The sequence below is a fragment of the Microcaecilia unicolor genome, chromosome 7 (genome assembly GCF_901765095.1).
Source record: "Microcaecilia unicolor chromosome 7, aMicUni1.1, whole genome shotgun sequence".
NCBI lineage: Eukaryota > Metazoa > Chordata > Amphibia > Gymnophiona > Siphonopidae > Microcaecilia > Microcaecilia unicolor.
In genome coordinates this window covers 110,329,310-110,617,667 of record NC_044037.1, presented here as the reverse complement: position 1 = coordinate 110,617,667, position 288,358 = coordinate 110,329,310, and the positions used below count along the sequence as shown (strand labels likewise).

General features: G+C 44.4%; 2 protein-coding genes across 2 annotated transcripts; one reads left to right on the top strand and one right to left on the bottom strand.

Annotated features, from left to right (window-relative positions):
* The first annotated feature begins 5,745 nt into the window (after positions 1 to 5,745).
* On the top strand, positions 5,746 to 19,240 carry LOC115475064 (perforin-1-like). Its single transcript, XM_030210803.1, has 2 exons — positions 5,746 to 6,281; positions 18,151 to 19,240. Exons 1-2 carry the CDS (start codon positions 5,746 to 5,748, stop codon positions 19,238 to 19,240), a joined length of 1,626 nt encoding a protein of 541 aa, XP_030066663.1.
* Positions 19,241 to 112,670: 93,430 nt separating this feature from the next.
* On the bottom strand, positions 112,671 to 285,258 carry STX4 (syntaxin 4). The gene is made up of 11 exons (XM_030209553.1): positions 285,021 to 285,258; positions 281,418 to 281,510; positions 281,035 to 281,134; positions 271,649 to 271,723; positions 271,237 to 271,301; positions 125,826 to 125,934; positions 125,517 to 125,590; positions 121,349 to 121,486; positions 115,356 to 115,466; positions 114,439 to 114,524; positions 112,671 to 114,309 (listed from the first exon to the last, which is right to left on the bottom strand). Exons 1-10 carry the CDS (start codon positions 285,048 to 285,050, stop codon positions 114,441 to 114,443), a joined length of 879 nt encoding a protein of 292 aa, XP_030065413.1. The 5' UTR covers positions 285,051 to 285,258; the 3' UTR covers positions 112,671 to 114,309; positions 114,439 to 114,440.
* Between the last annotated feature and the right edge of the window lie 3,100 nt (positions 285,259 to 288,358).

The window sequence follows — 288,358 nt, the reverse complement described above, 5'->3', positions numbered from 1 at the left end:
ATGGAAAGGAATAAAGAATAGAGGCAAATGGAAAAAAGGAGAATTCAAGAACAGAGAATGAATGGGAAGTAGAAAAACAATAAGGAAGAGAGGAGTAAGGAAAAATATGAGAGGAATCAAATAAACAGAAGCAAAAAGAGTCAATGAAAGAAACAAAGAAAAAATAAAGAGAGAAACATTAAGCAAACAAGTTTCGTGCAGTGGCATTTTCAATATGATGTCTAAATCAGATTTTGGATGTCCAAATGCTGCTTTATGCCACTTTTTAGATGTTTTTCTCTTTCAAAAATGAGCTCAAAAGTCATTTATATGTCCATATATATAAATTGTCTGAGTTTTTTTTTTTGGGGGGGGGGGGAGTGGGGGGGGGGGGATTTATGTCACACTTCTCCAGGAGTAGATCAAATCAAAATACATAGTAACACTAATATAGTAGATGACAGCAGATAAAGACCTGTACGGTCCATCCAGTCTGCCCAACAAGATAAACTCATAACATAAGGTATGATGTGATACTATATATGTATAATTGATCTTGATTTGTCCTTGCCATTTTAAGGGCACAGACCATAGAAGTCTGATTGGCACTGGCCTTGCTCTCCAACTTCTGAAGTTGTCATACAAGTACCACTCCAGCCAATCCAAATCTGCCCAATCACGATCAGGGCACAGACCATAGATGTCTCCCCGGCACTGGTCTTGTTCTCCAGCTACTGAATCTGTCCAGCCACAATCAGGGCACAGGCCATAGAAGTCTGCCTAGCACGGGCTTTGCTTCTCAGTTACTGGTGTTGCCATCTAATCACTGCTAAACTTGTTTGGTTCCGTGCTTTCTATGCAGGATTCTTTTGAGTTCATCCCATACATTTTTGAATTCCATTACCGTTTTCATCTCTACCACCTCCCACAGGAGGGCATTAGGGGTATCTACCACCCTTTCCATGAAAAAGTGCTTCCTGACATTATTCCTGAGTCGGCCTCCCTGCAGCTTCAATTCTAGTTCTACCACCCTCCCGTCTCTGGAAAAGGTTTGTTTGTAGACTAATACTTTTCAAATATTTGAATGTCTGTATCATATCACCTCTGTCTCTTCGTTCCTCCCGGGTATACCTGTTCAGGTCCTCAAGTCTCTCCTCATACGTATTGTGATGCAAACCCCATACCATTTTCGTCGCTTTTCTCTGAACTGCTCCAAGTCTTTCTACGTCCTTAGCAAGATACGACCTCCAAAACTGAAAACAATACTCCAGTTAGGGTCTTACCAAGGACATACAGGGGGCATCAACACTCCCTTCTATGCAGCTGAGCATCCTTCTGGCCATGGCACCACCTTGTTACATTGTTTTGTCACTTTGAGATCCTCAGACACCATCACTCTAAGGTCCCTCTCCTGAGTTGAGCTTATCAATCTCTTTTCTCCTATCTGGTACATCTTCTTTGGCTTTCTGCACACCAAGTGCATCACTCTGCACTTCTTGGCATTAAATTTTAGCTTATTTATGTAATCCGGAAACCTCCCAAATCTTGCTCTCTATTTTTTTAGCATTTTTTTTTAATATGTGTGATAGTGCTCAGAAACTAGGTATGCATTTCCGAACTGACTAGCAGTTCTATAGTGTGTCATACCTGACCAGCCATCATAACACTAGTCACCTCCTTCCTACCTGTTGCATTCAGACAAGTGTTTGCTGATATGTGTTTAGCAAGATAATATACACAAACATTTCTTGTCACTTACTTGTGGGTTGGAGTGGGATGGCTATTGGTCCTGGCCGGGTTATGATTGAATCTTATTCGGTAGCTGCCCAATCTCTTCTGTGACATCCTATGCTGTGGATAGTGCCTTGTGCAATTTTTCCCTTCTTCTAAGCTTGTCCCCTTTGCTCTGAAGCGTCTTCAGGGGATCTCTAAACTGTGACAGGAACTGCCTGTCTGAACCTTCCTACCAATGGGAACGCCAGTGCATGCGCAGATCACAGAAGAGACTGCTAAACAACACCACTTAAAGATCACCCGTGGATTAACAGGGAGCCAGTGAAGATTAATAAGCAAAGGGGACACATGATCAAATTTAGATTTATGAAAGATCATTCTAGCAGCTGTATTTTTTGTTCTGCTGCAATCTGGGTAAATTGTTTTGGGGTATTACTTACATATAATGAATTACAGTAATCCAGCTGAGATATGATCAATAACTGCACCAGTGCCTTAAAATGACTAGGAATAAATTAATTCCGTACTAACCATAACTGTTTCATCTTTAAAAATGTCTTCTAGGTAAGATGTTTAATCTGAGAATTCATTGTCAGAGCAGCATCTAGCATAATTCCAAGTATCCTAGAAGATCTGTCTATTGGAAGCTGAGTTCCATCACAATAAGAAATGTAAGATGGAATATTATCAATATTCAAGCTAAACCAGATCATCTTAGTCTTATCTGTATTAAGCTTAAGGCAGAAAGATTTAGACCAGGAACTAATTTTCTTCATACAACTGTTGATCTTGGAGAAAGACACATCTCTAACTTTGTTAGCTGAAATCAACATAAAAATATCATCTGCATATGAAAAAATGTTTAATCATTTTCCCAAGCAGATAGCCTCAAGTGAACTCATATAAATATTATAGAGTAATGGAAATATTGATGATCCCTGTGGAACACCACAGGGAGGTCTCCAAGAAAAAGAAAACACTCCATCTTGGACAACTGAATATTGTCTATTTTTCAGAAAAGAGTCAAACCAATTAAGCAATGTAGCATTAAAACTGAACTCAAATAATTTGAGAAGTAACATTTTATGACTGTCTCAAAAGTGGCTGATATATCAAACTGACGTAAAACCTTCTCATTACCCTAAGATAACATATTCTTAATTTCAGAAGTTAAAGCTAGTAGAAGTGTTTCTGTGCTATAGTAATCCTAAACCTATAATGGGAATCATGGAGTAAGCTAAATACCTGTATATACTCAGATAGTTGAAAACTAACTATAAATTTTGCAAGCTTTGTGGAAAAAAAAGGTATACTTGCTATAGGCCTAAAATTTGCCACCAGAGAGTGATCTGAACCAGGTACCTTTGGAATAGGTGTTAAAATGATGTTTCCCATAGATATAAAAAACCAACCCTGGGATAAAATCAAATTAACCCAATAGGAATAAACATCAAGAAATATATAAACACTCCAAACACTCTCAAGGATCGAACATTAACTGCTAGAGCTATAATCATTCTGAACTAGACAAGTCTTTAATTCTAGCTTTGGATGGTTGGTTACCCTCCAAGCCCACAGCTTTTCTGAATCTTTCCCCTATGCTGATATGATAATTGGGTATGAGCTGGAAAAGCTATACTGTTACACTGCCATATGTGCCCGGGGGTGCCCTGCTGCAAAATGACTGAGCCTCAGCTCTGTTCCAGGCCTTCCCCTTTTAGATTCCTCACTCCTCTCACCCCTCCTTGTCCTGAAATTCAATCCATCTGGGTCTACCCTACCTGACACCTACCTACCCCTTCTTCTCATTTCTACTCTTCCTTTCCCATTCCTCTGTGCTGGTCTCAACCAGGTTGTGCCTTCCTTCCCTAGGGATACAGTCAGGTAATTTATTTTTGTTAAATTATTTCGTTTTTAGTCAAACCAGTGCAATTACACAGCACTGTGATATTTGTCATTGTTTGAGTCCATCATAGGCCATGTCCCACCATGTCCCATGAGGCATCAACAAGGTTTAGAAAGGACAGTTTATAAAGGCATATTGTGTAATCCCTGTCCCTTGTCCCTTGGGAGGGGGAACACTTCAGCCCTGTGGGGGCTGAAAAAATAAGAGAGACAATTTAGACTCAGTTGTTGGTGCAACCAGTAAAATCTTTATTGGTATCTCACTAAGTCATATACAAAGTAATTGTTCTCTCTGGAGCAAGTTGTCATATAGCAAAAAAATACGCAAATCCTGAATAACAAAGACTGCTTAGCTCACACTTCTTTCAGCTATCACATATATACCCTTTGTGAATTTTGTTTTCTCCCAAATCATGTGATTTCCCCTAAACTAGAAGCAGCAAAACAGAAAGTAGCCTGTGCCATATATGGATTGTTCCTGTATTCTATCAGTCTCTCCCGATGTGTGTACACGTGGACAGTCGGTGGCCATTGGCTAATTAGCTATGAGTTCTGCGTGCTGTAACCAGGTACCTCTCTTGTGCAGCCAAGGATAGAACAATCTCCTCCAGCCACAGGCTCCCGGTACAATGAAGAAATAGATGTCCACCAGTAACTTCAATCTTAAGGACTTTTATTCCATGCAGGTTTCTAGTACACAGTTCCAACAACAGCATAGCACATACCAGGATTCAATACAGGCTTACAGGCTCCAGTCTGGGCTTTTTATCCAGTGCACAATAAACAGTAATTCAATTCCCAAGACAAACAGTTCTTTCAGTTCATCATCACAGTTCAGTCACCAAGCAGCATTTTCTACCTTCTATCCTCTTTACCTTCAGGAGAGTTCAATATTTTAGGGACTCCTTCTACCCAAGGGTTTTCCCCTGCATCAGCTTCACAGTGAATTCCATACTTTTGGGACTTCCTCTCACCCAAGGAATCTCAGCCTGCTTCAGTACTTTAGGGACCTCCCTGCCCAAGGGTTTTCAGCCTGCAACTCCTTCAGCTCCTCTCTCCTGAACTGAACTGAACTCCTGGGACTCCTTTCCACCTGCCTAATCAATCCCTGGCTTCAACTACCACAACCAATCATTCTCCTTCCATTAGCTTCCTCACACCCAAACCAGCTGAGTTGAGCATTAGACTAATGAGACCAATGATGAGCTCCTGCACACAGGGTTTCCCAACTCTCTTTCCGCCTAGTGGTAGCCACTCTACACAACCTGCCGGCTTACACCCATGTCTTCCCTGATTGCAGCTAGGAGTCCAGTCCGGGTTCTTCATCTCCACCTCTGGCTCTTTGCCTGCAATGCCTTCTGGGACTTGTATTTCAGACTGAAACTGCCTTAACCCAACTATCCTGGATGTGACTTTATCACAGTGCAAACTAAAACAATCGCCTTGTGTCCTCTCCTCCCAAGACTGAAACATTCTAGACATCTTAGGCTCACTGTATCCTCAGTCTCTCACCACGTCCCAAGGTTATATCCAGCTTATATGAAAGGCCTGCTCAGCTCCAGCCAAATTGGCATCCTTGAGGTGTCATTCCTCAGTCCTGAGAAAGCACTGTATATAACAAAGATGACAACTTATTAGACTAACTTGTGAGAACCAAACAGAGCAATGTAAAGGCTTTTGTAACAGGCCTAGCTCTTGTAAGAGGCCTAGCATAGGAAGGAATATACAATATCTACATGTATAAAAGGGTTTTATGCACAGGAATGGTGCTTTTGAAAATTGTTCAACATATGCATGTCTACTGGGAAGGAGTTTCCAGGGGTGGGGTTGGGCCAGAAAATGTGCTTACATGCATACTGTTGCTATTCCAAAAGAATATGCATATAGGAAAAGTAGGTGAAATTTGTGCATTTACATTTCCTCACTCAGTTTTCAAAGGGAAATTTTTCTGTTTGAAAACTAATTTAAAGTGTCCACATACTTTACATATACACACTTTGAAAGTTGACCACTAAAAGATTTTGACATACAATCAATTTACATTGTCAGTAGAAATGTATTTCTTCTATTCTTCACAGAGCAACAAACTTTCCTCTCATCTCCTGCTTTTCCCTTTGTGCAGACATCATGCTGATTCTTCTTCAGTGGACTTTCTTCTTCTTTGCCTCCCAACTGTTCTTCCCAGTTGTCCATGGACAGTGTAGAGAGGCCACACTGGAAGAATGCTGGAGAACCAATACTATACCAGGGTATAACCTAGCAGGAGAAGGCTTTGATGTGACCACCCTGAAGAGGAAAGGTGCTTATATCATCTCTATGGACGATGTTGAGAACTCTGCCAATAGTACCTGCATCCTCTGCCGCAACCCACTGCTAGGTGGTCAGCGTCAGTGGCTGCCACAAGCTATAGGGGGCTGGCAGGTCTTCCCCAAGTGCTCTATCAATTTGGCCAGTGTCCTTTATGAGTCCAGCACGGACCTGGCTGAGGCCTTCAGTTCTAGCATCCAAAATGACTGGACTGTTGGTCTAGGAGTGAAGAAGAAGGTATCAATAAATGTTGTCGTGGCTGGAAGTCAATCCCAACTCTCCCAGTTTGCCATGAAGAAATCCACACAAGACAGGTTCAGTTTTGTGACTCAGGAAATAGTCTGCAAACAGTACAGGTAGGAAAAGCCATCCAATCTTGACTCCTGGCAAAATCTGCACAACTGTGCAATGCAGAGTTTTAGATTTTGTGCACAGAATGAATAGACCTTTGGCTGGGAGTGGAAGGAGGCAGTCTCTTTCTTGCCAGTACTGTTGTTTTCCCCCTTTGGTTTAGCAGCCCTTCCTTCAGAGGCAAACAATTAATTGGTCTGGTGGCAGTTTTCCCACTAGCTACCACCCCCCGGTGCTGCTAGGCTTCTCAAACCTGTGCTAGGGGACTCACAGTCAGACAGGTTTTGAAGATGTTCACAATGAATATGGATGAGATAAATTTTCATACAGTAGAGGCAGTGCATGCAGATCTATCTCAAATGAAATGCTTCAAAGACAATTCTTTATTAAAAAGAAGTACCCGACGTGGTACTTGCCACTTGCAATGAGAAATTTCTGTGGTCATGCTGTGCTAGCTTTGTACTGCTCAGCATTATCATAGCCAATTTGGGAAGTAGGGTTCTTAGCACTCCCATTTGTGTTTATACCCCAGAGGCAGCCCTGAGTGGGTGAAACGTGGACCATGTTGGGTACTTGCTTTTAATAAAGAATTGTCTTTGAAGTATTTTGGTTGGAGTCTACTTTCTTTTGCATCGGTTTGGTGCAGATCTGAATAGCCTCTCTGGGGCATGCAGATCTATCTCATGCATATTCAGTGTGGACATCCTAAAAACCCAAGTGGATGTGGAATCATCAGAACAGATCTAGGAAGCCCTATTCTATGATGTCCTCACTCCCTCTTCTCCTTCCCCTTCATGAACTGACTCACATTGACCACCAAACTGGGTTGCCAACTAGTCATTTTTTAAAAATAGAAGGCTGGTGATTGGCAAGACAGAAAACTGGTCAATGTAAGTCTTAACAGGGGCATAGCCAGACACCCAGTTTTGGGTGGGCCTGGGCCCAAGATGGGTGGGCAGAAGAACTCCGCCTTGTTCTACAAGTGATTTGGTCTCTCTCTCTCTCTCTCTCTTGCCTGCATGCCATATGGTCTCTCAAACATCCCCCCCCCCCCTTGCATACCTTTTAAATAGCAGATTTTCACAGGCAGCAACTAATACACACTGCTTATGTTGGCCCCACAGCCTTCCATCTGATGCAACTTTCTGTTTCTGCATAGGTGGGAATACATCAGAGGGAAGGCTGTGGGGCCGGTGTGAGCAGTACGTATCAGTCGCTGCTCACTGCAGGCGAAGATCTGCTATTTACAAGGTATGCAGGAGGGAGAATTGTTGGGAGTTTTCGGCTGGTGGGGCTTGGGGATCCCTGCCAGCCATAGGTGTGCTGCTACTAGATGGGCCTGAGCCCAAAGTGGGTGGGCCTGGGCCCACCATTGGCTACACCACTAAGTCTTACTGTTCTGCCTACTGCCATAGAGCTCTGGGGCAGCTCTCTGCTGCAACGGCACTCCTTCAATTTCCACCAGCTAAGGCATAATGGGTCCAAACCTAAAACAGCCACATAAACATTTAAAAGATATCCAGGGCCTGTCTTCAGAACATTTACCCTGACAGTAATGGTGGTCCAGCCATCTCTAATGTAGACTTCCTATACAGAAACATAGAAACATGATGGTAGATAAGGGCCAAATGGCCCATCCAGTTTGCCCTTCTTCAGTATCCACTAACTCCTCCTTTTCCTAAGGGATCATATGTGCCTGTCCCAAGCTTTCTTAAATTCTGACACAGTCTTCATCTCCACGACCTCCACCGGGAGGCCATTCCACACATCTACCACTCTTTCTGTGAAAGAATATTTTCTTAGATTCTTCCTATTTCCTCTATCTGTGGGAGCAGAACCGGGATTGCTATTAGGGCATATGCGCTAAAGACAAGCCCCATGTATCTTTTCAGTGTTAATGTGGCTGTTTCAGGTTTGCACCTGAGATGAGTCAGCTAATGGGAAAAGGAAATACTGGACTGGGGAGTGGGTGTTTTGAAAGGTCATGCTACTGAAATAGAGACATAGATGGGAGAGATGCTTGACTTCTATGTGTGTGGGGGGGTTAAGAGACAGGTGCTGGATATGATTGGGCTGCGGGACAGGGATTAAATACACAGAAGAGAGAGATGCTGGACCATCTGTAGAGGGGGGAGTAGAGACACAGATGGAGGATTCTGGACCACCTGCAGGGAGAAGGACATAAATTGGGGAGATGCTTTATCACCTGGGAATGGGGGATAGGGACACAGAAAAAGGATGTGGACCTACCTGGGCAGGGAGATCGAGAGGATGCTGGATGTGGGAGAAGAGGAATCAGGGAATGCTGGACATGGGGAGCTAGGAAGACAGAGGGAGGATGTTAGACTTAGGGAGATGTTAGGGAGATAGAAGGGATGCTGGACAGTCAGAGGAGACTAGAGAGACAGAAGGGATGCTAACTAGGAATGGATGGAGGGAAAGAGAGAGAAAGAGAGAAGGAGGAAGTGAGGGAGGAAGTGGTGTAGCGACCGGTGTCCCCAAGATTACTCCCTCACTGATGATGCAGTTGAGCCTCTTTACAGCAGGTGGTGTTAAACAGCCATCTCAGAGGCTGAGTCAGAGGGGTGGGGCTATGCCAGGATGGAGTAAAATGTCCTGAGTCAGTGTAGAGCAGGAGAGACTCCCAAGGACAGAGGTCTCCTGCAGAGGTCCTGAGGTAGTTGATCCTCACAAGGTGATCTGGCTTAGGCTATAGTACCTGGCAGAGTTCCAGAGAAGAAGGATGGCCCTAGCTCAGACCTTATATGCTGAATGAGAAGTCTGAAGCTTATGCTTGAAAGAATTCCAGGGTTGAGTGCTTGTAAGAAAGAAGACTGACAATGTAGACTCAGAATCCCTTGGTTGCTGAACTATGGTTGTGAGTAATGAAGACATTCTCCATGATATTCAGCCCACAGCGGTCAGCATTATTTTAAACACTGACCGTCACCGGCTGAATTAGCCCCCAATATTCAGTGCTGGGCCATGTTTGGGCAGTGGCACTAAATACTGGGGGCTAAATGTGGGCAGGCAGGCTGCCTGAGCCAGTGGTGTAGCTACAGGGGGACTAGGGGGCCTGAGCCCCCCCACATTGGATCCATGGCCCCTGGTTTGGCTGGTGGGGGTCCTCAACCCCTGCCAGCTGAAGCCTTTCTCCAGTGCTGTTCTCTGCGCATTGTCTGCCCTGCTTCCTCTCATGTCAGGTGCAGCTTGGTTTTAGTAAAATTGTCCCCCACTTTGGCCTCCAGATCCCCCAAACATTGAGGTCTGCTTATGCCCCTGGCCTGAGCTAATATGGGCCTGGCCAATAGTCAGCCAGGGCTACATAAGACAGTTATGTGGGTCCCGGCTGAATATCAGGCCAAGACCAGCATAACTTTAAAAATCATTCTAAAGTGCTATAATCACTCTCTGAGCCCCCCCTTCTTTCCCTCCCTCCCCCCAGCTCATACCATTTAAAACCCCTCGCAATGTTGCCCCCCACCAACCCCAGCACTCTAGGTCATTGGAAGTAGGAGCACATTTCCATCGCTCCTGCCTCTCGTGGCTGGCCTCACAAAATAGCTGCCACAACCTCTCATGGCAGCACCACTGTACTACAAGTATGGCGAACTGCTGCAAGAGGTTGTGGCAGTCATTTTGTGAGGCCGGCCACCAGGGGCAGGAGTGAGGGGGCTGTGCTCTTGCCCCCAATGACCCTCTGGACCACGCAGTCATTTTGTGAGGCCAGCCACCAGGGGCAGGAGTGAGGGGGCTGTGCTCTTGTCCCCAATGACCCTCTGGACCACTAGGGATTAGTAGATACACCCAAGGGGGGCCCTACCTAGAATGCTGGGGCAGGGTTAGGGATTGGTGTTGGAGGGAACAAAGTTGGAGATGGGTTTAAACTAGGGGGCTGAGGGAATAGTGGGAAGGAAGGAGGGGTGGCTGGGAGGGGCAGCACTTTATAAAGATTTTTAAAAGTTACGCGGGTGCCGGAACAATATTCAGTGCTGGTACCTGCAACATTAATTAGTGGCCTAAATTAGGACAGCTTTTAGAAAAGGAGGTGATGATACCCCTGTATAAGATTCTGGTGAGATCTCATTTAGAATATTGTGTGCAATTCTGGAGACCACACCTTCAAAAAGATATAACCAGGATGGAATCAGTCCAGAGGGTGGCTACTAAAATGGTCAGTGGTCTTTGTAATATAGTGTATGAGGACAGACTTAAAGATCTCAATATGTATATTTTGGAAGAAAGCAGGAGAGGGGGGATATGATAGAGATGTTTAAATTCCTATGTAGCATAAATGCACAGGAGATGAGTCTCTCAATTGAAAGGAAGCTCTGGAATGAGAGGGCATAGGATGAAGGTGAAAGGGGATAGATTCAGACGTAACCTGAGAAAATACTTCTTCACAGAAAAGGTGGTAGATTCGTGGAACAGCCTCCTAACAATCCAGTTTGTCATCTGGTTAGTGGTCTGAATATGGTTGGTAACCTGCTACCTCCAGCTCTGCCCAAACTCCTTCCACGGACTGCCTGGATATAGCCAAGGTGGTCAGAAGACATAGTGGCAATTTCCAGTTAGTGCAGTTGAATATCCCTGTTGCTAGCACGTATCTAGTTAGTAGTAGCTGCTAACTGAATAACTAGAATATAATATTAGCTCCAAAGATTTTATGAGACCTAGTAGTACTTAATCATTTAAAATATGCTCTAGATTGTAGACGACCCATTATCTTGAGACATCAAAGTAGCATACCATAAGACATCTATCAGTTAACCAGCTGAAGATAACCCATAAGACACTTGACTCATGGTACTGATTTGCTATGAATAAAACACTTATTAATAAGCCAAAACAAGGTGTTATTTCCTATACAATTAAATATGTATGCAAACCCGGTGCTTTAATCCTAAACACAATTAAGGTACTGAACATGTATTCTGTCTCATGGACCTTGGTAGCAACTCATTTTGCACAGAGACATAGCTCTATGATTTGCTGAACTCCTCATCGATCCAATAATCTTTTATATATTTCAATGTATTTACATATTTATTATCTTGCATCAAAAAATCTTGTAAACATTTTTTTTGCCATAGGACCAAAGTCCTGATGCAGCAGTGGTGAAACATGGGCCATGTTTGCTGGGGTCCTTATAGAGGTTTGTAATATCATAAAAGACCCCAGCAAACATGGGCCATGTTTCACCACTGCTGCATCAGGACTTCGGTCCTATGGCAAAACATACAATTAAAAACTAATATGTAACATCCCAACAATAATTACAATATAAATAGTACCTTAATTGCTGAAATGTCTTTGTGCCAAAGTGTTTCCCTTGCACTGACCCATTCAAAATGGTGCCCTATGTTGAACGCCACCCTTTTAAATCTATCACATGACCCATCTACCAATCGCTGGCAGAGTTTTACAACAAAGATAGCCAATCCACTTCTAGGTTCAATTCCCTAGGGTAAATGGTATCTAAATCAAAAATCTAGCACTGTTCTTTTAGATTTAAGAGAAACTCTATGTTCCCTCCCTCCCAACCCATTTCAATTTATATTATGACCCTTTTGAACCCAGTGGGACACCATAGGGGCATTAACCACTTTGAGGTGAATTTTCGAAAGAGAAGGGCGCCCATCTTCTGACACAAATCGGCATAAACAAAAGCCGATTTTGGGCGCCCTCAACTGCAGTCCATCGTAGGGATGACCAAAGTTCCCGGGGCCATGTCAGCAGTGTAGCGAAGGTGGGACAAAAGTGTGCTGGGGTGTGCTTAAGAGATGGGCGTCCTCGGATGATAATGGAAAAAGAAGGGCATCCCTGACGAGCATTTGGCTGACTTTACTTGGTCCCTTTTTTTCATGACCAAGCCTCCAAAAGGTGCCTGAACTGACCAGATGACCACCGGAGGGAATTGGGGATAACTTCCCCTTACTCCCCCAGTGGTCACTAACCCCCTCCCACCCTCAAAAAAACAACTTTAAAAACTTTTTTTGCCAGCCTCTATGCCAGCCTCAAATGTCACACTCTGGTTCATTGCAGCAGTGTGCAGGTCCCTGGAGCAGTTTTAGTGGGTGCAGTGCACCTCAGGCAGGTGAACCCAGGCCCATCCCCCCTACCTGTTACACTTGTGGTGGGAAATGTTGAGCTCTCCAAACCCCCCCCAAACCCACTGTACCTACATGTAGGTGCCCCCTTCACCCCTTAGGGCTATGGTAGTGGTGTACAGTTGTGGGGGAGTAGGATTTGGGGGGGATTGGGGGGCTCAGCACCCAATGTAAGGGAGCTATGGACTTGGGAGCAATTTGTGAAGTCCACTGCAGCGCCACCCTAGAGTGCCCGGTTGGTGTCCTGGCATGTGAGGGGGACCAGTGCACTAAGAATGCTGGCTCCTCCCACAACCAAATGCCTTGGATTTGGTCATTTTTTAGATGGGTGATGTCGGTTTCCATTATCAGCAAAAACCGAGGTTGCCCATCTCTAAGGTCGGCGATCTCAGCATTTAGGTTGACCATCTCTAAGGTCGACCTAAATGTTGAGATTTGGGCGCCCCCAACCGTATTATCGAAATGAAGATGGGCGCCCATCTCGTTTTGATAATACAGTTGGCCCCGCCCCTTTGCGGCGCCGTTTTGACAGGTGGGCGCCCTTAGAGATGGGCATCCCCGTTCGAAAATGCCCCTCCACATGTACTAAATGAGACTTATACTCACTGAGTCTCAACTTAATCAGTCTACTTCATCTACCAATATGTAATAAATTACAAGGACATAAAATTGCATAGATGATATTAGACAAATCACAAGTGGCGTTGGACCTAGACTCAATAGTTCTACCATAATAAAGTAAATGTCAAACCAACTCTTCTATCATAGTATCACACCATTGACAATTGCCATATTTCTGATGTCTGTCAATGTTTAAATGCAAATTGAAATCTATATGTGTGTATGACAGAACATCCCTCAAAGATCGCCCCGCTGATAAGCAATTAAAGGGCCCTCTTGGAAGCACTGATGTAATGATAAAACATCCCCTTGTTTAAAGATCAAAGCTACCACCAAGAATACATGGGACATAAAGGGAAATGCTGCTACCAATCTATCCCTACTGTCATTATTTCTATAATGGAGGAGAGCTTCACACTGAGCAAATTTTGCTCTCAAATAAGCTTGTTTAATAACTGACTTAGGATAACCCCTCTGTATGAATCTATTAAATAATTCTGTAGCATGATGTTCAAGATCTATCATTGATGTACAAATACAACATCAATTCTTAAGAATTTAAGAATTGACTAATAGGTAAACTCAATTTTAATTTATATGGATGAAAACTCCTATAATGAAGAAATCTATGTATAGCTACCTCTTTCCTATATATAAAAATGGTGTGTATATCTTATCCTTCTTTGTATATACGTACATCCAAAAAATCCAACTGTTCTTTACTTGATGTTAAAGTAAACTGTAAATGAGGAGTTAAATTATTTGTCCATCCTAAGAATTGATTTAACTGCTCATTACCTCCTTCCCAAATGAAAAAGATGTCATCTAAAAATCTCTTCCAAAACAGAATAAATTTGTACCAATGGGAGGGATAGATATATTTATCCTCAAACGCTGACACATATAAAGTAGCAACAGAAGGAGCCAATGAAGCTTCCATAGCTACCCCCATTGCTGCTCATAGAAATCACCCTGGAACCAAAAGTAATCGCATGTGCTGTCCAATTTTGCTAATTCCATCAAAAATGCTGTAGGAATTCTCTGAGTCCCATCTTGTTTACCTAAATTTAAACAAATGATATTCAAAGCTTTGCCCTGTGATTAGAAGCATACTTTAAACATCAGCGGTAATGGTATAATATTACTTCTAAGGATAGAGAGGAGTTGTATAAGTTGAGAGACAATAGAAAAATTATGATTTTGAAAGAGGAAGGGGGGGGGGGGGGAATGTACAATTTAACATCTAAAGAGACAAATATTGACCCTGTTTGTAACTGCATCCCCTGAAGATTATTTAGAAATTGTGTGGTATCTGGTATATATGAAGCCACTTGAGAGCTGCAGGTTTCAAAAAACATTTCCACAAACAGAATTTCTTAGGGATACAGTTGGGCAGACTGGGGAGCCACCACACTCTTATATCTTTTAGGTACAAAGTAAATTCTTGGAGTTCGCCGATGTTTCTCACCTAAGAATGCCATTTCTTTACAAGTAAATATGTTAGACAAAAACACCTTACCCAGCCAAGGAGTGGCCTAGTGGTTAGGGTGGTGGACTTTGGTCCTGAGGAACTGAGTGCAATTCCCACTTCAGGCACAGGCAGCTCCTTGTGACTCTGGGCAAGTCACTTAACCCTCCATTGCCCCATGTAAGCCACATTGAGCCTGCCATGAGTGGGAAAGCACGTGGTACAAATGTAACAAAAAAAAAAGATAACATTAGATCTTGAAGTTGCTATTGCATCCAGCTGACAACTTCTATTGGCTAAAACCCTCAACGTCTCTTTGCCACACTGAACTCTCTCCTCAAGGTGCCTTCTCCTCCAACTCCCCCTTCACTTTCCCCCCAGACTCTGGCTGAATACTTTCATGATAAGGTTCAAAAGATTAAACTTGAATTCACAACCAGACCACCTCCTTCCCTCGGTCCACCCTTCCAACCCCTGCCTCCTTTTCTGATGTCACTGAAGACTATACAACTTCTTTCCTCCTCAAAACTAACCATCTGCTCCACCGACCCCATTCCCACTCATCTACTCGGCACTATCTCTCCCACTGTCACCCCTTTTATCTATCATATCATCAATCTTTCACTCTCCACTGCGACTGTTCCCGACGCCTTCAAACATGCCGTAGTCACACCACTCCTCAAAAAACCTTCATTGGACCCTACCACTCCTTCCAACTATTGTCCCATCTCCCTCCTCCCTTTCCTTTTCAAGATACTCGAACGTGCTGTTCACTGTCGTTGCCTTAACTTTCTTTCATCAAGTGATTCTGGATCCACTTCAATCTGGCTTTTGCCCCCTTCATTCAACTGAAACAGCGCTTACTAAAGTCTCCAATGACCTGTTCCTGGCCAAATCCAAAGGCCTCTATTCTATCCTCATCCTTCTCGATCTATCTGCTGCTTTTGACACTGTCGATCACAGCCTACTCCTTGGCATGCTGTCCTTACTTGGATTTCAGGGCTCTGCTCTTTCCTGGTTTTCTTCCTATCTCTCACAGCGTACTTTTAATGTATACTGTGGTGGATCCTCCTCTTCCTCTATCCCACTGTCAGTTGGCGTACCTCAGGGATCCGTCCTGGGACCTCTCCTTTTCTCCATCTATACTTTTTCCCTCGGTTCTCTGATCTCTTCCCATGGTTTTCAGTATCATCTCTACGCTGACGACTCCCAGATCTACCTCTCCATGCCAGAAATCTCAGCAGGAATCCAGGCTAAGGTATCAGCCTGCCTGTCTGACATCACTGCCTGGATGTCTCACAGTCACCTAAAACTTAATATGACCAAGACTGAGCTTCTTATCTTTCCACCTAAATCAACCTCTCCCCTTCCCCCATTCTCTATTCCTGTGGATAACACTCTCATCCTTCCTGTCTCATCTGCTTGTAACCTTGGGGTCATCTTTGACTCCTCCCTCTCCTTCTCTGCACATATTCAGCAGACTGCTAAAACCTGTAGTTTCTTTCTCTATAATCTCGCCAAAATTCACCCTTTCCTTTCTGAGCACGCTACCAGAACCCTCATCCACACTCTCATCACCTCTCGCCTAGACTACTGCAACTTGCTTCTCACAGGTCTCCTACTTAGCCACCTCTCTCCTCTTCAATCTGTTCAAAATTCTGCTGCACGACTAATATTCTGCCAAAGTCGCTATGCTCATTTTAGCCCTCTCCTCAAGTCACTTCACTGGCTCCCTATCCGTTTCCAAATACAGTTCAAACTCCTCTTGTTAACCTATAAGTGCATTCACTCTGCAGCCCCTCAGTACCTCTCCACTCTCATCTCTCCCTACACTCCTCCCTGGGCACTCCCGCTCACTAGCTAAATCTCTCTTAACTGCACCCTTCTCCTCCACCGCTAACTCCAGACTCCATTCCTTCTATCTCGCCACACCATATGCCTGGAATAGACTTCCTGAGCCGATACGTCAGGCTCCATCTCTGGCCACCTTCAAATCCAGACTAAAAGCCCACCTTTTTGATACTGCTTTTAACTCCTAACTTTTTCACTGTCATAACTCCTATCTTATCTTCCTCACTTTAAATAGTCCCTTAGCCCTGTGTGTCCTGTCTGTCTGTCCTGATCCTCATCCCTTATTTGTCCTGTCCGTCTGTCCTAATTAGATTGTAAACTCTCTCGAGCAGAGACTGTCTCTTCATGTTTAATTGTAAAGCACTGCGTACATCTGGTGGCGCTATAGAAATGATAAATAGTAGTAGTAGTAGTAGTAGTAGTTGCTGGGTAGGATCAGCCTATAATTTACAATATACATATTCATCTCCCAATTGTATCCTAATTTCCAGCAAATATGATTCTGTGGTTTGTACAGTCATGGCTCCCCCCTTATCTGCTTTCAAAATCATAATTTGTCTATTGAGACTGAACTTATTCAACTCATCTCTATCTTTAGAAGTAATATTATACCATGACCTCTGATGTATAAAGTCTGCTTCTAATTTTGTTAAATCACTTAAAACCAAACTTTGGAAAACCGTAACACTGGGACCGGGACATCAGAGGGTACCCAAGTAAATTTGACTTTCACAACTGAAACATCTCTCATTTCTTCCACACCTTCAAAGTGTTTATGCAAATGTAATTTGTGAAAGAAACAACACAGCACTAAGCGGACTTTTAAAGTATCATATTTAACAGTCAGGACAAAAATTAAACCCAATTGCAAAAGCAGTAGTTGGTGACCAGACAAGTCCGTATCTCCCAACTGAATTACTGATGATCTTGACCACATCTCTTTCTGGTCCGGGGGCTCTGTTTTTGGTCCTGGAACCCCTCTTTCCTGGCACCCCATCCATGATTTGTTCCTCCCTGATTGGGTAAAAAAACATGGTTATGTGTAGATCCTGCTCTCTCATCTTCCTTCTCATTGGAATCAGAGTCTCCTGATGACTGTATGAAGGCTTTCTGACAGTCATTTCTTCATGACCTGTCCTTACTGGTCCATACATATACATTGTTCGATTGATAGTCCCTCTCAAATGAACAGCACTGGATTTATGATTTAGATATCATTTACCCTAGGGGACGGAACCTAGAAATGGATTGGCTATCTCTGTTGTGAAACTCCGCCGGCGATTGGTAAATTTAAAAGGATAGCATTTGACATAGGGCACCATTTTGAATGGATCAGTGCAAAGGAAACTTTTGGCACAAATATTTTCAGCAGTTATTAAAGTACTGTTTGTATTGTAATTATTTTTTACAAGAAGTTGGGATGTTACATATTAGTTTTTAATTGTAAGTTTTGCCATAGGACCAAAGTCCTGATGCAGCAGTGGCAAAACATGGCCCATGTTTGCTGGGGTCCATATAGTGGCTTGTAATATCATAAAGATGTGATCTATTTTAAAAAGAGTTTTTGATACTAGATGATAAATACATGAATACATTAAAAAATATAAAAGATTATTTGACAACTGATGAGTTCTCAATGTGAAACAAGTTGCTACTGAGGTCTGTGAGATAGAATACATGTTCAGCACCTTAATTGTGTTTAGGAATAAAGTGCTGGGTGGGTTTGGTTATATATTTAGTAGTGCATCACCCCCACTTTTGGTAAATTTGGACTTTAAGTTGTTTCCTATACTATGACACACCACTTTTCTCTCTCTGTTGCAGGTATCATATAAGAGATCATCCAACCTTGAAACCTCAATTTGTAGAGCGACTGAGATCCCTCCCTACAATCTATAATAACCAAACACGCACCCGATATGACTCACTGATTAATATCTATGGCACCCATTACATACAGCAGGTGGAGCTAGGGGGACGAGTCCGTGCAGTCACAGCCCTTCGGACCTGTGAGATCTCCTTGGACCAGCTGTCTGACCATGAAGTCAAGGAATGCCTTGGGATGGAGGCTTCCATCAATCTCTTTGGGTTATCCAGCACATCTGCATCTCAACGATGTAACACAATCAAACAGAATGTCCTGTCCAAGAGGAATTTCTCTGCCAGATTTTCTGACAGGAGAATAGAGGTGGTTGGGGGTGACATCAGTCTGCACACAGACCTGTTTTTCTCCAGTTCCAAGACACAGGAATCTTTCAGGTTCTGGGCCAGCAATTTAAGCAGTCTACCTGACGTCATCTCATATTCCCTGGTGCCACTTCATGAGCTAATTCCTGACACTGAGCCCACCAGGAAGCACCTCCAGAGAGCCATCACTGACTACATCTTGAAGAGGGCTGTGGCCCAGCAGTGCCTGCGCTGCCCAACTGGAGGATGGTTTAGCCAGCATACCAGGTGCAAATGTAAATGTCAACCAACTAGCCAAAGTACTAGCAGCTGTTGTTCCAGAAGAAGAGGACTATCCAGCTTCTCTGTGACCATCCACCGATCAGAAGGCCTTAAGGGTGATCCATGGCCAAACCCCTCTGACGGCTATGTTAAGGTATTTATTGGTGCCAAGATGCGACGGACCAGAACTATCATGAACCAGAACAACCCTAGATGGAATGAAAAGCTGGACTTTGGAGAGCTGTTGCTGACTCCACAGCTGCAGCTGAGGGTGGAAGTCTGGGATAAGGACATAAAATGGGATGACCTGCTAGGCAGTTGCTGGAGGTCTATTTTTGCAACAGCTAGGGACAGGGAGGAACGGTGCTATTTCCGTCACGGTAATATTTACTTTAGCTTTAAGGCCACATGCAGCCATCAGCTCTCTGGTCCCTACTGCAGGGACTATACCCCTCCCAGGAATTGAGGAGACATGATCAAGCCTGTGAGATCAACTGTAGCCAAAATATGTGAGGAAAAAGCCTATGGTTGAGAATCACCCCTAAGTCATTAGGGAAAAGGTTGAACTAGTCTTGAAAAGACAGTAACAAAGTTGTCAATATTCAAAGCGATTTAAGCAGGCAGGAGCCTCTCCTGCCTACTTAAATCACATCCCGCTGCCTAAGTGGGGATATTCAGTGGCACTTAGCTGGAGAGTGCCACTAAATATCCTCACAGACTGCCCAAACAAAAAGTGCACAGGGCAGGGGCAGTACTGGGGGAGAAGCAGGGGTGTGCTGGTAAATTTTTAACAACAGGCTCTCTCTCCAGGCATAGCCGGCCCTGAAATTCTTTTTTTTTTTTGGGGGGGGGGGGGGGGAATACATGCCTCTCTCTCCCCTCCCTTGTGCAGGCACGCTAGGCATACGTTTGCCAAGCCCCACCATCCAATAAATGGACTGCCACCATTCTCTGCTGCTTGTTTCTGGCTCTGAGCAGCATGATGGAACCTTCTTGTGCTTGCATGAAAAGTCCCAGCCTGATGCTCAGAGTCAGAAACAAGGAGCAGGGAGCAGCAGCAGTCTATTTACTTGGCTGGTGGGGCCAGCATCACTGACAGCAAAGTAAAAGAGAATTCAGGAGGGGGCCCAAGCCCACATTTTGGGAGTCAGTTGTTAAAGTAGCCATGGGGAGGCCTACTTTAACAACCGGCTCCCAAAATTCTTAAAAACTTAACGGCTCTCGCGAGCCCATGAGAGCCTGCTCCAGCACACCACTGGGGAGAAGCCCGATGTTATGCAGCTGCTGGCACTATTCAGTGCCAGCACCCGCATAGCTAAGCGGCTTAAATTAGGACAGCTCAAAAGCTGTCCTAAATAAGGCTGCTTAGCTATGTGGTTGCCAGCACTGAAAATTACTAGTACCTGCATAACTTTAAAAAAAACCTGGAGCCCCCTCCCAGCCCCTGACAGTGCCCCCTCCTTCCCTCTCCCTCCCCAAGCTCACATGAGAAAGGTCTCCACCCCCAACCTGGAGCCTCCTGTCACGATTGTGCCCATGTTTCAGGCTCTCATGCATCTCGCCACCTGGTGTTTAGACCTGGTGGCTATGATTGACTGTCTGTTTGCTGTTTCCCATGTTCCAGAAGTCGTGCCGGTCCGGGTTTTCCAGCCTTCCAGACTGGCTTGGGATTTTTGGAACTAAGCAGTACCCTTACCTGGTGAACTCCCTTGTGTGTTGCCTTTATTAACCACCTGGGAACTTTCAGACTTTGCCTTGGCAACAGAGGTCTTCAGTTGTGTTCTTGTCCTTGTTGGTCTGTTGCGGTTCCTGCCCTGATAGCTTGCTTTGCCTGCAGTGGCGTAGGAATGGAGGGCAGTGGGGCTAGGGTTACCATATGGCTCCAGAAAAAGGAGGACGGATTGAGTCCTCCTTTTTCTGGAGCCTTATGGTAACCCTAAGTGGGGCGGTCCGCCCTGGGTGCACGCCACTGGGAGGGTATCAGCTCCGCTGGTTCCCTGCTCTCTCTGCCCCAGTACAGGTTACTTCCTGTTCCGGGGCAGAGAGAGCAGGGAACCAGCGGGGCCCTCCTGCCCGCCCCCTTTCCTACGCCAGTGGTAAGAATGCGCTCGGGGGGGGGGTGCGTACGCCGTGCTGCACCCGGGTGGTGGTGCGCAGCAGCGAACCGCCCCGGGTGTCAGCCGCCCTCGCTATGGCACTGTTTGCCTGTCTTTGACCCTGCTGGTTTCCTGGTTTATTCTACTGTCTGCTGCCTGCCCAAGACTCTGCTTGTTTCCTGGTTTATTCTACTGATTGCCGCTGCCTTTAACCCTGCTGGTTTCCTGGTTTATCCTACTGTCTGCTGCCTGCCCAAGACTCTGCTTGTTTCCTGGTTTATTCTACTGATTGCCGCTGCCTTTGACCCTGCTGGTTTCCTGGTTTATTCTACTGTCTGCTGCCTGCCCAAGACTCTGCTTGTTTCCTGGTTTACTACTGATTGCCGCCAGCCTATTGACTCTGTTGGGTTCCTGGTTTCCCTTCTGCTTTGCTGCCTGCCAGTAAGACTCTGCTTGATTCATGGACTAGTCTCCTGCTTCTGCTTAGTGCTTCTGTTCCAATCCAGCTGCTCCAGTCCGGCCTGTGCCCGTGTGTCTGTGGTCTGCCTTGCCTCCTGTTTGGGTGATTTGCCTGCCGCTGCTGCTCCTCGGCAGTGGCCCAAGGGCTCACTTTTCCTCACCAGCATGACAGATTGCCAAGGCCATGAGCTCGGCAAGATTACCCTTCCAGCTGGGGTTCCAGCCTCTGACTTGGTTTCCTATTGGCAGTCCAATTCCCAGCCTGGGTGCAGCCTCTAGTTCCAGTTCGGATTCCAGTTTCAATTTAATGTTTGCTCTTAACTCTTATATGACACTCCATGATTACCGTGATAAACTTTTGTCTGATCCAGCCCTGAAGAATACTCCTGAAGCTGCAGCGGAGAGAAGGCATGTCTCGTGGCTTGGGTTCGTTGATAACCCAGTTTCTGCTATTGATCATTCTACCCAGCTCTACTATTATCACCTCAGACTTTCCTTTGATCCAGCCCTGTGGGATACTCCTGAAGCCAACGCTGAGAGAAGGCGTTTTAGGAGTCCCGAGTGCATGGCTTTCCTACAGTCCTTTTGCAGTTCCATCCAAGATGCTGAGTCCGGATCAAGTTGCAGTTCCAGCCAAGATGCTGAGTCTGGATTGAGTTTCAGTTCCAGCCAAGATGCTGAGTCCGGATCGAGTTGTAGTTCCGGCCAAGATGCTGAGTCCGGATCGAGTTCCAACCAAGATGCTGAGTCCGGATCGAGTTGTAGTTCCGGCCAAGATGCTGAGTCCGGATCGAGTTGCAGTTCCGGCCAAGATGCTGAGTCTGGATTGAGTTCCAGTTCTGGCCCAGATGCGGAGTCCAAGCTGAGTTCCAGATCTAGCCAAGAGACTGAGTCCAGACCGAGTCCCAGTTCCAGCTTAGATGCTGAGCCCATGCCGAGTTCCAGCCAAGCTGCTGAGGCCATGCCAAGTTCCAGCTCCAGCCAAGATGCTGAGTCCAGGCCGAGTTCCAGTTCTAGCCAAGATGCAGAGTAAGCCGAGTTCCAGTTCTAGCCAAGATGTTGAGCCAATGCCGAGTTCCAGTTCCAGCCAAGATGCTGAGTTCACGCAGAGTTCTAGTTCCAGCCCAGCTACCCCTGGTCATGTTTTGAAACTCCTCCGTAGGTTTCATCATTCTTACCCATGGAGACCTGATCACCCGTGAAGACCGGGGGAGCCTTGAGGGGGAGATACTGTCACGATTGTGCCCATATTTTAGGCTCTCATGCATCTCGCCACCTGGTGTTTAGACCTGTTGGCTGCGATGGACTGTCTGTTTGCTGTTTCCCATGTTCCAGAAGTCATGCCGGTCTGGTCTGGGTTTTCCAGCCTTCCAGACTGGCTTGGGATTTTTGGAACTAAGCAGCACCCTTACCAGGTGAACTCCCTTGTGTGTTGCCTTTATTAACCACCTGGGAACTTTCAGGCTTTGCCTTGGCAACAGAGGTCTTCAGTTGTGTTCTTGTCCTTGTTGGTCTGTTGCGGTTCCTGCCCTGATAGCTTGCTTTGCCTGTCTTTGACCCTGCTGGTTTCCTGGTTTATTCTACTATCTGCTGCCTGCCCAAGACTCTGCTTGTTTCCTGGTTATTCTACTGTCTGCTGCCTGCCCAAGACTCTGCTTGTTTCCTGGTTTATTCTACTGATTGCCGCTGCCTTTGACCCTGCTGGTTTCCTGGTTTATTCTACTGTCTGCTGCCTGCCCAAGACTCTGCTTGTTTCCTGGTTTACTACTGATTGCCGCCAGCCTATTGACTCTGTTGGGTTCCTGGTTTTCCTTCTGCTTTGCTGTCTGCTGGTAAGACTCTGCTTGATTCATGGACTATTCTCCTGCTTCTGCTTAGTGCTTCTGTTCCAGTCCAGCTGCTCCAGTCCGGCCTGTGCCCGTCTGTCTGTGGTCTGCCTTGCCTCCTGTTCGGGTGATTTGCCTGCCGCTGCTGCTGCTGCTCCTCGGCAGTGGCCCAAGGGCTCACTTTTCCTCACCAGCGTGACACTCCCTGGAACTCCCTCTAACGTTCAGGTAGGTATCCTGGGCCTACCTGTACCCTGGAGATCCAGTGGTGGTCGTTGAGGGCACAAGCACAGCCCTCTCGCTCCTGCCCCTTGCAGTGCTGTTCTGAATGGCTGTGACCTCTTGTGGCAGCTCACGGTACTATATGAAGTACGGAGAGCTGCAGCAAGAGGTTGAAGCAGCCATTTTGGAATGGCACTGCAAGGGGCAGGAGCAAGGGAACTGTGTTCCTGCACCCAACAACAACCACTGGAACACCAGGGATACAGGTAGGCCTGGGGGAGCTACCTGGACGTTGGGTGGTTGGGGGCTCTGGGGGAGGGGCCTTTCTCATATGGGCTTTGTTATATTCTAGTCTTTTTACTACCACTCCAAGATTATTATATACCAGCCACTCACAATTTGGAGTGATAAGACTAAGGCCATGTATGAGAAAAGCAAATTTTTATTACTTACCAAAGTACAGATACAATCAATAGTTTTTCATGGGAGGACAGCACTGCTACACAAAGGTGTTATCTGTAACCATCTCTCCAAAGTATAGTTCTAGTTCAACTGCTTATATACATTTATTTTAAACAACTCTTCACATAGGTTTAGTAAGTTATCTTCCTCAGTAATCATCCTGTTTTCTTTTCTCACCATCTGTTTCCCCTCAGTTGCTAAACCACATTTTTTTTGTCTATTGATAATTGCTCCTTTCTCATGCCTGCTTGCATGCAGGAATGTCTTATCAGATCATGAGTTTCTGGTTCACATGCTTATCAGTTTTTGCCCTTTGGCCCTGTTCCATGGTGCATGACCTGTGCTCATAATTTATAGCTTGCGGAGGGGGTGGGGAAGGAGGGGGTTCTGGGCATTTATTTAAAGAGTAATATGTGTCCTGGCCCAATATTCAGCTGAATATCATCCGGGCCCACATAAGCTCTGGGTGTCCAGGCTGCCCAAAATTATCCGCTGATATTCAGTGCCAGTGCCCGGACATGGCCCGGCACTGAATGTCAGGGGATAATTTAGTTGGCAACAAAAAATGCTGACTGCCACTGGCTAAATACTAGGGGGGATAGTAGATACCCACAAAAAAGAACCAACTCATTCAGTCTGTCCAGTTATTCTGTTCATACTGCTAAGAAAATGCAGAGTATCACTGTCTGAAAAAATCTCACCTTCTCCAAGATAGGATTTTTTTTTTACTTCCACATTTTATTTGTTTACATTTATTAATAAAAGCTAGAAGGATGCTTGGGTGCACAGAGAGAGGAATAACCAGCATAAAAAAAGGAGATGATAGTTCTTCTGCATATGGTGAAACCCTATTTTTAGTACTGTCTACAGTTCTGGAGACCACACTTTCAAAAATATATAAACGGAATAGAGTCAGTCCACAGGGCAGCTACTCAAATGACCAGTAGTCTTTTTCATAAAGAATATAGGGACAGACTTAAAGATCTCAATATGCATACTTTGGAAGAAAGGCAACAGAGAGGAGATATGATAGAGACTAGAAGCTGACTGAATTTCGGTTTCAGATTTGGAACTGAAACCAGACTGAAATTCAGGTTCGGGTTTCGACTGAAAATTCCTGTGCATTTTCGGCTGAAACCCAAAACTCACTCTTCCCCCTTTGTGATCGCTCCCCCCCCCCCCCCCCCAACACATCCCACCTGTAGGTCCTCCACAGGCCTACCTTAGGAAGTCATGGTAGTCTAGTGGAGTATTCGGAAGCAGGAACGAATTTCACTTGTGCCTGTCCCATGCCGCTGCTCCATTTGCAATGGCTGTTGAGACTTCCTGTAGCAGCCTTGAAAGACATCCGCGGGAGGTCCTGGCAGCTATTTTGCAATTGGAACCAGCACAGGCAGGAGACTTGCTCTTGTCTGTGCTGGTTTCAGTAGCAAAATGGTTGCTGGGACTTGCAAGGCTGCCTCTGGAAGTCTTGGCAGCCATTTTGCAATTGGAACCAGCATGGACAGGAGACTCCACCCCCAGAATGCCCTCAAAATAGCCATTTTTCACTTAGGCACTAACTGCTCATTTTCAGTGGTGATAATTATTTAACTGCTGTGAAAATTAGAGGATAGCCCCAAATAAATGATTTAACTTGTCAGTGGCCATTTTTGGCCAGTTAAATCATTTTGAATATTGACCAGAAAATGTACAGGGTGAATGAAAATTATAATTTAATATGTTAATTCACAGATAATCATGAAGGAGACAACATTAAAGAAAAATAATCTATAACCTTCTTTGCTATTCTCCACTCTCCTTGTTGCTCTAGACAATAGAACTCAAATTTTTACTCTCTCCATTTTCTTGTATGTATTCTCCTATAACTCCTCCTTCTCCTTGTATTCTATTAATTCCGCTGATAGAATCTATCCTTTTCTGTCTATTTTGAAAGATATTCAGCAAAGGAATCTCTTCTTTCTTGGGAGCATACAATAAACATCCAGTTAATACTCTGGCTGTTGCATTCTATTACAATAATTGATGCATGGACTAACAATACTTTGGCTGGTAAAATATTTTGCATCTTTAATTGTGGCCAAATTCTAGTCCAAGGGTACCATGGGGTATCTGTACAGAGGTGCTTTCTTGTTCAGCTGGCAGTAGTCCAATGCAATTCTCCAGGTATTGTTCTTTTTCAGAATGGGTCACTGTGGCAAATTGTAGGTACTGTTACAAAGTCAGATGATACCTCTAGCCTCCAGTGTATTAAGGATCTCTTGCATGGACTCATAGGATGCCAATGGAATCTTATATTGCCGCACAAAGACTGGTTTACTTTTAGGATCAGTAGGCACATGAGTGACGTGTAGGTCTGTCAACTACAATCATAAGAGTCAACAGATCAATTCTTTTGACTAAAGTCTCTCCATCTCAGTGGTACATGCACCTGCCATAGCAATTTGCTCATTCACCATTTCTTCAAATCCTGGAAACAGTTGATTTGGTGAGATTTCCACTCTTTCCTCTATGGCCTCTACCACCTTAGCTGATTCCTCCAAATAACCAGCAGGATGTCATGATGTGTCAGATGGACATGAGAATATCAGAAAATCCTTCTCCACCTTCACATTAGTGGGCCTGCTATCATAAGCAACAAACAAAAATAGAGATACAATCCAATAAAAAACCACACAGGTTGGATAAATCACACAGTCCAGCACAGTATGGTGAAAGTCACTTTTATTCAAATGAGCCCAATGTGGCCACATTTCAGCTTATGCCTGCATCAGGGGTATAAACGATTGTCCTATAGCCTTATGCAATTTATCTCTAAGTAGTGAAATTATATCTGACATACATGTTCAAATTATAAACCACTTGATGAAGAACAAATTCAAGGCACAGAACATTGAAACTCCTTGTCACTCTTTTTCATACCCTACTATCATAAGGCCAAATAAACTGTATGGTAACAAGACCCCTAGGGGAGGTAAAGGCACAGTCAGGTATCTCCTTCCCTGGGCAAACTTCTCAAGACCCGAGAACCAGATTGATGATGGGTAAACTTACCTCCACACAAGGGAATGATTCCCTGATCAGAAATCCTATTGCTTCTCACTTTTGGATGTAGTCTGCTTCGGGTAGTAGGTTGTTAACCAGTAAGTACATGATGGACCAAGTGACATCTGGCGAGAAGCTGCCACAAAAAGTGGAGGAACACTCAATCCCTACATTAAAGTAGTGCAGCAGAGAAAGGAGTAGGGTAATCTGGTGCTTTCAAAGAACCAGGGGAGATGTATATACGATAATAGTCTCTGTTAAGGAACATCAAATGACTTGACACAGCTGCTGTGTTTCGGCGCATATGCGCCTGCTTCAGGAGTCTATAAAACATATAAATATCATATAAAAATCATATAAAAATCACAGTAAACATATAATGTTGACAAGACAATGACCATAAAATTATAAATGTAAAATTGGTAAGTAGTCATAGATATCAAATGATAAATTGAAAAACTAATAGGACATGTAAATATATAAATGATTCAATTATCTGATATAACATAAAAGTATTATACATATGATGAATGAAACATTGAAATTGTATTAAAATATTTTAAAATATATATATTGAGATTATGTATGTGTGCTCTAGACTGCTGACCTTGTGATGTTTCCAAGGTCTAAAAAGGATAAACAACTGTTCTTTCTAAGTAATGTTACTGGATGTAACAATTCTATAAGAGAAAATAATATAACATTGTTCATCTACTTAAAAAGTAAAAGATGAAAGGAGGAAGAGGGGAGGGAATAGCATGCCTTGAAGTTTTTGTAAAAGTGCAACATGAAATGAAACACGTGTTTGAAGTATTCTATTAACCATGCATATGACCCGACAAAAGTGGAGAATCACAATTTTGTCATGAATCTTATATATGATAAAGACTCTAAAATACAAATGTTTACATAAGCAGAAAAGTTACTCAAAATTATGTACAAAGCTTAAAATAAAAAAACACAAAAACCTAGCACTAAAGCACAAACAAAAGGTATGGGGATAACATCAGGAGGTCAATTGAAGAATAAAGGTTTAAAAACACATAACCATAACATTATCCAGATAACCCCAATGGACCCTATCAAAGGCCTTTTCTGCATCTAATGCAAGAAGGCACATGGGGAGATCTGATGCCAGAGATACATAGAGCAAGTCCACTGTCCTATGAATATTATCCATGGCTTGCCTCCGTGCCACAAAACCCACCTGGTCTGAATGGATCAAATTGGGTAGCATCCCTGCCAAATGACTGGCCAAAACGTTTGCTAGAATTTTTACCTCAGTGTTTAAAATAGATATAGGGCGATATGACGTGCAATCTGTTTTATCCTCGTCTGACTTCAGAATAACAGCCAGCCAGGCCTCCATCATAGTTGGAGGCAGAGGCTCTCCCTCCCGTACAGAGTTAATAAAGTCAAGTAAGGGGCTAGATCTACAGCAAAAACCTGAAAGAAATCATTGGTAAATTCATCCAAGCTGTCGCGTTCTCGAGGGCCTTGGCATGCTGTCAGGTCCTTGAGGCGGAACTGGGAATAGTGAGTCCTTGGACCCCTGCCGAGGAGTGGCAGAGGCAGGCAAGACCACCCTGGAGCGGAACACACGGAAGGGCCGGACTGGACCTCTGGATTGGGAGCAGGCAACTGGAACCGGCAGAACAGGAGCCGCTTCACCTGTACTTAGCCACCTTTCCGCTAGAGTTGAACTGTAGCGTGCAGGCGGCCGACAGGTCTTGCAGGGCAAGACCGGAACTGGAGATCCAGAGGACCCACCACGGATCTAGGAAACACGAGGAAACAATACTAGACTGCACTAAGCGCTGCACGCAGCCACTAAGCCAGACACACCGGACAGACTAGACAGACAGAAGCTTATCAGGAGCAGGGACTAGGGCAGACATGCAAGCAAGGAAGAAGGGGAGACAGGGAATACCCACAGGGCAAACCCACTAGCTAGGTCGAGGCAGGTAACAGGATAAATCCCCCAGGAAGATACACGCTAGCTAGACAGATACAGGAATCAGGATACATAAGAAGGGATCCGGATAAGCACACAGGATATACAAGCAAGGTACAAGGTAGACACACGGGACAGAAGGTAGCTAGGCAGAGCGGAAAACCGGATAACACTAGCTAGCCAAAACCAGGACTCAGGACGAACAAGCAGGGACCAGGATGTGCACACAGGATATATAAGGTTCAGGATGTGCACACAGAATATACAAGCAGGGAGTAGGGCAGGCTGCAAACACAGATGGGGAAACCCGGACTGAGCTGCAGAGGCTACCTCCACAGCGAAGGCAAAAGGACTAGCAGCCAGGATGTGCACACAGGATATACAAGGTTCAGGATGTGCACACAGAATATACAAGCAGGGAGTAGGGCAGGCTGCAAACACAGACAGGGAAACCAGGGCTGAACAGCAGGCTCTAAACACAGATTAAAGGCAGAAGGCTAGCAGCCAGGATGTGCACACAGGATATACAAGGTTCAGGATGTGCACACAGAATATACAAGCAGAGAGTAGGGCAGGCTGCAAACACAGACGGGGAAACCAGGGCTGAACAGCAGGCTCCAAACACAGACTAAAGGCAGAAGGATAGCAGCCAGGATGTGCACACAGGATATACAAGGTTCAGGATGTGCACACAGAATATACAAGCAGGGAGTAGGTCAGGCTGCAAACACAGACGGGGAAACCAGGGCTGAACAGCAGGCTCCAAACACAGACTAAAGGCAGAAGAGCTAGCAGCCCACAGGTACTAAACAGAAGGGCAAGCCCACACAGAAGGGCAAGCAGCCCACAGGTACTAAACAGAAGGGCAAGCCCACACAGAAGACAGGCTTAGAAGCAGCGCAGCAACACACTGACAAACCTGTCGGCCTCTGGGCATGACACCAGACAATGACACCATGCGAAGGCCCTGACTGCAAGCACAGGCCTTCCTTATAAAGGAACTCACTGATGAGTCACCACCAGCAGGACAGAAGCAGGAAGTTCCTTGCCTCCAAACAGAGGCTTGACCCATAGAGGAAGTGAGCCCACAGGAAGGACAAGCAGGAGCCATCTTGGATACTGGCATAGAGGAGGCGGCAGCCATCTTGGAAGAGGCATAGCCCACACAGGTGAGGTCCAATAAGGCAATCAGCACACAGAGCCAGAGATAAACTAAGACAGAGACAGACACAGAGACAAGCAGAAGCCAGCACAGCCACTGACTCCCAGAAACAGGGTAAGTATGAGGGTGGTCATGGCCACAGACGTGACACAAGCCAGGTGCCTTCCCAGTGGGAAGATCTTTGATAACCTGCAGTGTAAAACTTCCTTCACCATCACCGGGGCCTCTAGCACCTCCCTCTGCTGTGGAGATAACACTGGCAGAACCTGCGAGTTCAGGTAACTGACTATAGCCCCCTGAGAGTTCCTTTTGCTTCTTCATGATCTAACAGTCTCACAGATTTCATTGCAGTCTTTCTGCATCTGATGTACCTGAAAAAAGTGTTACTATGAGTTTTTGTCTCTGCTGTGATAAGTAAGAGGGTGTCCTATACGGTGTAGGACACTAGAGGGCGCTAGCAGCAGAAGTGGAGGGTACTAGGACCGGGGGGAGCCCTGGGATGTCCACAGGTGTGGGAGGTTATGGACTGGGTCCTGTGTAGCTAATTAACCACTTTATACCCCACCTGAGTTGTGAAAGGAAGAGAAGTGAGCTAGCAGCAGGAGAAGAGGGAGCCCCTGGAAGATACTGGCTAACCCTATGGACTTGTGGAGGACTGTGTGTCCCAAAGGAGACCAGCAGACTGAAAATCCTGGGGTAAGAAGTCCCTAAAGCATTAGTGTTTGACTGTGTGTCCTCAGTACTTATAGGAACTGTGTGTTCACTGGAGGGACTGTGTGTCCAAAGAAGAAAAGACTGTGTGTCCAGAACTGTGTGTTCAAAGAGGGGGGACTGTGTGTCCAGAACTGTGTGTTCAAAGAGGGGACTGTGTGTCCAAAGTACTGAGAGAAGCAGGCTGCAAAGCCTGGGGTAGAGAGTCCCCAAAGTATTGGTGTAGTATGGAGCCCATGTATCTGTGTGGGGAGGCTCAGTGTGAAGATCTATGAAAGCATAAAGTATTAAGCTAGAAGAAGTGTGCCCAGGGGCTGGAATAAAGAGTTGCCTGAGAAATATGCAGTTGGTGAGACCTGTTTATTTGCTGAGTGGGAACCAGGTCACCCTGAGCGAGAAGGGGTAGCACACTAATTTGCATATGATCCGCATATTGAAAACCAGGTCACCCTGACTGAGAAGGGGGATATCACACTGCATCAAGTTTTCTTCATCTTCTCTTTTAGCTTTCTTTATCAATGCTTTGCATCTAGCTTGACAGTGCTTATGTTGTTTCTTATTTTCTTCATTCAGATTCTTTTTTGATTCTTTGAAGGATGTTCTTTTGGCTCTAATAGCCTCTTTCACGTCACCTTTTAACCACGCTGATTGTTGTTTGCTCTTTTTTCTACCTTTGTGAATATGTGGAATACATCTGACCTGGGATTCCATGATGGTATTTTAAACAACGTCCACTCCTGATTTAAAATCTTAACCTTTGTGGCTGACCCTTTTAGTTTCTTTTATCCATTTTCCTCATTTTGTCACAGTCGCTCTTTCAAAAATGAAATACTGCCACAGTAGATTTCCTTAGTGACTTCACTCCAGACATCAGCCCGAATTTGATCATGTTATTAAGATCACTGTTTCCCAGTGGATCCAACACCATTACCTCTCATACCATGCCCTGCATTCCACTAAGGACTAGATCTAAAATAACTCCCCTTCTTGTTGGTTCTTGGGCAAGTTGCTCCAAGAAGCAGTCATTTATTACATCTACAAATTTTACCTCCCTAGTTTTCTGTAGGAGTATTTACCTGCAATCTCACCTTTGCTGGTCTGGGGCCTATACAAGCCTGAACCATTCTTTTATAACAATATGGATTCTACAGCCTGTGGCCTGAATACATCTGTAGACATCAGAAATCAGCTTTTCACAAAGTAAAATTACTGCTTGATATGCCTAGATGATTTCATCCAAGGGCACTTGTTTACTGCAAACTAGCCTCCAATTATCTCCTGGGAAGAACAGAGGAGAGAGACATAGATGGCTCCAGGAGTATGAAATCCATCAGGGAGGTTTGCATGCTGCTCAATAAGTTTCTTTGCTAATTACAAAGCCTCTCTTCATAACCATGAGTTTGGCTGGACATTATTACACCAGTTGTGTTTGGTCCATAGGTATCATCTGACTCAAATAGATGCCAACATTGGACTGAAGAACGGAGGAGAGAAAGGAAGATCCGAAGACTGTCTGGAGGATAGAAGGCTCTGAGGGAGAGAGCAAGAGACTGATTTCCTTTTCTCTCCAAATTACTCCTTCCTTTTCTCTCCAAATTACTTGAGCGTGCTGTTCACCGCCGCTGCCTTGATTTTCTCTCCTCACATGCTATTCTTGACCCATTACAATCTGGTTTTCGCCCTCTCCACTCAACCGAAACTGCGCTTACTAAAGTCTCCAATGACCTATTACTGGCTAAATCCAGAGGTCAATATTCCATCCTCATTCTTCTTGATCTTTCCACTGCTTTTGACACTGTCGATCACAGCATACTTCTCGATACCCTGTCCTCACTTGGATTCCAGGGCTCTGTCCTTTCCTGGTTCTCTTCCTACCTCTCCCTCCGCACCTTTAGTGTTCACTCTGGTGGACCCTCTTCTACTTCTATCCCTCTGCCTGTCGGCGTACCTCAGGGTTCTGTTCTTGGTCCCCTCCTCTTTTCTATCTACACTTCTTCCCTTGGTTCATTAATCTCATCCCATGGCTTTTCCTACCATCTCTATGCTGATGACTCCCAAATCTACCTTTCTACCCCTGATATCTCACCTTGCATCCAAACCAAAGTTTCAGCGTGCTTGTCTGACATTGCTGCATGGATGTCTCAACGCCACCTGAAATTAAATATGACCAAAACCGAGCTTCTCATTTCCCCCCCAAACCCACCTCCCCGCTCCCCCCGTTTTCTATTTCTGTTGATGGCTCTCTCATTCTCCCTGTCTCCTCAGCTCGAAACCTTGGGGTCATCTTTGACTCTTCTCTCTCCTTCTCTGCTCATATCCAGCAGACCGCCAAGACCTGTCGTTTCTTTCTTTACAACATCCGTAAAATCCGCCCCTTTCTTTCCGAGCACTCTACCAAAACCCTCATCCACACCCCTGTCACCTCTCGTTTAGACTACTGCAATCTGCTTCTTGCTGGCCTCCCACTTAGTCACCTCTCCCCTCTCCAGTCGGTTCAAAACTCTGCTGCCCGTCTCATCTTCCGCCAGGGTCGCTTTACTCATACTACCCCTCTCCTCAAGACCCTTCACTGGCTCCCTATCCGTTTTCGCATCCTGTTCAAACTTCTTCTACTAACCTATAAATGTATTCACTCTGCTGCTCCCCAGTATCTCTCCACACTCGTCCTTCCCTACACCCCTTCCCGTGCACTCCGCTCCATGGATAAATCCTTCTTATCTGTTCCCTTCTCCACTACTGCCAACTCCAGACTTCGCGCCTTCTGTCTCGCTGCACCCTACGCCTGGAATAAACTTCCTGAGCCCCTACGTCTTGCCCCATCCTTGGCCATCTTTAAATCTAGACTGAAAGCCCACCTCTTTAACATTGCTTTTGACTCGTAACCACTTGTAACCATTCGCCTCCACCTACCCTCCTCTCTTCCTTCCCGTTCACATTAATTGATTTGATTTGCCTACTTTATTTATTTTTTGTCTATTAGATTGTAAGCTCTTTGAGCAGGGACTGTCTCTCTTCTATGTTTGTGCAGCGCTGCGTATGCCTTGTAGCGCTATAGAAATGCTAAATAGTAGTAGTAGTAGTAGTAATTTCCTACACCAGTGAACTGCATACCTTGTAACAAACTGACAAGGTTAACTCAGCTACAATACACGGCCTCACTCGAAAGACTGTGCCATCTGTATCCAGAATACAGACCTTGGACTTTATTCCTGGACTGAGAGACTCACTGGGGGCTTCAGCTTGAGTCTCAGAGGAGGAATCCACTTTTTTACCATTAGAAGTGTGCCATAAAGACAGCAAGGTGAGATAACTGGATATACTACCTATGGTCAGGGTTTAGTTGGTACACTGTTTTATCTGTGATAGATTGGTTATCAGGATTGGTGGTCAGCAAATCATTAGCTGCTAAGTGTTTTGCACAAATCAAGTTAGTGGTGTAAGTTTTTATAATCAGTAGGACATCAGTTTTGTGAATAGTGTGTGATCACTCATTTAGATAGTCCGTTTGGATAATCATGTATCTTTGTATAAACTTTGGTGATAATCTATTTTTGGTACAAGCTATTTTTGAAATCTTGCTTTGCAATATGCCACATGTATAACTTATTTTTCTATCCATAATAAATAATAATATATTCCATCTGTGGCATTGTTCCTTTCATTGGTACAGCTAGCTAGCCGAAGGGCCAATTAGGTACTGTCATGCCCCTGTGCAAACGAGTCCAGAATAATTGCTTTTGTGTGTGATTATCTGATATAAAAAGTACCTATGATATATATTAGGAGTTTATCCTTCTTTTTATATCCCTACAGCTCTCTGATGTAACATTTATCCAGTCAATATTGGGGTAATTGAAATCAACACTTATTACAATGAAATTCTACTACGATACAACCCAGTATTGGAGGTGTATAATCACTAGTATACATGAAATGTGGAGAAAAAAAAGACTTCAGAAACCATGAAGAATACTCCTTATGTAAGAACAACCTTTCAATTTTAGAGTATTCCTGTTCTTCAATCACTAGTCTTCACAAAAAAAACTCCACTCTTCTTATTCATGCAATACATGCACATACACCTTCCACAATACTCAATGGTAAAGGCTTGTACCCAATGTTTACACTCGGTGAACCAATTGTTACTTAGCTTGAATGTTCTTAAAGCTGTCAGTCCATACTATCTTCAACAGCATACAATGTTCACAAAGCCCAACAGGAGACCCTGTTTCGCCACAATCGGGCTGTTTCAAGGGCCAGAACTTTACCACGGACAGCTATCTTCCATATTTCTTACTTCACCGCATTAAACTGCCTCGTATCGGCGTATTGTGGAAGGTGTATGTGCATGTATTGCATGAATAAGAAGAGTGGAGTTTTTTTGTGAAGACTAGTGATTGAAGAACAGGAATACTCTAAAATTGAAAGGTTGTTCTTACATAAGGAGTATTCTTCATGGTTTCTGAAGTCTTTTTTTTCTCCACATTTCATGTATACTAGTGATTATACACCTCCAATACTGGGTTGTATCGTAGTAGAATTTCATTGTAATAAGTGTTGATTATATTCTACTATCCCTTTTGGGGTTAATCAGGGTAATTGAAATCACCCATTATTATAATGTTGCCCAATTTGCCAGCTTTTCTAATTTCCATAAACATTTCTTCATCCTGGCAGATGGTAGTATAGCCCTACTAATATACTCTTTCCCTTCACACATGGAACTTCTATCCATAAAGATTCCACGCTGCTATCTGTTTCCAGTAGAATGTTTATTTTGTTTGACTCAATTCCTTCTTTAACATATAGTGCAACCCCCCCCCCCCTCCAATTTGATCCACTCTATCATTGTGATATAATTTGTACCCTTCTAACACAGTGTCCCATTGATTGCCCTCCTTCTACCAGGTCTCTGAGATGCCTATTATATCTATCTCTTCATTTAGTGCTATAGACTCCAACTCTTCTATCTTATTTTTTAGGCTTCTAGCATTTGTATATAGACACTTCAAATTGTGTTTTTTCCTTGCATCTACAAGTTGCTTTGCTGTTAATGGGGATAATTTGCATCCTTTACTCTGTTCTCCCATTGAACACTCCTGGCTTTCTTTCACCATTATTGAAACCTCTCTATCGGGATTCCCTAAATATCCTATTTCAATAGTATCCTTTGTAGAACAGGTGCCTCTAGGTGCAGCCAAGGATAGAACAATCTCCTCCAGCCACAGGCCCCCGGTACAATGAAGAAATAGATGTCCACCAGTAACTTCAATCTTAAGGACTTTTATTCCATGCAGGTTTCTAGTACACAGTTCCAACAGCAGCATTCACCTTCAATCTTAAGCACATATAAGCCACCTGAAAGTGTGTGGCAAATAGTCCTCTTTAAGCAGCAGGCTATCAGCACATACCAGGATTCAATACAGGCTTATAGTCAGCTCCAGTCTAGGCTGTTCATCCAGTGCACAATAAACAGTAGTTCAATTCCCAAGACAAACAGTTCTTTCAGTTCATCATCCCAGTTCAGTCACCAAGCAGCAGTTTCTACCTTCTATCCTCTTTACCTTCAGGAGAGTTCAATACTTTAGGGACTCCCTCTACCCAAGGGTTCCCCCCTGCATCAGCTTCACTGGTGAATTCAATACTTTTGGGACTTCCTCTCACCCAAGGGATTTCAGCCTGCTTCAGTACTTTAGGGACCTCCCTGCCCAAGGGTTTTCAGCCTGCAACTGCTTCTCTCCTTCTGCTTCTCTCTCCTGAACTGAACTGCTGAGACTCCTTCCCACCTGCCTAATCAATCCCTGGCTTCTGCTCTCACAACCAATCATTCTCCTTCCATTAGCTTCCCCACACCCATACCAGCTGAGGTAAGCATTAGACTAATGAGACCAATGATGAGCTCCTGTACACAGGGTTTTCTACCTCTCTTTCCCCCTAGTGGCAGCCCATCTACACGTCCTGCCAGCTTACACCCATGTCTTCCCCCGTTGCAGCTAGGAGTCCAGTCCGGGTTCCTCATCTCACCCGCTGGCTCCCTGCCTGCAATGCCTTCTGGGACTTGTATTTCAGACTGTAACTGCCTTAACCCAACTATCCTGGCTGTGACTTTATCACACCTTCAAGGATATTCCAAACTGAACCATGTGCTCCTGGGTGACTGTCAGCTTTCCCCTCTATTTTAGTTTCAGTGTATTGTCTACAATGACACCTAGATTTTTTTTCTTGGGTGCTGACTCCTAAGCTGGACCCTAGCATCAGGTAATTATGATTCAGATTATTCATCCAAATGTGCATCACTTTGCATTTGTCCACATTAAATTTCATCTACCATTTGGATGCCCAGTCTCAGAGTTTCCTAAGGTCTTCATGAAATTTTTCATAATCTGCATGTATTTTGACAACTTATGTCATCTGCAAATTTAGGAGTCCTTTTACAATGCTGTGGCAAAATATGGCCTGCGATAGTGTGGGTGCATGTTTTTGGGGCACACTGGGCCAGTTTTTATCGTGTCTGGGAAAAAGGGCTTTTTTTCAATGGGCCGGGAAAAGGGCCTGCAGTAAAACTGAAACCAGCATGCGCATATTTACTTCCTGAGCCCTTAACGCCACCCATTGATCTAGCAGTAAGGGCTCACATGCTACACGTACAGTGCGCACCAACTGCCAATTAACACCGGAAACGCCACACATGGTAGGAAATAAAAAAATAATTTGTCCCGGAGGTATGGGCGTGCGCAAAATCCAAAATTACTGCCAAGGGGGCGTGCTAGCCTGGCAGTAGTCTTGTTTTGGTAGAGCCTACTGAGAATTTGTAAAAGGACCCCTAAATCACCTCACTCGTCGTTCCAGTTTCCAGATCATTTATAAATATGTTAAATAGAACTGGTCCCAGTACAGATCCCTGCAGCACTCAACTATTTACCCTCCTCCATTGAGAAAAATAGCCATTTAACCCTACCTTCTGTTTTCTGATGATTTCATACTAAAGTAAAAGTATGTTATTCTAGTAGAGCCTTTAGGTGTCACTGTAGGTACCCTTAAAGCAGGACCCCAGGGTTTCTACATTAGTAAGGAAATACTTCTCCTATCAGATTTCTTCCTGGCAAACTGGGTTAGCTTGGCACAGGATCCTGCTAGTACTGTATCTCCTCATTCTCCATGATGCCAGGCTCCCAACCCCTCATGCCAGTTGTTCTTTATGTGGGATGCAATGGATCTGGTCAGAGCTACACTGGACTCTGAGGTACAGGATATCTTCAGCACACAGGACAACGGAAATGCCTTTCAGTCTATAATAATACTAGTCAGCTTCTTTACCTCCTGACCTAGTTCTGGTAAAGGGTACAGTAGTTAGCCCACACTGTAGTTACAAAGACGCTGGCCTCCCTTTTGCTTAAGGCTGGTGATGTCAAAGCCCTTGCTGACCACAGTGTAGTTGAGGATATAAGGGGGATCCCTGCACTCCCGGGAAGTCCCAGAAGCACAATGCACCTGGGTGGATGGGAAGAAGTGGGAGATGGCCAACAGCACGAGATTAGGATGGAAGGGAGCATAGCCTATTTTTTTCTAGGTAAGCACCAGAATCCAATTGTTTCTGAGTCTCTATTTCTATGTTAATCCCACCCCCCTGCATAAAAAAGGACAGATTTCTGCATTGTCTGACAAATGCTGCAGAGTGTTGATGTCAAAGAGAGGCATTTTTTAAATTTAGCCCTGTGAAGGATGAGAAGAGATAGCATCATACTATAAGATCTGATAAGCTGAGGGTTACATTTTTTCTAGTCCGAGAATCATTGTGTTAAAAGGACAGGAAAAGGGCAACAGAAGCAGAGAAAGAAAGAGTGGCAAAGGTAAAGAAAGTTAGAAACAGACCCTGGAAAGTACTACTACTACTACTTAGCATTTTAGACAAGGGGAAGGACAGTCCCTGCTCAAGACAGCTTACAATCTAAAGGTAGTAAACTATGTAGTCAGTGTAGGTATCATGAATGGGGAAGGTGGTTAGGCGCCAAAAGCAAGGGAGAAGAGATGGGCTTTGAGTAAGGACTTGAAAATGGGCAGGGAGGGCGCATGGTGTATGGGCTCGGGAAGTCTGTTCCAGGCATAAGGTGATGCGAGGCAGAAGGGGCAGAGTCTGGAGTTAGCGGTGGTGGAGAAGGGTACAGATAGGAGTGATTTGTCCTGAGAGCGGAGGGCTTACTAGTGGGGAAACACCAAAGAAACTATAATTGACAGAAGAAAAGCAGGAAAATAAAGTACAGAATAAAAGAAAAGAATATAATTAATATGTTTTGAGTGAGTTGAATGTTGGGCTGCTGCAGGCAGGGGACCAACCAGCAAAGAGGAAGAGGATGTAAAGGGAAGTGCTGGAGCTGTGAATTGTGTGGTTTTGAGGGAAGGAGTGTAGAGGTGGAGCTGTGATGGGAGGAAACTTTGTAAGCAGGGCTCCTTTTATATAGTGTTTATAAAATGCATTGTTAATTTTATCTTTATTTTTATTAGAATTTTTTTTTAAAAGATACATGGCAGTGTACATTGGTGGGATCTCAAGTGCTGTGGCAACCCCTTTTGGAATTTCAGAAGTAAGGATGTTGTATATCCAGTCAATATTATAGATAGATTATGGTGAAGGGATCCTTATCACAAACCAAATGTATTATTTTAAATAGCTGAAAAACAACCCGGTAATGCGTAAATATTAGTTTAAAGAAAATCTTTTAATAAAAGATGATATTTATTCTTACCTGTTAATTTCCTTTCCTTGAGTCCTGCTAGACCAGTCCACACTAGTGGGCTGTGTCTCTGGAAGACATTTGTCAAGCTGCAATGCGGTTCTCTCTTAATTCTTTTGTGAAGCATTATAAATTGATTTGGGCTTGAGGTGATAGCATATATGGCAGGGTGCTTGTGCAGGGAGCCATGTTATATCCAGTGACATCACAGGTATAAGAGCAGGTGCAGCCTAGACATTATTCTCCCGGTTTCTATAAAGGTCACCAAAAATTGTGCAACAAATTTAGGCACAGCCCTGATTTGCGCATGCAATATAATAGAATAATGAATCAATTGGTGCCAATAATTGGATTTTTTAACAAGCAATTATTGGCACTAATTAGATTAGAGGGTCATGGGCATTTCGGGGCAGATCAGGGGGCATGTTTTTGAATTACATGCATAATTACAGAATATGGGTGTTCTGTGTATAAATTTAGGTATGGGCATTATTTGTACCACGCTTTTGCTGGTACAAATGGTGGCACCTAAATTTAAACATGACCTCTCTGCTTAAACTTTAATTCTATAAACCATGCTGAACTTTAGGCACAGCTTATAGAATACCAATTAAGCGGGGCGGGGTGGGGGTGGGGTTCAGTTCTGACTTTTTCGGCACCATATATAGAATTTAGCCTATACATTTAACAGTATATTTAGTTCCAGTGCCCGGTTTGTTCAGAATCTAAAAGTTAGGGCAGCCTTTTCGCTGTTCAAACATTAGCCTCTTACTTACTAGTTAGTGATCTGAGGAATGGATCCTCAGAAGCTTAGCGGAGATTGGGTGGCAGAGCCGGTGGTGGGAGGAAGGGCTAGTGGTTAGGAGGCGGGGCTAGTGCTGGGCAGATTTCTACGGTCTGTGCCCTGAAAATGGCAGATACAAATCAAGCGTGGAAACAAACAAAGCAGATCAATCGGTGATATGGTTCAAAACTTTATTTTCAGAATTTCACCTGACACAGACTGTGTTTTTCGCCCACAAGGGCTGCATCAGGGGCTATCGGTCCAAACAGGACATGAGAATGAAACGTTAAAAACCAGCAGGGTGCCTTCCTCAGGATCAAGGTTAAAACATCAGTTCAATGTACAGGCATCATATGGTCATATCTCTCAACTGCTGGAAAATGTTGAGAGATGTGACCATATGATGCCTGTACATTGAACTGATGTTTTAACCTTGATCCTGAGGAAGGCACCCTGCTGGTTTTTTACGTTTCATTCTCATGTCCTGTTTGAACCGATAGCCCCTGATGCAGCCCTTGTGGGCAAAACACAGTCTGTGTCGGGCAAAATTCTGGCAATAATGTTTTGAACCATATCAACAAATGATCTGCTTTGTTTGTTTCCCTGTTGGATTTTGCAGATCGTCTGCCTTCTTGCTTTTTATATACAAATCAAGGTCATGTATACACATAAAGTAGCACATACGAGTTTAACTTGTTGGGCAGACTGGATGGACCGTACAGGTCTTTCTCTGCTGTCATCTACTATGTTACTATTTTACTATGTTACTATGAATATATCTGTTAACTGATTAAGTACAGGATCCACCCAGGCGCTGCCTTTGGACTGCCCCGGCACTAACTGGACAGTGCCGCTGAATGTCAGCGGATAAGCAGGATAACTGGGCAGGAAGCTCTCCTTCTCAGATAAATCATTTTGAATATTGACTGGAATATCTTTCTACAAATTTTAATGCATTGGTAACAATGCAAGCACTCCAAGTTTGGGGCAGCTAAGATATACATAGACAAAGTAAGATACTTGGATTCTGCAAATAAGAAGAAATAGCAAGTATGATAGCAAGAAGCTCCTTAACAGGACATCCTGTGGGCAGCTGATAACATTGCTTTCACCACATCTTTCAGCAACAAATTTCACAGCTTAATTTGTGTTGGGCAAAAAAACTACTTCCACCAATTAGTTTTAAAAGTACTACCTATTAGTGTCATAGATCACCCCCCAGTCGGACTACTGTTTGAAAGGGTGAACATCTGTTCCTATTTATCTACTCTCCCTTGTTCATGATTTTATAGCAGTGGTGTCCAACCTCAGTCCTCGAAGGCCAAAACCTAGTTGGGTTTCCAGGATTTCCGCAACGAATATGTATGTGATCTATTTGCATGCACTGGCCCATTGTATGTGTAACCCCAGTCTCATTACACAGTTCTGGACACCAGCTAGCTCTTCGGGTCAGTACCCCAACCAGGGCCACAAACAAAAGTTTTGTTGCACTGAGCTGGGTGCAAGCGGGGCCAGGTTTGATCCCAGTAGGCCATAGGATTTTAAGTCACACTTTATTACTTTTCTTTATCAGCCTGGGAGTATAATAACTTCACTCTCACTCTAAAAAAAACTCTCCACTCCAGGATTTATAACAAAATGCAATAACTTCACTGGAACGCTGCAACAGGCAGATATCCAAACATCATGTTTTTCTTCAAACAGAACAGTTCATTTTATATCAAAGAGTTCACTTTGCTGAAAGAGGTTATTGTGCCAATGCAAGACTTTTGGTGTAAATCTTATCTACTTAATTGATAGTCTCTTTATAAATCCGAGGGTGTTTACATATTTACAGCACCACCAGTCCTCCAAATACTCATCCTTTCTGACAGAACAATCCAAGGCTGTGTTTATCGCTCTTGCTGCACTAAGCTGTCCCACTGGGCTTCTACCCAAATGCTGGACATCCTTAGGACCAGACCTCCCTGTCTGTCCTTCGTTCAGAGGTGTACTTCTTTGAGTGCCTCTGGCACCAAACAGGCTCTTTCCTGTTCCTGCTCCCAGGCTGGGATAACCCTTTCTACCCACCTGGAGCACTCCTCAGAGTTAGGCCCAGATGCTCAAAACTCTGGCGTTGTTTCCAACAGCGCTGAAGAAATACAGCCCAATCAGTGCGTCTGAGCAGTGGCTTCATGCTCAATGCCAATAATATGCAAATTTAAGCGAGGTCATAGCATTGAGCATGAGGTACAACTGCGGGTGGATTGTGCCTTGGCATACACTCAAGTTCTTCACCAGAGGCGTAGCTAGGTGGATCACCAAGGGAGTGGCCGCTCCCCCAAACCCTAGAATCCTATTAGAAATTGGTGATACATTGGTCACCTTCCAATCTTCAGGTACCATAGATAATTTGAATGATTGAATACAGTGTCCCTAGATCTGGCAGCAGCCTTTGATCTAGTGGATCACAATCTACATATTCAGTGATTACAATCTATGGGTATCATGGGTACAGCTTTAACATGGTTTAAATCTTTTCTCTCAAAAAGATCTTATATAGTGAGTATAGAATATAAAACTCAGATTTAAAACCCTTAGAATGTGGGGTGCCACAAGGTTCAGCATTGTTGCCACTCCTTTTCAACATCTTTCTAAGCCCGTTGATAACCTTGATACAGGAATATGGACTAAATGTGTATTGTTATGCAGATGATGTCTTTATTTTGACAAAGATCTTACCTGCTACCATGGATCTATCTCACCTTCAGAAGGGACTATCGGCCACTGTTGATTGGTTACAGCAAAATCAGCTTGTTTTATTGTTTATTGTAAAGGTCTTATAGCCCGCATATTATAATACTCCTATGTGGGTAACATAATTTCAAACATTAATAAGACCATAGCCTATTGGGTATTGGGATATAATGCTTGTTTGACTCTGATACCTATTTTATTTGGTAAACCCATTCCAGCAGTCACTAGCATTAAATATCTGGAATGGGTAATTGACCCCTCTCTATCTTTTGAGGATCAAATATTCTCTGTTATTAAAAAGAGTTTTTACTTCTTGAGACAGTTATGATCAATTAAAGGATACTTTGATGAATAAGTATTGCAGACATTACTGCATACTCTGTTTACATAAGAACATAAGAATAGCTATACTGGGTCAGACCAATGGTCCTTCTAGCCCAGTATCCTGCTTCTAGCAGTGGCCAATCCAGTTCACAAGTACCTGAGAGAAACCCAATTAATAGCACTATTCCATGCTACCAATCCCAGGGCAAACAGTGGCTTCCCTCATGTGCATCTCAATAACAGACTATGGACTTTTCCTCCAGAAACTTGCCCAAACCTTTTTTAAACCCAGATACACTAGCCGCCATTACCACATCCTCTGGCAATGAGTTCCAGAGCTTAACTATTCTTTCAGTGAAAAAATATTTGTTTTAAAAATATTTCCATACAATTTCATTGAGTGTCCCCTGGTCTTTGTACTTTTTGAATGAGGGAAAAAAAATCGATTCACCTCCACCAATTCCACACCACTCAGGATTTTGTAGACCTCCAGGTTGGACTATGGTAACATAGTATATTCAGGACTACCAAATTCTCAGCTTAGGCAACTGCAGACACTGCAAAATATTTCATCATGCAACCCCTCTGTTTTTTAAGTATCATTGGTTGTGCATATTATTTAGATGCAGATTTAAGATTCTCTGCATAGCACATAAATCACTTTGGGAACAGCAACCGTTATATTTAAGTAGGTGAATATTTTTATATACGTCTGCAAAATGCCTTGGATCTATGCAGGACAATAGAATGTCGATGCTTCATTTCTCTAAGGTGAATTGGGCAGCCACTATATCTTTTTTGTTCAATTCTGGTTGTCACATCTCAAAAAAGATGTGGAGGGGCATAGTCGAACACGGACGCCCATATCCGGGGATGTCCATCTCTGGAGACGGCACTGCGAAGGGGCAGACCAAGCCATAAAATCAAAACGAGATGGACATCCATCTTTGGTTTCAATTATACAGTTGGGGTCGTCCAGCTCTCACCATTTGTGTCGACTTCAGAGATGGGCGTCCGGAGAGACGGCCATCCCCGATTTTCAGCGATAATGGAAATCGCAGCCGGCCATCTCAAAAAGGACCAAATGGAAGGCATTTGGTTGTGGGAGGGGCCAGCATTTGTAGTGCACTGGTTCCCCTCACATGCCAGGACACCAACCGGGCACCCTAGGGGGCACTGCAGTGGACTTGCCAAATTGCTCCCAGGTGCATATCTCCCTTACCTTGGGTGCTGAGCCCCCGAACCCCCCCAAAACCCACTCCCTACCACTGTACACCACTACCACAGCCCTAAGGAGTGAAGGGGGGCACCTACATGTGGGTACAGTGGGTTTTGGGGGGTTTTGGAGGGCTCAACATTTTACACCACAAGTGTAACATGTAGAGGGAGATGGGCCTGGGTCTGCCTGCCTACAGTCCTCTGCACCCACTAACACTGCTCCAGGGACCTGCATACTGCTGTCATGGAGCTGGGTATGACATTTGAGGCTGGCACAGAGCCACAAAAAAAATGAGTTTTAAATTTGTCTTTTTTATGGTGGGAGGGGGTTAGTGACCACTGGAGGAGTGAGGGGAGGTGATCCCCGATTCCCTCCGGTGGTCATCTGGTCAGTTCGGGCACTTTTTGGAATCTTGGTCGTGAAGAAAATGGGTCCAAGTTTGTGTGGACAAAATGCTCATCGGGGACGTCTTGCTTTTTTCCATTATCGGGCACAGACGTCCATCTCTTAACCACGCCCCAGAATGCCCCTTTCCCGCCTTCGCTACCATTTTGACATGCCTCTGAAAATTTCGGACGTCCCCGCAACGGAAAGCAATTGGGGACATCAAAAATCGGCTTTCGATTATGCCAGTTTTTGAGACGGACGTCCATCTTCGGATTTCTGTCGAAAGATGAGCATCTGTGTCTTTCGAAAATAAGCTGGATAGTGGAATTAGAAAAGGTACAGAGAAGGGCGATGAAAATTATAAAGGGGATGGGACGACTTCCCTATGAGGAAAGGCTAAAGCGGCTAGGGCTCTTCAGCTTGGAGAAAAGGTGACTGAGGGGAGATATGATAGAGGTCTATAAAATAATGAGTGCAGTTGAATGGGTAGATGTGAAGCATCTGTTTACGCTTTCCAAAAATACTAGGACTATGGGGCATGCGATGAAGCTACAATGTAGTAAATTTAATACAAATCGGAGAAAAATTTCCTTTACTCAACGTGTAATTAAACTCTGGAATTCGTTGCCAGAGAATGTGGTAAAGGCGGTTAGCTTAGCGGAGTTTTAAAAAGGTTTGGACGGCTTCCTAAAGGAAAAGTCCATAGACCATTATTAAATGCACTTGGGGAAAATCCACTATTTCTGGGATAAGCAGTATAAAATGTTTTGTACTTTTTGGGGGATCTTGCCAGGTATTTGTGACCTGGATTGGCCACTGTTGGAAACAGGATGTGGGCTTGATGGACCTTTGGTCTGTCCCAGTATGACAATACTTATGTACTTATGCACAAGGGAGGGGGCATTCTTTTGGCAGGCACCAACATTATGGAATGACCTACCTAAAGAAATCCATGCAGAAGCTAATTATAAGAGATTCAAGATTTTATTGAAGACTCATTTTTTAAAGCTGGCTTTTAATCTTCAGCTCACCGTGGAGGGAAGACTGGAGTGTCCCTCAGAGTACAATTTTTGTTTTAGCCTATTAATAGAATGTGTGGTAGAATGAATGTAGTGTTGGGGAGTGTGTGTTAGGACTTTTTTATTATTTTTATGGAATTCCTTTCCTTACTTGAGCTTTTTAGATTTTGTTTTGTGAACTGATCTGGTAAAGGTGAGTGATTTAAATAAATAAATAATAATTTTTAAATAAATATAAACACAGTACTATATTTGCATATTCATTTTTTAGTTCTTTCAGTGCTCTGGGTATATACCATCTGGTCCAGGTGATTTGCTGCTCTTTAGTTTGTCAATTTGACTTATTATATTTTCCAGGATCACTAAGCTTTATTTCAGTTCCTACAAATCATCACCATTAAATACTATTTCTGGCATGGATAGCTTCCTGTTGATGTATATTCAACTTAAAGTACTTGATATATAACTCATCCAGTCAGAAGTATGATCAATTCTGTGAGAAAAAAGCCTCAGATTCTCTGCCTCCAACCTTTAAATTGCTTTAGAATGGTGGTAGGTTTTATTGGAATACGTTAACATCATAGGCTTAAAAATCCTCCACAGAACGAAAAATAATTAAAAACTCCATATAGTGTTAATCCATTTGGTAACCCGTAAATAGTGACTTTATATTAAACAGTGTGACTTAGTTTTAGTTAACAAGTACTGTTCAGTTCAGAACTACTGATACACCGACTGTAGCTAAAGTTTTGCCATTCAGCTGTTTAAGGTGCAACAGTATATATCAGTTTTATAGCACCTGAGAGGATGAGTTATATGTCAAGTAATTTAAGTTGAATATACATCAAACAGTTAGATAACGTGGAGGTGCATAATCGAATGGGGACGCCCATCTCTAAGGGCGCCCATCTCCAAGGGCGTCCCCATGAAGAGGCGGGGCAACCCGTATTATTGAAACGAGATAAGCGTCCATCTTTCGTTTCGATAATACGGTCGGGTATGCCCAAATCTCACCATTTAGGTCAACCTTAGAGATGGTCGACCTAAATGCTGAGATCGCCGACCTTAGAGATGGGCAACCTCGGTTTTCGCCGATAATGGAAACCGAGGGCGCCCATCTCAAAAATGACCAAATCCAAGGCATTTGGTCATGGGAGGGGCCAGCATTCGTAGTGCACTGGTCTCCCTGACATGCCAGGACACCAACCGGGCACCCTAGGGGGCACTGCAGTGGACTTCACAAATTGGTCCCAAGTGCACAGCTCCCTTACCTTGTGTGCTGAGCCCCCTAAACCCCCCAAAACCCACTACCCACAACTGTACACCACTACCATAGCCCTAAAACTGCTCCAGGGACCTTGCAAACTGCTGCGGTGGACCAGAGTATGACATTTGAGGCTGGCGTGAAGCCTGTCAAAAAATATTTAAAAAAATTTTTTTTAAGGTGGGAGGGGGTTAGTGACCACTGGGAGAGTAAGGGGAGGTCAACCCCGATTCCCTCCGGTGGTCATCTGGTCAGATCGGGCACCTTTTTGAGGCTTGGTCGTGAAAAAAAAGGGATCAAGTAAAGTCAACCAAATGCTCACCAGGGATGCCCTTCTTTTTTCCATTATCACTCGATGACACCCGGTATGCCTCTGACACGCCCCCAGGAACTTTGGTTGTCCCTGTGACAGAAAGCAGTTGAGGGCACCCAAAATTGGCTTTTGATTATGCCGATTTGGGCGACCTTGGGAGAAGGAGGCCCATCTCTCGATTTGTGTCGAAAGATGGGCGCCCTTCTCTTTTGAAAATAAGCCTGATAGTAACATAGTAAATGATGACAGATAAAGACCTGTATGGTCCATCCAGTCTGCCCAACAAGATAAAACTCATTTACATGGTATGTGATACTTTGTATATATACTCGAGTTTGATTTGTTCTTGCCTTTCTCAGGGCACAGACTGTAGAAGCCTACCCAGCACTGTTCTTGTACTAAGTTCTGGAGCTAACGTCGAAGCCCCTTAAAATTTACACTCCAGGCCATCCCTATCTATTCAGTCACAGTCAGGGCATAGACCGTAGAAGTCTGCCTAGCTCCCATTTTGTCTCCCAATTACCGGTGTCGCCACCCAATCTCCGCTAAGATTCCGCGGAACCATTCCTTCTAAACAGGATTCCTTTGTGTTTATCCCATGCACGTTTGAATTCCATTACCATTTTCATATCCACCACCTCCCGCAGGAGGGTATTCCACATATCCACCACCCTCTCCGTGAAAAAATACTTCCTGACATTAGTCCTGAGTCTGCCCCCCTTCAATCTCAATTCATCATGTCCTTTAGTTCTACCGCCTTCTCGTCTCCGAAAAAGGTTCATTTGCGGATTAATACCTTTCAAATATTTGAACATCTGTATCATGTCACCCTGGTTTCTCCTTTCCTCTAAGGTATACATGTTCAGATCAGCAAGTCTCTCCTCGTATGGTTTGCAACGCAAATCCCATACCATTTTTGTAGCTTTTCTTAGCACCGCTTCCAGTCTTTTTACATCTTTAACAAGATACAGCCTCCAAAACTAAACACAATACTCCAAGTGGGGCCTCACCAACGACTTGTAGAGGGGCATCAACACCTCCTTTCTTCTGCTGGTTATGCCCCTCTCTATGCAGCCTAGCATCCTTCTGGCCACAGCCATCGCCTTGTTGCATTGTTTCTTCACCTTTAGATCCTCAACACCAACACCCCAAGGTTTCTCTCTTGAGTCGAGCTTACTAATCTCTCCCCTCCTATTCAGTATCTCTCTTTCGGGTTTCTGCACCCCAAGTCAGGGGCGTAGCTACGGGTGGGCCTGGGTGGGCCCAGGCCCACCCAATTTCAGCCCAGGCCCGCCCACCCAGTGCACACACAACTGCAGCAGCAGCCTAGCTGCCTAGCATGACGGCAGAGAGACAGCACCCGACATTCGGCGCTGATCTCAGGCTCAGTCCGATTCCATCCTCAGGCCCGCCCACCACCCAAGTGCGCACACACACACCGCATGCAGCAGAGCCTAGCACCCTAGCGTACTTCGCGGGCACCCGCGCTCAGGGCAGACTCAGAAGAGATCATCAGCCCACGCCCACCTACCTTCGGGCTTAGAGAAAGGCAGCGCATCGGTGGTGTCGTTGTTGTTGGTCGCACTGCATTCGCGGTAGTGGTATGACCTGTCCCATATGTGGCTGTGCGCGGCGGCGTGCCTCAGCCTCGCTTTCGCTCAGCTCCGCTCACTCAACGTGACGTGGCATCTGAGGGAGGGCAGGGTAAGGCTAAAGCTGCACATGGCCACATGCACGTAGGAAGGGTTCAGCCTGGCCCTGCTCTCCCTGGCCTGGAAACGTGGAAACAGAAGAAAGGTCTGGTCGAAGTCGAGTTCCTGTCTCCCGACCCCAGGTAACTTACTGCCAAGCAGCAGCTGCCAGCCCAGCCCAGCAGCAGGTAAAAACATGCTTTTTGGGGTTTTTTGCATCTTATTTTTAACATTATCATGGTAATTTGTTTTTAAAATTAAGCTAGCTGGGGCCTGGTGGGCACTATTAAAATTTATTGTTGTGGAATTTCTGGGTGGGGTAAGCACTTCACTGCCTAGGGCAAAAAATGTATATATTTAATGATTAAAATATACCTTTTTTTGCCCTGCAGTGAAGAGCCCATCCCCACCCAGAAGCCCACCTATATATATATATATATATATATATATATATATATATATATATATATTGTGCCCGCCCATATTAGCTCTGGGCCCAGCCAAACTGTCAGGTCTGGCTACGCCACTGCCCCAAGTGCATCACTCTTCAATTCTTGGCATTAAATTTAAACTAAATAGACAACAAGAAACCTATTTAGCTTGTAATAGTGCACTGTGCAAGATTCTCACAATCTCTTAACTCCTTTTTTTATTTATTTTAAATATGCTGTTAGTACTCAGTGGATAGGGATTTTGTCCACAGGACTCACTTGCCATATATGCTAGTGTAATCCCTTTAGTACATCATTGCACACCACTTCCCTACCCTATTTTATGTCAGATGTTAATATAAATTTATCAGATGTTGTCACTAAAGTTCCTGCTACTTAGCTTTGTTCCAGGGTGTGGATTGTGCTCAGACGTATCATAGTCCCATGGGGATCCCCATCCGTGTGGTTAAAATTAACGCTGCAGTTCAATGCTGCTCCCTAAAATCGGGACTAGCTCTGACTGTTCGTTCATCAGCAGTTCTTCCCAGTTCCCTACATGCTCGGCATGTTTCGCATTCGCGTCATCAGGGGAACATTATATAGGCTGGAAATACAAAATGTAATTGTTAATAACAGAACCTTAGTTCGATCTTCATGAGACACCTTCTTTACTAATATATAACTAATCCCCACATATTAATACTACATCAAACCTTCAAACTTATTTCTTATAACCTCCTCATTACAGCTAACCTGGGTAGGAATGTAGCCGTTCATCAGATCAACCGTCGAACAGACACCCGTGCATGCGCATTCCTTATATAGTGACGTGTCCTCTGACCAATAGAACTCTCATAGTATCCATTCTATTTCAACCGAAGAACAGACCAGTGCTTCCTTATGATGTCCTTGATCTGATTGGTTAAAGGGGAGTATGGTACCAGAGGTTGCGCAATACAGGATACCCCAGGAAAGTGCTGAAGAAAGCAATGAAAAGGGCCAGAATTGCCAAACAGGAGTGGTTGTTAAACCCCCATAAAGACACTTCTGAATTAGATCGGATGGTTTGCGTCTTACCATACTCCCCTTTAACCAATCAGATCAAGAACATCATTAGGAAGCATTGGTCTGTTCTTCGGTTGAACAATATACCAACAGAGGTATGCTTTGCATATAAGAGAGGAAGGAACTTAGGGGAATTACTCACCCATGGAAGAACTGTCAAAGCTACAGATCAGGTGGGGAGACATAACAGCTGTTCCAAATGCGTGTACTGCCGCCATGCCTGGAATATTTCAGTAGTGACACATCCTATAACAGGTCGGGATTATATCCTTCGATTCAACACCAACTGCGAGTCAGCACGGGTTGTGTACGGGATCATATGCCCCTGTGAAAAATGATATATAGGCCAAACCAGACGCAGAGTCAAGGATCGTATTGCTGAACATTTGAGCAATATTAGGACCCGGAAGAAAGAAGCCCCGTTGGTCTCCCACAGGGAGGAAGTGAATCATAATGATATAGACCTTAAATTTGTTATTTTAGATCAGATTCCTAGTAATACGACGGGTGACATTACTTCTATGCTGATCCAGAAGGAGCAACGGTTTATTTATTATTGGCCGATAGTTGCCCCACGTGGTCTCAACAAAGAGATAGAATGGATACTATGAGAGTTCTATTGGTCAGACGACACGTCACTATATAAGGAATGCGCATGCACGGGTGTCTGTTCGACGGTTGATCTGATGAACGGCTACATTCCTACCCAGGTTAGCTGTAATGAGGAGGTTATAAGAAATAAGTTTGAAGGTTTGATGTAGTATTAATATGTGGGGATTAGTTATATATTAGTAAAGAAGGTGTCTCATGAAGATCGAACTAAGGTTCTGTTATTAACAATTACATTTTGTATTTCCAGCCTATATAATGTTCCCCTGATGACGCGAATGCGAAACATGCCGAGCATGTAGGAAACTGGGAAGAACTGCTGATGAAAGAACAGTCGGAGCTAGTCCTGATTTTAGGGAGCAGTATTGAACTGCAGCGTTAATTTTAACCACACCACGGATGGGGATCCCCATGGGACTATGATAAGTCTGAGCACAATCCACACCCTGGAACAAAGCTAAGTAGCAGGAACTTTAGTGACAACATCTGATAAATTTATATTAACATCTGACCATGGTAAGTGCACTCACACTGGAGGGTGTAGTAACAACAGACTATAAGAGCATGTCTGCTTCAGAACTAACCCCTTGAATAAACTCAGGGGGCCCCATGATAAGTAAGAAAGGACAGACTGCCTCAAAGCCTGGGAATAAAAGACAGAGAAGGAAGAGATATGAGCAGACAGAGCCAAAATAGTCAGAATATGATAACTCTAACTCATGAATTGTTCGGTGAATGATGCCACCCAATATTTCTAGTCTGAAGACTGTATGCATCCATGTAACATTTCCATAATGATCTTTGAAACTAGCAAAGGTGTCAAGATCACAATTGTCCTTTCCCTGTTGCTCATATAATATATCATAAGTGTAGCTAAGGAGTCATATACAATAATAATACATACTATCATTGAAGTTTAATCACTTTATTGCAGTTAGTACAGATATTTGACATTGCATTGTTACATTAATACTTTTATTGCACATAAAATCGCAAGGCAAATTCAGATGACTCCACCATTAATCAGAAAAGAATGTTTACAAGCACATACAAATTCCTTTATCAGCAAACAGCTTAAGGATGGTTCCACAGCTCACGATGCTCCCTTCCCTGGTTCCAATGGGACTGGGAATGATATTTTCCTCCAAAACATAAAAGGGAGAACATGAAGAAAGGTTTTAAGAGTCAATAGTTAAGGGCAGTGACTTTAGTTTCACTAAAAGAATATGCAAAAGCTGAAGTAAAAACAGGATGGAGGTAATTCTATAACTGGGTGCCACAATTTAGGCACCTAGATGACACATACTATTTCTGTAAAAGCATCTGGGCACCAAGATTCCATTATAGAACACTAGTGCAAGTCAGCATCAATGGGTTTACATTTAGGAATGCCTTCTTATGCCATGCCGAAGGCAGAAATGCAGCATCTTAGTGTGTAACTTACAGTATTCTGTATGTAATGCATGTAAGCTCCTCCCCTGTGAACATCCCCTTGCATTTACGTACTAAGCGAGTTGCATATATCATTTATAGAATAGCACTGAGTGCTCAGCTAGTACAAATTGTAAAGCAAGTTCCGCGCACATAAAACTTTTATACACTTTGCTTTCTTCATGATGTGGTATTGTGCTCAGAATAGAAAAGACAGCCGCACACAGCTCTACTGTGAGGCTTTCTGCATTGGCCCCTGAGAGACTGCTTTGAGGACTTGCTCTTTTGGCAACCAGCGGGTGGAGGGTGTGTGTGTGGAATTTAAGCCTCCTGAACTTGTTTTCTGTATAACTGATTGTGTATTATGAAGCTTTGGGTTCAGAACTGCTAATAGGAAATATATGGTTATTTAAAGAGGATAAAGACAAACTGAGTGTTGAGCCTAAGCCAAGTGATAGTATATTGAACTGCTTCTGCTAGCATGGGAGCCACTGGAAGCTGAAAATACCTTTCCCCACAGATGCTCAAACAGGAACTGCTTGCAAATTCAGCTCCCAAAGCACAACAGTATATAACATAAAATTAGCTACTATGCTTTTCTAACCTATTTTTAGGTGAGCAATTTAATAAGCATCTACTTGAGTGTGTAAAATGTTCTTCTACATGTTCAAGTCACTTATAAATTACCATTATAAGAAGGGTACCAAGATTTAGGCACCAAGAATGCACGTAATGTAACCTGAACACTAGCTTTTATGCACCACACATACTGTATGCATTTATTCCAGCTATGTGCTACTCTGTAAAATGGCACCTAAATACAATGGGCCATAGTTTGCAGGTGGGCAATCACATAGGTGGAGTTTGGGCAGAGCAAGAGTGGTCATGCCTAGAAAATAACTATGCTTTTAGCATGTTACTCTAGTATCTACTTTTCTTTATAGAATAGGCTCCAAGTAGGTGTGCTGTAGGTGCCTAAATATAGGCTTGTGTGTTTATCTATCCAAGATGTTTTAAACGTCCAAAGCTTTTTATTTATACTTATTGCATTGTTATGGATTTTTATGACTGATTGTTGATTGTTTGATATATGGGTTTTTGCATCGCACTAATTGGATTTTATCATATGATTTAAAATATGCATCACCTTAGGCTTTTGAGATACAATGTCTGTCTTCTTTATTTTTACTCCACCATTTATTTTGTTGCTTATCATTATCAACTACCTGATGTCTTTCAGACATTCATACTGTGTAGTCTTAGTAGTATGGACAGAATAATTGAGCAGATTGGATGACTGAGTTGGTTCTTTTGTCATCTATTATGTCAATATTCAGCTAGCAGTGATCAGCATTTTTGCCACCAGCCAAAATTAGACCCAGATATTCAAATCTGAGCCATGTCTGGGCACCGGCACTGAATATCCAGATCTTGAAGAAAACCAGAAGTTATGTGAGTGCCAGTGCCTGTATATCTAACTGGGCAAAGATAGGACTGCATTTGTTTGTTGCGAGCCGTCTCTCCGTATTTACCCACTTAGATGCCTGGTGTATTTGTATAATTCGTTTTGTTCTGCTGGGTATGGATGAATGGAGGGGGGCAGGGGAGAGAAGAGAATTGCTGGGTATGGATGGATGGAGGGGACAGGGGAGAGAAGAGAATTGCTGGGTATGGATGGATAGAGGGGGGCAGAGGAGGGAATTGTTGGGTATGGATGGATGGAGGGGAGAGAAGAGAGTTGCTGGACATGGGTGGATGGAGGGGAGGAAAGAGGAGAGAGGAAGGTTGCTGGACATGGGTGGATGGAGGGAAAGGCAGGGGAGAGGAGGGTTGCTGGACATGGATGGATGGAGGGAAGGGCAGGGGAGAGAAGGGTTCCTGGACATGGATGGAGGAGAGGGAAGGGAGAGAGAAGAAATGCTGGACATCGATGGAGGGGAGGGAAGAGTGAGGAAGGAGATGAGATGAGGGAAAAGGAAGAGAGGAGAAAAACTGCACATGGATGAAGAAAATAGGCAGAAGCTGGATCCACTGGACCGTCAAGTCTGCGGAGGACCCAGCTTTTACTTACGGATATAGAGCAAGAAATGAAGAAAAAAAGGCAGAAAGTAAAGAAATAAATGGAAAGGAAGCCCTGGAAACGGAGTTAAGAGGACAGATAGCAGCAGAATCAGATACTAGGCCAGCATGATCAGAAAAACAAAGTCACCAGACAACAAAGGTAGAAAAAAAAATCATTTTATTTTCATTATAGTGTTTGGAATATGTCCACTTTGAGAATCAGGTGCTCAACATTAAAAGTTTATATTTATTTACTTATTTATGGCATTTTATCCCACATTAAACATGAATTAGATTGGAACCTGGGATCATTTAATTTTTTTTTCCTGGCGAGAGTAATGCATTGCCTCCCCCCCCCCCCCCCCCCACCCCAGGCTCTCTCCCTGGCTATAGCCAGCTCTGCAATTTTGAGGGGAGGTGCATAGGTGGACGGGGGGGGGGGGGGGTGCAGAGGTGACCGGGGAGAGTACCTGTTGTTAAACATTTACCAGCACACCACTGTCTAGTGCCCACCCATCCAACCTGTTGGCTCACCCAAAAATTGACTTCTGGCTACATCACTGAAGCCTACAATGAGAACCGATAACCGATAACCTCAATAATCCACCTCACCAGCCCACTCAGTTATGAAAACCCACCTTCTATAAAGCCCACCTTCTATAACTACCCTAACCACTCCCTCCTTCTTCTCTCTTCCCTACTTAATCTCTGCACAATACTAACTGTATCCGATATCCTGGAACGACAATGTTAACAAAACTATGTAAGCCACATTGAGCCTGCAAATAGGTGGGAAAATGTGGGACACAAATGCAATAAATAAATAAAATAAATAAATCTTCTTCAGTTGTGACTTTGGTCAATGTAGATTAGTTGGTGTGGTCATAGATTGGTATAATTCATTTTTATCATACTGTACTTTTGCAGTTTCAACAAGAACTTTGATATCCAAGTCTTATCTGTTGAAATGTGCTGTTCATAGGGCTCTGCTTTATTGCCTATTTTATTTAATTTATTTTTGAGCCCCTTAGCCACTGTTATACCGGATTTTAAGATAATACAGATAGATATATATGCTGATGATATTCTTTATTGGCTAAAATGTCACCTTTAATTTTAAATTTCACTCTATTACAATCTTGGTTAGAGGCTGTATGTTGCTGGCTTCATAAATATCAGTTTGCATTAAACATCTCTAAAATGACAGTCTGTTGAAACATCAGATGTTTTTGTCACCCCGCATTGGTTCCAAGTTTGTTGATATTCCAGTAAATGCTGTGGATTTCTTTTAAGTATTTAGGTGTTTTAATCAATTTACAACTTTCCTTTGTGGAACAGATTTCCAATGAGGTGAAAAAGGAGTTTTTGGTTTTTTTGTTATGTCAGCTACATTCTCTCAAATGCTTCTTTCATGAGATGACACTTTAATTCATGTGTTGCTGATATCACACTTTGATTATAGTAACTTGGTATATGTAGGACTTCTTCTAATTTAAAATGATTACAAACTATACAGAATGCTGCTATACAGCTTCTGGGGAAAGGCCTGCAGATGTGGCCATGTAACACTACATCCATTTTCATTGGCTCTCTATGGGACCCTCTTACTAAGGTGCGCCGAAAAATGGCCTGCACTTGTGTAGGCATGTGTTTTGGACGCACACAGGTCCATTTTTCAGCGCACCTGCAAAAAAGACCTTTTTTGTGGCCAAAAATGGACATGTGGCAAAATTAAAACCAGCACACATCCATTTTACTCTATCTTATCTATCTATATGTTCCATCTCTGCTTACACCCTATGCTGTCTATTAAAATGCTTTATTGTGTATTGTGTTGACATTGTAAATTAGCATGATGTTTTTACTGCTCTATTGCTTATGTTTGACTTATTCTTGCTGTACACCGTCTTGAGTGAATTCCTTCAAAAAGGCGGTAAATAAATCCTAATAAATAAATAAAATAAACGTTTTAGGTGGTTCTGATTGGCTTAGTCATATTGCTAGTTAGTTTAAAGATGTAACACATGGAAGCATGAGCGTGTGCATGTGAGCTCAGAGAGAACACCCAAGAAAGAAATGCAGTAAAGAGAAGGACAAGAAAAAGCTCTTGTATTGTAACTTTTGTTATTGTGAACTCTTATGCTAAGGGAGAGATCTTGTACTTTGCAAGATGTAGTACATCCAAGTATTCTGAGTACATTAAGTATAGATTAATACTTAATGTAATACTGCTGCTAAGAAATTGCCATTTGCTTTTGCCTATAATTCATACATATATTTATATTACTAATAAATTGTAATATATTATTTCCAGAATTTGGCATCATTCCTTTTATTGCCAGCAAAATTGGTCTAAACTTTTTTGGGGGGCTATACCCTGGACAAGTGAGAAAAGATCTACGCTCTAATCATCTTTTACACTTATATAACCGTATTCTCGACTGGGGTGGTGGAACTCACACACAATTGGGGACCTCATCCAAGGGAATACTTAGATTCCTACAGATAATTGTACCCCTACCTACCTGGTGTCTCTTGGGCACGATCTATATCTGGCTGATAAAAGGTGTTTTTCTTGTTCTGGAAATTTTTATAATTTATGGTAATGGAAGAATTACAGCAGGCTTGTAAAGTTGCTCTACTGTGTGAATGTGGTAAAGGCAGTTAGTTTAGCAGGGTTTTAAAAAGGTTTGGATGGCTTCCTAAAGGAAAATTCCATAGACCATTATTAAAATGAACTTGGGGAAAATGCACTTCTTAATTTCAAAGATCAGCAGCATAAAATGTATTGTACTGTTTTGGGTTCTTGCCAGGTACTTGTGACCTGGATTGGCTGCTGTTGGGTGCTGGGCTTGATGGACATTCGGTCTGTCCCAGTATGGCAATACTTATGTATTTATGTGTGTAGCTCAATGTGGGCTCCAGAATTCTCTAAATCATTCTCAATCAGAGATAGAAAGGCTATAGTTAGAATTAGCCAGATACAAGAGCAGTTATCTGAATTGCAGCTACTGTGTATTTACAGCAACAAAAAGATAGATTGTTGATAGAGTGGGATAATGCTAACAGTCATGTAACATGGTTGCAACAAGTAAATTCTTAATTAACAAAGTGGAATTATGAGAGAAAGTGCTCAGTTATTAGAAAAGAAGCAATCTAAATATTAAAAATAATCAGCAGACATATTTAAAAAAAAAAACCCGAGTGGTGCACCAGTCAGTACTTACCTGCGAAGGGGAAATATAAATCAAAAATCCCCTACTGTCTTCCAGTCGTGAGAGAAATTACTTGATATTCAAGTAGTAAACTATGCCATACTTGGTATTGTTATTTGAATATTTTTACTGCTGTAATTGCCTATTACTCATGTTTGATCTATTCTTGCTGTACAGTGCCTTGAGTGAATTCCTTAAAAAGGCAGTAAATAAATCCTAATAATAAATAAATCCTAATAATAATAAGTACAGAATTGTGGACTGACTAGCTGTTTGAGTTGCAGAACTTAGCAGCAGAGGTGGGTTCGTTACTTTTTAAAAGTACTTAAGTAAAAAGTAAAAGTACTGGCTTCAAAAGTAGTGAAGTAAAGTAAAAGTAGAAAGTCTTATCCAAAAAAATACTCAAGTAATAAAAAACAGCTCTTAAAACTACATTTTTACTACAAAGTAAAAAGTATTACTTAACAAGTTGGATCACAGAATCTTGCATGTTTACAAGCTAACTTCCAGGGGAGTCACATAAGGTCCTTCCTAGAAAAAAAAAAACCCCACCCTGAGCATTGCAGTGAGCAGAAGAACATTAATACACCTATTAGAAAACAAAATAAGCTGGATTAGTACAGATCAGTTCTACACAGACACTTGATGCTAACAGAATACTTGGCCTTTTTCACACATGAACAGAGGTAGCCCCTCATAAAGTATAGATTAAAAGGTATGTTTACTAAGGCGCGTTAGCGCTTTTAACGTGCCTTTAAAGTTAAGGTGTGTTAAACACTATATATTCCTATGGGCACACTAGTGTTTAACATGCATCAACCATTAACTTGTGTTAAAAACTCTAATGCACCTATAGCACACCTTAGTAAACATATCCCTAAGTAACCACAAACTAAAAATAGAAATATGTAGACAAAAATTAAACTGAACCTCTGAGAAGCCATACTCTGCATATGGTGTAAAACCAAAGAAAGAGATACAGTTACACGTCCCTTTGTACCATGCAAAATATAAAAACAGTTGATGTAGATTTCAAGAACTTACATATTCCAATTGCTACATTCAAAATTAACAAATAAAACAAAAACGGAAAATAAGTGATACATTTTTATTGGACTAACATTACATTTTTTACTAGTTTTTGGAGGCGAAAACCTCCTTCCTTAAGTCAGGACAAGCATACTATTACAGAAGTATACTGTCCTGACCTGAAGAAGCAGGTTTTGGTCTCCAAACGTTAGTTTAAAAAATGTATATAGTCCAATATAATATTTTTGTTTTATTTCTTTTATTCATATTTATTAACTTCATTACATTACTTTATCCTAAATTAAACATAAAATTCTTTTTTCTACCTTTGCTGTCTGACCATTTAATTTTTCTAATTTTGTTGGAAACAATCTCTGGTTACTGTTTTCCTGTCTTCTTTTAACTCTTTGCAAGGGTCTCCTGTCCACGTGTCATTTTTTTCTCTTCTGTCTTCTTCACCTCTTCCACTATAACCAGCTCCCAACACTGATCTGTTCCAGCTCTGTGGGTGCTTGAGCACCCCCAATATTGAGCAAACCCTGTGTGCCCAGGGAGGAGTAATTTCTATTGGGTTTAGCATCCCCAATCATTTTGAAAAGTTGACTTCTATATCCTCACCTATCCAGTCTTGCCCAATTTCTCTCTCCCCCCAGCCAATAGCCTCTGCCTCCCCCATTTTATCCAGTATTGCCCCATCTTTGTCACTCTCTCCCTCCCTCCCCACTCATCCAGTCTTGCCTAATTTCTCTCTCTCCCCTCCCATCCACTGCAGCCCTGCAGCACAGTCTCACTCCCTCCCTCCCTCCCATGCACCTCCACTGGGCCCACGCTAATAAACTACCATGGGAGACAGGCAGAACACGGCTCTCTGCAGTGCTGCTAGTGCTTCCTGTGCCAGTCCCGGAAAACATCAGAGGAGGGAGGTCTGGTGCAAGAAGCAGTAGCGGCATTGCAGAGAGCTGGGTTCTGCATGTCTCCCATGGTAGTTTATTAATGTGAGCCCAGAAGTTTGGGCCCAATCAGCTGCAAGCTATGTCTGACATCACTTTGAAATCCTGTAGAAGGGGAGAAGCAGAGAGATGGAAAAAGTACAAAAGCATAGCTTAAATGTAACTCGTTACAAGTAGAAAGTATTGCAAAAAAATTTAAAAAAGTAACTCGTTACGAGTAAAAGTACCACCAATTGTACTTAAGCACTGTAAGAAAATGCAACTACTTTGTTACTACCCATCTCTGCTTTGCAGATTTAGGTGAAAAATGCCAAAGTGTACAGACACATTGGCTAGAGTCATAGAAAGCTAAGATTTTCTTGAAACAGCTAGGAACCTTTTAAAGAATTTCATAGGCTGGTGACCTAGTGGAGACCTGAACCACCCCCCATACCTTTCTATTGGAAGCAGGAGTGACACACTAGCTCCTGCTTCTTCTCTCCACCATCTTGCAAATGGCAGCACCCTTCTCTGCACAATGCATCCTGAGATGCACTGCATGAGGCCTAACTACCATATAAGAAAGAAACTCCCTTATATGGTACGTACGCAAGATGCATCGGGCAGGATAAGGTGCCATCATTTTGAAGATGACGGCACCCAGAGGCGGGAGCAAGTAGGCATTGCTCCCACCTCCTACACAGGATGTATGGAGAGGTCTGGTGGGGGTGGTAGTGGGATTCCACTAGACCACAGGTCAGTGACGACTAGGGGGGAGCTGGGCCTGGCCGAGCTGGGGGAGGGGAGCCACTGGACTTCTAGGCATTTTTGATCAGGATGGAGGGAGGGGAGGTTAATGGCAGGGGGACCACTGGACCATAGACCACAAGGGAATTTTTTTTAAATCAGGGAGGGGGGGCCAGTTCAGGTTGGCATAGTTGGGTTATATGCTAACCCGGACCTGGCGTTAATTTTCTGACATTAAACACACCTAAGAACCTTTCTTGGAAGGGGAGAATTGGTGTGGCATCTGCTCTGATGGAGGGACAAGTCAGCCGAATCAAGGTATCTTTCAGGACGTCTTCGGCGTCTCATTGATGTGCACGGAGTTATAAGTACAGTCTCAGGTTGTCCCCCTTCTGTTTCACATAGTGGTGGCTGTACAACTTGCGCTCGGCGAGGCATGATGATCACAGGAGAAACTGCACGAAAAGAAACGAAACTCAACGCACTGCATACAACAGCCTTTTGACTACCTTTTGGGTCATATCAGGTATTGGCACACTCACAGAAGAAATATCTGGATTCATAGAGGGAATTCTGAAACCTCTCGTACACAAAACTAACAGCTTCATACAAGACACCACAGACTTTCTGAATAAATTGAAAAATATCAAGCAACTACCACCTAACACCCTTCTGGTCACGATGGATGTAGAATCACTATACAGCAACATTCCACATGCGGCTGGCATAGCTGCATGTGGAAGACTCCTAAAAAAATCCACACTGGACCATCAATACTCACCAGAAACTATTACAAAATTAATCAAATTCATTTTAACTCACAACTACTTCCGCTTTAACAATGATATCTATCAACAAATAATGGGCACTGCGATGGGCCCCAGGACAGCACCCCAATATGCTAACCTTTTTATGGCTGAGCTGGAAGAGACATTTCTGAATACACACCAGACCAAACCTCTAAAATACTACTGGTACATCGATGACATTTTTATGATTTGGACGGAGGGTGAAGAAACTCTGAAACAATTTTATTCTTCCTTCAATACATACCATCCTACAATCAGATTCAAAATTGACTACTCCCCAGAAAAAGTCAATTTTTTGGACACCACGGTCTCAATCAGTGATGGCTGTATACAAACATCTATATACAAGAAACCCACAGACAGATGCAGCTACCTCCACAACTCCAGCTTCCATCCTTCACATACAAAAAGATCCATCATTTACAGCCAAGCCACAAGATACCACCGTATCTGCTCTGACCCAGGGACAGAGACAGACACCTTAAAAGCCTGACTGCATCCTTCAAACAGAAAGGCTACAACCCCAAAATAATCTCCAAGAATATTGCCTCCTCCCTCAAAACACCCAAGGAGAATCTGCTACAGTACAAGGAGAAAAAATCTACAGACAGAATCCCCTTGTAGTGACATACAATCCAGAGCTGGAAAAACTGAGGAAAATCATAAGAGATCTACAACCTATACTCCAGGAGGATGAATTACTGAAAGAGATATTCCCATCCCCACCAGTACTGGCCTTCCGACAGCCACCCAACTTAAAACACAAGCTAATCAGAAGTAACTTCCATCACAGACTGAAAAGGAACTGTAATTTATCCAGTTGCAAACTATGCCAAAATATTTCACAGGACCCCACAGTCATCCACAAAGGAAATATATTCAACATAAAGGAATCTTTCACTTGCTCATCTTCCAATGTGGTATATATCATTCAGTGTAAAAAAATGTAACGAAGGATGCTATATTGGAGAAACAGGCCAGATGCTTAAGACAAGATTCAATTTACATAGACATCACATGAACAATACTGGTGCCAGTAGGGCTCCCACCCCTGTTGGTCAGCATTTTACAGGACCAGGACACTGTACTAGTGACTTCACAGTGAGAATCCTGAAAGGTAACTTTAAAACCATACAAGAACGTAAGACCTTTGAAGTCAGAATGATTGAATATTTTAACACCCAACAGAAAGGACTTAACAAGGATCTGGGGTTCCTAGCCCATTATAAACCATAAAGCTGTATTCTCTGTTGATCACCCCACCCCACCCCTCACCTATCCACACCCATCCTGTTAGAATATCAATGATATGCTTTGATGTCCCCATGCATACCTCCTACCCACCCCCATCCTCCCACCCTGTCAGACTGTCATAGTAATGCTTGTATGTTTTCACTTATATACACTGTCAGCTAGCACATTTGCTTATTTCCGATCTGACGAAGAAGGGCAACCTTCGAAAGCTAATCAAGAAATGTATTAAGTTATGTCCAATAAAAAAGGTATCATCTTATTTTCTTTTCCATGTTTTATTTTGTTTGATTTCTATTGATAACCTTAAGAGTGGACTAACACGGCTACCACACTCCTCTACTTAACACCCATGCTGAAACCATTAGAGCATTCGGGGCACACTAACACTGTCCATGTGCTCTCCTTCGAGGACTTGAACCACAATACTGCTAAGTGCCTTCTGATTTTTATTCTTACTATCTCAAATCTCTGGCTCTAGGTTTAGCTACATATTCTCTAGACTTTAATTGCTTAGCTAAATTTGATGAGTATGTATCTATATTGTGGTGTACTGCTCTGCCTTCTAACCTAGACAAAAAAAACCCACCTTTATTATCTCCCTTTCGGCCTAGCTCTGATAGTGGAGAGGATAGGTATTTCAAACTGTTTCTGGTCTTTCACATTACTAACTCTTGCTGAAATTTCCTAAATTTGGCTACTGAACTGTAGATAAGCTCTGCAAGGTTTATTTTCCATTGCCAATCCTAAGTAAGAGAGTAGCTTTAGTCTTACAGTTGGTTTAATTTGCAGTTAGATATTATATTTATTGGGAATATTTGGTTTTAAAGGATAAAAGTTAGATTCTAACAGAACTAAATTTTTAACCTCGGTTCTCTTTTTCTAGGTTGCAGTAGTGAGTCTCTGTCAGTAGCTGCAGCTCTATTATATCCTTTTGCAATGGTTTCAATGGGATACCTTTTCAACTGAAATCTCCTTGTCATCTCATTAGCCTGTTCTTTAAAGAAGGTGTCCTTTGAAAATAGCCATTTACATCTCAGGAACTGGCTGTATGGAAGATTCATCTTAAAAGTACAGTTATGACAACTGTTAAAATCCAAGTACTTATTTACATCTGTTGGCTTCCTTTATAGGTCACTGTGGAATGTTCCATCTTCATATATAATATTAATATCCAGAAATGGAATGCATTTTTTTTATTAAAAGACAGCTGAAATTTAAGATTACTATTAAAATCATTCAATGTTGCATAAAAAGCTTGGAGTTCCTCTTCTGTTCCTTTCCAGATCATGAAGATGTCATCAATGTAACATTGTCATTATAAAATTGCTCACTCCATTGTGGTTGTTCGAAAAATTCTTCTTCAAAAGCCATCATATAAAGGTTTGCCACTGATGGGGCCGTGGTTGCTCCCATCACAGTGCCTTTTGTTTGATGGTAGAAGGTACCGTCAAAACAAAAGAAATTCCTTTTCAAAGCTATGGCTGCTAGTTCAACTATAAATTCTACTGGAATACATTGACAGAAGCGTTCTTTGGTCAGTACATCTCTATTATTAAAATGGCTTCATCCTGTGGCATGTTTGTGTATAGTGATTCTATGTCAGATGTTACCAATAGTATATCACCAATCACTTGTATTACTTTAAGTGTGTTAGTAATGTCTGTGGAGTCTCTAATATAGGAGGTGATCTGTGGAATCATGAGTCTTAAAACTTATCGACAAAGATGGACAAGGGTTCCAGAACTGACCCAATCGCTGCCACAATTGGTCTGCCTGGAGGATTGGTCAAGGATTTATGTATTTTAGGGAGTATGTATATTGTAGGTATCATAGGATTTTTCACTTGCAAAATTTCAAGCTCACGGTTGGTCAGGAATCCACCTTCTTCAGCTATTTTGATGAGGGAATCAATCTCTGCTTTGATCTCCTCAGTGGGATCTTTTCTTCATTTAGAATAAAAAGTGTTGTCTTCAAGTTATCTAAGAATTTCTTGTTTGTAATCTGTAACCACCACAGCTCCACCTTTGTCAGCTTGTTTGATGACAATGGAATTGTGCAAGCCTCTGAATTGCTTCATTCTGTGATTTGGTGGTATAGAAAAACTTCTTTATTTTCTTGTTTTCTAATGATGCAATATCCTTCTGGACTAACTTCTCATAGATATGTATGAGTGGACTTGTGGTCCCTGGTGGGTACCACTTGCTGGAATTCCTGACGATCGATCTGTCCATACCACTAGCAGTGTTGTTCGCAAAAAAAAAATCCATGATTTTCAATCTTCTGGTGCTGGGGTTGATTCTGTTCAGTATATTTGTGAGCGACATTGCCTAAAGGTTCAAAGGTAAGGTTTGTCTTTTTGCAGATAATACCAAGATTTGTAATAGAATGGACACCCCGGAGGGAGTTGAAAACATGAAAAGGATCTGCAAACATTACAAGACTGGTCTAGTGTTTGACAGTTAAAATTTAATGCAAAGAAGTGCAGAGTGATGCATTTAGAGAGTAGAAATCAAAGGGAGCCATATGACCTAGGAGGTGAGAGACTGATATGTACTGACAGAGAGAGCGACCTTGGGGGTCATAGTGTACGAGGATCTGAAGGCAATGAAACAGTGTGACAAGGGGTGGTCATAGCCAGAAGGATGTTAGGCTGCATAGAGAGAGGTGCAACCAGCAGAAGAAAGGAGTGTTGATGCCCCTGTACAGGGTCCTTGGTGAGGCCCCATCTGGAGTATTGTGTTCAGTTTTGGAGGCTGTATTTTGCTAAGGATGTAAAAGGACTTGAAGAGATCCAGAAGAAGGCAACGAAAATGATTTGGGGCTTGTGCCAAAGACATATGAGAAAAGAATGGAAGATATCCTAAGGGACAGAGGAGATATGATACAGATGTTTAAATACTTGAAATATATTAATATAGAAACAAATATTTCCAGAGAAGGGGAACCAGTAAAACTAGAGGACATGAATTGAGGTTGCAGGATGGTAGACTAAGGAGTAATATCAGAAAATTCTTTTCATGGAGAGGATGGTCGATGCCTGGAATGCCCTCCCAAGGGAGGTGGTAGAGACAAAAACGGTGACGGAATTCGAAAAGCATGGGATGAACACAGAGAATCTCTAATTAGAAATGGATGGTATTAAAAAAAAATCCCTAAACTTAAATGGTTGCCTATATGTGGATGTATCGAGTGGCCCTTAGATGGTGATTTTTGGCTGTGAAGAACTAGGCTGGTTCTGGGCAGACTTTTTTAGTCTGTGTCCCATATATGGCAATCCAGTTTAGGATGGGCCGGAAAAGGCTTCGATGGCAACTTCAGTAGCTGGAACAGGAGGACAGTGCCAGGCAGACTTTATTGTCTATGTCCCGCAAATGTACAAGACGGAATGGGATAAGCTGGAGTGGGCTTCAACAGCAACTCCAGTAGATGGAACATAAGGGACAGTACCAGGAGGACTTCTGCGGTCTATGTCCAGAAACGCCAAAGAAAGACATCATCAAGTATTTTATATCACATTCATTGTTGGTTTAATCATGAATTGATGATGAGTGTGACTATTAGGCAGACTGGATGGACCATTCATGTCTTTGTCTGCCGTCACTTACTATGTTGGAGGAGAGGAGTGGCCTAGTGGTTAGAGCACTGGTCTTGCAATCCAGAGGTGGCCAGTTCAAATCCCACTGCTGCTCTTGTGATCTTGGGCAAGTTACTTAACAGTCCATTGCCTCAGGTACAAACTTAGATTGTGAGCCCTCCTGGGACAGAGAAATATCCAGTGTACCTGAAGGTAACTCACCTTGAGCTACTACTGAAAAAGGTGTGAGCAAAATCTAAATAAATAAAATATGTTACTATCATGCTTATTTTATGCCCATCTTTCACACAAAAGGGGAGATGGGCGTCCTTCTCGCAGGTTGTCCAAATCAGCATAATCAAAAGCCAATTTTTGACAGCCTCGACTGCTTTCCGTCACAGGGACGACCAAAGTTCATGGGGGCATCGGCAGGGGTAGCGAAGGCGGGACTGGGCATGATTAGGAGATGGTCATCCTCGGCAGATAATAAAAAAGAAGGGCGTCCCTGACGAGCACTTGGCCGACTTTACTTGGTCCATTTCTTTCACGACCAAGCCTCAAAATGTGCCCGAACTGACCAGATGAACACCAGAGGTATTGGGGATGACCTCCCCTTACTTCCCCAGTGGTCCCTAACCCCCCTCCCACCATAAAAAAAAGTTTAAAAATACTTTTTTTGCCAGCCTCAAATGCCATACTCAGGTCATCGCAGCAGTATACAGGTCCCTGGAGCAGTTATAGTGGGTGCAGTGTACTTCAGGCAGGCGGACCTGGGGGGGGGGGTTGGGGGGCTCAGCACCCAAGGTAAGGGAGCTATGCACCGGGGAGGCAATTCTGAAGTCCACTACAGTACCCCCTAGGGTGGCCCTGGCATGTGAGGGGGACCAGTGCACTACAAATGCTGGCTCCTCCCACGACCAAAGGGCTTGGATTTGAAGTTTTTGAGATGTGCGTCTTTGGTTTCCATTATTGCTGAAAACCAAGGACGACCATCTCTAAGGTCGACCTAAATGTCAGATTTGGGCGTCCCCGACCGTATTATTGAAAGAAAAGATGGACGTCCATCTTGTTTCGATAATATGGGATGCCCCGCCCCTTTGCGGCACCGTCCTTAGAGTTGGGTGCTCATTAGAGATGGTCGTCCCTGCTCAAAAATGGCCCTCCATGTGTCACAAGTGCCTAGTCTGGCACTAATCACCTTTAGCGCTGGTGTTAGGTTTTAAAGCATCAGAGCCTAGAATCAACCTGTTTGCAAACAGTGAAGCCAAGAGACCTTTAGTGTGTTTTGAGTCAGAATTCATTCATTTTTAGCAAAATATCTTAACATTGGCAACAGAGTGCCTGGGAAATGAAAGTGAAATGTAACATAAAGCAGGAGTTTCCAGTAAATTGCTAAATTTGTAAATCTTGCCAACATCACTTAATTGTGAGTCAGAAGCCTAAAAATTGAAGCAAGCTGTTGTTTTGAGACACAGGGATCTCACTCCTCACTTAGCATGCAAGACACAAGGATGGGTGGAGGTCTACCTGTTTCCTATTAAGAATCTCTATCACTTGCGATTACAGTAATTACTATGGTAGGGTGAAGTTATGCAAGAATTTAAAACAGCTGGAGGACTTCAGCTGGGAGCTTCTTTTTCTCTGAATTTATATAAAAAGACTGATGCAGACACTAACGCATCTTTCATTTTTATGTGTAGAATTAAGCACAATAATGACATCATCTTCGTGGAGAGGTTTAAAAAAAAACCTTGCAAAGATGTAATCAAGTTTCAGGTTTCATAAAATTTAATATACTGCTCAAAGAGGGTCCAACAGAGAGGTTTACATAAAATATGAAAAACAACAAAATCAATCAGAGGAAAAAGGAACTAAAATAGTGGTAGAAAAGAGGAAAAAGAAAAAAAAAATTCCTGGAGACATATCTGCAGATTCTTTTGATTTATTTGGGTGGAGGACAATGTGCTGCTTTATTGGTAACTCTGGCTAATAATGCTGATAGGGATCAATTGTTACAATTATAGTTTAGAAATAGGGATAAAATGTTTAAGGGCCAAAAGATTTTGATGTTCCCAGATATTTCCCAAGAAACACAAAAGCGGAGGAAGAAGTTTTTGCTTCTCTGCCATGGTGTATTGCAAATAGGAGAAACTTCTATCTTAAGTTCCTTGTAAAAGTGTTATAACATATTTGTCAGAGATACATGTATCTGGGAGCCTTCACATTTGACTTCATTTCTGCAGTTAGGGCTGGGAGACCCATTTCAATGATAGGAGCCACTTAAGAAGTACAAGAAATTGGTGTCTCTCTAAAACATAGAAACATGATGGCAGATAAGGGCCAAATGGCTCATCCAGTCTGCCATTTCTCAGCAACTACTATCTCCTCCTTTCCCTAAGAGATCCTATGTGCCTGTCCCATGCTTTTTAAAATTCAAACACAGTCCTTGTTATTCTACCACCTCCATCGGATGCTACTCCACGCATCCACCACCCTTGCTGTGAAAAAGCATTTCCTTAGATTACTCCTGATCCTATGCCCTCTCATTCCAGAGTTTTCCTTCATTTGAAATGGCTTACCTCCTGTACATTAGATTTCTTTTTAGGGGAGGAAGTTACTCCTTCACCTTTCTGTTTCACTAAGAATCTTCCAGCTGCCCGTTTGCCCATGAAGCCCACGGTCCACCCGCCCACGGTCACCCCCCCCCCCCCATTCTGTATAGGTTGCCTAAATTTGGACACACATCCCAGTCAGGGCGCTAATGATCAATTACTGGAGTTAATTGTCATTTAATTGGCACAAATTCGGAGTTTGCATGCGCATCTACCCTATATCCTATTCTATAACGTGCAATATAATTTCATTGCACCTTCAACAGAATACTATCTTAGCGTGGATCGTAACGGTGCCTAAATTTGAGTGTCATTGCTGAATCTGACCCACAGACTGCAGCATTTCACTGGGTCTAGGTGAGGTGCCCCTAAGGTCCTGTTTGGAAAATATACAGTTTCTCTCCTTGTGAGTTCTCTTGGGAGAGGCAGCTCCCGGAAAGGCTGGGAGAAGGCAAGTCCTTGGTTTGCACTGAGTGTGGGTTATGCCCATCAGATAAATGGGCTGTATGAAGAAAGGTGGCTCTCTGTTCGGAGAGGGCTGAACTATCTGTGGAAGGTGAGGACAGACTGCCATCAAGAGGCTGTGTAAACTTCTGGCTGCTGTGTTGTAGCAGGGCATTCACTGTTGACAGCGCTTGCTTTGAAAATTGGAAAGGGCTTTAACCTGCTTTTCAAAGGCAAAAGAAAAAAAGCTTATGAGATCACTCTGTGTGTGTGTCCCCAATAGCAACTTTGGCTGTGGGTGGTTTTCTGTATACATGCAGAGCCTACTTCTTTGGGATGCCTTGGAAGAGTTTGAAAATCTAAATATATCTAAGCAAAGTCTACTCCAGATGGAGACCAGGGAGAAAACAGAACAATTTTCTAATATTTGCTGTGGCCTCAGCCCATGTTGAGGTTGTCACATGTGCCTCTCTTACCTGTCCTCAGCATATGATATGATAACTTGAATAATCTCCGTAACATGACCCCATTTAATAAAAAGAAAAAAGCAGTTAAACATGCTGATTCTGAGAATATTCTGTGGATCCAGTTTTAGTGCCTCAGTGAATCAGAGGCTCAGGAGATTTTTCACAAATGATTTGTTTTACATATCTGGGAGACAGGACTCTGGGCTCAGTGCACCTTGCTCTGGCTTAGCATGGCTTACCTTATGTTCATTCCTCAGAAATCTTTATAGGTTCTAGTACTTTTTATATTTTCACAGCACAGATATTTTGAGTAATTTATTTAATTTCATATTACATTCCACACTTTTGTAACAATTCATAAGAATGAGACAGTATACGACATTCATAAAACAATAATTCAACAAATATAGTAGATTATATTAATCACACCTTAAAAACTTTACTAAACCATCCTATTAAGAGAAAAGACAATGAGGTTTAAAATATTCAGTCGTGAACTGGATCTGCCATGAAATTAGGAGACATGATCAAATCTAGATAGACCAGATAGTAACTAGGCAGCTGCATTCTGAGCTATTTGAAGTGATTTTTCAGCTCAATTGTACAAACGCCTTCACAGGCTCACTGTTGAAATGGGAGTTTCATTATGAATGCATAGATGAAGGTACCATCATTTATGCAAGGTGAGATTTCTTTTGTCCAGTACTGGGTTCTTTAGTACCTACCTTGAATGAAGTCTTTCACAGCTCAATGTTTAGTATAGTTTGGTTTTCTCTTTTGCATTATGTAACTTTGTAAGTCTGTGTGCTTTGAAAATGAGCACCTAAGTGAAAGTTAACGGTATTTGGCTCAAGAAATGTGTGACACTGATGTTGGAGACTTGAATCTTAAGATATGATCAACTGCAAATATCTTGCCAACAATGTACCTAATCCACCTTGAGATGTTAAATTACATTTATGCTGCAGCTTCTTTTGACTGTACCTATAACTGTGACATTACTGAAAAACAAGCTGTGCTCCACAAGATTATAAGACTGTCTTAACTCTCTGTCTGAGATATATGAACTCAGCATGAAGTTTGCCACAAGTTGGACTCTCTAAAGTAGTGTAACACTACCTCTACAAAAGAAAGGAAGGACCACTTCACTTCTAAGTGATTTGGGTGACTTTCTGTGGTTATGTATTACAGTATTGAATGAATACAAGCCATTGTTGCTGTTACAGGAATAGTTCTCTCAGAATTATTCCCTGATTTTCCAGTTACCTGTCCAGCATCAGGTCTCAGAAAATTGGATTTTTGAGCAGGGCCTTTGGGGATGGTGGTAATGGTGGTGATGGGTTTGATATGGTCTGGAGCAATTTCCTGGACACCATTTCTGTGTAAACTTTTATTTATTTATTTTATTTATTGCATTTGTATCCCACATTTTCCAATGTTTTCAGGCTCAGTGTGGCTTACATTGTTCCGCCATGGTGTCACCATAATTTTATGTTGACCTTTTATGATTTTTTTTAATCTTATAGGTTAATATGGTTATTTGTAATAATCTAACTTATCTTTTCCTTTTTTTCCTCTTTACACTGTACACTGCCTTGAGGTACTCAACAGCTAAGGTGGTATAAGAAGTGTAAAACCGGTGGTAGAAGAAGTGTAAAACTATAAATATAAAGATTATTTCTGAGTAAAAAGTCATTGTGTGTTCTATTATGATATGCAGTAATCATAAATTAAACTGATAAAACCAAACTTGCAGATGAGTGAAAAATTGAGATTATCTGAAAGGGTAAAAATGGGAGATCAAGGAGTTTAGGGGGAGAGAAGTAAAAGCTGGAGAATTGCTGAGGAAGGGAAGTACATAGTGGAGCCTGGATTGAAGGAGGCAGGAGAACAGGATCTGGAGTTGAGGAGCAGAAAGAAGACCTTGAATTGGCAAGGAGAATGGAGGTGGTAAGAAGCAGAGACTGAGGGTAGGCCCAGAGAATCTGGGACTGGAAGGTCTTCCTTAGTTTCTGCACTGGGCACCACCATGCCAAAGACCGGTCCTTGGTAAGAGACGATAAAGGAAGGGACAAAGCATGAAAGTGAGGAAGAAAGGGAAGATGTAGAGGTCGGAGTAGCCTAGTGGTTAGAACACTGGGCTGATAACCAGGGAAGCCTTGTTCAAATCCCACTGCTGCTCCATATGATCTTGGGCAGGTCCCTTAGAGCTCCTTTTTTCAAAGCTATGAGAGTGATTCTGTGTAGCAAATGCGATGAAGCAAATAAGAATTGAATGGGCTTTATCACATTTGAATCACTACCGCGGCTTTGTAAAAGAAGCCTTTAATCCTCCATTGCCTCAGGTGCAAACGTAGGGGCCCTTTTACTAAGCTGCTCTAAATAGTGGCATGTGCTATTTATTTATTTATTTATTTATTTGTATCCCACATTTTCCCACCTATTTGCAGGCTCAATGTGGCTTACATAGTACTGTTAGGCATTTGCCAAGACTGGTAGAGAAACAAATACACCTTGAAAATCTGACCTTTAATGGGTATCATAGGAGCCGACTCTGTCGGTGCTGTGGGTGCTTGAGCACCCCCAATATCGAGAAAATTCCTTATATGTGTCCAAGGAGGGTTATTTCCATTGGGCTTAGCACCCCCAATAATTTTGAAAAGTTGGCTCCTATGATGGGTATCATTAGAAAATCTAGTTTCCAGCATTCCTCTGACAATATTCAGGTTTTTCTCTTTAGGAACTGAGAGAGAACTGCACAAAGTGTAAATGACTGCCTTGCAGAGGTCTGGAACTGAGTTTCTGTTAACAATAAAACCCAGCTATTAATTGTTGGTAGCTTCTTGGACTCCTTTTGTGTGTATCTGTAGTTATAAATCACTGTATACATGCATATTTATAAAATGCAAACATGTAAGTGTCAATCTCAGCCCATTCTACATATTCTGTGTCTCAGGGACAGAACTGCCAGATGTCTGAAAATTCCCAGCCCAACTCATAGCCAAAAGTAGCCCAAAAATATCCCGACACCAAAAACAGCTGCCTGAGGAGCAGGGGTGGGCCAACCGGCATGGCAAAAATGCCCCAAAAAAGCAGAGAAGATCTGAGTGAGAAGAAAGGATTGTAAAGCTGAGCATGGAGGGGTGGATGATCGGACCAGGTGTCAAGCTTTATGTCTTTATGTTAGGAGCCTCTTGGTAGGCTGTGCTGCCTGTAAACAACCAACCAGGAGCTTCTGAGACCGCAGACTCCTTCTTTAGAAGTCAAGATAACATAATCTGCAGATTCCAGTTTCCTCCAAGCCAACATGTTTGACATACCAATGATGGCCAGCATCCCTGTTCGTGTGTACAAATGCTACATATTGCTGATAACTTGAAAATTCTTTCATTCGCAATCAAATGTATTTAAAGTGATATAGCCATAGATAAATGGCACAGAATGAATAGAAAAGAAAAAGCCCTCTTGTTAAGGAAACCCAACACATTTTTTCACTCATGTATACTGTATTTAGTATTTACTGTATACTGTATTTACTGTATACTATATCTATAACTAGCGAGTGGGTTTCCCACATGCTGAGGACATTAGCGCAGCTGTAAAATGGCTGCATTTACTACTTCCCCCATTAATGGCTACACACTCATTTCCCAATTAGCGCATGACCATTAGCGCAGAAGCCCTTACTGACACCTAATTTCTAGGCAGAAAGGGCTCCCACACTAACACGCTAATCAGTTAGTGCAAAGCCATGTAACTGCACTAACAGATTAGCCCTGGGCTTGCTTACTCTCCACCCCAAATACAGCCCAAGCACTACAAAATAAGTACCTTTTAGCATGTGGTAAGACGGGTAGAAGCCAAAACTACCTCGGGACGTGTGAGTTCGGCCCTCGGGAGTGATTTTTAAACGCATTAGTGCTTACCACAGCTTAGTAAAAGGGCCCCTTAGGCTGTTAATACAGGTTTTAACATGCAATAACAGCCAATGAATAAAAGCACAAATGCAGTAACTGCTTTTGCAGTATTTTTGCCATAACCACACGCAAGAACCACAAAATAGAAGGTGCTACATGGTCCCACATTAGCTGCTACCTCACTACCATGGACTAAGGGGACTTTTAACATAGGACCTGTATTGAAAAATGCAGGTGCTGTATTTTTGTTTGGGTTCTCAATTTGGCAGGTTTATTTCCTCAGAAAGGATATTTTATGAAGCTTAGGCCCTCTTTTACAAAGCCACGCTTTCAGCTGGCGGTGAGATAATGCTAACACAACCCATTGACTTTGAATGGGCTGCGTTGGCGTTGCCATACTGCTTTGTAAAAGGTGGCTTTAGGGGTCCTTTTACCAAGTTGCGGTAAAAAGAGGCCCTGCGCTAGCAGCGGGGTCCATTTTCGCTGTGTGTTGAGGCCGTTTTTGTCGCAGCAGGTAAAAAGGCCAAAAAAAAAAAAAAGACATGGCCATGCAGTAAGATTGTTCTTACCGCATGGCCATGCGGGGGGAGCATTTACCGCCACCCATTGAGGTGGCAGTAAGGGCTCCTGCACTAACCCGGCATTAATTGGGTAGTGCACAGTGCTGCCCGATTACAACCAGTTTAGCACCGCTCTAAAAAAATATGGGCCGATTTTCCCTAACACAGGTAATGACGCATGCCGGGGCTGGATCTACCACTGGCGCCTGCATTGGGCCAGCAGTAGCTCCAGAATAACGTGCGGTTTTGTAAAAGGGCCCCTTACTGATTTCAGGTACAATTTTTAGCTTTTATTGCTAGCATTTCTTTAGTTGTAGCCTCTGATATATGAGACCCGTTGTTGTTTTTTATTGATCTTTATTTAACAAATAGGCCATGTCACCTTTGACACCCTTGGGACTTCAGCATAGCATGTAAGGTCAGCATGAGATTGTGGTTTAGCCATGCAGCTAGTAGCTGCTGGAAGGATTTGTTTTGCTACGCTGCCATCTTGTGTATTATACAGGTAAGTAATTCTCGTTTTTGTGCTTCCTATTCTTATTTTGTGAGCTTATAAATAGCACATTATTGACACTCTTGGTAAATGATCAGAGGTAAATGCGGGTGCTAGAGGCCACTAGCGCTGGACTAGTATCTGCATTTACATTCGCTTCATGATCAGCCGCCCGGAGCGCCAGAATGAAAGAGCGCACAGATCAATGCAAGAAGCTTGCTAATACATACTAATGTATGCTGGTGCGCTCTTTCGTTCCTGCACCCCATGATTAAAGGTAGAGAGCACTGAACAACGGTGCTGTACCACTTAAAACCCTACACCAGCTTGGAGCTGGCGTTAGGGCAGGAGGGGAAGCAGGAGAGCAGCTGGGCAGCAGGATGCAGCTCTCTGCCTGGGCTGTCACTGTCAGCAGAGGAGTCCAATGGACACCCCACCCTCTAATAGTTATGGCCCTGGTGACTGTGATCCCACCACCACCACCTCCTCTAACAGAAGAAAGGGCTGGAGGTCACCAGACCTCCAGTCTACACCCTGGTGGTCTAGTGGTGACTGCAAACTCCCCCCTCAAACCTGTGGTACCTTGAAAGGAGGAGGGAGCGCGATCCTAGTCCCTCCTCCTATGAACACCGCCTTCAAAATGGCAGTGCCCAGCCATACTCAGTGCTTCCTTGGATGGGGCTTCCATTCCCATGTGGGAGCTGTCTTGGTACCCTATGAGCTCTCTCAATCACAAGCCCTCTTCTTTTGAGGGAGCAGGAAAGAGGTGTCCAAATAACTGTTCAAGAACAGACTCTGGGTGGTTACCTTCTACTCCCTCAAGAATGCCCAAAATTCTAATGTTGGTCCTTCTGGATCTGTTTTCCAGATTTTTCTCATTGGAGGAGGGTGAATAATGGAGTGCTACAGGCATCTGTACTGGGACTGGTGCTATTTAATATATTTATAAATGATGTGGAAATTGGAACGACAAGTGAGGTGATTACATTTGCAGATGACATTAAACTATTCAAAGTTGTCAAAAACATGCGGATTGTGAAATATTGCAGGAAGACCTTAAGAAACTGGAAGACTGGACATCCAAATGGCAGATTAAATTTAATGTGGACAAATGCAAAGAGATGCACATTAGGAAAAATAATCCAAATCATACTTACCTGATGCTAGGGTCCACCTTAGGAGTCAGCACTCAAGAAAAAGATTTAGGTGTCATTGTAGACAATAAGCTGGAATCTTCTGCTCAGTGTGCGGCGGTTGCCAAAAAAGCAAACAGGATACTATGAATTATTAGGAAAGAGAGCAATCAAAATGATAAAGGGTTTTTTTTGTTGTTGTTTTTTTAAGGCAAACAGAGCGGGTAGAGAAAACCGCCGAAAGGAACTCAAAAAACGAGAAAGAGGTGCTCCAACCGGGTGTGTGAGAAGTCACCACAAAAGCTGCTGCTCACGTGGAAAAAAGCAAAAGTAAGGCAGGCACATTCGTGTGGTGGGCGGGAAGGCACTCGTGCATGCGCACTGGAGTGTCGCTCACGCTCCCTAAAGCTCTAGTTTTTTCTATGGCAAATTTGCCAGGCCGGGTGACGCGGATCAGCGTCTACCTACTTATGAGAAGAAGCAAGCCTGCTTGTCCTTGGAGAATGTGATGTATATTTGATATGAGTATTATTTGTAATTGCATTATTTGTATAATAGATAGCACTGTGTACTGGGTTCTCCTCCCCCCCCTTATAGTTTCCAGTTCCTATGATAAGCTCCTTGTGAGCTTTCCCTATTGGCTGTCAGCTCTGAGCTAGGGCTAGCCCTCTTTCTTTGCCCTGCAGGCTGGGTGTGAGTAGGGTTACCATATGTCTGGATTTACCCGGACATGTCTTCTTTTTGAGGACATGTTCGGGCAACTGGGTGGATTTGGCCAATCTGCCCGTTTGTCCGGATTTCTGTGTAGAATACATGCACAAATTTGCACCTTCTTTGCATCAAGTGAAAATTGAGCATCAACATTTATGCACTAAGGGATCCTTTTACTAGGCTGTGGAAAAAAGGGCTCTGCGGTAGCAGCATGGGCCATTTCTTCTGCGCACCAGGGCCCTTTTTACTGCCGCAGGTAAAAAGCCGCGTGACCATGTGGGGGGGAGCACTTACTGCCAACCATTGAGATGGCAGTAAGGGCTTCCGCAGTAACCGGGCAGCACACGGTGATGCCCGATTACTGCCAGGTTAGTGCCACAATATAAAATTTAAAAATATTTTCCGTCATGCCGGAAATGGTGCACACTTGAGCTGGAACTACTGCCAGCGGCTGCATTGGTCTGGCAGTACTTCTGGGATAGGGTGCAGTAAGTCCATGTTGGGCTTACCAATGTTTTGTAAAAGGACCTCTATTTGAGTTGTATCTAGGAGTTTGTCTTACAAAGACACCGAGGTGCCTAAGTTGCCTTTATAAAATACTAAATATCAATAACACTCACTATAGTGTACCAAATTATGTCCACAAAAAACAATTTAATAATTACTATTAATGTTGTGGGACCATCATACTAAAGGCAGCAAAATTTGATAAGTGAGTGCAGAGCTTTCGCCCAGAGCTTTTCAGTTGTTATCACAAGACCCAGTGATTCTATATGTGAACGTGTGGAAAAAATGTTTTTAATCCAAGCTCATTTCTTTAAACTCCTTTCTTCATAACATATTTAAAATTCATAAGAAACTTGCCTGTCAACCATTGTTCTATTGAGTAAGATCACAAAGCAAATTGCCAGTGATCATGTTTCAAGCCATAGCTCTCATCAGGACATAAAACTTCTCTCTTGTTTGTGAGACCTCAATCACTCGGGTAACTTTCAGGAAAACATATTATTTTCACCCCTGATGATTCCTAGGCAATGACCGTGTTGGTGATTTGCTTTCTGCTTTCACTCAATGAAACAGTCGTTGACAGATAAGTTTCTTATGAATTTAAAATATGTTTTAAAAGACAGGTGTTTGAAGAAACAAGTTTGGATTAAAATATATTTTTTTACCACATATCATAAATTCCGATGACTTCCTATGTGAATAACAGTGAAAGGCTCTGGGTGAAACTTCTGCACTCAATTGCAAGTTTCACTGCCTTTAGTTGATAGTCCCCAGGGCTTTTTTTGAGGGGTTACTGGGTACTGGCACCTTTTCCATTGTCTGCTAAAATTGACCTATGGACCCAAAGTTTTAATGAAAGAGCTCATGCTCTACACACCAATTCTGCCTTGTCATAGATTCTGTGACTGGTTGCAAGGGGCCTGGCTATTGTGGGGTGGGTCCCTCAGTGATGACCCCACCCCTGAAGGGTGATCTAGCATTTGAGTACCGGCACATTTTTTTGCTTAAAAAAACCCCCCACACTGATGGTCCCACAACATTAATAGCAATGTTGGTGGGATTTGTTTTTGGAGGGGGGACATAATTTGATATATTAAAGCTGAACTGTTCTTAGTATTTAGTATTGAAGCTTTCACTTCTTTGGGATGTGAGGGGCATATCCTGGCCTTTATAACATAAGCACTTTTTGCCTGTCTTACATAGGCATCCTATGATAAATTTACTCCCAGAATGTATAGAGTATTTTGATTTAGCCCAGGGGTTCTCAACCCAGTCAGGTTTGCAGAATACCCACAATGAATACACATGGGAGAGATCTGCAAGAACTGCCTCCATTGTAGGCAAATCTCTCTCATGCATATTCATTATGGATATCCTGAAAACTTGACTGTCTGGTGTGTTCCGAAGACTTGGTTGAGAACCCCTGATTTGCAGCATGCTATGAAGATCAGTGCAACAAACTCTTAATTGAATGCATTCTGAATTTTATTTTTTTTAGACAAGAGAATGTGAAAAACAGAAGGGTGTGGAAGGCTTCTGCAGGATATGTAACAACAGATGATCTCTAGAGGACTTGGGATTTACTAAGGAGTCAAAGATTTTTTGTGGAAGATACTTCTTATTTAAACAAACAGATTGCTATACTAAACAAGCCTGCCCTTGACTCAATGTTATTGATAGTTACTATCTTGGTACTCCCGACAAAGAACATTAGCAAATCCATAGACAAAGCTGAGGCTCAAATCAAACTGCTGAGCACAATGAAAGCTTTTGGTTATGTCAGGGCTGATTAGGCAGTTACCCAGAACAGCAGCTTCTGAGAAGCAGCAAAGAGCAGCTGCAGTCAAAGCAACATAATAGATTCCACGTAAACTCAAAGACTCATTGATATGTCAAGGCCTCTTCAGACTTACTATCTGTAAAGACTTAATATCCTGAAGTATAACCTTGGCACACCTGAAGCCTCTTTATTTTCTGAAATTTCCTTTATTGAATAAATATAGATAGTTTACTAACAGTCAGGTGTTCAGAAGTATTGCCCCAAGGCAACAGAGACTCCGCAATTCTGAGAGCTGTATCAGTAGCTGAAGATAGAAATCTGAAGAAAGTCAGCATTATTGCATATATCTAATATATCTTTGAGGTGAGGCCTGCAGCAGTAAAACTCCTAGATGTGAGAATAACAGTAAAGGCATTAAACACATTTTAGGGTCACACTATAAACTAGTGTAAGGCTGTCAGAGGACAGAACAAAAATCCTTTTAAGTGAAAGATGGGTGGGACATTTTTCAAATAGCCCATTTACTTGGGTAAATTACTTTTGGGAATTGCTCTTATTTGTGTATTATGTGACAAATGGGCATGATTTCTTTGGGGGAGGGTGTGCAGATTAGGGCTTGAAAGTTAATGGGGGGGGGGGGGGGGGGGGGGGGGGGGGGGGGGGGGGGGGGGGGGGATAACATAGTAACATAGTAGATGACGGCAGAAAAAGACCTGCACAGTTCATCCAGTCTGCCCAACAAGATAAACTCATATGTGCTACTTTTTGTGTATACCCTACTTTGATTTGTACCTGTCCTTTCAGGGCACAGACTGTATAAGTCTGCCCAGCACTATCCCCGCCTCCCAACCACCAGCCCCACCTCCCACCACCGGCTCTGGCACAGACCGTATAAGTCTGCCCAGCACTATCCCCGCCTCCCAACCACCAGCCCCGCCTCCCACCACCGGCTCTGGCACAGACCGTATAAGTCTGCCCAGCACTATCCCTGCCTCCCAACCACCAGTCCCGCCTCCCACCACCGGCTCTGGCACAGACTGTATAAGGCTGAAAGTTCACCTAGGGCACCCAATACCCTTGCACTGGCCTTGGATCATGTATATATAGACTTCAAAGTTACAGTGATCATTATAAAGGAGGAACAAGATGGCATGCATTCTTTGTAGCACAGATATTTTCTAAAGTTGTTAATAAGAATGGTAAAGAGCAAGGATGTGTCTCAGGTTTCCCCTCCCCCAACTCAATGGCTCAAGTTTGTGTTGTGTGGCATAAAAGCTGCAGGAACATCCATTGGGAATCTTATCAGCATAGGGTGTGCTAACAGATTTCTCAGCAGACAACACATCTTTGAGCCCGGAGATGAAGAATCAACCCATGAATCCAGCTATGGCCAGTGTGCCTGCTGCCCTGGGAACATCATCCCTGGATGGCCTTAACAACATTTTACTTCATAAAGGCTTTTTTTCTAATTAGCCTCTTACCCTTTTGCAGCACTGTGTCGTCTTCTTTCACCCCCTTTTTTGTGTATTTATCTTGTACAGTAGCTATTTATCCTATTATATAATTTTATAGATTATTAACTTTCTAACCTAGGACACCTCTTTGTGTGCTACTTGGTTCCTTGACCCCTGCTATGTTTATTTCTATTGTAAGCCACTTAGATGGGAGTTTGATTGGTGGCATATCAAATAAAGCTGAACCCATTATGAAAAATCAACCTGGTAGCCCAAGTCAGGTGTGACTGTAGCAGCTGGTCAGCGTCCTGGGGGTGAGGCACTCTGTTCTGAACCTGGCGATGGAGTTTCTATATTGGAGTTTAATTTGAGGCCACCTGAGATGATATTGAAAAAGGTCTACTTAAGTCACTTCTGGCCATCTTTTCCAGCTTTTGCTGCAGAACCAAACGTTTATCTCATACAGTTGAGAGACGTGGAGGGGCATTTTCAATAGAACATCTAAATCAGAATTTGAACGTTTTACAAAAATGTCCAAATTCTGAACAGGAAAGGTCATTTTCAAAAAAGATGGACGCCTACCTTTTGTGTTCGAAAATGCTATAGCCGTCTTGTGATTTGGACGTTTATGGTCCATTTGCGAACAAAAAACGTCCAAATGCAAAACATCCAAAACAGAGAAGGAGTGGCTTAATGGTTAGTGCAGCGGGCTTTGATCCTGGCAACATGGGTTCAATTCCCACTGCTGCTCCTTGTGACTTTGTACAAGTCAAATGGACAAGGGGCATTTTTAGATATGACATCTAAGTCTGAATTTGGACATTTTTTGTAAAACGTCCAAAATCAGAACAGGAAAGGTCATTTTCTACAAAAAAAAGTTTATCTTGTCCTTTTGAAAATGCTGCTTGGAAAAACATTTTGTGATTTGGATGTTTTATTTTTTGGTCCATTTTCAAACAAAAAACATCCAAATGCAAAATGTACAAAATCCACAAGAAGGAGGAAGTGACGTCATCGGAAGAGATGGCTGCTTGATCTGTAAGCTCCGTCATCTCTAGGGCAAAAACGAAGCATTCCTCGTGCTAAAAAGCGAAAAAATCACTCCTAATATAAAAAAAACTAAAGCTAAACTCATGGCGGCAAAGAAAAAGCTGGCAAAATTCAAGTTCACGTCCGAGACATCGAGCGCTACAAAAGGAACCGGACTTCGTTCTCGAGGGGCCAAGATGGCGAACACGGAAAGCGAATCGGACCAGGACCTGGAAGAGCAGTTTGAGAGCGAGGCAGAAATGAGTAAGAACGATTTCGCCAGATGGTTTACAGAATTAAAAACTGAAATGGTGACAACAAGACGAAGCATCCAAACAGCGGTAGCGGAATTGCGCGAAGAAATCAAAGAAATCAGAAACAGGCTGGCGGAAACGGAGGAAAAAACGGAGGCCATATCGCTGGAAGTGCGGGACCTCCGGGGCTCCATAAAAAATGAACAGCAAACAAGAGTGGATATGGAAGACAGGCTGGAAGATCTTGAAAATCGCACTAGAAGGTGCAATCTGAGATTCAGAGGCATTCCGGAGGAGGACCAGTATAAAGATGCCGAGAAAGTGGTTCAAGAAATTTGTGCTTCTCTACTTAATCAGGACTCCAATGTGGGAGAAGGCCGAGAGAATGCGCCTGTGGAACTGGAAAGGGCACACAGAAGCCTGGGTGCACCACGGAAAGGTTTGCCAAGAGATATAGTAGCCTGTTTTCTTAGGTTTCCAGTTAAAGAAAAAATTTGGAGAAAAGCGAGAGAACTGGGGGGAGATAACTTGGAACACGGCTAAGATCCGGATTTATCAGGATCTGGCTAGACAAACGCTACAGCGCAGAAGAAACTTTAAGGACATTACAAGCTACTTACAAAAATCTGGATTACGCTATCGCTGGCTGTTTCCGTTTGGGCTGCAAGTATCGGTGGGGAGTACTACCCGGCGTTTTCAATCACCACAAGGAGCGTGGAAAGTCTTAAAGGAGATGGGATGTACAGATGTACCCAGAGAGGAAGAAAACATGCAGCAATCCCAAGGCAGCCCAGGGAGAAAAGATCAGACGGGTTGGCAGATGGCTGTAGGGAGGAGGAATCGTCCTCCAGCACGAAATGCAAGAGATACAGTGGAGAAAGATGATGCCACCTGAAGCTGATAAGGACTGAACAGGGACTTTGAACGAGTTTCCACTGTAGTAAGTGGGAGTGAAGATGAAACAAGTTGAAAAGTTATATATGTGATGTTGGGGTAAATGCATATATGAGTTTTTAAATAGAAGGTAAGAGGTAAAGCAACATAAATAAGGGAGGGATTGCATATTTGATTAAGGGTCCGGGCGGTCAAGCTCAGAAGATGACGTGCTTCCTTAAGGGGAATACTGGCACGAAAGAGTGGATGCCAGTTGATGGCGAGATTGGGGGGGGGGAGGTGGGGGGAACGGGGGAGGACTGAGTAATAGAGGAATACGTATTGGGTCATGGAATGTAAATGGGTTAAACAATCCAGGTAAGAGAAGTATAATTTTCAGAGAACTGCGCAGATTGAACTGTGATATAATAATGTTGCAGGAAACCCACATTAAGAAGAAAGATGAAGCACTTATTATGAACAAAGGGCTGGGGGAGGGGTATGCATTGGCTGATACTAGGGGAAATAAGACGGGAGGCTTAGTGATTTATGTGAAAGAACATTTGCAGTTTGTTAAAGAGGCTGTGTATAAAGATAGAGAAGGTCGCTGCCTTGCAGTCAGGGGGAAGGTCAACAATCGCAATATTACTTTAATAAACATGTATGCTCCAAACAAGGGTCAAGGGAGATACTTTGATACCACTCGGGCAGAACTGATTCCCTTTGTAGAAGGAGTGGTAATGCTGGGGGGAGACTTCAACCATGCGGCGGGGAGCATGGATCACTCCGATAAGACGGATGGGGGAGAGGGGTATAATGGGCGCCAATTTCTCAGACTGATGCGCGAATTAGACGTAATAGACATATGGCGTTTACAGCATCCGGGACAGCGCCAGTATACACACTATGCCCATGTACAGGACACATACGCCAGAATAGATGCAATTTGGGGTAGCCGGAACATATGGGGAGATATAAAGGAGGCAGAGATAGAGAGTATACATGCCTCTGATCATGCAGCAGTTTGGGTCACATTAGATGGGTTGAATAAGCAAAGATCAGGACAAATCTGGAGACTCAATGAAACTTTATTAGATGGAAAATTGGATTGCCAAGAAATTAGGAACACTATTAAAGAGTACCTAGAACTAAACGATACGGGGGAGGTAACAGATGGGACTATGTGGGATGCTTTAAAAGCAGTGAGGGGGGTCTTAATTAAAAAGGGGGCTCACAAGAAGAAACAGAGAGCAGAGAGGGAGGTAGAAATACGGAGACAACTAGCGAGAATGGAAGCTATACATCAAAGAGAGGGGAAACCCCAACAATTAGTAGAACTTAAAAAATGGAGAGCGGAACTGCATATGATTCAGATGAAAACCATGGAATTCCATAGACAATTAATGCAGCAGAAATTTTTCGAGTTCAGCAATAAAGCTGGGAAAATATTAGCTAGGGGTTTGCGTGATAGAAGAGTTAAGAATACGATCACTAAAATTAAGGGCCCAAAAGATGTGATTTACCATCAAGATGAGGAAATTAGGACACAATTTATGGACTTTTATAAAAAGCTATATAAAAGGGAATCAACAGAATCGGTAGAAAGCATCAGGGATTATATACAGGGACTTGGATTGCAAAAGATGTCGGTCCAACAGAGAGATGAGATGGAAGCAGCAATAACATTGGAGGAAGTGCTGGGAGTTATCAGAGGCCTAAAGGGTGGGAAATCACCAGGGCTAGATGGATATACTGCTAAATATTATAAAATCTTCCAACAGGAACTGGGACCCCTCTTAGTCAGGCTGGGGAATGCTAGCTTTGAGGGGAGGGGATTCCCGACCAGTATGCAGGAGGCAGGGATATCAGTTTTGTTAAAACCTGGGAGAGATCCGACTTTATGTGGGTCGTTTAGACCGATATCCTTGCTGAATGTAGATGTCAAAATCCTGGCAAACCGGCTGAGTGGGATATTACCATCTCTCATACACGAGGACCAATCTGGCTTCATTAAACATAGGCAAGTGGCAGACAACATTAGAAGGACCCTTAACTTAATCTGGGGGGCACAAAAGAGGGGAGATTCTATGACTTTATTAACAATAGACGCCGAAAAGGCGTTTGATAGGGTCGAATGGAATTACTTATGGGAGGTAATGTTAGAAATGGGATTTGGCAACACTTTTGTAGGTTGGGTGAAAAAGCTATATGACCAACCAAAGGCAAGGATTAAAGTGAATGGGGGGTGGTCAGATCCAGTGAACATACAAAGGGGGACCAGACAGGGATGCCCCCTATCCCCGCTGTTATTTGCAATATCCATTGAGCCACTGGCCCAAAGAATAAGAACATTGAAGGACGCGCAGGGGGTCCGAATGGGAGGAAAAGAACATAAAATAGCTTTATTTGCAGATGATTTGCTGTTCTACATTGGCAAACCATATGCGACGTTGCCGGTGCTAATAAAGGAATTAAATCTTTTTGGGTCACTGTCAGGTTTTCGTGTAAACTTTGATAAATCTGAACTCATGGGAATAATTGCCACTGATCAGGAAATAGAACAACTTGGGAAGAGACATGGTTTTCGCTGGACAGGCAGAAATTTTCGCTATTTGGGCATAAATGTACCCCGGGATCTAAATACATTATACCTATTGAATTACACACCGCTTATAGCAGCTATTCGAAGAGACCTGCAAAAGTGGAAGGGAGGATTTTTGTCATGGTGGGGTCGTATAGCGGTGGTTAAGATGAATATCCTTCCTCGATTGTTATTCTTTTTCCAAACACTGCCAATAGCTGTCCCTAAAGGGGAATTACAGAAACTTCAGACGGAAATTGGGGAGTTCATATGGGCAGGACACCCAGCCAGATTATCACGGAAAATAATGTGGAGAGCAGTAGAACTAGGGGGGAGAGGAATCCCTAATATTACTTGGTATTACTGGGCAGCCCAACTGCGACAAATTGAGGTCTGGAGCAGAGTTGACCTTTCTCCAGTTACACAGTTAGAACAGATATTTGTACAGGAAGGTAGGCTGGATGCACTACTCTGGGGGTCTATCCCTGAACATACGTATAAAACACTAACATTGAATCCCTTCGTTTCACATTTGTTAAAATTATGGGGTAAGCTCAAAAAGAAACTCAGGGGACCACATAGTAGATCCACATACGCTTGGCTCACACAAGAACCGGGGTTCCTGGGGGGCAGGAAAACAAGATAATTGCCTCCTGGTTTGATAAAGGTTTGATTAGGTTTTGTGAGTTTACAAGAGAGGGCAGAATTAAAAACTTTGAAGAGATTAGTAAGGAATATGATCTTCCTGAGACAGAACTCTATGCATATCTTCAAGTTAGAAATTATATGGTGACAGCAAAATGGAATAATGGCAACTGGATAGATAATGAAAAGTTTGAAAACCTATGGGGGTCCCTTTATAGTGGAGGAAAAGGGATTTCTAAATTATACGAACATATCAGGGGCACTACCTTTGAAAAATTACCCTATATGAAAGTTTGGGAACAGGATCTTGAACAAGAATTCACTGGGGGAGAATGGAAGAAAATGTGTATAGAAGTAAAAAAAGCATCTATCTGTGTACTGGTGAAGGAAAACGCTTATAAAGTAATGAGTCGCTGGTATTATACACCTGACAGATTAAAAGCAATGTTCCCTAATGCATCAGATAAATGCTGGCGCTGTGAAGAAGGGAAAGGAACATATCATATTTGGTGGACATGCCCCATTATACAAGAGTTTTGGGACATGGTTACAGGATTAATTACCCAAGCAATAGGGATTCAGTTCACTTGTGATCCCAAATGGTGTTTGTTGGGCTATGGGAATAAGGGAGGAAAGGCATGGCAAACTCGAATAAAGCGTATGTGCTTAGCAGCAGCCAAAACAACAATAGCACTGAAATGGAAACAAAGAACAGGCCCCACGAGACGGGATTGGGAAAATAAATTGTACTTCTTGATGGGAATGGAAAAAATGACTGATAGGCGAAAGGGAAAATATAAACCCAATGCGGAAGAATGGTTACGATTAGGTGAGCTCATGGGGGGAGGGGAGGGGGGAGGAAAAATAAAAGAATGTTAACAAAGATTGAATGTTGCAGATGAGCTATGTATAGGCATAATGTTTAAGAGTGTAATACATTGTTGGAATATTAATAAAAAGTTTAACAAATAAAATCCACAAGAAAATCCACAATAGAGTGAAACCATTCACATGTTCTAAGTGTTGTTAAAGCTTTGGTTGTAATGTAAATCTCAAAGTGCATCAGAAAGTCCACACGGGAGAGAAACCATTTGCATGTATAGAGTCTGGTAAAAGCTTTGGTCAGAAGGTAAACCTCACAATGCACCAGAGAATACACACAGGAGTGAAACCATTTACATGCCCTGAGTGTGGAAAAAGCTTTGGTTGGAAAGAAAGCCTCCCACGGCATCAGAGAATTCACACAGGGATGAAACCATTTACATGCACTGAGGAAGTAAAAGCTTCAGTTGCATTGGGACAGGTAATTAGGAAATGTACTCTCTTGCTATGAAGTATGGAAAAATAACACTCTGGTATTAGATATATGTAATGAGACCTCCTTTTCATCTATAGATCTGAATTCAAAGCCCAAATCTAATGATAAACAATAGACACAAGGCTCAGATGTTATTAAGATAAAATAGAAAGCTTGGCATCAGGTAGAATAGTAAGTGATGTCCCAGGAAAGCAATAGGGCATCCTTGGGGGCACCACAGTGGACTTTATAAAATGCTCCCAGTCTGCTGAGCCCCCCCCAAAACCCACTACCCCCAACTGGATCTCTGGAAGCCTACTTTGCCATCCAACACAGGCCTTCGTTGAAGAAGATAGTTGCCATTGCAGAGAAACTGGACCTTAAAAATAATGTGGTGCAAGTCTGGTTTTGCAATCAAAGACAAAAACAAAAAAGGATGAAATATTCTATGGTCCATTAACTGAGACAGCTCAGTATACTTTGACTGTTATCACGGTGTCTGTTTTGGTGGCTCTTTACTACTAGCCTCTGGTGAAAACATCTCAGCACCAATCGAAATGACCCACCAATTACAATTTAGAATTACTACTCTAACCACTGCAAGGTTATTCCGTTCTGTGTACATCCACATGCTGCACAAGCTGGCATGTTTCTATAACTGAGATTTAATATAAATGCTACCAACAAGGATGCCAACAGAAAATGAATGAATAATATCAATTTCTCTGGTAACATCAAATATATAACGCACAAACCAGGAGCAAGAGCCACCAAATATTGTACAAGATTGTTGTCACAGGACTCACCAATATAATTTCAAATATGTTTTTTTTTTAAGTAGAGTGCCCTCAGATATTCTTCCACTATTATTGCAGACAATGAAGCTGCTACATAGTGGTATAGCACTTCTTTCATTGGGTTACTCTACAATTGTAAAGGGAAACTTTTTTTTAAAATATCTTTTCTTTGGCTTCCCAACACCATAGTGCTATAAGACTCACACCAATTTAAAAAAAAAAAAAAAAAATATATATATATATATATATGGTGAAGAACTGTGCACTTATTTTGCCTCGCTGAACACTACTGAATTCTCATTGTTCCTGATACGCCTTCCCCAGGAACAATGAGAATTCAGTAGTGTTCAGCGAGGCGAGATAAGTGCACAGTTCTTCACCATATATATATTGTTTTAATTGGTGTGTCAACTTTTTGATATCATGCAATTTCCTGTTTTAATCCAACCTCCTTGGGGACTTCCTACAGAGCTTGCCTGTCCCTTACTACTACTACTATTTAGCATTTCTATAGCGCTACAAAGCGTATGCAGCGCTGCACAAACATAGAAGAAAGACAGGCCTGCTCAAAGAGCTTACAATCTAGTAGACAAAAAATAAAGCAAACAAATGTGATACTGAAACAGCACCCCTCACTTGAAGGACCATAGGTGGAGGACTCCCACTCAGCTTAGAGGGAACAGCGAACATAAGGCCTTGTTCCCAAACTGTCCATGCACCTTACTACATAATAAAATTGAAAACTTTGACAATTTGGTAAAAAATAAAAAAAACAAATTTAAGATTAATCTTTCCAAAGATAAGATTTCTCCGAAAGACCTGTTCAAAAGGTATCTTCAAGATGTGATAAGTTCCTAGAGGCAAATTTTAGCTGTTGTGAGGGCATATCACCCTGTACCTAAAATGAACATTAACACTGGACTTCAACCTGACACATTGCCTATTTCTTCAGACAGTTTGGATGAGAACATAACAGCCTTTTTTTGAATCCTCTGTAAGCAGGCAGTCCTAGCCACTTTATTAGCGCCTCTTGAAGCAGATCGAGATTGGCTTTTACATCTTTTAACACAGGGGGTGTGCTTTTTTTTGTGGTTTAACAGTTCAAATACAGCCACATAGAAGAAACAACAGTTATGTCTGTTATTGAGACCTAGGGTGTTGCAATTTGGGGCAATATTTTTCTTTAATTTCCTTTTAAGTGTGTTGCTAAATATAGAAATGCTGAGAATGTATTTTTGAAGCATCTCAATTGTCTCTGAAGTGATAAATTTCCTGTTAAGCACCCCGTCCACTTCAACAGTTACCTTCACCAGTGTTGGGGTGATAAGTCAATGTCTCAACTATTAGTCTCTCAGCTATCAGCCGTATTTTGTGCCTCTTCCTAGTATTGTTTTTGCTTTTTAGTGGTCCTTCTCCCAGTTTACTGATGAGACTTCAGCTGCTGCAGAATACAACTGCAGAATACAACTGTTACGATATTGAATAATGCAAAGTATGCAGATCAAATTACTCCCCTCACGATGAACACTGGCTACCTATTAAAAGCAGAATTAAATTTATGACCTTGATGCTGATCCACTGGGCCCTTTTTCAGGGGTTCCAATCTATCTGAACTCATTGCTTATTCCTTCATGTTCTTTACAGTCATATCAGGCAAACCTTTTGACTATAATCTCCAACGGTTTTAAAACTGGGCAAGCCTCACAGTTCCTATTTTGGTTTTTTGGTTCCTACACTCTGAAATGCTTTACCTGAAAGTTTATGGTAAAACTCTCCAAGAACGAACAGAATGGGATGAAATATCAAATTACTGTAAATAAAATAAATGTTAATTTTTTGATAAATTGTTCCCTTTATTTCTGCTATTTATGTACAAGATATATTTCTTGATATTGCATTTTTGAAATTGATCAGAAAAAAAAAATCTAGTGGAGAAATCAAAAGAGGTAATTTAAACAACCCAAAATGTTTTTAAAAAGCAAGCGTGGCACCGCAGGCAGCCATCAGGCATTGGCTGTCGGCTCTACAGCCGCTCCTCTCACGTCGCTGCACTCCTCCGGGGTTCTAGTCCAGGGGTAGTGACGTGAGAGGTGAGAGGAGCAGCTGCAGAGCTGATAGCCAATGCCTTATGGCTGCCTGTGGTGCCGCACTTGCTTTTTAAAAACATTTTGGGTTGTTTAAATTACCTCTTTTGATTTTTTAGCCTCAATAGGAGAAGCAGCAGTGGCTGGAACTGGGAGCTGGCGCCCCGTGTTTCGCGGGAGACTTGGCAGGTTGGGTGGGCCTGGAGGGAAAGTGGCTGGGCCTGGGCTACGCCCCTGTATCCAGGTATAGATAAATCCCTTTTTAAAACCCATTTCATCTATATGGAACTTCTTAAACCAAGTAAATCTGAATTTCTCCACAGAAGCAGCAGTGGCCGGAAATAGGAGCTGGTGCCGTGTTTTTCATGGGAGACTTGGCAGGTCTGTGTTGGGTGGGCGGGCCTGGATGGAAAGAAGGGGCTAGAGAGAGACACTAGATGGAAGAATCGGGAGAGGGGGGTAGATGGATGGAAGGATGGGGAGAGAAAGATACGATGAAAGGATGGGGAGAGAAAGGGGGAGATGGATGAATGGATGCAGAAAGGGGAGAGATTAGAAGGATGTGGAGAGAGAAGGGACACTGAACAGAAAAGGGTAAAGAGAGAGAGACTGGATAGAAGGAGGGGGAGAGAGACATTAGATGGAAGGATCAGGAGAGAGGGTAGATGGGTGGAAGGATGGGGAGCGAAAGAGGGAAGACACTGGATGGAAGGGTAGGGAGAAAGAGGAGACACTGGATGGAAGGATGCAGAAAGAAAGAGGGGAGACATTGGAAGGATGGGGAGAGAAAGAGGAGAGCTGCTGGATGGAAAAGGGCAGTAGAGAAAGACTGGAGAATAAGAGGAAGGGGCATGGGGAGAACAAGGGTGAGAAAAAGATGAAAAGCCATAGGTAGATGAAGGAAAAAGAAGGAAATTAAAGAATGGATAGTAAGAATGAATTAAATCTGGACAGAGAGAGAGGCTGAAAAATATTGAAGAAAGCAAAGAAAAGGGAGAGAAAATGACAAATGGCACAGAAGAGTTAAGCGAAAATGAAGGAAAGCAGAATGGAGAGATTGGGAGCAACATAATGAGAAAAAGTAAATGGCCATAAAACAAAGGTAAAGAAAATAATTTTATTTTTAATGTAGGATCAAGTAATATGGTACCTGTGTTAATAACATTTCAGAGACCAATACTTCCTTAGGTCAGGAGAGGATACCATAACAGCATTATACTGACCTGCGGCAGGAGGTTTTCGCCTCTGAAAGCTCATTGAAAAGGGTGTTAGGCTATTAAATAAATTATTTTCTGAAACCTGATGCACTGAAAAGCAGCACTTGACCCCTGTGTGACAAATGCATCTGATTAGTGTGACTAAATTTTGCTGGGGGAGGGGGGTAGAGAGAAATTTTGTGCCCATCCACTTTGGGCTCAGGCCCACCCAAAATTGGCAGTCTGGCTATGCCACTGCCTGGATCGAGCAAAAGGTCAAATTGTCATCTGCCAAACATGTAACACTTGATTCTACAACAGATGAATTGTGTAGAAGTATGGATGAGGAACTATAAACAGCTTTTGAAATTTTTTAAAACTCAAGTAAAGACAAATCCACATCCACTTTAAAAACCATGAAAACAGACCAATAACTTGGATTCAGTTCCAGTGGAATCGCATGTAGTCAATATATCAGGTATAACTTTTGCTGCTGAACAGCGGTCCTTGTTGAATAAAAGACTTTTTAGCTCCCCAAGTCAGTTCATTATCCTTGCAAAGTTTTTTAACTTCCAAGAGCAATACTACATTTTATTTTACTGTCAACCTTGTAAGTATAAATACAAGATGAGTAGTTCAGTTTGCAGCAATTCTGTAAATTGTGTGAATGTCTTGTATTGTGAAGCCAATTTTCCATCATATTTTAAATGACAGAACACATTATCACATTGGTTAACATATATGGGCAATAATGATTACACAGCACAACAAAAAAAATTTTTTCGTGTGCTACTGGGCAAAAACCATTTGTCCTATACTAAATTCAGTGTGCGTATTCCGAATCCGAAGTCAGAATTGTAACATGTCAGGAAATTTTGTTATGCATAAGTTTGCCCAAATGAATTAAGCACTGAATAATTTTTTACAGAACGAGTTTTACTCCAACAATTACCTGATCTATATCAAAGTTTTCGTAGTAAACAGTATATGAAAATGTAATGGAATAACAAAATTTTTAAAAAGTTTCGTACTCCAGTTTAAAAGTCTTACTTCAGCAAGGCCCAGTACTGTTAAAAGTGCTTCAGGCATCTGCTTTTGCGTTTGTGCCAACACGGTAAGCGAGGTAAGCATGGCAGGAGGGCGCCCCGCCGCACCATGCTTACCTCGCCCTCTTCTCCCCAGATCCTTTTCCTTTTTTTTTTTTGTTTAAATTTACCTCTGTCCTGCGGCAGCGTAGCGTTAGTGAGGAGGCAGCGCTCCCCAGCCCCAACGTGTCAGTCTTCCCTTTGCTCAGTTCCGCCTTCTTTTGACATGACGTCAGAAGAAGGCGGGAACTGAGCGAAGGGAAGACTGACACGGGGCGGGGGAGCGCCGCCTCCTTCTCACTAACGCTACGCTGCCGCCGGACAGAGGTAGATTTAAACAAAAAAAAAAAAGAAAAGGATCTGGGGAGAAGAGGGCGGGTAGTGTAGCGATCGTTTTCGGGGGGCGGGCGCGGGGCCAACTGCAGCGGGGCGCCGGAGACCCTAGGCACGGCCCTGGGAGGTGTAGGTTGAGGGTATAAGGGGATGGTGGGGGAGCATAAGGGGATGGTGGGGGATAGTCCAGAGGCAGTGACATGAGAGGTGAGAGGAGAAGCAGATGCAGAGCTGACAGCCGATGGCTACCTGCGGTGCCCCGCTTCCTTTTTAAAAGCATTTTTGCAGGTTCAATTTGGTTTTTTTGTCTTTGTACCGGCCACTGCTGCTCGAGTGGAGAGGGGAGCAGTGGCTGCGGCGACCTTGGGGGGGGGGGGGGGGGGGGGGGAGGAGCGGTGGCACCCTGGGGGGGGTGAAGGGGTGGGGCCTGAGACAACAGAGGGGGAAGGGGTCCTGAGATCAGAGGGGAGGGGGTCCAGAGACCTGGGAGGGGGAGAAAGAGGGGAGAGGGGTCCTGAGACCAGATACGGAGGGGAGAGGGAGGCCTGAGACCTGAGAGGAGGGGGAAGGGGTCCTGCGACCACAGAGAGGGAGGGGGTCCTGCGCCCACACAGAGAGAGGGGGGGAGGTATCTCTGGCATACACACAGTGTCTCTCTCACTTTCAAAACTGTCTACCACACACTCTATGTCTCACACTGTATCACATTCACTCTCTATGTGTCACACAGTCACTCTCAAACACTCTCTTGATCTCATACACAGACTCTCTGTGAGAGCAAGAGTGTATCACACACATACTCTCACACTCTGTTTCACACGAACACTCTCTCTCACACTCACTGTATCTGTTTGAAACACACTCACACTCACTGTGGCTCACATACGCACTCGCACACACTCTCATTCTCACACACACTCGCACTCACTCTGTCACACACACACATTCACTCTCTCTCTCACACAGTCACTCTCACACACACTCTCTCAAACATACACACTCTGAGGAAAACCTTGCTAGTGCCCATTTCATTTGTGTCAGAAACGGGCCTTTTTTTTTTTTTTTTACTAGTTTTAATATATTTTCTGTATATTTTGAGTTTTAAATTAGTCCTCCGTGCAGTCTGCCATTTGCTGTTACTGATGGCTTTTACTTAGTTAAAAGCAAAATGCCCTTTTAAAAGTGCTATGCATGCTTACCCTTTCCCCCTTCCAGGTAAAACTGGAGCTGAGTAACCCACACTGCTGTTCAAGTACTGCCTGCCCATGTATCACTTCGCTGACATGGACTTCTTCATAATGCAGCTCCATGTCAGAACCCATCATGGTACTGCTGATCTGAAATGAATTTCAGCTGTGACTGATCTCAAATGAGTTTGAGCTAGTGCTTTGTATTACACTGTCATTTACCATTGGGGCCCTTTTACTAAGCCGATCTAAAAAGTGGCCAGCGCTATTCTTAGTGAGTGGATTTCCCATGTGCTAAGGCTACTACTAATCATTTCTATAGCGCTACTAGACGTACGCAGCATTGTACACATAATATACAGGTACTTTCTCTATCCCTAGGGAGCTCACAAACTATGTTTTTGTACCTGGGGCAATGGAGGGTTAAGTGACTTGCCCAAGGTCACAAGGAGCTGCAGTGGAAATCGAACCCAGATTGCCTGGATCCAAGCCCGCTGCACTAACCATTAGGCTACTGCAGTAAAATGGCTGCATTTTTCTTTTTTCCCTTAATGCCACACACTGATTTCCCAATTAGCACATGAGACCTTATTGCCACTTATTTACTACGCAGTAAGGGCTCCTGCACTAATCAAGCAGCATGTGGCAAGTTAATCGCCTACTCTCCGCCTCTAAACATGCCCCCGTGCTAAAAAAAACATTTTTTTTAGTATGGGCTTTGCACTTGGTGATCGGAAAACTACCGCCGGGTGCCTCAGCGCATCCTGTGGCAGTGTTCTTTGGCACACGGCAGGAACATGCTAGTGCCTACCGCCATTTAGTAAAAGGGCTGCTTTATTTGGTAATATGTTACTAGTCGGTGAACAGTATTGGGAGGAAGAGATAGCCATTATATTTGTTTTCTCTATCCCTAGTGCTATTACCGATACTGGCATAAAGACTCCATCAAAGCTAACTGGTATTCTGATACTTGTAAGGAAAACTAACTGGAGGAACAGTGGCAATCGCAGAAGAACGTTAGCCATGGCTTGTCTTACTCAAACAAAGAGTACGGACACATGACAGCTGCCTTTTCATGTGATCTAAATGTTTTTTAAAATGCTATTAACATTGATGTAAGTATTTCTGGCTGACTTAGGGATCACAACTACAAAATAATGAGATTTGAGTGTTCAAAATAATACTTCACTAAACATAACACATACATAAATAAACTGTGTCACCACATTTCACAGGATCCCACAGTATGGGGAAAAACATTCAGCATAAGGGGATTCTTCAAATGCTCATCTTCAAGCATGTGGTATATATAATTCAAAACTAAAAGTGTGAAGAAGTGTGCTATACTGAAGAGGCAAGCCAGATGCTAAAGACAAGAATCAATTTACACAGACATCATATTAAACATCACAATGTCACCGCTATAGGACAGCACTTTAGAAAAACAGAACACTGAGTGATTTTACGGTGAGAATACTTAAAAGGAAATTGTAACACAATCCAGAATCATAAGACCTTTGAAGTCAAAATGAAATATTTTGACATCCACCAGACAGGAATTAAAATCTGAATTTTCTATCCCATTATAAACCATAAAATTATACTGCTTTGTCACCTATGTATCACCCATCCATCACTCCCTGTTCCTCACCTAACCCACCCCAACCTCTTCCTGTGAGACTGTCAATGGAATGCTTTTCTGTTTCACTTATATATTCTGATATATGTCAACATTTGCTCATTTCTGATATGAAGTGTTGCCTTCGAAAGCTAATCAAAAAATGTATTTAGTCCAACAAAAAAGGTGTCATCTTATTTCCTGTTGTATGTTTTGTTTTATTTCTATTTATTACCTTTAAAAGTGAACTAACACAGCTGCCACACCATTTTACTCAACATAACACTCAAAATAAGGAAGCACAACTTGTTCAAAATAATTTTAATTGCATATGCATTAATCAAATATTTTAAATATCATTTTTTTTAAAAATAGTGGAGAAAAAAAGACCTCATTTAAATTTGCTCTTATAAACACACCTTGTTAGACTGGACTTCTCATTCTCTTATGGTGCCCGGGTCAATCACTTTTGGAAGAAAACGCTGTTTAAAATGAGTCAGCTATGGTTAATTTGGTCACTTTTCACTTTAGTCCAGATGATATTATTTCATCTGGATTACTATAATGTACTCTATTTGGGGCTATGTTCTAAATGTCTTAAAAAGCTTCAACTCATTCAGAATACTGCCTTTAAGACTTATTTCAGAGTAAATAAGTTTACCAGCATTTCAGGGTGCAAGTTAAAATTACACTGGCTTCTACTGGCCGAACATATATTATTTAAGGCATTCTGTTGTTGTTTCAGATTATTCATGGTCTTACATCTCACCTATTAATTAGTATGATTTCCAAAACATTATTTGGCCATTCTAGATGACTGCAGGACCAGATGATTCTGTGCCCTTTCTTTAGTGATATGCACCTTATAAGGATAATTAATACTATTTTCTTAGTAATTATTATCCCCAACTGGGAATTCTCTTCCGTTAATGATTTGAGTGCAACAAATTTAGTTTAAGTTTTGTAAGATATTAAAAACATTTCTATTTGTCTGGACCTAATTTTCCTTACTGATATTGTTCTGACGGGTCCTTTTACTAAGGTGCGCCAAAGTGGCCTGCACTGGTGTAGACACGTGTATTGGACAAGCGCAGGTCCGTTTTTCACCACACCTGCAAAAAAAAAAAAGCCTTTCTTTTGGCCAAAAATGGACGGGAGGCAAAATGAAAATTGGCAGCATCCATTTTGGGCCTGAGACCTTACTGACACCCATTCACTTAGCGGTAATGTCCGCACGTTAACCGGGTGGTAATCATCAGCACGCGTACAATGCCGGTTACCGCCTGGTTAGCGCCGCACGCCAGAAAATAAAATATATTTTCCAGCGAGCGTAGTGGACATGCATAAATAATGAAATTACAGCCCATGCCACGCAGTAGTTCCAAATTGGCATGCATAGGCATTTACGTGGCTTAGTAAAAGGGCCCGATTGTCATGTCGTGTGAGATTGTTACTGTTTTATTTCATTTTTATTCCATATTAATCTACACCACATTGAACCCTAGTATCAGGAAAATAGCAGTCAAGAAGTATCGCATTGACATTGTAGACAAGAACTTATTTCATCATTGGTTGTTAAGGAAAAAAAAAGTCCATTACCCACTAAAAAGCAAAAAGAATAAATTGTGCTTTCCACTATTTAGAGATCACTGATACGGGGGGCGTTACAAGATGGCTGCCTGAGCACTGCCAGCGGAAACGAACGGACGCTGAAAATTTTTTCCTTCAACAATATGCCACATACCAAGAGGAAAGGGGCGACGAAAAGCGTGATGCCGAAGGTTATGGCGTCGACCCCAGTGCAGCAATCGCTCGATAGACTCTGGCAGAATCTTCCACCAGTGACCGGCATGGCGAGCCCGCTGTTGAGCCCTGACGGAGGAGCGTCGGCGTTCCTGGGCTGCGAGGTTTCTCTCACGCCGCCGGAGTTGGTTCCGCCTCCTTGCCCTGCTTCGTCTCGAGGGCCTGAAACCCCGCTGGATGCGGAAGGCGCTGCCAGTGGGATTTCGGTCGACAAGGCACCTCAAAGATCGGACAGGGAGGACTTAGGGTCCCAGGAAGAACTAGGAGAGATTACCATGATGGCGGTCTGGAAGGCAGTACAGGCACTGACGTTAGCTGTTTCAAACTCAACAAAAGAGTTTGCTGCAATAGTGAGTAAAATTGAAAAATTTGATCAATCTTTGGAAAAAATTAAGAACGATGTGGATGCCCAAACACAAAAGACACATGAGGAAATGATCGGTTTAAAATCCTCAGTGACGGCTTTAATTAAAGACAAACAAATAATTCATAGGAAAATTGAGTCAATGGAGAATTATAATAGACGTTTGAATTTGAGACTTTTGAACTTTCCCATTTCTTCTTTATTGAAAGCGAGTGAGCTATTTTCAATGTACTTGAAGGATATCCTGCAGTTACCAGATTCAACTTTACCTCCTTATACAAAAATATATTATTTACCCCAAAAGAAAGTCTCATCTGTGGACTCTGTAGGATTGTTACAAGGGGAGGCTCAGAAACCTCAAAATTTAACTGCATTTCTTGAGGACTCAAACTTTGAGATTACAGACCGAGGAACATTGTTAGTTCAATTTGTATTTGAGAAAGATTTGAATCATGTGTTTAAGTTATATTTCAAGAATTCTGTTAAATTGTTTTATGGACAAAAAATCTGGATGTACCCTGATGTTGCGAAGGCAACTCAGGAGAGAAGGAGACAATTCCTGGATTTAAGAAAGAATGTTAAAGCTTTGGGAGCATCATTCTTGTTAGTTTATCCCTGTAAGTGCAGAGTTAACTTCCAGGGAAATAAGTATGTTTTTTTCTGACCCATATCAGCTAAAAGTTTTTGTGGAAGCTAAGAAGATTCAGACCCCCACGGTATAACAACATCAAACCAATTAAGATAGTAAGTGGAATAAAGGCTAGCCGATTTATTCAACATAGTTATGTTTAAAAAAAAAATTTTCTCCTCAACGTTTCTTAACTGCCCCTCTCTCCTATATTTGAGGTCTAAGGAAGAATGAAAATTGTCATATTTTAGACAAGGAAATGTATTGTAATTGATTCTTGAAATTATTGCCTTCTGTGTTTCCTATGCAAGTTTGTTGTACTTGTGAAATTGAAAATCAATAAAGAAATTTAAAGATAAATTGTGCTTTCCAATATGCCCATTTGTCCAATGTTACTCTATGGATTATTCTGTTCCACTTAAATATAATTTCATGAAAGTTTCTGCTGCGTGGGCGTTACCAAGATGGCGGAAGTGTGAGCGTGTTCAGTGAAGCCACTCCTTACTGCTTGAGGGTGAAACGATTCCTCTATTCCACACACAAAGCGAAAAGGAGCTGTGAGGCTTCCACCGCTGCCCGCAGCTTCTTCTTCTCCACTTCAGGGTAGTATGGAGCGTTTCCTGACGCGCCCGTCACAGAGTGGAGAGACAGGGTCGCCTGCCGCAGGGGCATCCTGTGGAGCAGAGCCCCTCATGGGCTTTGAAACATCTTTATCCCCGCCTCCCGATTCTAAGTGCCCTCCGTGTCTGGCCTTAGCGGTGGTGAGGGGAGCAGGCATCCGAGAACCCAATATGGGGAATAAGGAGCCAGCAGACGGAGGACCCTTGCCACAGAAAAGTAGCCAGGAGAGAGAGGTCCTTGTGCTTAAAGGACCCGAAACAACTCCAGAGGTCAATCTAGAGAGGATTTGGCTAAAGCTGAGCAAAATGGATTCAACTCTTCAAAATGCTTCAGAAAAGGTAAATACTTTATCTTTGAAAATTGAGGATATGGCAAAAAACTTAGAAACAGTTAAAGAAGACTTGACGACACAAGTAAAAGATTAAAAAAAAAAAAAAGATATGGATCAATTGCAAGAATTTAAAGTGATGGTGATAAAAGACAATTTGGCAATGCATAGAAAAATTGAGCAGATTGAGAATTTTAATAAGACTAAACCTTCGTGTACTGAATTTTCCTAAAATTACTGGTAAGACGCCTATTGAATTGTTTAAAAAATATTTGCAAGAAAATTTGAAAATGCCTCAAGAACTTATTCCTCCCATAAATAAAATTTACTATCTTCCAACAAGCTCAGATGGAAAAAAGGGAAAGAAAGAAGGTTTGGATGGTATAGACTTTAACAATCTGTCAGAAATTCTAGAACAATCGATTGAAATAGTTCCGGAAAGAGCCACCCTTTTGGTCTCACTGGTGTTTGAACAAGACCTCAATGCAATATTAAAACTATACTTTAAATTTTCAAAGGTTCCTTTTTATGGAACAAAAATATAGATATTTCCAGATGTTACTAAAGTAACCCAAGAACGTAGAAAATGATTTTTGGCATTGAAGCAGGATGTCCTTAAATTGGGTGGTTCATTTTTGTTAGCGTACCCTTGCAAATGCCTAGTCAGGTTTAGTGGGATACAGTATGTATTTTATGACTCAGACCAGCTAAAATCCTTTCTGGATATGAAACAGCTTAATGTAGAATTGGATAAATGATATGCGACGAATTACACACATAAACCGCATTATGCATATTTGTGTTATTTACCTGTATATAACTCCACTAAATTGTAACCCCCCCCCCTCTAGTTGAGGTCTAAGAAAGCATGTATAATTTTTCTTTTTGCTTATTTCCTTAATATTTATATTATGCTGTTTTTCTGTAACAAGTGATATGCTTGTAAGAAATTGGGAAACCTTATTAAAAAAATAAATATCATTTCATTTCACTTTAAATAAGCTTCTCGGCCACGTACTTATCTCATCTTGTCATAGTTCAAAACAGTGATGATAAAGCTCAATATTAATGCATAGGTAAGTAAAATTATTTTGAACAAGTGATGCTTCCTTTGTTTTGAGTATTATGTCTAGTAATATCTTAGGAATCACCCAGATATTGATAACAGCAATAAAATGCCTTTACTGAACTGTGGACAGACATACATCTGCCTATAAACAAATCATTTGTCAAAGAAAAGCCTTCCGTAACAACCTTATTACTTTCTACTGCCCAATAATCTTACTTTAATAAGGTTTACTGGCCATTCTTTTTATACTATACAGTGCCATTGCTGAGGTGACATCTCTGAGCTATTAAAGGAACTGCCTTTATCTTTGGAACAACTGAAAGACGACCTGTGGTATTTTCGACACAAAGAAAACTTTTATAAAAGCTGCATGACTAGTAAGTGGTTACACTCAGCATTCTTCCTCCAGCAGTGTCCAATTGCTTATACATGTCATGCTTCACTGTCAGATGACAAGCAGTGGGCCTGAAAGGAAAAGGTTGCGGTTGGAAGGGTTCTTCATTGCTTTGCTTCCTTTTAAGATGTGGTTGATAAACATAGTCTATGAAAAGCTATACTGCAAAACTTCATCCTCAGGGGCCAGTTAACAATTAAGAGGTAAATATTCAGCCACCAACAGTGAGTGTTTTGCTGATATTCAATATCGGGCCATGTCCAGGATTCAGCATTGAATATCCAGTTTATATGGTGCCAGCTGGTTTGGTTGATATTCAGAATTTAACTGGCCATGGGTTGCCACATAAAGATAGGACTGTTTTATGCAGTCCCATTTATGTGGTTACCTTGACTGTTTAAGTGCTGAATATGGCACTTAACCAGCCAAGTGCTGACTCTGCTCCCAGAACCCCCCCCCCCCCCCCCCCCCCCCCAAATAGCTAGTTTTCACTTAGGCGCCAACCGCTATTTTCAGCGGTGTTAACCAGTTAAGTGCCGCTGAAAATTAGCAGAGAGCCCTGAACAAGCAATTTAACCGGTCAGTGGCCATTTTTGGCTGGTTTGTTTTGACTAATCGACAAGTTTGGTTTTTAAAACAAATTTCTTAAAGATCACCTGCAAACGCCAAAGCTCTCAAAACTAAGTACTTCCTGTCCCCTCAGGCAACAGAGGGTTAAGTGACTGCCCAAGATCACAAAGAGCCACAGTGAGATTTCAACTGGGTTGCCCTGGTTCTCAGCCCACTGCTCTAATCATGAGGTGACTACTCCACTTCCTGATCACAGAGGCTCATCGAGGAGAGCACTAAGGGGTTTGTGAGGCCAAGTGGGGCCAGCCCAAGTTTATTTGTTACATTTGAATCCCACATTTTCCCACCTATTTGCAGGCTCAATGTGGCTTACATAGTACCGTGAGGCGTTAGTCGCCTCCGGTGATGAAACAAATACAAAGTGATGTTATTATCAAAGAGGTTCATGTGTTACAGACACATTAGGAGAATCGTAGAGAAGAAGAGTTATACAGTGATCATTACGGGCTTTGGTTTTGTTGTGTTGCTGGGTTTGGGCACTTAAGTTGGGTCAGTAGGGTGTACCTTTTCGAACAGGATGGTCTTTAATGATTTCCGGAAGCTAAGGCGGTTGTACGTTGTTTTTATGGCTTTTGGTAGTGCATTCCACAGTTGTGTGCTTATGTAGGAGAAGCGGGATCCGTAAGTTGATTTGTACTTGAGTCCCTTGCAGCCAGGGTAGTGAAGATTTAGGTATGTTCGTGATGGTCCGATTGTGTTTCTGGTTGGCAGGTCTATAAGGTCGGTCATATATTCCGGGGCTTCGCCATAGATAATTTTGTGGACCAGGGTGCAGATTTTGAAAGTTATACGTTCTTTAATTGGGAGCCAATGCAGTTTTTCTCGGAGGGGTTTGGCGCTTTCAAATCGCGATTTTCCAAATATAAGCCTGGCTGCTGTGTTTTGAGCGGTCTGTAGTTTCTTTATGAGTTGCTCTTTACATCCTGCATAAATTCCATTGCAGTAGTCTGCATGGCTTAGTACCATTGATTGTATTAGGTTACGGAATGTTGCCCTCGGGAAGAAATGTTGTGTTTGGGGTGGTGTGTATTTTTGTTACTTGTTGTTTCTCTGTTTGTGTGTTTGGTTTGATTTTTCTTTCCGTTCTGTTGATGTTGTCCGCGTGTTGGCATTCTTCCTTTATTGTGGTTATTGTCAGTCTGTTGATGTGAGGGGTGTTTGGTCAGTCTTTGGTAATTGTGTAATATGGGTATGACGTTGTTTTCTGCGAGTGGGGTGGATAGTGTTAGATGATCAGTGATACGGAGTAGATAGCTAGGAATAATTTGATGATATTCATTTTGGATCAGTTCAGTTTGGCCTCTAGTAAGCTGTGTTCGAACGGGAGGGGGTTAGTTCTGGGTGAGATGAGTTGTTTCCGTCTGCTACTTGTTACCACTGTAGGAGTCAATATCATTAGATGAGTACTGGCACCTCAGAGCACTCCTGAGTTTCTTTCTTGGCTAGACACATATAGTTTACTCACAGTTAGATGTTCAGAGGGGTTGCCCCAGAGTGCAGAGGCTCCATGGTTCTGAGTGCTGTGTCACTGGTTTGAGGTAGCTATCTGGAGAGATAGTGTAGTGCAGGTGGGAAGTGTTCCTGCGGGTTGAGGTAGCTCCCGGTTGTGTCTGGAGAGTGCCATATCACATCCGAGGGGTGCAGGATGTGTGGGTTCTACAGATGCTGGCAAGTATGTTATTTGGTTGTATTGCCATTAGATCTAAGCAATGAGTTGGAGGTAGGAATTGAGAGGCCTGGGGTAATCATCACCTGTGCTGCCGAGGTTTGAGTCCCGTTGCGACTGTTTTTAGGGCATCTCCATCTCCTTTCTCTCGTTCCCTAGGCATCGTTTCTGGGTTAGACCGGACGCACTACCATGTGTGATCACGGCCACACGGTCTTGTGTGATCCTGAACTGAGGTGAGGCCTGGTCATCCTCTCTCTCTCTCTCTCTCCGATGCTGGATGGGTGAGCGGGTTCCGATGCGGGAGGGCAGACCGTCTCTGTTCTAGTTGCTGTCAGATATAAAATTTGTTGTCAGATATAAAATACAGAATTATCATAAAGGATTCTCTTCCTGTTTGGTCATAAAACGTTTATGGTGTTTACAGGGGGAGCAGCTGGAGGGAGACACTTGGAATTGTATGACAACTTAATAGAATGCACTTTAAGAAAAACATTTTGATAAATTTTTAAATAATCACGTGGACGATATTCAACATAAATTAACCAGGTAGGAGCCACTGCTGACTGGGTCTTGGACAGATATTGAACAGCATGTAACCAGCTGGTTCTGCTGAATATCTGCTCAGACCACCTTTGCATTATTCAGTTCTTGCTGGGGCAGTTCAGGGGCGGATAAACTCATATGTGCTACTTTTTGTGTATACCCTACCTTGATTTGTACCTGTCCTCTTCGGGGCACAGACTGTATAAGTCTGCCCAGCACTATCCCCGCCTCCCAACCACCAGCCCCGGCAGACCGTATAAAAGTCTGCCCAGCATTATCCCCGCCTCCCAACCACCAGCCCCGGCACAGACCGTATAAGTCTGCCCAGCACTATCCCTGCCTCCCAACCACTGGCTCTGCCACCCAATCTCGGCTAAGCTCCTGAGGATCCATTCCTTCTGAACAGGATTCCTTTATGTTTATCCCACGCATGTTTGAATTCTGTTACCGTTTTCATTTCCACCACCTCCTGCGGGAGGGCATTCCAAGAATCCACCACTCTCTCCGTGAAGAAATACTTTGACATTTTTCTTGAGTCTGCCCCCCTTCAATCTCATTTCATGTCCTCTAGTTCTACCGCCTTCCCCTCTCCGGAAAAGGTTCGTTTGCGGATTAATACCTTTCAAATATTTGAACGTCTGTATCATATCACCCCTGTTTCTCCTTTCCTCCAGGGTATACATGTTCAGGTCAACAAGTCTCTCCTCATACGTCTTATAACGCAAATCCCATACCATTCTCGTAGCTTTTCTTTGCACCGCTTCCATTTTTTTAAACATCCTTTGCAAGATACAGCCTCCAAAACTGAACACAATACTCCAGGTGGGGCCTCACCAACGTCTTATACAGGGGTATTAAAACCTCTTTTCTTCTGCTGGTCACACCTCTCTCTATACAGCCTAGCAATCTTCTAGCTACGGCCACCGCTTTGTCACACAGTTTCGTCGCCTTCAGGTCCTCAGATACTATCACCCCAAGATCCCTCTCCCCGTCTGTACCTATCAGACTCTCCCCGCCTAACAGATATATCTCCCTTGGATTTCTACTCCCTAAATGCATCACTTTGCATTTCTTCACATTGAATTTTAATTGCCAAACATTAGACCATTCTTCTAGCTTCCGCAGATCTTTTTTCATGTTTTCCACTCCCTCCGGGGTGTCCACTCTGTTGCAAATCTTGGTGTCACCAACAAAAAGGCAAACTTTACCTTGTAACCCTTCGGCAATGTCACTCACAAATATATTGAATAGAATCGGCCCCAGCACCGATCCCTGAGGCACTCCACTACTCACCTTTCCCTCCTCTGAGCGAACTCCATTTACCACCACCCTCTGGCGTCTGCCCATTAACCAGTTCCTAATCCAGTTCACCACTTCGGGTCCTATCTTTAGCCTGTCTAATTTATTCAAGAGCCTCCTGTGGGGAACCGTGTCAAGAGCTTTGCTGAAATCTAAGTAGATTACGTCCATAGCACGTCCTTGATTTAATTCTCCGGTCACCCAGTCAAAGAATTCAATGACATTCATTTGGCACGATTTACCTTTGGTGAAACCATGTTGTCTCGGATCTTGCAACTTATTTGCTTCTAGGAAATTCACTATCCTTTCCTTCAGCATCGCTTCCATTACTTTTCCAATAATTGAAGTGAGGCTTACCGGCCTGTAGTTTCCAGCTTCTTCCCTATCACCACTTTTGTGAAGAGGGACCACCTCCACCGTTCTCCAATCCCACGGAACCTGTCCCGTCTCCAAGGATTTATTAAACAAATCTTTAAGAGGACCCGCCAGAACCTCTCTGAGCTCCCTCAATATCCTGGGGTGGATCCCGTCCGGTCCCACTGCTTTGTCCACCTTTAGATTTTTAAGTTGTTGATACACACTCTCTTCTGTGAACGGTGCTATATCCACTCCATTCTCACGTGTACTTTTGCCAGTCCATTGCGGTCCTGCTCCAGGATTTTCTTCTGTGAAACCAGAACAAAAGTATCTATTTAGCAAATTTGCTTTTTCTCCATCATTATCTACATAGCTGTTCGCAGCATCTTTCAGTCTCACAATTCCCTTTTTAGTCTTCCTCCTTTCACTAATATACCTGAAGAAATTTTTGTCACCCCTCCTTACATTTCTAGCCATTTGTTCTTCCGCATGCGCTTTTGCCAGACATATCTCTCTCTTGGCTTCTTTCAGTTTCATCCGGTATTCCTCCCCGTTTCTCTTCTTGAGTTTTTCTGTATTTCAGGAACGCCAACTCTTTAGCCTTTATTTTTCCAGCCACTTGTTTGGAGAACCATATCGGTTTCCTTTTTCTCTTGCTTTTATTTACTCTCCTTACATAAAGGTTTGTGGCCCTATTTATAGCTTCTTTCAGCTTGGACCACTGTCCTTCCACTTCTCGTTCATCCTCCCATCCCATCAGCTCCTTTCTCAGGACAGGGAAAATCTTCAGATTCAGGAGGAGGGAGGAGAGGGGCCTGATTGAGAAATGGAATCAGCTGAGGAGAGTGTGGAACACCTAGGGTTACTATACGTCCGGATTTACCCGGACATGTCCTCTTTTTCAGGACATGTCCGGGTGTCTGGACGGGTTTTGCCAGTCCGCCCATTTGTCCGGATTTCTGGACAAACGGGCGGACGGTGGGCCTATCCTAGCCTCCCTTACTGTCTACTGCCCTGGTGGTCTAGTGACCTCTTAGGGGCAGGAAAGAGCCCTCCTCTTTCCTGCCTGGAGCGCTGCCTTGCCCTGCATTCTGTTGCTGTGACGGTCTCGAGATTCAAAATGGCCACCGAGAGTTGACGCAGCCTCGCGAGACTTCAACTCTCGGCGGCCACTTTGAATCCTGAGACCGTCACAGCAACAGGATGCAGGGCAAGGACAGAGCTCCAGGCAGGAAAGAGGGGGGCTCTTTCCTGCCCCGAAGAGGTCACTAGACCACCAGGGCAGTAGATAGTAAGGGGAGTGGAGGTGACCCGGGGGAGGGGAATATGTGACAGGGTATGGGCGGGGCAGGGGGGCGGGCCATGTGTCCTCTTTTTCAGAGAACAAAATATGGCAATCCTAGGAACACCCGAGTGAGGGGGTGGAGAATGGGGGGAGTTAGAACAAGAAGAGGGAGAACTGGAGGAGATGGAGGTAGGAGCAGGAGTTACTGAGGGAGAAGAGTGACTGCTGATGTGTCCATGGGAAAACAACAATAGCCAACAGAGATACGGTGGGTGGAAGACAGGAGGTAAATGCTGACAGATGAGGGTGGTGGATCTTTGAAGCCCGGCTGGCCAAAGTGAACTGTGTTTTGAGGCCTGGCCAAAGTGAACTGTGTTTTGAGGCCTGGCCAAAGTAAACTGTGTTTGAAAGCCTGGCCAAAGTGAACTGTGTTTTGAGGCCTGGCCAAACTGAACTGTGTTTGAAAGCCTGGCTAAACTGAACTGTGTTTGAAAGCCTGGCTAAAGTGAACTGTGTTTGAAAGCCTGGCTAAACTGAACTGTGTTTGAAAGCCTGGCTAAACTGAACTGTGTTTGAAAGCCTGGCTAAACTGAACTGTGTTTGAAAGCCTGGCTAAACTGAACTGTGTTTGAAAGCCTGGCTAAAGTGAACTGTATTTTGAAGCCTGGCCAAAGTGAACTGTATTTTGAAGCCTGGCCAAAGTGAACTGTGTTTGAAAGCCTGGCTAAAGTGAACTGTATTTTGAAGCCTGGCCAAAGTGAACTGTGTTTGAAAGCCTGGCTAAAGTGAACTGTATTTTGAAGCCTGGCTAAAGTGAACTGTGTTTGAAAGCCTGGCTAAAGTGAACTGTGTTTGAAAGCCTGGCTAAAGTGAACTGTATTTTGAAGCCTGGCCAAAGTGAACTGTATTTTGAAGCCTGGCCAAAGTGAACTGTATTTTGAAGCCTGGCCAAAGTGAACTGTGTTTGAAAGCCTGGCTAAAGTGAACTGTATTTTGAAGCCTGGCTAAAGTGAACTGTGTTGAAGCTGGATTAAAATAGAGCAGTGAAGGGAATGGATTAATCCAGCTGCTTAAAGACACATAAGGAATTGGAATGAACTTTGTTTTTTTTTTTCTTGTTTGAGCTTATGGGAGCTGGCTACCGGAAGGTGGAGAACTGCATTCATATATGCACTAGAAGCGAATTAGAAGTGAGTCTGGCTTCAGCTTATCTTTCAATAAACACTGCCGTGAGAGGAGGCTCGGTCTGACACTATTTACCGGATAACTATTTGTTTGCTCTTTTGTGACTGAATGTTATTGCTGATACTGTTCTGTTTTCACAGTTTTTGGACTATCATCTAGCCTCCTTGTCTAACTGTGTGAAGCAAGTCACTTGACCTTAACATGCCAGTTTCCTCTTTAATTAGTAGCAATAATACTGAGAGTATTTCTTGGTCTAATCATGCCCTTGTATATTTCACCTTGCTATCTTCAGTCCCAACCATTCACACTGAAAAATTATGGTACTGGTCATGCTGACTTAAACTCGCTTCCTCCATTAACCAAATTCTTTTCCCCAGAATATCATTGACTGATCAGACTGATTGTTGCAACTCTATGTTAAAACAAATACTTTGACCAAGTTGCTCCATTACGTTTCACTTGTTTTCTTGAACAAAGAAATCAACCATGGTACCATCACGGTCTTCGATTCATTAAGAGGCAGGTTCTCAGAGCTAATAAGTACTGGAAGAAACATTGTTCTCTCAAAACTAAACGTATTTGTAAATTTCAGCAAAGGTTTTATTCAGGTCAATTTCATAAAGCTAAAAGAGATTACATCTCTAAGCTGATTTTATCTTCTGCAAATTCTACTCAAACGTTTTGCAGTTGTTTCACAACTGACTTGTTCGATTTCTAATTCTGGAATAGCTCTGAATTTACCAACACCTAAACATATTGCTCAATTTCTCGGTTCTAAAATTGATGGTCTGCAGAAGAAATAAACACCTGTTACTGTCCATCTCTCTTCCCCTTCCCCAACTTGTACTTGGGAGTCATTTAACCTGCCTTCACTTAATTCTTTTAAAGCAGACTTTACCTCATATGACAATGACATCTTGCTTATCAGATTCCATTCCATCTAAATGGCTAAATTGCCTTCCTTAGATGTTACGTCAATAGCTTTTCAGATTGTTTCAAACAGACTTGCTACTGGGACTGTCCCTCCAGCTTGGAAAGCAGCTTTATTCTTCCTGTTTAAAAAAGCCAACTCGATCCTACACCTCCAGCAAATTATTGCCCCGTGTCTACCATTTTAGTCAAAACACAAAAACCTTCCCAAAAAATACTGAAGGATGTTTCTCTCTCAAAAACATCCAAGTTGTGATTTTCAACACCTCATTTTCAGATGTTTTGCTCCACATTTCATCCAAATTTCAATGAGGGGGGGGGGGGGGGGGTGTTTTCGTGGGACATGGGCAGCACTAGTTTTTCTGTAATAATGGAACAAAATGAAAACACCTAGAGCCGAAATTAAGACTTTTTGGCCAGACCCGTTTCAATCATGAATAAATGTCCAAAAGGTGCTCTAAATGACCACTGAAGGGATTAAGGCATAACCTCCCTTATTCCCTCAGTTGTCACTGACCCCCTCCCAGATGTGACAATGACAGTACATACCAGGCTCTATGACAGCTTCTGATATGATGGCCATTCCTATTTGAAAAGCAAGCAGGTCCCAGGAGTAGCCTAATGGTAAGTGCAGTGGACTGTAGAGAGGGGGACCCAGGCCTATATCCCACTCTAACTGGTAAACTTGTGACGGCATGTGTGAACCCTACAAAAAACACTAAATACCTACTGTACCTACATACAGATAATACCTGCAGGCTTAAGCAAAATGGGAAGCTACCAGGAATTCTGCATTTTATTTTCTATCACCTAGGTTATGGAATGATCTCCCTCTCTCAGGGGTTAAAAACTCACTTGTTTACTACTGAATTCAGTCCCTAGAGGTAAGGCTTGGTGATTTCCTTAAACAGTGAGATACTATTTAATTTTATTATTTTATACTATTTACATTATTTTTTGATATTGTACTGTACTGTTTGTATATCAGTTTTATGTTGTTTTTATGAATGAGAGTGCTTCATGCTTGATATGTTCTTTTAAGAAATGGTGTTCTTTTTCCAATTTATATTGTTATTTTATTGCTTTGTACACCACTTCAATTTGCTTTGCAATCAGAAGCAGTTTATCAAATTTGTGAATAAATGATAAACTACCCAGATAAAGTTAAGATAGCAATAAGGCTGTCCTAACTTTATCTGATTAGTTATCTGGGTACTGGTGTGAATATCATCGGTTCCCAAATAAGTATCCAATCCCTAAATATTCAGCACTGGTATCTAGGGATGGACTAACACTCAGTATTCAGGTACAAAATATCTGTGGCAGCCAGAGTTTTAAAAATGCTTACTTCCGCCCGAAACAGGTTTAATAATTGAACATATTACATATTCTAATAACTATCAAAAATCAAATCTGTTTTCTAACTTTGTTGTTCATGAAACACGGAGGGAAGCTTCCATCATAAGTTTTAGCATCTTTCCTTCTGTCTGCTCAGTCCTTTTCAGTTTTCTCTTTGCCGCCTTCCTTCTGCATCTCCTCTCCCCACCTCCCAATTCCTAGCAGCATCTTCCCCCTCTTTCTCATCCACCCCAGAATTCTCCACAGCTAGCGGCTCAGCTCCAGGCACCCTGCCCATGGCCGCAATGGCTCCATTCAAGGGTCTTGTTCTGCTGTGGGGGCTCCTTTCCAAGACCACAAGTAGAGGTTGCTGAGACAGTTGCTCGGAACACAAACCCTTCAGGAAACATCAAAATGACTGAAATGCAAACATGAGCTGGCAGTGAATGAAAAGGCAGAGAGAGCGCCAATCTCCTCCTACCACTGAGGTGCTGGAGGGAAAGAAGAGAAAGTGAATAGGGACTGGGGATCAGAGTAGGGGGAGGGGGATAAATTACAGAAAGGAGAGATATGCCTGCCTGTCCCAAGTGCTAATACATCAGTGGCATTCTGGACTCCCCTCCTCTGGTGGTGGCAGGCCTCTGACACTATCTGCTGTCACCTTCATTTTTGTCTTTGTCACAGTCACTGATAAGCCTGCTCCATGCACACTGTTCTCCGTTTCCTATGGAAGGATTTTCAAAACTTGTAGTTGATGCTTTCTCCTGTTGATCTCACAAAAATGGAGTTCAACAGTCAAAGCGCTGGTCCACAATTTTTGAAAATATCCACGGGTCATATGGAAACTTTTGGAAAGCTGTAGTGTGGTCCGCAAGAGATAGTCTAAAGGCCCTGAACTAACAAAGGGTGCTGTCGTCAAGTATATTCATTTTTTATGCATCTCCATACAAAGAATACCAAAGAACGTACCATGAAAAACACTCCAAGCGTCCAAACAGTTTGCAGGCATCAGTGCAATCCAAGTTGCTATTTTAATATCCAATCATGAAAATAAAATAAAACCTTTTTCACTGAATCTACAGCTTACATTTTAAATATTTCTTTTTCGGCTTCTCTTTTCAATTAAAAAAATTTTTTCTGTCATTTCTACACAGCACACCCGTTTCTCTGTGTGCTAGGATTACCCAGCACGCTTTTAACACCTACATATTTTCTCAGCACATTTCTAGAGAGATTGAGTCATGATGGTCTCTGGCTGTTCTAATTTCCTAGCACTTCATCTCACTACTGACCACAGTAGATGCCACGAAACACCACAAAGGAGAAACACAGAATTGACGGCAAAAGTCAGATGTCATTGCTACAAGGAGAAAGAAGGGGGAGCAGAGTCAAAAGAATGGGTGAGATGTTAATTTACTGGAATAGCAGTGTTACCATAAGGTTTTAAAGTACTTTTGCTCATCATTCAATTGTCTCATTCTGATTGTTCAATAATTTCATTTCTGCTGTTCCTACTGCACAAGATAAGAGTCAAAAAGTTATTCACACAAAAGTTTCCCTTGCCAAAGTGTGTTAATTTCTCTGCAATTTTAAGGAATTTCAACATTTAGATTTCTTTTTGTTATCAAACTTGAAGGTTTGGTGCAGCTACGAGTCTGTGTTTCTGCCTCAGTTCTAATTTCCAAAACTCCTGCTGATTCTGAACTCCAACTCCTTGGACAAATAGAATAGAATATATAAGAGAAACAAATAGGGAAAGAATGCAAAGGCATAATTCAGGAATGCCTTTCAACATAGATGTGTATAAGGCACAGGTCTGAGTTAGAGATGTTGTGTTGGGGGCTGGAGAACAGGGGTGTACGTGAGGAATATAGGTGTGGGGTGGTGGGACTGTGTGACATCAGGATGTGTGTGGCAGGGTTGTGAATCATCTAGGATGTAGACGTGTGTAGAGTGCGTTTTTTGAATGGTAAAGGGTTATCTGATTGGTAAGAGTTGTAAGTGTATAAAGGATATTTTGTGTGTTTTGGAAATATGGCTGCATATGTATAGTAGGTGTCTTTGCGTGGGTAGATGGATCATGTATGGTAGAGTTGTGTGGTAAGTGAAGTTGTGGGACTGTGGAGATGAGGTTTGGGCTGATGTGCACATCAGGCTGTGTACCTGAATTGTCTGTGTGTTTGGGGGGAGGAGGGGGAATTGAAATGAGAAACTGTGTCAGTTATTTTCCTTGTTTCTGGGTAGGAGCACATGCATGGGCTTGTGTGGGTGCAATAAAATCAAGTGTAATTATACGTGTGAGGATCTGCACAGGGGTGCAGGTGGGCGAGTGTGTGTGAGCCCAGGGAGTGAATGGTTGAGTGTATGGTGATTTGGGGGGTGGGAGAGAGGGGAAAGGATGTGCTTGTTACATGTGTATGTATTGGTTGCATATGTGTAACAGATTCTCATAAACAATGGACATTTTTTAGGCTGCTTCTCTGAAAATACTGATCCAAAGTTTCTGATTTTCAAATTTGTCTGAGATAGTTACATTTTCCTCCCACACTGCTAACTTTGTGAATTTCAACCCCCCCCCCCCACTTTTTTTTTTGAGAACTTCTGCGTGTCGACAGAAGGGCTGACGGACATCAATCCTTATTACATAATTTTTTCCACTATACCATTTGTTCAAAAGCGTAAGAATAATAAGGTGACAAATTAGTCAATATCACACAAAGGTACATTTTTTTTTCTCACGTACACAATTTTTAAACATTTTTAAAATTTCTTGTTGTTCAAGGCAGCAAAGGTAATATCATAATTAAGATTTATACAATATAAATCAAATTTTAAAAAAATCAAGTTATATAAATAGGTCTGCTCAAAAATTTAAAAGGTGTCAAATGGGGTAGACTACCACAAACACTCAAAAGTATAACTTGTCCCATTTTACCCTCACTTGCCACACGGTGTCACTGTTGTTCCAAGAGTAATACCCAATATAGTAACACAAGCTGAGAATAATTCAGTCGTGAATTAAAAGTATCAGAGTGAGAAATGTGAAAATGAGAAGAGTAATCATTTCCTAAAAACAGACATGGAAAATACATTAATCAAAGACATTGCAGCAGGTAACCACTGTTTTACTTGAGGAAATGGACTGCTAGATTTCTGCCCATTCTGTATGTGGTTGAAAATAAGTGCCTATGTCAACCCACATACTTTTACCCACATATTACTGTAGGTGTACCCAGGGCTTAATTTCTGAGGGAATAGCCTAGAGCACAGTTCCACTACTTCCTTTCAAAGTCACAGCAGCAACATGTTATAGTCCAAGATGCCTGCAAGGAAGGGGAGGGAGGGGTGAGCCTGGAATAGAGAAGAGAACAGTCTTCCTAATCCAGCCCCTCTTTGCCTATTGCTCCTGCCCCTGACCTGCTCCCTTCCCAGCTCCATACTGCCACTTCCTTTTTGTTTACACATTAAGCCCTAGGCATATCCATGGAAGAGTTAAGTCAGGAGAGGCTACTAAATATATTGTTTTGCCTTTAAAAATACCAGCACAAAAAGCAGGAACTAATTCACGTGGATAGCTTTTAAGGTGTGGGCACAGAATGACAACAAAATTACCAACATAGTTTACTTACATTACTGTGGTAAATCTGAAGGGTAAAAACTACCATGGAGTTTGCCAGACTGTGGGTAGCTTACTTACCTCCTACATTTTACTGTAGGATAATAAAACCCTTATATATAAACCCTAAGTAGAGGGCTCCTGTAATGCAGCCATCTCCTCTAATGACAGGAAACCACACAAACACACAGATAGTGACAAAAGACACTCTATGACAGTGAACTCCTTGGGTGCAAAGCATGTTTAAGCAGCTCTGTGAAGCCTAGTTAGTGTGTACTTAGTTTATCAGTAAAATGAATACTATATATGTGAATGTGTGTACGTAGACAGAAAGACATAAACAGATACACATACAAGCATGCGTGAACACATTTTAAGATGTGTTCTGTCCTGCAGCTGACGTTCAGACAGTAGGGTGATCTTGGTTATTAACATCACAACCTGAACATTGCTATCATCATGGCACAAACAGTGAGTCAAAAAAATTAAAAAAAGAAGATTTTTAAACCATCAAGCTGAGCAGAAGCGAGCTGGGAGTCCAAGAGCAGCTACAGTAGGAAGCTTTGAATTCTCAAACAGCAGCGCAGACCATGGTTGTCCAAGCAACGTAAAAGTCCGTGCAAAGTCAATGTTCACTTCCAGAAACAATGAGGAGGGGCAGAGGACAAAGCTCCATCCAGCGCTGGAAAGGAATTCCCTGTATACCACCAACCTTTTCTGGACGATGAGTTTCAAGGCTTTGAGTCACTTTTTGTTTGTTTCTTTTATACTAAAAATGTACCTTCAGCCAAATCAGTCCAGTCATTTCTTTCTCCACCACGCATGATACCTCAACACAAGAAACAATGGACCACCAGCCCTGGAAAAGAAGAAAAAAACCCCCAAAACGTAGTGACTATGTAGGAGTGAGTGTTCCTGAAATATATAACTGCCATAAAAAGTCAACAATGACTCTGTAGAAGGGTAAGTGCTTCCGAGTGATACTTACTCCTATCCGTTGATTACTGCTAAAACAATAATGATGATAACTATCACCACTAGAATGGACACACAGATACCGATCTTCAACTTTCTCTGAGAAAAACGCAAAATCAACATATTAATAATAGTACACTTTATGGAAAGGTTGACCATAACTGAGTTTAAACCAGAAAGAGAGCTGTGTCAAACCCTAGGCAGGGATGATCTACCTTCTGAAATGGACCTAGGACTTAGTTCCCCCCCCCCCCCCCCCCCCCAAACCGGTCACTCAACCGTCTGCTGCAATAGTTTATTGGGTCTGAATGGAACAAGTTGCTATCTGGAATGAAACACGAGACTCATCTGCTGGCATTTAAACACAACTTGAAAGCACACTTATGGTGTATGGCCTTTTTTGTTACTACTGGACAAATATAAATTTCTGCATGGGACATATGCGTTCCTAACAAGGGATGTTAATGCGGGTCCATTGTACATATCTTTTGTTGAATTTATGATCATTGTATGTTTTTTGTATACCTTTTATGTATGTTCTTTTGTACCTCACCCTGGAAAAGAGCGGGTTATAAATAATAAATCTAAAATTTAAAAGCCTCCTACTTCCCCTCTGCCTTGGCTTCTCTGGACCAGTCTTATTAAACCTCAATGGAACATCCTGATCCATCCTAACCCCCAACTACCTTTCATCCCGCCACCGGTCTTTAGGCCTTTCTCATTTGTAATCTATATCTTGGAAATCTGTACAGAAGCAGAAAAAAAATGTACCAGGGTGAAAGGAAAATTTAGTGGTGTCATTCTAAAGAGATGCATTTTTATGTGGACTTTTGTATCCTTGTTTCTCTGTGGCTCTCACTGACTGAATGCCCATGGTTTCTCTCTGAGGAGCAGGGGGAAGGAGTAAGGCCTTGGAAAGGACAACTCTACCTTCCTGGATTTCTTCTGGTTGCCAACAGCTGTAGCCAGTTCTGTCCGAGCCTTTTCTACATAGTTGGAGGAGTTAGAAATGTTCTTTTCAATGCGGTCAATAGCTTCTCCCTAAAACATTAAAAAGAATATAAAAATAACCTGAAAAGGGTCTTGTGTGGCACTTTATAGTAACATTTATGGGTGGAAGGGTGTGATGACTGGATAATTTACACTCTCTCCTACATTTAGAAATGCTTGGTCAATTTTCAAAGGAAGATATGTTTACTTAAACATATATTGCGAATCAAGATTTCCCCGCCAAAATTCAGGCATATTCTATAATAACCAATATAACTTAAATTGGCTGAACAAGCTAATCAGAATTGATAACAGCATTTGACAAGCAATAACGAGAACTAATTGGCAATAATTAGAATTTACACACACAACTTGCTAAGCATATTCTGTAATGAACTGCGCCTAAATGCTAATGCACGTAGTTCAAAAGGGGCATGACTATGGGCAGGGAAATAGGCGTTCCAAAATGTATGCGCATAGTTATAGAATATGATCCAGTGTGTGTAAATCTTCGTGCAGGGATTTACGGCAAGTTTTCAATGGGGTCATTCCATGCTAAGTGGCCTAAAATTAAAAAAAGTTCCCACCATCATGTTCTCCAATTTTGTTCAACTTTTATCTGTTGCGCGAGTCAGGTGTTAAATGAAGTTTCCCAAAATTTGAGGTCTCTAACTGCAATAGTTGCAGATCTAGACCCCCCTTTTCTGAAAGGTTGTCAGTCCATGAGCGCGTGACATTTACCAAAATGCCATTTTTGGGGTCTAATAAAATCCAAACACATTTATAAGAATGGCTAAAAAATTCAAATCCTGTACAGTTTTTGATGCTAATTATGATGAAATACATTTTAACATTATGGATGCAAAATCCAGTCAAACAAGTTCATTCAAAGTGTGCATCAGAATTGGTCGCGACTCATCAGAACATATTTGGACCAATATTCAGACTGCAACAACTTCCATGCAAACAAGATACGGACTTGAAATTTTAACAAGCATTATGCTTGTGCTGGACATAATACTGCCAGATTTGCAACTAACCAGCATCTATAACCGCCTTGCAGGACCTCTTCAAAGTTGGCACTGTCAGCGCAAATGGTAAAATGTACCAAAGTTCAAAGCCAATTATTAAAAAGAGTCTGCCTGAATCAGCTTGTGAACAGTATCATCTGAAAGAGATAATTGTGCTCTACAACACTGATATGTTTTTGTTTTGCATTGCCACCATTAAGTAGCCATTTACTCAGGTCAAAGTATGTTATATTTTGTGTGCGCGATGTATTGAATTGGTCCATGATGGCTGAGCCATTACTGGTTATCGCATTGAAACCAGCATCCCCATCGCCATAGGGGCCACGCCCGATAGCCATGCAGTAACAGCCACGGATGGGTATCTTTACTGCAGGTTCCCAAGCCTGCCTTCTTCAGTTACTTCATCATTCTGAAAGCATCATTGATCTGCAAGAGAACGGTTTCAGGGAAACTATATTGCCTACCAGATGATGACACTGATGGAGCTGGAATAACAGCAATGATAAGTTGTTCTGGGATCCAGCAAGTATCGCGTCTTACCGACCAATAAAATGAAGTAGCGGGACCATGAGTAACATAGTAGATGACAGCAGAAAAAGACCTGCACGGTCCATCCAGTCTGCCCAACAAGATAACTTATATGTGCTACTTTTTGTGTATACCCTACTTTGATTTGTACCTGTGCTCTTCAGGGCACAGACCGTATAAGTCTGTCCAGCATAATGCTTGTTCAAAATTTAAAGTCCGTATCTTTGTTTGCATGGAAGTTGTTGCAGTCTGAATATTGGTCCAAATATGTTCTGATGAGTCGCGACCAATTCTGATGCACACTTTGCTTCCATAATGTTAAAATGTATTTCATCGGAATTAGCATCAAAAACTGTACAGGATTTGAATTTTTTAGCCACTCTTATAAATGTGTTTGGATTTTATTAGACCCCAAAAATGGCATTTTGGTAAATGTCGCGTGCTCATGGACTGACAACCTTTCAGAAAAGGGGGTCTAGATCTGCAACTATTGCAGTTAGAAACCTCAAATTTGGGAAACTTCGTTTAACACCTGACTCGCGCAACAGATAAAATTTAAACAAAATTGGAGACATGATGGTGGGAAGGTTTAGACCACTTGGCATGGAATGACCCAATGGTGTAAATGGAGGTGCATAGTTTTAGGCGCTGAGATATCAACTAAGCTTATTTTATATACCGCGCCTAAATGTAGGCGCTGCTTATAGAATACACTTATGCAGAAATGTTTATCGCACAGATATTTTAGATGGCAATTTTATAAATTGCGCCATAAGTTAAGTGCTAAAATGCAGCGTGCTGAGTGTGAATTCAACAACAGCATCTGGGATAAAGAATATTAGCTTAAGTCAGCATTTACGCACCCATCATTTAGGTACATCTACCTATGCCCTGTCTATGAAGGGCGTAAATGTGTATGCTTAAATGTGGTATTTTAGGGGGTCTTTTACAAAGCGGCGGCAAGTCCAACGCAGGCTTACCGAACACTAAATCTGAACTACCGCTTGCCTAATGAGGCCACAGGTGATAGTTCTGGGTCGAGCGTGCACCATTTCCGGTGCTTCCGGAAATTTTTTATTTTTTTTCTAGTGTGGCAGTAACCCGGTGGTAATTGGGCATCGCCGCACGTTGCCCAGTTACTGCTGGGTTACCCTGGGAGCCCTTACCGTTACCTCAATGGGTGGCTGTACGGCTCCCTGCCACACGGCCATTTTTGTGGGAGCTTTTTACCCGAGGCAGTAAAGGGCCCTGGCATGCAGGAAAAACAGCCCCTGCCACTACCACAAGGCTCTTTTTCCCCGCAGCTTAGAAAAAGGACCCCTTAGTGCGTAAATGATTGTATTTTATGGTCTAGGCACATAATTGTTTGGCATGCCCATGCACCTCCTCTGCGAACACTCCCTTGCAGTTACACTCTGTGCGACTTGCGCGTATACATTTCAGAATGCCGCTCTGCATGCACATAGCATTCACATTTAGGTACTAAAATGATAGAATTTGGGGGACAGCTTCCTAATCCAAAGATATTCGACTAAGTAGATGGATAGTGTGGAGATGAAAACACATCTAACTGCCTTAGAACTATCCATAGAGTGAAAGGTTGGAGGGAAAGTGGAGTGAGGCAGCAACTAAAAATTATCTATATACTGGTCAGTGTTCAGCAGGAGGCTGTCAGTGGTTTTTAAAATGGTGACCACCATAGGCTGAATTAAGCCTAGTATGTTTTATTATGTGAACCATCTAGGGACTGGCAGGGTATACATTTTTTTTAAATAAAAATAAAATTTGCAGGTACTGAGTATCTGAGCTCTGCTCACAGTCAGAATGCAAGCAGACAGGTGCAATATTCAGCTAACTGGGTAGCAGGCTGAATATTAGGTTTTGTCCAATGAACCTCCCAAACTCCCTAAGAGCTTAGCCCTCCTCCTGCCCCTCCAAACATAATTGGACACCCTTCCCAAAAGCATCCCTCTCCCATGTCCTAGTAGGCACCCTAGGCCCACCTTAAGGTCAATAGTGGTCCAATGGGTTGTCTGGAGAGGAATGAACCCACTCACTCTGCTGCCCTGCTAGCTCCAGAGGACTAATGGTGGCCACACCCCTTAGCGGTAGTCTCACGGTACTACTACTAAAACTCAGCCGTCCATATAAGGGAAAGTGCTTCTTTAGCTTTTGAACCTTTGACTACTATTAGCCAAGGGGTTGCAAGCTTTTTGATTTCCTCTGGCATGGAACTGCAAGAATTAGGTATATCTTATTACTCCTATGCTGATGACATTTTGTTGTTGATCTCTTTCCAACAAAAACTGCATTATTATGATCAAAGTATTTTCTAATTAGGCGCAATTGTCTAAGGATGAAGAAACCGGTTTTATAAATGTTAGAAATCTGTGGTAAAAATGACAAGTGAGAATCTAAAATATCACCCAGATACCGGATGGAAGAAACTGAAATAACAGAAGTCACAAATAAGTTCACAGCTGTAGTGGGCACAGGGCTACCTCCGGTGAACCAACAAAGTACCGTTTTTTCCCAATTCAGGGCTATCTTAATGTTCTAGAAAGCCATTTATGAATTTCTGAAAGACAGTCTTGTAAAGGCTGGATGGAGAGAGAATACGGACTAGTTGGAAAAAGTAACAAAATATCATCTTGTCATTACTAATTTCCAGACTGGATTACTGCAATATTATTTACCTTTGTTCTCCGTACTATATACTCAGGTTACTTTATCATGCTACAAAATCAGTTATCACTCCTTTATGTCAGAAATATCATTGGCCACCGATCAAAGAATTATTCATAAACTTTTAACTCTCATTTTTTAAGCTTTCCACATAGGTCTCCCATTATATCTGTCTAATCTTACTATTTTGTATTCACCTATGCGTTTGCTTTATTTTTTAAATGACTATCGTTTGATCAGTCCTAATCCTAAACAAGCTGTACTCGAATCTTCTAGACACTGTTCATTTTACTTTGCTGCCCCTTTTCACTGGAACTCCTTACCCCGTGAAATTCGAGCTAAGTCTTCTGCATGCACCCTAAGTTCCTGCCTAAGGTTATGTCGGAGTCCCATCTGAACCAGTCAACTGCCTTGCCATCATTCTTTCCCAGATCTCATGCCCATCCTGGTGAGAGTGCACTGAACACCTTGGACTGCAAGTGAGCATGGAACGGACTAGGCCCCACAGACAGTCCACCCAACTTTTTGTTCTTTTTGACCCAAACAGGATGGGGTCGCCATTGGGAAACACACCATTTACAATTGGCTGGCAGATTGCATTTCCTTCACTTACACCCAGGTTGGGCTGTCCTTTGAGGGTCATGTCAGGTTCACGATATTTGCAGCCATGGGCTGCATTGTAGCCCATTTGAGGTCAGCCTCCGTGAAGAAATCTGTAGGGCTGCAAAGTAGTTTTCGGTTCACATGTTCACATCTCACTACTGCCTTGAGCAGGATACCCGACGCAGTACTGCAGAACTTGTTTGGGGTCTAGAATCCAACTCCACCCCCTAAACCTGTTTTATTCTGTTCCAGGCTGCATTCTCACACAGTTTGGATATAGTTTCAGGTTCATCTGTTTTCTGACCTCACTGTTACGAGGTTCCATTGACCAATGGTTGTTGTTTACAGTGAGCCTGGTAGCTAGGGATTCCCACATGTAAGAATTATTGGCCTGCTTGTCCTCAGAGAAAGTGAAGATACTAACCTGTAGCAGGTATTCTAGGCCATATATTATCACATACCCTTCCACCTCCCCTCGGAATTGTCTCCTATGGTTTTTTTTTTACTGTACTGATGGTCCCACACTCTTGCGGGCGAGCGGAAAGGCATTGCGCATGTGTGTGGGAGCGCAGCAAGCGCTCAAAGCTATACTAAGCTTTTCATGCTCCGGACCGGGCAACATGGTACATGTTACCCCACATGTGAGAAAATATAGTCTGCTGTCCTCGGAGAATACCTGATTTCAAAGGTTTTGATTCTTGGAACAGGTTTTCAGTGTATTTATTTTTTATGCTGTGTACCTCCTTGATATATTTTGCTATATATATGCTTACTCAGTTCTTATGACTATTACTTGATCTTTTGCACTTTCATATTTATTCCGTTTATGATTATTACTATTGTATACTGTTTATGTTTGTCTGTGAGCTGCTTTGGGCATGTATTTAGAAAGACAGTATACAAATGGAATTACATGCATGTCTCCATCTGGCCCTCATGCCATCCAGTCCAGTCTCACTAACAGATAAACTCACAAGTCACATGCAGATGCACATGGGGACAACTTCCAGCTCCTGGAAGGAGCAAGAACATCTTGTGTGGAGACCTTGGCTTCTACATCTCATGCAAATGCACATTCACACCAACCTGGGCTTCCACTTCCATGGCCAGAAACATGAACATCTCGTGCAGCTCCTGGATGCTCTTCTCCAGCTTCAAGATCTCTCCGTGCCGTGCCTCTATCTCGTTCAGTGTTTGCTTTGTCACCTGTGTCTCCTTCAGGATCTATGGGACGTAGGAAGGAGAATTGGTGTCAATACTCCATTTACAAGATTCATGTGAAGTGGGAGGAATAAAGTATTTCCCTTCTATTATGTGCATGAATATTTATTTTATGTATATTTGAATTTCATGCTCCAGGCATATTACATTCAAAATTCATCCACTACACCCTCACCCTTCCATCCTACCTACAAACCACATTGCCTGTCACCCATCCTCCATCCTATACATTGCCCCTTCCAAAGCAACATATTACAATATAAATAGTTTGAATCCCCCTCCTACTTTTTACCTAACATAAACACAAACCCACTCCCCTCACCTTAATTCAAATCTTCAAAAACCCACTAAATTTCAGCCCTATATTCCTGGTAAAGTAGGGACCGGGCAGGTCTTTAGCAAGGGGAGCAAAACTATGTCTCAACAGAAGATAGATGGCAAAAAGGTGACATTATTCACATGTAAACAAATCGAACTTTGAAAGGGTGGAATTTAAGAAAACTGAAAGTTCTTATGGGTTTTTTTTAAACACTTTCAATGAACCAAGAGTTCACTATCCACACAGTTGCATTAGACATCAATTCTATAAACTCAATGAGAGTTATTCACGTTTTCAATCAAATTTTCTGATAACAGATGCAGCAAAATAACGGAAAGAGCACATAAAAATATACACAAGGGCATCATGTTGGCTCCCCATAGGATAGCCCACCACAATCTAACCTTATCCCACCCACCTTCCAAGAGATACACTGACCAAACTCATCCAACACCACCACCTAATTCTTCTTTCACTTTCAGTCCATGAAATATCTTTTCTAGTCAGAAATCTCTAAAATGGATTCCACACCTTCTCATATCCTTATGTCTGTTAACTTCTTCATCTCATATACCTTCCACACTTTACTACACCACCCAGATTTAAAAACCTCTCTTTTTGATAAATTTTATGATTTTAAAAAATGAATTTTAATTTTGATCTAAGTTTTTTTTTTCTTATGGTGAATTAGCTGCTTTGCTATCTGCTTTATGTTACCCGCTTTGATTCCTGAGTAGATATAAGCAGGATATAAGCATCAGAATAGAATAGGTGTCTCTTATTCTTCTATTAGCTGTAATTACCAAAAATGGTGCCACCAACAAGAAATCTACTAATTTAGTCTCGGAGATTTTTTCAACCATCTTCCTAATATCAGCGAGTACCTCTTTCCGAAAGGATCTTACTTCTATGCATTTCCAACAGATGTCGAAAGGGTACCTTTGTGTGCTCATCCCCTCCAACATTTATCCAAGTTGCTCCTCCATAATCTGTGTAAAAGAACTGATGTCATATAGATTCTAAACAGGATTTGATACCGAATGTCCAGGGGTCTTAAAAGTATGCTGCTGGATTCTGTCTAGGGCTGGATTCTGTCTAGCTCACCCAAAGTTGGGCAAGCAAATCTGGGTGTAGATCCAATTAAGTGCTTGTTAATGCTTAGCCAGACATAAGCACTTAATTTGCAGTAATTAGGTATTACACACAGATCTGCCCTACACTCTATTCTACAACATGCACGACTGAATTTCATAGAGTGCAATTCCAAAGGGGGTGTGTCCATGGGAGGGGCATGGGCAGATCAGGGCATCTAGATTGCAGAGATATGCTTGCATGCCGCCCCCCCCCCCCCCCCCCCCCCCCCCCCCCCACTGGTGTTTTACCTGGTCACGGTGACTTTCCAAGCCTGGCAGCAGCAGCGATTCCCATATGTTGCCCTGCTGCTGCCGCCGCCTCTTCCCTTTACTGCGGCTGCCTGAGCAAAACAGGAAGTTACTTCAGGCAGCCGCAGTAAAGGGAAGAGGTGGGTGCTGATGGCGGCAGGGCAGTGCATGAGAATCGCTGCCGCTGCCAGGCTTGGGCAGTCACTGTGACCAGGTAAAACTCCGCGAAGCCGCCCCCCGCCCCTAAAGAGTGCCGCCTGAGACCCCTGCCTCAGGTGGCTTAATAGTGGGGCCGCCCCTGAGTGTGAATGCATGTGAACACCCATGTGCAAACTACATGCTATTGATGACATGCGCATAGTTTCTGCCTCGCCTCACCCCATGCGTGGAACAAACTCCCTGAGCCCATACGCCAGGCCCCCTCCCTGCCCATCTTCAAATCATTGCTCAAAGCCCACCTCTTCAATGTCGCCTTCGGCACCTAACCACCACACCTCTACTCAAGAAATCTAGACTGCACCAACTTGACATTTCGTCCTTTAGATTGTAAGCTCCTTTGAGCAGGGACCGTCCTTCTTTGTTAATTTGTACAGCGCTGCGTAACCCTAGTAGCGCTCTAAAAATGTTAAGTAGTAGTAGTAGAATAGTGTGTAGGAAAATCAGTGGCATTTACATGTGTATGTGCACATCAACCAGAATACTGGCATATATGTGTTTATGCATTCTACTACTACTACTTATCATTTCTATAGCGCTACCGGACGTACGCAGCGCTTCACACTTGAACATGGAGAGACAGTCCCTGCTCAACAGAGCTTACAATCTAATTATGACAGACAGACAGGACAAGTAAGGGATAAGGGTTAGGACAGACAGGACATATCAGGGATAGGAGACAGTTGAAGGTTTAGGTTTAGGAGTTAAAGTCATTAAAAAAAGATGTGTGTGTATATATATATATATATATATATATATATATATATACACACACACACACACATCTTTTTTTAAAGAAATTAAATGAGAACCCTAGAGATAAAAAAGCTTTTCCAGGTAGAAATTATATGTTGATATATGACTTTTATTCTAACCCTTATCAGCCACCTTCACTTATCCAATGTGGGTTTTGTGTGCCTCTATGGAGGCCATTCAAAGATTATACAGCCAGCCACAAGGGACCATGTGTAGCTGTTCTATATGCTTGGGGGGAAGATTTTGGAAGACGTTTTGATTTCATAGCTAGCCACCCAAAAATAACGTGTGTACCTACCCCTGGGTTCACACTCAGACCTTATGCACTGGTTACTTTTTTTTTTTCTTTCCTTTTATCTATCATTACAGGCATTAAGCCTATCTCTCCCTGCTTCTTGCACTTCCCTCCAGATACTCTAGCCTCCTTTCTTCACCTCGCCTCCCTCCAGGCACTCTATCCTTCCTTCTCCATACCCTCTGCCCAACAGTAGCCTCAAGGTTCCCATGTCTCCTCCATCCCCAGATGTGCTGAACATGAGTAAAGATTTAAAGAAGCTTTTTTTCCTCCATGCTTCTTACTGGAGGCAGCTCTAGTCACACTACTCCTAATTGAAGATGAGTCCTCCATGGCACCACCTCCTTTTTTCAACTTTGGGCTGTCTCATGTGCAGACAGGTAGTATAGAAGCAGGTGGAGCAGGAGTGGAGGCAATATTGTGGCCATTGAATATGCTAGCTGGAGGTAATGTCTCTGCACAGGCAGACACCAGGTGCTGTGGCATATGGAGCTGGCCTTTCCCAGTGTTAATTTGTGGCTGTGCCAGAAACATAGCAGCCATGTGAATGAGGGAGTTGCACAAGCAAGATTCTGACTGGTTGAATTCTTTGTGACAGGCATAAGGCATTTGACTAATCAGAAACTGCTTTGGCACTAATGCACCTGTTGGTGCTTCACCATTGCTGGATTTGAAGGGATGTCCTTCATCTAAGGGGCAGTTGCCCTGCTTGTCCCATTTAACAATGGTCTTTCTACCAGGGAATGCCCATGACACCTCTCGAAAAAAAACATCAACTCACTCTATCTAAAGCAGGGGTAAGCAACTACAGTCCTTGTATACTGCTTTCATTGTATGCAAATAGAGTCTTGCATATTCATTGTGGATATCTTGAAAGCCCTTGAGGACTGTGTGGATGCCTACTCCTGATCTAAAGCCTGGTACTACACTAGAGCCCATAGCTGTGTATAGAATTTTATTTTCAGCAAAGTTTCTTGGAGGAGAAGAAAATAGGAGCCCTGCTTACTGGACCACGTTGTGGGAAAAAGGGAATAAAACAGCCATAGAAACATTGAAGTCACTCACATTTGAAGTGAACACAGCTCCCTGCCCACTCTCCAGCATTTGCTCCAACTCTTCGTCTGTCACAGAGGAGCCCGCTGCAACAGGGAGAGCAAAAGAGATCATTCAATTCACAGGTCACACTGAGCAGGTAACCCTGATTCCATATACCTCAAAACCAAGCACACAAGATGGAAAGGAAGGGATGAAAACCAGAGGGGGAGAAAGAATTGGAGAGGAGAGGAGAAAAGGACAGCATGAAGAGGGTGGAACAGGTAAGAGTGAGAAAGACAGGATGGAGAAGAAGGATGAGAAAAAGCCCAAGTAACTCACTAATTCGTAGCTGTCGCTGTATCCGCTCCACATTCTGGTCACGGTAATGTAACTGTGCAGTATTACACTTATTCATCACATCGACAAACTGCTGAGAGAGTATCCCATGCTGTGAGAGACAAAGAAAAAGAAAGATTACTAGAGAGAGAGAGAGAATGAGAATCTCATACACATGCGAGACATACACTGCTGGGACAATGATCCATACTGAGAGAGACAGAAAGAGAAGAGCAGACTATTTCATAGTATGAGACACACACTGAAAGTAAACATGACACACACAAACTGCTAAGACCCCATACTGAGAGATAGAGTGCAAGCCTTCCAGTGATGAGGACAATGGGAGGAATTTTTCTGCTCAACATAAGCAATACATACTGTGAAATTATAATACATCTATGAAAAATAGTAAAAAGCAACATGAACAATAGTAGCTCATGGACAGAGAGAACATTTCTGATCAAGAGATATAATGAAACTAAATGTAAATGGATCTCCTTTATCCAACTTAGTTTTGAAACATCCATGTTGAATGATCAACTCTGAGGAACAAAGACAAGAAATCCTAAACTGGTATTGAGGGGAATTTTCTCTAGCTGAGCCTGCTTTACTAGGACTTTAAACGAAACATCAAAACTCCTTTCATCCTTTTGGCTAAAATCTAATCTAATCCCAGAACGGTCATATATGCTAGCTTTTTCTGCCTCACATTCATGGTTTATTCTTTTCTGAAAGTGATCATATGTGCTATGCCCTGCATCTGCTCATGCAGTTAAAGCTGCAACAAGACACTTACCACACACTGAGGTGGCTTTAAGTAACATAGTAACATAGTAGATGACGGCAGAAAAAGACCTGCACGGTCCATCTAGTCTGCCCAACAAGATAAACTCATATGTGCTACTTGTGTATACCTTACCTTGATTTGTATCTGCCATTTTCAAGACACAGACCGTAGAAATCTTGCCCAGAACTAGCCCCATTTTCAGGACACAGACCGTAGAAGTCTTGCCCACAACTAGCCCCACCACCCAAACACCAGCCCCGCCTCCCAATCTCAGCTAAGCTTCTGAGGATCCATTCCTTCTGCACAGGATTCCTTTGTGTTTATCCCACGCATGCTTGAATTCCGTTACCGTTTTCATCTCCACCACCTCCCGCGGGAGGGCATTCCAAGTATCTACCACTCTCTCCGTGAAAAAATACTTACTGACATTTTTCTTGAGTCTGCCCCCCTTCACTCTCATATCATGTCCTCTTGTTCTACCGCCCTCCCATCTCCGGAAAAGGTTCGTTTGCAGATTAATACCTTTTAAATATTTGAACGTCTTTATCATATCACCCCTGTTTCTCCTTTCTTCCAGGGTATACATGCTCAGTCTGCAAGTCTCTCCTCATACGTCTTGTAACGCAAATCCCATACCTTCTCGTAGCTTTTCTTTGCAACGCTTCCATTTTTTTTTTACATCCTTAGCAAGGTACGGCCTCCAGAACTGAACACAATACTCCAGGTGGGGCCTCACCAACGACTTATACAGGGGCATCAACACCTCTTTTCTTCTGCTGGTCACACCTCTCTCTATACAGCCTAGCAACCTTCTGGCTACGGCCACCGCCTTGTCACACTGTTTCGTCGCCTTCAGATCCTCAGATACTATCACCCCAAGATCCCTCTCCCCGTCCGTAACTATCAGACTCTCCCCACCTAACACATACTTCTCCCGTGGATTTCTACTCCCTAAGTGCATCACTTTACATTTCTTCGCATTGAATTTTAATTGCCAAACCTTAGACCATTCTTCTAGTTTCCGCAGATCTTTTCATGTTTTCCACTCCCTCCCTGGTGTCCACTCTGTTACAAATCTTAGTATCGTCCGCAAAAAGGCAAACTTTACCTTCTAACCCTTCGGCAATGTCACTCACTTTAAGTGATCTGCGTTATCTTGTTAACACACAGTAACTTACTGTGCACCGACTGTAAGATACAGTCCTGGCCCACCCTATGTAGTTAATGCATGAATTATACACTATAGGGGTAATTCTATAAACATTTTTTTTAAAAAGGCACTCACAATTATGCACTAGTTGCAAGTGTAGGTCATTAGATTACTGGCTTAGACATATGGGTCCACACATAAGACTGTAAATGCCAATACATCGTGTAATTTGCCGACAGGTGGTGTCCAGGAGGAGTCTGGCCAAGTAACACATTTAGTGTGCTATACATTCCGCATGAATCTCCTGAAACTATGCATAAACATTTTCACTAGCTCTATGGCTGGTCTAGGCGTCCACACAAACATAAATATACCTAGTTAACGCTAGTATTCTAGAAAGGAAAGAAGATGGCTACTTTCCTTTATAGCAGTGGTTCTCAACCTTCTGTTATGACACACCTGACAGACGTTCATGTATGTGTGACACACCAAACATTAAAATTTCACAGCTGAACAAAGCACGCTTAAATATTGCATGCCTAAATATTTCATTGTTTAACTGTAAGCTTAGTATGAATTTGATTATCCCATATCAAAAAGCTGTATGCATCACATCACTCCCAGATTTTCTCACCTGTCCTACAACAAAACAAATATATATTCAAATTCTGATGTCACCTCAGTAACAGCAATACAAAATCCCTCCAATGTCAAATACTGTGAAGCAACACAAAAACCTGCAAATATGCTACTTAGAAACAATATAATAACCAACCTTTGGACAGCAGACCTGCAACATTTTCAGTTGGGGCTGGTGGCGCCAGTTATTATTGGGAGTAGTGGGGAAGCAGAAATAGGGACCAATTACAGAGATTTTAAGAACCTGCCTCTCAACATTGCTGATCTTCCTAGCTTGCAGGCACTGATGGTTGTAGAGGAAACACAGGCTTGCTGTCTATACCAAATTTTTTGTGACACACCTCCCACCTCTTGGGGACACTCTGATTAACAACTGCTTTACAGAACATGTGCCAATCACAATGAGTACTTATAGATAGGTGCGCTATTATGAGTTACATGCCATAAGCCAAACCACCTGTTTAATGCCCTTTAGTAAATGGGCCTCTTACTTCCTTGGCATGTCCTAATGAGACATTAACCCATATGAAATCGGGGTAAGTCTTGGAAAATCCACAACTTTGATGTGCCTTAAATCGTATTGTGAGGCCACATCATCTGTAGTACAATAATAGAAAATATTAAACTCTCAAAAGTGGAGAAAAAATCCTCAGCCAAATAAGCCAAACACACACAGTGTTTCTGTTAGCAATCAGCTCAGTATCATTATTGATCATTAAAAAAAAAACCTCTACTTATTTTAATATTTTAATGTTCAAACTCTCTCAAAAAGGCCAAATTTAACTGAATTTATATCCAACATGTGTGTCAATAATGACAATTTAATCCAGAAAAAGTTTACATACCAGTGAATAAGCTATTGCATACTCAAACCTGTAACTACTACAAGCGAACTCACTCCAACAGCTGGCGTTATATTTTGAGCAGAAAATAACTAAAATCAGACAAGAACTAAATAACTCCAACATCAATAGATCATTTTCTTAATCTATATGATCCTTCACCACTATGCTCCCAAGCAGACAGAATCTGATCAGCCTTTCATCCTCTTTCAACTGATCAAGTCAAATGCACTCTTAACAAATATGCTAAAATCACGTCTACTTGATAACTGCCCTAGTTACCTTCTCAAATCAGCCCCTAATTTACTCATAAGTTATTTGTACTCAAACATAACTTTAATGCTATCTCAGAGCCTATTCCCCACTCAAAATGGCAAAATTATTTTGACTCCCATACTGAAGAATACCCAAACTACCTTAAGTGTAGTCTAACTACAGACCAGTAGCTTCAATCCAATTACTGGTAAAGGTAATGGAAGGGTTAGTCATGCACCAACTAATGGACCATCTCCAACTTCACCCCATTTTACATAGCTCACAATCTGGTGTTAGACCTTCTCACAGTACTGAAACTGTTCTCACCACTCTCCTAGCTAAATTTAGACAACAACTTAATTCTGGTAATAAAATATTAACACTTCAATTTGATATGTCCAGTGCCTTTGACACTGTTGATCATAATATCCTGCTAAACATCCTTGACCATTATGGAATCTGTGGAGCTGTGTTAAAATGGTTCTCAGGCTTCCTAAGGTCTAGATCATAACAAGTGAAACAATCAGGTACAATTTCATCAGCATGGTCCCCTGATTGTGGAGTACCCCATGGTTCTCCATTGTCCCCAACCTATTTAACATCATGTTAATTCCATTAGGCAATTTACTGGAGAAAAATGGTCTCCCAACATTCATTTATGCAGGTGATCTTACCATCTATATTCCATTCACTAAAGAAATAAATGAAATTACTCATATCATCAGATTATTAAATTGACTTGGGGAAAATCCACTGCTAATTTATGGGGTAAGCAGCATAAAATTTATTGAGCTTTTTCAGGATCTTGTCAGGTATATGTGACCTGGATTGGTCACTGTTGGAAACAGGATGCTGGGCTTGATGGACCTCTGGTCTGTCCCAGTGTGGCAATACTTATGTACTTTCTAGTTGTTATGTAAGTCACACTGAACCTGAATTCTACTCGAGCTAATGTGGGATATAAATGTCATCAATAAAGAAATAAATAGGGGACTATCACAATAAGGTTTTTTCCCCCTAAAGAATACAAAAAAGGGAGAAAATAACAGTTCCCCTCCTCTCATAAATCAACCATGACTTCAATGGTTCAAATGTTGATAACTTTATAAAGGCATACTTAAGAAGCAAAATATCTTCACAAACAGCTAAGATTCAAACATTCTAAAAAATAAAACAAAAAAAAACTGTGCCATAAAAACAATGGCCATTTCACATTGAACTTTATTTGAATTTCTCTTGAAGAACTGAAGTGTGATGACTATATACAAGTTGAGAGAATAACAATGATCTGCGATAGCCTTTCACATTTATTATTAGCACTTCTACTTGGCTATTATTTAATCCATGAGATTCTTGTGTTTAAAGATATGTTTTTTGGCTGCAGGTTTATGTATGAGTGAATTATCTTTGAAATTTATTCCTGATGATTTTTTGGGTTTCCAACAGAAAATGGCATGTGAAGGAGTAGCCTAAAGGTTAGTGCAGTGGCCTGAGAGAACTAGGGGAACTGGGTTTGATTCCCACTACAGCTCCTTGCGATTCTGGGCAAGTCACTCAATCCTCCATTACCCCAGGTACAAAATAAGTACCTGTACATAATATGAAAACTGATTTGATTGTAACTACAGAAAGGTGGTATAACAAATCCTATCCCTATCCCCCACCCCATATGCATAAAAATAACTTTATAAAAATTACCCTGCATTCAACCACAAAGGACTGCTTATGCTCTTGCATAAATAAAAGAGAGGTGTGACTAGATAAAAACACCTGGCACCCCTTCTATTTTATTATTAGGCTTATACTGCCTTACGAGAGGACACAAAGTAGTTTATATTAAGGTAAACTTCATTCAATATAGCACAGAATAAAATCTCTCTCCTAAATTTGGCCTACAAGATTCTTGGAAAGGTGATAAGACAACAAATTGAAAGGCATTCTCTGAGATAAATAAGCTGCACCAAAACTGCTGCATCTCAGGGTGCACGTCTGTGAACAGACTGGCCCTAGTGAGGTAAACAATCTAGTATACCAAGGACCATGATGTGCTCTGATGCTGGATAAGGAGAAGATATATGACTGCAAACTACAGCTTCCTGGACAAACAGCTCCACAGGTTTTAGATGAGCAAATTCTTACATGGATGAGCATTGCACTGGAAATCAGACCCCTTCCCCATCAGGTTAAGGGTAAAAAAGGCTGCCTGCTCCCATCTCTCCTATTTGTTGTATAGCTCTCTGTCAAGTAGAGTAGTATACAGGAATCATAAGGATTATAGAACAAAAGACCCAATGAAGATGACAAGTGAAGTGCTTACTCTACATGAACAATATTACTATCTTCTGCACAGATTGGGCCTTGCTAATGACACCAGCAAACAAATGCAAAGACTTCAGAAGAGATTCAGGACTACGGATGAACTGCAGGAAGTCAGACTATGCCTTCCAGAGTGCAACTCAGAAGGTAATTCCATAACTGGGTGCCCGGTAAGATGCTATTCTATAAAGGAACATTGACTCCTACTTTCCTTTACACAATACCAGCATAGCTGGTTAAATATGTAAAGTGAGATACGAGACTCTACATCAACTACAGAGCTCACGTTAGCACCTATAACGTGCATAACCTACAGAATTCTTCAGAATAAGTTACACGCGTATGAGTCTCACCCAGGCTCCACCCATGTGTACGCCCACCTGTAAAATGCTTACTTTGTAGGTTATGCATGTATTTACAGAATACCACTTAGGTGGATTTTTAGTATTCATGAGCTTAGGTTGACACATACTTGTGTATATGCCATCATTCTACATATTTTTGCACATATAGGTTGTGAGGAGCAAAGCAACTACAAAGACCAGAAGACAGTGCAGCACCAGAGAAATTCGAAACTAACAAACTACAAAGCCCAGAAGGCAGTGCAGCAACAGCAGAGGGATCAGGTGAAGGGAGAGGATTCTATGCAAGAAAGGGAGGAGCCGGGGATTGATTGGGAAATGGAATCAGATGTGGTAGGGGAGGAGCCCCTAGATCGAGAGGAGAGGAGAAGAGAGAATGGGAGGAGGGGGAAGAAAGAGAGAATGAGGAGGAAATGGAAGTACTGCTGAAGGGCTCCTAAAGTGAGTTATGAACTGATGAGAGAGAGTGAATGAAGGCTTGGTGGATTGACCCAGTGGATGAATGTCAGGAGAATTTGTGCTGACAAATGAGGGAGGTGGGTCATTAGGTCTAAGAGTGAGAAAGTGATTTAGACCATATTGCGGTTAAGCTGAACTGTGTTGAAAAGCAGTGCTAAGCTGAACTGTGTTTAAAAGTTGGACTATACTGGGTAGAGGAGAAGGTCTGGGAAGACTTAAAGAAGAATAGCTGTATTAAGGAGCTAATAAAGCACTTCTAGTGAATCTCCAGTTTTCCTGAGACACTGATTGCAGACCTTTAACCCTGGGAGTGGATGGTGTACGATGCTGAGGAGGCAGAGACTGTAAAGGAGTGGTGAGGATCCAGCGAGTGATCCTGACATAATATGGTGGCAGTGGTGGGATCCCCTCTGAGCCCATGGTGTTGAACAGAGGAGGGTCCTGAGCGGACAAGGCGTCAGCGTCCCGAGGAGCTCTCCAGTGTGGAGAGAGTGGGAGGAGTTCCAGAGGCCAGTCCGGACGGAGAGCCAGAGGGAGGTGGAGGCCTGAAGGTTTCTGAAGCCTGTCGAGGGGGCCAATGCTGACAAAGGCGCATTACTCGCCTACCCAGGTAAAGGGTACCTAGGGAGGAGGCGAGGGAGGATACAGTAATCAGGGAAGCACAGTTCCTGTGCATTATTAAAAGACTTTGTGAGAAACCGCACTTGGGTGGTTGTTTTTCTTTCTTTTTCCAGGTGATGTGAATCCAGTGGACAGGATGGATCCCAAGGAACTGTTTGCGTTTATGACGCATCAATTTCAGAAGCAGCAGGGAATGGCTCGTCAGTTTATGGAAGAGTCGTTGGCTGCTTCCCGGGCTCAGCAGCAGCCTCTCTTGGACTTATTTCAGGAGTTGCTTTGAGGTGGAGGGCGATTGCCAGGAATGGGGTCGGATGGAAGAGTGGATCGAGCAGAAGGAGCGGTTGGAGTAGGAGGACCTCCAGGAGTGAACTGGCTGCCGTGGGGTAAGCTAACTGAGTCGGACAATATTGAGGATTACTTAGGGGCATTTGAAAGGGTGGCGGTGGCTGCAGGATGGCCCCAGGAACAATGGACAATTCGATTAGCCCCTGCGCAGTCTGGTGAGGCTTTGGTTGCCTTTAGAGCTCTGCCTACACTGGAGGTGGCGGACTATACCAAATTGAAAGAAGCTATTCTGGACAGGTATGGTGTGAGCCGACAGACATATAGGAGACGATTCAGAGAATTACGCTGGGTGGAGAGTGAAACACCCTGGGCTTTGGCTCAAAAGCTTTTGGATTTAGCAGGAACGTGGTTAGAGCCTGAAAAGAGATCTATGAATCAGGTAATGCAAGAACTGGTACTAGAACAATTTTTGGAGGCACTACCTGAAAGGTTTCGGGTGCCGTTGATAAAGAAGGGGTGTGGGTCACTTGAGGAGGCCATTAAAAGCATGGAATGCTTCCTGGAGGCCCAGCGGTGTGAAGGAAGAGGGAAACAAATGGGGGAGAAGGTGGCAAGGGTAACAGGGACCCGAACTTCCGTGAATGAGAGAATGTGTTACAGGTGTGGAAGGAAAGGACATCTGAGGAAGGACTGTTTTGTGAAATTAGGGTTCACCTCTTACTCCCAGGGGCTGGTGGTGAAGCAATTGAGGCAAGCAGTGGAGATATGTGGGGTTTGGGTCAATGCGCTGCTGGATTCAGGGGCTGACCAGACCATGCTATCTCGTGCCCTCTGGGAAAGAATAATGGGAAAGAGGGGAGTATGTAATGATAATAGGGGTCGGGAGGTCAGCATTCAGTGTGTCCACGGGGCCACCACTACATATCCCCTTAAGAGGGTTAGTATAAAAGGTCCTCTAGGGTCACACCGGGTATGGGTGGCATTACTACCCCGGCTACCTCAGGAGTTAATTTTGGGGAGGGATTGGCCCTCATTTGCGCACTGTTTGGGGGAGAAGGAAGGGTTGGTTGTTACTCGGGGGCAGGAAAAAGAGCGAGAAAAGGTAGAGCAAAACTTCTCATATTTTTCCTTTTCATGTGGAGGTTTTAGGGGCACCTGGGAAGACTCGGGAGTCGGGGCAGTTAAAAAAATTAACGCAGAGGCGCAGGGCTCAGGCCATGAAAGGGATTGAGCAGGTGGGGGAGTTTCCTGAGGATCCGGAGGAGTTGTTGAACAGGTTCCCTTATTTTAGCAGGGAACAGGAGTCAGATCTCACATTGAAATATGCTTGGGAAAGGGCGAGAGAGCCTTTAGGGGGGGGGGGGGGGTACCCAGGGGCCTAAGTTTGTGATAGAGAATGGTTTACTGTTTAGGGTGATTCAAGCTGAGGGCAGTGAGGATGAGATTAAACAACTTGTTATACCTAGGGGATTCCGGAACTTGGTGATATGGTTAGCGCATGACCATCCTCTGGGAGGACATAAAGGGGTCCAGAATACTGCGAGACAGTTATTAGGTCAGTTTTACTGGCCTGGAGTGTACAAAGAGGTAGAGGAATACTGTAAGTCCTGTGCAGTATGTCAGAAGCTGACCAAGAAAGGGCCAAGTCCTGCCCCATTGCACCCTCTTCCCCGAATTGAGAATCCGTGTGGGAGATTGGCAATGGATATTATTGGTCCCCTGATTAAGTCCAAAAGAGGGTTTTCTTATATTCTAGTGATTGTGGATGTGGCTACCTGTTTTCCTTGGGCCATACCCTTGCGAAATATCTCGGCCAAGGTTATTGCTGCGGAGCTGATTCGGATTTTTTGTGAGGTCGGTTTTCCTAGGGAGGTGTTTAACTGATAGAGGAACCAATTTTCTTTCTCGCATCCTTGTCCAGGTTTGGGAGGCTTTTGGTATTAAACACATATGTACTTCAGCCTATCACCCTCAAACCAATGGCTTAGTGGAGAGGTTCAACAAAACTTTGAAGATGTTGTTAAGGAAGGGGTTAGAATCACACTATGAGAACTGGGATCAACTTTTGCCTTTTGTGTTATATGTAGCTAGAGAATCTGTGCAGGCCTCCCTAGGAGTATCCCCCTTTGTATGGGAGAGCACCAAGGGAAAATTAGGTTCTTACCTTGGTAATTTTCTTTCCTTTAGTCATAGCAGATGAAGCCATTACATATGGGTTATGTCCATCAACCAGCAGGGGAGATAGAGAGCACTCAAACTTTCACAGTGCCCTCTTGGCCAGCTAGCTCCACTGCCTCTTCAGTATTTGAAGCTTCCAAAGCAGTATGGCAAACCGCAATGGGAATCACAAGAGCTTTCCTCACAGCGAACGATGGCCCATCACAAGGGCATGAACTCATAAAGGAGGGAATGCACATCCTCCTGGAGGGAATAAACTCATCCTCCTTATTGTATAAGTGGAGGGGAACACACGCGCCTCCTGGAGGGAATCACACATCCTCCCAACACACTGGAGGGAATGAACTCATCCTCCTATTTATAGAACTGGAGGGGAACACACGCGCCTCCTGGAGAGAATCAACACATCCTCCAAAAAAAACATGCTGGAGGGAATGAACACATCCTCCTAAATTTAAACTGAACATGAATCCTGAAGATTGTTTTGCAACTTTCTCCCAAGGAAGGAACGTCAGGAAATTAGAACAGAACCTGAAAAACAGATTCACAGCATACAGACAATCATACAGGGAGGGCTCATGGCTTCATCTGCTATGACTAAAGGAAAGAAAATTACCAAGGTAAGAACCTAATTTTCCCTTCCTTGTCATCAAGCAGATGAAGCCATTACGTATGGGATGTAACAAAGCAATCCCTAGATAGGGTGGGAACAAGCCACACCACGCGCTAGCACTTGTGCACCAAAACGTGCATCCCTCCTGGCAGCCACATCCAGCCTGTAATGTCGGGCAAAGGAGAGCTTAGAAGCCCATGTTGCTGCACTGCATATCTCTTGAAGAGAGAGTGCTCCAGTTTCAGCCCAAGAGGAAGAAATCGCTCTAGTAGAATGTGCCTTAAAGGCTACAGGCGGAACCCTGCCGGCCAGCAGATAAGCTGAAAAGATAGTTTCTTTGAGCCAGCGGGCAATAGTGGCTTTAGACGCTGGAGACCCTCTGCGAGAACCGGATAGCAAAACAAACAGATGATCAGAAGTCCTGAAAGAGTTAGTAACTCGCAGATACTGCAGCAGAGTCCTGCGCACATCCAAAGGTGCAGCTGCCCAAAAGATTCTGGAAACTCTTCCTCTGAAAAAGAGGGCAAGAAAATAGGCTGGTTTAGGTGAAAGGCTGAAACCACCTTAGGCATAAAGGAAGGCACGGTCCAAACCGTGACTCCGGACTCTGAAAATTGCAGAAATGGGTCTCTACAGGACAGCGCCTGGAGCTCTGACACCCGTCTCGCCGAGGTAATGGCCACCAGAAAAACGGCCTTCAGTGTCAAATCTTTCTCTGATGCTCGCCGAAGCGGCTCAAAAGGAGATGCCTGCAGGGTTTTGAAAACTAGCCCCAGGTTCCAAGCTGGACAGGGTGCTCGCACTGGAGGTCGGAGCCGAAGCACCCCTCTAAGAAACCGTGCCACATCTGGGTGAGCAGCCAAAGACACGCCTTCCACCTTACCACGAAGGGAGGCCAACGCTGCCACCTGCACCCGCAGGGAATTATAGGCCAAGCCTTTTTGTACACCTTCCTGCAAAAAGTCCAGAATCGTCGAGACAGGAGCCCGCATTGGAGCAATGGCTCTGGAAGCACACCAAGACTCAAACAGGCACCAAATCCTGGCATAAGCCACGGAAGTGGACCGCTTGCGGGCTTGCAGGAGAGTGGAAATAACTTTATTGGAATAACCTTTATCCCTCAATTGCGCCCTCTCAATAGCCATGCCGTAAGACCAAAGCGGCCGGCGTCCTACATGGCTACCGGTCCCTGAGTCAACAGGTTCGGTACCAGAGGTAACGACAGAGGAGCCTCCAGGAGCATCTGTCGGAGGTCTGCATACCAAGGTCTCCTTGGCCAATCCGGGGCGATGAGGACCACTTCTCCTGGGTGCAGCCGAATCCGCAAGAGCAGGCGCCCTATCAAGGGCCATGGGGGAAACACATAAAGTAGACCCGGAGGTCAGGGTTGAGCCAAGGCATCCAACCCCGCCGAGCGAGGATCTCTCCGTCTGCTGAAGAAGCACGGGACTTTGGTATTGGCACTTGTCGCCATTAGATCCATCACAGGCTTGCCCCATTTGGCACAGATCTGCAGGAATACTTCGTCTGCCAGATTCCATTCTGCTGGATCGATCTGATGCCTGCTCAGATAATCAGCCTGCACATTGCTCTGACCTGCAATATGAGCTGCCGACAGACACTGAAGATGCAGCTCGGCCCAGTGGCAAAACAGTTCGGCCTGCGCGGCTAGTGCTCTGCACCTTGTTCTGCCTTGTCGATTTATACAGGCCACCGTTGTCGTGTTGTCCGACATCACTCTGACAGCCAATCCTTCCAGGGTCACTTGGAAGGCCAGAAGCGCCTGAAACACCGCTTTCAACTCTAGGCGGTTGATGGACCACTCCAACTCCTCGGGTGTCCATAGACCCTGGGCATGCTTCCCCTTGCAGTGTGCGCCCCAGCCCTTCAGGCTGGCATCTGTTACCACTAGGCACCAAACGGGGAGCGTCAGCGGCATTCCTCGCCGCAGCATGCTGTCCGAGAGCCACCACTCCATGCTGAGACGGGCCGCAGGGAGCCAAGTAAGTCTGCATTGGTAATCCTGAGAAATAGGAGACCATCTCCGGAGTAGGGAATACTGTAGAGGTCTCAGGTGCGCTCTCGCCCAGGGTACCACTTCCATCGTGGCTGTCATCGATCCCAGCAGCTGGACAATGTCCCAAGCTCGCGGGCGGGGCATCCTCAGGAGCAGACGGACCTGATTCTGAAGCTTGCACCGCCTTAGCTCGGGTAGGAACACATAGCTCGAGACTGTGTCGAACCTGGCCCCCAAAAACTCTAGAGATTGTGAAGGGGACAGGTGACTTTTGGCCATATTGACGACCCAGCCTAGAGATTGCAGTACCGAGACCACTCTGGCTGTAGCATGTAAGCTCTCTGTTGCAGAGTCTGCTCTGATGAGGCAGTCGTCTAGGTATGGGTGAACCCTGATACCTTCTCGCCTGAGAAAAGCAGCTACTACCACCATTACCTTCGAAAAGGTTCGGGGAGCTGTGGCGAGGCCAAAAGGCAAGGCCCTGAACTGGAAATGTTTTCCCAACACCGCAAACCTCAGAAACTTCTGGTGCGGGGGCCAAATCAGTATGTGCAAGTAAGCTTCTTTCAGGTCTAGAGACGTGAGAAACTCTCCTGGCTGAACCGCCGCAATGACGGAGCGCAGGGATTCCATGTGGAAATGCCGCACTCTCAGGGACTTGTTCACTTCTTTTAAGTCCAGAATAGGGCGAAAGGACCCACCTTTTCGCGGCACCACAAAGTAGATGGAGTATCGGCCGCAGCCTTGCTCGGCGGGAGGCAGCGGGGTCACTGCCCCTAACTGAATCAGACCTTGTAAAGTCTCCTCCACCGCCGCCCGTTGAATTCTATTCTGTATCCATCTCTGATCAGGTCCAGAACCCACTGATCTGAGGAAATCTTGGCCCACTCCTCGACAAAGAGGGAAAGCCGTCCTCCGATGACAGGCATCGAGGAGAGGGCCGGCGCACCATCATTGAGAGGGTCGCCCCTGAACTCCTGGTCTTGAGCCACCGGCTGCGGAACGCTTGTCCGAGCGAAAGGAGTTCCTCTGCTGACCACGGGCACGTGAAGTGAACCCAGCAGAACGCCCCGGGCGGTACCTTCTAGCTTCACGGAAGCGAGGTCTGTACGAGGAGTGGACCGCCTGGCCCTTAGAGGAAGGCCTCTGCCCATCTTCGGGCAAGCGCTGGGGTTTGGATCACCCAGGCCTTTCACAATTTTCTCCAACTCCTCACCAAATAGAAGTCCTTGAAAAGGCAACTTCACCAACCTTTGCTTAGAGGCCATGTCCGCTGCCCAGTGTCGTAGCCACAGACGACGGCGAGCCGCCACTGCTACTGCCATTTGTTTAGCCGAAGCTCTGACAAGGTCATAAAGGGCATCAGCCAGAAAGGACAAGGCCACCTCCATCCGCGGAGCCACATCCAAGAAGGGCTCCGCTCCATCTCCGGGCTGAGCCACTGCCTGTTGCAGTCAAGCTAGGCAGGCTCTCACAGCATAACAGCTGCATGCAGACGCCCGAACAGTGAGACCTGCAATTTCAAAGGACCGTTTCAACGCTGTTTCCAGCCTACGGTCTTGAACATCCTTCAGGGCAACACCTCCTTCAACAGGGAGGGTAGTTCTCTTTGTCACCGCAGTGACTAGGGCATCCACTGTAGGCATTTGAAAATGAGCCATATGTCCCTCACGCAGAGGGTATAACTGCCCCATAGCCCTGGAAACTCTCAAAGGTCCCTCGGGGTCAGCCCACTGAGCCGAAACAAGCTCTAGGATGGAGTCATGCAAAGGGAAGGCCCGAGCAGCTTTCTTGGTACTAGCCATCCTGGGATTACCCGAGGAGGCCATGCCACTGTCAGGATCTTCAATCGAGAGGGCCTGCAGGGTATCTGAAATAAGCGCTGGCAGCTCATCACGGTGGAAAATCCTCACCGCGGAGGGATCATCCAGATCCTGTGGTAAATCCACACCTGACTCTGGTTCCTCAGACCAAGAACGTCTGTCAGAGTTCTCCGAATCCTCACACCCCGACCACGGGGGGAAAAAGGTGCACCACACTCTGAAGGGGAATTAACCCTTCTGCGCTTATCTTTAGGCCAAGCATCCGGGAAAAAAGCCTCACTGGGCAGTCCCAGGCCAGAATCCATCGGGGGGGGGGGGGGGGGGGGGGGCAATCAGAGGAGCCTCAGGCGACCCTTGAGGAAGGGCTCTTTTCATCATGTATGCTTTATGCAGCAAAAGCACAAAATCCGGGGAGAAAATCTCACCCTGGGCACCCAAATCCTGTCCGGTGCTAGCCATTCCTGAAATAACCTCATCTCGAGGTGCCCCACCCGGCTCAGGTCTCTCCGTGTCCACGGAGGCCGCGCCATGCGGTGTAAGCAAAATGGCGCCCGCTGCCAGCTCAGAGCGGGAAGAAACATCGCTCGCCATGCTCGGGCCGGCTCCTACGCCAGTACAGCACGATTTACAGAGCCCTGCTGCTGATTTGCGCTTGCCACAAGTGGAACAGCGCTTTACATTGTCCGCAGCCATCGCCAAAAAACGGCGGTAAAATCCAAAATGGCGGTTTCGCGCCAAAATCGCCCCGATCGCGGGCCCACCCCGGAGGAGTTGGAAAACACTCTTACCTCAAAGGATCTAGTGTACAACTACGATCCTGCTGAAAATCAGGTCAAAAACCTCTGTTCCAGCGTCTCTGCGTTTAAAAATGCGACGCGACTTTTTTTTTTTTTTAAGCTGTGAGGAAAGCAGAGGTATTGAAGACTCCGGAGGCTCAGATGAGTGGGAAAGGCAGGGAAAGGGCGAACCTATATGCCTGCATCCACTGTTGGTGGGTAAGGACAGGGAAAGCAAGGCAATATGTCCACATCCACAGAGGTATGGGTAAGGCAGGGAAAGGGCTAACCTATGTGCCTTTAAAGTGAAGCTGCTATAGCCTCCAACACCCCGGTTAACAACTGGCAAGCCAGGAACCACCTCCCGGCAGATTTTTCTGGAGCTCGAACAAGCTGCAGCCACCCTGCTAGGGGAGATAGAGAATACTGAAGAGGCAGTGGAGCTAGCTGGCCAAGAGGGCACTGTGAAAGTTTGAGTGCTCTCTATCTCCCCTGCTGGTTGATGGACATAACCCATATGTAATGGCTTCATCTGCTTGATGACAAGGAAGAGGGGTGTTGGATATTCTTTGGGATCAATAGGTACCACCGGAAAGGGAGGATAAAACGGTAGTAGAATATCTTCATGATTTGAAAGGTCGGTTACGGAGGTTAGGCACTTATTCCAGGGATAATCTGGGGAAAGCTCAAAGTTATCAGAAGATTCATTATGATCGGGAAGCGCGGGTCAGAGTATTTCAGGAAGGGGATAAGGTGGTGGTTAGGGTTCCGGATAATCCCCATAAGTTTTTAAGTAAGTGGAAGGGACCCAGTACAGTGAGGAAACGGTTGGGCCCAGTCACATTTGAGGTATGGAACGAGCGAGGAAAGCCTCAGACCTATCATGTGAACTTGCTTAAGACTTGGCAGGAAAAGAGAGCCTATTGGGCAAAAGGGGAGGAGGAACCCGAGTAGGACTTAGGACCTCAGATATCAGAGATTTTTATTCCTAGGGAAGTGACAGTGGGAGACAGCTTAGAGGGTCCACAAAAGGAACAGATGCAAGCTCTGTTGGAGGAGTTTTAGGATGTTCTTACAGCTTGTCCAGGGGAGACGCACTTAATTGTGCATGAAATTGTGACGGAGAAAGGGAGGGTGGTTCGTCAGCGGCCCTATAGGTTATCCCCGGGTAAAAAGCAGGAAGTAGTTAAACAAGTGAAGGAAATGCTTGACTTTGGGGTGATCGAGGAATCCATTAGCCCGTGGGCAAGTCCTGTAGTGTTAGTGCCTAAGAGAGACGGATCCTGGCGTTTTTGTATTGATTTTCGGCACGTTAATGCGCTTTCTGTGCCAGATGCTTATCCTATGCCCCGTATTGAGGATTTGATAGATAGGCTAGGTTCGGCACAGTTCTTGTCTACTCTTGACTTAACAAAGGGATACTGGCAAATTCCTTTATCGAGGAAGGCTCGGGCTAAAACAGCTTTTTGTTCCCCGCTTGGGTTGTTTCAATTCAAGCGAATGCCACTTGGCCTAAATTCAGCTGCGGCTTCTTGCCAGCGCCTTCTGGACAGAGTTTTGAGATCACATCAGGAATATGCTGCTGCGTATTTGGATGATGTAATCATTCATAGTACAGATTGGGAGACTCATGTAGCTCAGGTTAAGGGGGTATTGCAATCTTTTCGGGAAGCAGGTCTCACACTTAACCCCCAGAAATGCCATTTTGCGCAGCAAGAAGTAAAATACTTGGGCTATCAGGTAGGAAATGGCCAGGTTAAACCTTTGTGGGATAAAGTGAAGAGTATTCAGGAGTTTCCCCTTCCTACAAATAAAAAAATGCTAAGAAGTTTTTTGGGATTAATAGGTTATTACAGAAGATTTATACCTCACTTCGCATCCCGAGCTGCCCCCTTGACGGATATGCTGAAGGGGAATAGGCCGAATCAGCTCCGGTGGCAGGAGGACTCGGAAAGGGTATTTGCTGGGTTGCGGTCAGCATTATGCCAGGAGCCTCTGCTTAAAGCAGTGGACTTTGAGAAATCTTTTGTATTACACACAGATGCATCTGGAGTAGGATTAGGGGCGGTGTTATCGCAAGTGCATGAGGGAGAGGAGCACCCGATTATGTACTTGAGCAGGAAGCTTCTCCCTCATGAAACTCGGTACGCCACGATCGAGAGAGAGTGCCTAGCGGTTAAGTGGGCGATACAAGCTTGTGAGTTCTATCTTGAGGGGCGTCCCTTTAAGCTGGTCACTGATCATGCCCCCTTAAAGTGGCTGGGTCAGATGAAGAACCATAATGCTACATTAATGAGGTGGTATTTGGCGTTGCAACCATTTCAATTTCAGGTGGAACATCAAGCAGGAAAATTAATGCAGCATGTAGATGTTTTGTCTAGAATTGCTAGTCCGGTGGGAAAAGAAGGAAAAAACAAATGGACTAGCAATCGTTTGACTGGGGGGGGGGGGGGGGGGGGGGGGGGGGGAGGGAATGTGAGGAGCAAAGCAACTACAAAGACCAGAAGACAGTGCAGCACCAGAGAAATTCGAAACTAAGAAACTACAAAGCCCAGAAGGCAGGGCAACATCAGAGAAACCAGGAACTAAGAAACTACACGGTCCAGAAGGCAGTGCAGCAACAGCAGAGGGATCAGGTGAAGGGAGAGGATTCTATGCAAGAAAGGGAGGAGCCAGGGATTGATTGGGAAATGGAATCAGATGTGGGAGGGGAGGAGCCCCTAGATCGAGAGGAAGGAGAGGAGAGAATGGAACTGGAGGAGGGGGAAGAAAGAGAGAATGAGGAGCAAATGGAATGAAGGCTTGGTGGATTGATCCGGTGTGTAGATGTCAGGAGAATTTGTGTTGACAAATGAGGGAGGTGGGTCATTGGGTCTAAGAGTGAGAAAGTGATTTAGACCATATTGCGGTTAAGCTGAACTGTGTTGAAAAGCAGTGCTAAGCTAAACTGTGTTGAAAAGCAGTGCTAAGCTGAACTGTGTTGAAAAGCAGTGCTAAATTGAACTGTGTTGAAAAGCAGTGCTAAATTGAATTGTGTTTAAAAGTTGGACTATACTGGGTAGAGGAGAAGGTCTGGGAAGACTTAAAGAAGAATAGCTGTATTAAGGAGCTAATAAAGCACTTCTAGTGAATCTCCTGTTTTCCTGATGCACTGATTGCAGACCTTTAACCCTGGGAGTGGATGGTGTACGATGCTGAGGAGGCAGAGACTGTGAAGGAGTGGTGAGGATCCAGCGAGTGATCCTGACAAGGTGCATAAATGTTAACACCTATTCTACAGATTTACCTCCACAGTGTCTGACCCATTCCTTTTTCCCATCAGGAGAGGCCCGATCAAGATCCTGGGGTTCAAAAACGATAACACAGCCCAGAAGTTCAGGCATGTCACCAACCCCCCCCCCCCCCCCACCCCCCAAGCAAATGCTGAAGACATCATGAGGGCAGGCACTTTCTTCATTTGGAACTCCAAGACATAACAGGGTCGATACTCAAAGACATTTAACCAGCCAGAAACAGCTCCTGGCTTGTGTGGAGCTATACGCTGATATTCAGTGGCAGCACTTAACCAATTAGTGCCACTGAATATCACCACAGACTGCTAAAAAGTGAAAGCCGGCTATTTTGTGGGTGGGGGTCATTCCATGCCAAGTGGTCTAAACCTTCCCACCATCATATCTCCAATTTTGTTCAAATTTTATCTGTTGCGCGAGTCAGGTGTTAAATGAAGTTTACCAAAATTTGAGGTCTCTAACTGCAATAGTTGCAGATCTAGACCCCCTTTTCTGAAAGATTGTCAGTCCATGAGCGCACGACATTTACCAAAATGCCATTTTTGGGGTCTAAAAAAATCCAAACACATTTATAAGAATGGCTAAAAAATTCAAATCCTGTACAGTTTTTGGTGCTAATTCTGATGAAATACGTTTTAACATTATGGATGCAAAATCCAGTCAAACAAGTTGACTCAAAGTGTGCATCAAAACTGGTCACGACTCATCAGAACATATTTGGACCAATATTCAGATTGCAACAACTTCCATGAAAACAAAGATACAGACTTGAAATTTTGAACAAGCATTATGCTTGTGCTGGACATGCCAGATTTGCAACTAACCAGCATCTGTAACCGCCCTGCAGGATCTCTTCAAAGTTGGCACTGTCAGCGCAAATGGTAAAATGTACCAAAGTTCAAAGCCAATTATTAAAAAAGAGTCTGCCTGAATCAGCTTGTGAACAGTATCATCTGAAAGAGAAAATTGTGCTCTACAACACTGATATGTTTTTGTTTTGCAATGCCACCATTAAGTAGCCACTTACTCAGGTCAAAGTATGTTATATTTTGTATGCTTGATGCGCTAATTTTTCTTCATTTCTAGGAATTTGAGTCTTAATAGTCGCTTAAAAGTATTGATATATTTATTCATTCGTATTTTATTCGTTGATTGTCCAATCGTTTATTGTGCGCTGTTATCAGTTTGGTCGTGCCATCTCAGGTGAATATTCCAGCTTAATAAAATCTTTTAAAAAGTGTGTTTATCATCTGTTGTACCAATTAATTATAGATGTCAGAAGACAAGAAAAATGAAGAAGCCTTGGCTCCCTGTTCAATTGGGGAAAATGCTGGTACATCAAAGTGCCATGTAATCTTCTATGCTAAGAAGGCAAGATTCAAACCTTTTGGGGATTTCACAGAATGTGACCAGAAATTGCTTCTTATGCTTTTAGAAGCAAAACTTGATGAAGATTCCGTCATTTGCTTTCACCATGAATCCCTTTTCCTAAGTGAATATCAATCAATGCAAAAGAAATGTTGCAATCCATTCAAGAAGAAGAATCATAATGTAAGAGCTGGACTTGATATTGATATTGATATTGAAACAGCTGACAAACTTCATGAGCTACATAAAAAAAGTGATAAATATAAAACCAGGTCAGAAGCTTTGCCCTGCCTGCAAGTCGACACTAATAAAAAGCTTGAACCATCAGCATCATCATCATCTCAATCTGAACAAAAATTAGTGATGCTGAACAAATAGATAAAGTCACAAATCTTCAGTCTGGCAGTATATTGCTTGCATTTATGAAAATAAATGGTGGATTGGAAACGTTTGTGAAACGTCAGTTGAACAGAAAGATGCTTTCATAAGCTTTATGCATCCTCATGGTCCCGCTACTTCATTTTATTGGCCGGTAAGACGCGATACTTGCTGGATCCCAGAACAACTTATCATTGCTGTTATTCCAGCTCCATCAGTGTCATCATCTGGTAGGCAATATAGTTTCCCTGAAACCGTTCTCTTGCAGATCAATGATGCTTTCAGAATGATGACGTAACTGAAGAAGGCAGGCTTGGGAACCTGCAGTGAAGTAACTGAAGAAGGCAGGCTTGGGAACCTGCAGTGAAGTAACTGAAGAAGGCAGGCTTGGGAACCTGCAGTGAAGTAACTGAAGAAGGCAGGCTTGGGAACCTGCAGTAAAGAAACACACAATCAGGCTTGGGATCCTGCAGTAAAGATACCCATCCGTGGCTGTTACTGCATGGCTATCGGGCGTGGCCCCTATGGCGATGGGGATGCTGGTTTCAATGTGATAACCAGTAATGGCTCAGCCATCATGGACCAATGCAATACATCGCACACACAAAATATAACTTACTCTGACCTGAGTAAATGGCTACTTAATGGTGGCAATGCAAAACAAAAACATATCAGTCTTGTAGAGCACAATTTCTCTTTCAGATGATACTGTTCACAAGCTGATTCAGGCAGACTCTTTTTTAATAATTGGCTTTGAACTTTGGTACATTTTACCATTTGCGCTGACAGTGCCAACTTTGAAGAGATCCTGCAGGGCGGTTATAGATGCTGGTTAGTTGCAATTCTGGCAGTATTATGTCCAGCACAAGCATAATGCTTGTTCAAAATTTCAAGTCCGTATCTTTGTTTGCATGGAAGTTGTTGCGGTCTGAATATTGGTCCAAATATGTTCCGATGAGTCGCGACCAATTTTGATGCACACTTTGAGTCAACTTCTTTGACTGGATTTTGCATCCATAATGTTAAAATGTATTTCATAGGAATTAGCATCAAAAACTGTACAGGATTTGAATTTTTTAGCCATTCTTATAAATGTGTTTGGATTTTATTAGACCCCAAAAATGGCATTTTGGTAAATGTCACGCGCTCATGGACTGACAACCTTTCAGAAAAGGGGGTCTAGATCTGCAACTTTTGCAGTTAGAGACCTCAAATTTTGGGAAACTTCGTTTAACACCTGACTCGCGCAACAGATAAAATTTGAACAAAATTGGAGAGCATGATGGTGGGAACTTTTTAAAATTTCAGACCACTTGGCATGGAATGACCCGGTGGTTCAGGGTCAGAGTTGGCACTTAACCTAAGTTAATTGGCCATATAATTGGCCATATTGGACCATATAAAAGTCAGTCCTATCTTTATGCAGTGTCACTTAGGTGGTTAATTACTGAATATCGGCACTTAAACGCATAAGAGATAGCTGGCCGCATAAACCCAGATAATCAATGCTGGTGCCCAGACATGGCCCGGTATTGGTATATCCGAGAATAATACCACTCACCACCACCAGCTGAATATCTACCCCGACATGAAAAAAGTGAAGTTTTGTTCAAGGATCACATGGTGGATGAGAAAAGAAATTCCTAACCTCGCAACCATGTTTCGGAATTTCCATGTCTTAACTTTATCAGAAACACACTTAGGAGACACTCCAAAGACAATACTGAATATTTTACGCCCCAGTTCTTCCTCTTCATAGCCTCAGCTACAACTAGATTCCCCCTCTACACTACAAAGAGGCAGATCTGTTCATGGAGAAATTCTGACTGCAACATGTACTGCCAGACTTATAGATACCAAAGGCTAACCCAGTCGCTCCTCCACCCCCTTTATATATCAAGCACAATGGGCGGATTCCCTTCCCTTTCCCTCAATACCCTGTCCTCACTTGGATTCCAGGGCTCTGTCCTTTCCTGGTTCTCTTCCTACCTCTCCCTCCGCAACTTTAGTGTTCACTCTGGTGGATCCTCTTCTACTTCTATCCCTCTGCCTGTCGGCGTACCTCAGGGTTCTGTTCTTGGTCCCCTCCTCTTTTCTATCTACACTTCTTCCCTTGGTTCATTAATCTCATTCCATGGCTTTTCCTACCATCTCTATGCTGATGACTCCCAAATCTACCTTTCTACCCCTGATATCTCACCTTGCATCCAAACCAAAGTTTCAGCGTGCTTGTCTGACATTGCTGTCTGGATGTCTCATCGCCACCTGAAATTAAACATGACCAAAACCAAGCTTCTCATTTTTCCCCCCAAACCCACCTCCCCACTCCTCCCGTTTTCTATTTCTGTTGATGGCTCTCTCATTCTCCCTGTCTCCTCAGCTCGAAACCTTGGGGTCATCTTTGACTCTTCTCTCTCCTTCTCTGCTCATATCCAGCAGATCACCAAGACCTGTCGTTTCTTTCTTTACAACATCAGTAAAATCCGCCCCTTTCTTTCCGAGCACACTACCAAAACCCTCATCCACACCCTTGTCACCTCTCGTTTAGACTACTGCAATCTGGTTCTTGCTGGCCTCCCACTTAGTCACCTCTCCCCTCTCCAATCGGTTCAAAACTCTGCTGCCCGTCTCATCTTCCACCAGGGTCGCTTTACTCATACTACCCCTCTCCTCAAGTCGCTTCACTGGCTCCCTATCCGTTTTCGCATCCTGTTCAAACTTCTTCTACTAACCTATAAATGTACTCACTCTGCTGCTCCCCAGTATCTTTCCACACTCGTCCTTCCCTACACCCCTTCCCGTGCACTCCGCTCCATGGATAAATCCTTCTTATCTGTTCCCTTCTCCACTACTGCCAACTCCAGACTTCGCGCCTTCTGTCTCGCTGCACCCTACGCCTGGAATAAACTTCCTGAGCCCCTACGTCTTGCCCCATCCTTGGCCACCTTTAAATCTAGACTGAAAGCCCACCTCTTTAACATTGCTTTTGACTCGTAACCACTTGTAACCACTCGCCTCCACCTACCCTCCTCTCCTCCTTCCTGTACACATTAATTGATATGATTTGCTTACTTTATTTTTTGTCTATTAGATTGTAAGCTCTTTGAGCAGGGGCTGTCTTTCTTCTATGTTTGTGCAGCGCTGCGTACGCCTTGTAGCGCTATAGAAATGCTAAAGAGTAGTAGTAGTAGTAGTAGTAGAACTACCACAAAATCTCAGTGAATTCAATGTTCTCAAATCCTTCATAGTTCTCCCTTATCACTTAGCTCTCTCCTTTTTGACAGAGCCCCACAACTACCTCCTAGAACAAAAGAAACACCCACTGATATATCCCTTCTCAGAAAACCCCTCCACCTTCTTCACAGCCTCAGTTGCCACTCAGAAGACAAACCAATACATTTACTGACAGCCTGCTCTGGTCTCACAATGACATCATCAAGAACTGACAGAAAAATCACACAGATTAAAATGACGTCGGTGCCGGGCAAGATGGTGGAGGCTATTATTAAGAATAAAATTGCAGAGCATATACAAAAACATGGACTGATGAGACAAAGTCAGCACGGATTTAGTGAAGGGAAGTCTTGCCTCACCAATCTAATGCATTTTTTTGAGGGGGTAAGCAAACATGTGGACAATGGGGAGCCGGTTGATATTGTATATCTGGATTTTCAGAAGGCGTTTGACAAAGTGCCGCACGAAAGACTCCTGAAGAAATTGCAGAGTCATGGAATCGGAGGTAGGGTATTATTATGGATTAAGAACTGGTTTGAAAGATAGGAAGCAGAGAGTAGGATTGCGTGGCCAGTATTCTCAGTGGAGGAGGGTAGTTAGTGGGGTCCCGCAGGGGTCTGTGCTGGGTCCGTTGCTTTTTAATGTATTTATAAATGACCTAGAGATGGGAATAACTAGTGAGGTAATTAAATTCGCCGATGACACAAAATTATTCAGGGTCGTCAAGTCGCAGGAGGAATGTGAACGATTACAGGAGGACCTTGCGAGACTGGGAGAATGGGCGTGCAAGTGGCAGATGAAGTTCAATGTTGACAAGTGCAAAGTGATGCATGTGGGTAAGAGGAACCCGAATTATAGCTACGTCTTGCAAGGTTCCGCGTTAGGAGTTACGGATCAAGAAAGGGATCTGGGTGTCGTCGTCGATGATACGCTGAAACCTTCTGCTCAGTGTGCTGCTGCGGCTAGGAAAGCGAATAGAATGTTGGGTGTTATTAGGAAGGGTATGGAGTCCAGGTGTGCGGATGTTATAATGCCGTTGTATCGCTCCATGGTGCGACCGCACCTGGAGTATTGTGTTCAGTACTGGTCTCCGTATCTCAAAAAAGATATAGTAGAATTGGAAAAGGTACAGCGAAGGGCGACGAAAATGATAGTGGGGATGGGACGACTTTCCTATGAAGAGAGGCTGAGAAGGCTAGGGCTCTTCAGCTTGGAGAAGAGACGGCTGAGGGGAGATATGATAGAAGTGTATAAAATAATGAGTGGAATGGATCGGGTGGATGTGAAGCGACTGTTCACGCTATCCAAAAATACTAGGACTAGAGGGCATGAGTTGAAGCTACAGTGTGGTAAATTTAAAACGAATCGGAGAAAATGTTTCTTCACCCAACGTGTAATTAGACTCTGGAATTCGTTGCCGGAGAACGTGGTACGGGCGGTTAGCTTGACGGAGTTTAAAAAGGGGTTAGATAGATTCCTAAAGGACAAGTCCATAGACCGCTATTAAATGGACTTGGAAAAATTCCGCATTTTTAGGTATAACTTGTCTGGAATGTTTTTACGTTTGGGGAGCGTGCCAGGTGCCCTTGACCTGGATTGGCCACTGTCGGTGACAGGATGCTGGGCTAGATGGACCTTTGGTCTTTCCCAGTATGGCACTACTTATGTACTTATGTACTTATGACAGTTTGATTAATACACAACTACGTTCTATCAAAACCCAATTTCTATATGGGTTACACATCTACAAGCTGATCCATGGAAGGAAAATCACAGAACCCAAGACTACTTTACTAAGTCACATGTACTACATGTAGCAGATTATTTCCAGCGAACGAATGAACAAGTACAAAGGCATCGCTTCAGATGCCATACAAGGTGGATTACACAAAACAGCATACATTCAAGCAAGGGACCTCTGAACGAACAAGAACAGACGGCACACCCCATTACTTCTTCAGGGGGTATCATTTTGCACAAGACTTGCTGAAAACAATGGACACAGAGTTTCCATACTGAATTTTGTTAAATACAACACCCACCAATTGACATGCTATTAACTCTTCTGAAAGATATACAGAGCATAAACTCATTTGTCACTGCTGCCACTGAACCAGTCAGATCAAGCTCAAGTGTTGATGTTCCAGCAAAACTAATGCAGCCTTTTAAGGGCTGCCACTAACCCCTTCATGGACCTCAGCCCTACTCATGATCTTCCAGTAGGCTCCCAAACTCAAGAATCCAGAGCACAAGGCCTGCAGGAGTCCAAGAAGGAAAGACTGATTTCTGGTACAACAGGTTGCAAAGCCACTACCAGTAGAAGAAAAGGGTAAGAGGGGAATGAATTTTGCTGTTGGCAGAGAAAAAGGATGCTGCTCGACAAGAGGAAGGGAGAAATGCAGATGGAATGCCAAAGGTGCAACTGTCGAAAGAGGTACTGTGCCAGAGATATTCTTGGGAGAAGGGGTTAGTCTGGGTAAAGGTCTTGCAATCTTATGGGAGAACAGAGGAGAGAGAGGAAACAAAGGGGGGGGGGAAGAGTGGGGAGGAAAAGCTGAGGGGAGATCCTGAAAACAGATAAAGAACTGCAAGGAGTCATTGGGAAAGGGGAAGGAGAGAGAGCAAAATAAAAGACAAATACTGGAGAGAGGACAGATGTTAAGGAAAGAGTTAATTAAAGTATCAACATTTTCAACTAGCGCATCATGTAAAAGGTTTAGGATCCTGCTCTAGGATCCTAACCTTCTTCAGTCAGATCTTACGTCTCCTTGATGTGCTTTATTTAATTTTTCTACTGTGCTGGCTTCTGTCCACCAAAATAAACTAATGTTTACCCAGAAAAAATGATGAGTCATGTTTTCCTCCTGCTGCTCTCAATTTGTATTCCTATCATCAACACTGGTAGATTTCCAGGAAAAACAAAGTAAAAACAAAACTGAAATGCAAGATCCCCATTTAGTAAGGATGTCTTCCTCTGCCAGGGAACAACCTCATGCTCTGCGACTACACCACTGATGGGCCCAAGCAGAAGAATAAAGATCAATACAATATCTTAACCCAGGGGTGCTGCATGCCACCAGGTAGCAAAGGATTAGTTATCAACAAGCTGATAGATTTCCTGTCACATAGATATATTATGGATTTTCTTTATTTCAATGTATCTGATAATATGATTCCACATGAGAATGATAACAAAATTTTGAAAGTTTGCTTAAACGTTTAGCTATCAAATTTGATTTATGTTCATTTATTCTGGACATTTCTGGGTGAAAAAAAAGTAAGGCAATATGCAAAAGAAACAAGTGGAGAAAACATGCAGAGGTATGGAAAACATGCAGAGCTGGTGGGTATGTATGTATGTACGTACGTTTCTGGCTATGCTTTCTGTGTGTATGAGAAGGAAAAGAAACGAGCAGGGAAGACAGTTTGAAAAGTGCAACTGCTTAAACCAGAGCTTCCCACACTGTGGTTCATGAACCTAGATGGCACTTTGGGTGTGGCAATCTGGGCACACCCTCTATAAAATGTCACTGGTCCATACAGCCCAGGAGTTTTGACTTAGCTCACCCCTTTCAATAGGAGCTCAAGATGAGTTACATTACAGGTACAAAAAATTGGATATAATAGGCATTACTGAGACCTGGTGGAAGGAGGATAACCAGTGGGACACTGTCATACCGGGGTACAAAGTATATCGTAGTGATAGAGTGGACCGGACTGGTGGAGGGGTAGCATTGTCTATTAACGAGAGCCTTGACTCAGATAGATTACAAATTCAGCAGGACGCAAATCACACCTTTGAATGATTGTGGGTTGAAATTACATGTATAAAAGGGAAAAGGACAGTGATAGGAGTGTACTCTCGTCCGCCTCGCCAGGATGAGCAGGTAGACGCAGAAATGATAAAAGAAATCAGAGTCACAAACAAAATGGGCAATGTGATAATAATGGGTGACTTCAATTATCCAAATATAGACTGGGTAAATGTAACATCGGGACACGCTAGAGAGGTACAATTCCTTGATGAAATCAAGGACAGCTTTATGGAGCAGCTGGTGCAGGAGCCGACAGAAGGAAAAATTCTAGACTTGGTCCTTAGTGGAACGCATGATCTGGTGAAGGACGTTATGGTACTGGGGCCGCTTGATAACAGTGATCATAATATGATCGGTTTTAATATCGACCTTGAAGTAACTCTACACAGGAAGTCAAATACGTTAGCATTTAACTTTAAAAAAGGAGACTATGATAAAATGAGAAGAACGGTGGAAAAAAAAACTTAGGGGGACAACTGAGAGGGTAAAAACTGTACAACAGGAATGGACGCTGTTCAAAAATACCATCCTGGAGGCCCAGGCCAAACATATTCCACTATTTAGAAAAGAAAGACGGAACTCCAAAAGACAGCCGGCCTGGTTGAAAAGTGAGGTGAAGGAAGCTATTAGGACTAAAAGAAATGCCTTCAGAAAATGGAAGAAGGAACCGTCTCAAAATAACAAGCAGCAGCATAAGGAGTGTCAAAGCAAATGTAAGGCGCAGATAAAGAAGACCAAGAGGGAGTACGAAAAAAAGATAGCATTAGAAGCAAAAAAAATAGTAAAAATTTTTTCGGTATATTAAAAGCAGGAAGCCGGCAAAAGAATCGGTTGGGCCGCTGGATGACCAAAGGGTAAAAGGGGCGATCAAGGAAGACAAAGACGTAGCAGAGAGATTGACTGAATTCTTTGCTTCGGTCTTCACCGAGGAAGATTTGGGTGGGATACCGATGTCGGAAATGATATTTCAAGCAGACGAGTCGGAGAAACTTACTGACTTCACGGTAAACCTGGAGGACGTAATGGGGCAGTTCAGCAAACTGAAGAGTAGCAAATCTCCTGGACCGGATGGTATTTATCCCAGAGTACTGATAGAACTGAAAAATGAGCTTGCGGAGCTACTGCTAGTGATATGCAATTTATCCTTAAAATCGAGCGTGGTACCGGATTAAAAAAGGTTCCAGGGGAGATCCGGGAAATTATAGACCGGTGAGTCTGACGTCGGTACCGGGGAAAAAGGTAGAGGCTATTATTAAAAACAAAATTACAGAGCACATCCGAGGACATGGATTACTGAGACCAAGTCAGCACGGCTTTTGTGTGGGGAAATCTTGCCTGACCAATTTACTTCAATTCTTTGAAGGAGTAAACAAACATGTGGACAAAGGGGAGCCGGTTGATATTGTGTATCTGGATTTTCAAAAGGTGTTTGACAAGGTACCTCATGAAAGGCTACAGAGGAAATTGGAGGGTCATGGGATAGGAGGAAAAGTCCTATTGTGGATTAAAAACTGGTTGAAGGATAGGAAACAGAGAGTGGGGTTAAATGGACAGTATTCACAATGGAGAAGGGTAGTTAGTGGGGTTCCTCAGGGGTCTGTGCTAGGACCGCTGCTTTTTAATATATTTATAAATGATTTAGAGATGGGAGTAACTAGCGAGGTAATTAAATTTGCTGATGACACAAAGTTATTCAAAGTCGTTAACTCGCGACAGGATTGTGAAAAATTACAGAAGGACCTTACCAGACTGGGAGACTGGGCGGCTAGATGGCAGATGACGTTTAATGTGAGCAAGTGCAAGGTGATGCATGTGGGAAAAAACAACCCGAATTATAGCTACGTCATGCAAGGTTCCACGTTAGGAGCTAGACCAAGAAAGGGATCTGGGTGTCGTCGTCGATAATACACTGAAACCTTCTGCTCAGTGTGCTGCTGCGGCTCGGAAAGCGAATAGAATGTTGGGTATTATTAGGAAAGGTATGGAAAACAGGTGTGAGGATATTATAATGCCGTTATATCGCTCCATGGTGCGACCGCACCTTGAGTATTATGTTTAATTCTGGTCGCCGCATCACAAGAAAGATATAGTGGACTGGAAAAGGTGCAGCGAAGGGCAACTAAAATGATAGCGGGGATGGGACGACTTCCCTATGAAGAAAGACTAAGGAGGCTAGGGCTTTTCAGCTTGGAGAAGAGACGGCTGAGGGGAGACATGATAGAGGTATATAAAATAATGAGTGGAGTGGAACAGGTGGATGTGAAGCGTCCGTTCAAGCTTTCCAAAAATACTAGGACTATGGGGCATGCAATGCAACTACAGTGTAGTAAATTTAAAACCAATCGGAGAAAATGTTTCTTCACCCAACGCGTAATTAAACTCTGGAATTCGTTGCCGGAGAACGTGGTGAAGGCGGTTAGCTTGGCAGAGTTTAAAAGGGGTTAGACGGTTTCCTAAAGGACAAGTCCATAAACCGCTACTAAATGAACTTGGGAAAAATCCACAATTCCAGGAATAACATGTATAGAATGTTTGTACGTTTGGGAAGCTTGCCAGGTGCCCTTGACCTGGATTGGCCACTGTCATGGATAGGATGCTGGGCTTGATGGACCCTTGGTCTTTTCCCAGTGTGGCATTACGTATGTACTGTCCCTAGGAGGCTTAAAAATCTAAGTACCGTATATACTAGAATTTAAATCTGTTCAGTTTTCCCCCCCAAAAAAGGGAGAAAAAAAACTTAACTGAACTATAAAGCCAGGGAGGAGGTGTTTATATTCAAATGTACGGTAACTTCCTTCTCCCCCTCAAACGTGTATTTCTTCCTCTTCACATGCACTAACATTTCTTACCCACACCCCCCTCCCCCCTGTGGTTATCAGCATTTCTTCCTCCACCTCCACTCTTACTGGGATTTTGCTTGCAGTTCTTACCTCCTTTGCAGACGCTGATAAACAAAGCTATGCGCTGGGCCGGTGAAGGACCTTGAACGTCTGCTCAACGTCTACTGGCTCCCCACCCTCTCTGCTTGAAAAATGCAACCTTTTTTAGATTATGGGTTATTGCACAGATAAAATCAGTACTGCCATTTAAGGAGTTTAGAAATGTCTTAAAATCATTGATTTTAACTAGACTACTGTAGTAATTTGTATCTGAATTTACCTAATACCACTGAGGCAATGCAGACAGTTCAAAATGTAGTCACTACCTACAGACCTGAAAGCAATCAAAGAAACAACTATGTTTCGAAAATCTCTGAAAACATTCTTCTTCAACAAAGCCTACAATGAAAACCTATAACCTCACTAAGTCCACCCAATTATGAACGCACACCCTCTAAAACTACCTTATCACCTCTCTTCCTTCTTCCCTCTCCCTTCCTTAAGCGATACACAGTACTAACTGTATCTGATATCCAACTATGACACATTGAGCCTGCAAATAGGCGGGGGAATGTGGGATACAAATGCAATAAATAATAATAATAATAACTGGATTTTTCAGAAAGCATTTGACAGTCTCCCATAGGAGACTCCTCAGGAAATTCAAAAGTCACGGGATAGGACGCAATAGCCTACTGTGCAGTAGAAACTGGTTAAGAGAGAGAAAATGGAGAGTAGAGCTAAATGATCAATAAGAAAGATGAATAGTGGAGTATCCCAAGGATCTGTATTGGATCTAATGAATTTTTAACATATTTATAAATTATATAGAAATAGCGACAGTGGGGCTGATATGCAGACACGGGAGGCAGTTGGGATGATTCCCACGGTAGGTGCTAAGCCTGGATATTCAAAGTCAGGCCATTTCCGGTACTGGAATTGAATTGTCCAGGTGTTTTTTGGCTGGTTTCAAAACGTAACCGGCCAGGTTACTATTCAGCACTGGCCGATTAAACTGAAACCAAAGATAGGCCTGCTATTTTGGCAGCCTAATTTGGCCGCCTAACTTAGTCGGCGATGTGCTGAATATCGATGGATAGCAAGTTATACGACTCCTGGCTGGATAAATGGCTTTAAATATTGGCCAGAGTGAGTGGGGTAATACAATTTGCAGATGACACAAATTATTCAAAGTTGTTAAATTACAAAAGCATTGTGAGATTGAAGGAAGACCTTGCAAAACTAAGAGACTGAATTTCATCTGCCATTTAAAGGCCCATTATGGACTTGTGCAAAGTGATGCACTTAGGGAAGAATGACTAAAGGCCAACCAAATTCAGTTTCAGCACCAAAACAAACCCAAAATCCAGGTTTGGGTTTGGCCAAAAATTCCTATGCATTTTCGATAGAAATCTGAAACTGTAATCCCAGCCCAGCAAGCCAGCCTCCCCCCCCTCCCCCTACGAAACACACGTTTAGCCCCCACTCCCAGGCCGCCCATCACTCTGCCCCCCTGGTAGGCCCTCCTCGGGCCTACCTTGTAAAGGCCCCAGTGGTCTCTTTTGTGCAGGAGAATCCCAAGTTCTAGACAATTTTACAGTGCAGTCGATAGGGGCAGGAGTAACTCGGGATGCTGCTGACCCAAAGGCACCACTAGAACAGTGAGGCCTTTACAAGATAGGCCCGGGGACGGCCCATAGGGTGAGGAGGGACAGCCCATGGGGAGGGGAGAAACATGTTTCTGTCAGGGGTGGGGGGAGGCTGGCTTGCAGCGGCTATAGTGGGGGGGGGGGGGGGACAGGCCAGTTTCAGTTACAGTTCTGGCCAAAACCGAGACATGGATTTCGGCTGTGGATTCAGTTTCGGTTGACCTCTAAAGAATGATTAATTATAGCTACACAACACTAGGTTCCACATTAGGAATCATTACCAAGGAAAAGGATTTGGGTATCATTGTGAACAATACATTGAAATCCTCTGCTCAGTGTACTCAGGAGATTAGGATTGCTAAATGTCTGCCTTTTCAGAAGTCAGCAGAATTTTACATTAATGTCCAGAAGGCAGAAAAATGGGTAATATGTCTGAACAGTTTTCTGGGTTTAAAACCTCTACTTCCAGTTCTGTAGCACCCCCACCTCCCATTGAGTGAGCCTGCCCTGTCTGGTCCAGCCAATGGGAAGGAGGACAAGAAAGCAGCTTTAGTTGTGGGAAGGAAAAAGGTAATCTGGAGGAAGTTTCTGTATGTGGTGTGGGGCAGAAGAAAAATGAAACCCTTCCAAAAAATTCCCCAGTACATTTCTATGGAAAAGCAATTTCAATAACCACAGTATATATAAGCTGATTATCAGTGAAGTAGTGAGTAATGCAGTGCTTATTTCTTGGAGGCTTAATTGAGAGAGTGGACTCAAATATGACCCTCATATCACTCACACTAATTATATCAGAACATTCTGTTACAGTCAGATGGCTGAAGACCATCACTTCAGTTTTGTTCAAATCGATTGCTAATCTATTCACAGATATCCACTGTTTGATGGAAAGCAAATACTGGGTTATCTTAAATGCATCAGAAAACCGAGTAAACAGGGAAAAAAGAATTGTGTATCATTTGCAAATAGTCAATAATGTATCCCAAATTAATGAAATTGCTGCAGAAATGTGAATGAAGTAGCACAAGAAAAAATTCAGGTCCAAACGCACAGAATGCCTACACACAGTCTGCATGAAATTTGGCATTATCTTTAAGTGTGTTTACATTTTACATGTGTATCTCCCTGTGCAATATTACATAAAGTTATTTTCCACATGTAAAATGCCTTACAAAATTAGCCCCACTGTGCTCAATAGGAGCTTTTGTGCTAAATAAGGAGGGTTTCTGCTTTAAGGGGCCTTTTACTAAGCCGCATAGGCGTCTACGCGTGCCCAACGCGCATCAATTTTGAGTTACTGCCCGGCTACCACGTGGCCCTTGTGGTAATTTCATTTTTGACGCACGTCCACAAGGCGCGCCAAAAAAATATTTTTATCTGGCACGCAGGCGGTAACAGTCATTTTATGAGCGTAGACCATTACTGCCCGGTTACTGCATGAGATCTTACCTCTAGGTCAATGGCTGGCAGTAAGGTCTCAGAACCAAAATGGACACGGAGCAATTTTCATTTTACCGCACATCCATTTTCGGCAAAATTTAAAAAGGCATTTGTTTTATAGGTGCGCTGAAAAATGATTCTGCGCTCGCCCAAAACATGCATCTACACTACCGCAGGCCATTTTTCAGGTGTGAGCAAAATCCAGCTAAATAAATAAAATCACCAAGTATCAAAATTCTACACCACCATTGGTTGTGGAGGTGCAATGTGCCTTCAAGCCTAGCAATGCAAGGGTCATCAGTGAAGGTAAAAGCAGGACATTTTTCCCAAAAGCAAATGGGTTGCACACAAAGTAGTGTGCCACCACCTCCAAACTCCAGCACTCTAAGGAGTGATCGTGATTTGCGAGAGAAGGGCTGAGGGGGATGTGAAGCCTGGGGCAAGAAGACACTGAGTGGTGGGGAAAAAGTAGGAGCTAGTGAATGGGACAATCTGGTAGGCACAGGAATAAAAGAGTGAGTGGATGGTGCGGACAGGGAAAGGGGGTTGAGAGAGAGCATACTGGGTTCATGTTTGTATCAGGACTGAGCTGAGTAGAGGTGATTTAGCAGGGGACAAAGGGAATGACAGGACTTCTCTGGTGAAATTCACGACAGATCAATTCTTCTATCTCGATTCTGCAAGGGAATATAAATTTTAAAAATAAACCTGATTAGTGTCTAGGGAATTATTCTCAGGAGTTGGATGCAGTAAGCTTACGTTACAGCCATGTGTTAACATTTTGCGCATATTGTCCTAAAGAAAAAATTTAGCTCCACAATGCAGTAACCAAATAGTAGGCAAATAAGCCTTGCAAATTACACCAACAGGGCACAGCATATCACACACAGGTGCACATAAATCTGTGCTAGTGTCAGCTAGAGGTCTGACTTCCTGACCTACTACTACTACTACTACTACTATTTAGCATTTCTATAGCGCTACAAGGCGTACACAGCGCTGCACAAACATAGAAGAAAGACAGTCCCTGCTCAAAGAGCTTACAATCTAATAGACAAAAAATAAATAAAGTAAGCAAATCAAATCAATTAATGTGAACGGGAAGGAAGAGAGGAGGGTAGGTGGAGGCGAGTGGTTACAAGTGGTTACGAGTCAAAAGCAATGTTAAAGAGGTGGGCTTTCAGTCTAGATTTAAAGGTGGCCAAGGATGGGGCAAGACGTAGGGGCTCAGGAAGTTTATTCCAGGCGTAGGGTGCAGTGGAGAAGGGAACAGATAAGAAGGATTTATCCATGGAGTGGAGTGCACGGGAAGGGGTGTAGGGAAGGACGAGTGTGGAGAGATACTGGGGAGCAGCAGAGTGAGTACATTTATAGGTTAGTAGAAGAAGTTTGAACAGGATGCGAAAACTGATAGAGAGCCAGTGAAGGGTCTTGAGGAGACCTACCCTGCCCCTTCCCCATGCCCCTCCCAACCCTAGGCTGTCCTTGGACCCCAGTGGGCACTCAAGACACCAACCCTCAAAAACATCCCTTGTGACCCTAGTGGGCTTTTATGGACCTCCAACTTCCTTACCGCACAAATGACCCTGATAGTCCAAGCTGTCAGCTAAACGCGCTGTGATTGGCGGACAGAGACCTGGAGGGGGGCATAATCGAAATGGACGTCTAAATAGTTTTTTTATTTGGACGTCCTCGCAGAAAACACCCATCACAAAAAAATCTGGGGAAAAACGTCCAATTGCTCGTCAGGGCCGTCCTTTTTTAAAATGTTTCGGTGAAGGACGTCCATGTTAGGCATCCTCACACGTTCCGATGCCGGCCGTGGTAATTTGGTGCAACTCTCACCGCCCCCAGAGCCGCGCGTTACCGGGGAGGAGGGTCTGCACGGTCGGCCGCAATCCACCCCCTTCTTCCGAGAGTGGGGCGGCAGGGATCACCGGCTGTACCGGCGACTGCAGCTTGTGCTCCGGCCTGCGGCTCTGGCAGTGCTCGTCGGGGATGTCCTTTTTGGACGTCCTTGGCATGCGCAGAAAAGGTGTGTTCAGATCTGGGAGAGCCCCCCCCATGCGCTCCCGTAAAGAAAGAAATAACTGACTTTTTAAATTTGCGTTTTCATCCTTTTCTCCCTAGACTTGAGTGAAGGACGTCCATAAAGGACGTCCTTGGCATGCACAGAGCAGCCAGCATAACGCTTGGCTGCTCTGCATTTGCTCGACCGGCCGACTGGCTTCCGAGGGAATAGAAAATGCAAGTGAGCTACAACAAGCAGCTCATTTGCATTCCGATTCCTTAATGCATGGCCGTTCCCTACCGATTCGCTATGGAATCGGTAAGGGGAGGACTCTACCGAGGACCTTAGTGCATCTGGCTCTTAGTCGCTAATCTAAAAGTTCATGTACCAATTTCATTGTGCCAACTTCTAAGGGGGGGGGTGTACCTAGGAATTTGGCGCGCAGGTTATAGAATGCAAGGAGTTATGCATCTAACTGCCAATAGCAGTCTTTGACATGGCGTAAGTGCTGCTGTTACAGATTTTGTGCTTAATAAGGAATCATCCCTGCACCTATATTTTAGCACTCTTTCTTGAATCTACACCACTGTGCCTTAAAGTCAAATCTCTGGAATATACAAAAAAAAATCAACATTATAATCTAATATTAGATCATGCAGTAACATTTTCTGTTAATCAAATGGACAGTAATTGGAAGCAGATTTACATCTACAGGAATCTGAACAACCTCAGGAAAAAGGTCTAATGTTGAGGGGTCTACTGTAGAAATAAGAAAGACAACTTAGTGTTCCCACCTACTCTTCATTTGAGGGCAATTTTAAAAGGCATTTCATGGGCTAAACGATATTTTATGCACAGAAATAAGTTTTTATAAAAACTACCTTCCCGATACACAGCTAAATATACGGACTTGCAGGAGCAGGTGAAAATATACATTTATTTATTTATTTTTTATTTTATTGCATTTGTACCCCACATTTTCCCACCTTTTTGCAGGCTCAATGTGGCTTACAGAGTAAGGTTATGATAAAGTCAATACATGATTTAAATACAGTTGATCATAAGCTGAGGTAAAAAAGGATTTAGAAGGACGGGAGTTGGGTAGATTGTGTGATAAGTGTTTTAGATGTGCTTGAGTGGTTTAAGGGATGATTTGTATCATGGAGGGTGACTTTTGTAAGCTTTGTCAAAGAGGTATGTTTTCAGAGCTTTGTGGAAGCTGGTTAGATTGAGAGTTATATCAGGTAAGAGGTGTTTGTATGTGTGAGAAGGATGGGCTGAAAGAGGCAGGGGTCCTCGTGTGCCAGAGAGAGGAGAAAAAGTGGCAGAAGAACTGATTCAGTATGGGCAACATTTTCACCTTTTATATTTATGCTTATTTGTTCTTACTATACTGCCCCTACATCATACTGCAAAGTGGTTTACATACATTAAATAAGGAAACCAAACGATAAAATTCAACTGGACAGAAACAGAAAGGATACGCAGATAAGATGCTTACCAATCCCAGATGTCATGCACCAGTCTCATCTGGCCCCTCCCTGCAACAAACGCAAGCTCGAAGTAGTGAGTCTTCAAAGATACCTTAAACATTTGGTAAGAAGATTCACTACGAATAACTGAAGGAAGTGAATTCCACAAAAAAGGAAGCCAAATAGAAAAATGCAGAAAAACAAGTTGAGTCCGAGTGAGCACAAGAAATGGGCGGAATCAGAGATTCCCTCCCTGGGAGCAAAATGTCCAAGAGGGTAAGTGAGATGTTACCAAGGAAGAAAGATACAAAGGTATTCCTGAATAAAAGCTTTATGGGAAAGCAAAAGGAGCCAAATATGGCATTGGCAACCGATGGTTCACATCATGACATTAAGGCTAGATTATTGTAATGCATTCTGCACTGGTATGGCTAGAAAGAGTTTGCACTGGTTCCAATTTTTTCAGAAGCTGTAGTGATGTAATCATATCACACCGTTCCTGCAAAAATTACACAACTGACCAGTACAAGACAAGGTCACATTTAAAACTACATATTTGATCTTCAAGGCCCTTAAAAGAAATGGGCCAGAGTACAGGATCAATCATCAGCAACAAAGGCTCCACTACTCAAGAGGTATGCCATTTTGGTTGCCAGAAGTCAGCTTCAACTTGATGGCAATTAATCAATCAATGCTCTGAGATGGATATGGAGTATTCAACACTACTTGAATACTTGAACTCTGTGTACACCGATATATTCTCTTCTGTTGTCTAGGCTAGACTACTGTAACTCTGTACTATAAAATTTGATTTTCTGACCTCCATCTGATTGCAAACTCTAAAGAACATGGCCACTCAGTATATTTATTAGGATTTATTTACCACCTTTTTGAAGAAATTTCACCCAACGTAGTATACAGAAAGAATAAGCTGAATATAGACAAGACACGATTACAGGAGTAAACATATTCAAATAACAATACACATTATTATATAGTATGCTACTCACAATGTCAACACAATACTCATTAAAACATCTTATTAGATAGCATTAGATGTAAGTGATGGCAGGAAATACAGACAGATAATAAAATAACAGGAGTTTAGGTAGAAGATAAGGGTGACTAGTTTGTAGAAAAATTGAATATGAAGTCAGAAAAGATGCAAAAAAAATGATTACAGCTAAAGTAGGAGTAGAAAAGCACGTCCTGCTACAGTATGTGCAGCTGGTAGTCCTTGTGTGTGGTAGCAAGTTAGTTGCTTCTTCCATAAAACATTTTGGAGAAGAGCCAAACTTTCACCCACTTCCTGAAGTAGAGATAGTCATGCGTTAACTGAAGCCTCTTTGGGAGTGCGTGCCAGAGTGTGGGAGTTATACCAGAGAAAACTCAATGGCAGGTGTCACATTGGTCAGCAGTGGTTTGAGATCCTGGGGTACTGGGTTCAATTCCCTCTGCAGCTCTGTGTGACCCTGAGCAAGTCACTTAGCCCCCCATTGCCCCAGGTACAATATAATGCTAGCTTGTGAGCCCATTAGGAACAGTACCTGAAAAAGAAAACTGTAAATTGCTTAGGTCTAGGTGGTATATAAATACTGAAAATAAATAAATATTATCATGCTGCCCCTCCCAGGACAGCAGGGTCCAGGCTGGAACGCCTTATTAGCCTGCGGGAGTCTCCTCCACCACTCTTGCTCTGAAGGGCCCAGAGCTATTCAACCACCAAGTTCCTCCAAAAGAAAGTTATCCTATAACAGTTTACCAAGGGTTTCAAGTATGTCTTCCTGGCCGCTAATACACACACATTGTGAAGTGAAAAAGAAAAAAAACTATTACTACTCTCAGCAGTTCCTTAGAGTTCTCTTTTATGTCCTTAGCAGGAAAGAAAAAAATACATAAAATTCCCACAAGTCTTTTCAATAGATAGAATGACAGAAATATGCAAATCAGGTCCACTCCCAGCTTATGCAAATTCAGTAACGTCGCTCCTCAAACAGTTTTCAGCCAGATGCCTTTAAGATTCAAGTAAACAAAAACAAAACAAAATATCTTGAGCTTCTTTCAGCCTAGTCATTTTCAAAACAAAAAGGAGACAAAATTTGAATCACAAAGTCCAAGTTTCTTTTTCCAAAACCCTTTTCCTGCCTAGGGTGCACAAGCAGGGAAAAGGGAGGAAGGCCACCTCCCGCTTACTTCCTCAGCCAGTTATCGCCCCTACTGGTCCTTCAAAACGAAGAGAAAGAAAAAAAACTCACTTTAGGTTCCTTTCATCCCAGTCTCAAATTGCTAGCCTACAGTGTAGAAACTGAGAAGCATTTAGTCTCCAAAAAGGTTTTCCAATGTGATGTGTTATGAATGGTTATGACTCTGTTTGCTATTCTTGTATTGACATATTGTACTATTATATCACTGCTTTTGTCTAGGGCTTTGTGTCTTCTGCCAGAGTAGTCTCTTTGCTCTCTCAGCCTACTGGTTGAAAGGCTTCCATTTGCCCACTGTGCTCTAGAACTGCACAATTCATGAAGAGGATTCTTTGTTCCAGGTCACCATTGCAGAAGCCTCCTATACTCTGCAACCTCAGTGTCATCCTCACATCTCTGGTGAAGCTGCCATTTGAGCCAATGGAATCTGGTTTCATTCAAGCATGCATCTTGGAAATTGCTCTTTCTAGTCAGTTACCTTATACAGAAGAAAAAGTGGACTTCATGCCTTAGCTACCAATGAACCATATAACCAATTTTGTCACAACCAGGTAGTTAGTTAATTACAAGTAGTAAATCCTTTCCATGTTAAGAAATGTTGTGTCTGAAGCCTCACAAGAATCCACTCAAGAATCCCCTCCACTCTGTTGACTGCAGTTGGGTTCTCGCTTACTGTCTCAAAAGAATTGAATCCATCAAAGTTTACTTCTATGTTTGTGTTCTTTAATGCCAATAAAACTGCATTCCATTACAAAGCAGACTTCAGTAAATTGGCTAATATCTTCCATACAACTTTGCTAGACAGACTGATCCTCTATTAACCAGTAAAGTGAAATCTCCTCAGATAGCCACTGAAGCTACTGTTATTCTCCTGAAATCTGGTTCACTGAATTCTATATGCAAAGCACACCCACTTAGTATTTTCTTCGTACTGCTAAGATCAGTCCATGATCAGAAAGAGTGCATTTTCTTGAGTTGGGTTGCTTGTGAACAATGGATAACTTTATTATTAGATGAGTCCTGAGCTTGGGTGTTAACTCATTTGTACACCTAACTCAGCCCACCTTGTTAATGGACAAAGTATTACTATTCAGGCAGACAGTCCCTCCTATCTTCCCAAGAGTTGTATTCTTTCTTGATCTGTGGAGCTAACTGAAGTTCTGAAGGCATCATTGCAGGCAGGAAAAGCTGTCTATTTCCAAAACTGTACACTGAATTCTGATTTCTGGCAAAGTTGTTTGGTGACATGCCATGGTGACATCCACTTTTTTGTGTCTGATCAATCCTACTGTGTTTGGGAAAACTTCAGCACGCACATACCTAAACCTCCACTACCCAAGCTGCAAAGGACTAAGATATAAATCATGCACCCAGCTTCTCCTATATAAGCACACAACTATGGAATGCATTACCAAACAGCCTGAAATCAATACATGACATAACAATCTTTCGGAAATCACTAAAGACCAATTTATTCAAGAAGGCATACCATAACGATCCAACCTAAACACCCGAATCATGCAGCACAACGAAACTTGCTACCAAACCAGAACACTTGAATTCTCCTCTTAACCACTTAATTCACTCTATAACTCATGTACTTTGAATCAATTACCACTCTGTATTTCTCATACCTACTACTACTACTACTATTTAGCATTTCTATAGCGCTACAAGGCATGCGCAGCGCTGCACAAGTACCAAGGTACTATGTAAGCCACATTGAGCCTGCAAATAGGTGGGAAAATGTGGGATACAAATGCAACAAATAAAAAAACGGTTCAATCTCTATGTCCTCTAGGCTGGTCCATTCAGTGTATCCATTAGTTCTTCTTCTCCCTCAAAATCCCACAGCATCTCAGTGGAAGTATCTCTCTTCCTCCTCTATCCAGGAAAGATGGCCCTTAAAAGCTCTACCTTTCTTTGATTGGACCCTTCTGTCTGGGTTTCTTAATGGTCAACCGTAAACTGGATTGATGCTCCTACCCCTTCCCCAGGGTAAAAAATCCTTATTTTATGAGTTCCCATTTGTAGTTGTTCATTCCCTGCTCTTGAGCATTATAATTAAGGGGCCTGCTCTTTTGACCCAGCTTTTCTAAGTGCTCCGGAAATTCTATAGAGGGGAAGCACTTTAGCTTACTCTCCCTAATAGGGGACCCCCCTGTCTCTGCCACAATATTTATTTGGATTTAGCTCACACCTTTCTCAGCAGTAGATGCACACGAGTTAACATTCAGTGTTGAGAGTGTGGTTAGGGATAGGAGTCTGCTTTTAAAATCAACGGAGAATTTCCCTGGGAGTAAAAAAAAATCATGTGGCCTTTACAGTGTTGTAGTGTACAAGTCTGGGAAGCACTACTAAAATTATTTTCTCTTACTCTCTACTCAGACCATTTTCCTGTAATATCAGAAGAGTTAATTATACCTTATTACCAACCGAGGTAAAGATCTGACCAAGTTTCTAGTGGACGTGTCAATTATTTATTTATTGCACTTGTATCCCACATTTTCCCACCTATTTGCAGGCTCAATGTGGCTTACAAAGACCTGTTATGTAATTGCCATACCAGGATGAAGAATACAATTGGTGCTACAAAGAAGTCGAGGAAGACAAGAGGATTTGGTCAAGCAGTTGTACAAAAATACATTCTGAATAAAGTTGGATAGGTGTTGTGATATAGTTAGTTATGGGTTCTCGTGGTAGGCTTTGTTAAAGAGGTAAGTCTTCAGAGATTTGCTGAAGTTAATTAATTCATTGATCATTCTCAAGTGAGTTGGAAGTGCATTCCACAGCTGCGCACTCGTACAAGAAAAGCTGGTCGCGTGTGTTAGTTTGTATTTTAATCCTTTACAACTGGGGAAGTGTAGGTTAAGAAAGGTGCGAGAAGAATTTTTAGCATTTCTGGGTGGCAGGTCCACTAGGTCTAGCATGTAGGTCGGGGCATCTCCGTAAATAATTTTATTAACAATCGTGCAGATCTTGAACGCGATACATTCTTTAAGTGGGAGCTAGTGTAATTTCTTTCTTAGGGGTTTTGCACTTTCATATTTTGTTTTCTCAAATAGGAGTCTGGCTGCGGTATTCTGGGCAAAAAAGGGATATTCCCAGGTGGCCCTTTCAGTTGACCTGGACTGGTCACCATCACAGACTGGTGATGCTGGACTCAGTTGAACAATGGTCCTCAAAAAAATAGCACAAAAATCAAACTGATTTTCTCTCCCATCATTACACCTTTACCTTACAGACACTAATTTAGAATTATTGTAAACCGCTATGCTGTTATGCCCAAATGGCAGTATATCAAATGCTGAAAAAACTGTAAACTAATTAGCAAGCATGTACAAGTAATCCTTCAATTTATGACACAAAGACGACATCTTAAGTTGTAACTCAAAACCAATTGTTCCATAAGAAGAATGTCATAAATGGAGGCTCAGTTTCAGCACTAAGACCTGATACTTTATTTTCACCAAAAGAACCCAAATTCAGTATTTAGTACTGTAAAGGCAGAAACCTTTTAAAGCAAGTGTATATCACTTTTAAAGTGATATACACTGTCGTCAGGACTCTTGAGTTCATCGCTAAAGGTTTTTCTCATCTGTTTTCTTAAAGAATATATCCAATGAAGTTTGAATGGGTAGTCTCTCTTAAATTCTGCTGTAGCAGCTATTGTATAGATGTTGGATATGCCTCTATTCACCACATTCAATGTTCAGGTCAAGTTCCTCAAACAGGGAAATTGAATATAAATGCGTAAAATAAATAAATACCTGAGTGATCAAGACTTTTGGAGGAAGCTTCTCTTCACCAATGGGTGCATCTTCTTCATCTGTCATTTTTTTTGCCTATTTCAACAACATTTTGTTCACCACTTTAACCATCTCTTTAAGTCCTTGGAAATCAGATGCAAAGATGGGACAAAATTTTCTCCGAACAGCACTCAAAATATGTTTGACTTCATCCCAAGCTTCACCAGTGTTTATAAATGCATGATAAATCCTAAAGCCCTACCAGAATTCCTTCAAAATTAGTCCCTCTTCCTTCTCAGTTACCCCGCTGGCCTGGACAAATGTGAGCCCTAGAAAGAGTTGTAACAATAAGGTGGTGCTGGGGGAGGAGAGGGCAGAAAAAAATCAATTTGAGTGTATGTGTCATCAAGGATAGCAAACGAAGACCACAAGGCTTAACATGTAAGACTGGTTTAAACGTCATTGTACCCAGTAGCAAGGATTAATGCTGCAAATACAATCCTCAAACACGTTTGCAATGACCCATGTCTTAGGACTGAATTTCCCTATCGTTGGGAGAAATGCCTCTGAGTATCCCTTGAAAGTCCTGGGGTTTCCAAATAGGACACATGTAGCACTGATACCCAGCAAGAGCCCACCTATACTTTAGCGGCTGTATACTTTGATATGGATTTCTTCTTTTTAGGAATATATGTTGCCATGGCATTTTTTCCTCAAAAGAGCCCAGTTTTGTCAATACTAATTGCATTTATTGTGGTCTGCAACAAGACAATTACAGTGGTTACATCAGGTTCAGAACACTGCAGCTCAGTGACTATTAAGGAAAAAGAGCTGGGGATCATGTGACACCACAGCTAAAGTGGCTCCATTGGCTCTCGGTTGTGTATCATATTGTGAGGTATGTGAAGAATAAGGGGCTGTCCTAACCTGGGTAGGCCACTAGAGGGCGCAGGAAAATGTCCAGGTCATGTTATTACTGAGGAGTCACTAGGGGGAGACAGTAGGGGAATGTCCAGCTGGAGGTTGCTAGGACCAAGGAGAGTCCTGGGCTAGAAACAGGTGTAAGTTGTTATGGGCTGGGTCCTGCCTGGAATTAGGGGGAAGAGCCTAATGGGGTGGATAAGCTAATCAACCTCCTTATACCTACCTGAGTTTGTGAAAGGAAAGAGAAGAGAGAGGAGCTGGAGACCTAGCAGCTGGTGGAAGAAGATCCCCTTGAAGGTACTGGCTGGACTCTGTGGCCTTTTGATGAACTGGGCTAGTGCTGGGCAGACTTATACGGTCTGTGCCGGGGCTGGTGGTTGGGCGGCGGGGATACTGCTGGGCAGAATTATACGGTCTGTGCCAGAGCCGGTGGTGGGAGGCAGGGATAGTGCTGGGCAGACTTATACAGTCTGTGCCAGAGCTGGTGGTGGGAGGCGGGGTTGGGGGTTGGGAGGCGGGGATAGGGCTGGCCAGACTTATACGGTCTGTGCCCTGAAGAGGACAGTACAAATAAAAAAGTAGCACATATGAATTTATCTTCTTGGGCAGACTGGATGGACCGTGCACGTCTTTTTCTGCCGTCATCTACTATGTTACTATGTGTTGTGGATAGAACTGTAGTAAGAACAGGGAACTAGCAGCCAGGGGCTGGAGGACAGAGCTGTACCCTCAGAGTGAGGGGAAGAATATCCTGTTCAGGCCAGAGAGGCTGTTAGCACTGGGCCCACACAGGTGTCTGTGTGTGAGGGCTCAGTGGGAAGACCTGTGAAAGTTTTTAAGCTGGAAGAAGTGTGCCCATGGGGCTGGAATAAAGAGCTGCCTGATGAATATGCTGTTGTTGAGAACTGTCTAATCTACATCTAATTTGCATATTAAGAACAAGGTCACCCTGCGTGAACAAGGGACCTAGGATCCTGAAGGTTGGTGTGTTCAGGGTACTGGGAAGACACCAGCCACAGTCCTGCTCAGGAGCCACAGGCCAGTGAGGCCTGCTGGAGAGCAGAAGGAGAAGCCTTGTCTTCACAATATACAATGGAGTGGAGGAGTGGCCTAGTGGTTAGAGCACCTGTCTTGCAATCCAGAGGTGGCCGGTTCAAATCCCACTGCTTCTCCTTGTGATCTTGGGCAAGTCACTTAACCCCCCATTGCCTCAGGTACAAACTTAGATTGTGAGCCCTCCTGGGACAGAGAAATATCCAGAGTACCTGAACGTAACTCACCTTAAGCTACTACTGAAAAAGGTATGAGGAAAATCTAAATAAATAAATACATTTAAGATGCTTAGTTTGGTCTCAGGACCATACTTCAGAGCTGCCCAATGTACCTTAGCAAGAAACTGATTTCCTACATTGCCATAAGGTCACTTTGGTCACCTCAACAAGGCTTTCTACAATTGTCTTCTGGGGTGAAGTTGCAGAGAACATCGCAACAGGTATTATGTTCGGCTAGAGAAAAATTATCCTTAATTTTGAAAAAAGTTAAAAGCATGGCTGTTTGGCAGAGCTTTTGACTAAGTAGTTAATTAGGAGTACGTTTACTGCTTGGATAAAAAAGTGATTTGTTTTCTTTTATTGTCAATTGTGAGTTTTTAATATTGTACCTCGGTCTGGACAAGATTGGTGAAGTAATTAAGTGGAGTAAAATAAACAACATTAAAAACTTGGCTAGTACAATGTCCACCCCCTTCAGTGATTTCTGCCAAGCACTGGTAACTGAGGCTTTAAAAGGCACCGGATTTGCCAGGATTTTTATTGTCATCTTAATGGAAGATACATTTTAATTTTTTAGCAGAGGCCTCAGCAATGTACTCTCATGAGGAACATTCAGGAATCCCTGTTCCTAAGTAGATCTTTGTGTAATATGATATAATGGAAAATGTCCTCCTCTGTCAGTCAGGAGGGAGAAACCTTCACTCCTTTAAAGGGAAGCATAAGAGATGTGAAATGCCACAGCCCAGGGTCATCGCTATTGTTATTGTTTATTACACTTGATATACCGCTAAAGTTGCAAGGCAAATAAAGCGAATGCTACATACCTGTAGAAGGTATTCTCCGAGGACAGCAGGCTGATTGTTCTCACTGATGGGTGACGTCCACGGCAGCCCCTCCAATCGGAACACTTTACTAGCAAAGGCCTTTGCTAGTCCTCGCGCGCGCATGCGCGGCCGTCTTCCCGCCCGAACCGGCTCGTGTTCGTCAGTCCCGTATGTAGCAAGACAAAACAAGGGAAGACACAACTCCAAAGGGGAGGCGGGCGGGTTTGTGAGAACAATCAGCCTGCTGTCCTCGGAGAATACCTTCTACAGGTATGTAGCATTCGCTTTCTCCGAGGACAAGCGGGCTGCTTGTTCTCACTGATGGGGTATCCCTAGCCCCCAGGCTCACTCAAAACAACAACCATGGTCAACTGGGCCTCGCAACGGCGAGGACATAACTGAGATTGACCTAAAAAATTTACCAACTAACTGAGAGTGCAGCCTGGAACAGAACAAACAGTGCCCTCGGGGGGTGGAGTTGGATCCTAAAGCCCAAACAGGTTCTGAAGAACTGACTGCCCGAACCGACTGTCGCGTCGGGTATCCTGCTGCAGGCAGTAATGAGAAGTGAATGTGTGGACAGATGACCACGTCGCAGCTTTGCAAATTTCTTCAATAGAGGCTGACTTCAAGTGGGCTACATACGCTGCCATGGCTCTCACATTATGAGCCGTGACATGACCCTCAAGAGCCAGCCCAGCCTGGGCGTAAGTGAAGGAAATGCAATCTGCTAGCCAATTGGATATGGTGCGTTTCCCCACAGCCACTCCCCTCCTATTGGGATCAAAAGAAACAAACAATTGGGCGGACTGTCTGTTGGGCTGTGTCCGCTCCAGGTAGAAGGCCAATGCTCTCTTGCAGTCCAATGTGTGCAGCTGACGTTCAGCAGGGCAGGAATGAGGACGGGGAAAGAATGTTGCCTAGACAATTGACTGGTTCAGATGGAACTCCGACACAACCTTTGGCAAGAACTTAGGGTGAGTGCGGAGGACTACTCTGTTATGATGAAATTTGGTGTAAGGGGCCTGGGCTACCAGGGCCTGAAGGTCACTGACTCTACGAGCTAAAGTAACTGCCACCAAGAAAATGACCTTCCAGGTCAAGTACTTCAGATGGCAGGAATCCAGTGGCTCAAAAGGAGGTTTCATCAGCTGGGTGAGAACGACATTGAGATCCCATGACACTGTAGGAGGCTTGACAGGGGGCTTTGACAAAAGCAAGACTCTCATGAAGCGAACAACTAAAGGCTGTCCTGAGATCGGCTTACCTTCCACACGGTAATGGTATGCACTGATCGCACTAAGGTGAACCCTTACAGAGTTGGTCTTGAGACCGGACTCAGACAAGTGCAGAAGGTATTCAAGCAGGGTCTGTGTAGGACAAGAGCGAGGATCTAGGGCCTTGCTGTCACACCAGACGGCAAACCTCCTCCATAAAAAGAAGTAACTCCTCTTAGTGGAATCTTTCCTGGAAGCAAGCAAGATGCGGGAGACACCCTCTGACAGACCCAAAGAGGCAAAGTCTACGCTCTCAACATCCAGGCCGTGAGAGCCAGGGACCGGAGGTTGGGATGCAGAAGCGCCCCTTCGTCCTGTGTGATGAGGGTCGGAAAACACTCCAATCTCCACGGTTCTTCGGAGGACAACTCCAGAAGAAGAGGGAACCAGATCTGACGCGGCCAAAAAGGAGCAATCAGAATCATGGTGCCTCGGTCTTGCTTGAGTTTCAACAAAGTCTTCCCCACCAGAGGTATGGGAGGATAAGCATACAGCAGGCCCTCCCCCAAATCCAGGAGGAAGGCATCCGATGCCAGTCTGCCGTGGGCCTGAAGCCTGGAACAGAACTGAGGGACTTTGTGGTTGGCTCGAGATGCGAAGAGATCTATCAAGGGGGTGCCCCACGCTTGGAAGATCTGGCGCACCACTCAGGAATTGAGCGACCACTCGTGAGGTTGCATAATCCTGCTCAACCTGTCGGCCAGACTGTTGTTTACGCCTGCCAGATATGTGGCTTGGAGCACCATGCCGTGACGGCGAGCCCAGAGCCACATGCTGACGGCTTCCTGACACAGGGGGCGAGATCCGGTGCCCCCCTGCTTGTTGACGTAGTACATGGCAACCTGGTTGTCTGTCTGAATTTGGATAATTTGGTGGGACAGCCGATCTCAAAGCCTTCAGAGCGTTCCAGATCGCTCGTAACTCCAGAAGATTGATCTGCAGATCGTGTTCCTGGAGGGACCAGCTTCCCTGGGTGTGAAGCCCATCGACATGAGCTCCCCATCCCAGGAGAGACGCATCCGTGGTCAGCACTTTTTGTGGCTGAGGAATTTGGAAAGGACGTCCCAGAGTCAAATTGGACCAAATTGTCCACCAATACAGGGATTTGAGAAAACTCGTGGACAGGTGGATCACGTCTTCTAGATCCCCAGCAGCCTGAAACCACTGGGAAGCTAGGGTCCATTGGGCAGATCTCATGTGAAGGCGGGCCATGGGAGTCCCATGAACTGTGGAGGCCATGTGGCCTAGCAATCTCAACATCTGCCGAGCTGTGATCTGCTGGGACGCTTGCACCCGCGAGACGAGGGACAACAAGTTGTTGGCTCTCGCCTCTGGGAGATAGGCGCGAGCTGTCCGAGAATCCAGCAGAGCTCCTATGAATTCGAGTTTCTGCACTGGGAGAAGATGGGACTTTGGATAATTTATCACAAACCCCAGTAGCTCCAGGAGGCGAATAGTCATCTGCATGGACTGCAGGGCTCCTGCCTCGGATGTGTTCTTCACCAGCCAATCGTCGAGATATGGGAACACGTGCACCCCCAGCCTGCGAAGTGCCGCTGCTACTACAGCCAAGCACTTTGTGAACACCCTGGGTGCAGAGGCGAGCCCAAAGGGTAGCACACAGTACTGGAAGTGACGTGTGCCCAGCTGAAATCGCAGATACTGCCTGTGAGCTGGCAGTATCGGGATGTGTGTGTAGGCATCCTTCAAGTCCAGAGAGCATAGCCAATCGTTTTCCTGAATCATGGGAAGAAGGGTGCCCAGGGAAAGCATCCTGAACTTTTCTTTGACCAGATATTTGTTCAGGGCCCTTAGGTCTAGGATGGGACGCATCCCCCCTGTTTTCTTTTCCACAAGGAAGTACCTGGAATAGAATCCCAGCCCTTCTTGCCCGGATGGCACGGGCTCGACCGCATTGGCGCTGAGAAGGGCGGAGAGTTCCTCTGCAAGTACCTGCTTATGCTGGAAGCTGTAAGACTGAGCTCCCGGTGGACAATTTGGAGGTTTTGAGGCCAAATTGAGGGTGTATCCTTGCCGGACTATTTGGAGAACCCACTGATCGGAGGTTATGAGAGGCCACCTTTGGTGAAAAGCTTTCAACCTCCCTCCGACTGGCAGGTCGCCCGGCACTGACACTTGGATGTCGGCTATGCTCTGCTGGAGCCAGTCAAAAGCTCGTCCCTTGCTTTTGCTGGGGAGCCGAGGGGCCTTGCTGAGGCGCACGCTGCTGACGAGAGCGAGCGCGCTGGGGCTTAGCCTGGGCCGCAGGCTGTCGAGAAGGAGGATTGTACCTACGCTTGCCAGAAGAGTAGGGAACAGTCTTCCTTCCCCCGAAAAATCTTCTACCTGTAGAGGTAGATGCTGAAGGCTGCCGGCGGGAGAACTTGTCGAATGCGGTGTCCCGCTGGTGGAGCTGCTCTACCACCTGTTCGACCTTCTCTCCAAAAATATTATCCGCACGGCAAGGCGAGTCCGCAATCCGCTGCTGGATTCTATTTTCCAGGTCGGAGGCACGCAGCCATGAGAGTCTGCGCATCACCACACCTTGAGCAGCGGCCCTGGACGCAACATCAAAGGTGTCATACACCCCTCTGGCCAGGAATTTTCTGCACGCCTTCAGCTGCCTGACCACCTCCTGAAAAGGCTTGGCTTGCTCAGGGGGGAGCGCATCAACCAAGCCCGCCAACTGCCGCACATTGTTCCGCATGTGTATGTTCGTGTAGAGCTGGTAAGACTGAATTTTGGCCACGAGCATAGAAGAATGGTAGGCCTTCCTCCCAAAGGAGTCTAAGGTTCTAGAGTCCTTGCCCAGGGGCGCCGAAGCATGCTCCCTAGAACTCTTAGCCTTCTTTAGGGTCAAATCCACAACTCCAGAGTCATGAGGCAACTGAGTGCGCATCAGCTCTGGGTCCCCATGGATCCGGTACTGGGACTCGATCTTCTTGGGAATGTGGGGATTAGTTAGAGGCTTGGTCCAGTTCGCCAGCAATGTCTTTTTGAGGACATGATGCATGGGTACTGTGGACGCTTCCTTAGGTGGAGAAGGATAGTCCAGGAGCTCAAACATTTCAGCCCTGGGCTCGTCCTCCACAACCACCGGGAATGGGATGGCCGTAGACATCTCCCGGACAAAGGAAGCAAAAGACAGACTCTCGGGAGGAGAAAGCTGCCTCTCAGGAGAGGGAGTGGGATCGGAAGGAAGACCTTCAGACTCCTCGTCAGAGAAATATCTGGGGTCTTCTTCCTCTTCCCACGAGGCCTCACCCTCGGTGTCAGACACAAGTTCACGGACCTGTGTCTGCAACCTCGCCCGACTCGACTCCGTGGAGCCACGTCCACGATGGGGGCGTCGAGAGGTAGACTCCCTCGCCCGCATCGGCGAAGCTCCCTCCGCCGACGTAGTCGGGGAGCCTTCCTGGGAGGCGACGGCAGCCGGTACCGACGCCGGAGACCTCACCTCGGGCGATGGACCAGCCGGCGCCACACTCGACGGTACCGGTGGCGCAAGCACCGCCGGTACCGGAGGGGTAGGGCGCAACAGCTCTCCCAGAATCTCTGGGAGAACAGCCCGGAGGCTCTCGTTCAGAGTGGCTGCAGAGAAAGGCATGGATGTCGATGCAGGCGTCGACGTCAGAACCTGTTCCGGGCATGGAGGCTGTTCCGGGCTGTCTAGAATGGAGCGCATCGACACCTCCTGGACAGAGGGTGAGCGGTCCTCTCGGTGCCGATGCCTACTGGGTGCCGACTCCCTCGGCGACCCAGAGCTCTCGGTGCCGACAAGGGAAGGAGACCGGTGACGATGCTTCTTCGACTTCTTGGGACGAAGCATGTCACCGGAGCTTCCCGGCACCGACGAGGAGGAAGTAGAATCCAACCGTCGCTTCCTCGGGGCCGAGGCCGAAGGAGGTCGGTCTCGGGGGGGCTGTACCGCAGGAGCCCTCAGGGTAGGGGGAGACCCACCCGAAGGCTCACCACCACCAGCAGGGGAATGGACAGCCCTCACCTGCACTCCAGACGAAGCACCACCGTCCGACAACATCAGCCGACGAGGTCCCGGTACCACAGACGTCGATGCAGCTGTCCGATGTCTCAGCGCCGATGCAGAGGGCCGATGCCTCGATGCACTCGATGTACTGGCGGCCGAGGATGAAGCTCTGGACGCTGAAGACGTCGATGCACTCGATACCCCCGGTGCCGATGCCGACGAAGAGCCCGAGAACAAAACGTTCCACTGGGCCAATCTCGCTACCTGAGTCCGCTTTTGCAAAAGGGAACACAGACTACAGGCCTGCGGGCGGTGCCCAGCCCCCAAGCACTGAAGACACGACGCGTGCCTGTCAGTGAGCGAGATGACCCGGGCGCACTGGGTGCACTTCTTGAAGCCACTGGGAGACTTCGATGTCATGGGCGGAAAAATCATGCCGGCAAGATCAAAAGTCAAAATGGCGGAAAAGGCACCCGAAAAACAAGGGGAAGAAAACTTTGACCCGAGGCCTAAAAGCGGCCTACCCCGACGACGAAAGAAAACTTACCGGGGCGAAAAAGCTGGAAATAGCGGGGGGGAAAAAGACTGAAGAGTCTCTTTCCACACACAGAATGGATTTTATTTTTTTTTTTTTTTTGAAACAACACGAAGAATGTGCGAGGTCGACTTTGCGGGGCACGACACGGCGAAAACACGACCGTACCGAGCGCGGACAAAAGAAGACTGACGAACACGAGCCGGTTCGGGCGGGAAGACGGCCGCGCATGCGCCGGTGCGCATGAGCGCGCGAGGACTAGCAAAGGCCTTTGCTAGTAAAGTGTTCCGATTGGAGGGGCTGCCGTGGACGTCACCCATCAGTGAGAACAAGCAGCCTGCTTGTCCTCGGAGAATAACAGTGTACATAGCTGACTAAAATAATTAAAAACAACAACATGATCACAAAACTGGAACACCATTCTATGAAAGGAAAGATGACTAATTCTCACACGGAAGAACATTCATAATTCCCACTGGTTCTGTTAACTAAGCAACCCACTTGGCCATAAACTACAGGCAGTCACCCAAACTCAGCCAGGCCTGAGCCCCCGGAGAACTGTGCATAGGAGATGGAAAATGATGAGACCAAAAGAGCATCTGTGGAGCAGCAAAAGGGAAGCCACTGTACCAAGGAAGAGGTAACTACCTGCCTGTGTGTGGAATAAGAGGAAAGAAAAGAGAAAGTTCAAGGACATAGGAAGATCCTGACAACCAGGTGAATCCCTGTTGTACTCCTGAGGGTTCCAGTACATTATATGGAGTGGAGGAGTAGCCTAATCTCAGCCGAAATCCAGGCCAAAGTATCAGCCTGCCTGTCTTGACATTGCTGCCTGGATGTCTTGGCGCCATCTGAAGCTAAACATGACCAAGACTGAGCTTCTTATCTTTCCCCCTAAACCAACCTCTCCTCCTCCCCCATTCTCTATTTATGTGGATAACACTCTCATCCTTCCTGTCTCATCAGCTCGTAACCTTGGGGTTATCTTCGATTCCTCCCTCTCCTTCTCTGCACATATTCAGCAGACTGCTAAAACCTGTCATTTCTTTCTCTATTATATCACCAAAATTTGCCCTTTCCTTTCTGAGCACACTACCAGAACCCTAATCCACACTCTCATCGCCTCTTGCTTAGACTATTGCAACTTGCTCCTCACAGGTCTACGACTTAGCCATCTCTCTCCTCTTCAATCTGTTCAAAATTCTTCTGCATGACTAATATTCCACCAGTGTCGTTATGCTCATATTAGCCCTCTCCGCAAGTCACTTCACTGGCTTCCTATCCGTTTCCGCATACAGTTCAAACTCCTCTTATTGACCTATAAGTGCATTCACTCTGCAGCTCTTCAGTACCTCTCCACTCTCATCTCTCCCTACATTTCTACCTGGGAACTCCCTTCACTGGGTAAATCTCTCTTATCTGCACCCTTCTCCTCCACTGCTAACTCCAGACTCCGTTCCTTTTATCTTGCTGCTCCATTGTTCAGAACCCTTATTTTATCACCCTCACTTTAATATTCCCTTATCTCTTGTTTGTCCTGTTTGTCTGTCCTAATTAGATTGTAAGTTCTGTCCAGCATGAACTGTGTACGTGTAGTAGCGCTTTAGAAATGATAAGTAGTAGTAATGAACCTGGGTTCAATTTCACGACATCCAAGTCTGACTTTGGACGTTTGCTCAAAATGTCCACAATCCAAATAGCAAATACAGCAATTTTCAAAACAGCAAAATATCTATTGAAAATGGCCACTTGCTAGATGGGTTTGTGCTCTATGCGTTTATCTTTTTGGAAAAAAAAAACCCTTCCAAGTAAAAAGCCCACAAAATCAAGCCATTGCGATATAGGAGGAGCCAGCACTCTTAATAGACTGGCCACACAAACATTCCAGTAGAATAGTGGGGCACTGCAGTGGATGTCACATAAAAGCTCCCAGGTACACATCTCACTGTTGCTCCCTTATATTATAGAGTAAGCACTCCAATACCCACCAAAAACCTACTGTAACCAACTATACACCACCACAATAGCCTTTACGGCTGCAAGTATCACCTATATGTGGGGGTACAGTAGGTTTTTGGTAGGTTTTGGAGGGCTGACACATTCCTCCATAAATGTAGCAGTTAGAGTGGGCCTGGATCTCCTCCACAGTGCACTGCACAAACCACTAGGCTACACTAATAAACATTAGGCTGCACTAATAGGACTGGCTAAAACAACAGAGGCTGTCATAATGTTTCTTTTACATCTTTGGGAGGTGGAAGGGGGTCAGTGACCACTGGGGGAGTAAGGTAGGTCATTCCTTTATTCCTCCAATGGTCATCTGGTCACTTAGGACACTTTTTTGTGGCTTGTTATTAAAAACAGGTCTAGCTTAAAACGTTAAGTTTTAGTCCTGTACATTTTTGTTTTGTTCCATTATGGCTGAAAAACGCCCAGGTCTCAGGAACACCCAAATCCCACCCTTAACACGCCCCCAACATACTCCCTTGAGATTTGAACACACTGCAGACGAACAGCATAGAAAAATGTCTGGGAAATGGGTTTCAAAAATACTGAACATTTTGGTGTAAAAAAAAAAAAAAAAAACATCCAAAAGCTGCTTATACCACTTTTTAGACATTTTTCTCTTTCAAAAACAAGTTCCCAAGTGAATTCCTGAGAAGCATATTTCCTTCTAAGACAGTGATCTTTATTGCAAGGCCTGGGGGCCAACTGCAGCCCCCAATATACCTAGATGTGGCTCCTTGACTCTCTTCCCTCAATATACAGACTTTTTCCCCCATGAAGCTTGCTACAGGTACTGCCTCTAAATAGCTGTTCTATCTTGCTTTCCAACTGCACAGCTCTTTGTTAATTTAAACCATGCAGTGTCCAAACTCCCATGTTATTATCATGAGACAATCAGGGGAATAGCCAGAAGTCCACTTTGGGGGAGGGGCACAAAGGTGAGGAAGACAGGTATACTCTCCTCCCTCACCACATTAAACCATACCTTTGATGGCAGGGATACTGAGCCCCACCAGCCAAAGAGGTCTACTTCGCGAGTCCCACCTGTCTGCCATAACAGTGTTCAAGTCAGTGGTGCACTTCAGCCACCAACGCTGGCATTCCTGTGCAAGCTCAATTCAGTGCATGCTCAGCTGAAGCACGCCTGCTGACTTAAGTGCTGCTCAGATAGCACAGGCGGGGACTTCTGCGGGAGACATCTTCGGTTGGTAGGGCTGGCATCCTTACCAGCCATTAAAGCAGAGGTGGCCCAAGCCCCTCCATGGCTACACCACTAATGAGACTATAAGAACCATGAAAGAATTTGAATGGTAAAATTATGTATCATACCTGATAATTTTCTTTCCATTAATCATAGCTGATCAATCCATAGACTGGTGGGTTGTGTCCATCTACCAGCAGGTGGAGATAGAGAGCAAACTTTTGCCTCCCTATATGTGGTCATGTGCTGCCGGAAACTCCTCAGTATGTCGATATCAAAGCTCCATCCGCAGGACTCAGCACTTAGAGAATTACACCCACAAAGGGACACTCTGCCCAGCTCACCACCGCCGAAACGGGGGAGGGGAATTAACCCAGCTCATCCTCACACAAGTGGGGGAGGGGAATCCGTCCAGCTCATCCCCGCGGAGCGGGGGAGGGACACCACACCCGCCGATGCGGGGGGATCTGGCTTATCCTGCAACCGCAACCGCGGGAGGAGCTGACTGACCCTAACACCGCCGAAGCGGGAGGGGTACAAAGCTGCCCTACAGCCGCACGAAGCGGGAGGGAGCGCCAGCAGAATTTATGTCTCAATCCAGCCCCGTAAAACGGAGGGGAGAGGAATGCAGCAGCTCACTGTAACACAAATTCGTCTCAACTCTTGAAGAATCCATTGAAAAACTTGAACACGAAGTCCTCCTGAACAGGAACTGAAGACTAAACTTGAACCTGAAATGCAACCAGAATATAACCAATACAGATATCTGGGAGGGACTATGGATTGATCAGCTATGATTAAAACATAATTTTACCTTCCATATCATCATGCTGATCAATCCATAGACTGGTGGGATGTACCGAAGCAGTACTCACCCAGGGCGGGACATTGAAATCCCTGACCGCAACACTGAAGCTCCAAACCGGGCCTCCGCCCGAGTAGCCACAGTCAAGCGGTAATGCTTTGAGAAGGTATGGGCCGATGCCCAAGTTGCCGCCTTGCATATCTCTTCCAATGAGACGGACCCGGCCTCTGCCATCGAGGCCGCCTGAGCTCTAGTGGAGTGAGTCTTCAGCTGGATAGGCGGCACCTTCCCCGCGGCCACATAAGCCGCTGCAATGGCTTCCTTGACCCATCTTGCCACTGTAGGCTTAGCAGCCTGCAGACCCTTACGAGGACCTGCAAACAGGACAAACAGATGATCCGATTTCCGGAAATCATTGGTCACTTCCAAGCATCTGATGATGACTCGTCTCACATCCAGATATTTAAGAGCAGAGTATTCCTCTGGGTAGTCCTCCCTACGAAAGGAAGGGAGACAGAGCTGCTGATTCACATGGAAGCGAGAAACAATCTTGGGCAGGAAGGAAGGCACTGTGCGAATAGTCACTCCTGCCTCAGTGAACTGCAGAAAAGGCTCTCGACATGAGAGTGCCTGGAGCTCGGAAACTCTTCTGGCTGAAGTGATAGCCACCAAAAAGACTGCTTTCAACGTCAGGTCTTTCAGAGATGCCCTCGACAAGGGTTCAAAAGGCGGCTTCTGCAAGGCTCTTAGCACCAGGTTGAGATTCCACGCAGGCACTACTGAGTGCAGAGGAGGGCGCAGGTGATTAACTCCCTTGAGAAAACGCACCACATCTGGCTGCGAAGCCAGGGAAGCACCCTTCAGGCGGCCCCTGAAGCAAGCCAGAGCCGCTACCTGGACTTTAAGGGAACTGAGCGACAGGCCTTTCTCCAGACCTTCTTGCAGGAACGCCAACACTGAAGAAATTGGAGCAGTGAAGGGAGAAAGTGAGCCTGCTTCACACCACGCTGCAAAGGTACGCCAAACCCTGGCGTAAGCCGTAGAAGTAGAGCGCTTCCTCGCTCTCAGCATAGTGGCGATGACCTTGTCTGAGAAGCCCTTCTTTCTCAGACGCTGCCGCTCAATAGCCAGGCCGTAAGACCAAAGGGGGAGGGATCCTCCATCACCACAGGACCCTGATGTAACAGGCCCTGCTCCACTGGCAGCCGCAGAGGATCGTCGACTGAGAGCCTGATCAAGTCCGCATACCAGGGACGTCTGGGCCAATCCGGACCCACCAGGATTATCCGGCCCGGATGCTTTGCCACCCGGTCTAGCACCCTGCCCAACATGGGCCAGGGCGGGAACACATAGAGAAGCTCTTGTGTCGGCCACTGTTGGAGAAGAGCATCTACTCCCAGGGATCGAGGGTCCCGTCCTCTGCTGAAAAAGCGCGGCACTTGGCAATTGGCCGATGACGCCATCAGATCTAGGCTCGGCTGGCCCCAGCGCTTCGTGATGTCCAAGAACGCCTGAGCAGATAGCTGCCACTCTCCGGGCTCCAAGGTATGGCGACTGAGAAAGTCCGCCTTGACATTCATGACTCCGGCAATGTGGGCCGCTGACAGCTGTTCCAGGTTCGCTTCCGCCCACTGGCATAGATTCATGGCCTCCTTGGCTAGAGGGGCGCTCTTGGTACCTCCCTGGCGGTTGACATAGGCCACAGCCGTGGCATTGTCCGACAGGACCCGTACAGGCTTCATCGCCAGTACCGGGATGAACTCCAAAAGCGCCAACCGAATGGCTCTGAGTTCCAGGAGGTTGATAGACCACTTTGCCTCTGCAGGAGACCAGAGCCCCTGCGCTGTCCTTCCCAAGCAGTGGGCTCCCCAGCCCGACAAAGAGGCGTCCGTCGTGACGACAATCCACTCCGGGGTCACCAGAGGCATTCCTGCAGACAACTGGTCTGTCTGCGTCCACCAGCTCAGCGCCTTGCGCACTGCTGGGTCCAAGGGAAGGCGCACAGCATAATCCTCCGACATCGGAGTCCAGCGCTGCAGCAGAGAGTGTTGTAGTGGTCTCATATGAGCCCTGGCCCAGGGCACTACTTCCATCGTGGCCGTCATAGAGCCCAACAGCTGCACATAGTCCCAAGCCCGAAGAGGAGAGGCTACTAGGAACTGGTCCACCTGAGCCTGAAGCTTGACAATCCGATTGTCTGGCAGGAACACTCTGCCCACTTGGGTGTCGAATCGAACTCCCAGATACTCCAGGGACTGAGTTGGGCGCAGCTGGCTTTTCTCCCAGTTGATGATCCACCCCAGGGAGCTCAAAAGAGCAACCACCCGGTTCACAGCTTTGCCGCACTCTGCATAAGAGGGGGCTCGGATCAACCAGTCGTCCAGATAAGGATGGACTTGTACTCCTTCCTTCCTCAGGAAGGCCACGATGACCACCATTACTTTGGAGAAGGTCCGCGGAGCAGTAGCCAACCCGAACGGGAGGGCTCTGAACTGGAAGTGTCGGCCCAGGACTGCAAAACGCAGAAAGCGTTGATGAGGAGGCCAGATGGGAATATGCAAGTACGCTTCCTTGATGTCCAAGGATGCCAGGTACTCCCCTGCCTTCACTGCCGCTATAACAGAGCGGAGAGTCTCCATGCGAAAGTGCCGAACTTTCAAGGCCCGATTGACCCCTTTGAGGTCGAGGATAGGCCGTACAGAACCTCCTTTCTTTGGTACCACAAAGTAAATGGAGTAACGCCCCTTGCCAAGCTGATTTTCTGGCACCGGAACGACCGCACCCAGGCGGATCAGGTTGTCCAAGGTCTGCTGCACTGCCACAGCTTTGACCGGAGACTTGCAGGGAGAGAGTACAAACCCGTCTCTTAAGGGTCGGCAGAACTCTAGCTTGTAGCCGTCTCTGATGACTTCCAGCACCCAAGCGTCTGAAGTTATTGTGGTCCACTCGCCCAGAAACGAGGACAGCCGTCCTCCAATCTGCACTGGGGCGTGGACCAAGGCCCCGTCATTGGGTACGAGACCCTGGGGGAGGACCGGAGGGAGCACCTCCGGGACGGCGGTCTCTGCGAAAGGAATGCTGCTTGGGGGAGAAGTTCCTCTTGAAGGAAGAGGGGGCAGAGGAGCCCGACCTGCCCGGGCGGTACCGACGAGCTTCCTGAACCCGTCCTCTGGAGGTACTGGGGCGAGTACTAGCCCGAGCCCTGACCTCTGGTAACTTCTTGCCCTTAGACGTGCCGAGATCGGTCACGATTTTGTCCAGCTCGACCCCAAAGAGCAGCTTGCCTTTAAAAGGCAATCTAGCCAGGCGGGATTTAGAGGCGTGGTCAGCAGACCAATGCTTCAGCCAAAGCCACCGCCGCGCAGAGATTGTCTGAGCCATGCCCTTAGCTGAGGCCCTCAAGACATCATACAGCAAGTCTGCCAAATAGGCTAAGCCCGATTCCAGGGCCGACCAATCAGCCCTCAAGGAATGATCCGAGGGGGAAGCCCGCTGCACCATAGTCAGGCACGCCCTGGCCACATAGGAGCCGCAAACTGAGGCCTGCAAACTTAAAGCAGCCGCCTCAAAGGACGACCTTAAGGCCGCCTCCAATCTTCTGTCTTGGGCGTCCTTTAGGGCCGTGCCACCTTCCACCGGCAATGCCGTTTTCTTAGTCACCGCAGTGATTAAAGAATCCACGGTAGGCCACAGATAGGCCTCACGTTCACTTTCAGGCAAAGGATAGAGGCGGGACATAGCCCTAGCCACTTTAAGGCTCGCTTCCGGGACATCCCATTGAGCTGAAATTAAGGTGTGCATGGCATCATGCACGTGGAAGGTTCTAGGCGGGCGCTTCGTCCCCAGCATAATGGCAGAGCCAACAGGGGCTGAGGGAGAGACGTCCTCCGGAGAGGAAATCTTCAAAATGCCCATGGCCTGCACTAACAGGTTGGGCAAATCCTCTGAGCTAAAGAGCCGCGCTGCAGAGGGGTCATCCGCTCCATCCGAGCGGGGATCAGTCTCCTCCAAGGAATCCGCAAAGGACCGTTGGGAGAACTCAGATACGCTGCCCTCATCTACATCGGAGGAGACAAAGTCCTCCAAGGCCTGGGAATCAACCCGAGGGCGTTTACCTCTGGGGGCCTCAACCTCTTTACCAGACGAGGGAGCAGGGGCAGCGTTTTGCATAAGGAAGGCCTGATGCAGCAGCAAAACAAACTCGGGGGAGAAACCCCCCAGACTGTGCACTTCCGCAGCCTGGGCTACAGCCCTAGACGCACCCTCAACCGGCGCTCGCAAGAGCGGGGGAGAGACATGCTGCGCATCCAAGATGGCGTCCGGCGCGACACTCCGCGAAGGAGCCGCGCGGGAAGAACGGCGCTTAACTTTAGCCGCTTTTGTGCCGTCGCCCAAATTAAGGGCGTTCATGGCATTAATGTCTCCTACCTCAAGGGCGGCCCAAGAAGAAGCCGTCCGAGCCGCGTGGCCGGCCAAGATGGCGGAGGCGAGCAGCGGGGGATGGGCGTTTATGGCGGGAAAAACCACCACACCGGAGGAAGGACCGGGACACTCATCGGTCACGAAACTGTCACCCAACAAGGGCGAATCAGACTTCAAGACCCCCGCATCCCCTCTAGAAGCGCCCAAGCGATCCGGGGAGCGACTCTTTGCGCCCTCGCCCTCCGACGCCATAGGCCACATGGAGATCAATCGGGGAACCCCCTGCCCGCTATAAAAAGGTAAAAATTACCTGCTTTCCGCTCCGAGCTGTAACGACCTGGTGTCCCAGTGAGTAGCTGCAATAAACGTTTAAATAAACGTCGAAATAAACGCCTTTAAGGACGTTCAAAATTTTTTTTTTTTTTTTACGGAGCCAGCGGGAGGGGGGAGAAAAGGAGGGACCTGGCGCCACCAGGTTTGCACTTGCTCAAGAAGAGCCCTCAACCCCAGGCACTCAACAAAACCTAAAAATTAGGCTTGGAGGCCTAGCCAGAGCTGCTGCTGTGTGTGACCACCACCTGCTGAGATAGAGAACATACTGAGGAGTTTCCGGCAGCACATGACCACATATAGGGAGGCAAAAGTTTGCTCTCTATCTCCACCTGCTGGTAGATGGACACAACCCACCAGTCTATGGATTGATCAGCATGATGATATGGAAACTAGTGGTTCAAGCTCACCTAGAGCCATGTGATGCTGAAAGAAAAAGCAGCTGAGCCAGAGTGGCACCAGCAGCATGAGTCTGTGGAAGGTGATTAAACTGAGTGAAGATATAGCTTGGAGACAGAGGAAAGGACAATAGAGTTGAGACTGGTTAAGATAGGGTTAGGAAAGTGTGTGAGAATTTTGGGGAGACTGTGTGCTGCAGGAGGTAAGATGGGCGGTAGGGTTACCATATGGCTCCAGAAAAAGGAGGACGGATTGAGCCAGCCGGGTTTTACTTCCATTGCTTTCCATTGAAAGCAATGGACGTAAAACCCGGCTGGCTCAATTACTTCCATTGAAAGCAATGGAAGTAAAACCCGGCTGGCTCAATCCGTCCTCCTTTTTCTGGAGCCATATGGTAACCCTAGGCATAAGGAGAGAGCAAGTTTGGAGAATCAGACTTCATTTTAGTTACACGTGTTGATCTGAGTGTGCTTTAACAGTCAAACTAGATGCATCGCTGCAAGGATATCTCCCCTTGTTTCACTGCTCGGAGCTACGGGCACCAGACACTTTGTCTGGCAATGGTTCTGACTTGATAAATCCTTTTTGCCAATGTGGCCCCTGCTTGAAAAATAGTGGTTACTGTTCTAGGCCTCTTTCTTAGATGACCTAAAAGAGATTATGATATTTTTTAAGTTCAAAGCAGAAACACAGCAGGCACTTGATACAAACACTAATGATATATCTGAAAGTTAATCCACGATCTCACCAAAGAGAGCACCAAAGGAAAGACAGAAAGAGCGAGGAGGAGGATGGTACCCCACTGTGACCCAATGGGAAAGTAGAACAAGGAGGGAGAAGTAAAGGAGTCCAAGGGCTCTGAACAATCACCTCTGTCTTACCTGATGCATTGCTTTGCCCAAGGAATGGATAGAATTTTCTTATATGGGGGGAGGGCTAATTACAAATACTACTTTGAGTCCTTTTGTCGTTAGTCTTTCAAATTACTCTGGTGTAGGACCAGAGCGCCAAATGCCCCAGTCTCCAAGACCCTTTACATTTTACTTCTTGGTGCCCCATTTGCTGTTTCTCAACGTTTCTCCTTTCAAAGCAACAAGCACCCTTACAAAAAAATTTGCTGCAGTGCTGGCTGCCAGGGCTACCAAAACCCCTTTAGCAAGAGGTTAGGTACAACTGTACTGGATTTAATCATGTTCCATTCTGTAACTTGAATTATGTTAATCTATTTCTGTAACTTGCTTTGGGCTAGCACACATAAGGCATATTGATAAATGTGATCAAATAAAAAACGGAACCACATCCTATTTTTGCTGTTTCTTTAATCTGCATAAAGAGTCTTAAACTCACCAGAGCATAGTGCTGATTTTGATCCTCCAGTGAAACAATTAAAATAGTGTCTCCACACACTACTTAAAGTAGTTATCTCAGCTGACTTCACAGGAGCATAGTCACAGCCATCAGCTCAGCACTGATGCCTCTAAAGCACTGTTTTCCAAGTCCAATCCTGGAGTACCCCTTGCCAGTCAAGTTTTCAGGATATCCGCAATGAATATGTGTGAACTTGATTTGCATACACTGCCTCCATTATATGCAAATCGCTTTCATGCATATTCATTGTGGATATCCTGAAAACCTGACTGGCAAGGGGTACTCTAAGTAAGTAAGTAAGGTAGGATAATGGGAGGAGTAGCAGTGGACTTTGATCCTGGGGAACTGAGTTTGATTCCCACTGCAGCGCCTTGTGACTCTGGGCAAGTCATTTAACCCTCCATTGCCCCTGGTACAAAATAAGTACCTGAATATATGTAAACCGCTTTGAATGTAGTTGCAAAAACCTCAGAAAGGCAGTATATCATGTCCCATTTCCCTTCCCTTTCCCTCTCTGTATGGATCTGTCATGTTTCACTCATTGGACTTCAAACATCGTAAGGTCAAGGACTGCCTGAAATGCACAACCCCTGGGGAAGGTATCTGCACTTTTTACTCTGTCATAGAGATAAACCATTGGGGAGGGCGGCGGCCTGGGTCTCTCCAAATCCACGCTGGTGTCCTGTAATACTATTTCCAGCTCAAAATACTTTGTATCTGAGAATTCTCTTGGCTTGACTCAAAGTCTCAGGGATTAACTAATAATATTTTACTGGGGTTACTATCCTAAAATTATCTGACCCAAAATAATTAAAAAAAAATTGTCAGGATTCCTCAATTTACTTATCAAAACCAACATTAGTCTGAGGTTGGAAGTACTGGAAACCAGAGGAGAAACTTGGATGAAAGATAGTGTGAACCTTTGCACTAAAACTGAGAACTTGGAAAATGCTGTCAGGCATCAAAATCTTACATTAATAAAATTTCCAAAGCAATAAGCAACATCTGCACTGGACATATTTAAAGATATTTGTCTGAAATTTTGAAAGTTCCAGAAAGCGAAGATATGTACCTGTAGCAAGTTTTCTCCGAGGTCAGCAGGGTATTCATTCTCACAGGTGGGTGACGTCATCCACGTTGCCCAATGTGGAGCTTAAACAGCTAAAACTAGGTTTATTGAACAGGTGCAGCGTGCTAACCGCACATGTGCGAATGCTTTCCCGCCCACTGAGAGAGCGCGGGACCATCAGTACAATAATAAAGCATACCGGAAAAAGGAGAGGTGGGATGCAATAATAAATGGCCTGCTGTCCTCAGAGAATACCTGCTACAAGTAAGTTATCTTCAATTTCTCGGAGGACACACAGGCCATATTCTCACATGTGGGAATCCCTAGCTACCAGGCTCAGCAAAAACAACAAGCAGAGGCCAACTGGGCCTCACAACATCGGTGACAAAATAGTAATTATCCTGAAACCATATACAACTATGTGAGTGAGGCCTGGAACAGAACAAAATGGGCCTAGGAGGGTGGAGTTGGATTGTAGTCCCCAAACAAATTCTGCAGTACTGTCTGCTCAAACCAACAATCATGTTGAGTATTCTGCTCAAGGTAACATAGTAACATAGTAGATGACGGCAGAAAAAAGACCTGCACGGTCCATCCAGTCTGCCCAACAAGACAACTCATGTGTGCTACTTTTTGTGTATACCCTACTTTGATTTGTACCTGTGCTCTTCAGGGCACAGACCATATAAGTCTGCCCAGCACTATCCCTGCCTCCCACCTCCGGCTCTGGCACAGACCGTATAAGTCTGCCCAGCACTATCCCCGCCTCCCAACCACCAGCCCCGCCTCCCACCACCGGCTCTGGCAGACCGTATAAGTCTGCCCAGCACTATCCCTGCCTCCCAACCTCCAGTCCCGCCTCCCACCACCGGCTCTGGTACAGACCGTATAAGTCTGCCCAGCACTATCCCCGCCTCCCACCACCGGCTCTGGCACAGACCGTATAAGTCTGCCCAGCACTATCCCCACCTCCCACTACCAGCTCTGCTATCCAATCTCGGTTAAGCTCCTGAGGATCCATTCCTTCTGAACAGGATTCCTTTATGTTTATCCCACGCATGTTTGAATTCCGTTACCGTTTTCATCTCCACCACCTCCCGCGGGAGGGCATTCCAAGCATCCACCACTCTCTCCATGAAGAAATACTTCCTGACATTGTGTGTGGACTGAAGACCATGCTGCAGCCTTGCAAATTTCTTCAGTGGAGGTTGACCTCAAGTGGGCTCCCGACACCACCGTGGCTCCGACATTGTGAGCCTTGACATGACCCTGAAGAGTCAGCCCAGCCTGGACATAACTGAATGAAATGCAATCTGCCAGTCAACTGGCATTGCATACCTTGGACTGCAAGTGAGAATTGGCCTTTTACTTGGAGCGGACTAGGCCCTACAGACATTCCACTCAGCTTTTTGTTTCTTTCGATCTCAGCAGGATTGGGGTTGTCATCAGGAGGAAATCAGAGAGGCATACTAGGTCAGACCAAAGGTCCAATTAGCCCAGTATCCTGCTTTTTAATAGTGACCAAGCTAGGCCAAAAGTATCTAGCAAAATCTCAAAACATATCTCTGGGGGTCAGTAGCCCAGAATCTAAACAGTGGCTTTACCTAAGTCTACCTTCATTACAGTTTATGGACTTTACCTCCTGGACTTTATCAAAACCTATTTTAAACCCAGCTAAAGTAACTGCTTTTACCACATCCTCTGGCAACAGAGCTTAACTATGCATTGTGTGAAACAATATTTTCTCCTATATGTTTTAAAAGTATTACGACTTACTTCAAGAATTGTCCCCTAGTACTTTCTGAAAGAACAAACAATTGATTCACATTTACCTGTGCCAGACCAGTCAGAATTTTGTAGACATCTAGCCTGTCTGCCCCTCCCCTCATCCATCTCTTCTCTAAACTGAAGAGCCCTAACCTCTTTAGCCTTTCTTCATATTAAAGTCGTTCATAAGAACATTAAGTACTGCCATACTGGGACAGACTGAAGGTCCATCAAGCCCAGCACCCTGTTTCCAACAGTGGCCAATCCAGGTTACAAGTACCTGGCAAGATCCCAAACAGTACAATACATTTTATGCTGCTTATCCTAGAAATAAGAAGCGGATTTTCCTCAAGTCTACCTTAATAAGGGTTTATGGACTTTTAGGAAACTATCCAAACCTTTTTTAAACCCCGCTAAGCTAACTGCTTTTACTACATTCCAGAGTAATTACACATTGAGTGAAGAAATATTTTCTCCAATTTGTTTTGAATTTACTACTTTGTATCTTCATAGCATGCCCACTAGTCCTAGTATTTTTGGAAAGAGTAAACAAGCAATTCACGTCTACCCATTCCACTCCACTCATTATTTTATAGACCTCTATTATATCTCCCCTCAGCCATCTTTTCTCCAAGCTGAAGAGCCCTAGCCGCTTTAGCCTTTCCTCATATGGAAGTCATCCCATCCCCTTTACCGAATCATTTTGGTCACCCTTCTCTGTACCTTTTCTGATTCTACTATATCTCTTTTGAGATGCTGTGAGCAGTTCTCAGTCTCCATCTGCTGGTAGGACTGCGTATTACACACACATCTGGACTGGTCTGGAGGGATGATGAGGAAAAGAGAAAATTTTAAGATGACAGGAGAAAAAATGAATAAAAAGATTTCTCTGCCTCCTCCCAAATATTCATGCTGAGGCAACATGATTTGGGGCCAGATTCCCCCAAATAAAATTCTAGATCAGTCTAATTTTACAGAATGTTATTAAACATTTGACCATTTAGCATTCTGGTCTCATCCCCCAAACTTCTATGAAACAAATTCATGTATTCATTCATTGGCTGTGGGTAAAGATAAATATGCAGAGAAACATCTTCAGATGGGAGAAAAGAACAAAGTTGAATCCCAGTCCAGGCCCCAACCTCTAACATCTACATATCTCCTCACAGAACTGGAGAGGTTCTCAGCCCCAAGAATGAAATTACATGTCTGGGAAATCAATTGACACAGCAGGCAGATTTCTTCTCGGGGGGGGGGGGGGGGGGAAGAGGGAGGAGTTAAACAAAGGATCCTAAATCACACTACCAACTTACAGCAAATCATGGGCAATATAGGGGAATCTTGAAAAGATAAAGTTATGATTTTCCAGAAAAAAAAAACATTAACATTTTTTAAAAATGAAACAAATACACCTAAAACTCTAATTTTACCTAAATAATCAGAAATACAACATGATCAGACTATGCACACTTTGGCCTCACACCAAGTGTTAAGTGAGAATTTTAAATAGGCTATAAAAGACATTACAAGATAAAACCTCAAGGGTCTTGATGTAATGAACTCCTGGTCTGTTCCAACCCTGCAGTAAAACCACTATTAAAATTATTTGATAGATCACTCAACCAATATTTCTTTACGATAGTGAAGTCTGAAAATTACTATAAAGATAAACCTTAAACTGCCCACAATGCTGCAAAGTTGAAAGGTACACCCAGTTCACCCCAGGCCTGGGCTAGATGGCAATTCTGGGTCTTCAAGGCCTGATTTTATAACAGGGTGCCTATGTGTGAAGCCCAAAAAGGTGCCTACTGAATAAATACAAAATAAGCACACAGAACCAGCCCCTGTAGAGCATAAATGCCAACTCACACATTTACCCCTGCTACTCTGAAGTTGATGAAATTTGCACACATGCTTGCACATTTTATAAAATTACAGCATATATTACAACTCCACCCAAAATGACACCCATTTTACATGCTGAAAAGGCCTTTTATAAAATTATCCTCTAATATGAGTATGTAAGTATACTTAAAAGTGCATGCAGTGATAACATGGTACATATACACTCATATACCACAATATCATTTTATAAAAGGGCTTTTCTACAACTACTACTTATTTCTATAGCACCACTAGACGTACGCAGCACTGTACACTAAATATGTAAGAGACGGTCCCTGCTCGACAGAGCTTGCAATCTAATCAAGACAGACAAATAGGACAAATAAGGGATTAGGGAATTACTTATGGTGGAAAACAGACATGGGTATTGAACAAGCGAATAGGAGTTAGGAGTTAAAAGCAGTCTCAAAGAAGTGGGCTTTTAGCCTAGATTTGAATGCGGCCAGAAATGGAGCTTGACGTACTGACTCAAAGTCTATCCAGGCATACAGTGCACAAAGATAAAAGAAACGGAGTATGGAGTTGGCAGTAGAGGAAAATGGTATAGATAAGAGATTATTTAGCCGATGAATGGCGCTCCCGGGGAGGAGTGTAGGGAAAAATACTAGGGGAGGTACCGAGGAGCTTGTAAGTCAATAAGAGCAATTTGAACTGTATGTGGAAACGGATAAGGAGCCAATGAAGTGAATTGAGAAGACTAATATGAGTGTTGCAACACTAGCGGAATATAAATCATGCAGCAGAAGTTTGAACAAATTGAAGGGGAGAGAGATGGCTTAGTGGGAGACCTGTGAGAAAAGTTGCAGAAGTCTAAGTGTGAGGTGTTAAGTGTGTGTGGATAAGGTTTTGATAGTGTGCTCAGAAAGGAAGGGACAGATTTTGGTGATATTATAGAGAAAGAAATGACAGGTTTTAGCAGTCTGTTGGATATGTGCAGAGAAAGAGAGAGAGGAGTCACAGATGACCCCAAGCTTATGAGCTGATAAGACAGGGAGGGTGAGAGTGTTATCCACAAAGATAGAGAATGGGGAAAGAGGAGAGATGAGTTTAGGGGGAAGATAAGAAGGTCAATCTGGGCCATGTTTAGTTTCAGATAGCGGTGAGACATCCAGGCAGCAATGTCAGACAGGCAAGCTGAGACTTGGGTCTGGATTACTACTAAATTTCTGGTGTGGAGAGATACAGTGGTGGAAATAAGTATTTGATCCCTTGCTGATTTTGTAAGTTTGCCCACTGACAAAGACATGAGCAGCCCATAATTGAAGGGTAGGTTATTGGTAACAGTGAGAGATAGCACATCACAAATTAAATCCGGAAAATCACATTGTGGAAAGTATATGAATTTATTTGCATTCTGCAGAGGGAAATAAGTATTTGATCCCCCACCAACCAGTAAGAGATCTGGCCCCTACAGACCAGGTAGATGCTCCAAATCAACTCGTTACCTGCATGACAGACAGCTGTCGGCAATGGTCACCTGTATGAAAGACACCTGTCCACAGACTCAGTGAATCAGTCAGACTCTAACCTCTACAAAATGGCCAAGAGCAAGGAGCTGTCTAAGGATGTCAGGGACAAGATCATACACCTGCACAAGGCTGGAATGGGCTACAAAACCATCAGTAAGACGCTGGGCGAGAAGGAGACAACTGTTGGTGCCATAGTAAGAAAATGGAACAAGTACAAAATGACTGTCAATCGACAAAGATCTGGGGCTCCACGCAAAATCTCACCTCGTGGGGTATCCTTGATCATGAGGAAGGTTAGAAATCAGCCTACAACTACAAGGGGGGAACTTGTCAATGATCTCAAGGCAGCTGGGACCACTGTCACCACGAAAACCATTGGTAACACATTACGACATAACGGATTGCAATCCTGCAGTGCCCGCAAGGTCCCCCTGCTCCGGAAGGCACATGTGACGGCCCGTCTGAAGTTTGCCAGTGAACACCTGGATGATGCCGAGAGTGATTGGGAGAAGGTGCTGTGGTCAGATGAGACAAAAATTGAGCTCTTTGGCATGAACTCAACTCGCCGTGTTTGGAGGAAGAGAAATGCTGCCTATGACCCAAAGAACACCGTCCCCACTGTCAAGCATGGAGGTGGAAATGTTATGTTTTGGGGGTGTTTCTCTGCTAAGGGCACAGGACTACTTCACCGCATCAATGGGAGAATGGATGGGGCCATGTACCGTACAATTCTGAGTGACAACCTCCTTCCCTCCGCCAGGGCCTTAAAAATGGGTCGTGGCTGGGTCTTCCAGCATGACAATGACCCAAAACATACAGCCAAGGCAACAAAGGAGTGGCTCAGGAAGAAGCACATTAGGGTCATGGAGTGGCCTAGCCAGTCACCAGACCTTAATCCCATTGAAAACTTATGGAGGGAGCTGAAGCTGCGAGTTGCCAAGCGACAGCCCAGAACTCTTAATGATTTAGAGATGATCTGCAAAGAGGAGTGGACCAAAATTCCTCCTGACATGTGTGCAAACCTCATCATCAACTACAGAAGACGTCTAACCGCTGTGCTTGCCAACAAGGGTTTTGCCACCAAGTATTAGGTCTTGTTTGCCAGAGGGATTAAATACTTATTTCCCTCTGCAGAATGCAAATAAATTCATATACTTTCCACAATGTGATTTTCCGGATTTAATTTGTGATGTGCTATCTCTCACTGTTACCAATAACCTACCCTTCAATTATGGGCTGCTCATGTCTTTGTCAGTGGGCAAACTTACAAAATCAGCAAGGGATCAAATACTTATTTCCACCACTGTAGATCTGGGAGTCGGCAACATAAAGATGACACTGAAAACCATGGGAGGAGATCTGAGTACCAAGGGAATAAGTATAGATGGAGAAAGAAGAGGTCCCAAGATGGAGCCTGGAACACCAACCTACAATGGGATAGAAGTGAAGAATGATCCACCAGAACACAAACTAAAAGTGTGATGAAGAGATAAGAAGAAAACCAAAAAGAACAAAGCCTCAAAATCCAAGTGAGGACAGCGTATCAAGGAGTAGGTGGTGATTAACAGCGTGAAATGCAGCAGATAGATGGAGAAGGGTGAGAATAGAAAAGAGACCTTTGGGTCTGGCCAGAAACAGGTCATTGGAGACTTTAGCAAGGGCTGTTTTAGTTGCATGTAGAGGGCAAAGGCAGATTGAAGTGGATCAAGAGTAGCTTGAGATGAAAGAAAGTCAAGATAATGGTGGTGAATTGCATGTTCAAGTTGCTTGGATAAGAAAGGGAAGAGGGAGATGAGGCATAGATGGAAGGGCAGGTAGGGTCCAATGAAGGGTTTTTGAGGAGTGGTGTAAATACTGCATGTTTGAAAGCATCAGGAACGGTTGCAGTGGAGAATTTGACAGATAGAAGGGATGACAGTAGGAGAGATAGTGCTAAGTGGATGTTTGAGAATAGAATCAGAGGAACAGGTAGTCAATATGGAGGAGGAAAGAAAAATGTTGTGTTTCCTTTTCAGTGATTTACGAAACAGAAGAAAAGGTAGCAGGAGTTGAAGGAGGGTTGACAGAATGGACTGGAAGGAGAGGTGGTGGTGACTTGTTTGAGAACTCAACCAAGTCATGGGAGTGCTCAGCCATAGTCTGGGGAGAAAATGAAAGGTGGGGGGTGGGGTTGGAGGTGAAGGCACTTCGATTAGAGAGTTCAGTGTGGCAAAGAGACATCAAGGGTTTGAACCAACAGAATTTGTCAAATAGATGTAGTAGCCTCGTTTGGCAAGTGAAAGAGCAGACTGGAAGGAGATCAGAAAGAATTTGAAAGTCAGCATGGGAACGGGAATTTAGACAAAGGCGTTCAGCAGATCGGGCACAGGAACTTAGGTAAAAGATTCTAGAGGTCAGCCAAGGCTGGGGTTTGGTACACCTTACAGAACCTTTCATAGGCTATGTAGCATAGCTTTATACGTTGAAAAAAACGCTACAAAATTATCCCCTCAGAAGTCTTTTTTTGTTTCCCGCCTCATTAAAAACTTGATACCAGCACGCTCCAAAACTCATTTTGAAACATGGATCCCTCCTTCACCTGCCATAACATCAGAAATGTGGCTTAGCACACACTTTTCTAACACCTCAGTTAGCCTGATAATTTGGATACTGAAAAGTAACTGGCTGGAGTACACTCATCTACACAACCCCCTGCCCCCCTCTTTTTTTTTTTTTTTTTTTAACAACATGTACCAAAACCTGTTGTAATCTACTGGGCACTATATTGACTTGCACCATATTAAAAACAAAAAAGATAGATAGATTATATAGAGTGACATAATATAAGTGAAAACAGATAATGACCTGAATGAAACATCCAGTTTGCCCAACAGTCACACTCATTATCAATTCATTATTAAACCAACAATGAATGTGATATAAAATACTTGATCACTGCCTTTCTTTGGCATTTCTGGGGACATAGGCTGTAGAAGCCCACCTGGCACTGTCCTTAGATTCCAACTACTAGAGTTGTCATCGAAGCCCACTTCAGCCTATCCAAATCCATCTTGTCATTTGTGGGGCACAGACCACAAGTCTGCCTGGCACTGCCCTCTCCAGCCCATCCTTAACCCGAGGTGCCATATATGGGACATGGACCGTACATGTCTGCCTGGCACCGCCTTAGTTCTTCACAGCTGGAGTCACCATCTAAGCACCACTTGACGCATCAGACAGACATACAGCCATTTAAGTTGTTTTTCTTTTTTATACCATTCATTTTCTAATTAGAGATCCTCTGTGTTCAGCCCATGCCTTTTTGAATTCTGTCACTGCTTTTGTCTCTACTACCTCCGTCGGGAGGGTATTCCAGACATCAACCACCCTCTCTATGAAAAAGAATTTCCTGACATTACTCCTAAGTCTACCACCCTGCAACCTCAACTCATGTTCTCTAGTTTTATTGTTTTCCCTTCTCTGAAAAATATTTGTTTCTATATTACTACCTTTCAAGTATTTAAAAGTCTGTCTCATATCTCCCCGTCCCTCCTCTCCTCTAGGGTATACATATTCAGGTCTTCCAGTCTCCTCTCGTATGTCTTTTGGTGCAAGTCCCATACCAGTTTTGCTGCCTTCCTCTGGACCAAGTCTTTATACATCCTTAGAAAGATATGGCCTCCAAAACTAAACACAATAATCCAAGTGGGGCCTCACCAACGACTTGTACAGGGGCATCAACACCTCCTTTCTTCTGCTGGTCACACCTCTCTCTATACAGCCTAGCATCATTCTGGCTACGGCCACCGCCTTGTCACACTGTTTTGTCGCCTTCAGATCCTCAGATACTATCACCCCAAGATCCCTCTCCCCGTCTGTACATATCAGACTCTCACCGCCTAACACATACGTCACCCAGTCTACTGCTTCTCTCAGCAGCCCCATCAGACTCCAGCATCACCAAAAGCACTGACAACACAGCACTACTGCTACTGGCTTCTCCCTATGAAGTCACCGGCCTCGGGAGCAACCACCAACACAGCCCACTTGTGGCACAGCTATGGACAGCTCTTCTATGTGCTCCTGTTAGTGTCAAGCCCTCTGAAGTTGTCCATCCTGTGGGCACACTGGGAATCTTCTCCATGGCCTGCCTCAGGCCAAACCCAGCTGTACTTGGTCCCCCCCCCTTTCCCCCAGCCAGCAGCTCTATGTGGCTAATTTTCAGAAACAGCCCTTCTTCCAAGGGCATACCCCTTAACACAAAGCGCCATGTTACCCAAAGACCTCCGTAATTCCTAGAATTCAAGTGTGGCAGAACAGTGTGTTTTAAACCTGTAAAACTGTCTTTATTAACTCTTGAAATGCATTTCTCTAATTTGGCCAGCAGGTGGCGCATGTTTATGTTAAAGCTGTTATAGAAAAGTGCATGCCCTCTTTTAGTTTCACTTAGTGAGGAAGTGAATCCACAGTACTGTGAGCAGTATACTTTTAAAACTTGTTGACTGGGCTCTGAATGGCCTGGAATTTGAAATTACCCAGCAGTTGTTGCTGGCTGTCGCTTCGGTCTTAGCCAAGGAGAAAAGAGAGACAGATCTCTTTGCCGAGGCTCGGTGAATTATATGTCCTGACCTCCCCATGTACTTTTTAGGAAGTAAGCAAATATTTTGTTAATGTTATAATTGATCCATATTTCAGTTACCTGTTATTGTTTGCTATTTGCACTATTTTGTTCCACTGTTCGATTTTTAAGAGACAATAAACAATATTGCTTTCTGGGAACTGTGAGACCACTAGGAGTGTGGCCCCAGTAACCTAGAAATCATTGGGGATAATTTGAGAGCAGGAAACTCGCCCAGAGGCGGTTGTGACCCAGCTGGTGGGAGGAGGGTGCTAGTGTAGAGCACAAGCGGCAGATGCAGGTGGGCCTGAGCTGCGCTGGGGATAGACCCTCTAAGTGGCTGCGGGGTAACCCCAAGCAGGTGGCTAGGCATTTCATGATATAAAATATGAATTGGCATTTAATAGGATAGAAATTAGATGTGGTTGGAATTGAAGGTAGATGACTGGTAAGTGGGATTGTGCTAAGAAGGTAATTTCCTGCTTATTGTATAATATGTACTAAATCAAATTGTATAAATATGAATGAGACCTATGTAAAGGGGGCCTTAGTACTTCCTCCAAGCCAGGGAACTAACTCTCTTTTTTATATTTCAGACTTGCCTTGCACTTATGCTGCTGAACTAAACTTATTCTTTACTCTTTTCCTTTGGAATAAACTTTCTTTTATTTCTAAGTAACTTGTGACTTCTTGTTTTATTTTGTATAAGGCTATGGAGCAGGCTGGTAAGCGCATCAGCTATAATCAGCTGAGGTAGGGTTTGTGGGGTGATTGCCAAAAGTGTGGTGATCGTAATCTGACCCACACAACTTGGTGCCGAAGACACCTGGGAGGAACTGGGTTGGTACCAGACCGGGTCGACAGTCCAGTGTCCAGTCCCAGGTCTTCCTGACCTGTTATGTGGCTGTGGGGACAGAGTATTTTGGAGACACAGATGTGTGTCTTCATGTGCTGGAGGCTCAAAGTGACAACGGTACTGGTAAGTGGATATTGTAAACAATGCTCCTACTGGCTAAGTCCGTGCAGCCTCCTCACCACCAGCTCCGAGCTCTCTGTTTTCCTCTTTATGTGTTTCTTCTTCTTTCTTGGGCCTGTTTTTGAGATTTGCACCCCCAGCCCCCTTTTCTTCAACAGCTCCTCGGCTGTTTTAAACCCAGTCCAATTACAGCCAGGCTTCTCTCAGCACAGCTCAATAAAGTCAGGCTGTTTCTAACACAGTCCAAATACAGCCAGGCTTCTCTCAGCACAGCTCAATAAAGTCAGGCTGTTTCTAACACAGTCCAATTACAGCCAGGCTTCTCTCTCAGCACAGTTCAATGGAGCTAGGCTGTTTCAAACACAGTCCCAGTACAGCCAGGCTTCTCTCAGCACAGCTCCATAAAGTCAGGCTGTTTCTAACACAGTCCAATTACAGCCAGGCTTCTCTCAGCACAGTTCAATGGAGCTAGGCTGTTTCAAACACAGTCCAAGTACAGCCAGGCTTCTCTCAGCACAGCTCAATAAAGTCAGGCTGTTTCTAACACAGTCCAATTACAGCCAGGCTGCTCTCAGCACAGTTCAATGGAGCTAGGCTGTTTCAAACACAGTCCTAATACAGCCAGGCTTCTCTCAGCACAGCTCAATAAAGTCAGGCTGTTTCTAACACAGTCCAATTACAGCCAGGCTTCTCTCTCAGCACAGTTCAATGGAGCTAGGCTGTTTCAAACACAGTCCCAGTACAGCCAGGCTTCTCTCAGCACAGCTCCATAAAGCTAGGCTTTGCGCGGGCTCAAAGCCTTGGGTCCCACCCTCTTGGTCAGTCTCTATTCTCCTGACCTCCTCCCGCTTTGACCCAGGCCTCTCCCCTATACCTCCAGTGCTGGCTGAGCCATAGCCAAGAGTTCCATGGGTTCGTCTAAGACCAGCTCAGCCTCCTCCTGCTCCATCGCCTCTGGTTCCTTCTCCCCTTCTCCTTCAGTAGCCCAGTCCATTTTCTCCTCCCCCCACCCCTTTTCCAGCTGATTACACTTTTCTTCATTAACTCTGCTAGGCTGCTTTTCCTTCTCCTACCACCGGTTCCACCACCTCCTCCACCAGGTGGGAGAATCAGCTTTTCCTTTTCCCTGGCGGCCCTCTTCTGGAGCTCCTTGGTTCTGCACCCTACTTCTCCTCCCCCGTAGCTCTCCTGTGGCCTCCTGGGAGTTGTAGTTTCCCCTCTTTATGTCCCTTTTGGGCAAAACCTGAGCATCTCTAGGGTCTTCCCTCCTACCCTCCGGCTCTCTTTTCTCCGGTGGGTAGCTGGGGTCCCTCTTCCTTTCGGCATATTCCTTACATACCCCCTCCCTTAAGCTTTTACTCCCCAATTCTTCCCCCTTTTCTTCCTTATCCTCGCCTACCCGGGATAGGGCATCCACATTTCCCAAACATCTCCCCGGACGATGCTCCACTGTGTATTGGAAGGGTTGTACTGCTAAATACCACCGCATTAGCCTTCCATTGTTATTTTTCATTAAATTTAGCCACTTCAGTGGGGCATGGTCCGTTACTAGCTTAAATTGCCTCCCTTCGAGATAGACCGTACACTCTTGTATTGCCCACCTAATAGCTAAACACTCCTTCTCTATGGTGGAGTAATGGTTCTCATGAGGTAGGAGTTTACGGCTTAGATATAGCACGGGATGTTCTGCCCCTTCATGTTCCTGAGACAGCACTGCCCCTAGCCCCCTCCCCGACGCATCCGTTTGTAGGATAAAGGATTTTTCGAAATCTACGGCCTTCAACACCGGTTCATGGCACAGTGCCTGCTGCATCTGCCCTAACGCTCGCAACTCCGCCTCCCCCCACCTCAGCTGGTCCGGGCTCTTACCCCTCAACATGTCCGTTAAGGGAGTAGCCATTACAGAAAAGTGCGGGATGAATCTCCTGTAATACCCCACCATACCCAGGAACCTACGCAATTGTTTTTTCCGATTGGGTCGGGGAAAGTCTTGGATGCTTTTAACTTTATTCAGTAAGGGTCGCACCTCCCCCCGGCCTACATTATACCCCAAATACTTCACCCTATACTGGGCAAAGTAACATTTCTTCGGGTTAAGGGTAAGTCCAGCCTCCCTAAACGATTGCAACACTGCCCCTACCTGTTTCAAATGATTGTTCCAGTCCTCACTGTGTACTACCACATCATCCATATAGGCCGCGGCATATGTCTGATGTGGTCTGAGGACTTGGTCCAGCAATCGTTGGCAGCTCGCCGCCGCCGAATTTAGGCCAAAGGGCAGCCTTTTGAATTGGTACAAGCCTATAGGGGTACTAAAAGCGGTCTTTGCTTGGGCTCCGGGGGAAAGGGGAATCTGCCAGTACCCTTTTGTTAAATCTAAAGTGGTAAGATACTGGGCTGACCCCAACCTGTCTACCAACTCTTCAATATAAGGCATAGGATAGGCATCAGCTTGAGAGATAGTATTAAGCTGACGGAAATCAATACAAAATCTCCACTCCCCTTCAGGTTTTGGTACTAACACCACCGGGCTGGACCAGGGACTATGGGATTCCTCAATTACCCCAAAGTCCAACATTTCCTGCACTTGTTTAATGACTTCCCTCCTTTTCATTGGTGAGAGTCTATAAGGCCTTTGCCTTACTATCTTACCCCGTTCAGTTACCATGTCATGCTCTACTAGGTGGGTACTCCCCGGGCATGCTGTCAAAACATCTTTAAAGCGCTCTAAGAGCCTTCCTATCTCTTTTTGCTGCCCCTGGGGTAACCGGGGGTTAACTCCGGGCTCGCAGGGTTTGAAAATCTCTCTTATTTGAGGCCCTAACTCCTCTCCTTCCTTTTCGTCCCCCCGCGTTTGAAACCCTACCCTCGCTACCCAAGGTTTCATAAGATTAACGTGAAACGTCTGGACCCGACCCCTCTCATTCGCCACCTCATACGTGAGGGGACCGAGTCTCCTCTTCACCACCCAGGGTCCTTTCCATCTAGAGGCGAACCTATGGGGATCTTCCGAGATTAAGATGAGGACCCTATCCCCGGCGGCAAACTCCCTGTTCCGAGTCCCTCTATCGTAATATCCCTTTTGTTGTTCTTGGCTCTGTTCTAGCCGGTCCTGGGCATACTCCTGCATCCTACCCAATCGGCCCCTTAGATCCTGCAAATATTCGCCCACGGACTGCTCGCTGGTTTCCGGAGGTACCCAGTGTTCCTGTACGATATCTAATATACCCCTGGGTCTTCTGCCAAACATTAACTCATACGGTGAAACTCCTAAGGAGTCTTGCACCTTCTCCCGGTATGCATAGAGCACAAAGGGTAAAAGTTGGTCCCACCCGGTCCTATCCTCCCCCAAGGCTTTTTTTTAGCATCCCCTTTAAGGTCCTGTTAAAGCGTTCCACCATCCCATTGGTTTGGGGATGGTAAGCCGCCGTACGTACATGTTTTATCCCAAAGGCCTCCCATACTTGTCTTAAGGTATGGGACATAAAGTTGGAACCACGATCTGTCAAAACTTCTTGGGGAAAACCTACCTCACAAAAAATTTTTATGAGTTCCCAGGCAATACCCTTGGCCGAAATGTTCCTTAAGGGCAGGGCCCATGGATACCTGGTGGCCATGTCCATAACTACTAACACATAGAGATACCCTCTCTGTGACCTTGTTACGGGCCCCACAATATCCATGGCTATTCTCCTCACCGGTTGCTCTACCCGAGGCAGCGGCTTTAATGGGGCTTTAGGAGGGAATCTGTCTGATACCTTCTGACATCTGGGGCAGGACTTGCAGTATTTTTCCACCTCCCCATATATGCCCGGCCAATAAAACCTCGCCAATATTTGGGTCAGGGTGGCCTGGGAGCCCTTATGTCCGCTCAGAGGATGGTCGTGGGCCAGCCTTACCACCAGCGGACGAAAAGCTCGGGGTACCACCAGCTGTTTCCCTCCGCCCGAGTGCTCCCAATTTGGCACCCTTCTATATAGGATGTTACCTTCTATCAGGAACCCCGGAGCTACCTGGCCTTCTCCCTGGCGCGCCCTTTCCCAGGCATACTCTAAGGTAGGGTCCGTGGCCTGCTCCCTATGAAATTGGGGAAACTGCTCCCTCAATTCTTCCGGGGCCACTGGCAGGTAACTCTCCCTCTGTGCCCGCTGAAGAGCCTCCCTTCTACCCTTCTGCTCCTTTTTTTTCACGGCTTTCCTTTTTTTTTCCCGGCCTGGTTCGCCCAATACCTCCCCCTGAAAAGGAAACCCCCCCCCTATTTCCTCTGTTTCTTCGTCTACCTCGCGGTGAGCCTGGGCCCTGGTAGTGACTAACACTTTTCTCTCCCCCATACACTCTAAAAATGGAGGCCAATCCCTCCCTAAAATCATCTCATGCGGCAATCTGGGTAGAACGGCCATGGCCAGCTCTAGCTCTCCGGTGGGCCCCTGTAAGTTGACCCGCTGGAGTGCATAACGGGTCCTGGCCCCATGAATACATTGGATAGACACCCCTCCATCATAGGTCTCCCTGCCCGGGGCCCTCCTCTTTCTTATCTGTTGCCACAGCCTCCGGGAGATCATGGATTGGTCGGCCCCAGAGTCTAACATGGCGGTGATGGGTACTCCCTCCACCTTAACTTGAGTTAGGTACCTGGGCCTAACTCCTTTTTCTACCTGAGAGATCCACCCCTCCCGCCACTGGCAATCCTTTTTGAAATGGCCTACCTTACCACACTTAAAACACCCCTTGCTCCCAAAAGGAATAGCCTTTCTACTCGGGCCGGCGTCTAACTCGGTCTTTTTACTCCCTGCGGGGGTCTCCGGCTTAATTAGGGAAACTTTCGGGCCCCCTTTTTCTAACGCCCGAGTCCTGCCTCCCTCCCGCTCTGGTCCCCCCCACTGCTGGGCTTCCAGGTAACATTCCAAACCCGATGTCACCCCCTCTACCGTCTTACATCCCCTCTTTATTAATTCGGTCCTAATTTCGTCGGGCAGACCCTGGAGGAATTGCTCCACTACTAATTCTTGCAGTACCTCGTGCAGGTTGTGTCGCTCGGGCTCCAACCATTTTTTCACTAAATCCATTAGCTTATTTGCTACCGCTTTAGGGGGGGTCCCCTTTTCCCATTTGGTGGCTCTAAACTTACGTCTGTAAGCTTGTGTACTGAGTCCATATCTGTCCTTGATAGCTTCTTTCAACCTTCCATAGTTGGCAGCCTCTTCCGGAGACAAATTCCCTAAAGGCTGCCAAAGCCTCCCCGGATAGAGAAGGCACCAATCTCATGGCCCACTGCTCTTGTGGCCACCCAGCTACCCCAGCCACCCTCTCAAATGCTGTCAAAAAATCGTCCACATTATCCTGCTCGGACAACTTCCCCCAGTTAAGTGCATTCATGGAGACATGTCCTACCGCACCGCTTCCTCCGGGCCCGGGTCCATTTGCTCCGGTTTCCCCCTCACGGGGAACATTAGCCCCTCTCTGGAAAAAGTCTTGTAGCATGTTGAGTACTGGTTGCTGCTGATCCCGGGCCGCCATCAGAGAGTCCTCGACTATCTTGGCCGTCAGCTCCTGCTGTTTTTGGAACTGGAGAGTCATCCACCCGAAGATCTCCTTGGGGTCCATCACGGCACTGGCACTGCCACCTGGGGGAGGGACAAAACAACAGAGAACCACCTCCAAGTGCAATTACCTCACTTAAGTTGGACTCTTTCAATGATCCCTCTAACACCTCCCCCCCCCTCCCCCCCCTCCCCCCCAGTTAGGCCCGCTTACCGGAACCCAAGATGGGTCTGCGCCTTTCTCAGCGTTGGCCCTCTCGAGGGGCTCTTTCGTCCAGTCGGGTCACGGCCTCCTCTAGCGACAGGTCCCGCAGCACAATCCCACTTCTGACACCACTTGTAAACAATGCTCCTACTGGCTAAGTCCGTGCAGCCTCCTCACCACCAGCTCCGAGCTCTCTGTTTTCCTCTTTATGTGTTTCTTCTTCTTTCTTGGACCTGTTTTTGAGATTTGCACCCCCAGCCCCCTTTTCTTCAACAGCTCCTCGGCTGTTTTAAACCCAGTCCAATTACAGCCAGGCTTCTCTCAGCACAGCTCAATAAAGTCAGGCTGTTTCTAACACAGTCCAAATACAGCCAGGCTTCTCTCTCAGCACAGTTCAATGGAGCTAGGCTGTTTCAAACACAGTCCCAGTACAGCCAGGCTTCTCTCAGCACAGCTCCATAAAGTCAGGCTGTTTCTAACACAGTCCAATTACAGCCAGGCTTCTCTCAGCACAGTTCAATGGAGCTAGGCTGTTTCAAACACAGTCCAAGTACAGCCAGGCTTCTCTCAGCACAGCTCAATAAAGTCAGGCTGTTTCTAACACAGTCCAATTACAGCCAGGCTTCTCTCTCAGCACAGTTCAATGGAGCTAGGCTGTTTCAAACACAGTCCCAGTACAGCCAGGCTTCTCTCAGCACAGCTCCATAAAGCTAGGCTTTGCGCGGGCTCAAAGCCTTGGGTCCCACCCTCTTGGTCAGTCTCTATTCTCCTGACCTCCTCCCGCTTTGACCCAGGCCTCTCCCCTATACCTCCAGTGCTGGCTGAGCCATAGCCAAGAGTTCCATGGGTTCGTCTAAGACCAGCTCAGCCTCCTCCTGCTCCATCGCCTCTGGTTCCTTCTCCCCTTCTCCTTCAGTAGCCCAGTCCATTTTCTCCTCCCCCCACCCCTTTTCCAGCTGATTACACTTTTCTTCATTAACTCTGCTAGGCTGCTTTTCCTTCTCCTGCCACCGGTTCCACCACCTCCTCCACCAGGTGGGAGAATCAGCTTTTCCTTTTCCCTGGCGGCCCTCTTCTGGAGCTCCTTGGTTCTGCACCCTACTTCTCCTCCCCCGTAGCTCTCCTGTGGCCTCCTGGGAGTTGTAGTTTCCCCTCTTTATGTCCCTTTTGGGCAAAACCTGAGCATCTCTAGGGTCTTCCCTCCTACCCTCCGGCTCTCTTTTCTCTGGTGGGTAGCTGGGGTCCCTCTTCCTTTCGGCATATTCCTTACAATATATATATTTTTGTGTGTGTGTGGGGGGGGGGGTTATATAGGAAATTGTGCTTATTGTGGACAGTGTAGTGTACACTTTTCTGACTTTGTTTTTCTTACACTGTATTCTTGTGTTCTGTGATTGCTACCACCTTGATTGTCATTATTTTACCTCCCTGCCTCCCCCCCAAACGGAGCGATTGAAACAGTTGGCATGTCCAATTTAATCCCATTTCCTCTTTTCCTAATAATGACCCCACGGGTGGGAATGTTATAGGGGGCACAGAGGCAAGGCTGCAGAAACAAGTAATGGTGTGCTGGTGAAGACAGAAGAGCACCTTGATGGTGAGAGCCAGAACAGTACTGAGGAGAACCTCAGAAACTAAACAGTTCAGTAAGGCTGCATCTCCACCTGTACTTCTTACAATAACTTCCCTGCATTACTGCCTTCCACCATGCAGCCGTTTAGTGAGAGACTTGGGGAGCAAACTGGATTTGAAGCAGTCCCACACTCCTCGCCCTACTTAGGTTTGCAGCATGCCATAGGCAAGAGTGACCTAAAGACACATGATCAAGGTTTCCTGGGTGGTTTCTGAAAAGTGCATCTGAGGCAGCCATGGGCAAAGAAAGTGTTAACTCTGAGAAATAATTATATATATATAAGAAATGATATTAAAAGCTTGAAGTTTGAATTCTTTTCACTCTGCCAGCAAAGTAGTGAAGGAATGCAGGCTGGAATTAATTAGAGTCTAGTTTGGCCGAGCTAAGGTTAGGAAAGGTCAGTGAGAAATGAAACTCTGTCCCTTGTGAATTGCCAATGCTAGCTGGCACATCTGTAAATTATTAGGCTTACTGAATAGTTTTGTAAGCAGGCACGAGCCAGACATATGACATATTGTAGTTTAAGAATAGGCTGAAATACTATTTAGAAGTGCTTAATATGTAGATAGCTTAGATATAGATATATCTGATTATGCTTATTTTAGAATATGCTGTATTCTGTGTAAATTAATAAGTTTTGTGTCTATGTAGAATGTCTGTTAAATCCTGTATTACTCTTTGTCTGACATTTCAAGCAAAGACTGCTGTGAGGAGATCAACATGTGTTTTGAATTAACTATGGTCTTAGCTAGTTCTGTGTATGGAGCTGAGAGGTGAAAAAGGTCAGAACTAGTCAGCTCTCTTCTCCTTGATTAATTATAGGTAAAATGCAGGAATGGTCTTGGAAGTAATAACCTGATATGTATGCTATTAATTAAGATTGGCTTTTGACCTCTTTAATGAATGCCAGAGTTTAGTTAGCAGTTAGTATGAACCAGACTAGGAATATGAGAATAACCAATGTTAGATGGGGCCTCTTAGTCTCTAAGGGAATCCAGTCTAAGCCATAGATGAGACATCAATCATAATGAGAAATGTAAGAGTTCTGGAGACCAAATGTCTGGCTTGAGGGGCCCCAGGTCACAGGTCAGTTTAGGATGTCTGGAACCTATGTAACTGATATTTCAAAAGTAATGATTGGTTGAGGCAAGGTAGCCAATCAATGTCTTAACCAATTGGGAGTAAAGGGGGCTGGGCTAGGCTAGGCTAGGAGGAGGGCTTAGGACCCTATTTAAGTGGGAGCAGAAGCAGTTTACGTCAGAAGGAGCTCAGAAGAAAGAGAAGGACAGAAGGAACAGACAGAAGAAGGAGAAGACAGCATAAGAAGAGAAGCAGCTGAGACAAAGACACAGAGAGCTGAGACAAAGACACAGAGAGCTGAGACAAAGACACAGAGAGCTGAGAGAGAGGAGAAGAGAGCTAGAACTGATGTCCTGCTTTGTTTGCTGGCAAATAAAGAAGATTTCTCTCTCATACTGGTGTGTGCTGTCTGACTCCTGAAGTATCACAAATTCCTATCTCAATTCCTGCAACAATTCTTGGTGGCAGCGGTGGGATTCTGAATCCTGCATTAATCCCAGCACCCAACTGACTGGAGAACATACGCCGGGTATGTATTCTGTATTTTGTATTGTAATTCTAGCTAGAAAATTGTAAACCAGCCCCTCAAGAAGGAGGGAAGGAGAATCTGATCAATTCTCAGCAAAGGCCCTAGTACCTTCTAGTCGCGGGGACTAGAAGCGAAAACGCTTGAGCTTATCTGTATCTGAGAAATCTGAAATTGTTGGGTGGGATTTTCTGTATGGAATGTGTGATGAGTGAATGCTAAATGAGTGCGGACTTCTTATAGCTGCATTTCCAATTAACGCGAGTTCAATTGGTCAGCAACGGAAGGAAGCGATTGCTGTCTGTCTACCTAGTGTCTCGAGAGTGCAGACCCCTTACTGCACTTTCAAAAACTCCCTCCCTTTTGTGTGTTGTAATTGTAAGCATTATGGGTGGGACATCATCTAGACAAATTGTTACCCGCCTAGACTGTATGCTTAGAAATTTCAAGAAAGGTTTTTTAATTAATGATTATGGACAGACTTTAAGCTCAGGTACTTTAAGAACCTTGTGTGAAGTTGAGTGGCCATCTATGGGAGTGGGGTGGCCCCCTAGTGGCAGCTTAGATATTGAAGTAATCCGGAAGGTCTACAGCATAGTTGTAGGAGAACCAGAATATTCTGAACAACTCCCTTATATAGATTCCTGGGACAGCCTTGTGACTGACCCTCCCTCGTGGTTGAAAACTTATATGGGATCCCCAGTAAAATTCATGTTAGGTCGTGTTCAAAGAAAGATTAGAAAATCTAAACTAGAAGAGGGAAAGAGCCCCAGGAAGCTTACCACCCAATCGGTGGCTTCCGCCCCTACCCTGTCCGAGAAACCCATACTCTCTGATGACCCCTCAGACCTTGAGCCACCACCTTATGGCCCATTGTTGGGGTTCCGTGCCGCCCCTAGAGATCCACGCCGCCCAGCTCAAGCCTCTCCAGTACAGGCTTCTCCGGATAGTTCTTCCCCTCCTGTGCGAACCCCACCACATCCTAGGTTGGACTTTTCACCTGGCCTCTACCCTTCTGTGCCAAATCCTCTCCTGTTAACCTCTGTAGACCCACTTTGGGCTCCACTCCCTGACTCCTCAACTCCTGACAGCCCAGCCTCTCCCTCTAGCACCCCTACCCACTCATTAGGGGCCCGGCATCCCTTTCAATGGACTGAATCACCTGTGACCACCTCTCAGTCTATGAGTACCCCTCCCCATCCCTCAGGGGTTCAACACACCTCCACTGAATGGGTTAGACCTGCTGCAATCACCTTTGAGCATGATAGGAGGGTAGCTCCTAGCTCTACCTCAGGTTCCATCCCCACTTCCTCGAGAGTTCTGCCACTTCGTCAGGTAACTACCACTCGACCGGATCCTAATAATCAGGGTCAGGTTATACAGGCACAGGCCTACCAGTATGTACCCTTCACAACCACCGATCTCCTGAATTGGAAGACGCATTACCCCTCTTATACTGAAAAGCCTCAGGCAGTGGTGGACCTAGTGACTAGCATTATGGCCACCCATAACCCAACCTGGACTGATTGTCAACAACTTCTCCTGACCCTCTTCACAACTGAGGAGAGGCGGAAGATTTTGCAAAATGCTGAGGCCATCACGCGAGAGCGTGTTCCCGACGGGACACAGGATCCAGAGGGATGGGTTAGAGCTCGGTTTCCTCGCGCAGCTCCAGCTTGGGATCCAAATGATGGGCAGCACTATGAACTGTTGTCTGGCTATTGCCGGGACTTACTGGAAGGTATGAGGAAAGGCATAAAGAGGCCCATTAATCTGGCAAAGGTCTCTGAAATTCTCCAAGGGGCAACTGAATCCCCTGGGGCCTTTCTAGAGCGACTAATTGAAGCCTACAGAACATACACCCCATTTGACCCTGAAGCCCAAGAAAACCAGAGAATGGTGAATAGCGCATTGGTGGCCCAGAGTATGCCAGATATCCGGAAGAAGTTGCAGCGTCAGGAGGGATTCGCAGGGATGAATACCACCCAGCTAATTGAGATCGCAACCAAGGTTTTCATTAATAGAGATCAGGAGGTGCGCCGAGAGGCTGACCGGAAGATGCAGAAGAAGGCCGACCTTTTAGCGGCAGCCATTACTAATTCCACCCTTAACCGAGGTCGACCTCTAGCTAATGGGAAGCCAAAGTGGGACCCCGGACCACCAGCCAGGCCCCGAGATTCCTTCAATCAATCCCGGCCAAGGGGGGAGAATCCCAGACCAAGATTGGAGAGGGACCAGTGTGCTTATTGTAAGGAAAGAGGGCACTGGAAAGATGAATGCCCCCAGAGGCGCCAGGGACTGAGAAGGGGACCAGGAGATCGAGGAAGCCGAGGCCGAGTTCGAGAGGGAAGATATGAGCCTCCTGAATCTGACATCATCGGGATAGCCGAGATGGCAGAATGGGACGAATAGGACAGACCGGGTTCCTACAAACTGGGCTCCCAGGAACCTATGGTCAAGTTAACTATAGGGAGCCGCTCAATTCCATTCATGATTGATACAGGAGCTGAACATTCTGTTGTGACGGAGCGATTAGCGCCTGTGTCTGGAAAAACTGTCCGAGTGGTGGGAGCCACGGGGGTGCAGAACCGGAGGCCCTTTCTGACAACCCGTAGATGCCAATTAGGCTCACACATAGTCACTCATGAATTCTTGTATATGCCAGACTGTCCAATCCCTTTGTTAGGTCGAGACCTGCTGTCCAAGCTTAGGGCCCAAATTTCTTTTGACTCTGATGGCCAGACTTCAGTCTCCTTTCGGCCCCCAACATCCAGCCCTAAGGGTATATTGAGTTTCTGCTGCCCTCTTGAAGAAGAATGGCGGCTGCATCAGTCGCATGGCCAAGTTGACCTACCCCTGGCAGACAGCTTTCAGGTCAGTGGGGTATGGGCAGAAGATAATCCCCCAGGGTTGGCCCGAAATATTCCTCCTGTACATGTAGACTTACTTCCAAGTGCCCGGCCAATCCATCTTCGTCAATACCCAATTCCCAGAAAGGCTCTGGAAGGGATTCAAGCACATTTGAATCGTCTGTTATCCCATGGAATTATTCGTCCTTGCCAGTCTCCATGGAATACGCCACTATTGCCAGTTCAGAAGCCAGGGACTGAGGACTACCGGCCAGTCCAAGACTTACGAGTGGTCAATAAATCCACTATCTCATTACACCCTGTAGTGCCTAATCCATATGTCCTGCTAGGATTGATACCTTCTGGGGCTACCCATTTCACAACACTAGATCTAAAAGATGCCTTCTTTTGTATTCGGGTGGCCCCAGCCAGTCAATTGCTTTTTGCCTTTCAATGGGAAAACCCAGTAACAGGAAGGAAGCTTCAGTATACATGGACCCGCCTGCCACAGGGGTTCAAGAATTCCCCCACCATTTTTGGGACAGCCCTAGGACAAGACCTTAAGACTTTTAAATCTGAGCCTTCCAGGCGAGTTTTACTCCAGTATGTAGATGACCTCCTGATTGCAGCAGTGACCCAGGAAGAGTGTTTTGAGGCTACTAGAGAATTGCTGGAGCTACTCTTGGATGCAGGCTATAAGGTCTCACGCTCAAAGGCCCAACTCTGTCAGTCAGAAGTGAAGTATTTGGGCTTCTGTATTTCCCAGGGAAGTAGGAGACTGGATGCTAGTAGGAAGCAAGCGGTAGCTGCAATTCCCCAACCCAAGTCCAGAAGAGAAGTTAGGGAATTTCTGGGAGCAGCCGGATTTTGCAGAATTTGGATTCCAAATTTTGCATTGATGGCGAAACCCCTTTACCAAGCCACAAAGGGGGGTGAAAAGGAACCATTTGAATGGGGACCTACTGCTCAACAATCCTTCATTGCCATAAAGAAAGCCCTATTCCAAGCCCCTGCGTTAGGCCTTCCTGATGTGGAGAAACCTTTCTCACTGTATGTCCATGAGCGACAGGGGGTTGCTCTGGGTGTGCTGACCCAGATGATGGGATCCTGGCAGAGGCCTGTTGCATACCTGTCTAAACAGCTGGATGGAGTGGCTAAAGGATGGCCAGCCTGCATGAGGGCCATTGCAGCAACAGCCTTACTGGTCCAGGAAGCTGATAAGTTGACCTTGGGGCAAGAACTGGTTGTTAAAGTCCCCCATGCAGTTCTCACCCTCATGGAGTATAAGGGCAACCACTGGTTTACAAATAACCGCATGGTTAAGTACCAAGCTAGCTTGTGTGAGAATCCACGGATACACCTGGAAACAGTGGCTACATTTAATCCTGCCACCCTTTTGCCAGCATCTGAGGGACCACCGGATCATGACTGTATCCAAACCATGGATGAAGTGTACTCTAGTCGACCAGATCTTAAAGATGTTCCATGGAGGGACCCAGATGTAATTTATTTCACAGATGGAAGCAGTTATGTGGAGAACTCCAAGCGACTGGCAGGCTATGCTGTGGTGACAGAGGACAAGGTGATAGAAGCAAGAGCCCTGCCCCAAGGAACTTCAGCTCAGAAAGCAGAACTTGTGGCCCTCATACGAGCTCTGGAGCTAGCAGCAGGACTGGTGACTAACATTTATACTGATTCCAAGTATGCCTTCACAACTCTACATGCTCATGGAGCTTTGTATAAGGAAAAGGGACTCATAAATGCTGCAGGCCAACCTGTTAAGTATGGACCTGAAATACTTCAGCTGCTAGAGGCTGTGTGGGCCCCTAAGAAGGTAGCTGTCATTCACTGTAGGGGACACCAAAGAATAGATACTCCAGTGGCCCGAGGGAACCGCCATGCTGATCGGGTGGCCAAGGAAGCTGCTCGAGGACCCCCAGCAACTACTGTGACTCCCCTGTTCCAAATTCGATTGCAAGAATGGACACCTATGTATACCCAAGTGGAAGAGAAATGGGCTCAAGAAGAAGGTGCAGTAAGGAGACCTGATGGCTGGTTACATCTCCCTGATACCAGAGTTCTGGTGCCACGCCACCTAGCTTGGCCTGTAGTGTCTCAAGCTCATGACCTATCACACTTAGGGAAAACAGCACTAGCCCGTCTACTCAGTCGAGTAGTGGTGCTGGAAGGATTGGATAGTCTGGTTGCCACTGCCTCTGCCCGATGTACTCTCTGTGCCCAGAATAATGCTCGTCAGGGACCCCGTATTCCACCAGGAGTTCAGTCTAGAGGTCTAACACCCTTTGAGTCCCTAGTTATAGACTTCACAGAAATGCCCAAGAGCGGTAGGTTCCGATACCTCTTAGTCATGGTCTGTACCTTTTCTGGGTGGGTGGAAGCATATCCTACAGTCACTGAGAAAGCCACAGAAGTAGCTCGAGCTCTCCTTAGGGATGTCATCCCCAGGTATGGACTGCCCCTTGCCATAGGTTCAGATAATGGTCCCGCCTTTGTTGAAGCTACACTTCAGGCCCTGTCCCGCGCATTGCGCATTACCTGGAAATTGCATTGTGCCTATCGTCCCCAGAGTTCAGGGCAGGTTGAGCGAGCAAACAGAACCTTGAAAAATAGCCTAGCAAAGATTTGTCAGGAAACCCAACTGAAATGGCCACAGGCACTGCCACTAGCCCTCTTCCGCCTCCGATGTACCCCAACTAAAGGAACAGCCCTCTCTCCCTTTGAAATTGTGTATGGGAAGCCCCCAGCCATTTTACAGGGAATTAAGGGAGACATAGGGATTTTAGGGTCTACCCAGGTGCAGGAGCAGGTAGCCCTCTTGGGAAAGATAATTTCTGAGCTTCAGTCTTATGTGAGAGAAATAAACCCTGTCCCCTTCCAGGCTCAGGTACATTCCTTCCTGCCAGGGGATAGAGTTTGGGTGAAAGACTGGAGGCTTCAGCCTTTGGGGCCCCGATGGAAAGGACCTTTTACTGTTTTGCTTTCTACCCCTACAGCTGTGAAGGTCGCAGGGATTACTCCATGGGTCCATTGGTCTCGAATTAAGTCTGCTGATCAGACTGAGCCCAGCACGGATCAGACGGAGCCTAGACAGTGGAGAGCAGAAAGTGATCCAGCGGAGCCATTGAAGTTGCGCTTGACCCGAACCAAAGAATCTACTAGCTGAAAAGAAGGGTCAACTGCATACTGCAGGAGCGGCTGAACTTCGGCTTCACACTGAGACTCTTTCTTGCCTGATTCTGGCTTTTTTGGAATTTGAAAGCTTGATCCTTGTCAGTTGAGGGTCTATCCCAACTGGTATAAGAACTCAAAGACTGAGAACATTATATGAGAGTAATCTGTGATTAGCACAGACTGTTGAAATATTATTGCTTAATTAGTTTGCTGTATTTGTTTTAGATTAAGAAGAAAGAAAATGTTAGTAGTTTGGATGCTTTTGTTGTTTTCTACTCCTTGCCTCCTTGTTCCTAATACCCCAACTCGCTCCAACCTTTGGTTACACTCAGTCCAGGAACTAATTAGCCAAGCAAAGATTACTTCCCCTTGTATTGTGTGTTCCCGATTTTCTCCTTATACCACAGATGTCCCAGCTGTTCCTGTTCCTGTGCAACTCCCAGCTCTTATACCTCCCTACTTTTCGAGTTCAGGTCCTTGGAGCCAGGATTATACTTGGTGGTCCTTTTATAATGCTACTTCCCCCTCTGAATCTTCTCTAAGGCCAGTTTTTACGTCTCCCTATCCAGCCTCTGGAGTGTTTTGTTTAACAAGAAGCATCTCAACTGTTCTTCCCATTCCCTGTAACTATACTAATGTTCTCCCAGAAAAAGGAGAATCTGTGTGGGTAGTTTCTCCAGGTACTCCTATGTGCCCTGCTACCATACCTGTAGATTATGACCCAGGTGATTATCTGGCTCCTAAGCGTACCACTGAGAAGACTATAGTGTCCAAGCTTATTTTCTACTTTCATAAGTCCCCGGGGTATGAAGAGTTACTAACAAATGAGCAGCCTGTCACAATTGGGGATTGGCGCCTATGGTGTGCAAAGTCTCCATTTCGTCTTCGTTCCCCCTGGGATAGGGGCTCGCATTATGGGCACCCTAAGTACCCTGTCCAGCCTGAGCCAACATTTATTGGGAACTTTCCTCACCCTCTCCTTGGTCATTACTGGCTCTGTGATAATGTCCTCCACATGATTCTTCCCCCCACATATGATTTTTGTGTATTGGTAACCTTGAATTATTTTCCTAAAGTTATTCCTCTTAAGCCGCTATCCCCGCACCGCTCTAAGCGAGAGGCTTTGTCCTTACCCTCCTCCGTTGCCACAGAGGATGAGGCGATTGAATTAGCCCTCCAGTATATTAATTCTACTTATCCTCTGACTAAAAAGAGACTTGTAGCCCTTTCTGCCACGGCCTGGATTCCAATTGGGGGCCCGGTAGCGGGTATTACTGAACTAGGTATGGCTACCCGGAGACTTCAATCCCTACTCCATGTTTTAGTTCATGAGCTGAACGTGGTAGTCAATGCATTGCAGGATCAAATTAATGAATTAAGTATAGTTTCTCGGTATAACCGTATGGGTCTTGATTATCTCTTTGCAGCCCAGGGTGGCCTCTGCACAGTGCTAAATTCTTCAGAGTGCTGTACTATTGTCATAAATAGGACGCATGTAGTTAGGCATGCCATGGATAAAGTCCTACAGTTGGCTAGCCTTAATGTGGAGGATTACCGAGGAGGGTTAGATCTTACCTCCTGGTGGTGGTCATTGACCTCCTGGATACGTCCCTTGTTCATTTCCCTAATAGTCTTAGTTTTAGCAGGGTTTTTGTTTTGTTTCCTGGCCTCATGTGCTTCGGCAGTATGCCGTCGGACCTTAACAAGTAGGGTAATGGTGATTCACAAGTCTATTCCTAGTTAGGATCACTATAATCTCCAGAGTTTGAGATGTGAGACTTATTTCTGCATAAGCTGATTTTAGTCTCAAAGGGGGGAATGAGGCAGCCATGGGCAAAGAAAGTGTTAACTCTGAGAAATAATTATATATATATAAGAAATGATATTAAAAGCTTGAAGTTTGAATTCTTTTCACTCTGCCAGCAAAGTAGTGAAGGAATGCAGGCTGGAATTAATTAGAGTCTAGTTTGGCCGAGCTAAGGTTAGGAAAGGTCAGTGAGAAATGAAACTCTGTCCCTTGTGAATTGCCAATGCTAGCTGGCACATCTGTAAATTATTAGGCTTACTGAATAGTTTTGTAAGCAGGCACGAGCCAGACATATGACATATTGTAGTTTAAGAATAGGCTGAAATACTATTTAGAAGTGCTTAATATGTAGATAGCTTAGATATAGATATATCTGATTATGCTTATTTTAGAATATGCTGTATTCTGTGTAAATTAATAAGTTTTGTGTCTATGTAGAATGTCTGTTAAATCCTGTATTACTCTTTGTCTGACATTTCAAGCAAAGACTGCTGTGAGGAGATCAACATGTGTTTGAATTAACTATGGTCTTAGCTAGTTCTGTGTATGGAGCTGAGAGGTGAAAAAGGTCAGAACTAGTCAGCTCTCTTCTCCTTGATTAATTATAGGTAAAATGCAGGAATGGTCTTGGAAGTAATAACCTGATATGTATGCTATTAATTAAGATTGGCTTTTGACCTCTTAATGAATGCCAGAGTTTAGTTAGCAGTTAGTATGAACCAGACTAGGAATATGAGAATAACCAATGTTAGATGGGGCCTCTTAGTCTCTAAGGGAATCCAGTCTAAGCCATAGATGAGACATCAATCATAATGAGAAATGTAAGAGTTCTGGAGACCAAATGTCTGGCTTGAGGGGCCCCAGGTCACAGGTCAGTTTAGGATGTCTGGAACCTATGTAACTGATATTTCAAAAGTAATGATTGGTTGAGGCAAGGTAGCCAATGTCTTAACCAATTGGGAGTAAAGGGGGCTGGGCTAGGCTAGGCTAGGAGGAGGGCTTAGGACCCTATTTAAGTGGGAGCAGAAGCAGTTTACGTCAGAAGGAGCTCAGAAGAAAGAGAAGGACAGAAGGAACAGACAGAAGAAGGAGAAGACAGCATAAGAAGAGAAGCAGCTGAGACAAAGACACAGAGAGCTGAGACAAAGACACAGAGAGCTGAGACAAAGACACAGAGAGCTGAGAGAGAGGAGAAGAGAGCTAGAACTGATGTCCTGCTTTGTTTGCTGGCAAATAAAGAAGATTTCTCTCTCATACTGGTGTGTGCTGTCTGACTCCTGAAGTATCACAAATTCCTATCTCAATTCCTGCAACACATCACCAAGGAAATAGGCTGTGAGGCCTGAGGAACACACATGTCCATGTCTAGATCTGGTGAAACAAGAGGTAGAGAGCAGAGATTTGAGTATTTAACTTAATTTGTGAAGCAGTTACCTGCAATCCTGATTTTATACAGACCACCCTACAAAGCAGTAGCGCCCAAAGTGGGAAACCAATTGACCTGCACATGGCAATACTTTGATGCAAACCAAACCATAGCAACACATCACACTGAGAGAGGTATGTAGTGTGACCATTTTGGGGGAGAGTGAATCACAACAGAAGTACCTATACATCTTTTTATAGTATGAAAGTCTGAGATATTGATATTAGCCCTTTCTCTCTTTCACCAAAAGTTGCATATTACTGAGCAAGAGAGATAATTTAAAAAGTTCTCTAGAGGATTACTCTGATCTTACCACTGTTATATATGCTATGCAAGGCCCCCTGTATTTTATGTAAAACAGGTGCTTTGTTATGCAAGGCCCCCTGCATTTTGTGTAAAACAGGTGCTTTGGTAACCAGTGAACAAAATACCCTCAGTTGATCTGGTCTTTGAACTAAGCTGGTATTCTTCAATGCAAGACCTGGGGACAATGGTGGCCCGTGGAGACCTCTGAGATGGCCCCACTGACTTTGGGGTTTTTTTTCTGCTCCTCTGCCTCAGGACTAAAAGGGGGAAAGTGGATTGGGGGGGGGGGGGGGGGGGGGGGGGGGGGGGGAAGAGCCACATGCTTGAAAGACAAGGCATTTCTCAAAAGAGAATGAATTTGGAAATGCTCACAACCTTGATTATACCTCCTCCCCCCCTCCAAATTAAGTTTAAAGGTGGGCTGGTAGGGATGGATGTCTGACACATACTGATCAGCAATGTCCTAGCCCCACAAGGGAAGAGATTTGGCGGCTCTCCTTCAGCTTATTAGAATCCAAATTGGCCACAGCTTAAAAATTAATGAAGACCACTGAACTAAGCAGTAATCTTATTTTCACCATGTTTTCTAAAGTTAGCTACATGGAAGCACTAGCCAACTTTAGTAAAACACCCAGGGAGATGGGAGAGGAAATTGGAGCAGTGGCTGATGCTGCAGAGTCGACAAAGATAGCAGAGAAAACTCTTTCTGTACAGGTCTTGGAAGTGTCAGTTACTAAAGTAGGCTTTATGGAATTGTTCCAAGAACTGAAGTTTCTAAGAGGAGACCTCTCTCAAGCTGTGGAGAAATTAAAACAAAACTGTGAGCTTTGGAAGACAGGGTAACAAAATGAGATTCACAATGAAGAATAAATGATTCTGCTGCCACCTTCCAGCAGAAACTTTAAAAAAAAAAAATTTGAGGAGCTAGCACATGAAACTAGAGAAAAGCAAAATGACTTAGAAAATAAGCAGCGGAGATGAATCATGAAGACATTTGGCTTTCTGGAGCCCACGAAGACAGAGAAAAAAACCTTCTGTATCAGAGAGGACACATGCTTTTTGTGAACCAAGTACAAATGTAAAAGTCTACACTACTAGAACACACCGAAACCAAGAACAGTGGCACAATCAATTTGAAACACCTAGGCAAATCGTTGCTTGTTTCCACTATAATGAAGACAAGCAACAGCTAATGCAGTCTATTTGTGAACAACAAATGTACCGAGTTTCACAACCATACTTTACAAATGTATCCTGATCTCTCTCACCTTAAAAAGACGAAGAGCTTTTAACCTTTTACCCAGTTGTTGCAAGATAAAGGTGTCAAATAACACTGGGGCTTTCAGTTCACCCTAATCTTTGAACTAAATAATAAACATTACCAAATTTCAGAGCTGGAAGGGTGCTTCGGAGCTTAGGGAAGAGAGAATTGCTACAGTATGACCCAAATTGTCTCTGCTGCAGGCCCTATAAGTTACGGAATGGAGGGCTTCAACTCCCAAATGGAGTAAAATCCTAGAACAGGCTTGTTCAACCTACAGCCCACGGTCCAAAACCCAGCCCACCAAGTGCTTTTTTTTCTGGCCCTCGGAAGCTTGGCAACATAGGCGGTCGGTGGCCCAACTGTTTGGGGAGGCTAAAGGGGGAGGGGCTTACATCCATAATTGTCTGACAACACACAGAAAAAAATAAGTAAAAGTAAAATAGTCACAATACCTTTTATTAAAATTAGATATTAGACATGTATCATATTGTCAAAGAAAAAAAGTGGTTCCTCAAAGCATACATTAACCAATGTATACTATTCAAAAATGTTATCAATTATTAAACACTGCTATTTCCATCCATGGAAAATCCCAAAATGAAATGGTCACATTAGTGAAGTAACATCCGGCGACTAGACTTCGCATCATAGGTGTCAATGATCTGCTCAGTGCTAATATCTCCAACAAGATCACTTTCAATGTTCAGTAAACATAAAGCTGTCAGTCTTTCCTGACCCATTGTGGATCTCAGCCAGTTTCATATACATCTCATATGAAGGCAAAATACTGAACTGAAAAGTTACTTCAAGAAGTCAGACTCAGCATGCAGCAATACTAGAGAAATTAAAACTTAAATGCAAAATATCACAGATGCACATTTGCAAAAGCTGACATATTCCAATTAATAAATTCTGAATAAAATACTTTTTTCTACCTTTGTTGTCTGAGCATTTAGTTTTTCTATTCGCTTTGGTCCTAGTGTCTTCTGTTTTATGCAGTGTCTTCTTTCCATTTGATATTTTTTCTCTCACCATGTCCACCATCCTCCTGTGACCTTATGCGTCCTGTCTACCATCTGTAGCCCTGTCCCTATCCTTCAGTGTTCCAATCCCGCTCTTAAATTCAGCAGTTTCCCCTCCATCCATATCCAGCATTTCTCCTCACTTCCCTCTATCCATGTGCACCTACTTCCCTCCCCTCCATCCATATCCAGCACTCCTCTCGCCCTTCTCCTCCATACGTGTGCATCTCCTTCCTTTGTCTTTCCTTCCCTCCATCCATGTCCAACATTTCTCCTCTCTTCCCTGCCCTCCACTCCATCTATGTCCAGATTTCTCCTCTCTTCCCTCCCCTCCATCCATGTACATCTCCTTCCAGTCTTCCCTCCCTCCATCCATCCATCCATGTCCAGCAACTCTCCTCTCTCCACTGCCCTGCCCTCCATCCATATCTAGCAAATCTCTTCTCTCCCCTGCCCCCCAGCCATCCATATCCAGCAATTCTCCTCTCCCCTGCCCTCCCCCTCTATGTCCAGCGATTTCTCTTCTCTCCCCTGCCCTCCCCTCCATGTTCAGTGATTTCTCCTCTCTTCCCTGCCCTCCCCTCCCATCCATGTCTGATTCTCCTTTGCCTCCTGTTGTCCTCCCCTCCCATCCATGTCCAGAGACTTGTCCCAACCCCCGAGTTTGAGGTGCTACCCAGCCCCACCTGCCTGCCCTCAGCTCCCCGACAGACCTCCTCTCCGTTCCTGCCGTGGCTGCCCAGCATTTAAACCTTTTTATTTTAAGTCGCAGCAACGGCTCACTTCCAGCCTTTCCTTCTTGCTCAGTGTCCCACCCTTGCGGAAACAGGAAATACCTCATCAGAGAAAGGCGGGACATTGAGCGGGAAAGGAAAGGCTGGAGGTGAGCCGTCGCTGCAACTTAAAATAAAAAGGTTTAAATGCTGGGCAGCCAAGGCAGAAACAGAAAGGAGAGCTGTCAGGGAGCTGAGGGCAGGCTCAGTAGTTAGTTATATCAAATGATATAACTAACTACCGCCCAGTAGCATTCATCCCCTTGACAGTCAAATTAATGGAAAGTATGGTAACCAAACAACTCACTGAATACATAAACAAATTCTTACAATCAGGATTTCGATCCAACCACAGCACCGAAACAGTAATAATCACTCTCCTAACCAAATTCAAACAAGTAATTGCAACCGGTAACAGTGTACTCCTCCTCCTACAATGACATGTCTAGCACGTTCGACTTGGTAAACCATAAAATACTACTAAACATCATAGAATACTTCGGGATTGGAGGAAATGAACTTAGTTGGATCGAAGGCTTCCTAATCGCAAGAACATACCAAGTTGATTGCAAACTCGAATACATCACCATGGAAACCAGAATGTGGAGTACCCCAAGGATCACCGCTTTCACCAACCCTTTTCAACCTAATGAGGACACCTCTAGCCAAATCATTATCCAACCAAGGCCTTAATCCCTACTTCTATGCATACAACGTTACGATCTACATTCCGTTCAAACATGACCCATGGGAAATCACAAATGAAATCAATTACAGCCTCCAAATCATGAACTCATGGGTGGATGTATTTCAATTAAAACTCAACGCAGAAAAAAACACAATGCCTTATCCTCTCATCACAATATAACACAAACAGACACACCACAATAAACACTCCAACTACACCCTTCCTGTTTCAGACAGCCTGAAAATTCTCAGTTACAATCGACCATAATTTCACACTAGAAAGCCATGCCAAAAATACAACTAAGAAAATGTTCCACTCAATGTGGAAACTCAAAAGAGTAAAACCTTTCTTCCCAAGGGAAATATTCCGCAGCCTGGTACAATCATTGGCGCTAAGCCATTACATTACTGCAATGCAATCTATGCTGGATGCAAAGAACAAATCACCAAGAAACTCCAAAGTGCCCAAAACACAACAGCCAGACTCATATTTGGTAAAATGAAATACGAAAGTGCCAAACCCCTAAGGGAAAAGCTATACAGGCTCCCACTTAAAGAATGTGTCACGTTCAAAATTTGCACCCTGGTTCATAAAATCATTCACGGCGAGACCCCAGTCTACATGTCAGACCTCACAGACTTACCGGACTGTTTCAAGATGGCGTCAAATTAGGACGCAGAAATCGGAGCAGGAGAGAATTTTTCCTTATTCACTTTCTCCTTTCAATATTATGCCTAAACGGAAAGGGAAAGTGCGAGGAGGTATCTCCCAAGCCTCCACTGACCTGAATCGTCGGCAACCTCCTATTACCGATTTCACTACTCCGGTTGCATCTAGTAACATAGTAACATAGTAGATGACGGCAGAAACAAACCTGCACGGTCCATCCAGTCTGCCCAACAAGATAAACTCGTGTATACCTTACCTTGATTTGTACTTGCCTTTTTCAGGGCACAGACCATACAAGTCTGCCCAGCAGTATTTCACGCCTCCCAACCACCAGTCCAGCCTCCCATCACCGGCTCTGGCACGGACCGTATAAGTCTGCCCTCCACTATACTCGCCTCCCAACCACCAACCTCTCTTCCCCCACCTGCTCCGCCACCCAATTTCGGCTAAGCTTCTGAGGATCCATTCCTGCTGCACAGGATTCCTTTATGCACATCCCACGCATGTTTGAATTCCGTCACCGTTTTCATCTCCACCACCTCCCGTGGGAGGGCATTCCAAGCATCCACCACCCTCTCCATGAAAAAATACTTCCTGACATCATTTCAAGTCCTCTCGTTCTACCGCCTTCCCGTCTCCGGAAAAGATTTTTTTGCGGATTAATATCTTTCAAGTATTTGAACGTCTGTATCATATCACCCCTGTTCCTCCTTTCCTCCAGGGTATACATGTTCAGGTCAGCAAGTCTCTGCTCATACGTCTTGGAACGCAAATCCCATACCATTCTCGTAGCTTTTCTTTGCACCGCTTCCATTTTTTTAAACATCCTTCGCAAGGTACGTCCTCCAAAACTGAACACAATACTCCAGGTGGGACCTCACCAACGACTTATACAGGGGCATCAACACTTCCTTTCTTCTGCTGATCACACCTCTCTCTATACAGCCTAGCAACCTTCTCGCTACGGCCACCGCCTTCAGATCCTCGGATACTATCACCCCGGCTGTGGAGAAAGACATGGAAGCCGATGCAGGTGTCGAAGTCAGAGTCTGTTCCGGGCTGTCCAAGGTGGAGCGCATCGACACCTCTTGAACAGAGGGTGAGCGGTCCTCCCGGTGCCAATGCCTACTGGGTGCCGACTCCCTCGGCGACCCAGAGCTCTCGGTACCGACGCGGGAAGGAGACCGGTGTCGATGCTTCTTTGACTTTTTCAAACAAAGCACGTCACCGGAGCTTCCCGGTACCGACGAGGAGGACGTAGAATCCAGCCGTCGCTTCCTCGGGGCCGAGGCCGAAGAAGGTCGGTCTCGGGGGGGGGCTGTACCGCAGAAGCCCTCAGGGTAGGGGGAGACCCACCCGAAGGCTCACCGCCACCAGCAGGGGAATGGACAGCCCTCACCTGCACTCCAGTCGAAGCACCACCGTCCGACGACATCAGCACTAGTGGAGGTCCCGGTACCACCAACGCCGACGCAGCCTTCCGATGTCTCGGTCCCGACGATGCAGAGGGTCGATGCCTCGATGCAATCGATACAGTCGCGGCCAAGGACGGAGGTCTTGAAGCTGTCGACGTCGACGCACTCGATACTCCCGGTGCCGATGCCGACGAAAAGCCCGAGAACAAAACGTTTCACTGGGCTAATCTCGCTACCTGAGTCCTTTTCTGTAAAAGGGCGCAAAGACTACAGGCCTGCGGGCGGTGCCCAGCCCCCAGACACTGAAGACACGATGCGTGCCTGTCAGTGAGCGAGATTACCCGGGCGCACTGGGTGCACTTCTTGAAGCCGCTGGGAGCCTTCGATGACATGGGCGGAAAAATCACGCCGGCGAAATCAAAACTCGTAATTGCGGTAAAGGCACCAAAAAGAGGGGGAGAAAAAACTCGACCCGAGGCCTCAAAAGGGCCTGCCCCAAAAACGAAAGAAAACTTAACGGGGCCAAAAACTAGAAATACGGGAAAGGGAAAAGACTGAAAGGCCCTTTTCCGAAATCTTTTTTTTTTTTTTCAAAAGCGAAAAGTCAAAAAGACGCGCGAGGGTCAACTTAAGGGGCGTGAACGGCGCAAACACGACCGTACCGAGCGCGGACAAAAGAAGACTGACGAACACGAGCCGGTTCGGGCAGGAAGACGGCCGCGCATGCGCGGTGCGCATGGGCGCGCGAGGACTAGCAAAGGCCTTTGCTAGTGAAGTTTACGATTGGAGGGGCTGCCGTGGACGTCACCCATCAGTGAGAACAAGCAGCCTGCTTGTCCTCGGAGAATATAACTAATTACCGCCTGGTTGCTTCCATCCCTCTTATTGTTAAGTTAATGGAAAGTCTAGTTACTAAACAACTTACAGATTACTTAAATAAGTTCTCAATATTACATTCCTCTCAGTCTGGATTTTGAGCTAATCATAGTACAGAAACAGTACTAATAACACTCTTATCCAAATTTAAACAAATAATTGCAGCTGGCAACAATGTTCTCCTCTTACAATTTGACAAGTCCAGCGAGTTTGATATGGTTAGTCATAATATTCTATTGAACATCCTAGAATATTTCGGGATTGAAGGAAATGTATTGAGTTGGATTACTGGCTTCCTAACCGCAAAAACATACCAAGTGACATCAAGATCATTTACATCATCACCATGGAAACCTAAATGTGGAGTGCCTCAGGGATCGCCGCTTTCACCAACTCTCTTCAACTTAATGATGACTCCACTGGCCAAGTCTTTATCCAACCTAGGCCTCAACCCATACATCTATGCAGATGATGTCACAATATACATCCCGTTCAAAAATGATTTAACAGAATTCGCATATAAAATCAATCACAGCTTCCAAATAATGAATTTATGGGCGGATTCATTCCAATTAAAGCTTAATATAGAGAAGACACAATGCCTTATCCTTTCATCGCAATATAACAAGATCAATTATTCTAATATTAATCATAGGCACCCGGTATAAGAGGCTTGGGGAGAGCTGAGGTCAGCTCACTTGCAAAATCTTTTGCCTGAAGTTATGATTTTCCTCTCTCCCCTGCCCAAGTCATCCTGGCGAACTGGAAGTGAAGGCAGTGCAGCAATGCTCACTGAGGCAAGCATGCTCTGCTGAAGTTGCTTAAATGAATACAACCAGTGCTATATATGTCTTTGGTGTGGGAAGGACTTCTCATTCGGGGTGAGCTTGAAGTGAATAACATTCAAATTAAAGAGAACAGGTTTGGAGGGAGGTGTGCAAGTGAGACTGTGGAGAAATCAAAAATAAATAGCGTAATTGTTAAAATCTTTAAATGGTTCAAAGTTTTGGGGTTTTTTCTGAGCATGTACACCGAGAGGAGGGCATGACTGCAATGATGTGCGCATAATTATCAGGTAACCTGGGATATCTACAGCTAAAAGCCATTTCATTGGCTGATGGTTCCAACAGTAAGTTCAAAGAGGAAGTTTAGCTGACAGTGTTGACAGAGCTGGTAAGTGAAAATCTGATTGCTTTTTTTTGTGTTTGTTTTTATATAAAACATTCTCGGATAGGAAGAGTTTGTGATATGTGAAAATACATTTTGCTTTAATGAAATTGCTAAATTTTAGAGTCAGAGACTTATCAATGAGGGATACATACAGTGCTTTTTTTGTGCTGGTACAGCGTCTGTGTTTTGCATGTGAACCAGCAGGTGAGAGATTTTGCTGGCATGTAGTTTGTGTGGGGGATCTAGGAGTCTGACTTGTCTGGCCTTTCCAATGAGATGCGTATTGCTGTTGTGTGTATTCACTGCTGCCTTTTTAAAGGTACTGTTATTGGCATTTGTATTCAGAATTGGTTAAGGTTTGCAACATAGTCTCAAGAAGCTTCTTTGCAGGATTTTCTGTTACTTCACAAAGTACCTGGAGGTGAAGAGATTTTGTGTTATTATTGAGGTGCTACCTGAATTTAAATACATTTTTCCTATGGAAAGCTATAAGAGGAAACATTCTAGCTATGTCCTCTATATGCGACAAATTCCATAGTAGGTAGAAAAGGAAGAAGTCTTCAAAGGTATATTTACCAAATTTTAAATGTTTGATTAATACAGCTTAATAAGGCATATATATTTACTATAATGTAAAGTTGAAGGATATGTACCAAACTGTGGTCATTTTATTTTGTCAGCATCAGAAGGGAGATAGAGTAGAGCTAGAGGAAGTGAAAAAGACTTCAAAGTTTAATCAGGCATTTGTTATAAAGCAAAGTTTGATTGCTGTAATTATATTGCAGGATCCTGTCATGTGTATTGAGATGTTTGCCATTATTGCAGACTTATGTCTGGTCAAGTTTAAGATATGGGATAATGTATTACAAATATCTGTTTTTCTATTAAGTATATATGTGGTTTATATTGATGCAGGGCAGCTGTTGGGCAGACTACTTAGAAATCCATCATTAAGTGCTACAAATACCTATATACATAGTGCCCACCCATATTAGCTCCAGGCCCACCCAAAATGTCAGGTCTGGCTACGCCACTGTCTGAGAGTAGACCAATCGACTGACTCCAGTCCTCTCTCTTCTTTGCAGTGCTGCTGGCTCACCATCACCTGAGCTCCATGCCCAGTTCCGCCCGCCCGGGGCTACTCGGTCTCTCACCGGCGCGCTGCATCCCTCCTCCTCCTCTTTTTGCCTCCACACCGCCGATCCGCCTTAAACCAGCTTCAGGCTACCCAACATCACCGATCGTCATCATGATGTTCTTCTTCGCCTCATGCTCAGCCAGTCAGAGTCAGCCTTCCCTACAATAGCTCCCGTCCCGTCATGATGCAACTTCCTGTTCTGCATAGGCGGGAATGCGCGGGAGGGGCCGTCGCTGAGTAGGGAAGGCTCAAGGCTGGTTAAGTGGCTGTCTGAGGTGTTCCCACTTCCTTCCCAGACCATAATAATTCGAGAAAATTGTGGCACGCAGCGCACGTTGGATTTCAGGAGAGGTAGGTGCTGACTCTGAAGGGTTTAAGTCAAAATAAAAAAATTAATATTTTGTTTCATGCAGATCTCTTTTGTTTAAACTTAACTAAATGGGCTAAAAGCCCCTAATGCTTTTGGTTTTCCTATATTTTGTTTGTGATGACTTATACTGTGCCAAAATTGAAATTTGAAAACTCTTATCTTTATCTGGTCATTAATAAAAGGAGCTCATTGTGAACACTATCCACCCTAAAAGGGTGTTTTGTGGCTCTACACGAGAATTGTGATATTATGATCCCTTGTTTCATATTGTTGACGGTCTGCATTTTCCGTATGGGTGGTATATTGGTGTATTAAGATCTGCTTAGTGTAATATTTATGGTACAGTAAGGTTCTGAGTGTGTTTTTGCACAAAGTTGTGCATAGTGTTTTGCAGTTGAGTGATTGTGGTTAGTATATGCTTTGAGCAACCACTTTATTCTTTGACATATGATACATATCTAATATCTAAATTTAATAAAAAGTATTAATTGTGACTTATTTTTATTTTTTTTTTTTCTGTGTGTTGTCAGACAATTATGGATGTAAGCTCCACACCTGAACACACCCCTAACCCCACCCCCTTTAGCCTCCCCAAACAGTTCGGACACCGACCGCCTATGCCCCAAATCACATTCTTCCCGTCTCGGACACCTTGAAACTCCTAGGAGTCACAATTGATCAAAATCTTCTTCTAGAAAGTCACGTGAAAAATGTTACAAAGAAAATGTTCCATGCGATGGATGTGGAAACTAAAAAGAATCAGAGCTATCTTCCCAAGGGAGGTATTCTGCAATCTGGTGCAATCGTTGGTGTTAAGCCATTTGAACTATTGTAATTCCATTTATACTGGATGTAAAGCACAAATTAAGAAACTCCAAACAGCCAGCCCAAAATACTGCAGCTAGACTTTTATTTGGAAAAGCGAAATATGAATGCGCTAAACCCCTCAGAGAAAAATTACACTGGCTTCCACTAAGAGATCGTATTACATTCAAGGCCTGTACCCTGGTTCACAAAATTATTCAGAGCGAAGCCCCAATATATATGTCAGATCTCATAGACTTACCAGCAAGAAACATAAAAAGTTCATCACGTACATTCTTGAACCTCCAATACCCCAGCTGTAAGGGACTTAAATACAAATCGGTATATGTATCTAGCTTCTCTTTCATCTGTACACAACTTTGGAATGCACTACCAATTGCCATAAAAGCAACGCATGACTTGATACCCTTTCGGAAACTACTAAAGACTAAATTGTTCAGAAAGACTTGTCAAAAGGATCCTTCATAAATGATCTGACATCTAAACTCAATTAGAACAAGTTAACTGGTGAATTCTTCTATTTAATTACTTTAATTTCTTTTTTCTTTACTGAATGTTATACATTATCCTCGATTTCAAATTCATGAAATGCATTATAAAGCCATTTACTTCTAATGTACTTCATACTATTTTGTACTTATTGTTAATTAATAATAATATGTATTTCTCATTCCGGAAATGGATACCACCATTTCGGCATAATGTAAGCCACATTGAGCCTGCAAAGAGGTGGGAAAATGTGCGATACAAATGCAGTAAATTAATAAAATATAACCGAAATTATTATACTTGATTGCTTCACCTACTGTCACCAATGAACTTTAACGCAATTCCACTTTATTTCACACTCCGGATATGAACTCTCTCTACTTAACTGATTAACTCACTTGTCACTTATGAACTTTTTAATGCAACACCACTTTGTATTTCTCACTCCAGAAATGGCGATCGCCATTACGGCATAAAGCGAATGATACATACCTGTAGCAGGTGTTCTCTGAGGACAGCAGGCTGATTGTTCTCACGACTGGGTTGACATCCACGGCAGCCCCCACCAACTGGAAGAAAACTTCGCGGGCGGTCCCGCACGCAGGGTACGCCCACCGCGCATGCGCGGCCGTCTTCCCGCCCGTGCGCGACCGTTCCTGCTCAGCTGAATGACAAGCAAAGGAATGAGTAAAACACAACTCCAAAGGGGAGGAGGGAGGGTAGGTGAGAACAATCAGCCTGCTGTCCTCGGAGAACATCTGCTACAGGTATGTATCATTCGCTTTCTCCGAGGACAAGCAGGCTGCTTGTTCTCATGACTGGGGTATCCCTAGCTCTCAGGCTCACTCAAAACAAGAACCCAGGTCAATTGAACCTCGCAACGGCGAGGGCATAACAGAAATTGACCTACGAAGAACAACTAACTGAGAGTGCAGCCTGAACAGAACAAAATCGGGTCCTGGAGGGTGGCGTTGGATTCAAACTGCAAACAGATTCTGCAGCACCGACTGCCCGAACCGACTGTCGCGTCGGGTATCCTGCTGGAGGCAGTACTGTGATGTGAATGTGTGGACAGATGACCACGTCGCAGCCTTGCAAATCTCTTCAATAGTGGCTGACTTCAAGTGGGCCACTGACGCCGCCATGGCTCTAACACTATGAGCCGTGACATGACCCTCAAGAGCCAGCCCAGCCTGGGCGTAAGTGAAGGAAATGCAATCTGCTAGCCAATTGGAGATGGTGCGTTTCCCGACAGCGACCCCCTTCCTATTGGGGTCGAAAGAAATAAACAATTGGGCGGACTGTCTGTGGGGCTGTGTCCGCTCCAGATAGAAGGCCAACGCTCGCTTGCAGTCCAATGTGTGCAACTGACGTTCAGCAGGGCGGGTATGTGGTCTGGGAAAGAATGTTGGCAAGACAATTGACTGGTTAAGATGGAACTCCAACACCACCTTTGGCAGGAACTTAGGGTGAGTGCGGAGTACTACTCTGTTGTGATGAAATTTGGTATAAGGAGCATGAGCTACCAGGGCTTGAAGCTTACTGACTCTACGAGCTGAAGTAACTGCCACCAAGAAAATGACCTTCCAGGTCAAGTACTTCAGATGGCAGGACTTCAGTGGCTCAAAAGGAGGTTTCATCAGCTGGGTGAGGACGTTGAGATCCCATGACACTGCAGGAGGCTTGACAGGGGGCCTTGACAAAAGCAAGCCTCTCATGAATCGAACGACTAAAGGCTCTCCAGAGATGGCTTTACCCTCTACACGATGATGGTAAGCACTAATCGCACTAAGGTGATTCCTTACTGAGTTGGTCTTGAGGCCAGACTCTGATAAGTGCAGAAGGTATTCAAGCAGGTTCTGTGGAGGACATGAGCGAGGTTCTAGGGCCTTGCTCTCACACCAAACGACAAACCTCCTCCACTTGAAAAAGTAACTCTTTTTAGTGGAATCCTTTCTAGAGGCAAGCAAGACGTGGGAGACACCCTCAGACAGACCCAACGAAGCAAAGTCTACGCCCTCAACATCCAGGCCGTGAGAGCCAGAGACTGAAGGTTGGGGTGCAGAAGCGCTCCGTCATTCTGCGAAATGAGAGTCGGAAAACACTTCAATCTCCACGGTTCTTCGGAGAACAACTCCAGAAGTAGAGGGAACCAGATCTGATGGGGCCAAAAAGGCGCTATCAGAATCATGGTGCCGTGGTCTTGCTTGAGCTTCAGCAAGGTCTTCCCCACCAAAGGTATGGGAGGATAAGCATACAGGAGGCCGTTCCCCCAATGGAGGAGAAAGGCATCCGACGCCAGTCTGCCGTGCGCCTGTAGTCTGGAACAGAACAGAGGCAGCTTGTGGTTGGTCTGAGAAGCGAAAAGGTCCACCGAGGGGGTGGCCCTCTCTCGGAAGATCTTGCGTACCACTCTGGAATGGAGCGACCACTCGTGCGGTTGCATGACTCTGCTCAGTCTGTCGGCCAGACTGTTTACGCCTGCCAGGTATGTGGCTTGGAGAAGCATGCCGAACTGGCAAGCCCAACGCCACATCCCAATGGCTTCCTGACACAGGGGGCGAGATCCGGTGCCCCCCTGCTTGTTGATGTAATACATTGCAACCTGATTGTCCGAATTTGGATGATTTGGTAGGACAGCCGATCTCTGAAGGCCTTCAGCGCGTTCCAGACCGCTCGGAGCTCCAGGAGGTTGATCTGAAGATCTTGTTCCTGAAGGGACCACAGACCCTGGGTGTGGAGTGCATCGACATGAGCTCCCCACCCCAGGCGAGATGCATCCGTCATCAGCACTTTCGTGGGCTGCGGAATTTGGAATGGACGTCCCAGGGTCAAATTGGTCCGAATGGTCCACCAGTGCAGCGAATTGCGGCAACTGATGGACAGACGGATGACATCCTCTAGATTCCCGGTAGCTTGACACCACCGGGAAGCTAGGGCCCATTGAGCAGGTCTCATGTGAAGGCGAGCCATGGGAGTCACATGAACCGTGGAGGCCATATGACCTAGGAGTCTCAACATCTGCCGAGCTGTGACCTGCTGAGACGCTCTGGTGTGAGAGGCAAGGGATAGAAGGTTCTGCGCCCTTGCTTCGGGAAGGAAGGCCTGAGCCGTCTGAGAATTCAGCAGCTCTCCTATGAATTCCAGAGATTGGACTGGCTGGAGATGGGACTTCGGGTAATTTATCACAAACCCCAGCAGCTCCAGAAGGTGGATAGTACACTGCATGGACCGAAGAGCTCCTGCCTCTGAGGTGCTCTTGACCAGCCAATCGTCGAGATACGGGAACACGTGCACTCCCAGCTTGCATAGATATGCCGCAACCACCACGAGACACTTCGTGAACACCCGTGGTGCAGAGGCGAGCCCAAAGGGCAGCACACAATACTGAAAGTGTCGTGTCCCCAGACGGAATCTGAGATACTGTCTGTGAGCTGGCAGTATCGGGATGTGAGTGTAAGCGTCCTTTAAATCCAGGGAACATAGCCAATCGTCTTTCTGAATCATTGGTAGAAGGGTGCCCAAGGAAAGCATCCTGAACTTCTCTTTGACCAGATATCTGTTCAGGCCTCTCAGGTCTAGGATGGGGCGCATCTCCCCCGTTTTCTTTTCCACAATCTCTGCCCTTGCTGCCCGGGTGGTACGGGCTCGACCGCATTGGCGCTGAGAAGGACGAAGAGTTCCTCTGCAAGTACCTGCTTATGATGGGAGCTGAAAGATTGGGCTCCCGGTGGGCAATTTGGTGGAGTGGAGGCCAAATTCAGGGTGTATCCGCACCGCACTATTTGGAGAACCCACTGGTCAGAGGTTATCAGAGGCCACCTTTGGTGAAAAGCTTTCAACCTCCCTCCGACCGGCAGGTCGTCCGGTACGGACACTTTGGTGGCGGCTATGTTCCCATGGATCCAGTCAAAAGCCCGTCCCCTGCTTTTGCTGTGGAGGCGCAAGGGGCTGCTTAGGCGCACGCCGTTGACGGGAACGAGCACGCTGGGACTGTCCCTAAGCCTGAGGAGGCCTTCGGGCCGGCTGGGTGTACCTACGCTTGCTGTAGGTGTAGGGTGCAGCCTGCCGGGCCCGGGAAAAACGTCCACCTGCAGAGGTGGATGCTGAAGGCGCCCGGTGGGAGAGCTTGTCGAGAGCAGTTTCCCGCTGGTGTACTTGGTCCACTAACTGCTCGACCTTCTTGCCGAAAATGTTATCCCCCCGGCAAGGGACATCCGCCAGTCGCTGCTGGGTGCGGTTGTCCAGGTCAGAGGCACGCAGCCAGGAGAGTCTGCGCATCACTATACCTTGGGCCGCAGCTCGGGATGCCACATCACAGGTGTCATAGATACCCCTGGACAAGAACTTTCTGCACGCCTTCAGCTGCCTGACCACCTCCTGAAAAGGCCTGGACTGCTCCGGAGGGAGCTTGTCGACCAGGTCCGCCAGTTGCTTCACATTGTTCCGCATATGAATGCTCGTATAGAGCTGGTATGACTGGATGCGGGTCACGAGCATGGAAGATTGGTAGGCCTTCCTCCCAAACGAGTTCAGAGTGCGAGACTCTCGCCCCGGGGGTGCCGAGGCGGTATCCCTCGAACTCCGTGCCCTCTTGAGAGCAGAGTCCACGACCGCCGAGTCATGAGGCAATTGAGGCCGCATCAACTCTGGGTCAGAGTGGATCCTGTATTGGGACTCCGCTTTCTTGGGGATGGTGGGGTTAAATAATGGCTTCAGCCAGTTCCGAAGCAGTGTCTCTTTGAGGACATTGTGCAACGGCACCGTGGAAGACTCTCTAGGTGGTGATGGATAGTCGAGGACCTCGAGCATCTCAGCCCTCGGCTCATCCACAGAGACCACGGGAAAGGGAATGCAAACAGACATATCCCTGACGAAGGAGGCAAAGGAGAGGCTCTCAGGGGGCGAGAGCTTTCTCTCCGGTGAAGGAGTGGGGTCGGAGGGAAGGCCCACAGACTCCTCTGAGGAGAAATATCTGGGGTCCTCCTCCTCCCCCCACGAGGCCTCTTCCTCGGTGTCAGACATGAGCACTTGCAGCTCAGACCTCAACCGGGCCCGTCTCGACTGCGAGGAACCACGTCCTCGGTGATGGCGTCGAGCGGTGGACTCCCGCGCCAGCGGGGATGAAGCTCCCTCCATCGACGGGGACTCCACCTGCGTGGCGGTCAACACCGGCGCCGCAAGCGGCGTCGGCGTCGAAGGCCTCGGCATCGGGCTACAGCCCGCTGGCGCCTCCATCAACGGCGCCGTGCCAGCAGAGCCTGGCGCATCAGCCCTTCCAGAATCCCCAGAATTCTGGAGTGCTCGGCGGCGCTCATCCAGGCCCGCTGTCGGGAAAGGCAGGGGGGCCGGTGTGGGTGTCAGTGCCGGAAGCTGCTTGGGTCCAGGAGACGGTACCGAAGCACCCGCGGACTGGCGCAGCGACACCTCTTCGACCGAGGGGGAACGCTCCTCTCGGCACTGCCTCTTCCTCGGCGTCGAGTCCTCCCTCGAGGTGCCCGAACTGGCAGTTCCGTGCGCCGTGGGCGACCGATGACGGTGCTTCTTGGCTTTCTTTCAGTGCCCGTCATCGGCGCTCGGCGGCAGAGATGAAGAGGAGGTAGAACCCCCCCGGCCTCGAGGAATCGGATCCGACAGGGTTCGGTCCCGATGGCCCTGGGTAGAGGGAGTGGCCGGGGCCGACTGCCCGCATAGTCGCTCACCCCCGCCGTCACCGGCAGGCCGGCGGGCCAACGGTACCTGTACTCCTGGGGTCGGCGCCAATTTCGCCGACATCGGTACCGGTACCAAAGATCCGGCCCTCAACACCGATGCCGTCGAAGTCGACGTCGATGGGCCGGCACAAGTTCCGAAAAGACGGTCCCGAAGAACTTGCCTCGCCACCTGTGTCCGCTTCCTTAAGCCGAGACACAAGGTGCACGTCTTGGTATTATGATCTGGGCCGAGGCACTGGAGGCACCAAGCGTGAGTATCGATCTGCGAGATCTGCCGGCCACACCGACCACACTTCTTGAATCCGCTCGGGACCTTCAAGGACATAGACGGAAAAATCGCGTCAGCGAGGTCAAAGTCGTCAATGGTGGCGGTGAAAAAGCAAACCTGAAAAAGAAAATGACCATGCGGCCACAAGGCCGCAACGAAGCGCCCTTGCGGCTAGGAACAACGAGGACACTGTTCTTTTCTTGTTTTAAACAATCAAAAAAAGAGATACGCGAACGCGTACGCGAAGGAGAAAAGCCGCGGCTAGGCCGCGATCAGGTTTCCGGGGCTGAAAGAGAGAGAGACGATAACACGTCTCTCTCCAGCACGGAATAGAAAAAAAACTGAGCAGGAATGGTCGCGCACGGGCGGGAAGACAGCCGCGCATGCGCGGTGGGCGTACCCTGCGTGCGGGACCGCCCGCAAAGTTTTCTTCCGGTTGGTGGGGGCTGCCGTGGACGTCAACCCAGTCGTGATAACAAGCAGCCTGCTTGTCCTCGGAGAATGTAAGCAGCAAATAATAATAATTGGCTTTTTCACATTTCGGGCCATACCTTTGGATTTCTTTTCTGCCTCATATATATTCTCAATCCTCCCTGCAGAAAATTTTTAAAAGATAGTCAAAACCTGGCTCTTTGAGTTAGATTTCAGGTGACTTCAGTTGTTGCAAGCTCTCTAGCTAACCTATACCTTCCTCTTCCATTTCTTGTTCTTCTGTTTTTCTAGAACATACTTTCTCTTTAATTTTCTCTTCCCTTTGCTCTATTCGACAGCATATAGTTATTTTTTATTGTAAATCTGTAATATACCACCATTCACACAAAGGTACATCAAATATCTATAATAAATAAAAATCTAAAGTAAAGATACAGCACATATGAAACACAAGTGGCTATTTTGGTGCAATTTTCCAGCCAGACAAATAGGTTGCGAATAAACAGGGCAGATTTATTATTATTAGGCATCTACTTCACAGCTCCACTATCACTCTGTTGACTATTTATACAGCATTTTTCCACATATTCGTCACAAAACAGAAAACTCGTATGGAAGGTTCTCTTCCCGGTAGAGTACATGACCCAACTAGGACTGGTAGATGCTAGGCATTACATGCACCAGGAAAAATGGTATTATAGCTCTCCTCCTCCCCCCATTAGTCTTATTCTAAAACAGATTTTTAGGTTTATCAGATATAGCGGTGGTATAGTCCTATATCCTCAGCCCCATTCTATATTCAAACCATGCCCAAGTACTTTTGGAGCTGACCAAGACAGAACCTGATAGAGTCTACCTACATGGTCCATGGATCTAACTCAGTTACTTGAACCAGCTTTTAAAGACCAGACATACAAAGCTTGGGAAGAATTTGTGGAATTCTGCAAAAATGGTTTTGAGAGGACGTATTACCTCTATTACTGTCTCTCTTAATAGGAGATATCAGGCTATGACACTTTTATACCGGGGGTGTTCAATGTTGGTCCTTGAGATCAAGAACCCAGTCAGGTTTTCAGGATTTTCCCAATGAATATGCATGACTGCATGCACTGCCTCCAAGGTATGAAAATAGATCTAATGCATAGACATCAAGGAAATCCTGAAAACCTGACTGGGTTGCAGACCTCAAGGACCAACATTGAGCACTCCTACTTTATACTCAGAACTTATATGTCTAGAGAAGCTCCATAAGAGGAACTTAATACTCTTAATATATTTTTCATACCATTAATCTGTTGCAGCGGACTAAGAGAGACCATAGGGTAACACTTTACAGAGTTCATAGTATTTGGCAAAGCAATAAGCCATTAATTTTGAACAACTGTAGTAGCCTCATTGTGCTGCCTTAAGGCCAGAGAAAGAACAATGGCTGACTTCCAAAAAAATTCCCTATCTTAGATGACATAATGAGGGAACATTCTGAGTGCCCCTTTAGTTTAGAAGAGGTTCATCAAGCCATTTCAGCACTTATGTATGGAAAAGCAGCAGGCCCTGACAATCTACCAGCTGAGTTAAATAAGGAGATGGATGACCAACTGGCACGGACACCACTTAAAATCTATGGCACTGGGACTCAGATTCTTCCTCCCTCCTTTTATGCCACCTCAATTACAGTGATACATAAGAAGGGGGAAGACCCTTTATCACCTACAGTTATTGCCCCATTTTCCTTCTAAATATTGATTACTAAATCCTGAAAAAAAAATCTTAAGTTCTCAGATGGCAGGGCAACACAGAACATAATTAATCCTGATCAATCAGAGTTTATTAAGAACTGATATGAGGCAGATTAATATTCTCCATACAGTTAAGAGAGGAAAAAGCTGGGGGATCCAAGATGGCTGATGCAGGCAGACATTAGGCTGGCTGTTCTCAAATTCTCTCCTTGAAGTTTCTTTTTCAATTACTAAAATGTCCAAGAACAGGAAAAGTGAAGATCTCCTTACCTAATACCCACTCTTCGGTAAACTATGCTCCAGTATAGAGCTGTACAAAAGGAGAGCTCTGGAGGAATCCCTGCTGCTCTGAATGGGAAGTGACCAATCGCGGCTTGGGAAAAGTGTTTCACTCAGCTCACCAGCCTGTTCGCCCCCACAGCCGTTAGCATGCAGCTTGCTGGTGTCGCAAACAGCTGCTGTTGTAAAAGGAGCTGGGGCGTCTTTGGACGCAGAAACTCGCTTGGAGGCAGTTGGAGTGTCATCATTAGGGGCTGCTTCTCCCTGCCAGGAGAACGCCAAGAGGGGAGATGGAGCAACGAGTTGGAACTGCTGAGACCCATGGGGGGGAGTTGATTACCTCTACGGGTTCTAGCGAGCACGAACAAGATGTGGAAGTGGTGGTGGATGTTCCAGCAGAAATTACACTAGCTTTTATTTGGCAGGCCACTAATCTAAGTAAACTGTGAGTAACTGGATGACTGCTATCAAGAAAGCTGTGGACAGTGTACTTTTCAAGTAACAAAATTGGAAGCAGTTGGTGAGGACAGTCATGGAGGGAGTACCAGCTTAAAGGGAGAAATTAAGAATTTGAAGGAAGGGCAAGCTAGATTGATGAGATCCTCACTGGATTTACAGTATAAGATGGAATATTTGAAAAACTCTCTACATGCTTGCATTTTGAGATTCTTGAACTCTCCTAAAGTTGTTATTATCAGAAAGAGAACTTTTTAAGACCTATAGGCAAGAGATATTGAAGTTGCCCAGTGAGTCCTTGCCCCCAATGAATAAGATCTACTATCTCCTGTATAGGAAAAAAACCCAGGCATCTGAGGTATCTAGCCAAGCTGGAAATAGTGGAGCGGTGTCTCCTGATTGAGATGTTCAAACTGAGATCCTGGAAACATCACAGGACATTGTAGACAAAACAGCCACTCTCCTAGTATCATTTGTGTTTGAATCTAATAAAAAAAATGTAGTTCTTTGTCTGTTTTTCAAATATAGAACTGTTTTATTTAAAGGTCACAGGGTGTGGAGTTTTCCTGAGGTTGGAAAAGAAACTCAGCGGAGGCATATGTCCTTTCTAGAACTATGCCAACGTGTGGTGCAAAATGGTGGAGATTTCTTTTCTTCATTTTCCTGTTAAATGTTTAATTAAATTACAAAATGTGAGATACATTTTTTATGATCCTGTTCAACTATTTCTTGATAAGTTTCTTTTGCAGCTTGGTGATAGACCTGCTGTTTAGAATATGATGAAGTGTTAGTTCAGTCTTATAATTAGGTCTGCAGTATCGGCTTCTCTTTTGTTTTTAGTTTGATTTCCTATGGAAGTCTCTCTGAATTTTCTGTAGGATCCCAATATTGGGGGCTTAGAGAGGACTGACTTGTTTCTTCTTGAATTTTTTCTGAGTTTATTAGTGTGTTTATTTATTCAGCATACTTGATATACCGCTGAAGTGATCCCATACAGACGACTAAGCAACTTACACAATAATAGTAATTCAAGCCAGAGCTGATACCGGGAAGACAGGGAGACAGAAAAGAGGGAAGACCTAGAAAAACAAGAGATGAGCCTGGTTAGCATTTGAAGGTCTCAGAGAACAGGGAGGATTTCAGGAGTGCCTTAAACGACTGGAGAGGAATTGGAGATCTAAGATTAAAGGGAAGCAAGTTACAAAGTTTGGGTCCTAAGTAGATGAAGGAAGAATCCCAAGACAGCGAAAAGTGTAAAGCCAAAAATGCAAGTGATTATTGCTTGTAAAAATTTTTTGTTAAAATCTAAATAAATAAGAGAGAGGGAAAAGCTCAATATGCTATCGCAACTGTAGATGCAGAAACCTCTGAAATGGTGTTCTGTTTGCACTGTTCCACTGAGGCAGCCTTCTGTTCGTGGGTAAAAGCTATATGTGTGACTCCCAAAGATTCTGTGTTGATGAATGGGCATCTGTCCTAGCCTTTTTGATTAGGCAGGGGACACGTCAAGGTTGCCCATTATCTCTGCTATCATTTGCACTGGCCATAGGGACCTCTGCATGTTTATTTAGCAGTTCTCAGAACATGGGATATACGTTGTAGGGGAGACACATGTAAGGGATAATGATTCATAATAACCTGTCTCTCCTTTATAAGCTAAATTATGAGGCAACAGTGCATAACATTTAGAAGAACTTGAGCAGTGGAAAAGCATAGCACTCTCTTGGCTGGGGCAGATTAATATTCTTAAAATGTTAGCATTAACACAATTGGTGTTCCTATTTATGCAATTTCCAATTCAGGTACCTCGCCATTTTTTTTTTCAAGAGAATATGGATTTTCTCTAGCTTTGTTTGGCAAGTAAAAAAAAGCAAGGATCACATCTAAGACTATTATGGACATTTTTGCAGCTCAACCATATTGGTATCAGCTGCAGTGGGAAGTGGTACCGGGAACCCTTCAGAGGGGAGAATGGGAGCAGAACTGGAGCTACACTGCTAAGGTATCGTGGTCTTTAAACCTGACTGCAGTGTGCAGACTACGATATTGATGCATTTCTATCGCTCTCCTGACTTGATTTGTAAATGGGACCTTTCCACTACCCCACTCTGCTGGAGGGGATATGGCCTAGTTGAGAACTTTAATCACACATGGTGGAATTTTCAGAAATTTTAACCCTACTGAAAAGAGATTGAGACAGATACTGCAACCATCACAGGCATATGCTTAGCCACTATTTGTGCTGTGAAAAGAGGATAATACGGTGGCTCCAGAACCATCTCTTGGCTTAATTCACTACTGTTTGCTGGTGGCAAGGTGCATTCTGGTTACGTACTAGAAAAGTGACTTACCCCCATCTCAAAGAGAATAGTCAATAAGATTGAGATTTATGTAAATAGAGAAAATAAAGTATGAACTAGAGGGAAGTAGATTAAGTTTCAAATTTTATAGAAAAAAACTTCCAGGGATTGCTATGCTGCAGGTTGTTCTGACTGAGCCCATCGTTTTGTATTACTTCTTTCTGAGCCTCTCCTGGTTTTGGTTACTTGAGATTTGAGGTTTAAGGTTGTTGTGGGAGAGGAGACGGTAGTAAATAACTGTTCAGAAGAATTCAGGTTACATAAAATTTATCCTTCGTGTAGTCTGATGTTTGAAGTTGATTGCTGCGATCTTTTCAACAAAAAAAATTAAATCAAAAAGTCTGGTTTTGAGCACAAATACAGCGAACAGATCTGGGCAATGTATAACCTATAAGCAAATATTAGCGTTATTGTGTAATATTCAGACTCTATTTTAGGCAGAGGGACAGGACTGGGATGAACTTTGTTCCATTTGTTCTTACAATGGAAGTGCTTGCTCAGAAGATTAAGCAATGTGGAGACATTAAGGGGGTACGTCTATAAAGAAGTGCTAACATGTATGTGGCAAACGCATGGGTATGTGCAGGCATTTTGGTTATTCACACATGTCAATGCCAAAAATACAGCTACACACTTCTATATATTTTGGACAATGCGTAGCTTGCAGGTGGGCATACATGGGTGTAGTCTAGGCAGAGTTGGGCAGGAATATTATGTTACGAATGTACCTCTGGATTCTAGGCACAAGAATTGAGCCTGCCATGAGTGGGAAAGCGCAGGGTACAAATGTAACACACACACACAAAAATTTAAACCAGCTGAATGGCTACACAAGAACACCCTGTATATGCCCCTTTATAGGGCTGCCCTCCACAGGGGTATCTGATGGTGAGTAGAATTTTAAGATCGCTGTATGTGCAGATGATATCCAGGGATGACTCAAGAGATAGAGGTGCCCTCAGCCAGCTTGCTTTGGCAGCGCCCCCCCCCCCCCCCCCCCCAATCACATCGTTTCCAGGTCCTCCTCCCCCAGGTTCGGCACCTCCTCTGTTCCCCTCCCCATGGGTCTGGAACTACTCCCTCACCTCTTTTACTCCCCTGTGGTCCTGTAAAGTTTACGTCAGTCACCAGAGGTGGCAGAAAAAGCAGCATGACAGGAAATTGCATCAGAAGAGGCAGGATGCAGCAGAAGGAAGACCCAAGGGCTGGCCAAAGGCAGCCTGTTATGCTGCTGCTGCCGGCAACTAACATAAACTTTACAGGACTACGAGGAAATGAGATTACATGAGAAAGTGGTGTTAGACCCAAAGGGATGGGAGGGGTAAAAGCGAAAAGAAGACTGGACCAGTGGGTGGGTGCGGGAAGAAGGCTTAACCTGTAGACCAGGTGAGGTCAGAGGCTGGATATTTTGGCACCCTTAATTGGCAGTGCCCTTGGCCAAAGCCTCACATGGTCTAATGGTTAAGCCTGCCTTGATATTATATTCACTATGGCCGGCCCTCAATTGCCCTTGCTAGTGTTAGTGCAAGAGCTGCAAAAGTTTAGCTGTGTGCCTGGATTAAAGTCAATAAGAATAAATCAAAAGCCCTGAGAATTTGATTGCTGGAGTAGGAGGAGAGAGATCTATACTATACTATTTGATTTTTGTATTCTGCTAAGTTACATTAAGATTCTAAGCGGATAACAATAAGATTAGTCCTGCATACCAGGAGAATTACATCAATACTCCTAATCCCAACTATAATTACATTTTATTCTGAAATAAGTTTATAAATATGTTCAAAATTGTGTATATTTCTGACTCTTACAAATCTTACAGGTAGACTATCCCAAATTTTTACACTCTGATACAAGAAGAATGACTCCAAATAAGATTTTTCTGTATTGTTCTCACCGGACTGTACAGAAGGATGGTGAAAATTCTAAATAACAGACTAATCGTTTAGAGTTATCCACATAGAGCGACTTATAAGTTAGGCAAACTAGCTTAAATTGTATCCCAGAATTAACATTGAGCCAGTGTAAGTCACACATAGGGGCTCATTTTCGAAAGAGAAAATGTGTCCAAAAAGTGTCAAAGCAGCATTTGGACGTTTATCTTCTCAAAATGTCCAAATCAGTATTTTCAAAACCTATTTTGCAGATGTTTATCTATGCAATTTATCCACAGAGTGTCCAAATCACAAGGAGGCATGTCAGGGACAGTTTGAAGGCGGGATTAGGGCATGCCTAACACTTTGATGTTTTACAGCCATAATGGAACAAAATAAAAATGTCCAGGACTAAAACAAAGACGTTTTGGTCTTGACCAGTTTTCAGAATGAATAAGGCACAAAAAGTTGCCCAAAATAACCAGATGACCACTGGAGGGAATCAGAGATGACCCCTCCAATACCCCCCCCCCCCAGTGGTCACTGACCCTCCCCCCTCCCACCCCCCCAAAATGTGAATACAATCATGAGTTGCCAGCCTCTAAGACAGCCTCAGATGTTAAAGTCAGGTCTATTACAGCAGCATTCAGGTCCCTGGAGTAGTGGTCGGTGCAATGCACTATGAAGTGGGGGACTCAGGTCCCTATTGCCCTCTACCTGTCACACTTGTGGTTGAAACTGCAACACCCTCCCAAAGTCACTGAAATCCTATTGTACCCACATATAGGTGCACCCTTCACCCATAAGGGCTATTGTAGTGGTATACAGTGGGTTTTGGAGGGCTCAGGGGACAAGATAAAGGAGCAAAGGTGAGATGTGTACCTAGGAGCATTTTTATGATGTGCACAGAAGTGCCCTCTAGGATGCCTCATTGCTCTCATGAGATGTCTGGGTGAGCAGTCTACTAAAAACACTGGCTCCTTCTACATCCCAATGGCATGAATCTCTACATTTTGCACTTATTCGGGTTTTTTTTTGTTTTTTTTTAAATGGACCAAAAACCAAAATGTCCAAAGTACAAGACTTTGTTCAAAACAGTATTTTTGAAAAATAAATAAAACATTTTTTGTGCAAAACGTCCAAAACCAGACTTAGACGTCATATCGAAAATGCTCTCTCATATTTGCCCAATCAAATCTTGCTGCCGTATTCTGTAAGAACTGCAGCCTCTTAATGAGTTTGCATGGAAGTCCCCCATATAGTACGTTGCAGTAATCCAAATATGGCAAGAGAATAGTTTGTGCCACACTTCTAAAACTATATGGATGTAACAGACCATATTGCCCTGTCTAAATCTAAAAACTTCCTTGTTAAAGCCTTTAACAGCAATTCAAACGATAAATCTGAGTCAACAATTATACCAAGGATTTTGGAATGATCCCCAATTCATAGCATCTCCTTTCAGGTGAGTGAAAGAATCTTTGCAGTAGTTAGGGGATAGCATAGCATCTCAGGGAGCAAACCTGTTCAAATTAAACTAGACATTTTTGTTAGCCAAGATCTGAACACATGGGTGGGGGTGGACCTATCCTGGTTAGTGCATAGCAAAGTGAACATTGCACACAGGCTTATCAATGTGTTTATGTGCCTTCAGTTGAAGTACCAGGTAGCATTCTTAAAGCACTTCAAATGAGAACCAGTAGCCAAATATGGCAGAAAAGACCTTCAGAGTTAAACTGGAGATTCTCCATCAATCAAAGTTCAGCAAGGGTCTGGGGGATCCCAAACATTACTACTTACTAAACGGTAGCCCAGTTGTGCACTTGGTGGTGGGGGCATCCAGGGAAGTTTTTAAAAAATGGGTCTCTTGTTGAACAAGGCCAGGTGGGAGAGATACCATTAGAATATGTGGACTGGATACCAAAATCATTCAGACTGAGGGGGTGGGAGCAGGGGGAAATCCAGGAATAAACTTAAATTTTCTGAATCTGGGATATGGCCCGAGATTACAGTGACAGAAATACTCCGTGTCAGAATCAATTAGATATATTGAAAGGTTTTATTTTTCTTTTTTCACTAGGGATGGAATGTGAAGTGCTTAAATTTCCAAGTTTATTAATCATCAATATATCACCCATCGGAAGAAGCATCTAAATGGTTTACAATAAACTATATAGACAAAAGAAAGAAGGTTTGAGAAATTACAATAATCAGTTAGTGAAGGATCTTCTTTAGTACGTGTTTGCATGTCCTACCTGTCCCCAGAGCCAAAAACAATGAAAAAATTAACTGGGGTCGTAGTTTTCTTTTCAAAGATATATGCTTTTAGATTACATTTAAACCTTTGATATGATTATTCCATTCCATTTAAGAAATAGTGGCTTCTATAGCCTTGGACAATTGGTTAAGGAAGGTGGGGGGAGTGCTTACATTTTCTGAACTGAAGAAGAGATATGACTTTCACAACAATGAGCATCTACATGTGAATCATATATTAGAAGCAAGACTGGGGAAGATTTAGGGGTCAAGTTGGCACAATCTGAATAGTTTGCTGCAAGCCAGTTAAAGGAAAAGCTCTATCACATAAGATATATAGAGAGCCTGTTAGCCCAGATAAGAGATATGTCTGCATACGCAAGGGCCTGAGAGATCTGTACTCCAATGAAGAATTTGCGACATGGCCTTTGGTCTATAACAACTAATTTCACAGAAAATGGCTATAAAGTTCTCTACAGAGTACACCTGATCCCAGTTTGCTTACTGAAATAATATAAAGTAGAAGAGGGCTGGCGCTGGAGAGGGTGTGGGAAGAAGGGAGACTTCTGTCATATTGTACCTATGTGCAAAGATTTTGGAAAGAAGCGAGGAATTTTACTTTTAATTTCTCTATATAGCATGACATATTGTCAAAGGAAATTAACAGTAAGTGAAGAAATATATTAAAAAAAAAAAAACACACCAGCATTATTAAAGAGAAAAAACATTATTCACAAACTGTTAGTCCACAATAATGAGGAGAGGAGCAACATTGGCAGAGTAAACTAACAGGAAAAACAAAACAAAGGAAATAAGAAGTTGCCTGTAGATGGACCAAGTCTCCCTATTTGCGAAGATCAGAAGGGCGTTCACTGGGGAGTACTGGAATGTACTGCAGACTTATTAGATACAGGAACAAAAACACATCTCTCACATCTTGAAGAGTGATTACACATTTATAGGGAAAATGAAGGACAAATGTTGCCCCCCAACTGCAACACTTTCGGTCTCAATAGCAAAAATTGACTTTTCTTTTTCGTCACTCTTGATATAATCAGGAAACATCTGTATTTTATAATTCATAAACAAAACATCTATATACTTAAAAAAACAGCTTCAGGAGCCATTGTACAGCGCTGCGTAACCCTAGTAGTGCTTTAGAAATGTTAAGTAGTAGTAGTAGCCATTCTCTGCTGGAACTAATAATGCAGCTGGAACCAGAACCTTTGTATCCAACCGTTCTAGAAAATTAGTCAAGTCTAACCTATCCATAGGCAAGCCCTGCTGGTTAGGCTGAGATTGCCTCTTCCTAACAGGGAACTAATAAAACTTGAAACTGAGGGATAAGACGTTTCTGGAACCTTCAATACTTTAGAAAGGTATCTCAAACATATCAAGAGCTGAAGTAGAAAACAACTGAGAGGAAATTCTTGACAGCAATGCAGGGAAGGGAGACAATTCTTGACCCCAGATTTTGTCTACTGAATGTTCCAATCAAAGAAAGTAAAAAAAAAATATATGGGGAAATTTGCTGCACTCTTATTCTTAGGAGGCCAGAGGCCACTTGTTAGAAAACAGTCTAATCTACCATCTAGACAAGTGATGCATAAACATGAGACATCTACCATACGAGTAAGATCACAGCTCTCCAATATCAACAGATAGATCCGTTTATTAAGGTTTGATGGTCCTTTGAACATTGGTAAAAGCAGTCTATGTGGAGAAAATGATGTCATAGCTGGGATATGGATGCCCGAGCACTTAGCACCAACTGAAATATTTGTAAAAGTACATTCTACTCCGCTTTCCTCCATTAAAACACAACTTGTTTCAGAGCTCTAGAATCCTAAAAGTAGATGGCTACTTGAAAGAAGCTCAAAAAGTTTAAACTCACATCAAGATAGCGAGGACAGGCAGCATTCGTCCCTGGGGAAAGCAGCTGCGATACAGAAAAATGGGACATCAGTTCTGACTGACTCGGAAGAAGAGAAACATGCTGAGGCTGCTCTTACTGATGGAGAGGTTACAAAACGAGATATGGCTCAATGGTTCAAAGCACAGAAAAATGGAAGCAGTTCGCAAGGATATCCAGGATGCCATGCAAAATGAGGTTCATGATGTGGGAGACACTGACACTGTGGAGCAGACTATTCAAGCAGTGCAGGCAAAAAGCAAGCAGGCACGCAAAGAAAGACAAAGAGTTTCAGTTATCACTTGAGGACTTGGAACATAGATCCAGGCACTGCATTTTAAGACTTAAAGGTGTTCCAAAGACAGAAAAATATAAGAACTGTGTGTGCTGATTTTAAAGGATCCAAATGTGGACACATTGGAAACTAATTCCTGATGGTGTGATTAGTCCACACTCACTGTAGTTTGGGGCCTAGTAGAGATTCTGCACCTCGAGACATCATTGCATGTTTCCATGTTATGCAGACAAGGAAGCAGTGCTAGCTAAAGTCAGAGCCAGTGGAGACTTTGTTTAGGAGAATTGTAACATCATGGTGTTTCAGGATCTGGAAAAGTCACACTGCAAAAACAGAGAGAGATGCAAGAGGTCTCTTAAGTATCTGCAACACTTCAACTACCACTATAAGTAGCTTCACCCTTTTGGTTTGTGGATTACTGCTTCTGTACAGTCATAACGAGTGCATTCAGTGGTAGAAGTCAGGAAAACTAACAGAATTAGGCTGAGCTGATGTGCCTGTGAAGGTTCACCTGGTTTCAATTCTGCCATGGTTCCATGGATAATACCTTGTGGTGGTGGGTAACAGGTACGAGAGGCAAAGCTGGCCATAAGGAAATGGCTGCTGCAGGCGAGGACTGACAGTGGCACCATTAGTGCCTATGGACAAATCATGGAAAAGGTTCCTTTTATACATTTGAAAGTGTACCATGGTAATGTGATGTTTATAGGAAGAATGCACAGACTTTGGTGTGATTGTATGGTATGGGTGGAAGGATGAGTGGAAAGACGGGAAAGGGGCTCAAAACTATAAATGGTGGGATATTGAATGGAAGCACTATTCCTTCCCTCCAGGGAATAGGTCGGCCAGAGTTGGGATTGGTCAGCAGGAAAGAAGATTAGGGCTGAGGGAGGAGAGAAATGGGGGACAGGTGTGTGGGTGTGTGTGTGTGATGAGGAAAGAGGAGAGGGAAGGGAGTAGGGGTGAATGTGGGGAGGGGCACACAAGCACAGCCACTAAGGGTGAATTCATGGAATGTAAATGATTTAAATAACCCTATTAAGAGAACTATTATTTTTAATGAGTTGAAGAGGATGCAACAGGATATAGTCCTGTTGCAACAGACAAATTTAATTAAGCAGAACTCTCACCATTTGCGACATAGGGATTTTGGGATACATTTTCTACCCATCTGGGGGCAAGCAGAGAGGTTTGGCGATACTCATCCATAAGGGGACCCCATTTGAGAAAGGGGAAATACATAGGAATTTGGTGGGAAGATGTATTGCGGTCAAGGGGCAAAGTCATGGGAAGCGAATGCTACACACCTGTAGAAGGTATTCTCCGAGGACAGCAGGCTGATTGTTCTCACTGATGGGTGATGTCCACGGCAGCCCCTCCAATCGGAAACTTCACTAGCAAAGGCCTTTGCTAGTCCTCGCGCGCTCATGCGCACCGCGCATGCGCGGCCGTCTTCCCGCCCGAACCGGCTCGTGTTCGTCAGTCCCATATGTAGCAAAACAAAGCAAGGGAAGACACAACTCCAAAGGGGAGGTGGGCGGGTTTGTGAGAACAATCAGCCTGCTGTCCTCGGAGAATACCTTCTACAGGTATGTAGCATTCGCTTTCTCCGAGGACAAGCAGGCTGCTTGTTCTCACTGATGGGGTATCCCTAGCCCCCAGGCTCACTCAAAACAACAACCATGGTCAATTGGGCCTCGCAACGGCGAGGACATAACTGAGATTGACCTAAAAAATTTACCAACTAACTGAGAGTGCAGCCTGGAACAGAACAAACAGGGCCCTCGGGGGGTGGAGTTGGATCCTAAAGCCCAAACAGGTTCTGAAGAACTGACTGCCCGAACCGACTGTCGCGTCGGGTATCCTGCTGCAGGCAGTAATGAGATGTGAATGTGTGGACAGATGACCACGTCGCAGCTTTGCAAATTTCTTCAATAGAGGCTGACTTCAAGTGGGCTACCGACGCAGCCATGGCTCTAACATTATGAGCCGTGACATGACCCTCAAGAGCCAGCCCCGCCTGGGCGTAAGTGAAGGAAATGCAATCTGCTAGCCAATTGGATATGGTGCGTTTCCCCACAGCCACTCCCCTCCTATTGGGATCAAAAGAAACAAACAATTGGGCGGACTGTCTGTTGGGCTGTGTCCGCTCCAGGTAGAAGGCCAATGCTCTCTTGCAGTCCAATGTGTGCAACTGACGTTCAGCAGGGCAGGAATGAGGACGGGGAAAGAATGTTGGCAAGACAATTGACTGGTTCAGATGGAACTCCGCAAACACCCACAGAAGGTGAGCTCTCCACAAGGAAACCAACGAAAGGAAAAACACACAGTGGATCCAAAAAAGTCCTCTCACAATGAGTGTCTTCCTGAACAAGGTCTTTATTAATAGTAGCTGAATTGACCCGACACGTGACGTGTTTCGGCCGTAAGGCCTGCGTCAGGGGTCTATAAAACAATATACATAGAAATGCATCAAAATACAAATGTGATAAAAACAACAATGAAAATAAAAATGAAAATTAAAAATTAAGAATAAAAACATAGACTTATATATGTGTATGAAACATTAAAACATGAAAATATAAAAGGAATGTATAAATGTAAATTTAGATCAATGAGAAAATACACTTATCAACACAGAGATAATGAGGAGAGATAATGAAATACACAACATTGTATGATATCATAATGAAGAACATACCTAGTATATCTGTAGATAAAAGTACCTCGTAGGTCAAGTAAAGATACAGCACTAAAAACGGTATCTATAATAAATATGTAAGGCAATAAAATCAGTAAATGAATACACACTGTACATGCAATCATATATGACAGGATATAATGATAATGATTGCAAATATAGTAATAAGAAGAGCAGAGAACAGGAGTGTGAACAGGGATCTCAAAACAAAATCATACATGAAATGATGAAAAATATATCATGAATAATGGAGAACACATATGTGTAAAAAGGCAAAATTAAAAATCAAAAGTTAAAAATATTTTGAAATAAAGGCAGAACTGTGGCAATCCGCAAAAAAAAATATATATATTAATTATAATGCAGCAAATGACAAAGATTGTCTAAATGCCTAATAAATTAATACTGATAAAACGAGAAACAAACCCAGAAAAAAATATATACCTAAAAAAATGACACTTGAAATGATGATGAAATATAAAGCTGACAAACAAAATCAAAATCAAATTTAAATGAGTAATATGTGGCATATACTAAGCAGGGCCTATGAAATACCGCATTAAACTACAAGGAAACACAACGTGGTGAAAGAGAAATACCCTATATGTCATATATATAGAGACCCAAGCGAACATATGATTAAGAAATGAACGGAACAACATGTTGACAGGGGTACAAATACATGCAGACTCGTATGTTACATTGGACGGTACTAAGATCATGATGAATGCAAAACAAAACAAAAGACCAGAAATAAATGTGTAACGCTGTGCCGAAATGAATGGTGACGTCACTTCCCTCGGAATGAGTAAAAAGCAAGACAGATAAAAAACGAACGAGTTACAAGATAAAAATAAGGGTATGGGGCACAGTATGAGCTGTTACACAGGACGACGTGGCAGTCGGATTACCGAAAAAAATGAAGCCTTAAAAACGCCTAAAACAAATGATAAATGTTAGAGGAAACGCTGCATATATGTAAAAGCATATGCAAAACTTGATGTCCTCCCGACATAAAAAATGGTTTGTGTGAGGACTGAATAAGAGCTGGCTAAATACAAAACAATCATTTAAAAGTACTCACGATTGCGCTGTGCAGCTGAGTCATACGCGATGAATGGCAAAAAGTAAAAGACTCACGAGGGAAAGATTTATACCGGAAGTTAGAGACGACATCACTTCCCCAGTGGATAAAAAAGTATCGTTGCTAAGGTGATATGACGCCTAAACTAGGGATCGGCACTGAAAAGGATAAACTGGTGAAAATACTCCACTCCCCAAGAGTTAAAAATGTGGGGCATTAAACCCGCTGCTTCAAAAAACTGACACCGTTAAAGACCGGAATAAAAATATGTGAAACACATGAATATGATCCCATGTATAATTCGAACTGAATTTTTTGGTAACCCTGATAATGGACAAACATCAACAAAAAAATATATCTTATAAAAAGTGACTAAACACATATAAGGTCCTTATATGAAATAATGAATACAAAAATAAAAATAAAAATAAAAAATATGAATAATACTAATCTTGACATTGCACAATAAAATATATAAAAAATATATGAAATAAATAAAACAAAAGAAACAGGGGAACACGGCCACAATAAAAATAAAAATAATGATAATAGAAAAATGAAAAAATAATAATGGAACTCCAACACAACCTTTGGCAAGAACAGGGTGAGTGCGGAGGACTACTCTGTTATGATGAAATTTGGTGTAAGGGGCCTGGGCTACCAGGGCCTGAAGCTCACTGACTCTACGAGCTGAAGTAACTGCCACCAAGAAAATGACCTTCCAGGTCAAGTACTTCAGATGGCAGGAATTCAGTGGCTCAAAAGGAGGTTTCATCAGCTGGGTGAGGACGACATTGAGATCCCATGACACTGTAGGAGGCTTGATAGGGGGCTTTGACAACAGCAAACCTCTCATGAAGCGAACAACTAAAGGCTGTCCTGAGATCGGCTTACCTTCCACACGGTAATGGTATGCACTAATCGCACTAAGGTGAACCCTTACAGAGTTGGTCTTGAGACCGGACTCAGACAAGTGCAGAAGGTATTCAAGCAGGGTCTGTGTAGGACAAGAGCGAGGATCTAGGGCCTTGCTGTCACACCAGACGGCAAACCTCCTCCATAGAAAGAAGTAACTCCTCTTAGTGGAATCTTTCCTGGAAGCAAGCAAGATTCGGGAGACACCCTCTGACAGACCCAAAGAGGCAAAGTCTACGCTCTCAACATCCAGGCCGTGAGAGCCAGGGACCGGAGGTTGGGATGCAGAAGCGCCCCTTCGTCCTGTGTGATGAGGGTCGGAAAACACTCCAATCTCCAGGGTTCTTCGGAGGACAACTCCAGAAGAAGAGGGAACCAGATCTGACGCGGCCAAAAAGGAGCAATCAGAATCATGGTGCCTCGATCTTGCCTGAGTTTCAACAAAGTCTTCCCCACCAGAGGTATGGGAGGATAAGCATTCAGCAGACCCTCCCCCCAATCCAGGAGGAAGGCATCCGATGCCAATCTGCCGTGGGCCTGAAGCCTGGAACAGAACTGAGGGACTTTGTGGTTGGCTCGAGATGCGAAGAGGTCTACCAAGGGGGTGCCCCACACCTGGAAGATCTGTCGCACTACCTTGGAATTGAGCGACCACTCGTGAGGTTGCATAATCCTGCTCAACCTGTCGGCCAGACTGTTGTTTACGCCTGCCAGATATGTGGCTTGGAGCACCATGCCGTGACGGCGAGCCCAGAGCCACATGCTGACGGCTTCCTGACACAGGGGGCGAGATCCGGTGCCCCCCTGCTTGTTGACGTAGTACATGGCAACCTGGTTGTCTGTCTGAATTTGGATAATTTGGTGGGACAGCCGATCTCTGAAAGCCTTCAGAGCGTTCCAGATCGCTCGTAACTCCAGAAGATTGATCTGCAGATCGCGTTCCTGGAGGGATCAGCTTCCTTGGGTGTGAAGCCCATCGACATGAGCTCCCCACCCCAGGAGAGACGCATCTGTGGTCAGCACTTTTTGAGGCTGAGGAATTTGGAAGGGACGTCCCAGAGTCAGATTGGACCAAATCGTCCACCAATACAGGGATTCGAGAAAACTCGTGGACAGGTGGATTACGTCTTCTAGATCCCCAGCAGCCTGGAACCACTGGGAAGCTAGGGTCCATTGAGCAGATCTCATGTGAAGGCGGGCCATGGGAGTCACATGGACTGTGGAGGCCATTTGGCCTAGCAATCTCAACATCTGCCGAGCTGTGATCTGCTGGGACGCTCGCACCCGCGAGACGAGGGACAACAAGTTGTTGGCTCTCGTCTCTGGGAGATAGGCGTGAGCTGTCCGAGAATCCAGCAGAGCTCCTATGAATTCGAGTCTCTGCACTGGGAGAAGATGGGACTTTGGATAATTTATCACAAACCCCAGTAGCTCCAGGAGGCGAATAGTCATCTGCATGGACTGCAGGGCTCCTGCCTCGGATGTGTTCTTCACCAGCCAATCGTCGAGATATGGGAACACGTGTACTCCCAGCCTGCGAAGCGCCGCTGCTACTACAGCCAGGCACTTTGTGAACACCCTGGGCGCAGAGGCGAGCCCAAAGGGTAGCACACAGTACTGGAAGTGACGTGTGCCCAGCTGAAATCGCAGATACTGTCTGTGAGCTGGCAGTATCGGGATGTGTGTGTAGGCATCCTTCAAGTCCAGAGAGCATAGCCAATCGTTTTCCTGAATCATGGGAAGGAGGGTGCCCAGGGAAAGCATCCTGAACTTTTCTTTGACCAGATATTTGTTCAGGGCCCTTAGGTCTAGGATGGGACGCATCCCCCCTGTTTTCTTTTCCACAAGGAAGTACCTGGAATAGAATCCCAGCCCTTCTTGCCCGGATGGCACGGGCTCGACCGCATTGGCGCTGAGAAGGGCGGAGAGTTCCTCTGCAAGTACCTGCTTGTGCTGGAAGCTGTAAGACTGAGCTCCCGGAGGACAATTTGGAGGTTTTGAGGCCAAATTGAGGGTGTATCCTTGCCGGACTATTTGGAGAACCCACTGATCGGAGGTTATGAGAGGCCACCTTAGGTGAAAAGCTTTCAACCTCCCTCCGACTGGCAGGTCGCCCGGCACTGACACTTGGATGTTGGCTATGCTCTGCTGGAACCAGTCAAAAGCTCGTCCCTTGCTTTTGCTGGGGAGCCGAGGGGCCTTGCTGAGTCGCACGCTGCTGACGAGAGCGAGCGCGCTGGGGCTTAGCCTGGGCCGCAGGCTGTCAGGAAGGAGGATTGTACCTACGCTTGCCAGAAGAGTAGGGAACAGTCTTCCTTCCCCAAAAAAATCTTCTACCTGTAGAGGTAGAGGCTGAAGGCTGCCGGCGGGAGAACCTGTCGAATGCGGTGTCCCGCTGGTGGAGCTGCTCTACCACCTGTTTGACTTTCTCTCCAAAAATGTTATCCGCACGGCAAGGCGAGTCCGCAATCCGCTGCTGGATTCTATTCTCCAGGTCGGAGGCACGCAGCCATGAGAGCCTGCGCATCACCACACCTTGAGCAGCGGCCCTGGACGCAACATCAAAGGTGTCATGCACCCCTCTGGCCAGGAATTTTCTGCACGCCTTCAGCTGCCTGACCACCTCCTGAAAAGGCTTGGCTTGCTCAGGGGGGAGCGCATCAACCAAGCCCGCCAACTGCCGCACATTGTTCCGCATGTGTATGCTCGTGTAGAGCTGGTAGGACTGAATTTTGGCCACGAGCATAGAAGAATGGTAGGCCTTCCTCCCAAAGGAGTCTAAGGTTCTAGAGTCCTTGCCCGGGGGCGCCGAAGCATGCTCCCTAGAACTCTTAGCCTTCTTTAGGGCCAAATCCACAACTCCAGAATCATGAGGCAACTGAGTGCGCATCAGATCTGGGTCCCCATGGATCCGGTACTGGGACTCGATCTTCTTGGGAATGTGGGGATTAGTTAAAGGCTTGGTCCAGTTCGCCAGCAATGTCTTTTTTAGGACATGGTGCATGGGTACAGTGGACGCTTCCTTAGGTGGAGAAGGATAGTCCAGGAGCTCAAACATTTCAGCCCTGGGCTCGTCCTCCACAACCACCGGGAAGGGGATGGCCGTAGACATCTCCCGGACAAAGGAAGCAAAAGACAGACTCTCGGGAGGAGAATGCTGTCTCTCAGGAGAGGGAGTGGGATCGGAAGGAAGACCCTCAGACTCCTCGTCAGAGAAATATCTGGGATCTTCTTCCTCTTCCCACGAGGCCTCACCCTCGGTGTCAGACACAAGTTCACGGACCTGTGTCTGCAACCGTGCCCGACTCGACTCCGTGGAGCCACGTCCACGATGGGGGCGTCGAGAGGTAGACTCCCTCGCCCACATCGGCCCGGGCGATGGGCCAGCCGGCACCACGCTCGACGGTACCGGTGGCGCAAGCACCGCCGGTACCGGAGGGGTAGGGCGCAACAGCTCTCCCAGAATCTCTGGGAGAACGGCCCGGAGGCTCTCGTTCAGAGCGGCTGCAGAGAAAGGCATGGAGGTCGATGCAGGCGTCGACGTCAGAACCTGTTCCGGGCGTGGAGGCTGTCCCGGGCTGTCCAGAGTGGAGCGCATCGACACCTCCTGAACAGAGGGTGAGCGGTCCTCTCGGTGCCGATGTCTGGTGGGTGCCGACTCCCTCGGCGACCCAGAGCTCTCGGTGCCGACCCGGGAAGGAGACCGATGATGATGCTTCTTCGATTTCTTGGAACGAAGCATGTCACCGGAGCTTCCCGGCACCGACGAGGAGGACGTAGAATCCAGTCGTCGCTTCCTCGGGGCCGAGGCCGAAGGAGGTCGGTCTCGGGGGGGCTGTACCGCAGGAGCCCTCAGGGTAGGGGGAGACCCACCCGAAGGCTCACCGCCACCAGCAGGGGAATGGACAGCCCTCACCTGCACTCCAGACGAAGCACCACCGTCCGACGACATCAGCAGACGAGGTCCCGGTACCACCGACGTCGATGCAGCTATCCGATGTCTCGGCGCCGATGCAGAGGGCCGATGCCTCGATGCACTGGCGGCCGAGGATGAAGCTCTGGACGCTGAAGACGTCGATGCACTCGATACCCCCGGTGCCGATGCCGACGAAGAGCCCGAGAACAAAACGTTCCACTGGGCCAATCTCGCTACCTGAGTCCGCTTTTGCAAAAGGGAACACAGACTACAGGCCTGCGGGCGGTGCCCAGCCCCCAAGCACTGAAGACACGACGCGTGCCTGTCAGTGAGCGAGATGACCTGGGCGCACTGGATGCACTTCTTGAAGCCGCTGGTAGACTTCGATGTCATGGGCGGAAAAATCACGCCGGCGAAATCAAAAGTCGAAATGGCGGAAAAGGCACCGAAAAAACAAGGGGAAGAAAACTTCGACCCGAGGCCTAAAAGCGGCCTACCCCGACGACGAAAGAAAACTTACCAGGGCGAAAGCTGAAAATAGTGGAGGAAGAAAAGACCAAGAGTCTTTTCCCACACAGAAAGGATTAGAATTTTTCTTTTTCGAAAAACACACGAACGAACGCGCGAGGTCGACTTTGCGGGGCCCTACACGGCGAAACACGACCGTACCGAGCGCGGACAAAAGAAGACTGACGAACACGAGCCGGTTCGGGCGGGAAGACGGCTGCGCATGCGCGGTGCGCATGAGCGCGCGAGGACTAGCAAAGGCCTTTGCTAGTGAAGTTTCCGATTGGAGGGGCTGCCGTGGACGTCACCCATCAGTGAGAACAAGCAGCCTGCTTGTCCTCGGAGAACGGACTTTACATTAGTGAATGTGTGTGCTCCAATACTGGGCAGGGGAAATTATTTCATAGAGTGGGTGGGCAGGGGGGTAAAGGATCAGATGCTTACTTTTATGAAAGGGGAATTTTAATATGACATCAGCAGATGCATTAGATCACTTGAAGGGGAATGTAGAGGTTAGTCATTCCCATCGTTGGAGACTACGGGAAATGGTGAAAGCATTGCAACTGGTAGATGTGTGGAGGCTGTAGCATCCATCGCAAAAAAAAATATTCTTTCCACTCCCATTCCAAGGACACATACTCAAATTCATATTTTATGGTGTCATCAGGCACTTTGGAGGGAGCATAACAGATTCTAATATAGTAAGTATACAAATTTCGGATCATTCACCTGTGTGGGGTTTTTTTTTTTAGAACTTGTTAGGGGAGAAACATCAAACCTTCTGGAGGTTAAACAAGAACTTATTTGGAGATGCTGAGGTCTGTAAAGATATTAATGGAGTTATTCTTGATTACTTACAGTGTAATGACATTGAGATAGTGACAGATGGGGTGTGTGGGATGCATTTAAAGTGGCGGTGCGAGGGAATTTAGTTAAGTGTGAATCGTGAAAAGAAGGAACAAGAACAGCTTTCCTTGGGAATTAGAGAGGCTGAACTAGGCTCACCCATCCCCAGGTCTTTTCCAGCAGTTACACTGCTTGCAAGTAGAGAAGGTAAATTTCTTCCAGAAATGACAAACAAAAATTCTCTGAGTTTGGTAATTCATCTAGAAGAATGTTGGCTAGATATTTAAGGTAACAGAGAGCTGCCCAAATTATCCGCAAAATCAAAGGGCAGGGAGATGTGATATTCAATAGAAACAATGAACCTTGTGAGAAGTTTCTTAAGTTTTATTATTAGCAGCTCTATAATCAAGAAGAGTGGGCAGATGAAAATAGTAGCCAGCTATATCTGAATTCTGTAGATCTCCCATGGTTTACTGTACAGGATAGGGAATATTTAGATACTCTTATTTCTTTATCCGAGACTGCCTGGTCAATCAAGTTCTTAAGGAATAGTAAGGCCCCTGGTCTTGATAGATATTCAGCGAGATTCTATAAAATATTTTCAGGAGAAATGAGCCCCTTGTTGCAGCGGGTAGAAAATGCATGTTTAAAGGAAGACTCCATTCTGAATAGTATGAAGGATGTTGATATTTCAACAAAATTGAAACCAGGTAGAGACCTAGTGGCTTATGCATCGTATAGGCCAATCTCGCTCCTCAACTTAGATTTGAAAATATTGGCAAAAATATTGGCAGGGATCCTACCTGAATTGATACATTCCAATCAAACAGGTTTCGTTCCTAGAGACAGGTGGTGGGACAATGTCCAGAGAACATTAAATATTCTTTGGAAAGCACAATGTTCTTGTGAGGCAGTAGCCTTCTTAGCAGTAGATGCACAGGCGGCCTTCAACCACATGATTTGGCCATTCTTATTGGCAGGTTTTACAAAGGATGGGATTTGGACTTGGTTTTACTCAGTGGATTAGGAAGTTACATGAGGAGCCCAAGGCACACATTAAGGTTAATGGGGGATACACCCAAGCTTTTCCTATTGAGCGCAGAACTCGCCAAGTATGTCCGTTGAACCCACTCCTATTCATTCTTTCAATAGAACCTCTCACACAGTGGATACGTTCTAATCCAGATATCATGGGAATGGTTTGGGGTCCCCAGGAACACAAAATAGCATTGTTTGTGGATGATCTCTTATTTTATGTAAGGACACCAGGGATCACATTACCCATTATTTTGATGGAGTTGAGAAACTATGGCAGGGTAGCAGGGTTCAAAATAAATTTAGATAAGACGGAACTTATAAGGGTAACTACTTCACCACAGGATGAGGCCCTGCTTCACAAAAATTTTCCCTTTAAGTGGGCGGGTGGGCATTTTAGAAATTTGGGGATTCTGATTTCTCGGGATATTCCCCAGTTATATTTTTCAATTATGTCAAAATATTTCAACAAGTGCGTAAAGATTTAGTACAATGGTAGCTATCATGGTGGGGTCGTATAGCAGCGATACAGATGAACATCTTGCCCTGTTATTTTTATTCCAAACTTTACTGATCAAAGTACCTCGAGAAGAGCTTGTCCGTCTTCAAAAGGACATCTCTGTATTCACTTGGGTGGGAGGATCCTTACGTTTAACAAAATCATTAATGTGGCAACTGGTAGAGTTGCTATCCCACCCACTGTTTAAACATCTAGGCGGCTTACAGTCTAAAGTTATTAAAGGGGAAGGAAGGGGTGGGACAAGACATGAACAGGCAGGATAGTGGGGGTGAACTACAATTTCAATAGGTTAGCAAGGGGGAGAAGCACAAGGAGGAGGGGGCAAGGTTGTTCAGGCCCACTGCAGCAAGGGTAGGCTTTCAGGCATAAGCATCCATGGTCTTAAGTTCCAATTTAAAGATTTATAAATATATCTGCTGATGAAGAGGTTGTAGTAGTGGATTCCAGTGCACCAGACCATGAACTGAAAAGATAGCTTTCCTGGTATGTTCATGGAAAATCTCCCTGAATAAAATCTCCCTGAATAAGAGTACTACCAACTGATTCAGAAACAAAGACCTTAGAATTCTAGAACTGGCATATGGAATTAGAAGACATAAGAGGTATGGAGGTTCACCAGGAAGTTGTGTTTTATACACCAGGAGCATCATTTTCTAAATAATACAGTGGGGAAATGGTAGCCAGTGTGCAGCCTGGAATGTTACTACTATTTGGGTTTCTGCCAGGTACTTGTGGCCTGGATTGGCCACTGTTAGAAGCAGGATACTGGGCCAGATGGACCACTGGTCTGACCCAGCATGGCTATTCTTATGTTTCCATGGTCAAATTTTTCCAGTAATTAACTTAATGGCGGTAGTCTGTATTAATTGCAGCCGTCAAACAACTATTAACTTAAGGCAATTGTAGAATGTGTTGCAGTAATCTGACTGATAAGAGAGTGGACTAGGATATTTAAAGCTGGCAGGTGTATTAGGGATTTGATCGATCGAATCTGACAGAGCCTAAAAAAACACTTCTTAGCGACACTAGAAACTTGAGCCTGAAAAGACAGCATTTCATCTAGCAGGACACCTAAGATCCTTGAACTTGGAGGCGAGAACAAGATGGCGTCCGAGGAGGATGTTGGTCTCTGAGCTCCTGACTCTCGTTAAACTCTAGGTTGAGATTTCCCTACCCGACGGACATCATGGGTAAGAGGAAAGGGAAGACGGCGACGCTAACCTCCTCAGCTCCCGTAAGCTCTACTCCCCGGCAGCTGACACTCGAGAGTTGCGGAGTACAGAGAATCGAGCTGCAGACACACACGAAGGCCAGCTCCGACGTTGGATCGCCGGACTGCAGTATCGAGGCGGCATCGTTAAGCCCGCCATTACTCTCTGCCCCTCCACGACCCGGAAGCAGTTTGCTTGCAGCGGGATTCCAACCTGTTGAGCCGTCCGAAGAGGCAGGCCGACAGACTGTGAGAGGAGGGCCCTCTACAATGGCGACCCCAGTTGTGACTACTACCTGGAAAGAAGGGGTAGTAAACCCTCTCTACACCAGCGAATCGGGAAGTGCCTCCGGAGGTATTCGTGGACCAGTAAAACCTGCAGTGATTACTCTTGAGAGCCTATGGGATGCCATTCAGGCTATGAACAACAACCTACTCCAGGTAACTGATGTTATGAAAGATGATATAAATTCCCTTAAAATTTCTCAGAATCTTACTGCTTCTCAAGCACAGAAAAACGAAGAACAAATTGGGACAATGAACGGTGAAATTAAATTTCTCCATAATTTAACAACTACAATGCTTAAGGATAAGGAGATACTGGTTAAAAAAGTTGAATACCTTGACAACCAAGCAAGAAGGAATAACCTTAGACTTCTTAATTTTCCTAAAATACCGTTAATTCCGCCAGTTGACATGTTTAAAAGATATTTGGAAGAAGTCTTAAATATTCCTAAGGAAGCTTTACCACCAGTTGCCAAGGTGCAGTATATTTTTGGAGTTAAATCTGGTTCACCAGAACCTCCACCTGACTTAAATATAACTGCTTTTTTGGAGAACTCTCTAGAGATAGTGACACAAAGATTGACTCTTATAGTTTCTTTTGCTTTTGAAGTAGATAGAAATAATATTTTCCGTTTGTATTTTAAGCATATGCAAGCCAAATTTTGGGGGGATAAAATTCAGATTTATCCAGACCTCAACAGGGATACTCAGAAAAGACGTCGTGATTTTTTAATTTTAAAGCCAAGGATTACTGCCTTAGGCGGATTGTATATGCTGAAGTTTCCCTGCAGATGCCTGGTTACACTTGAAAATGTGAGCTATGTTTTCTTAGACCCTCAAAAAATGGCTGTATTTATAAAAGCCAAGGAAGAGGGGAAAGTTCAACCCTGAATGACAACATAGGAAATGATACTGTTAATGCCTGCTTGTGTGTGGACAAAGCTCTCCACCTTGGCTGATTGAATTTATTTCCTTTCTAATTTTCTGATATCTTGTTCTCCCAAATATGGTGGTCATTATGTATATGATTTAATTTCCTTTTTTCATTGATATGACAATATTGTTTAATTTAATCTTAAACCTTGCATTTATAGTGATATGAATGTATTATTTTCAAAAGTTATAAATAAAAAAAAAAAAAAAAAAAAAAAAAAGATCCTTGAACTTGATTGTGCTGGGATGGGAACAGAACAAAGCAATAAAGGCAAGGGTACTGCTGTGTTTGGGGAAAAAAGATGGATCCCGACTTATCTGGATTAAGAACAAGTTTATCCTCACAAACCCAATCAGATAAATGAGCCAGATTATTATCGATGGAATGGATCTTACAAACATCCTTAGAATCCAAGGCATAGAGAAGCTGAATATCTGCATAGACAAATGCTGTGAAGTCAAAGGAATGGGCGAGAGTGAGTAGGGGTGCCGGAAAAATGCTGAAGAGCATGAGAGATAAAATAGAATCTTGTGGGACTCCTGAAGAAAGGGAGAGGGACGACGACAAAGTGTTATGAAACTGAACTACATAGGACCGATTAGAAAGGTATGATTTGAACTAAAGGAGGACAGAATCCCATAGTCCAATTTGGGATAGCCTCTCAAGTAGAATTGCATGGTCAACTAAATCAAAGACAGGTGCAAGATCAAGTGATAATAGGATTATGATTTATTTTGGTCCAATCGACGAATATGGGTGGTGATGCCGAAAAGGGCCGTCTCCACACTGTGGTGCAATCTAAAACTTATTTGAATAGGGTGCAATGCATTTGTTTTTAGGAGAAAACCTTGAAGCTGTTGATGAACGACTGACTCAACTATCTTTGCAAGGAATGGGAAGTTAACAATAGGATGACAGTTAATGCTATCCTTAGCTGATTTAGTGGGATCTTTAAGTTGTGGTCTAACAATGGCACATTTCCAAGTAAAAGACTAGACCCTTAGTTTGGGCTACTCTTCAATCTAAGGATTATAAGAAACGTATAACTAATCCATTAATGGGGCCAATTTTAGAGGTCTGGGGTCTTTTGCATCCAAAACTATATGGGTCTAGAAAGGTATCCTCACTAGAGTCTATATGCAATGAGACCAACATTTGAGGAACTGAGGGAGAAGTTTGACTTACCAAGTGGGGATATATTTTCCTTAGCTGTAAGCATTGCATTACATGAATGCAGAGGGTTGGGTTAGACAAGATCCAGAAGACACAGAGAACTTTGAAAATTTAATAGGTAGCTTTGGGAAAGTTAAGAGGCAGATTTCAATTTTACATATGTTCCTTAGGGGGAATGTCTTTCACAGGTACAAGTTTATGTGCAATTGAAAAATAACTTAGGGGAGGGGTAAACTGAAAATGGGGGAATAGAAGATGATATTTGTTGAAGTGAAAATAAAAAACTTCTATTTGTATGTTGCTTAGAGAAAATGCTTGTAAGGTAGTGACCAGATGGTACATAAGAACATAAGAGTAGCCATACTGGATCAGACCAATGGTCCATCTAGCCCAGTATCCTGTTTTCTAAACAGTGGCCAAGCTAGGTCACAAGTACCTGGCAGAAATCCAAATTGTGGCAACACTCCATACTACAAATCCCATGGCAAGCAGTTGCTTCCCATGTCTGTCTCAATAGCAGACTATGGACTTTTCCTCCAGGAATTTGTCCAAACCTTTTTGAAACCCAGATACGCTAACCGCTGTTGCCACCTCCTCCAACAAAGAGTTCCAGAGCTTAACTATTCATTGAGTGAAAAAATATTTCCTCCTATTTGTTTTAAAAGTATTTCCATGTAACTTCCTTGAATGTCCCCTAGTCTTTGTACCTTTGGAACGAGTAAAAAATTGATTTTCTACTACTCGTTCTACACCACTCAGGATTTTGTAGACCTCAAATCATATCTTCCCTCATCCGTCTCTTTTTCAAGCTAAAGAAACCTAACCTCTTTAGCCTTTCCTCAAACGGGAGCAGTTCCATCCCCTCTGTCATTTTGGTTGCTCTTCTTTGAACCTTTTCTAATTCCACTATATCTTTTTTGAGATACGGCGACCAGAACTGAACGCACCATGGAAGCGATACAAAGGCATTATAGTATTTTTGGTCTTATTCACCATCCCTTTCCTAATAATTCCTAGCATCCTGTTTGCTTTTTTGGCCACCGCCGCACATCGAGCAGAAGATTTCAGCATATTATCTACAATGACACCCAGATCTTTTTTTTGAGTGCTGATGCCCAAGGTGGACCCTAGCATCAAGTAACTGTGATTTGGATTCTTTCCAATGTGCATCACCTTGCATTTGTCCACATTAAATTTAATCTGCCATTTGGATGCCCAGTCTTCCAATTTCCTAAGGTCTTCCTGCAATATTTCACAGTTCGCACGTGTTTTAACAACCTTGAATAGTTTTCTATCATTTGCAAATCTGATCACCTCACTGGTCTTTCCAATTTCCATATCATTTATAAATATGTTAAATAGTAACGGTCCCAGTACTCCACCCAGTGCCGCACGACCAGTCCCAGTACTCCACTGTTCACTCTCCTCCATTGAGAGAAATGACCATTTAACCCTATCCACACCAGAACCTTGCCTCCTTTCCCATGACTCTTTATTTTTCTTAGGAGTCTCATGAGGAACTTTATCAAAAGCTTTCTGAAAATCTAGACACACTACTAGATCAACTGCCTCACCTTTATCCACAAGTTTATTCACACCTTCAAAGAAATGAAGCAAGTTGGTAAGGCGAGACTTCCCTTGGCTGAACCCATGCTGACTCTATCCCATTAAACTATGTTCATCTACGTGTTCTATAATTTTATTCTTTATAATAGTTTTCACTATTTTGCTCGGTACTGTTGTCAGGCTTAGTGGTCTATAAATTTCCCAGATCACCCCTAGAACCCTTTTTAAAAATCGGTATCACATTGCCCACCCTCCAATCTTCAGGTACTATGGACAATTTTTAACGACAGGTTACATATTACTAACAGCAGATCAGCAATTTCATGCTTGAGTTTATTTATTTTCTGCATTTATATCCCACATTTTCCCACCTCTTTGCAGGCTCAATGTGGCTTACAAATACCGCAGTGGCGATCGCCATTTCCGGAATAAGAAATACAGAGTAATGTTCTAGTTAAAGTATATAGAATACACAGTAAATTAGAAGAAAATCGGTAATCAATACATTTCAGGTGTTGAAATCAAGGGTGGTGAAAAGCGTTCAATAATGACAATGTAATAAAGTAACCAAAGTAAGAATAATTCAATGCTAACTAATTCTGGAACAGTCCTGATGCCATGTTTTTTTAAGAAGGGTCCTTTAGATAAGTCTCTCTGAACAGGTTAGTCTTTAATAGAGTTCTTTGAGTACCCTTGGATGTATGCCATCCGGTCCAAGTGATTTACTACTCATTAAATTTATCAAAGCTGGGTGAACGGGGGGGGGGGGGGGGGTAAAAACTAAGTTATGCAAATTGTTGGGGCTTTTCTATGGTGTATTATGTTTATAGTTGTTCTTGTTTACTTGCATTTGATACACCTAATAAAAATGTATAGAAACAAACAAACAAACCAACAAAAAAGTCTGCTAAAGGTTAAGAAAGGAGAGGATAATTCAAGGGAAGTTAGAGAATTGATCCTACCCAATTTGTTGTAATGTGTAAGCTTTAGTGTTAGAACATTAGCTGTTGTGAATGACAAATGTATGTTACATTTTGTACTGACCCTAACTTTGAAATCAAATAAAATATAAATTAAAAAAACAAACAAACATACCTATAAACCATTTAGGGGGGGAAAAAAACAACTTACCATACCAAAATACTACCTCCCAGGACTTCAAATAGCAACACCCCTACCTGTGAAAAGGCAGCATTCTTATGTAACAGCAGATATTAAACCTCCTACTGGCAGACACAAATTGGAAAATACACCAAGCTGAACTGCAACACAGAAACTACATGCTAGATTAGAAGAAAATCTCACCTCACAAAACACTGACCTGCCTTCACCTAATTCACAATAAAGGGGTACCTTTACAAGGTTTTTGTGTCTGAAAAACAATGCCTAATGCACAGAAAAAAGTGCTCATAAAAACGCCTAAGGTTATATTTAACACAGAAGTATACACAAACTGCCTACCTGCATAACCTTTTACCCAAATTTAGCACAAGTGTTGATGGGGCAGGGTTTTTGTGGGGTGTACATTTTCTAACATATGTACACAAGAATGTAAAATAAATGGTAAGCTCTGTCATGCCTCAGAGCAAGTATACATTTTTATGAGATCTTTGAGGTGGAGAGGGGTATCTTATAAATAGCACTTATGTACATAAGTTACCTTTATAGCATAAACATAATGTGCATATCTGTGGCACAAGTTAAACAATGTTATAAAAGTTGCCCTCAATATGACTACAAATTAGAAAAATGGAACAGACAGGCAAAAATCAAACTGAAAATGCCAGACTCTGCAGGCAGTACAGGGCCACAGAAACTTTTCTTTCTACTTTATACAAAATACAAAAGGAAGAACGTTCTCAAAGTTGACAGTTAAAAACAACCTCCCCCAAAAAAACAGTAAGCATGAGAAAAACTCTCCATAATTCTCTGGGAAATAAGAAAAAACACAGTTATAGCAGTAACAAAATGTTAGATTTGTGGCTTGATGGTAAGATACCTATTGCCATCTCTGGACACGTATTACCAGAACACTAAAAATTGTCGTAGCAAGATCTTATGTAGTAAAATGTTAAAGAGTGAAATAAAAAACACTTGTAGCACTTAGATGACTACAGCAAAGATGGTGGACTCAGAGGAGGCGCACATGTTGTGCTCCCCAGCGACTGGACCAGCGCGAGCTTGAGTCCCATGAAGTGCTCCCCAGCGACTGGACCAGCGCGAGTCTCGAGTCCCATAAGGTGCTTCCTAGGGACTGGACCAGCGCGAGTCCAAGCTTGGTTCAATCGGCGGCGGAACCCCCACTGTGGAAAAGGCGAAACCAGGGCATGAGCGCCACTGTGTGCGGCGCCATGACCGCACAGGGAGCTGAACAGAACCGGGACGTTGAGTCGATGCAACACTAGGTGATTATCTCCACCGGATCTGCTGTGGAAGTCCCAGGGTCCCACTCGAACAGGTGCTGGAACAGAGCCAGTGACTGAACTGGAGCCGGGACGCTGGAAAGGCGAGGTGCCAGGTGAGTTTGACCCAGGGATCCCATGCGGCCGTACTGAGCCCAGACAGAGCCAAATCGCACTCACCAAGGCCGATTGAGTTGACTGGACGGAACTGAGCTCAGAGATCCCAGGCGGCCATACTGAGCCTAGACGGAGCCGAATTGCTATGTGTGCAATGCAGCACCTAAGCACACAATTAGGCCAAAAACCCCATAATCCATCGGGCCGGACATAAGATACAGCCCTTGGGACCCCATGAAGCCAGCTGCTACAGCAAGCTGGGTGAGCAGCGAGGGATGGAGCACTAAATTTTGCTTTTCTCCTTCCGCTTCCCATCGCAGCCAACTGGAGCTTCACCTCCAGCCCAGGAGGAGCAAGAGGGGAGGACTGAACTGCAGGACCTGGGCTAATAAGCCTCCTATCCCCCTCCTGATGCCTCCAGACCAAAAGCTAAGGGGGAGATCAGGGCAGAATACCCCAGAGAGACAATTCAGCGCTTACCCGCATGTTTGCATTAAAAGAGGGGTCAGAAGAGTGGAGGACCGCAAACTGAGACAATGGTGGAGAGAAGGACAGAACACCATGAAGATCCAACCCAGCGCATGCCCGAATGCTCATGTCAAAGGAAAAGTCAGAACCATGAAGGACCCCATACTGAACTGGTGACCGCCGACACAACCCCCTGCGGAGCGTGCTGTGCAGGGGCGACCCCCATGAGTGACTACTAGAGGAGGGTGACCAGGAAACATGGCTCACAGAAGTCAACAGCCTAATACTACCCCACCTATACCCACCTGGATATGACATTCTCCATTCTCTAAGACTAAATAAAAAAGGAGGAGTCTCGCACTCATTTATAAGAGCTTTCTACATATACCCTTAGTCAGTACAGTAGTGTTCCCAGAACTAGAATACATGCTTTGTAAATTCCAAGACAACTCCAAAGGAGCAAGTCAGATTGCCCTACTCCTCATCTACCATCCACCAGGAGCCTGGACAAAGGCCGAACATACCATACTGGAGGTCATCTCGTCCACTATGTCCCAAATCCCCACAGTAGTTGTCCTAGGAGATCTAAACCTACACCTGGAGAATGATGGGGACACCAATGTTCATAACTTTAAATCATTCTTGAGAACTGAACTCACTATACATGGTGGAGGTCCAACCCTTGAACTAGGAAACCCTTTAGACTTCCTTATGTCCTATCCCACCAACCTGATCAGTACTTCCACATGGAAGCCTATACCATGGACGGATCACTTCCAAACAGGACTTTACCATTAATATCTGCCTACCAAACCATCCCAATCCCCCGCCCTCTGGTGGTTATTAGCTGTACAGGGTGGTGAAGTTTTTTTGATGAACCCAGGTTCTGGAGTGAGCTAAAATAAAAAAAAACTCCCTTACCCCTGAGAGCCCCACGCAAGAATTTGTAAAATCTGACTGGGACTCCAAAAGCAAAACAGTGCTAGATAAAATAGCACCACTTACTATCAAAAAAGTCAAACTACTCGAAAATCACCATGGTTCTCAGAAGAGCTGTCACAACTAAAACAAAAATGCAAAAACCTCAAAAAGAAATGGATAAAAAGCAAAACTATTGACGATAAAAGGAGAGTTTCCATTTCGATCTGTCACTACAAACAAAAAGTAACCAACTTCAAACAAAAATACTACAGTGGTGTAGTGAGCCAGGACATCTTTGACAACAAAAAACTATTCAACCTAGTTAAGAGCCTAACTTCCATCCGCTCTCCTGATAAAGAGCAACAAACATGACCCTCCGCACTAGACTTAGCTGACTTCATTTGAAAGCAAGGTCAATCAAATTCGAACAGACATAGCCAAATATACCCCCCCCCCCCCCCCCAAAAAAAAAAAAAAAAAAAAAAAGACTATGACAAACACCAAACCTCACCCTAGACTCAAATCAGGGTAAATAAAGCAAACCAAGTTTGGGAATCATTCCAACCACTATCAACGGAAAATCACTATTACTAAAATGCTCACGATTGCATTGCTTCCTAGATATTGTCTGGAATTCTTGCTCCAAATTGCCCCAACCGAGGCTATCCAATGGCTAATAGACTGCCTCAACAGACTATTAGATTCTGGCGCTCTCCCCTGGGCAAAATCGTCCTCACACCACTATTAAAGAGATCTGGATTAGATATAGCATCTGCAGCAAACTATCACCCAGTAGCATGAATACCACTCTTTCCAAAAATGTTGTAATCATATGTCAGTAAACAATTCTCCAAATATCTGGACACATTTTCCACATTACACCAATCCCAATTCGGATTCAGATCCACACATAGCACCAAAACCCTGCTCTTAGTACTAAGAACATATGTCAAACAATATCTATATAAGGGGGATCAAGTGCTACTACTTCAGTTTGACATCTCAGCAGCATTCGATGAAGTGGACCACATAATGCTACTGGATCGTCTAAGTCAGATTGGAATAACCGGACCAGTCCTCAATTGGTTCAACAAATTCCTCTCAAACCAAAGCTACTCAGTGAAACGAAACAAAAACCTTTCCAAATTCTGGATTCCGAAATGCGGGGTTCCCCAAGGGACCCTGCTCGCCTCCATCTTGCTCAACTTCTTCATGTCTTCCCTCAGATCTATTCATCTGGGATTAGGAGAACTATTACTATCATATGTGGCTAATACCATGCTCCGTCTACCTCTGACACACTCACACCAAGATCCAATCTGATCGGCATCAATCAGAACGAACACTATTCAGACCTGGGCCCTAACTAACAAGCTGAAAATGAGCACCCAAAAGACTAAGATTCTCTGGTTCCGGAATCAAGGAGCTGAGGTCCCAACTTCAATACCACCACCCAACAACATTACCTACCCAGCTGAATCAAAAGCTAGAGTGCTCGGACTCATCCTTGACTCCTCCTTATCATTCACATCCTATATCAACCTACTTTTATTTATTTATGACATTTTTACCCCACATTAGCCTGAGAGTGACTCAGGTTCAATGTGGCTTACATAACAATTAAATGATGTGCCCTGAAAAAGACAGGTACAAATCAAGGTAAGGTATACACATATGAGTTTATCTTGTTGGGCAGACTGGATGGACCGTGCAGGTCTTTTTATGCCGTCATCTACTATGTTACTATGTTATTATTAAAAATTACATAAACAGATTATAAAGTACAATAAATAATGCTATAACATTGCTTTGTAAAACAAATACAACATATGTGGTGAGTTAACCTGGATGCAACTGTTCTTAAGAGTAGATTGATAGAGAAGAAGATTAAATCAAAATTAACTTTGTAAACAAATAAGTTTTAAATTTACTACATTGTAGCTTCATCGCATGCCCCCTAGTCCTAGTATTTTTGGAAAGCGTAAACAGACGATTCACATCTACCCGTTCCACTCCTCCCCCATTCTCTATTTCTATGGATAACACTCTCATCCTTCCTGTCTCATCAGCTCGTAACCTTGGGGTCATCTTCGATTCCTCCCTCTCCTTCTCTGCACATATTCAACAGACTGCTAAAACCTGTCGTTTCTTTCTCTATAATATCAGCAAAATTCGCCCTTTCCTTTTTGAGCACACTACCAGAACCGTCATCCACGCTCTTATCACCTCTCGCTTAGACTATTGCAACTTGCTTCTCACAGGTCTCCCACTTAGCCATCTCTCTCCTCTTCAATCTGTTCAAAATTCTGCTGCACGACTAATATTCCGCCAGGGTCGTTATGCTCATATTAGCCCTCTCCTCAAGTCACTTCACTGGCTTCCTATCCATTTCCGCATACAGTTCAAACTCCTCTTATTGACCTATAAGTGCATTCACTATGCAGCTCCTCAGTACCTCTCCACTCTCATCTCTCCCTACATTCCTCCCCTGGAACTCCGTTCACTGGGTAAATCTCTCTTATCTGCACCCTTCTCCTCCACTGCTAACTCCAGACTCCGCTCCTTTTATCTTGCCGCACCATATGCCTGGAATAGACTTCCTGAGCAGGTACGTCAAGCTGCATCTCTGACCGTCTTCAAATCTAAGCTAAAACCCACCTTTTTGATGCTACTTTTAACTCCTAACCCTTATTCACTTGTTCAGAACCCTTATTTTATCATCCTTACTTTAATGTTCCCTTATCTCTTGTTTGTCTGTCCTAATTAGATTGTAAGCTCTGTCGAGCAGGGACTGTCTCTTCATGTTCAAGTGTACAGCGCTGCGTACGTCTACTAGCGCTATAGAAATGATAAGTAGTAGTAGTAGATAAATAAATATAGATACAATTAGGGCTAGATAGGATTGAGGAAAGAAGTTACATTAATTGTATAAATGGAAAATGTTCAAATAGAAATTCTTTGTTTTCTGAAAGGCTAAATTGAAAACAATGAGTTTTCAGTAGGTTTCTGAAGGACAGGTAATCATCAGTGCATTTAATTGTTTTTTGGTAGAGAATTCCAAATTTTAGTACCTTGATATGAGAAACTGGCATTCTGAATTATTTTATAGATTACATTCCTATAAATAGGGAAATGCATAATGAGATATTCTCTGGATGATGATATGGCATTACGTGGGGGTAATTCAATGAGATTGTTCACTTTAAAACAATGTTTAAAATGAGACAACACTGTCTAATCAGGTCATTCTTTGACCAAAAAGCCTTTGCAATACTGGTACAAATGATTATCCTACCACACCTGGACAACTGAACTGCCCTATTTCTTGGCATTAAAAATAAATATATATATTTTTTAAACTACAGATCATACAGAACACAGCGGCAAGAATAATCTTCAAACTGAACAGATACACCAGTGTTTCACCTTACCTTAGAAAACTACACTGACTACCAACAGATATGTTTGTGCAGCGCTGCGTATGCCTTGTAGCGCTATAGAAATGCTAAATAGTAGTAGTAGTAGTAGTAAAGTTGGCTGCTTAGTCTTTTAGATTCTTCAAGGTGCTAACTCTGCACTCCTGATTAATATCTCATTCATTCACATTGTTCAATTCAGCAGGCTAAAAGAACAATTGATCTTAGCCCCACCGTTTCCACAAGGGAACCTGATCTCAGAAGATCTTTAACTCATTCTTCTCAATGGCAGGGATCGCATTATGGAACTCACGCCTTCTGGCTATCAGAGTAGAGAAAAACTACCTCAGCTTCCAAAAGAAGCTAAAATCCTTCTTCCCATAGACTACTATACAATGCTCACCAAACCCCCGATCCACAAATGGACTTTAGTAATATCAAATCTAACACAGACTATAATCACACTGTATAACGCTCTATACATCATATCGATTCAACAAGAATGTATACACTCATTCTCTTACTGATAAAACTAACTACTATTCTACTAATGCTGTAAACCGTTCTACTAAAGTTGTAAACCACACTGAATCCTAAAAAGGGGATATAGCAGTATATAAGACCTAAATTGAATTGAATCTGAGCAAGCACAAGATGTCCACAGTATGGGATCTACAGTGTGTGTGAGACAGAAAGCATGAAAGAGATATACTGCTGATAGAACTGTATGCAAGGAGATCAAGAGCATAAATATATATGGTGTAGTGAGAAAGAGAATCTCATAACAAGCTGGCTCCATGCGGAGGAAAATACCTGTGTTTTTCTCATTCTTAGATTCACAGACAACCTGCCATCTTCTTCCTCCTTTGGCTCAATACCTGTCCAAAAATAGATCAATGAATGAAAGACACCCCTGCAGCTTTCTGTTCTCACAGGAACAGAATCACAATCCTCTAGGCCATTTAGACCATTTGGTGAAATGTTCTGGTAGTCCCGGGCCATCCCCCAAATCCTAGGAGGTGAAAAGGCTCTGGCAGCCCCGAGCCACCCAATCCTAAGAGGTGAAAAAGCTCAGGGCGCCCTGGGCCATCCAACCTAGGAGGTGAAAAGGCTCAGGGTGTCCTGTGTAATCTACTCCTAGAAGTGAAAAGGTTCTGGGTCCCTGATCCATCCAATCCTAGAAGTGAAAGGCTTTGGTTCTCATGTCCAATTTTTTTAAACTTACTTTTCAACTTGACCTGCAAGTTCCTGGCCAAATTCTTAATTTCCTCTCTGAGTTTCTGTAAGTCATCTCTCATTCCTAAGGAAATAAAATGAGCAAGGATAAGCAGCATAATAACCCTTATCATCTTAATAAGTTTCTAGAGACAAAGCCTTGAACTCTTATATTTATGTCAGTCCATCAGTGGCTGCAATAATTCATGCCTCTACACAGGCAGGTATCAGTCACTATGGTGCTCATTTAAAAAAAAAAAAAAAAAGGACTTTTTTTTAGGCATTTTAAGATGTCCATCTGCTAAAAACATCCAAATCCTAATTTTGGAAAGTCAAAATTTGGACATTTCACATTGCAGGTTGTCCACATAGTAAGGAGGCATGTTTTGGGCAGGACTAGGGAGGGCCCAAAAGTAGGATGCTCAACAGGGATTTTCTAATGAGAAGAAACGTTAATTCCTTAAAAGAAGGACGTTTTTATCTAGATCGGTTTTAGTCACGTCCAAGTTACAAAACGTTGCTGTAATTTATCAGCTGACCACGGGAGGAATTAAGGTATGACCTCTCTTTTTTTTTTTTAACCATATTTTATTAAAGATTTTATGGAAATTTTACATCAATGTGGAAACATCACTGATCGAACAGACACATACGGAATAACTTACTATTAGAAAACATCCCACAACCAACTTTATCAACACAATATAATTCCTTCTTTACTATTATTCCATCATTCCCTCCCTCCCCTCCTCGCCCCCATTACTATCCCCTCCCCCCCGGAGCCAGATTTTCTCACGTTTCTCCTCGTATGGGCCCCATGTTTTCTGAAACATCCCTAGCAAACCCTTCCTCATCGCAGTCAGTTTTGCCATTTGGTATATATATTCTACTTTATATCCCACTCTTTGCAAGGGTGGAGTTTCCCGTGTCTTCCAAGCCCTTGCCAGCTGCATTTTGGCCGCAGCAAATATCTGAACAATAAGCTTATGTTCTTGTACTCTAGTTTTTTGTGGGCGGGCATGCAATAGGCAGTATTCTATCTGGCGTGTATAGCCCCCTGTGCCCAGTTCATTGACTATAGCTATAATTTGTTCCCAAAAGGCACATACCTTGGGACACTCCCACCAGATGTGTAAAAAGGATCCCTGCCCCCCACATTCGCGCCAGCAGTCCTTAGATATCTTTGGATAGATCTTGTGGAGGCGTAGGGGCGTATAGTACCACCAAAACAATATCTTGTACCCACTTTCAATCATCGGCTGAGTGATTGATGAGCGCACCAGGAACCTGAAGCTATTAGCCCACCAGCCTGTAGGGAAATTCTTTTGTAACGTTTTCTCCCATCTGTCTGTATAAAAGTCAATCGGGGAGCCCATGAGCAAAAGAGCCTTATAGAGTCTAGTTATACATCCCTTCCCTCCTCCTACCCTTATCGCCCGCTCTAAGCCCGTCTCCGCCAGCTCCAGCTCATCCCTTGCTTTCCTCTGAATATAGTCTCTCACACAGTGATAGTACACGAGGTCCCTGGGGGATAAGTCATATTCCTCCTTCACTATCTCAAAATCTTTTACCGCATTCTCATCCCATAACTGACCCAACCTATATAGCCCTTTGCGGGCCCACATTTGATAGGTCTTTTCCTCCGTCCCCAAAGAAAAACCCGGGGCATCACTTATAGCCGTTTGTAAGAAATATTGCCTCTCTGGGAACACTCTATTTCTAACTTGTAGCCACGTGTTAAGCAGATGAGCTAGTCCTACCGGCACCTTGCGAAGAGCTGTCAGGATCTGTTGTTTCGGTCCCCATAACACATTGCCTAAATATTTAGTGCCCATCCATGCCCTTTCCCAGTGGAGCCATTTCTTGTTATTACTGGGCTGCCATTCAGCCAAAATTTTTAATTGGGCTGCTTGATAGTATAGGAAAAAATCAGGGACACCCATCCCTCCTAATGCTGGGGGGTGGTGCATTGCTCTCCTACGGATTCTTGGTGGTTTCTTTTTCCAGATGTAGGCAAATACTTTTCTATGCAGTTGCTGGAAAAAGGAACGCGGAATAGGCACCGGTAAGGCCATGAACATGTATAATAACTTGGGTAGTATAATCATTTTTATTGCATTAATTCGACCCGACCATGACACTGTCCTGGCTTCCCATCTATCTAGTTCCAGAAATAGTTCTTTACTTTTTTGGGGGTAGTTTGCCTGATATAGCTGATCTATTTTTGCTGTTATCTGCACTCCCAGATATCTAATAGAGTTTTGTGCCCATACAAATGGGTAACGCTGTTGTATCTCTCTCATATCATCCTGGTCTACTGACAGGTTTAGAATCTCAGATTTTGTCATATTTATCTTGAATCCTGACATCCTCCCATATTGTTCAAATATCTCCATCACCTTCTGCAATGACAGCACCGGGTTCGAAACTGTCAATAAGATATCGTCTGCGAAAAGCATTATTTTCTGCTCACGGGAACCCCGAACCACCCCTCTAATATCAACCTGTTCTCTAATTTTCCTGGCCAGTGGTTCTATCGACAATGCAAACAGCAAGGGAGACAGAGCACACCCCTGTCTCGTGCCTCTATACAATTGGACCGGCTCGGTTAACCCCCCATTGATCTTAAGTAGGGCTAGAGGTTTATCATATATAAGATTTATCCACTTGTCAAATCTCTCACCCATGCCCATCCTCCCTATCAAAGACTGCAGGAAGGCCCAGTCCACCCGGTCAAAGGCCTTCTCTGCGTCTATCGACAGCAGCAGGGCTGGGCTCCCCTCCTCCTCAATCTGTTGGATCACATGCATCAGGGTTCTTATATTGTCACTGCCTTGACGTCCCTCAATAAACCCCGCTTGATCCTGATGGACCACACGAGGCATTATCCCTCCCAATCGATTGGCCAAAATTTTAGTAAAGATTTTGTAGTCATTATTTAGCAGGGATATGGGTCGGTACGACGCGCACTTCTGCGGGTCCTTCCCTGGCTTCAAGATCAGTACTACCTCTGCCACTCTCCAAGAGTATGGCAGTGAATGTTCCTCGTCGAAGGACCCAATCGCCCGCAGTAGCAGGGGGGCAAGCCATTTCTTAAACATCTTATAGAATCTAATTGGGAAGCCATCTGGGCCTGGAGCCTTATGTGTAGGCATCCCTGTTATCGCCTCTTCCACTTCTTCTATTGTTATTTGCGCTGAAATGTCATCCCGGTCCTTCTCTGAAACCCCCTGTAAGCCCAGGTCCTTTATATACTCTTCCTGCTCTTCCCTATTTGCAGTTTGCTCCCTCTCATAAAGCTGGCCATAGTATTCCCAAAAAGCGTGTTGTATAGCCCCTGTGGAGGTGCACATCTCTCTACCCTCCGACTTTATAGCAGCTATAGAGTTACGTTGTGCTCGTTTTTGCAGTTTACGGGCCAATAACCTGCTAGCCTTGTTCCCGAACTCAAAGTGCTCCTGCTGCGCTGCTTGTAACTGAGCTGCTATTTCCGCTAGTTGGGTCTCATTTAGTTGTCTACGTATTTGTTGTATCTGTCTCTCTCGCTCATTATCCCTGGGGTCTGCCTTATGTGCCTTTACCAGATTGTCTAGTTGCTGCCGCAGTGTGGCCTCTCCCTGTTTCCTTTCCTTATCTACATGAGATTGCAGCGCAATGATATGCCCTCGCACCACCGCTTTCATACCTTCCCATACACTCACCGGTCGTGCTTCTCCATTGTCATTCAACCGGATGTATTCCTCAATACATTTCTCCACTGCACTTGCATGCTGAGGGTCTAACAAAAGTGCTTCATTCATACGCCAATTCCTGTGGCCCCTCTTCTCTCTTATAAGGCTTAGCTCTATGCTGACCGAGCAGTGATCTGACCAGGAGCAAGGCTCAATCTTAGTCCTATAAATTTTGCCTCGAAAGGTTTCCTCCCCCAACCAGTAATCTATGCGTGAGTACGTTTTATGCTTAGGGGAGAAATATGTATAGTCCCTTTCAGTCCCATGGATTTCCCTCCACATATCCACAAGGCCCTCGCGGGCCATCCATTCATTCATTGCATCTCTATCCCTTTGGGCATAGCCTGCTGTCCCCCCTGAGTTATCTACGCTCGGATTTAAGGTGACATTAAAGTCGCCTCCAATCAATAGAAGGCCCTTTGCTCTCCTCCTAATTACTCCCTCTATTTCTTTTATGAACCCCCCTTGGTCTTCATTGGGAGCGTACACATTCATCAAAGTGTACTGCACATTTAGCATTGAGGCCACCAGAATCAAATACCTTCCCCCGGGGTCCCGTATCACTTCATTCACACTCCATGGGCACGCACTGGAAAGCGCTATTAGGACCCCTTTGCTTTTGGTTCCTGCAATATTAGATGCATAGTATATTAGGGGATATCGTTTATGTTTGACCAATTTTTCATGCCCGCGCTTCAAGTGCGTCTCCTGGAGGAACACAACATCTGCCTTCAAACGCAGCATTTCTCTAAACATCTGGTTGCGTTTCTGCGGGGAGTTAAGCCCTCTCACATTCAACGTTACACAGTTAAGAGCCATGGCATTTGCTTTTATATTGTTCGTACATCCAGGCTTCCTCTGGCCTTCCCCACGGGGTCTCCCTTCGTTTGATTATATCATATCTGTCTGCTCCTCCCACCCTCCCCCCTCCCCCTTTTCCCTCCCCTCCCCCCACCCCCTCCTCTTCATACATTTTAAGCACCCTTCTTCTTCTAGTTGCTAGGTGCTACCCGTGAAGGAAGTGGCTCCTCCACACCCTATTGTCGTTCTTTTCTAGCATTGATACATATCTTCAACTGTATACATGTAAAATCAATACTTTAAGCATCTCAATCCCTCCCCCCCCACATCTCTATATACCCCTCTTTTTGATACCACTCAATCATCTTTTCAGTCCTCTCAACACGCCATGGGGGCTGTATTCTCCAATCGCTAAGATTGCTTGCTTCAGCCCCGGGAATCTCAAGTCAAACGGTTTGCTGATTGTTGTCTCTGCAGCCTGTTGCGTCCTGCTCGCTGCCATTTTGGCTGGGTGGCCCTCCCTCCCGAGTGGCCTCTTTTTCCTCCTGCACTTGGTGGGAACTCGGCCAGCCCCTCTGGGAACAGTTGCTGTGCCTCTGCTCTCGTTCGAATCTGCTGCATTTTGCCTTCTTTATAAAACACCAGTGCGAAAGGATGTCTCCATTTATAGCGTATGTCCATCTCTCGTAGCTTCGCTGTGACCGGTTTCAATTCAGCTCTCCGCTTTAATGTCGCCGCTGCCAGATCTTGATATACCTCTATGCGGTGGGTGTCCCATTTAAACTCTGTGCTTTTGCGAGCTGCTTGTAACACTTTCTCCTTCATCCCATATTCTCGAAAGCACACGATGATATCTTTGGGCAGATTCTGTCTTGTCGGGCCCAGCGCCCTGTGTGCCCTTTCCAGTTTGATGTCCTCTGGGCTCACCTCGGTTCCATCCGTCAATAGTAGCGCACTAGCCACTTTTTGTATCACATTCTCAGCCTCACGGTAGGCAGGAGTCTCTGGTAGGCCTCGAAAACGGAGGTTGCAGCGCCTGCTCCTGTTTTCTAAGTCCTCAAGCTTGTCATTAATTTGTTGTTGCCCCAAACTAATATCAGAGATTTGCAATTCAACTGCTGTCAGAGCCTCCGTATGGTCTTCCATTCGCGTTTCTACTTCTTCTACTCTTTGGCCAATCTCCGCGATTTCTCCTCGCAAGCTGGCCCCCAGGTTCGTGAGTTCCTCCCGAACCACCTTCAGATCAGATCTTATTTCCTGCAGCCAGTCCCGTAACTCGGGTAGGATTTCTCCCAACCTATCTGTTTGTTCTTGAGAGGTGAATAGTTCTGGCGCCGTGTCTTGTGTACACGCGGTCAGTGCCGGCTGTTCCGCCATTTTTTTTTTCTGCGTCGCACTGCCTTCAAACGCGAATTGCGTAAGATTTACCGCTCCTCCGTTCGCCTGCATCCTGAATTTTTCCTTACCACTATCTGGGTATCTCTGATAACTCTGTTGGCTATCAATTCGCCACCGTGGGGGAGAAGGAGATTGCTTTCTAGCCGCGGGTGCCTTGGAGCTCAGCGTTTAAGCAGCCATTCGCTTCGCTGACGTCACTTCCTCCTTAGGTATGACCTCTCTTTAATCCCCCAGTGCTTGCTCTTTCCCTCTCCCTCTCCCCTGAAAGCGAAGCTAGAAAAGAAAATCAGGCTCTATGTCAGATGCAGGTATGGCTATTCTAAACAAAGCAGCAACCAAGTCATAGGAGTAGCTTTGTAGTTAGTGCAGTGAACTGTGAACCAAGGGACCCAGATTCAAGTCCCAGTTCAGTTTTTTTTTCCATAATTCTGAGCTTTCTAGAACCAAAAAAATATATGTATTTAGGTTCAGTAGGCAAGACACCTGCAAGCCTGAAGGCTATTGAGTGGTGTACATTCAAGTAAAGTAGGTATTTTTCAGGTCCTAGAGGCATCATATTTAGAAAAAAAAAAAAAAAAGTTAGTTGAGTTTGAACTTATGGTCCTTGGTTTATAGTCCACTGCAGTAACCACTAGGCTACTCCTCTGTTCTGCAGGGATGTCTGTGTGGCCATATTTTTGAAAGTGATACTAGAAAGACACTTATGTCCCTTATTTTCTATCATTCAAAAGTTAAACATTTCTCTTTGGGAAAATAGCTATTCATCATGGATGTATTCAATGCAAAAACGTCCAACTCACAACCATAATCAAAACAGGAAATATAGACATTTTTCCTCTTTGATTATGTCTGTGAGATGGCCGGGTTTTTTTGACGTTATGAGGATGTTTTTTTGAAAATGCATCGCCACGCTTCCCACCTCTGCTTCTGCCTGCTACTCATCACCTCACCAAAAAGTCTTCCACTCTGCTCCAGTAGTTTGCACCTCAAAGTCATTGTTTTGCCCACCAGCCTCAGCACTATTCATCCTCACCACCCTCCTATGCTCCTGCCCGTCCAGTGCTTATTCTCAAACTCATGTCTTCTACTGCTTATACTAACCTCTCTCTCCACCATACTGCTGTCACTCATTCAAATCAATCTCTTCCCCATATTGCTAATCATTCACACCATTGGCTCTCCCTTCCACTTATCCCGGCCACTATTCATCAATTCCCTACCCATGCCATTTACCCATGCCATTCACCTCTCCCCGCCTGTACTGTTCATCTTCAACCCAGCATCATGTTTCCTCTGCCCCACCTCCTCCATTCTGCTGTCTAAAGTTCTCCACCCTCCCTTTGCCTCCAACATGCTAATTCTCCATCCTTCATCTCCTCAACACTCTTTTCAGCAGACCACTTCCATCCAAGGCTGGCTTAAGGCATGAGCCAGTTGAGGCACTGCCTCAGGGAACCCACGCTTAAGGGGCATCGAAAAGCCTGTTTTACTGGTTCACCCCTTTGCGGCAGCAATAGTGCAGCCAGTTTCAAATGTAAGAGGCACTTCTCATTTCTTCTTGCTGCTTTGTCCACAATTTCAAGCTGAAGTAGGAAGGTAAGAGCTGGAGCTGGGGGCTGAAAGAAGGGGGATGATTCTGGGAGAAAAGAGAGAAGGACCAATAATGCGAGAGAGGAAGAAACAAGAACAAATGCAGGGGAAGACATTAGGGAAGGAGAGATAGATATGATGGAAAAGGCAGTGGCAATGGATGTTTAAGACAGGAGAATAGATGCAGGAGGGCAGATACTGAGGACATGGGGATACAGGAGAGCAGGGACTCTGACTTAACTGGAGACCAGAAGAACACAAATCTAGCTGGGTATTGGGAGTCTAAGTGGAGACTTGGGGATTACGTAGGGTGAAATAGTGGGGACTAAGAAAATGAGCAGAGATTAGAGAGGACAGTGAAGACTAGATAAATAAGTGAGGGGTATGAGTAAGTCTGTGAGACTGAGTGCAGAATACTGGGGAATGGAGATGGTTTAAAGGACCTGTAGAAATAGGGGAGGGATTGGGAAATTAGCTGAGAGGAACAAAGTTGTACAGAGAGGGTGAGAGATAAAGGAATGAGACAGGTCTTTGAAGGAAGATGATAGAAACAGGGCATTAAAAGGGGGATAGGAAATCTGATTACAGCATAAGAAAGACTAGAAGTGGAAAAGAGATGAGTGGCAGAGAATGAGCTGGGGCTAGTACAAGGATGAAAGGCAGAGGAGGGGGAGAGAGGATAAATATAGAGGGTGAAAATGTGGGGCTAGAAAGTGGGTGAAAGATGGGGGAATAGGAGGTTGGGTAAGGAATGAGATAAATAAGGACATAAGAATAGGGAATGGAAAGCTTGTAAGTATGTGCAGGGGGGAATAGAAAGCTGGTAAGTATGTGCAGGGGGAAAAGAGAGACTAGAGATTAAAGACTGAAGGGGGAAACAAGGAGGAATAAAACCTAGCTACAAAGTAGGTAAAAAAGACAGATGAAAGAAACAGAGGGAGAAAAAAAAAAGAGCAAATCAAAGGGTCAAGGTCAAAGAGGGAGGGGAAAAAAGGAAAAAACAGAAAATGAAAATGAGATCCTGAGAAGAGAAAACAGACAAGAGGAAGTGGTAAAGAGAAACTAGAACCAACCCAAATAGAAAAATAATCAGAAAATACAGATACCTTCTGGTGTGGGGCCATTCTCACAGTATCAGCCCTGACACTCGTAGAGCTCATACCGTAAGACTGGCCCCAAGATGGGGGCACAAAACCAGAAGTTGGCTTGGAGCACCATAATCCCTTGAACCAGCCTTGCTATCATCTGTTCCTCCTCCCTCCAAAATCTCCAAGCCTCCTTTCAAGCATTTCTACCGCTTGCAAACCATCACCTATCCCTCCAAAGCTTCTTGTACCTGTATATATGTAAACCACTTTGATTATAACCACAGAAAGGCAGTATATCAAGTCCTACCCCTTTTCCCTTTCAACTCTTTCGCCTCAAATGGGTCTCTACTCAGCTATACTCCATTCCTAGCCGCTGGTAATCCATCCCTTAAAGCTTTGAATACATCCAAACCACTTCAGATAGATGTTCACTTACTCATCCATAGATCTGTCCTCAAAACCCTAAAATGTACTACTTGTGGTAGGCAATTTTACAACTTTTTAATTACCACTTATAATTCATTTTTTTGGTAATCAGTTAAGTTGCTCACCCTTTTGATCACACCTGGTGAAAGCAATGCAAAAAAAAAAAGTATTATGCATCCACACAATTACAAATTCAGAGGATCCATGCTGTCTGTAATATCACATCCTGCGTAAAACAATTGCACCCCACTTCCTGAAGGCATTTAGTAGCACTGTTGTGTATTTAATGGCTCATGTTTTGATAAACTGTCTGAATTCCTAATATACATTCTGCTAGGCTGTCTCTCTGTGGATAAATTCACCTTCCTCTGGTAAGGGCTTGGCCAGTATGGTGGACTGCTTCTTCTCCAGCTCCTTCACCTTCCCATCCAGGATCTCCAGAGAATGACGAATCTCCCTCACCTGAAGGAAATTTAACCAATTAGTACTAATATAACCCTGGAACAAGAACTTCCAATAAAAGTTTGAAACAGGCCTGAGGTTTGGCTCAGAGTTAGTGTAACAAAACATTTCTTCACAGAAAGGGTGGTGGATGAAAGCATGTAACAACCTTCTTCTGCAGAAGGAGAGGAGTCAAAAAACTGCATTGGGATCTGACAGAGGAACAGGATGTATATAGAAGATCAGGGTTAAAGCTGGAGACCAAGAAAGGTCTGAAGTGTACCAATACAATCCCCTTTCCTACCTTATGAAAGAACTCGTCATCATTACATGGACCATCCCTGTTTGGTGAGCTGACCAAAGCAGTTTCTTCCTCATTCTCGGAGTTGTCGCTATCCTAAAAAAGAAAGAATAACCAATAGTAATATGAAATGTCTAACAAAGAATCCTGCTTACCGGGTAGAACCTAGAATTGGTATGACCTGCAACAGAGCAAAATTAAAAATGTTCTACTATGATAATTTGAAAAAGAGATTCCCCACTAAGAGGGGGTGGAGGGGAGTTATCAACGTGGGCTACTGTTAAATTGGGTTATTTTAGCCTAAGGTCCCATTTTATGCAATGAGACCATGTGCTAAAATAGCCTAACATTAGCCCATGTTGATAACGTCTATCCTAAATAAAATGCAGACCAGTGACTGAGCTGGCCCAGATTTCCATTTAGGCAACACAGGCCCTGCCTATCATGCCAAATTTTGAATATGCCATCCCTGCTGGCATGCTTTGAGTTCTGGAGCGATAGTAATCCAGGTGCAGGACTTGTGAGCAAGCATTCAGCCACAGACTCAGTGATGGCCCTACCCCTCCTCATATAGAAGGCCCATACAAGGAGAGGGGGGGGGGGCAAACAACCATAGTGCTGGCTCATAACCTCTACACCAAATTTTCTTGTTTGCTGCTGCATGGAAGATTTCTGCAGCCCAAGGACAGCACCAATAGAAGAAAAGGAGAGATGAGAGGACTCACGGAGATGAGAGGACTCACGGAGAGACAATGAGACCCGGTAAAGAGCAAAACTCTGGGCAAGGGTATATCAGGAGAGGGCACGTCCCCCTCCAGCACCACACACGGCATTAGCCCAAAAACAGACTCTGCCCTAGGCCACATACTAAAATCAAAAATGACAAACAGGGAGATAAAAGGATTGTAGATAGAGGGAATAAAAATAATGGAGAAAGATCAGAGAAGGAAAGGAAATGAGGATTTCTCCAAGAAGAGCTAAAATGCATGCCAGGCAGACTAGGGGAGACCAGACTGAAGGTTGTCTTCCTCAACTACAAAACCCATGTGGTAACTGAACAAAAGAATTCTACAGAATACACAACACCAAAAAAGCAGGAAACTGTTTCCATGTGAAACACAATATATTGACTATAGAGGACGGGCTGTCACCAATATATGGAGTATAGAGGACGGTCTCTATCTTTATAGTGATTTTTCATGGAATTGTTTGATTTGTGCACGGTCTTTTGAAAGATAACCAAATATCAAGTTATTGAAGCTTAGTTTCAATCGGTGGATAAACAACGACAAGACTCCTGAGGTAGGCACGAAGTGCTGAAACACACTGCAATGTTGAGTCATTTATGTAACAGCAATACAAGAAGTGTCTCCTTATGCAACTTTTATATATTACATGATATAAAGTACTGTTTTTACTGAAGTCCCTTCATTTGACGAGCCTTCTTCAGGTTCCCGAACTACAACACATTTTTTGTGCAGAAATAAAAAATAAAGATAAAAAGTTATTTTGATAACAATTCTTGACCAGTTTTTGGGAGCCAGCACTCCCTTCTTCGAGTCTTAATGGAATAACCAAAAAATGACATCTGAGGAGATCACAGAAACATTTTAATTGTACTGTTCTAAATAAAGGAAGAGGGTGTTGGCTCCCAACAACTAGCCAAGAAATCTATTCAGTTAGTACAATAAAAAAAATGTTAATCACCTTGTTTTTTTTTATTAATCTTCATTTACATTCAAAATGGACTAACAGAGAAACCATACTACCCAAATTAAAAACATTTTTTATCAGCACTTTATCACCAAACTTCTGAGGTGATAATTCGTTCTATAAAATATACCACCTACCTCTTCATTATAAGCTTTGACAGTTATATTTACTTTGAAAACTCATTTAAAAGTAAAAACAAGAGTTGTCTACCTACACCTAGCTTAGGAGTATGTTAACTAAAGTGTGGTAAGTGTTGGCACTTATGCTTTAACAGCAAAAGTTAAAATGTGGAAGTACAAAGGTTGTATGCTAACTTTTGGGGGAACGCCCAGCATATCCCCTGTAGTTACTGCACAGATATATTCTTTACCGCATGTTGTTTAATTGCTATTAGCACAGATCCACTTACCACCTCCTCTTGAGGTAAATGCACCTGCACATAGGGGCCTTTTTACCAAGCCGCAGTAGGTCTATGATTCAGCCAACGATTTGCTTGCTGTGGTTCGGCCCTACTGCCGGGCGACCACGGGGGTCCAGCAGTAGTGCCGACTCCCACTGTGCGGCATTTCTGGTGCCAAAAATTAATTTAAATTTTTTTACCACTGGTTTAGCATGAGAGCTCTTACCGTCTCCTAAAAAGGTGGTGGTAAGGGCTCCTCCCAGAAATAGCTGCACAGCAAGTGTTGCATTTACCACACCGCCATTTCCATTTTTTTTTAAGTCCTTTTATTGGTGGTGGTAAAAGGAGGCCTCGGCACATGATGTCACCACAGGGGTCCTTTTACCACTGCTTGGTAAAAGGACCCCGTAACTGTGCAAGTGACAGCAAGCATTAAGTATCATCCACTAACTGTAATGTGCTCACTCTCCAGCAATAACTTGCCCAGTTCCAACCCCATACCTTGAAAATTTTGTATGAAGTTTTAGCACAGTGGCCATTATCATGGTCTCATGCTAACAGTGCATGCTAAATCCCAAGCTAACTGCTTAGCACACTTTAGGAAAATGGATAGTGTTAAACAGGAGTTAGACAATCCATTCACAATTTCAAAGGTAAGACACATCTTGAAAAATTACTACTCTAGGCATTATTTTTCAAAACTCATTCCTTAACCACATATCATTGCTATCAACACTTTTTAAGGCATAAACTGGCGTATAATCCCACCAACGTTGAAGATATGTTCTTTAGTTTTAATTAAATTAGTTCTGGGGAATGATTAATCCCTACAGGTTCCTAGAATGTTTTGCTTGGTATTGTTCTGAATTTCTGTAATTACCTATCATTTTCTTCTCCATAAGTTTTAACTTGCACTATGGTAGAAATTATTGGAATGTTTGTACTGAGCACTATATAAAATGCTAAATGCAACCCTTGTTGCACAAGCATGTTTACAATTTCACAAGAGTTTTCATGCTTTTCTTTTAATTCTGAAATCTGATCCAAAGAGACAATAAAAATACTTATTTTTTTTTTTTTTAAATTGTGGTCTTGTATGACTTTTATTACCCAGTGTTTAAGCTTTGGCAACATTCACAATACAACCTTGTAAAATAGTTCATAAACTAATTTTGGTAAAGTTTGATATGCCCATATATAGAAGATTTACTCAACATTTTTCCTTTACCAGAAGATTTTAAGTAAAATATGTATTGCTAAATTGTAAGTCGCATTGAACCTGAACTCTGTTTGGGCTAATGCAGAATGCAAATGTCATCATAAGTAAATAAATAAATATTGGTTGTCAACCCAAAAAGTGGGTGAGCATGAGCAGTTAGCGCTATATACAGACAAAACAACAATCAGAAAGAGCAAGAATACAACCAGAGACAGAAACAAAAATTAATTAGGAAAAAAAAACGGAAATCAGACAGATAAATTAGTTTGCTTACACCTCTCAGCTCCTTGGTCCGGTCCCTCATGTTGCAGAGCTTTAAGTAACTTTTACGTACTAGATTCGGAAACAAAGGTCCTCCCTCGGGTTTCTCCCACTCCTCCCTCACCTGCACCCCCCCTAACCACACCAGGCTGGCTCGGGGGGTAACACCCAAAGCTCTCTAGCAATGCTTTGCTTTGCAAACCCCTGTACAGGCAGGAAGCAGCTTCTTTGAGTCTGACCAATGACCATTGATTAAACGTAAATTCGCGCAAAGCCTACTGGGAGGAGGCAGTCACTGCCACTGCTGTGCTGTCCCGTTGCCCTTGTGGGACCCAAGCATGGTAGGCTGCGCCGAGTGCCCTCTCAGCCAACCTTAGTCTCACCTTTTTTTACATGAAGGTGTGTCTGTCTGAAAGACGCGGCATAAAAGACTATTTCAAATGAATGAAAACATTTGTTTTGTGTTCGCGTGTCCTTTCGTTCCTTCGACTTGGTATATTTCCCCCCGTTGCGCTGGATGCACAGAGGCATCTGCCTATGTCACAGCTGCGGGACTAGAAGGTGGAATGTCACCTCCTGTCGCGACTCGCAGCTCCTCCTAGAGAGGTAACAGGGATGAGCCAGAATGGCTCCATCTCCCTTTATGATCTGGAGACAGCTGGTAACCCTAGGGCCAGAATCGTATTCATAGTTCCGCAGTGGATCCCAGGCTTCTGCATTTTGCCAAACTGTCTGATGATAACTCAGATCCAGCATTAGAGGAAACTGAGGGGAGGGCAGGCAGGGGGGAAAGCAGAGGTAATACACAGCCATGCTGGCACCATTTCCACTTAGAAGTAATGAAGTGGAAAAGTTCAGTTTTCTATCCCTGTTTTATTGTTTCCAACTCAGATTCAGGGCTGGATTTAGGCAGAAGGGACAAAGGTATGCACCTAGGTTGACAAATTCTGAATGGCCCAAAAACGGGCTGGGTGGGGAGTAACACCCCTCCCCCCATCTCCGATCTCTAGGAAATCTCTCCTGCCCCCTACCACACCAGGCCCAGCCAGATTTAAGATTTTGGCACCTAAACAGCAGATCCCAGGGAGCAGGGGGTATCAGATCCCAAGTATTGGAGAACCAGAAGACATACAGAAGTGCATACTCTAGAGAATGACATGGGGACAAAGTTTGTCCCCGTCCCCGCGAGCTCTGTCTGATCCCATCTGCACACGCTTTGAACAGTTATGATTTTATAGTTAAAACATTTTATTAAACTATAAAAAAACAATATTCTGTACAACTGTCATTTAATAAATCACAAACATTGCAGAACAAGGATCAACAAAACCCCTGTCTCCCCTCTCCCTTCACAAATATCCCCTCCACTATCGGGGAAAACTGAATAAGCCAAATTACTACAGAATGTTATGTAGAAAATTCATGCTAACAGAAAACCTTACATACACAACACAAATGCCAATTACATAATAACTGACCAAAAATGATAAACATATATTAAACCAAAACCCCAAGAAGCCACACCAAAGAAATAGAAAAATATGCATTTCCTCCTATACTGTGCAAAATATAAAGATCACACATGCCAAGGATGGTGTTACATGGGGTTACCATATTTGCTGTGATATTTGCTGTAAAAAAGAGGACACAAAATCTAATTCAGCCCCGTCCCATCATACCCCACCCCACCCCCTATCACACCTCTGCACTGCAGTGTCACCTTGACCCCCCCCCCAAGAAAGCTAGATTCCCTCCCTTTTCCCCCATGTATGTCCCCTCCCCAATCTTTTTTCCAGCCTTCCTCCACCCACCATTTTTTTTTACAGCTCCCTCCCTCCACCCACATGATTCCATTCACATCCCCTCCCCTCCTGTACTTAGTTATCATCATGTCCTGGTGGTCTAGTGGTCTCTTCGGGGCAGGAAAAAGCCCCCTCTTTCCTGCCTGGCGCTGCTGCAGACCTCTCACTCCTGGCGCTGCTTCAAAATAGCTGCCGAGAGTTCAAGCAGTGACCTCGCAAAATACCCTGAGGCCCGCCCGCAAGCCAGCTTGTTCACTTGCAAACCCGGACAAACAGGCAGGCTGGCAAAACCCACATGGATGCCCTGCGGTGTCCTCAAAGAGAAGACATGTCCGAGTAAAACCGGACATGTGGTAACCCTAGTGTTAGGGTAGTGCAACAAGGATAAGTGCCCCCTGGCCAGAGAGAGCCATAAGCCTGCTGGACGCTGAAGAAGGCATGGCCTGGTAGTGAGCTTTGGCGTCCCCTCCCAAATTTATGCCCTGGGTCATAGCCATGTCTACCACCAGCTCTGGAAGGATATACATTTCAAATCGGACATATTCTAACCACAAAATAGAAAATAATAACTTTTTTCTACCTTTTAAGGAGGCTAGGGCTATTCAGCTTGGAGAAGAGACGGCTGAGGGGAGACATGATAGAAGTATATAAAATAATGAGTGGAGTGGAACAGGTGGATGTGAAGCATCTGTTCACGCTTTCCAAAAATACTAGGACTAGGGGGCATGCGATGAAACTACAGTGTAGTAAATTTAAAACAAATCGGAGAAAATTTTTCTTCACCCAACGTATAATTAAACTCTGGAATTCGTTGCCAGAGAAAGTGGTGAAGGCGGTTAGCTTAGCAGAGTTTAAAAAGGGGTTGGACGGTTTCCTAAAGGACAAGTCCATAAACCGCTACTAAATGGACTTGGGAAAAATCCACAATTCCAGGAATAACGTATAGAATGTTTGTTCGTTTGGGAAGCTTGCCAGGTGCCCTTGGCCTGGATTGGCCGCTGTCGTGGACAGGATGCTGGGCTCGATGGACCCTTGGTCTTTTCCCAGTATGGCATTACTTATGTACTTATGTTGACTGGTCGTTTTATTTTTCAAATCATGTTGGTTCCAGCTCTGGTTTCTGTTTCCCTCTGTCTTCTCAACTCACTCACTATGTTCTCCTGTCCATTTGACATTTCTTCTTTCTCCATTCTCACCATCCATCTTCCATCTCTGTGTACTTATCTTTCCCCATGTTCAGAATGTCCCTTCTCTGTGTACTCTATACTTCCCTGTCCAGCATCTCCCCGTGCCATCTCCCTGTATTCATCATCACCACTCTAATGTCCCTATCCCCTCCCCCTGTGACCAGCATCACTCCTCTGTGTTCCTATATCCCCCAAATTCAGCATCTCCCTTCTATGTTCCTATTTTCCCCCATGTCTAACATTGTCCTTCTGTGTCCATATACCTCCTTTCATGTCTGGCATTGCCACCTCTCTGTTCACATAACATCCACATGCAGCATCTCCCCTCCCTCCGGTCTAGCACCTTTGTCCCCTTCAGCTCC

Coding starts and splice junctions, on each gene's coding strand:
- LOC115475064 (XM_030210803.1), top strand. CDS start 5,746: ATGCTGATTCTTCTTCAGTGGACTTTCTTCTTCTTTGCCTCCCAACTG. Junction 6,282..18,150: donor ATAGTCTGCAAACAGTACAG/GTAGGAAAAGCC, acceptor TCTCTGTTGCAG/GTATCATATAAGAGATCATC.
- STX4 (XM_030209553.1), bottom strand. CDS start 285,050: ATGAGGGACCGGACCAAGGAGCTGAGAGGT. Junction 125,591..125,825: donor ACAGCGACAGCTACGAATTA/GTGAGTTACTTG, acceptor TCCCTGTTGCAG/CGGGCTCCTCTGTGACAGAC. Junction 115,467..121,348: donor CCATGGAAGTGGAAGCCCAG/GTTGGTGTGAAT, acceptor TTAATGTTTTAG/GGAGAAGCTATTGACCGCAT.